The sequence below is a fragment of the Callionymus lyra genome, chromosome 6 (genome assembly GCF_982586985.1).
Source record: "Callionymus lyra chromosome 6, fCalLyr1.hap1.1, whole genome shotgun sequence".
NCBI lineage: Eukaryota > Metazoa > Chordata > Actinopteri > Syngnathiformes > Callionymidae > Callionymus > Callionymus lyra.
The window spans coordinates 29,199,573-29,482,283 of NC_141823.1; the positions used below are offsets into that span (position 1 = coordinate 29,199,573).

Sequence of the window (282,711 nt, forward strand, 5' to 3'; positions counted from 1 at the left end):
TATGAAACTTGGTCTGTGTGACCTCTGACACCTGTAAAATCATATGCTCATAGAACCATAATGATAGCCCCTCCCAAACCGGAAGTAGCTTCAGGAAGCACCTAGAGAAACACCCTTGAAAACATATGTGTACAAATGGAACATGAAGAACCTCTAAACGTTTCAGATCATTTAAATTAACAATAGTCGATTTATAGAGCTTCAAAGTCCAGATTTCTCCAAGTTTCCCATGATACCATGGGGCACAGGAAGTTCATAGCAACATCAAACCACCACAGTTCAACTCAGAATGGAGTCTAGAATAACATATCCAAATATCAGCTCTGAGGTCCAAGTAGAAAAAAAGTTGCCTAAGTCCATTCCTGGAAGATCAGGTCTGGTCATTCTGTTACACTCAGAGACCATCTTGACAGAAGAATGACAACCTCTCCCTCCTTTTTGGACTCATTGACACCAAACTTCTCACAGGATAGTAGGAGACCATCTGAATGTGTCATATAAATATCAGCTTTACAAGGGCCTTCATGCCTCTTGAAGTTAGAGAATTAACCCTTTGATGTAGTACAGGCCACTACAAACAAATTAATCATTTCATGAACCCTGTTAGTTGTTCAGTATTTGTTGTTGTTGGTGTGTGTAGTTTTCTGGTAGTATAACAGCAGTCTTGAGTCACCTATCAATAACATAAATATGTATATTTTAAAGTTCAAACACGTACTGTGGGTCTCACAAAGCTTTTAGACGTGCTGTCTTCTATTTCATAGTTTGAGTGTAATTTACAAATAGCTCTTCAGTTGCTATTTTAAACAATGATGATTACTGAAGAATTAAATCATTTTTTACTGTTACCAATATCACATGGAATGACAAAATTATGAAAGTTTTTGCAAGTGTGGTGATTTCAAGAAAGCAGTGGTTTATCTCTGTTTATATCTTAAATATCTCCACTGTGTTTTGCTGAATGTTCGTTTGTTTATGTTTGTATTTTGTTGATGTATTTTGGGTGTTGATGGTTAATAATTGAGTAGTGAAGGGGTAGGTATAGACGAGCTTATGCTTCATCCTTCTTACTTTTTCGACATGTTGGGTAAATATTATTGTTATATTATTATTTTGACTATAATTATTGTTTTACTAATGTTATTGGTTTTGTTTGTTTGTCTTAAGTTTACTTTCTTATGTAACATGTTTGAAATAAAGCATTTATTCACTCATGATTCATTAACATATGTCTGCTTTGCCTGAATATTGTTCATGTTGAACTCTATGTCGATCTCAAACCAGGGTAAACAGAGACCTTTTTACAACTTTTAAATCGCCAATAGTCATTTTCACAACACATTACCTGCACTGATGATGAATACTATGTAATTAAGTAAGTAAGTAATATTTATTTATATAGCGCTTTTCGAGACCAGGGGAGCATTATTCAAAATTACATCAAATTGTGCTTTATTACGGGTTTCATATCAAACAAATGTTCACAGATCGTCACAAATGTCACAAGTAACCATCAGAGTCAATCTGCACGACGTTGATGGTCTCATCCTCAGCGAAGACTTGCGTGTAGTAGTTTCTGGTCCGAGTCAAGAATCTTTCTCTTCCTGCCGTCTCCTTACTGCCATAACAACGTCTAATCCCCTTTGTCCAAAAGTCAACAGAACCTGGAAAACATTGTATTAATAAAGTTGTATGATTCCGATCATTTGAAGTGTAATATCTATTGAAAAAGACTCTTCAGTCTGGTACCTACCAGCTTGACAGGCACAACCAAGTGTTTCCAACAACAGAACCCAGAAAACCTTGGCCATAAGCGTCAGCATGTCAGTGCGTCCTGCCACAGAAATGTATTTATCATTATTACCAAACATGACTATTTTAATGACCAAAGTGTGTATGATGTAACCATCTCACCTGCTTTTGACATGTGTTGACCCCTTCCACCTCCGATGGTTAGTCCAGCACCTGATATGCAGCACTCCATCTCACCTAGAAAAGAACATAGAATTGCATTTTAGATTATTTCCATGATGGGATGTGCTGTAGGTCTACAAGTTTGTGTTCACTATGCTTACAGATATTACTTACTCACTAACTTCACATTTGAAATCATTTGGCAGGAACCAGAGAGAGAAAGGTTTCATGTCAAGCAGGTCTGGAGTTCTGGGCAGTTCTTGCAGGTCACTTCCAGGCAAAAACAAAACAAAAACATACTAGTGCTCCCTTTTAAATATAATAAATAAATAAATAAATACAAGCAAGTATACTTGATCATGCATTCAGAGATAAGCTCTCCATGTTTCCTTCATTCATTGTTTGATGGTGTTTCCATCTGGTTTACCTCTTTATGCTGGAATTTAAAATACTTTTCATTATTATTTTATATATATTCTTTCATTTAAAGAAAACAACAATAGATCAAATCCCTCATCCAAAAGAGTTAAAATAAACGTATACTTATATACTTAAATACGATAAAAATGTTATCTGTATTAATATGCGGAAGTGATAAATGAAATCAATATCTTGAATATTAATAAAATAAATCGTCTACCATAACCTACCTATATAGCAAACTTTTTGTAGGAATATAAATATATTTTCGTCCTTTCAAAATAACAAAAAAAATATGTGTGTGAGTTGCATTATAATTTAAAAGCTATTCAGTTTTCTGGGACGAGTAACGACAAGTGACATCATATCCGGGGGCTTGGAGGAAGTTGCGTGTTATGCGCAAGTTTGAAAACTTTTTACCAGACGCTGAAACTACAGAACTGAACTCGGTCTTTATACAATCACGTCTACAATTGTATTCCATGGCGCTTTTAAACAAACAAGCTAGAATCGCACTGTTGACATTAAACATTTCAAGTGCGCTTCATAGTTAGAATTACGGTAGCCAAATGACAACAGCGACACGTCAGGTCACGTTACCATGGCAACGAAGAGTTGAGCGACGCGTAAAATGTAACCCGGGTCATTTGAATCCGACGTCGGGGAGTTCTCCGTATATTACTGGGTGACCCGGGTAGGCTAAAACCGACGTTTTTGTCCCCCCTATACCGTCACCCTAGTGACGCCCGGGGGCATTGCACGGCGTCGGACGGTATGACGTCTCGGGTGTGAGGACGTGTTGGTGAGACATGAGCTTGACGTGGGTCAGGCATTAGTTGTTGCACTTGAGGAGGAACAGATGCAGCAGCAAAACAGTCATCATCCTTATAGTAAATATAAGGTATTAAAACTGTGCCATCACTTCTTTTGTGTACTGGTCATCGGGACCTGGCTCCTTTTTGAATCTCAAGAGTCAAATGTAGGTCTTTTTTGGGCATGCGGTCAGGTGCTGCTGGAGCAAACTCTGCAGAGGCAGTGAGTGATTATACAGACTATATAAATAAAGCTAACAATGAAAGAACAGGTTTACAAACCTAAAACAGGGTTAACATATGGAGCAGTTTGGTTTAGCAGTAGTGTACAATTCATCATAGTCACAACTAATCATGGTGACAACTGAGGACAAGAGGATACAGTCGACACCAGCTGATTTTAGTGCAGCAAGTTTTTAAGTCCATGCGGTCTGGAAAATCTGAAACAATACTACAAGAATATCGTTTTTTCTACAGTATAGCAATATATTGTATCACCTGATGCTTAGCAACCTACATTAATTTAGTTTTATCAAAGTTATTGTTCAGCCCACTAACTTCACATGAAATAAACTGACCATATTGTATAGAAACAAACTTATAGACATAACAGTGTCATGTCGGTCCATCGACTTTAGAATTGTTGTGATCGTTGTGATTTAAGAATCAGGAACCTATATTGCCAGTTTTGTAAACAGAGCATTTTTATGGTGGAAGTACAGAATAAAATAATTAATTAAAATAACACACAATGAGCAATAGAAAAATAGAACCAAGCACCAAGACAGCCATTTAATGGTGGCTACTTCTTTCATTACTGTCTCATATCGTTTCTTTCTATTTCTCTTAATCGCATTCAAATAAGTATCACGTCATGTGTTCAACAGGGTAAAAATTGTCAATAAGATAAGTTACAAACAAAAAAAAGGTTTAAAATCTAATGTAGTTGGACATGCATTAAAATGACCAAATGCTAATTTGTTGGAACAACATAACCATGGTAAGTTAATGGTCGTATCTAGATCTAGATCACACTATTAATTGAATATTTTCCTTTAACCTGTATTTCCCTTCAGAAAATTATATTTGTTTATGTAATGAGTGCGTGTTTATGTGTTACTACGGTAATGGAGGTGACGTGAGAGGTCACACAGAATGAGAACCGGTTCGTTAGATGCATGTGTGAATCTATGCGAGTACTTGGAATAAACATAAGACTGCAATTATATCGAGTGGATTACTGGATCACATGACAAGGAGTTATGGCAAAGTTTGGACCAGCGGAACAATCTGATTTTTCACAGCCAGTGGTATGGTCGGTGTGGAGATGACGTTTTGTCCGATTTCGAGTGGCGTCTTGCTCGACATTGTGAATTTGGCGCAACAGAAGATGAACAAATACGGGACCGTATTGTGATGGTCTGAAGTGTTGAAATGCTCATGTGATGTGAAACTTTGTTTCACATCACATGAGCAGGAAAAGAGAGTCTGATCAGCATCAGTGGAGAAATAAATGTGAAAATAACGACCAGAATAAGTGCTCACGGTGCAATAGGACACACAGAAAAGAGAAAATGTGTCCAGCTCGCAACAAAAGATGCAGGAGATGTAAAAAAAATCGGACATTTTGAGAGTGTTTGCCAAACTAAGATGGTGAGAGAAGTGAAAACTGCTCAGGGATGTTCAGACCAAGAAGAAACTTTTTTCTTAGGTGCTGTGCATGAAAATACAACAATGATTGATCAGCATGGCTCAGTTGTTCACTGGTAAACACACATGCCACTCATCGTCTATCTGGTGGATTTCAAGATTGACACAGGAGCAGATATCGCTATAATGTTTCTACAAACCTTCAGCAAACTGCCAATAACACCCCGGCTGATTAAGACTGGATACAGTACCATAAGTCCAGGAGGGGAGTTGACCTGTATAGGAAAGTTCCTAGCGAACTCCCTGTATAAGGGGCAAAAATATGCATTTTGGGTGACGGTAATTAAGGGGTCATTCTCACAGAACATGTTAGGTAGAGGGGCTGCCAAGAGAATGGGCATGTTGATGAGGATTAATGCTGTCAAAACAGAAGTGTCCAGTGAAGTATTTGAAGAAATAGGGCTGCTTGAATGTGGTCCAGTCCGAATAGAATTAAAACCAGAAGCAGAGCCCTAAGTTTTGACAACACCTTGTAGAGTGCCATTTCCACTTTTGCCTAAGATGGAAGCTGCGCTAAACGTATGCTTAACTTGGGAATAATTGAGTGTGTCACAGAGCCAACTGACTGGTGCGCGTCAATGGTGCCTGTGGAGATGAAGAACAAAGATGCAGTTCGAGTGTGTATCGATCTGAATAGCCTTAATAAAGCAGAAAAGAGGGAGAGATATTATTTGCCAACCTTAGACAACATCACACCAAAGTTAGCAAAGGCTAAAGTGTTCTCCACATTAGAATCATCCAGTGGGTTTCGGCAAATTCCTCTCGACTCCGATAGCCAGAAGTGAACAACCTTCATAACGCCAATGGGTTTTGCTTCAGACACTTGCCATTCGGAATATCCTCTGCCCCAGAAATATTCCAAAGACTGATGACAGACCTACTGAAAGATCATGATGAAATTGTCACAGTAATGGATGATATTCCTGTGTACGGTGCGAATGAGGAGGAGCATAATCAGCGTTTGAAAAAGGTGTTGAGGACCATCAAACGTTCTGGGTTGAAGCTTAATAAGTCTAAGTTTAACCTTGGACTGTCAGAAATCAACTAATTTGGTCACATAATAAGCAAAACGGGAATAAAACCAGACACGAGCAAGGTGAAAGCTATTATGGAGATGCAAAGTCCGACCAATGTTGGGGCTCATAAACTATCTTGGAAAGTTCCTTCCAAAGCTCTTAACAACTTTACATCCCGTCACTGACTTGCTCAAGAAGGAAAGTGTGTGGACATGGGGAGAACCCCAAGAGTAAGCACTAAGAAAAGCGATGCTTACATCAGCACCAGTTCTCGCTTAATATAATGTACACAACAAAACAGTCGGTTTGGGAGCCGCACTTTTACAAGAGCAAGACGGACAGCTGAAACCTGTTGCTTTCTGCTCAAGGACAATGACTGAGATGGAAAATAGGTATTCTCAAATTGAGAAGGAATGTCTGGCAGCAGTTTGGACCTGTGAAATATTTGCTAGTGAAGATATATCCTCAGATTGATCTATATATATGTACTCATTGAAGGGTTAAATTATATATCCTCACTTTATGTACTCAATTGTTAACATTTATAATGTTATCTTTTATTCAGAGTTCAAACATATTCTTGTATTTTATCTTTTAACAACTTGTTATTCCCAAAGAGCAGAGTTCAAATGTTGAAGGCTCTAAGCATCTGTGCCTCAACTTTGTATGAACCTTGGTGTGCGTTTCTGAGATAAAAAGCATGAACAATGTGTTAAAAGGTCATGACCCAGAATTTATGGTCTGCAGACCTGGTTCAAGATAACAAGTGTGAAGGAAGACTGAAGATTCATTGTTTAGGTCAAGGCATGGATACAACATCTGTTGTTCAAAATGGAGTCAGATTTTGCAAAACATCCCGTACCCCGAGTTTGTAATTGTATACTCAACTTACTTCACGTAAACAGGGAGGGTCTCGAGGTCTTTAAAAGAAGGGACAAGCTAACATGTTTTCAGCCACTCTTTGGGAGGATCTGGTGGGTGAACCAGGATTTGAATGAGAGTGGATGAAGCGCTCGAACTTCTGTTATTTCTGAATAATTTGCATTTTTTGTTAACTGTTGTATTTGAGGTCTTGTATGGCCTACTTTTGTAATCATTTTTTACTTAAATTAACTGTTTTAATCCTAAATGTTACTCCTTGGATCAAATTAATGCGCAGAACTCATTAGACACAAGGGGTTCTTGAGTTCACTTTAATTTGGTGAGCCCCGATGTGATCCAAGGAGGAAAAGACAATTCTGGTTGAGGTGGCGGAGCCTGGTTGTTGGACTCAAAAATTACAGACTGCGCAGCATGAACGGTAGGAAGACACCACTTTATTGATTATAAGTCTTCTTTTGAGTCCAAGTCCCAGTTACGTGTCTGAGACCAAGATAAATGTAAATGTAAATAAGTTTAGAGTGAAGTGTGTTTGATTGTTCAGAAATGCCAAGGTTGATTGGTAAACTTTGTTGTTGTTGTTGTTAAATATGCATATGGAAAAAAAGTTTAGACGTGCTGCTTTTGATTTAAAACATTTTTTTTTTATAAAGGTAAATAAACAAGGGTCTTGTTAATTTAATGAACCAAGTTGTAGAAAACTGACGGTGTCAACACAAACAACTTGTTCATTGAAACAAACACGATCATAAGTTGTTAAGATTAAATCAATAAGGGTCTGTAATTTATTTCACGATCATAAAAAAACAGACGTATCGGAAAGGTTGGAGTCTTTGGAGATTGATCAATTGATTGAATAATTAATTGATCAAAGAACCACAGGGTTAGAGTCCCTGAGTATTGATTTGGTAATCAATGTCCTAAAGGGTTATAGTCCCTGAGTCCTAAAGGGTTAGAGTCCCTGAGTATTGATTTTTAATAAATATCTGAAAAGGGCCATAAAAAGGTTGGAGGCCTTGGAAATTGATCAATTGATCAAATTCTAAAGAACCACAGGGTTAGAGTCCCTGATTTTGAACTGGGTTGAGTTAAAGACGTCATTTTTGTTTTGCTTAGCGTTGTTTTGCTTCGTTTGTGATTATTGCCTGATTTTATTGTTGCTGAGAAATTCTTGAATTAGTAATTCTCTATGAAGTTGTAATTAATATTGTGTTCAAAGTGAAATCTTGGGTTTTACTCATTGTTAGGGCGCTGAGGGAAGCGCATTGTTGGGCGAGACATGCAGCTGTTGAGCTATGTAAAAACATACAATCTTGTCCTTCTTTCGGTGATGCCCTGGACTAAAATGCAGTCATAGCGTTGATAAAATATATTCTCTTGAAATAAAACATATAACATCTGTGAACGTTGCATTTTCTCTTCTTTTACTTTCCTAAATTACAGCCGCTGTGCTGAGAAACGTCTGTGGACCTTTTCATCTCTTAAGGGCCTTCTTGGATTAAAGGCTGCTGTGATAAGAAACAGTGATTGGTATTGTATCGAAAATTGCAACACAATTAATCAAATGTTGACTCATGAAAAGGAAAATGAGAAGAAATGGGGAAAAGCTAAAAGAATAAAAAAGATACGAGAAAAGGTAAAGGTGGTTTGCTCTGGGTGTTGACGGAAATGTTTGTGAGACAGGAGAGTCTGAGAGGAGAAAGGAGGGGAAACTCCTCGCAACCCCCGCAATACAGAAACACAGAGGAGAACCTGGAACCACATGCAGGGCCACTGAGAGTCCTCTGAGAGGGCAGTGACTTGACATGGAATTATTGTCGACCCAAGAGACTTCTGACTTATAAACACAAAAATACACTCATTGTGAATGGTTTGGAAACCTAGGCCATAAAATATTGTTATTGAAAATAAATATTCCTATTAAAAAGACCAAACTGATACAAACTGAATACAATAAATTACTCTAAAAAAATAATAACGCCGAATAAGATTATAGCGCTGGAAATATACTATTGTTGCACACTTAGAACTATAAAGTCGATTCCAGGCGTGCATTGGTTTCGATGATTTTATTCCTCTGTAAACAGAAACACACAAGCACTTGACTCGGCTGCTTCGAACATGCCCGCTGTCCATTGAATGAATCTAGAGCCGAACGGACCAATATTTAATTTTACACATATTATCAAACCTTCCACTCTCAGACTCACCATAAACATTCAATCACAACATTCTCACACATGCGCACACACAATACATACTTTTAATTCAAATACAATAACTTGTCTCGGGTAATGCACAAACTCAGACGCCTCTTGTCAGCCTAACACACGAACAACTATCACACTTTCCGCGTGTCACTAACATTATTTTACTATTCACGTCACTCTTCTTAACTTTCTAAACAGAAACACACAAGCACTTGACTCGGCTGCTTCGCACATGCTCGCTGTCCATCGAATGAATCTAAGGCCGAACGGACCCACAAAGACCCTAAAGCTGCCCAGAGTGCCTGCTAGTCCCCGTCTAAAAATAGAAATATAATTGCTCTGCACACATGAATGATACAAATTAACAAAACTTACACAATAACATAAAATAAATAAAAATAAATAAATAAGAAATAAACAAATAAGAAAGGGGTGCTCTTTCAATATACTAAATACTACTATTGCTCCACACTATACCAATAAAAAGTAACAGTAGGTAAAAAGATAAAAGCTTTTAAATAAATTAAAGTAACCTCCAAAATGGGAATCAAAAATAGAAATGGTGCATATTTAGAGAAGGATGTTAAATTGATGGAATTCCGTAAACCAGGAATAATTCAATTTAAAAAAATGGAATAAAGAATATAGATTTACTGAGAAATAGACAAAAAACAATGTGAAAAAAATATTCTGCTGAAGTAGAGGCTGTCTAGGATTTATGGGCAACTTCTCGCGTAAGAAATACCCAAATAGGGGGTAAGGAAGAACAAATAAGAGGAGAAGAACAATACATATTGAATATGTTTTATTTGCCACAAACCAGGTCGCATGGCAAGATAATCGGTAAATAAAACTTCACTGAATAAAAAGATTCAGCTTGTAAAACAGATAAAATAAAACATATTAAAAGGAAATCCTTATGTTTTCCTTTGTTCCTCAACATCAGTGACAAGACAAGAAACTTAAAAATATCAAATATCAAATGAAAGTGTGTTTAGTATCAGTAAATGGTGCTACCAAAAGTTAAATAAAGATTGAAAGTGAAATTACTGATCCAGTAAACAAAACCATCATGAACATAGTTGCTTTTAGAATTGTGCCGTGGTCAGTACCTGACATGAATGAAGTGATCATAAGTGACTGATCCTGGAAAGTGTTTTAGGCTACAAGAACTACACATCTGATAAGTAAAAATGACGCAGATAAGGTTAAACTAACTGTTAAAGATGAAAATGAATTTGAACAGATCAAAGTAAAACCAGTACCATTATTGGACAGGCTCATTGTTGGACAGAGTTGTGTCATGTATAACACATGTCTTAACGGGGGGATGGTAAGGTCAGAAGGACACTGTGAAGCAACAGGCATTCTTCTATACTGTGAATTTTTTATGTGTACTTTTTGTAAATCTTATGTTAAAAGTTTAAAAAACACAACCAACATATCATGAGGTAAAATCTTAGGAAACCAATTTTTCACTTTTAGAAAAGTGTTATAGACTTTATTGAGGTCAATTCCATGTAAAAGTAGAATTTATTGTTTGAGTTGATGAGTTTTAAATTTAAATTAATTTTTCTGTGTTGAAATAATGATACTGTATTGGTCGAAGAATTGCGAACTACTAGTTTTTGAAATCTAGTTGATTTTATAGTTCTGTGAATTTATGTTGCTTGACTCTATACAGCATATGTGTCAAACTCAAGGCCCGCGGGCCAAATGTGGCGCGCCATGTGATTTTATGTGGCCCGCCTGCCTTACCTTGACCAATGAGCAAAAAAATAAATAAAAAAAATAAAAAGAATTGTCAGACAAACCAATCCCACAACAGACAAAATTGTTTTCCTTCTTTTATTCGCGCTGCTTGCGTTCCCTTCTCTGACTCTGCCTCGGTCAGGTTTTCACAAGCGCAGGCACACACGCACGCAATCCATGGCGCAGCAGCGCTGTGGCGGTGCGCTCCAGGCGGGTCGGGTTCTCATTGCCCAGCCTGTTGTAATGAAAGGGGGGCGATGGGCCATACAGTCTGTCTGTCTGTCTGTCTGGCTCGAATCAACATTTACATTTAACATTAACCCACAATGCATGCCTACCGGTATTATGTTTCCCACGATTGACGCATCACTAGGCTGCAGCGTCTCCAAATCAATGCGAACAGGTGGAATTGAGAAATACAAATACATCCTCGCAAAATGTCCAAGAAGAGAAGAGTTGATGCAGAGGGAAGGCTATTTCAAGAAAGGTGGGAAGGCGAATACATGTTTGTGCTTCAAGGAGAAAGGCCTGTATGTCTTTTGTGTTATGAGGCAGTGTCGGTTGTCAAAGAGTACAATCTACACCGGCATTTTGACACCAAACACGGAGCTAAGTATGTCACATTTACTTATTTTCATAACATGACCAATGGATGGTGGAGAGGGGATCCACTTGGTGTGTTCAGGCATCTACTCACCAACAAGAATCGACAGCCAATATATAAGCTGGGGAACCTAAAAACGTGACCACTAACTGGTTGTGAACTGAGACTTTCTTTCTTGTTGGGACATATAAAGACTCACCAATCTGATTTTCCTGCAATTGATTTATTTTTCTCTGCTTGAGATGACAAGTGTGATGACAGATGTGCATCAACAGGAAAAGTTGCTTGTCAGACTTATTTCAGTTGCAACTTGTTAGTCTTGAGCTGTAAGTTTTGACTTATTTTTATGTGTAGCAATGTATTTAGTTCACCACATGCAAGGCTGTGTGCAGCCATTTTTATTTTATTGTAAAATGCTACATCACACATGTTGTTAGCAGCTCACAATTGTTGGTTTTACAGTAGTTACTCTCAAGTAATAAATTCAAAGTCATTTAACATTAAGGAGTAGTTACATTTATTTTACATTAGCTTACATTTAGTTACATTTATAAGTTACATCTGGACTGCAGCCATTATGATGATGTGGCCCCTGGTGAAAACCAGTTTGACACCCCTGCTATACAGTATGCTTGGACTATGGAAGTATTTGTCTTGGCTGATAAAAGTAATTGTTACTTGTTTAAATTTGGGTTAAAGTTTGTCCTTGTTGTAAAGTTTCAACTCTGACTGATATTGTTTTCTGTGGCTTTCTTTTGTTCAACTCTGAGACTGTGTCAGCTGTTTTAACATGTAGGATTGTTTAAATTAAGTATTTGTTAGGTTTGGAGGTCATTTTGATAGTTCAAAGCAAGTTCTGCTCCACTCGTGAGTGTTTTCTTGTCCATGACTGTTATCACTCTCGCCCTCTGAGCAGCCTGATTCAGGAGAGTTTTGAAGGCTGGATCGCTGATGAGGGGTAAGATCCTGACTCAAGCTTGGATGGGACCATGCAGGTGATGCTGGTGGGCCGAGGTGGAAGAGAAAGTTTGTCAGAACCTTGTCTGATGACATGACAGAGCCACTCATGGGTCATGTTTTGCCAAACAGGCCAAATCCAATACATTGACTGATCCCATGAGGATGTTTTCAAACTGAAGAAAATCCTCTTTTCCTTGCATGATAATGTTTTCTTGTCATTTTCTTGAATTGAAAAGCATTGAAACCTCTGATTTCAAAAAATATTCTCTGTAGACCTAAGATTTTAAGATGTTTTAGTTGATTGGGAAATATAATTCTCTAGTAGAAGAGATTTCTGAACTGAACTGTGAGATAGTGTAATGTAGGGAGTCAGGAAGTTTAAGTGAAATGGAATAGTATAAAAAACAGGAAGTAAACTATCCTTTTATCTGCTTCTTTTGAAAAGGAAAAAGGGAGAAAAGGAGAGGAAGAAAATATATGGTTGAAAATGTAGTACCATTGAATAGGGATAATTGTTAGGATAAGTATTTCCACATCATATTCTGAATTTAAATGTCCTGATACGCTGACTGGTTTGGAGTGACAGGCTTGACAACAGAACAATCTCAGATCTACTTTGAAGATGAAAAAGGAAACTTGCTCATTTGTGTTTTCTAGGAATGTTGAGACTTTTCCAACCAGAAGTGAATGAATAATTAAAGTGGTAAAGAAGTTAATGAAGAAGTTGATTCCTAATTCAGTCTGTTGAGGTCTGTAAGTAAAAATAATTTTCAAACTTTGATTTAAAAAGCAATGACGAGGCTTGATACATTGTCATTAGCGCTGATGGCAGTGACATCATGTCCTATGAAGGATTTTACAGAAGTGATAATTGATAATTAAATTAAAATGATTGATTTAAAAAAAAAAAAACTTTTAGGGAACAGTTCGGTTCCTTTGAAGACTCTAGAGTTCATTTCTTAGTATAATTGAAAAACCTATAGTTTAAGTACGTGTGTCACTTTTCTCTGCACACGCCACAAACGGGGTTGCTTGAGGTATGCTAAAGCACATTTGGACAAGCCAGCTTCATTTTGGAATAAGGTGCTCTGGACTGATGAAACTAAAATAGTTATTTGGGCATAACCAGGGGCGTTATGCATGGCGGAAAAAGAACACAGCATTCCAAGAAAAGAACCTGCTGCCTACAGTAACATTTGGTGGTGGTTCCATCATGCTGTGGGGCTGTGTGGCCAGTGCAGGGACGGGGAATCTTGTTAAAGTTGAGGGGCGCATGGATTCCTCTCAATATCAGCAGATTCTGGAGAACAATGTCCAGGAATCAGTAACAAAGTTGAAGTTGCGCCCGGGCTTGATCTTTCAACAAGACAATGATCCTAAACACTGCTCAAAATCTACTAAGGCGTTCATGCAGAGGAACAAGTATAACGTTCTGGAATGGCCATCTCAGTCCCCAGACCTGAATATTATTGAAAATCTATGATGTGATTTAAAGCGGGCGGTCCATGCTCGGAAACCATCAAACCTGACTTAAGTTGAGAGGAGCTGTAAAGAAGAATTGTCCAAAATACCTTCCACCAGAATCCAGACCCTAATTGGAAGCTATAGGAAGCGTTTAGAGGCTGTTATTTCTGAAGGAGGAGGTTGCACAAAACATTGAGTTATTTTTCTTTTGTGATGCCTAAATTTATGCACATGCCTAATTTTGTTGAAATAATTCTTGCACACTTTCTCTAAATCATATAAACTTTATTTCACTTCTCAAATATCAATACTAATACATCTGTGTTTGTCTCCTATAAGACATATTTAATTATAATTTAAAAAAATGTATCCAAACAACCAATGATTTATAAAGGAAAATCATGAAAATGTACAGGGGTGCCCAAACTTTTTCATACCACTGTATAACAGGTTTGGCAACCAATGAATCAATAACAGACTGATCTTGTGCAGCCGTTGACTCACCTGAGGGTGTCTGCAGGGTGGAATGTGGACGCCGACAAGAGATATTCCTCCAAGTCTGCTCTCAGTAAAGCTGTAAAAAGAAAGAGAGGAGTGGGAGGAGAGGGAGGACGACATACTGAGTAAACAACAGAGAGACGATGGAAGTAAGACTGGAAATTGATCTGTGGTCCACAAATTACTACGCACTTTTTGAAGTTATTTAAAGATAAAAGTCACATCAATATCATCCTGTCTCAGAAGTGGTTTTGTTTTTATGTATTTAATATAATTGTTGGAGCTCAAGCTAACAGTCAATCTTAAAGTCTTACACTCCTACAGTCAATCTAACATCATAATCATCCAGATTGAAGTTAATGTTGTTCTTTGGTCAGTTCATAGACGACCCTGGTCAAGCAAAAATGTTAAAACAGCTCAATCGTGTCAAGAATTGTTGTAGAATTGTTTTCTGAACATTTTGGGTTCCTGTTGCAACATTTCGATCGTTATTTCTGTTTAAGGTCGTCACTCATGGATAGTTTTACAGTGTTTTCTATACAATCTGTGATGTTTTGTGTGATATTTGCAACAACCAACATAATGAATGATTATTACTCATTCTTGTTATTCTTTTATAGAATCATTTCTTAGAGATGACCAAAGCTACAGGGATATAAAAAGTAATGAGGCTTTTTTCTCTTGATTCAAATGTAAATGTTTAATCAGTAGATACATGACACAAAAAAACTGGCCGTCAACAGCAGAACAACAACGTTTCATAAAAAAGTTTTTGAGTCAGACATGATTTTAACGTTCTGAAAATCTGTCTAAAATATCTGCTGCTCTGGTTATATTTGATTAAGTAAGGGAACAATGTACACGGGTTCTTTCCGTTTAAAGCTTCAGTCATGGGGTTTTACTCAGTTGAACGTTAAAAACATGTCAATTTCAACGGCACCAAATTGGGTTTTAACAGGAAATTGCTTTATTACTCTTATGTCGTTTATTATATACACAGCACTGAACGTGTTTAACCTTCATGAAAAGTTTTTTCCAAACTAAGTACAGTGTTTGTTGGAGCTGTTATTTTGAGTCTTTGTCTTCTTCAGGTAGTTTTTTTCTTCGCAACAACAGCAACCTTCTTCTTCATTCTTTTTTTGACATTTTATTGTAGGTGGCCATAGTTCGGCGTCTGACTAGGTCTGCCCGTCCAATGTCAACCATTCTGTCCTCCCACAACTTCATCTCGTTCTTGTACCGGATTTTATCGTCTTCGGCCAGATCTCTGTAGACCTGATGTTTGGTTTAAAAAAAAACATTTAGCGTCACAGTTTTAGTCGCTCAAGATAGAAGCTAACAAACCAGCAACTCACCTGCTTTTGGTTGCTGAGAAGATTTCCCCAGTCATCGGCCAAAGACTTTAACTTGACCTTCATTGAACAAATAATGAGAGCTCAACACCAGATTTATCAACAGAACTGTACCTTTCCACAAGCATCATTAGATATTTGCTGTGATGATTGGTTCAAATAAACAATTTCTCAAAGGAGACCTCCACAGGGATCAATAAAGTGTATCCATTCATCCATCCATGAATCATTAAGCCCTTCACTAAGTGTAAAGAGGCTCTAATGCTTTGATATTTGCTTTTACTTCCTGTAAACTGTCAAAAAAAAAAAGAAGTAATTTTGTGGAAACATCAGTATTAAAGAGGGAATTATGCTTAAGTTATTAAAATATAAACCTATAAAAATAATTGCCAATGTTTTAGGAGTGGAATGTCAACAACAAAGATGCAAAGGTGTCACAGATAACTAACCAGTCCAATGTCTCCTTCAGCTTCAGTTATATTCTCCGACATGAAGAAGTTGAAAGCAGAGCGACTCTGTTTGGGTTTGTCGAAGTGAGTTAGTTCCTGCATTAGGACGAAATGAAGCAACTTTGTCACTGATGTCATCTTATTCTTCAGAAATAAACAGAGTTATTGAAGCCCAACAACTGTTAAGTACACGTGTTGTCTGAACATTTCACATACATTTTCACCTTCTTGCCAACAACCATTTTACCAATTACTATGAAAATATATATTTGAGGTGTTCAGAGTTTAAGAGCATTTTTAAGTAAAATAAAAGGTGATTTTTCTGCTTTGAATGTAGCCTGGGTGCCATCATATTTCTACCAGGGGGGTTAGACTAAATAAATATTCTGGGATCACTTGACCCGCTTCCGTTTGGAATTAGAAAATTCTTCCCAACTGTGGACGAAGCGTACTGATTGGTCCCTGCTATTTCCGCCCCATCGTCAGGGCTTCACATCATCATCAACATGGCCGAAGCGGAAGCCGACGCCAGCGATACTAGTAGCTTGATTGAACAGGCGATTTCGTCTGTTCTTGCTGATTTAGACGGAGTTTCAGAGGTAAAACATGAGCAACACTGGAGATTTCTAAGCCCAACACAACAACACGGTCACGTGATTAATAAGGCGATCTGATTGGATAGCGGTATGGAAGGGTCATCCAGGGGTCATCCAATAGGAAGAGGCCTCGTCCAGCGTGCACCACATGATGCCTTCATTACCTGATTTCTAATTCCAAACTGAAGCGTGTCAAGCATCCCAGACAATTTTTTTACTACTTTAAAGGCACATCATTGAAACTTTGTTACACTAGAATATTCTCTCAATGCAAGAATAGATTTTCATTAAAACATATCTTAAAGGTGGTAAACATTAATTTGTCATCCGTCAACATTTTTCAGAATTCTTACCCTCTTCCTGTGCTTCCTCTCCTTGGCTTTTAGTTCGATCTGAGCAGGAGTCAGTTGGTCATTATATCTCTGAAAGTCCAGTTTAAACTTCTCCTTGTCTCGTTCATATGCTTCCACGTGAGGCTGCCAGGGAGGGACAAAAATGACAGGTCAGCTTTTGGTTAAATCGCAAGGTTGTTTAATACTTAAGACCAAATACCCTCTTTTGTTCCGGACTCAGTGTCTTCCACTGACGAGCAATCTTCGGTGTGATTTCAAATAATTTACAACCTGTCGGATGATGTGATCATTTTAATGAGACAAAACTCCCTCAAGATGCTGATTGGCTGAATGTAATTACTTGGGTTCTGTTTGCTCAGGATCGGCTGCTGCTGCATTAAATATCTCAAGTAACTGTTGATCGGTCTCTTCGGAGGTCCTTCGCTGGGTGTCGTCAGACATCTGACAGGGGCCTTGTATGTTGCAGAGAGAACTCTGAATACACAAATGTAGAAAGATATTCAAGAAAAATTAGGATTTAACATTTTACTGTGATTTCCTGAAGCACAATAAACAAAAAGGAAAGTCAAACTTGAGGCAGTGAGTGATTATCCAGATTATAAAAAAAAAGCTAACAATGAAACAGGTTTACAAACCTAAAACAGGGTTAACAGATGGAGCAGTTTGGTTTAGCAGTAGTGTACAATTTATCATAGTCACAACTAATCATGGTGACGACTGAGGATAAGAGGATACAGGCCACACCAGCTGATTTTAGTGCTGATTTTTGACCAAATTTTGGTTTCAGATCAAATGAAAGAAGTTTTAAACTCCATGTGGTCTGGAAAATCTGAAACAATACTACAAGAATATAGTTTTTCTACAGTATCGCAATATATTGTATCACCTGAGGCTTACCAACTTACATTAATTTAGTTTTATCAAAGTTATTGTTCAGCCCACTAACTTCACATGAAATAAGCTGATCATATTGTGTCATGTCGGTCACTGACTTTAGAATGGTTGTGATCATTGTAATTCAAGAATCAGGAACCTATATTGCCAGTTTTGTAAACACAGCATTTTTATGGTGGAAGTACAGAATAAAAGAATGAATTAAAATAACTCACACAATGAGCACTAGAAAAATAGAACCAAGCACCAAGACAGCAATTTAATGGTGGCTACTTCTTTCATTACTGTCTCATATCGTTTCTTTCCATTTCTCTTAATGGCATTCAAATAAGTATCACGTCATGTGTTCAACAGAGTAAAAAGGGTCAATAAGATAAGTTACAAACAAAAAAAAGGTTTAAAATCCGATGTAGTTGGACATGCATTAAAATGATCAAATGTTAATTTGTAGGTAGAACATAACCATAGTAAGTTAATGGTCGTATCTAGATCACATTATTGTGTGAACACAATTGAGTTCCTGTTTCTCTTTAATCTTTTTCTTTTTCTTTTTCCTCTTCCGTCTTCTGACCTAAACTTTGTACCGCTTCTACTTCCACAAATTTCATCCGATTTGAACCGTTCAAACTTTTATCAATGCAGCTCGTTCCAGTCATTCAGGCAATGTTCTACCACTCGTTCATCTCTTCCCCTCTTTCTTTTATTCCACTTTTTCTTCCCCATTCATTTCAATGGGGAAACTCTTCAACTCAACTTTCGACTCCTTCCACTGTAACCTGCTACTTCTACTACTAATTCCACTACTACTTCCACTACTACTACTTCCACTACTACTACTTCAAATACTACTTCCACTACTACTACTACTAGTTCCACTACTAATTCCACTACTACTAATCCAACTACTTCTTCCACTACCAGTTCCACTTCTACTAGTTCCTTCCACTATTACAACTTCCGGTACTACCAATTGTGCGAATGCTGCTCAGCATTCACACTGCATTTTCGTTCCGGAAATGCACTGTTTTCTAGTTAACAGAATGGTTTCCTTTAACCTGTATTTCCCTTCAGAAAATTCTATTTGTTTATGTAATGAGTGCGTGTTTATGTGTTACTACGGTAATGGAGGTGACGCGAGAGGTCACACAGAATGAGAACCGGTTCGTTAGATGCATGTGTGAATCTATGCGAGTACTTGGAATAAACATAAGACTGCAATTATATCGACTGGATTACTGGATCACATGACAAGGAGTTATGGCAAAGTTTGGACCAGCAGAACAATTTGATTTTTCACAGCCAGTGGTATGGTCGGTGTGGAGATGACGTTTTGTCCGATTTCGAGTGGCGTCGAAGCTCGACATTGTGAATTTGGCGCAACAGAAGACGAACAAATACAGGACCGTATTGTGACGGTCTGATAGACCGAGATGTTTCTCAGAGGCTGCAGCTTGAGGCAGACCTAACCCTGGAGAAAACGATCCAAGTGGCTCGTCAGAGCGAGCAGATTAAAAAACAAAGTGTTGAAATGCGATCTGATTGCTTATTAAATGCTGTCAAAAACAAAGCTTCACATCACATGAGCAGGAAAAGAGAGTCTGATCAGCATCAGTGGAGAAATAAATGTGAAAATAACGACCAGAATAAGTGTTAACAGTGCAATAGGACACACAGAAAAGAGAAAATGTCTCCAGCTCGCAAAACAAAAGATGCAGGAGATGTAACAAAATGGGACATTTTGAGAGTGTTTGCCAAACTAAGATGGTGAGAGAAGTGAAAACTGCTCAGGAATGTTCAGACCAAGAAGAAACTTTTTTCTTGCTGTGCATGAGAAGACAACAATGATTGATCAGCATGACTCAGTTGTTCACTGGTAAACACACATGCCACTCATCATCCATTTGGTGGATTTCAAGATTGACACAGGAGCAGATATCACTATAAAGTCTCTACAAACCTTCAGCAAACTGCCAATAACACCCCGGCTGATTAAGACTGGACGCAGTACTACAAGTCCAGGAGGGGAGTTGACCTGTATAGGAAAGTTCCTAGCGAACAGCCTGTATAAGTGGCAAAAGTATGCATTTTGGGTGACGGTAATTAAGGGATCCTTCTCACAGAACCTGTTAGGTTGAGGGGCTGCCAAAAGGATGGGCATGTTGATGAGGATTAATGCTGTCAAAACAGAAGTGTCACAGTAATGGATGATATTCCCGTGTACGGTGCGAATGAGGAGGAGCATAATCAGCGTTTGAACAAGGTGTTGAGGACAATCAGAAATCAACTACTTCGGTCACATAATAAGCGAAAAGGGAATAAAACCAGATTTGGTTTTTCATATGATCTGGACAGAACACCGATGCGATGCCAAAGATTCTGGATGCAACTCGTGAGATTCAATGCTACAGCTGTCCACATTCCAGGAAAACAGCTAATCGTAGCTGATTCACAATCGAGGAGCCCGCTGAGCAACGACTCGGAACCAGAAACAGTGAGAGACGTGAAGGAATACGTCCAAACTGTTGTGATAAACAAACCTATTTCATCTGATAAACTCCGTGAGAGCAGAAAGGCAACCAAGGTAGACTCAGATCTGCAAACAGTCATCATCTACATTCGGAAGGGTTGGTCACGTAAGATGAGTGCTTACTTATTCCATCAGGCGTACTTCAAAGCTAGAGACCATTTCACAGAGTCAGAGGAGGGACTTGTTCTGTACCAAGACCGGATAGAAATCCAGATGCAAATGCAAGCCAATGTGATAAAACAGATACACGAGGAACACCTGGGGTCAAACAAGTGCAGAGAGAGAGCAAGACGAGTGTTTGGTGGCCTGGCATCAGCACAGAAATAAAAGAGACAGTGATGAGGTGTAAATTCTGTATTGAGCAAAAACCCAAGCAAAGAAGTGAACCTCTGATCACCACTCCACGTCCTGAGGGACCGTGGCAAAGGATTGCGGTCGACTTGTGTGAGTTAGAAGGGAAGATTTATCTCGTAGTAGTTGACTACTAAACAAGACACATTGAGATTGCACTTACCTTCCATATCAAGCCTTCAAGTCACCAATAGACTGAAAAGTATCTTTACCAGGTGGGGAATACCACAAGTGTTAGTGAGTGACAATGGTACACAGTTTTCATCATCAGACTTAAGAGAATTCTGCAGAGACTATGGGTTTGATCACAAAACTGCCGGCCCACATTACCCCCAGGCAAACGGAGCAGCAGAAAGAGCTGTTCAAACAGCCAAGCGGATTCTGAAGCAGCCTGACCCATGCATGGCTCTGATGTGTTACAGAGCTTCTCCTGTGTCAGCTACAGGTGCCAGTCCAGCCCAGCTGATGTTAGGATAGGAGATTCTCAAGCTAAGCGAGCATACGAGTTCTTTTACAATCGCAGGAACTCTGCACTACCGCTGGTGCCACTACAACCAGGACAAAAAGTCAAAGTTAGGTTGGACAGGGAGAAGGATTGGAAGACTCCAGCAACTGTGACTGAAGAATTAGCTAAACCACGTTCCTATCTTGTTGAAACGGGGAACCGTGCAGTGATGCGTCAGAACAGGAGGCACCTGCAGTTGAATCCAGACATCAATGACGCTACTGGTGAAGAACAGCAGTGTGAAGACGTCTCGATCAAATAATCTAGTTCCTGTGCTACGCAGAGAAGCAAGGTCACTGCAGGACAAACCACAATCAGGGCCTGTTCCAGAAACTGTAACCAGACTGGCCTCTAGAGGCCTTGAAGCTAGACATCCCCGGAGGTTCAGAGAGACCTAAAATGTTTGTTAAATGTGTTAACATTTTTTTTTATCATACAAAATGTATGTGAAATATTGCACAAAAATAGTTATTTTGAAAATTTCAAGAATACATTTGAAAAACTAATGAGTGTAGTAACTTGATATGAAGGTACTTCATAAGTGACACGAATTTAGTGACCATCACAATTGTAATTACAAAGCTATTAAAAAATGTATGTGAAATATTGCACAGAAATGGTGATTTTGAAAATTTCAAGAATAAATTAAGAAAACTAATGAGTGTAGTAACTTGATATGAAGGTACTCCATAAGTGACATGAATTTGGTGACATCACAATTGCAATTACAAAGCTATTATAAAATGTATGTGAAATATTGCACAAAACTGGTGATTTTGAAAATTCCAAGAACAAATTATAAAAACTAATGAGTCTAGTAACTTGATATGAAGGTACTCCAATAGTGACATCAATTTGGTGACCATCAGAGTTGTAATTACAAAGCTATTACAAAAAGTATGTGAAATATTGCATGAAAATAGTGATTTAAAAGAATTTAGAGGAAAATTTGAAAAACGAATGAGTGTAGTAACTTGATATGAAGGTACTTCATAAGTGACATGAATTTGGTGACCATCAGAGTTGTAATTACAAAGCTATAAAAAAAATGTGTGAAATATTGCACAAAAGGTGATTTTGAAAATTTCAAGAAGAAATTAAAAAAAATAATGGGTGTAGTAACTTGATATGGAAGTACTGCATAAGTGACATGAATTTGGTGACCATCAGCACTTTCAATACGTTTATATTACAACGTTTTCATGAAAGATTCCATGTAAATATAGATATGAAAGAATTTAGAAGAAATTAAAAATAACTAAATAGTAAAGTAACATGATATAGATGATTGTGACAAAATGTGCTGCCCATAACAGTTGTAATTAAAAAATGGGTAATAAATAGTGCATTTAATAACTAAATAACTAATAACTAAAACAATACACTAAAATGTAAAAAATGAAGGTTAGTTATTTGTGGAAAAAATACGTTTGAAAGAAAGTCTGCTGGTAAAAGCGATATATAAATAAATTTTACTTACTTACTTACTTACTTACAATATTTTTCAACACTACATTTTTGTCAGTCTAAGTAAGTCTGCGGAGGCTCGTTCACGCTATTATTGCTGTTTACGTGCGATCAACACATGTTTTCTTAAAAAATGAGGGTGTAGTACATAGCTAGTGTAACAGTGATGAAAATACATCGTGCTTTGTTATTTTTTAATAACTCGTATTAATAGGTATTGGAGCGCAAAGATCGAATCTGTCAATATTGAGCCAACTTTACTTAAGTAATAATCCCTACATCACCGTGGATTGAGGGCAGTCTACCCCAAAGTCCAACAGATGTTCTTGTAATCACAAGTTATAGTTTATGTTAAAAACGGCATTATTAAAATATGTTATATCTCCATAATAACTCAAAGAAGGGAGATGTAATGAGTGCGTGTTACTACGATCACAGAATGAGAACCGGGTCTTTAGATACATAAGTGTGAATCTATGCGAGTACTTGGAATAAACATGAGACTGCAACTGTATCGACTGACATGACAGTTAACATGTTAAGAAGTCAAGGCCAAAATGTGTCGCCCCTTTATACTAAGGTCAACTTAATAGCATTTTATTAAATATTAACATAGCATGACAAAGATATGTTTACATATGTTTGTTCACAAAGTTTTCCGGTTCAGGACACTCACCTCGTACAAGAAAAGACGCTGAAGGTCTTCGTCAACAGACCCACACTGGCTGTTATGAAGCCTAAAGGAGCCATGCCGGCGTTTACACGTGTCTTTTATCTTTTTATCAGGATAAACGTGTACTTAAGAAGGATGTTTTGCTTTAGAAAAGCATACAGTAGCGTTTTCTTATTGACATGCAGCAACACAAGTCGCCTTAACCTGCACCGGTGGATTGTGGGAGTTTCTTCTTCACGGCGTACGATGCAAGATATACTCCATATTCTAGTGCTCCCTGCAGGGCTCAGTTGGTACTGCTGTTTTGTTGTGAATAGTTTGAGTTTGAGAGTTCATTGTTTCTACGCACAAAAAAACGTGAATGTCTTTATTTACAAAACCCGCGCTTGCTTAATGAAAGCATATTATTCTATATTTGCATTAATTCATAATTTATGCCCACTCTAATGTTATGCATCTTAATTGAGTTTATTTTATGAATTGTTTCATTTCATATGCCCACTTTAATGTCTGGTCTCTTTTATTTTATTCATCTCATTGTATATATTTGTTTTTAATTTAATTGATTATTGTTTCATTGTTTATGCTCGCTTTAATTGTATGCCTCTTATATTTTATTTTAAAAATGCATCGTTTCATTTTTTATTCCCATTTTTTGTAATTATGATTTTGATTTATTTCTATCATGGGGTGTTACTTTTACTTATATAGTGTTTGTGTTCTACTGGTTTTAGGGACTACAACAGAGCTGGGGCAACACATTGTGGTGATTTGCTGACGTTATCACTTGGGTTGTTTTGTTAATGAATATATGCTGCTGGAGGAAATATAATATCTTCAAAGTGGATTGACAGTTTGTTACAAAGTTTGACACCATATCTATCATTGTCATTTTAAAATCAACATACAGTAGGAGACATCATTTTTTATAACGATAATTATATATTTGCATTATACCCTGTACCATTAAGAAACATGTATTAATAAAATGATTAAATAATTCCTGAATATGCTTTGGATTAAGTTACAAAAAGGAGATTTTAGGTCCAATGACCTAGTTGTGTTTGTCCTATATAGAATTGCCATAAGAGAAATCATGAGGAAAGTAGATAAACACAGATTATTCAGCTTTAAATGTTTTACAGTATCTTCTATAGTTAATTTTTAACATTGTGCAAACTATATCACCATGTAATTTAGAAAAATACATGTGAATAACATTTTGAATTGACCCTATTGTAATTGGAAAAATAGCCCAGAATTCTGTGTTTCAGCTGCTTGAATGCGTTTTTTGTTGTTGTTGAAATGAACAAAAACCTAAATAGTACGCATGTACTCCTTCACACATTTTAGTCAATTTTGACCTTTTCAAGTTTATTTCTAATATTGCGATAAAGATATGGTACTTTTGTGCTTATACATGTTATTTGTGATGAAAGGCTGAAAAATAATTGAACTTATATAAGCCAATTAGAGAAATGAGTAACTTTCTGTCTTTCCATGTGTGACCGATCCTAAACACTGGCCCAGGGAGTAACGGTGGACTGGTGTTAATCGGTACCCAACAACGCCACTTTAGGCCTTGCACCCAAAGATGTAAACCCACGACCCTGCGCGTAGAAACCTCCAGCAAATGAATACAGGCACAAACACAAGTACCAGAAAATATAATTTATTGATTAGCCAGACAATGCAGCGAATCACTTACAAATGACGTAGTCTTTAAATAATCATAATTGAAAATCGACAAAACACAGTTAGTAATTATAACAGAAATAAAGGGGAAACAAAACCACAAATTGACTTGACAGAAATGACAATTATAAACACTACTTCAGTTGAAAACCAAATCGCTGCTGTGAAAAACTAAAACAAAGTGCTAAACCTAAACAAAAGAACCACAGGAAATAAATACAATATTAACACAATTTACAAGTCTCACCAAAGTTGAACCAAACCAAAACAACCTAAATAACTTTATGGCGAACAGAATCACTAAACCAAACCAAACACAAAGAGGCAAGGCAGGGCATAGTTTCTGCACATCCCTAAAACAAAAGAAAGAACCAAATTGTGAAGAAAAGAGAAAACAATAACTAATTTAGTTCGTTGTGCCTGACTTTATGAGTCCATGGAATTACATACCAAATAGCAGGGAACAGGACCGCCCACGCCCCAGAAGACTGAGTGACGCATCCCTTTATAGTCTCCACTCCATAAGCAAGTGAGGCCAATTAGTTAATGAGAGGGCGTGCTTTAACCAAGAGATTGTAAACAATCATCTCAATAACAAACTAAAAATAACCATCCGGTTACACATGTAAAACTATCAATCTGTTTTTAGCATTTATTCAGAATTAGCATCAGAATCAGAAATGTTTATTGACAGTGTTGAAAACAAAGCATAGGATTTTCTTGTAGTGGCAGTACAGAATATACATAATTTTAATTTTCTAATTCCTAATGGAGTTGCAGCAGGGTGGATCTTATTCCAGGTACTTCCATGTACTACCATGACAATCATTTATCAGATTGATATGTAAAAGTAAGTAAGTAAGTAAAGGTTATTTGTAAAGCGTCTTTCTAGACCAGGGTCACAAAGCGCTTTAACAATCAAAACAATACACAGTTAAAATATATACTTATATAAAATATATCTATAATAATATATCTTCCGGACTTACGAGTGGACCAAGCGCGAGCTTTCCTCTCAGCAGAATGCTATCAAACCGGGCAGGAATAACGCCAAGCACGCCCCCTCTTGGTAGACTGTCGTCACTACGGACCCGGGACCTGCCGTTATGCGGTGCTTTTAAAAAAACGAAGGTAAGAATTGTTAAAACGTTGTGATAATTATAGATGCACATTTACACAATTTCAACATAAAATGAGCTTATGTCATATGTGTTTTAATATCTGCTTTTTAAAATACAGTCTAAAAAACTTTTAATGGCAATTTAATATGACATTTTAAAATATATTAAACATGGTGTTTTCTTTTCTCTATTTTATAGATTAAATTTTAAAATAATCAAATGATCACAATAATGAAATACAATCAGATTAAGGCTATAGAGTATTTAACAATGTTGTTTCATTTATTCGTTTTATAATGTTTTCCTCCCTTCTTTCTTTTCACTTTTCTGCCTCTTATAACTGTCAATAATGTGGCAGCTCAAAGAAATCCAATTGCCCATCTCTGCTCTAAATAGATCAGACAGCAGAGAGACTAGATAATATCTGGGTCCAAAACCTTTTTACTAAATTTATCATATACAGCAGATTATCTTTTATTTTAATAAAATAAAAAAATAAAAGTACTTACTGTTCACTAAGATTAAAAAACTCTACAACAGTATTGTTATGCAGATATAACAGTTTTGGCAACCAATGAATCAATAACAGACTGATATTTTCTTCTGGTGCCCCCTGAAGAAAACCATCGAGCCAAATGATCTTGTGCGGCCGTTGACTCACCTGAGGATGTCTGCAGGGTGGAGTGTGGACGCCGACAAGAGATATTCCTCCAAGTCTGCTCTCAGTAAAGCTGTAAACAAAGAAAGAGAGGAGTCGGAGGAGAGGGAGGACGACATACTGAGTAAACTGCAGAAAGACGACGTAAGTAAGACTGGAAATTGATCTGTGGTCCACAAATTACTACGCACTTTTAAAAGTTATTTTAAGATAAAAGTCACATCAATATCATCCTGTCTCAGAAGTGGTTTTGTTTTTATATATTTAATATAATTGTTGGAGCTCAAGCTAACAGTCAATCTTAAAGTCTTACACTCCTACAGTCAATCTAACATCATAATCATCCAGATTGAAATTAATGTTGTTCTTTTGTCAGTTCATAGACGACCCTGGCCTAAGAAATGATGCCGAACTCAAGCCCATTCTGCTTCCATTGAGCAAGTCCACAAGCATTGAAGCACCCACATGCACTTTAAGTAAGTGAAAGCCTCTATTGTCCTCTGACTTAAACAAGCTTTTATGTTTTTATTACACATTTGAAAAGACGTTTGACTTTTGATGACTGCAGGTCCGGAGAGCCTGAGGTCTCTTTCTTGTGAGGGTCCTGGAAGGACAGATTCCTTAGTCCACCTGCTTCAGGACCTAAAGGTATCTGGCAGGGAGGAGCTCTTCTTCATGCAGCTACCGGACTGTTTGCCTGTAGACCGAAGGCCTGCTTCTCAGGCACCAGAGGAAAAGCATGTCAAAAAGGACGTCAAATCAACACATAAGAGGCCTGAGCAGACACAAACACAAGTGAGTTCTGCTGACCCAACAGGCCACACATCTGTACATGTTGTTTTTGTTATGTTTCCATTACTGTTGTGTGGTCACACATTCAACTGGACTGGACTATTCTGTGCCACAGTCTTATTTAACTGCATCTTATTGTGTCTAGCTGGCCAGTGTGAAGGAGAGGAGTCTGGCAATGTCCGAGTTCTCAGAGGGGCTCCTGGGAAAACTCGAGATCAGGAAATCCGGGAAGGTTGAGCTGAAACTGTGTGACGTTGTCCTCGATGTCACAGAAGGAGCTGCCTTCTCCTTCCTGCAGGTACTTGGTCTAATGTGATGTCGGCATTATGTTCCTGGTGTCATTAACTCTGTGCTTCTGTCACCATAGCAACTGGTGTCTGTCCAACTCTCTGAAGGCAAGACTGGTGACATGATGGTTCTGGGAAACGTGGAGCACAAACTGGTGTTGTCTCCAAACTTTCAAGCTTTGCTGCCTCAGACTGTGGCTCAGCAGCAAATGTCCTGATCAACACAGCAGGGGTTCAGCTCTGGAGAATTTCTTACTTGGCAGCTACTTTTCACCATTTCTTCTGTAAGAGCTATTTTTGTAAAGGTCAAAAATGTTAAAATGTTAAATCATTTTAACATTTTTTATCTTTAAACAGTCAAAGTAAATCTGTGTTCTAACATCAATATACCTACATTTTAAAAGTCAAAGGCCATAATTGTTTTGCTTCATGATGCACAGTTCAACAGTATTCACTTGTAGAGTTGCTTTCTGCACCTTTTTGGTTCCTGTTGCAACATTTCGATCGTTATTTCTGTTTAAGGTCATCACTCATGGATAGTTTTACAGTGTTTTCTATACAAACTGTGATGTTTCGTGTGATATTTGCAACAACCAACATAATGAATGATTGCATTATTACTCATTCTTGTTATTCTTTTATAGAACCTTTTCTTAGAGATGACCAAAGCTACAGGGATTTAAAAGGTAATGAGGATTTTTCTCTTGATTGAAATGCAAATGTTTAATCAGTAGATACATGACACAAAAAAACTGGCCGTCAACAGCAGAACAACAACGTTTCATAATAAAGTTTTCGAGTCAGACATGATTTTAACGTTCTGAAAATCTGTACAATATCTGCTGCTCTGGCTATATTTGATTAAGTAAGGGAACAATGTACAAGGGGTTCTTTCCGTTTAAAGCTTCAATCATGTGGTTTTACTCAGTTGAACGTTAAAAAACATGTCAATTTCAACGGCACCAAAGTGGGTTTTAACAGGAAATGGCTTTATTACTCTTATGTTGTTTATTGATACACAGCACTGAATGCGTTTTACCTTCATGACAAGTTATTTCCAAACTAAGTACAGTGTTTGTTGGAGTCTTTGTCTCCTTCAGGTAGTTTTCTTCTTTGCAACAACAGCAACCTTCTACTTCATTCTTTTTTTGACATTTTATTGTAGGTGGCCATAGTTCCGCGTCTGACCAGGTCTGGCCGTCCAGTGTCGAACATTCTGTCCTCCCACAACTTCATCTCGTTCTCGTACCGGATTTTATCCTTATCGGCCAGATCTCTGTAGACCTGATGTTTGGTTTAAAAAAAAGATTCAGCGTCACAGTTTTAGTCGCTCAAGATAGAAGCTAACAAACCAGCAACTCACCTGCTTTTGGTTGCTGAGAAGATTTCCCCAGTCATCGACCAGAGACTTCAACTTGACCTTCATTAAAAAAATAATGAGAGCTCAACACCAGATTTATCAACAGAACTGTACCTTTTCACAAGCATCATTTGATATTTGCTGTGATAATTGGTTCAAATAAACAATTTCCCAAAGGAGACCTCCAGAGGGATCAATAAAGTGTATCCATCCATCCATCCATGAATCATTAAGCCCTTCACTAAGTGTAAAGAGGCTCTAATGCTTTGATATTTGCTTTTACTTCCCGTGAACTGAAGTCATTTTGTGGAAACATCAGTAATAAAGAGGGAAATATGTTTAAGTTATTCAAATATAAACCTATAAAAATAATGTTTTAGGAGTGGAATGTCAACAACAAAGATGTAAAGGTGTCACAGATAACTAACCATTCCGTCGTCTCCTTCAGCTTCAGCAAAGTGCTCCGACCAGAAGAAGTTGAAAGCAGTGCGACTCCGTTTGGGTTTGCAGATGTGGGTTTGTTGCTCCTAGGACGAAATGAAGCAACTTTGGAGCCGCTTCACCTGCTTCCGTTTGGAATTAGAAAATTCTTCCCAACTGTGGACAAGGGCGCTGATTGGTCCCTGATATTTCCGCCCCATCGTCAGGGCTTCACATCATCATCAACATGGCCGACGCTATTGATACTAGTAGCTTGATCAAACAGGCGATTTCGTCTGTTCTTGCTGATTTAGACAGAATTTCAGAGCTGAAACGTAAGCAACACTGGAGATTTTTAAGCCCAACACAACAACACGGTGACGTGAATAATAAGGTGATCTGATTGGAACGAGGTATGGAAGGGTCATCCAGGGGTCATCCAATCAGAAGAGGCCTCGTCCAGCGTGCACCACATGATGCCTTCATTACCCGATTTCTAATTCCAAACGGAAGCGGGTCAAGCATCCCAGACAATTTTTTTTACTACTTTGAATGCACATCATTAAAACTTTGTTACACCAAAATATTCTCTCAATGCAAGAATAGATATTCTTTGAATCAAATTTTAAAGGTGGTAAACATTACTTTGTCATCTGTCAACATTTTTCAGAATTCTTACCATTTCCTTGAAAGTGGCCAATCTTTTATCCCTCCTGTACTTCCTCTCCTTGGCTTTTAGTTCGATCTGAGCAGGAGTCAGTTGGTCATTATATCTCTGAATGTCCTGTTTAAACTTCTCCTTGTCTCGTTCATATGCTTCCACGTGAGGCTGCCAGGGAGGGACAAAAATGACAGGTCAGTTTTTGGTAAAATCCCAAAGTTGTTTAATACGCTTAAGACCAAATACCCTCTTTTGTTCCGGACTCAGTGTCTTCCACTGAAGAGCAATCTTCTGTGTGATTTCAAATACTGTACAACCTGTCGGATGATGTGATCATTTTAATGAGACAAAACTCCCTCAAGATGCTGATTGGCTGAATGTAATTACTTGGGTTCTGTTTGCTCAGGATCGGCTGCTGCTGCAAACAATATCTCAAGTAACTGTTCATCGGTCTCTTCGGAGGTCCTTCGCTGGGTGTCGTCAGACATCTGACAGGGGCCTTGTATGTTGCAGAGAGAACTCTGAATACACAAATGTAGAACGATAATAAAATGTAACATTTGACTGTGATTTCCGTCAATACCTGAAGCATAATAAACAAAAAGGAAAGTCAAACTTGAGGCGATGATACAGACTATAAAAATAACAAACAAAATAAGCAATAACCAAGACATTTAATGGTGGCTACTTCTTTCATTTCTGTCTCATATCGTTTCTTTCTATTTCTCTTAATGGCATTCAACTAAGTATCACGTCATGTGTTCAACTGAGTAAAAAGGGTCAATAAGATGAGTTACAAACAAAAAAAAGGTTTAAAATCTGATGTAGTTCAATAAAGTTTTACCTTACCTAACCTTAGTGGGACATGCATTAAAATGATCCATTGCTAATTTGTAGGTACAACATAACCATGGTCGTATCTAGATCACACTATAGTTTCCTTTAACGTGAGAGGTCACACAGAATGAGAACCGGTTTGTTAGATGCATGTGTGAATCTATGTGAGTACTTGGAATAAACATAAGACTGCAATTATATCGACTGGATTACTGGATCACAAGACAAGGAGTTAAGGCAAAGTTTGGACCAGCGGAACAATTTGATTTTTCACAGCCAGTGGAATTGTCGGTGTGGAGATGACGTTTTGTCCGAATTCGAGTGGGGTCGAAGCTCGACAGAGAAAGAAGAGAAGCTGACAAAGTGTGACCTGTGTGTCGATCTGAAAAGCAAAGGCTAAAGTGTTCTCCACATTAGATGCATTTAGTGGGTTTCGGCAAATTCCTCTCGACTCCGATAGCCAGAAGTGAACAACCTTCATAACGCCAATGGGGAGGTTTTGCTTCAGACACTTGCCATTCGGAATATCCTCTGCCCCAGAGATATTCCAAAGACTAATGACAGACCTACTGAAAGATCATGATGGATTTGTCACAGTAATGGATGATATTCCTGTGTACGGTGCGAATGAGGAGGAGGATAATCAGCGCTTGAAAAAGGTGTTGAGGACCATCAAACATTCTGGGTTGAAGCTTAATGAGTCTAAGTTTAACCTTAGACTGTCAGAAATCAACTACTTTGGTCACATAATAAGCGAAAAAGGGAATAAAACCAGACACAAGCAAGGTGAAAGCTATTATGGAGATGCCAAGTCCGACAAATGTTGGAGAGCTGAGACAAATGTTGGGGCTCATAAACTATGCAGTTGAATCCAGACATCAATGACGCTACTGGTGAAGAACAGCAGTGTGAGGACGTCTCGATCAAAACATCTAGTTCCTGTGCTACGCCGGGTCGCAGAGAAGCAAGATCACTGCAGGACAGACCACCATCAGGGCCAGACTGGCCTCTAGAGGCCGTGAAGCTAGACATCCCCGGAGGTTCAGAGAGACCTAAAATGTTTGTTAAATGTGTTAACATTTTTTATCAGGTCCAGAAACTGTTGAAAGATCAACAGTTGAATGTTTGTTTAGGACCAGTGATTACCGAGGGCAGAATAATCCCTACATCACCGTGGATTGAGGGCAGTCTACCCCAAAGTCCTAGAGATGTTCTTGTTATCACAAGTTATAGTTTATATTAAAAAAGGCATTATAAAAATATGTTATATATCCATAATAACTCAAAGAAGGGAGATGTAATGAGTGCGTGTTATTACGATCACAGAATGAGAACCGGGTCTTTAGATACATAAGTGTGAATCTATGCGAGTACTTGGAATAAACATAAGACTGCAACTGTATAGACTGGATCACATGACAGTTTACATGTTAAGAAGTCAAGGCCAAAATGTGTCGCCCCTTTATTCTATAGTCAACTTAATAGCATTTTATTTAATTTTAACATAGCATGACAAAGATATGTTCACTATTGTCCACAGAGTTTTCCGGTTCAGGACACTCACCTCGTCAGGGGTCTCGTACAAGAAAAGACGCTGAAGGTCTTCGTCAACAGACCCACACTGGCTGTTATGAAGCCTAAAGGAGCCATGCCGGCGTTTACACGTGTCTTATCTTTTTATCAGGATAAACGTGTACTTAAGAAGGATGTTTTGCTTTAGAAAAGCATACAGTAGCGTTTTCTTATTGACATGCAGCAACATAAGGCGCCTTAGCCTGCACCGGTGGATTGTGGGAGTTTCTTCTTCACGGCGTACGATGTAAAATAGACTCCATATTCTAGTGCTCCCTGCAGGTCTCAGTTGGTACTGCTGTTTTGTTGTGAATAGTTTGAGTTTGAGAGTTCATTGTTTCTACGCACCAAAACCAGTACATAGACGTGAATGTCTTTATTTACAAAACCCACTCTTGCTTAATGAAAGCATATTATTCTATATTTGCATTCATTCATTTTCATTTTTAATGCCCACTCTAATGTTATGTATCTTAATTGAATTTATTTTATGAATTGTTTCATTTCATATGCCCACTTTAATGTCTTGTCTCTTCTTTTATTTTATTCATCTCATTGTATATATTTGTTTTTAATTTCATTGATTATTGTTTCGTTGTTTATGCCCGCTTTAATTTAATGCCTCTTATTTCATTTTAAAAATGCATTGTTTAATTTTTATTCCCAATTTATTGTGATTTATTTCTATCATGGGTTGTTACTTTTATTTATATAAATAGTTTTTGTGTTCTACTGGTTTTAAGGACTACAACAGAGCTGGGGCAACACATTGTGGTGGTTTGCTGACGTCATCACTTGGGTTGTTTTGTTAATGAATATATGCTGCTGCAGGAAATATATTATCTTCATCAAAGTGGACTGACAGTTTATTACAAAGTTTGACACCATAGCTATCATTGTAATTTTAATTTCATCAACATACAGAAGGAGACATCATTTTTTATAATGATAATTATATATTTGCATTATACCCTGTACCATTAAGAAACATGTATTAATAAAATGATTAAATAATTACTGAATATGCTTTGCATTAAGTTACAAAAGGGACATTTTAATGATTTGAGGTCCAATGACCTAGTTGTGTATGTCCTATATAGAATTGCCATAAGAGAAATCATGAGGAAAGTACATAAACACAGATTATTCAGCTTTAAATGTTTTACAGTATCTTCTATAGTTTTTAACATTGCAACCTATATCACCATGTAATTTAGAAAGAGACATGTGAATAACATTTTGAATTGACCCTAATGTATTTGAAAAAAATAGCCCAGAATTCTGTGTTCCAGCTGCTTGAATGCGTTTCTTTTTTTGTTGTTAAAATGAACAAAAACCTAAATAGTACGCATGTACTCCTTCAACACACATTTTAGTCAATTTTGACCTTTTCAAGTTTATTTCTAATATTGAGATTAAGATTTGGTACTTTTGTGCTTATATATGTTATTTGTGATCAAAGGCTGAAAAATAAATGAACTTATATAAGCCAATTAGAGAAATAAGTAACTTTCTGTCTTTCCATGTAAAACTATCAATCCGTGTTAAGCATTTATTCAGAATCAGAATCAGAAATGTTTATTGACAGTGTTGAAAACAAAGTTTAGGATTTTCTTGTGGTGGCAGTACAGAATATACATAATTTTAATTTACTAATTCCACAATGGAGTTGCAGCAGGGTGGATCTTATTCCCGGTACTTCCATGTACTACCATGACAATCATGTAACAATCAAAACAATACACAGTTATAATATATACTTATATCAAATATATCTATAATAATATATCTTCTGGACTTACGAGTGGACCAAGCGCGAGCTTTCCTCTCAGCAGAATGCTATCAAACCGGGCAGGAATAACGCCAAGCACGCTCCCTCTTGGTAGACCGTCGTCACTACGGACCCGGGACCTGACGTTAGGCGGTGCTTTTAAAAAAACGAAGGTAAGAATTGTTAAAACGTGTTGTGATTGTGATAATTATAGAAGCACATTTACACAATTTCACCATAAAATGAGCTTATGTAATATGTGTTTTGAAAACAACCGTGTCTTTCTATTTCTTTTTTTTTGTTAATCTTTTTTTCATAACAAAATGGTACATTTCAAGTATAAAGTACAGATTTGAAAAGAAAGCTGAAATATATGAAGAAATGCAAAATAATAATAATTATAATAATTATAAAAAAAAACAAAAAAAAACAAACGACCCAGGGAGCATACCCATCAAACTAGTTGTTTTACAAAATACATATATTTTTCAAGAGTTGGAAAAAGAAAATCAATAAATGCATTTAAGCAGGGCAAATATGGAAAATAAAATGACATATCTCCTTAAATGAAATCGCTTCTAATTGGTTTGACATATTCTAGCCATTTGGTCCATATCTTGTAGAACCATGATGTTATGTCGTAAACGATGTCTATCCAGTCCTGTGTCGTGGGTGGTTCAACTTGTAACCACTTCCTTGTGATACATTTTTTACTTGCTGCCAACAATATGAAAAGCAATTTCTTGTCTCCATTGTTCCAGTTTTCTATTGGTAAGTCACCCAGGTACATGTGTTCACCTTTACAGGGAAGAATCACACCAAAAATGTTGTTAATATGGCTGTGGATCTCTGTCCAAAAAGCTTAGATTCCATTGCAGCTCCAAAAGACATGCCAGTGATTTGCTCCATTATACTCGCAAAGTCTCCAACATGCTTCACCCGTGCCCATGTGTTTTTTTTGAATGGGTGTGACAAAAAATCTAATAATATTCTTCCAACAGAACTCCCGCCATGTATTTGATCTTGTTGGAAACCATTGTAGATGACCATTTTTTTCCCAGCTCTCATTTGTGATCGATATATCTCTATCTTTTTCCCATCGCTGCTTTATATATCCTGTGCTCTCTTGTTTAAATTGTCGAATAATGTAATAATAATAATGAAATGAAACTCTCTATTTATCGTTTTTCACATACATCAATTGGCCTCTATCCTTGTAAGTATCTGTAAAAATCCTCTTTTTCTAAACCGTGTTTTTTCTGAAGGTTTTCAAAACTCTGAAAATTCCCTTTGTGAATAAATGATTGATAATCAGTTATACCTTTTGAGATCCAAGTCTTAAATCTGCCGTCCCTTTTATTGGGCACAAAATCTGAGTCAAAGGCACACCACCTCAAGATCCTCGGGGAATCCCCTAGGTGGCAGGACTTGACCAATTCTTGCCAAGATTTTAGAAAAATGCTTGTAAAAGTATGATCTGCAACCTTCAGTTCATCCTTTAGCTTGTTGTCTGCTATGAGAGCAATGAATGGAACACCATTTACGCTAGAACCTTCCAAGTTCTTCCAACCTGCAGTGTAGGATCTTGAACAGAGACAGATTAAGGGCCTCAACTGTGCTGCACGGTAATAATCTTGAAGGCAGGGCAGGCCCATACCTCCCTTCTCTTTACTAAATTGCAGTGTTTTATACCTGACCCTGGGTTTTTTCCCTTCCATCACAAATCTTGAAATTAATCTGTCCCATTCTATAAATTATTTTGGTGGAATTTTGACCGGGAGACATTGAAAAAGATATAATATTCGTGGCAGAATATTCATCCTGATGGAGTCTATCCTTGAGGGAAGATTTAAATAAGGTATAGTTGCCCATCTTTATAAATCCAACTTAATTCTTTCACTCAAAGTTCCATAGTTGATGTCATACATTCTCAGCAAGTGTCTAGGTAGTGACACCACTAAATATTTGATGAATTTTGCATCCCATTTCCAATTATACATAGTCCTGATTTTTGATGGTGGGTCATAGTTCAGTGTTAGAACTTGGGTTTTATCAATATTGATTTTGTAGCCTGATAATAGACCGTATTCTTTTAGCATCTCCATCACTTTCGGGAGTGTCTGAGTAGGTTGTGTTATGGTCAACAATAAATCATCAGCAAACAACGCAAGCTTTTGCTCCCCCGTAGACATCATGACCCCTTGAACTTCTGTCCTCTGCCTTATCCATTGACCCAGAGGTTCTATGAAAATGGCAAACAATAGTGGTGACGCACAACACCCCTGTCTTGTTCCTCTCTCCACAAATTATTATTATCTTTCCCTTCTTTGGGAATGACAGATATGATCACTCCATGAGGGAGGTACCATTTTATGTTCTAAAACCCAGTTAAATGTTCTCAGGAGTGTAGTAATTAGTTGAGCTTGCATTATTTTGTACCACTCGGGGGATTTCCCTACTTTTAATCTTTTAATTGCAGATCGAAGTTCATTTTCTGTAATTTTTTAAGTTCATTTTTCGTTTTTTTCATTTCTAAACTTTGGAAGCTCAATTTGGGATAATAATTTGTCAATCTGGTGGACATTAGCTGTTTGAGGTTGAGTATAGAGCATTTCATAAAATTTTAAGAAACATTTCTGAATGTTTTGTTGATTAGTTTCCACTTTATTAGTTGTGGGGTCTCCGATTTTGTTTATAGACCGGTCAGCTTGCTGTTTTCTCAATTTGTAGGACAGGAGATTTTCCACCAGCCTCGTAGTATTTTTGCTTGGTGAAAAGTTTTTTTTTTTTGTATTTCATGTGTATTTATTTCATCTATTTCTTTTCTTAGTTTTTGAACTTTCAATTTAGTGTCATCATCTAAGGAATGAAAGTGTTTCATTTGAGTTGTCCTCAGTTTGTCTTCCAATTCCAAGTTTTTGTTGCCTAATTTTCTTCTCATATGAAGAGAAATTATTTTACCCCTCAACACAGCCTTTAGAGTGTGGGTGGTGATACTTCCTTGTTATCATTTAATTCTAAATAATCTTCATTTTCAGCTTTCAGTTTATCTTAAATTGCGTGGCTATTTAAAATGTTTGAATTTAGTCTCCAAACTGTAGATCTACGCTTTTTACAAAGACAAACAGTCATATAGACAGGACCGTGGTCGGAAAATACCTATCTTAGGCCTATTTTACAATTATTTAACCTTTGCAGATCCGTTTTAAACATGAAGAAATAGTCAATGCGAGAGTAAACATTATGAGCTGCTGAGTATATTCTCGACTTTTTGAGTAGTAGAAGTAGAAGTATTAATAATTCCCACTTCTTCCATAATATTGTTGAACTTTTTGATGTTTCTTGTGTCTGCCTTGCCATTAGATGAGTTCATTTTGGGGTTAAGTCGAATATTTAAGTCGCCCCCACAAATCAGCATCCCTTGGCTTTTTGTTGTCATTTTTTCAAGTAAACGTTTATAGAAGCAGCAGTCACTCCCAGGTGGAACATACACGTGAATGAAACTCACCAAATCATCTTCAACTTTACCTGTAATTATTATAAATCTACCTTCATTATCTTTATACTCTGAAATGTGCTGGTAATTTACTGCGTTATTTATGAGGATTGCCACCCCCCTCCTTCTTACTGAACTATGAGAAGCAAAATAGACGTGTTCTTTGACAAAATCTTCGCCCTCTTAAGTACGTTGAGTACGCCGTTAATATTAAACGAAACAATATTTATTGATCTTTTATCCATTACTGGTGTCCTTTTCGAACAATTTCACAAAACTGGTATGCTCCCTCCCCCCCTCAAAAACCAAAAACGAATCAACAAAGCCAGAAAAAACAAACAAACTCAATATTACAAACAACTTGAGTGACTCCCAAAGGAGGGGTCTCAGGCTTGAAGGGAAAACCCCCCGAACCGAATTCGCGGGGGGGGGGGGGGGGGGGTGTCATCCCAAGTCCTTCACGAAGCAGGTTCTCCACAAAAGTTATCATCGAGGATGACTCCTCAGTTTCGTCTGGCTGAGTTAATCGATGTCTGAAGCCATGTGAGTTGGATGAGTTGTGCATTGTTCCGCTTGTAAGGCAAACAAGAAGATAGCTTGTTGTTGTGGTGTGGTTTTCCGTTACGACTCTGGGCACATAAAGTAACCGCAGATTGAATAAAATTGTGGCAAATTTATCTCTATTGGCACGTTGTAGAGGCATCTATCTTCACCCCTTTAGAGACGCTTAACCCCCGAGAGTATGAATGGAATGTTTTCTTTAAAAAGGCTTGTATAGGTTACGCTGCCTTACGAATACTTATATTATGATAAAAAACAAAAAACAACTTTCTTGATTAATGCAACGTTAACGCTAATGTGTGATTTTCAAGTTTTAAATAAAGAAATTTATAGATAAGCTTTCTGATTTTTTTTTGGCTAAAAAAGATAGTTTTTTTCTTATAAGTTTTATGCTGCGAGTTTATTTTAAAAAATAAAGAGTAAAAACGGCTTACTTGGTCTTTACCAAGTTATATGAAAAAGTAGTTTTACGGTCAACTACCGTAGACTTCTATTGGTTAGAAAAATACGTTTTTTGCTTGTGAATTTCATATTACAAGTTTTTTATAAAGATTTTTGGTCATTAGAAAATAAGTATTCAAGCGTGTTATAATATTTTTGGAAAAAAAGCATTTCTTGCGAGGTTGGTGCCGCAAGTTTATTGAAACAAGTTGTAATACTCTTGTCGTTTTTTATGTTTACGTTGGTTGCATAGTGAGTACCTATATTGTGATCGTGAAAACACGTTAATGCTAAATGTTTTTCAAGTTTTGTGTAAAGAAATTCTTTAGTTTCTATTAGTTTAAAAAATAGTTTTTTCTTGTAAGTTCTATGAGGTTTTTTTTTAAAAGGGTAAAAATAGCTTTCTTTGATTTTCATAGCATAATAAAGTTTGGGATTATAATATAGGTATTGAAGCGTGACAGTTCTCTTATAGAGAGGGAGACGAACAGTTGTGTTGTAAAAATAAATAAAATATAAATAAATAAGGAAAAAATAAAATAAATAAAATAAGAAATGGATTTATCTGAACTGCGGGTAAAATGGCAGTCTCGTGGAATAGGATCATCATGTGGTGCTGTATTGTTTCACTCTGTAAGTTTATATGTGGAAAGAATGAGTCTGTTGGATCGGAAAAATGTTGTGAAAAACTGGTATGAATGGGCTAAAAAGCAGAGAAAGGTTGGAAGTCTGCCTGACTGGGACATGGAGATGCCTGAAGAAGATATTCACCACCACTTTCCCTAGAAGGTGGAAACCAAAATGTAAATCCACAACTGTCAGAAAAAAAATCCTTTTAATCCTTATGAACAATTGTATGGTAAAAGAAATGGTAATAAAAGACATAGTAAGCACCAAGGCACCTGTGTTCAATTTTACAGGAGAGCAGCTGATGAAGGATCAAGATGGTAATGAAATATATAAAACAAAAATGATAAATTTAAAAGAGATAATCGATCATGTAGCAATAATAACACAAGAAATTCTCACAAGAGATCTGTTAGACACAGCAGAAAAAACACTTAACAGATCATTTGAAATAGCAATAAGACAAGGACAAGAAAAAGTAGATAAAGATGTGAGTGCAGCCATGACAAGTACACTTGAAACTATAGAGCAGCTGCGTGAGGAGGAAGATGACGAATCAGAAAAATTGAAAAAGAAAAATGACAGTGAGGTAAGAAGCAGCAGCAAGAATGAGGAACAAGACAAACATTGTAATTATAGACTTGACCCAGGCACGCCACTGACACCCTCTAGACATAAAGTTAAAACTAGAAAAGGTGAGAAAGGGACACTGAAAGGGAGATTAGATGGATTGGTAACAGGCCCTTATGGACAGTTTCCTTAATGGTGAAGAGTGGAAGAAAGAGGGATTCTTCTGATTACATCTCAGCAAGTGCGATGGATGTGCAATGTTTGAAAGAAGAACTTCCGCCGTTAGAAATGGGAGCAAGTCTATGGATACGGGTCCACCTCAAGAAAATGGAAGGGTTTGTTTTGACTGTTGGAGATTGGAGACTAATTGTTATGGCATGTGTGGGTTTTGATAATTTGTTAAAAATAGAGGAAAAAGCAGGAACTTATATGGAGCCATATCAAGCACTTTTTTCTCATCATGCAAAACGAATATTTAGGGCCATGAGAAAGGTGTTCCCTACAAAGATGGATGTGAATGAACTGATGTCATGCATGCACAAAGATGGGGAAGCTGAACAGCGGCCGCAAATGGCTGCAGCCAAACAGTATTTCACACCAGTCAACGACTGCTGCTTTTCATGTGGACAACCAGGTCACTGGAGTAATGAATGTCCTTTCTACCCACAGATCCCAGCATATTACAAATCTCTTAAAATAAAAAGGGGATGTCGATTTTTTAGTAGTCATGCAGGACCACAGTTCCGCAAGCCGAGTAGAAGAGGCCGGCATCACCTGCCCCTACCTGATATGAATCCTCAGTGGTAGCAGAAAGAAAAGCTAAAAATGACAGATTAATTATCAGCAAGACAAAGGAATTCAATTTTATGGCTATCACTAACTGAATGTGTTAAGTTGTGTAATTTCTTGGCTGGAGCGAGTTGTGTTGTGAGGACAGTTAAAACAAAGGACGCGGACCCCTGCTGACATTCCACAGGTTGTAAACAATTCAACATGAGTAGTGGTGCAGCGGGGGAGATGATGTCAGGCTCATGGAGAAAGTGACTCCTGTGTCCATAAGTTGTAAGTTGTAGGTAAGGAGAAACATTTTGAGTAGAAGTGGAGGTGTGAATCAGTTGCTGAAATGGTCAATTAAGAAAGGTCTATGGATAATTAATGATAAAAACATTTGGTCAAAAGGAAAGATGTTTTTCGGGGGAAGACGGTGATGCACAGAGGATTCTATTTGGTTTTGAAAAAACATTGCATTACATAGCCCATGAGATATACATTTTTTTTATCAGAAATTTGTTAATTACAGAAATTTAATTTATCATTCAAAGTGAAAATGGTTACACTTGCATCCTTACTGTACAATGCTTGACATTCTCATTTAAAAGGCATGGTTCTGGCAGAGAAGTCTTAGCAACATAAATAAATAGTAGTGATATTAATTTGAAAAAGAAAACTTAAAAGGTTTCATATAAAATAGATGTAGGTGTTAATTGAATGGTAAAGGAATGATTTCCAAAGTTCAGCACAGGTGAGGTCACCCCAGTTTCAATTCTGCAAAAATAAAAGTTTTATGTTTTTCTTGTATTTAACGAATATGTCTAGTTCTCCTTTGAAGGATATAGTTGAAGGAGACAAAGGAAGCCTGAAAACTGACCTAACAAAGGTCATGGAGGATCCAGGTTTATATTTGCATTCAGGTGGAGATACCTGGAATAGGACATAGCAGGTGGTGGCACCAACACCTGAAAAGAAAATAAAAATGAAAAGAGAAGCAAACAAAAACTAAGAATGAACCTAAAACTTAAACTACATAACAGAAAGAATTAACTAATTTAGATTAAGACTAAAACTGAACTAAACTAGATTTAAAATAAACTAAAGAAGAAATAAAAAAAAAAAATATATATATATATATATATATATATATATATATATATATATATATATATATATATATATATATTAAAAGTAGAAATAAAAAAATAAAAATGTTAATAGATCCAATAGGGAAATAATAAAAATATAAAATGAATACGAACAACAAAACAAATGGGGTAAAAGAAGATGTATTGTGGTCGGCTCATACTGCCAGATAACAGGCAGAGGGCAGTGGACGTGTGTTTTACTCTCTCCAACCAGGGTCAAAATCAGTGGAGAATATAAAAAATCAAGTCAAGGGAACGCAGGATTTTCTGACCTGGATGAGTAGGCGCACTCAAAAGAGAAGTATCATCAGACACCTTCCCCTATCCGAAGAAACAAGCGGATAAGTACATGGGGAAATTACCCAATTCTATTACATTAATAAAAACTTTTTTTTGGTCAGAGCTACTCCTGGATGAAGGTTATTTGTGTGTAGGTTGAAGAAGATGGACTCGGAGAAGATTGAAGAAGGTGGATTTCTGGGATCGGTTTTTCCTCTGCACGCCTGGAATCGGGACATGTCGAAGAGGACTAGATGACGAAGGTGAACAGTCACACCGACTATGGAAGATTAAGAACAATCAGACCGACTGCAGATAATGTTGATAACGATAATGCTGATGGACTGGACTACTGAGAAACATGATGAAAGAATGATGAAAGACCACTTCTGAATAAGGCCAAACCTTGTGTCACCGTTTAAAAAAAAAATTAATATTGCAGACAGATGATTATACTTTCGGTTATACATATAGCGTGTGCAGGTACATGATAATAATATGTTGTTGGGAAGATGATGATATTAGATAAAAAACGATAAAATGTTGCTGCGGAACAACCATTGATTTAAAAAATTAGACTTTTTTGTTACCTATAAAGGCCACGTCAACAGGGGGAGTTGTTAGATTAAAAAATATTATACACTATACGTAAACACCATACTTAAATTAATGCTAAAAGATAATCAAAATATAAAGTATAAATTACTAGCTTCATCTAAGAGCTTAAACGTTTGAATACACATTCACAATCAACATTTCACTCAGACAGACACACTGTTTTCAAGACAAGCTTGGAACGGAATTAGAAACATGACACCGATTATTTAAACGTCTGTTTGTCTGCCCTTTTCACACCTTGGGTCGTGGAGGGGGGGCGGGGGGGCTAGGAAAACCCTCACCCAAGAACATTTGAATGATTAGAAAAGGAAACAAATTAGGAGTCTCCACAGGTCGTGACACAGGGAGTTTGAAGGAACCAATAGGGCGATAGGGGGAGGAACCCTCGGCCCGGAAATTTGCGTTAAATATAGTGATGTTTCTATCGTCCGAAACCGTCTCTCCCGGAGCTGTCGACCTGAAGAGCTGCCGGCAGAGAGCGCGTTCTTTGCCCCCTTTATTTAAAATGTCCATTCTTTAGAAATTTCTCCATTTGTGGGGGGTTATTTAGTCAATTTATCAGGTTCTATTGAGAGCTACTTCACCACGCTGCCATTACATCGGTGTTCACCCGGAAGCCCCCGTGTCTTTCTATTTCTAGGTATAGAACCTTTTACTCCTGTTTTCTTTTAATATCTGCTTTTTAAAATACAGTCCTAACAACTTCTTTAATGGCAATTTAATATGACATTTTAAAATATATTAAATATGGTGTTTTCTTTTCTTTATTTTATAAAATAAATGTTAAAATAATCAAATGATCACAATAATGAAATACAATCAGATTAAGGCTATAGCGTATTTAACAATGTCCTTTTATTTATTCGTTTTATAATGTTTCCTTCCCTTCTTTCTTATTACTTTTCTGCCTCTTATAACTGTCAATAATATGGCAGCTCAAAGAAATCCAATTGCCGATCTCTGCTCTAAATAGATCAGACAGCAGAGAGACTAGATAATATCTGGGTCCAAAACCTTTTTAGTCAATTTATCATATACAGCAGATGATTTTTATTTTAATAAAATAAAAAAAATAAAATACTTGCTGTTCACTAAGATTAAAAAACTCTACAACAATTTTGGCAACCAATGAATCAATAACAGACTGATATTTTCTTCTGTTCCCCCCTGAAGAAAACCATCGAGCCAAATGTCCATGCTGTACGAAAGAGCAAAGAAGAGTGAGTCACATTCTTCCTTCACTGTTTGCTGTCTGTGTATTGGTTCTTCTGGATATCTTAATTCTCAAGGTTCAAGGAAGAAGTCCATGCGGCTCCGAAGAAAGAGAGAAGACAGAGGGATGAGAGGCGGAGGGAGAGCCGAGGAAGAAGGAAAGAGCCTCGGACTATCCAGTCTCACTTCATTTTTGAGCAGGGTCCTGCCAGCATAGACCGTAAATCAGGTGTGTGTCTGGATCTTGTTTTAGCCCAATGATCTTGTGCGGCCGTTGACTCACCTGAGGGTGTCTGCAGGGTGGAGTGTGGACGCCGACAAGAGATATTCCTCCAAGTCTGCTCTCAGCAAAGTTGTAAACAAAGAAAGAGAGGAGTCGGAGGAGAGGGAGGACGACATACTGAGTAAACTGCAGAGAGACGGTGTAAGTAAGACTGGAAATTGATCTGTGGTCCACAAATTACTACGCAGTCATCCTGTCTCAGAAGTGGTTTTGTTTTTATATACAACAGTCAATCTCAAAGTCTTACACTCCTCTAGTCAATCTAACATCATAATCATCCAGATTGAAATTAATGTTGTCCTTTTGTCAGTTCATAGACGACCCTGGCTTCAGAAATGATGCCAAACTCAAGCCCATTCTGCTTCCATTGAGCAAGTCCACAAGCATTGAAGCACCCACATGCACTTTAAGTAAGTGAAAGACTCTATTGTCCTCTGACTTAAACAAGCTTTTATGTTTTTCTTACACATTTGAAAAGACGTTTGACTTTTGATGAGGTCTTTTGAGGTCTCATTCTTATGAGGGTCCTGGAAGGAATGATTCCTTAGTCCACCTGCTTCAGGACCTAATGGTATCTGGCAGGGAGGAGCTCTTCTTCATGCAGCTACCTGACTGTTTGCCTGTAGACCGAAGGCCTGCTTCTCAGGCACCAGAGGAAAAGCATGTCAAAAAGGACGTCAAATCAACATATAAGAGGCCTGAGCAGACACAAACACAAGTGAGTTCTGCTGACCCAACAGGCCACACATCTGTACATGTTTTTTTTTTTATGTTTCCATTACTGTTGTGTGGTCACACATTCAACTGGACTGGACTATTCTGTGCCACAGTCTTCTTAAATGAACTGCATCTTATTGTGTCTAGCTGGCCAGTGTGAAAGAGCGGACCCTGGCAATGTCCGAGTTCTCAGAGGGGCTCCTGGGAAAACTCCAAATCAGGAAATCCGGGAAGGTGGAGCTGAAACTGGGTGACGTTGTCCTCGATGTCACAGAAGGAGCTGCCTTCTCCTTCCTGCAGGTACTTGGTCTAATGTGATGTCGGCATTATGTTCCTGGTGTCATTAACTCCGTGCTTCTGTCACCATAGCAACTGGTATCTGTCCAACTCTCTGAAGGCAAAACTGGTGACATGATGGTTCTGGGAAACGTGGAGCACAAACTGGTGTTGACTCCAAACTTTCAAGCTTTGCTGGCTCAGACTGTGGCTCAGCAGCAAATGTCCTGATCAACACAGCAGGGGTTCAGCTCTGGAGAATTTCTTACTTGGCAGCTACTTTTCACCATTTCTTCTGTAAGAGCTCTTTTTGTAAAGGTCAAGCAAAAATATTAAAACAGCTCAATCGTGTCAAAGGCCATAATTGTTTTGCTTCATGATGCACAGTTCAAAAGTGAGTATTCACTTTCCTTTTCTTAGAGATGACCAAAGCTACAGGGATATAAAAAGTAATGAGGCTTTTTCTCTTGATTCAAATGTAAATGTTTAATCAGTAGATACATGACACAAAAAAACTGGCCGTCAACAGCAGAACAACAACGTTTCATAAAAAAGTTTTTGAGTCAGACATGATTTTAACGTTCTGAAAATCGTTACAATATCTGCTGCTCTGGTTATATTTGATTAAGGGAACAATGTACACGGGTTCTTTCCGTTTAAAGCTTCAATCATGTGGTTTTACTCAGTTGAACGTTAAAAAACATGTCAATTTCAACGGCACCAAAGTGGGTTTTAACAGGAAATGGCTTTATTACTCTTATGCTGTTTATTGATACACAGCACTGAACGTGTTTAACCTTCATGACAATTTTTTTCCAAACTAAGTACAGTGTTTGTTGGAGCTGTTCTTTGGAGTCTTTGTCTTCTTCAGGTAGTTTTCTTCTTCGCAACAACAGCAACCTTCTTCTTTGTTCTTTTTTTTGACATTTTATTTTGGGTGGCCATAATTCCGCATCTGACCAGGTCTGCCCGTCCAATGTCAACCATCCTGTCCTCCCACAACTTCATCTCGTTCTTGTACCGGATTTTATCCTTATCGGCCAGATCTCTGTAGACCTGATGTTTGGTTTAAAAAAAACATTCAGCATCACAGTTTTAGTCGCTCAAGATAGAAGCTAACAAACCAGCAACTCACCTGCTTTTGGTTGCCGAGAAGATTTATCCAGTTATCGGCCAAAGAGTTTAACTTGACCTTCATTAAACAAATAATGAGAGCTCAACACCAGATTTATCAACAGAACTGTACCTTTTCACAAGCATCATTTGATATTTGCTGTGATGATTGGTTCAAATAAACAATTTCCCAAAAGAGATGGATCAATAAAGTGTATCCATCCATCCATCCATCCATCCATCTATGATTCATTAAGCCCTTCACTAAGTGTAATAATGCTTTGATATTTGCTGTTACTTCCTGTGAACTGAAGTCATTTTGTGGAAACATTAAAGAGTATTAAAGAGGGAAATATGCATAGGTTATTAAAATATAAACCTATAAAAATAATTGCCAATGTTTTAGGAGTGGAATGTCAACAACAAAGATGTAAAGGTGTCACAGATAACTAACCAGTGCGATGTCTCCTTCAGCTTCAGCAAAGTGCTCCGACATGAAGATGTTTAAAGCAGAACGACTCCGTTTGGGTTTGCCGAAGTGGGTTAGTTCCTGCATTAGGAAGAAATGAAGCAACTTTGTCACTGATGTCATCTTATTCTTCAGAAATAAACAGAGTTATTGAAGCCCAACAACTGTTAAGTACACGTGTTGTCTGAACATTTCACATACATTTTCACCTTCTTGCCAACAACCATTTAACAACCAATTACTATGAAACTATATATTTGAGGTGTTCCAAGTTCTAAGAGCATTTTTAAGTAAAATAAAAGGTGATTGTTCTGCTTTGAATGTAGCCTGGGTGCCGTCATATTTACACCAAGGGGGCTCCTACAATGGCTACCCTAAGAAGATATTCTGGGATCGCTTGACCCGCTTCCGTTTGGAATTAGAAAATTCTTCCCAACTGTTGACGAAGCGCGCTGATTGGTCCCTGCTATTTCCGCCCCATCGTCAGGGCTTCACATCATCATCAACATGGCCGACACGGAAGCCAACGCTAGCGATACTAGTAGCTTGATTGAACAGGCGATTTCGTCTGTTCTTGCTGATTTAGACGGAGTTTCAGAGCTGAACGTAAGCAACACTGGAGATTTCTAAGCCCAACACAACAACACGGTCACATGATTAATAAGGCGATCTGATTGGATAGTGGTATGGAAGGGTCATCCAATCGGAAAAGGGTTATTGCCCAGTGTGCACCACATGATGCCTTCATTACCTAATTCCTAATTCCAAACGGAAGCGGGTCAGACAATTTTTTTACTACTTTGTTACAACAGAATATCCTCTCGATGCAAGAAGAGATATTCTTTAAAACATATTTTAAAGGTGGTAAACAATAATTTGTCATCCGTCAACATTTTCAGAATTCTTACCTTCTTCCTGTACTTCCTCTCCTTGGCTTTTAGTTCGATCTGAGCAGGAGTCAGTTGGTCATTATATCTCTGAATGTCCAGTTTAAACTTCTCCTTGTCTCGTTCATATGCTTCCACGTGAGGCTGCCAGGGAGGGACAAAAATGACAGGTCAGCTTTTGGTTAAATCGCAAGGTTGTTTAATACGCTTAAGACCAAATACCCTCTTTTGTTCTGGACTCAGTATCTTCCACTGAAGAGCAATCTTCTGTGTGATTTCCAATAATGTAAAACCTGTCGGATGATGTGATCATTTTAATGAGACAAAACTTCCTCAAGATGCTCATTGGCTGAATGTAATTACTTGGGTTCTGTTTGCTCAGGATCGGCTGCTGCTGCATTAAATATCTCAAGTAACTGTTAATTGGTCTCTTCGGAGGTCCTTCGCTGGGTGTCGTCAGACATCTGACAGGGGCCTTGTATGTTGCAGAGAGAACTCTGAATACACAAATGTAGAACGATATTCAAGAAAAATTAGGATTTAACATTTTACTGTGATTTCAGTCAATACCTGAAGCATAATATACAAAAAGGAAAGTCAAACTTGAGGCACCTAAACCTAAAACAGGGTTAACAGATGGAGCAGTTTGGTTTAGCAGTAGTGTACAATTTATCATAGTCACAATAATCATGGTGATGACTGAGGACAAGAGGATACAGTCGACACCAGCTGATTTTAGTGCTGATTTTTAAAAAAAAAAATTGGTTTCAGATCAAATGAAAGTTTTAAAGTCCATGCGGTCTGGAAAACCTGAAACAATACTACAAGAATATATTTTTTTCTACAGTATCGCAATATATTGTATCACCTGATACTTACCAACTTACATTAATTTAGTTTTATCAAAGTTATTGTTCAGCCCACTAACTTCACATGAAATAAACTGACCATATTGTATAGAAACAAACTTATAGACATAACAGTGTCATGTCGGTCCACCGACTTTAGAATGGTTGTGATTTAAGAATCAGGAACCTATATTGCCAGTTTTGTAAACACAGCATTTTATGGTGGAAGTACACAAAATAAGCAATAGAAAAATAGAACCAAGCACAAAGACAGCCATTTAATGGTGGCTACTTCTTTCATTACTGTCTCATATCGTTTCTTTCTATTTCTCTTAATGGCATTCAAATAAGTATCATGTCATGTGTTCAACAGAGTAAAAAGTGTCAATAAGATAAGTTACAAGCAATTAAAATCCGATGTAGTTGGACATGCATTAAAAATGACCAAATGACCTAATTTGTAGGTAGAACATAACCGTGGTAAGTTAATGGTCGTATCTAGATCACACTTTTAACAGAATAGTTCCCTTTAACCTGTATTTCCCTTCAGAAAATTATATTTGTTTATGTAATGAGTGCGTGTTTATGTGTTACTACGGTAATGGAGGTGACGTGAGAGGTCACACAGAATGAGAATCGGTTCGTTAGATGCATGTGTGAATCTATGCGAGTACTTGGAATAAACATAAGACTGCAATTATATCGACTGGATTACTGGATCACATGAAAAGGAGTTATGGCAAAGTTTGTACCAGCGGAACAATTTGATTTTTCACAGCCAGTGGAACGGTCGGTGTGGAGATGACGATTTGTCCGATTTCGAGTGGCTTCGAAGCTCGACATTGTGAATTTGGCGTAACAAAAGACGAACAAATACGGGACCGTATTGTGATCTTCTGATAGACGGTGACGTTTCTCAGAGGCTACAGCTTGAGGCAGACCTAAACCTGGAGAAAACGATCCAAGTGGCTCATCAGGGCGAGCAGATTAAAAAGCAAAGTGTTGAAATGTGATCTGATTGCTTATTAAATGCTGTCAAAAACAAAGTTTCACATCACATGAGCAGGAAAAGAGAGTCTGATCAGCATCAGTGGAGAAATAAACGTGAAAATAACGACCAGAATAAGTGCTCACGGTGCAATAGGACACACAGAAAAGAGAAAATGTGTCCAGCTCCCAAAACAAAAGATGCAGGAGATGTAACAAAATGGGACATTTTGAGAGTGTTTGCAAAACTAAGATGGTGAGAGAAGTGAAAACTGTGCATGAAAAGACACCAATGATTGATCAGCATGACTCAGTTGTTCACTGGTAAACACACATGCCACTCATCGTCTATCTGGTGGATTTCAAGATTGACACAGGAGCAGATATCACTATAAAGTCTCTACAAACCTTCAGCAAACTGCCAATAACACCCCGGCTGATTAAGACTGGACGCAGTACTACAAGTCCAGGAGGGGAGTTGACCTGTATAGGAAAATTCCTAGAGAACAGCCTGTATAAGGGGCAAAAATATGCATTTTGGGTGACGGTAATTAAGGGATCCTTCTCACAGAACCTGTGAGGGGCTGCCAAGAGAATGGGCATGTTGATGAGGATTAATGCTGTCAAAACAGAAGTGTCCAGTGAAGTATTTGGAGAAATAGGGCTGCTTGAATGTGGTCCAGTCCGAATAGAATTAAAACCGGAAGCAGAGCCCTAAGTTTTGACAACACCTAGTAGAGTGCCATTTCCACTTTTGCCTAAGATGGAAGCCGAGCTAAACGTATGCTTAACTTGGGAATAATTGAGTGTGTCACAGAGCCAACTGACTGGTGCGCGTCAATGGTGCCTGTGGAGATTAAGAACAAATATGCAGTTCGAGTGTGTGTCGATCTGAAAAGCCTTAATAAAGCAGTAAAGAGGGAGAGATGCATGTTTCCCACTTTAGACGACATCCCACCAAAGTTAGAAAAAGGCTAAAGTGTTCTCCACATTAGATGCATCCAGTGGGTTTCGGCAAATTCCTCTCGACTCCGATAGCCAGAAGTGAACAACCTTCATAACGCCAATGGGGAGGTTTTGCTTCAGACACTTGCCATTCGGAATATCCTCTGCCCCAGAGATATTCCAAAGACTAATGACCGACCTACTGAAAGATCATGATGGATTTGTCACAGTAATGGATGATATTCCTGTGTACGGTGCAAATGAGGAGGAGCATAATCGGCGCTTGAAAAAGGTGTTGAGGACCATCAAACGTTCTGGGTTGAAGCTTAATAAGTCTAAGTTTAACCTTGGACTGTCAGAAATCAACTACTTTGGTCACATAATAAGCGAAAAGGGAATAAAACCAGACACAAGCAAGGTGAAAGCTATTATGGAGATGCCAAGTCCGACAAATGTTGGAGAGCTGAGAAAAATGTTGGGGCTCAAACAATCTTGGAAAGTTCCTTCCAAAGCTCTTAACGACTTTACATCCAGTCACTGACTTGCTCAAGAATAAAGTGTGTGGACATGGGGAGAATCCCAAGAGCAAGCACTAAGAAAAGCTAAAGCGATGCTTAAATCAGCACCAGTTCTCGCTTACTATAATGTACACAACAAAACAGTTGTCACCGCAGACGCAAGCAGCTATGTTTTGGGAGCAGCACTTTTACAAGAGCAAGACGGACAACTGAAACCTGTTGCTTTCTGCTCAAGGACAATGACTGAGACAGAAAAGAGGTATTCTCAAATTGAGAAGGAATGTCTGGCAGCAGTTTGGACCTGTGAAAGATTTGCTAGATATCTTCAAGGAATGGATGGATTTGTCGTTCGAACAGATCATAAACCATTAGTGCCACTGATCAATTCATATAATCTGGACAGAACACCAATGCGATGCCAAAGATTCTTGATGCGACTCATGAGATTCAATGCTAAAGCTGTCCACATTCCAGGAAAACAGCTTATCGTAGCTGATTCACTGTCGAGGAGCCCGCTGAGCAACTCGGAACCAGAAACAGAGAGAGACGTGAAGGCATACGTCCAAACTGTTGCGACAAACAAACCTATTTCATCTGATAAACTCCGTGAGAGCAGAAAGGCAACCAAGGTGGACTCAGATCTGCAAACAGTCATCATCTACATTCGGAAGGGTTGGTCACGTAAGATGAGTGCTTACTTAATCCATCAGGCATACTTCAAAGCTAGAGACCATTTCACAGAGTCAGAGGAGGGACTTGTCCTGTACCAAGACCGGATAGTAATCCAGATGCAAATAAAAGCCAATGTGATAAAACAGATACACGAGGAACACCTGGGGTTGACCAAGTGCAGAGAGAGAGCAAGACGAGTGTTTGGTGGCCTGGCATCAGCAAAGAAATAAAAGAGACACTGATGAGGTGTAAATTCTGTATTGAGCAAAAACCCAAGTAAAGAAGTGAACCTCTGATCACCACTCCACGTCCTGAGGGACCGTGGCAAAGGATTGCGACCGACTTGTGTGAATTAGAAGGGAAGATTTATCTCGTAGTAGTTGACTACTAAACAAGATACATTGACATTGCACTTACCTTCCATATCAAGCCTTCAAGTCATCAATACACTGAAAAGTATCTTTGCCAGGTGGGGAATACCACAAGTGTTAGAGAGTGACAATGGTACACAGTTTTCATCATCAGACTTAAGAGAATTCGGCAGAGACTATGGGTTTGATCACAAAACTGCCAGCCCACATTACCCCCAGGCAAACGGAGCAGCAGAAAGAGCTGTTCAAACAGCCAAGCGGATTCTGAAGCAGCCTGACCCATGCATGGTTCTGATGTGTTACAGAGCTTCTCCTGTGTCAGCTACAGGTGCCAGTCCAGCCCAGCTGATGTTAGGTCGGCAGATCTGCACCACTGTTCCCATGCAAGAGAAAAAACTACAATCTGATCTAGTGGACCATGACCAAGTTCTGATGAGAGATTCTCGAGCTAAGCGAGCATACGAGTTCTTTTACAATCGCAGGAACTCTGCACTACCGCTGGTGCCACTACAACCAGGACAGAAAGTCAAAGTTAGGTTGGACAGGGAGAAGGATTGGAAGATTCCAGCAACTGTGACTGAAGAATTAGCTAAACCACGTTCCTATCTTGTTGAAACGGGGAACCGTGCAGTGATGCGTCAGAACAGGAGACACCTGCAGTTGAATCCAGACATCAATCACGCTACTGGTGAAGAACAGCAGTGTGAAGACGTCTCGATCAAAACATCTAGTTCCTGTGCTATGCCGGGTCACAGAGAAGCAAGATCACTGCAGGACAAACCACAATCATGGTCTGTTACAGAAACTGTAACCAGACTGGCCTCTAGAGGCCGTGAAGCTAGACATCCCCGGAGGTTTAGAGAGACCTAAAATGTTTATTAAATGTGTTAAAAAAAATGTATCAGGTTCCAGAAACTGTTGAAAGATCAACATTTGAATGTTTGTTTAGGACCGGTGATTACCGAGGGCAGAATAATCCCACTTAAGTAAAGCTGGCTCGATATTGGCAGATTCGATCTTTGTGCGTTAATAACTCGGGAACGCTAAGGTGTTGAATTACAAATCTTACCTTTTTCTAATCAGAGTCACCTGCTGTATTGACTACAAAACGTGCGTTTAAAATATTTCGTCCTATTGTCCTGATAAAATACACGGATCTCTATGCAGGCGGCAAGTGAGACAGCGTATAAGGGTCCGTCCTCCAATAGACGAACACTGAAAAGGGGTTGACTTCTTTTAATTCACGTCTTTATAACTCCTTAATTTTAGTTTTTATGGTCACCATGTTCATGTGACTAAGGAAGGGCCTCCATATATATGTTACTACATTCATTAGTTTTTTACATTTCTTTTTTAAATCAATATTTTCATGCAATATTTCACATACATTTTGTAAAAGCTTTGTAATTACAATTGTGATGGTCACCAAATTCATGTCACTTATGAAGTACCTTCATATCAAGTTACTACACTCATTGGTTTGTATATGTATATGTAATATTGCACAAAAAAAGTGATTTTGAAAATTTCAAGAATAAATTTGAAAAAGTAATGAGTGTAGTAACTCGATATGAAGGTACTCCATAAGTGACATGGATTTGGTGACCATCAAGAGTTGTTATTACAAAGCTATTACAAAATGTAAGAGAAATATTGCACAAAAATAGTCATATTTAAAATTTCAAGAAGAAATTTAAAAAACCAATGAGTGTAGTAACTTGATATGAAGGTACTTCATAATTGACATGAATTTGGTGACCATCAGAGTTGTAATTACAAAGCTATTACAAAATGTATGTAAAATATTGCACAAAAAAAGGTGATTTTGAAAATTTCAAGAAGAAATTAAAAAAACAAAAGAGTGTAGTAACTTTATATGAAGGTACTTCATAAGTGACATTAATTTGGTGACCATCAGAGTTGTAATTACAAAGCTATTACAAAATGTATGTGATATATTGCACAAAAATAGAGATTTTGAAGATTTCAAGAATACATTTTAAAAACTAATGAGTGTAGTAACTTGACATGAAGGTACTTCATAAGTGACATGGATTTGGTGACCATCAGAGTTTTAATTACAAAGCTATTACAAAATATATGTGAAATATTGCACAAAAAAAGGTGATTTTGAAAATTTCAAGAAGAAATTAAAAAAAACTAATGAGTGTAGTAACTTGATATGAAGGTACTTCATAAGTGACATGAATTTGGTGACCATCAGAGTTGTAATTACAAAGCTATTAAAAAATGTATGTGAAATATTGCACGAAAAATGAATGAATTGCATGAAAATTTCAAGAAGAAATTAAAAAAAATAATGGGTGTAGTAACTTGATATGGAAGTACTGCATAAGTGACATGAATTTGGTGACCAACAGGGCTTTCAATACGTTTATATTACAACGTTTTTATGAAAGATTTCATGTAAATATAGATATGAAAGAATTTAGAAGAAATTCAAATAACTAAATAGTAAAGTAACATGATATGGATGATTGTGACAAAATGTGCTGCCCATAACAGTTGTAATTAAAAAATGGTTAATAAATAGTGCATTTAATAACTAAATAACTAATAACTAAAACAATACACTAAAATGTAAAAAAAAAAAAAAAAAACGATTGGAGTGAAAATATATGAAGGTTAGTTATTTGTGGAAAAAATACGTTTGAAAGAAGGTCTGCTGGTTAAAATCAGACAATACTTTTCAACACTACATTTTTGTCAGTGTAAGTAATTTGTAGACGGTCCCTCATCTGATGACGCGCCTGCGGAGGCTCGTTCACGCTATTTTTGTTGTTTACGTGCGATCAACGCACGTTTTCTTAAAAAGGGAGGGTGTAGTAAATAGCTAGTGTAACAGTGATCAAAGTAAATCGGGCTTTGTTATTTTTAATAACTCGTATTAAGAGGTATTGGAGCGCAAAGATCGAATCTGTCAATATCGAGCCAACTTTACTTAAGTTTATTACTTAACTTTACTTAAGTAATAATCCCTACATCACCGTGGATTGGGGGCAGTCTACCCCAAAGTCAAACAGATGTTCTTGTAATCACAAGTTATAGTTTATATTAAAAAGGCATTATTAAAATATGTTATATCTCCATAATAACTCAAAGAAGGGAGATGTAATGAGTGCGTGTTACTACGATCACAGAATGAGAACCGGGTCTTTAGATACATAAGTGTGAATCTATGCGAGTACTTGGAATAAACATAAGACTGCAACTGTATCGACTGGATCACATGACAGTTTACATGTTAAGAAGTCAAGGCCAAAATGTGTCGCCCCTTGTTACTATAGTCAACTTAATAGCATTTTATTTAAATTTAACATAGCATGACAAAGATATGTTTACTATTGTCCACAGAGTTTTCCGGTTCAGGACACTCACCTCGTCAGGGGTCTCGTACAAGAAAAGACGCTGAAGGTCTTCGTCAACAGACCCACACTGGCTGTTATGAAGCCTAAAGGAGCCATGCCGGCGTTTACACGTGTCTTATCTTTTTATCAGGATAAACGTGTACTTAAGAAGGATGTTTTGCTTTAGAAAAGCATACAGTAGCGTTTTCTTATTGACATGCAGCAGCATAAGTCGCCTCAACCTGCACCGGTGGATTGTGGGAGTTTCTTCTTCACGGCGTACGATGTAAGATAGACTCCATATTCTAGTGCTCCCTGCAGGGCTCAGTTGGTACTGCTGTTTTGTTGTGAATAGTTTGAGTTTGAGAGTTCATTGTTTCTACGCACCAAAACCAGTACATAGACGTTAATGTCTTTATTTACAAAACCCACCGCTTAATGAAAGCATATTATTCTATATTTGCATTAATTCATTTTCATTTTTTATGCCCACTCTAATGTTATGTATCTTAATTGAATTTATTTTATGAATTGTTTCATTTCATATGCCCACTAATGCCTTGTCTCTTCTTTTATTTTATTCACCTCATTGTATATATTTGTCTTTAATTTCATTGATTATTGTTTCATTGTTTATGCCCGCTTTAATTTAATGCCTCTTATTTTATTTTATTTTAAAAATGCATTGTTTCATTTTTTATTCCCATTTTTTTGTAATTATGATTTTGATTTATTTATATCATGGGGTGTTACTTTTACTTATATAAATAGTTTTTGTATTCTACTGGTTTTAGGGACAACACATTGTGGTGGTTTGCTGACGTCATCACTTGGGTTGTTTTGTTAATGAATATATGCTGCTGCAGGAAATATAATATCTTCATCAAAGTGGACTGACAGTTTATTACAAAGTTTGACACCATATCTATCATTGTAATTTTTAATTCATCAACATAAAGTAGGAGACATCATTTTTTATAATGACAATTATATATTTGCATTATACCCTGAACCATTAAGAAACATGTATTAATAAAATGATTAAATAATTACTGAATATGCTTTGCATTAAGTTACAAAAAGGACACTTTAATGATTTTAGGTCCAATGACCTAGTTGTGTTTGTCCTATATAGAATTGCCATAAGAGAAATCATGAGGAAAGTACATAAACACAGATTATTCAGCTTTAAAATGTTTTACAGTATCTTCTACAGGTAATTTTTAACATTGTGCAACCTATATCACCATGTAATTTAGAAAGAGACATGTGAATAACATTTTGAATTGACCCAAATGTAATTGAAAAAATAGCCCAGAATTCTGTTTTCCAGCTGCTTGAATGTGTTTTTTTTTTTTGTTGTTGAAATGAACAAAAACCTAAATAGTACGCATGTACTCCAACACACATTTTTTTTCATTTTTGACCTTTTCAAGTTTATTTCTAATATTGAGATTAAGATTTGGTACTTTTGTGCTTATATACAGTATGTTATTTGTGATCAAAGGCTGAAAAATAAATGAACTTACATAAGCCAATTAGAGAAATAAATAACTTTCTGTCTTTCCATGTAAAACTATCAATCCGTGTTTAGCATTTATTCAGAATCAGAATCAGAAATGTTTATTGACAGTGTTGAAAACAAAGTTTAGGATTTTCTTGTGGTGGCAGTACAGAATATACATAATTTTAATTTACTAATTCCTAATGGAGTTGCAGCAGGGTGGATCTTATTCCAGGTACTTCCATGTACTACCATGACAATCATTTATCAGATTGATATGTAAAAGTAAGTAAGTAAGTAAAGGTTATTTGTAAAGCGTCTTTCTAGATGAGGGTCACAAAGCGCTTTAGCAATCAAAAACAATACACAGTTAAAATATATACTTATATAAAATATATCTATAATAATATATCTTCTGGATTTACGAGTAGACCAAGCGCGAGCTTTCCTCTAAGCAGAATGCTATCAAACCGGGCAGGAATAACGCCAAGCACGCCCCCTCTTGGTAGACTGTCGTCACTACGGACCCGGGACCTGACGTTAGGCGGTGCTTTTAAAAAAACGAAGGTAAGAATTGTTAAAACGTTGTGATAATTATAGAAGCACATTTACACAATTTCACCATAAAATGATCGTATGTCATATGTGTTTTAATATCTGCTTTTTAAAATACTATCTAAACAACTTCTTTAATGGCAATTTAATATGACATTTTAAAATATATTAAATATGGTGTTTTCTTTTCTTTAATTTATAAATTAAATTTTAAAATAATCAAATAATCACAATAATGAAATACAATCAGATTAAGGCTATAGAGTATTTAACAATGTTCTTTCATTTATTCGTTTTATAATGTTTTCTTCCCTTCTTTCTTTCCACTTTTCTACCTCTTTTAACTGTCAATAATGTGGCAGCTCAAAGAAATACGATTGCCCATCTCTGCTCTAAATAGATCAGACAGCAGAGAGACTAGATACTAGCTCAAGCTAACAGTCAATCTTAAAGTCTTACACTCCTACAGTCAAGCTAACATCATAATCATCCAGATTGAAATTAATGTTGTCCTTTTGTCAGTTCATAGACGACCCTGGCCTAAGAAATGATGCCGAACTCAAGCCCATTCTGCTTCCATTGAGCAAGTCCACAAGCATTGAAGCACCCACATGCACTTTAAGTAAGTGAAAGCCTCTATTGTCCTCTGACTTAAACAAGCTTTTATGTTTTTATTACACATTTGAAAAGACATTTGACCTTTGATGACTGCAGGTCCAGAGAGCCTGAGGTCTCTTTCTTGTGAGGGTCCTGGAAGGACAGATTCCTTAGTCCACCTGCTTCAGGACCTAACTTAACTCTGTGCTTCTGTCACCATAGCAACTGGTGTCTGTCCAACTCTCTGAAGGCAAGACTGGTGACATGATGGTTCTGGGAAACGTGGAGCACAAACTGGTGTTGTCTCCAAACTTTCAAGCTTTGCTGGCTCAGACTGTGGCTCAGCAGCAAATGTCCTGATCAACACAGTAGGGGTTCAGCTCTGGAGAATTTCTTACTTGGCAGCTACTTTTCACCATTTCTTCTGTAAGAGCTCTTTTTGTAAAGGTCAAGCAAAAATATTAAAACAGCTCAATCGTGTCAAAGGCCATAATTGTTTTGCTTCATGATGCACAGTTCAACAGTATTCACTTGTAGAGTTGCTTTCTGCACCTTTTTGGTTCCTGTTGCAACATATCGATCGTTATTTTTGTTTAAGGTCGTCACTCATGGATAGTTTTAGTGTTTTCTATACAAACTGTGATGTTTCGTGTTATATTTGCAACAACCAACATAATAAATGATTGTATTATTACTCATTCTTGTTATTCTTTTATAGAATCTTTTCTTAGAGATGACCAAAGCTAAAGGGATTTAAAAAGTAATGAGGCTTTTTCTCTTGATTGAAATGCAAATATTTAATCAGTAGATACTTGACACAAAAAAAATGGCCGTCAACAGCAGAACAACAACGTTTCATAAAAAAGTTTTTGAGTCAGACATGATTTTAACGGTCTGAAAATCTGTACAATATCTGCTGCTCTGGTTATATTTGATTAAGTAAGGGAAGAATGTACATGGTTTCTTTCCGTTTAAAGCTTCAATAATGTGGTTTTACTCAGTTGAACGTTAAAAAACATGTCAATTTCAACGGCACCAAAGTGGGTTTTAACAGAAAATTGCTTTATTACTTTTGTGCCGTTTATTGATACACAGCACTGAACGTGTTTAAGCTTCATGACAAGTTTTTTCCAAACTAAGTACAGTGTTTGTTGGAGCTGTTTTTTGGAGTCTTTGTCTTCTTCAGGTATTTCTCTTCTTTGCAACAACAGCAACCTTCTTCTTCATTCTTTTTTTGACATTTTATTGTAGGTGGCCATAGTTCCGCGTCTGACCAGGTCTGCCCGTCCAATGTCGACCATTCTGTCCTCCCACAACTTCATCTCGTTCTTGTACCGGATTTTATCGTCTTCGGCAAGATCTCTGTAGACCTGATGTTTGGTTTAAAAATTTAGTGTCACAGTTTTAGTCGCTCAAGATAGAAGCTAACAAACCAGCAACTCACCTGCTTTTGGTTGCTGAGAAGATTTATCCAGTCATCGACCAGAGACTTAAACTTGACCTTCTTAAACAAATAATGAAAGGTCAACACCAGATTTATCAACAGTACTGTACCTTTTCACAAGCATCATTTGATATTTGCTGTGATGATTGGTTCAAATAAACAATTTCCCAAAGGAGACCTCCAGAGGGATCAATAAAGTGTATCCATCCATTCATCCATCTATGATTCATTAAGCCCTTCACTAAGTGTAAAGAGGCTCTAATGCTTTGATATTTGGTTTTACTTCCTGTGAACTGAAGTCATTTTTTGGAAACATCAGTATTAAAGAGGGAAATATGTTTAAGTTATTAAAATATAAACCTATAAAAATAATTGCCAATGTTTTAGGAGTGGAATGTCAACAACAAAGATGTAAAGGTGTCACAGATAACTAACCAGTGCGGTGTCTCCTTCAGCTTTAGCAAAGTGCTCTGACATGAAGATGTTTAAAGCAGAGCGAGTCCGTTTGGGTTTGTCGAATTTGGTTTGTTCCTGCATTAGGAAGAAATGAAGCAACTTTGTCACTGATGTCATCTTATTCTTCAGAAATAAACAGAGTTATTGAAGCCCAACAACTGTTAAGTACACGTGTTGTCTGAACATTTCACATACATTTTCGCCAACAACCATTTTTACCAATTACTATAAAACTATATAATTGAGGTGTTCTGAGTTCTAAAAACATTTTTAAGTAAAATAAAAGGTGATTGTTCTGCTTTGAATGTAGCCTGGGTGCCGTCATATTTCCACCAAGGGGGCTCCTACACTGGCTACCCTAAAAAGATATTCTGGGATCGCTTGACCCGCTTCCGTTTGGAATTAGAAAATTCTTCCCAACTGTTGACGAAGCGCGCTGATTGGTCCCTGCTATTTCCGCCCCATCGTCAGGGCTTCACATCATCATCAACATGGCCGACGCGGAAGCCGACGCTAGCGATACTAGTAGCTTGATTGAACAGGCGATTTCGTCTGTTCTTGCTGATTTAGACGGAGTTTCAGAGCTGAAACGTGAGCAACACTGGAGATTTCGAAGGCCAAAACAACAACACGGTCACATGATTAATAAGGCGATCTGATAGGATAGCGCTATGGAAGGGTCATCCAATCGGAAGAGGGTTATTGCCCAGTGTGCACCACATGATGCCTTCATTAACTGATTTCTAATTCCAAACTGAAGCGGGTTTAGCGTCAATTCCCAGACAATTGTTTTACTACTTTAAAGGCACATCATTAAAACTTTGTTACACCAGAATATCCTCTCAATGCAAGAATAGATATTCTTTAAAACATATTTTGAAGGTGGTAAACATTAATTTGTCATCTGTCAACATTTTTCAGAATTCTTACCCTCTTCTTGACACTGGCCAATCTTTTATCCCTCCTGTGCTTCCTCTCCTTGGCTTTTAGTTCGATCTGAGCAGGAGTCAGTTGGTCATTATATCTCTGAATGTCCAGTTTAAACTTCTCCTTGTCTCGTTCAAATGCTTCCACGTGAGGCTGCCAGGGAGGGACAAAAATGACAGGTCAGCTTTTGGTTAAATCGCAAGGTTGTTTAATAGACTTAAGACCAAATACCCTCTTTTGTTCTGGACTCAGTATCTTCCACTGAAGAGCAATCTTCTGTGTGATTTCCAATAATGTAAAACCTGTCGGATGATGTGATCATTTTAATGAGACAAAACTCACTCAAGATGCTGATTGGCTGAATGTAATTACTTGGGTTCTGTTTGCTCAGGATCGGCTGCTGCTGCAAACAATATCTCAAGTAACTGTTGATCGGTCTCTTCGGAGGTCCTTCGCTGGGTGTCGTCAGACATCTGACAGGGGCCTTGTATGTTGCAGAGAGAACTCTGAATACACAAATGTAGAAAGATATTCAAGAGAAATTAGGATTTAACATTTTACTGTGATTTCCGTCAATACCTGAAGTATAATAAACAAAAAGGAAAGTCAAACTTGAGGCAGTGAGTGATTATACAGACTATAAAAATAAAGCTAACAATGAAACAGGTTTACAAACCTAAAACAGGGTTAACAGATGGAGCAGTTCTGTTTAGCAGTAGTGTACAATTTATCATAGTCACAACAATCATGGTGATGACTGAGGACAAGAGGATACAGTCGACACTAGCTGATTTTAGTGCTGATTTTTGAACAAATTTTGGTTTCAGATCAAATGAAAGAAGTTTTAAAGTCCATGCGGTCTGGAAAACCTGAAACAATACTACAAGAATATAGTTTTTTCTACAGTATTGCAATATATTGTATCACCTGATACTTACCAACTTACATTACTTTAGTTTTATCAAAGTTATTGTTCAGCCCACTAACTTCACATGAAATAAACTGACCATATTGTATAGAAACAAACTTATAGACATAACAGTGTCATGTCGGTCCACTGACTTTGGAATGGTTGTGATCGTTGTGATTTAAGAATCAGGGACCTATATTGCCAGTTTTGTAAACACAGCATTTTTATGGTGGAAGTACAGAATAAAAGAATGAATTAAAATAACTCACACAATGAGCACTAGAAAAATAGAACCAAGCACCAAGACAGCCATTTAATGGTGGCTACTTCTTTCATTACTGTCTCATATCGTTTCTTTCCATTTCTCTTAATGGCATTCAAATAAGTATCATGTCATGTGTTCAACAGATTAAAAAGGGTCAATAAGATAAGTTAAAAACAAAAAAAAAGGTTTAAAATCCGATGTTGGACATGCATTAAAATGACCAAATGCCAATTTGTAGGTAGAACATAACCATAGTAAGTTAATGGTCGTATCTAGAACACATTATTAACAGAATGGTTTCCTTTAATCTGTTTTTCCCTTCAGAAAATGCTATTTGTTTATGTAATGAGTGCGTGTTTATGTGTTACTACGGTAATGGAGGTGACGTGAGAGGTCACACAGAATGAGAATCGGTTCGTTAGATGCATGTGTGAATCTATGCGAGTACTTGGAATAAACATAAGACTGCAATTATATCGACTGGATTACTGGATCACATGACAAGGAGTTATGGCAAAGTTTGGACCAGCGTAACAATTCGATTTTTCACAGCCAGTGGAACGGTCGGTGTGGAGATGACGTTTTGTCCGATTTCGAGTGGCGTCGAAGCTCGACTGAGAAAGCGGAGAAGTAAACTCTCTTCTGTATGCAATGGGGCGAGAAGTGGAGCCTATATACGAGTCATTCACGTTTGCAGAAGGAGACGCACATCCGGAGCTTGACTATGACACGGTAGTGGGAAAGTTCGACGACAATCATGAGCGTGCGTGTTTTCATAATAGAGTCCAGAAGCCCGGAGAGACAGTCAAAGCTTTTGTGAGGAGTCTCTATGATCTTGCTCGACATTGTGAATTTGGCGCAACAAAAGACGAACAAATACGGGACCGTATTGTGACGGTCTGATAGACGGTGACGTTTCTCAGAGGCTGCAGCTTGAGGCAGACCTAACCCTTGAGAAAACGATCCAAGTGGCTCGTCAGAGCGAGCAGATTAAAAAACAAAGTGTTGAAATGCGATCTGATTGCTTGTTAAATGCTGTCAGAAACAAAACTTCACATCACATGAGCAGGAAAAGAGAGTCTGATCAGCATCAGTGGAGAAAAAAATGTGAAAATAACGACCAGAATAAGTGCTCACGGTGCAATAGGACACACAGAAAAGAGAAAATGTGTCCAGCTCCCAAAACAAAAGATGCAGGAGATGTAACAAAATGGGACATTTTGAGAGTGTTTGCCAAACTAAGATGGTGAGAGAAGTGAAAACTGCTCAGGGATGTTCAGACCAAGAATAAACTTTTTTCTTAGGTGCTGTGCATGAAAAGACAACAATGATTGATCAGCATGACTCAGTTGTTCACTGGTAAACACACATGCCACTCATCGTCTATCTGGTGGATTTCAAGATTGACACAGGAGCAGATATCACTATTATGTCTCTACAAACCTTCAGCAAACTGCCAATAACACCCCGGCTGATTAAGACTGGACGCAGTACTACAAGTCCAGGAGGGGAGTTGACCTGTATAGGAAAATTCCTAGAGAACAGCCTGTATAAGTGGTAAAAATATGCATTTTGGGTGACGGTAATTAAGGGATCCTTCTCACAGAACCTGTTAGGTAGAGGGGCTGCCAAGAGAATGGGCATGTTGATGAGGATTAATGCTGTCAAAACAGAAGTGTCACAGTAATGGATGATATTCCAGTGTACGGTGCGAATGAGGAGGAGCATAATCAGCGCTTGAAAAAAGTGTTGAGGACCATCAAACGTTCTGGGTTGAAGCTTATGAAGTCTAAGTTTAACCTTAGACTGTCAGAAATCAACTACTTTGGTCACATAATAAGCGAAAAGGGAATAAAACCAGACACGAGCAAGGTACAAGCTATTATGGAGATGCCAAGTCCGAAAAATTTTGGAGAGCTGAGACAAATTTTGGGGCTCAAACTATCTTGGAAAGTTCCTTCCAAAGCTCTTAATGACTTTACATCCAGTCACTGACTTGCTAAAGATAGGAAAGTGTGTGGAGAACCCCAAGAGCAAGAACTAAGAAAAGCTAAAGCGATGCTTACATCAGCACCAGTTCTAGCTTGCTATAATGTACACAACAAAACAGTTGTGAAACCTGTTGCTTTCTGCTCAAGGACAATGACTGAGGTGGAAAAGAGGTATTCTCAAATTGAGAAGGAGTGTCTGGCAGAAGTTTGGACCTGTGAAAGATTTGCTAGATATCTTCAAGGAATGGATGGATTTTTCGTTCAAACAGATCATAAACCATCAGTGCCTCTGATCAATTCATATGATCTGGACAGAACACCGATGCGATGCCAAAGATACTTGATGCGACTCATGAGATTCAATGCTACAGCTGTCCACATTCCAGGAAAACCAACGACTCGGAACCAGAAAAAAAGAGTGACGTGCAAGCCTTCAAGTCATCAATAGACTGAAAAGTATCTTTGCCAGGTGGGGAATACCACAAGTGTTAGTGAGTGACAATGGTACACAGTTTTCATCATCAGACTTCGGCAGAGACTATGGGTTTGATCACAAAACTGCCAGCCCACATTACCCCCAGGCAAACGGAGCAGCAGAAAGAGCTGTTCAAACAGCCAAGCGGATTCTGAAGCAGCCTGACCCATGCATGGCTCTGATGTGTTACAGAGCTTCTCCTGTGTCATCTACAGGTGCCAGTCCAGCCCAGCTGATGTTAGGTCGGCAGATCTGCACCACTGTTCCCATGCTAGAGAAAAAACTAGAATCTGATCTAGTGGACCATGACCAAGTTCTGATGAGAGATTCTCGAGCTAAAGTTAGGTTGGACAGGGAGAAGAATTGGAAGACTCCAGCAACTGTGACTGAAGAATAAGCTAAACCACGTTCCTATCTTGTTGAAACGGGGAACCGTGCATTGATGCGTCAGAACAGGAGACACCTGCAGTTGAATCCAGACATCAATGACGCTACTGGTGAAGAACAGCAGTGTGAGGACGTCCCGATCCAAACATCTAGTTCCTGGGCTACGCAGAGAAGCAAGGTCACTGCAGGACAAACCACCATCAGGGCCTGTTCCAGAAACTGTAACCAGACTGGCCTCTAGAGGCCGTGAAGCTAGACATCCCCGGAGGTTCAGAGAGACCTAAAACGTTTGTTAAATGTGTTAACATTTCAGGTTCCAGAAACTATTGAAAGATCAACATTTGAATGTTTGTTTAGGACCAGTGATTACCGAGGGCAGAATAATCTCTATATCACCCTGGATTGAGGGCAGTCTACCCCAAAGTCCTAGAGATGTTCTTGTAATCACAAGTTATAGTTTATATTAAAAAGGCATTATTAAAATATGTTATATCTCCATAATAACTCAAAGAAGGGAGATGTAATGAGTGTGTGTTACTACGATCACAGAATGAGAACCGGGTCTTTAGATACATAAGTGTGAATCTATGCGAGTACTTGGAATAAACATAAGACTGCAACTGTATCGACTGGATCACATGACAGTTTACATGTTAAGAAGTCAAGGCAAAAATGTGTCGCCCCTTTATACTATAGTCAACTTAAAAGCATTTTATTTAAATTTAACATAGCATGACAAAGATATGTTTACTATTGTCCACAGAGTTTTCCGGTTCAGGACACTCACCTCGTCAGGGGTCTCGTACAAGAAAAGACGCTGAAGGTCTTCGTCAACAGACCCACACTGGCTGTTATGAAGCCTAAAGGAGCCATGCCGGCGTTTACACGTGTCTTTTATCTTTTTATCAGGATAAACGTGTACTTAAGAAGGATGTTTTGCTTTAAAAAAGCATACAGTAGCGTTTTCTTATTGACATGCAGCAACATAAGGCGCATTAACCTGCACCAGTGGATTGTGGGAGTTTCTTCTTCACGGCGTACGATGTAAGATAGACTCCATATTCTAGTGCTCCCTGCAGGGCTCAGTTGGTACTGCTGTTTTGTTGTGAATAGTTTGAGTTTGAGAGTTCATTGTTTCTACGCACCAAAACCAGAACATAGACGTGAATGTCTTTATTTACAAAACCCACTCTTGCTTAATGAAAGCATATTATTCTATATTTGCATTCATTCATTTTCATTTTTAATGCGCACTCTAATGTTATGTATCTTAATTGAATTTATTTTATGAATTGTTTCATTTCATATGCCCACTTTAATGTCTTGTCTCTTCTTTTATTTTATATATTTGTTTTTAATTTCATTGATTAAGTAATTGCATTGTTTATGCCCGCTTTAATTTAATGCCTCTTATTTTATTTTATTTTAAAAATGCATTGTTTCATTTTTATTCCCAATTTATTGTGATTTATTTATATCATGGGGTGTTACTTTTATTTATATAAATAGTTTTTGTATTGTACTGGTTTTAAGGACTACAAAAGAGCTGGGGCAACACATTGTGGTGGTTTGCTGACGTTATCACTTGGGTTGTTTTGTTAATGAATATATGCTGCTGCAGGAAATATAATATCTTCATAAAAGTGGACTGACAGTTTATTACAAAGTTTGACACCATATCTATCATTGTAATTTTAAAATCATCAACATACAGAAGGAGACATCATTTTTTATAATGATAATTATATATTTGCATTATGCCCTGAACCATTAAGAAACATGTATTAATAAAATGATTAAATAATTACTGAATATGCTTTGCATTAAGTTACAAAAGGGACATTTTAATGATTTGAGGTCCAATGACCTAGTTGTGTTTGTCCTATATAGAATTGCCATAAGAGAAATCATGAGGAAAGTACATAAACACAGATTAGTCAGCTTTTAAATGTTTTATAGTATCTTCTATAGTTACTTTTTAACATTGTGCAACCTATATCACCATGTAATTTAGAAAGAGACATGTGAATAACATTTTGAATTGACCCTAATGTAATTGAAAAAATATCCCAGAATTCTGTTTTCCAGCTGCTTGAATGTGTTTCTTTTTTTTGGTTGTTAAAATGAACAAAAACCTAAATAGTACGCATGTACTCCTTCAAGACACATTTTAGTCAATTTTGACCTTTTCAAGTTTATTTCTAATATTGAGATTAAGATTTGGTACTTGTGTGCTTATATATGTTATTTGTGATCAAAGGCCAAAAAATAAATGAACTTATATAAGCCAATTAGAGAAATAAGTAACTTTCTGTCTTTCCATGTAAAACTATCAATCCGTTTTCAGTATTTATTCAGAATTAGAATCAGAATGAGAAATGTACAGAATATACATAATTTTAATTTACTAATTCCTAATGGAGTTGCAGCAGGGTGGATCTTATTCCCGGTACTTCCATGTACTACCATGACAATCATTCATCAGAATGATATGTAAAAGTAAGTAAGTAAGTAAAGGTTATTTGTAAAGCGTCTTTCTAGACCAGGGTCACAAAGCGCTTTAACAATCAAAAACAATACACAGTTAAAATATATACTTATATAAAATATATCTATAATAATATATCTTCTGGACTTACGAGTGGACCAAGCGCGAGCTTTCCTCTCAGCAGAATACTATCAAACCGGGCAGGAATAACGCCAAGCACGCCCCCTCTTGGTAGACTGTCGTAACTACGGACCCGGGACCTGATGTTAGGCGATGTTTTTAACAACACGAAGGTAAGAATTGTTAAAACGTTGTGATAATTCTAGAAGCACATTTACACAATTTAACCATAAAATGAGCTTATGTCATAAGTGTTTTGAAAATAACCGTGTCTTTCTATTTCTATGTATAGAACGTTTTACTCCTGTTTTCTTTTAATATCTGCTTTTTAAAATACAGTCCTAACAACTACTTTAATGGCAATTTATTATGACATATATATATGAATATATTAAATATGGTGTTGTCTTCCTTTATGTTATAAAATAAATGTTAAAATAATCATATGATCACAATAATGAAATACAATCAGATTAAGGCTATAGAGTATTTAACAATGTCCTTTTATTTATTCGTTTTATAATGTTTTCTTCCCTTCTTTCTTTTCACTTGTCTGCCTCTTATAACTGTCAATAATGTGGCAGCTGAAAGAAATCCAATTGCCCATCTCTGCTCTAAATAGATCAGACAGCAGAGAGACTAATATAATATTTTTAATAAATGTATCAGATACACCAGATGATCTTTTATTTTAATTAAATTAAATTAAAAAAATACTTACTGTTCACTAAGATTAAAAAACTCTACAACAGTATTGTTATGCAGATATAACAGGTTTGGCAACCAATGAATCAATAACAGACTGATATTTTCTTCTGTTCCCCCATGAAGAAAACGATCGAGCCAAATGTCCATGCTGTACGAAAAAGCAAAGAAGAGTGAGTCACATTCTTCCTTCACTGTTTGCTGTCTGTGTATTGGTTCTTCTGGATATCTTAATTCTCCAGGTTCAAGGAAGAAGTCCGTGCGGCTCCGAAGAAAGAGAGAAGACAGAGGGATGAGAGGCGGAGGGAGAGCCGAGGAAGAAGGAAAGAGCCTCGGACTATCCAGTCTCACTCCATTTTTGAGCAGGGTCCTGCCAGCATAGACCGTAAATCAGGTGTGTGTCTGGATCTTGTTTTTTCTTACCTGAGGGTGTCTGCAGGGTGGAGTGTGGACGCCGACAAGAGATATTCCTCCAAGTCTGCTCTCAGTAAAGCTGTAAACAAAGAAAGAGAGGAGTCGGAGGAGAGGGAGGACGACATACTTAGTAAACTGCAGAGAGACGATGTAAGTAAGACTGGAAATGGATCTGTGGTCCACAAATTACTATGCAGTCATCCTGTCTCAGAAGCGTTTTTGTTTTTATATATTTAATATAATTGTTGGAGCTCAAGCTAACAGTCAATCTTAAAGTCGTACACTCCTACAGTCAATCTAACATCATAATCATCCAGATTGAAATGAATGTTGTCCTTTTGTCACAAGTGAGTTCTGCTGACCCAACAGGCCACACATCTGTACATTTTTTATTGTAATGTTTCCATTACTGTTGTGTGGTCACACATTAAACTGGACTGGACTTTTCTGTGACCCAGTCTTCTTAAATGAGATAGATGGATAGATAGATAGATACTTTATTCATCTCCTTAGAGAAATTCACGGTTCAGCAGCTCCAGAACAAAGAGATAGAACACAGAGGCATGCAAGTTATGTACAGTCTAAAATATACTGAAACATATGTATAAAAAGGGAGAAAAAAAACAAAACAAAAAAGAATAAAATAAAATAAAAATATTTAAAAAATATGTAAATCGTTAAAAAGGATGGGATGAGTCTGCGTCATGTGTGATGCAGGTTGAAGAGTCTGATGGCATGGGGGGGGGGGAATGATCTCCTCAGTCTTTCAGTGGAGCAGGACATTGACAGCAGTCTGTCACTGAAGCTGCTCCTCTGTCAGTCTATGGTGCTGTGAAGAGGATGGTGTCCTTATTGATGAACTGCATCTTATTGTGTCTAGCTGGCCAGTGTGAAGGAGAGGAGTCTGGCAATGTCCGAGTTCTCAGAGGGGCTCCTGGGTAAACTCCTGATCAGGAAATCCGGAAAGTTGGAGCTGAAACTGGGTGACGTTGTCCTCGATGTCACAGAAGGAGCTGCCTTCTCCTTCCTGCAGGTACTTGGTCTAATGTGATGTCGGCATTATGTTCCTGGTGTCATTAACTCTGTGCTTCTGTCACCATAGCAACTGGTGTCTGTCCAACTCTCTGAAGGCAAGACTGGTGACATGATGGTTCTGGGAAACGTGGAGCACAAACTGGTGTCGTCTCCAAACTTTCAAGCTTTGCTGGCTCAGACTGTGGCTCAGCAGCAAATGTCCTGATCAACACAGTAGGGGTTCAGCTCTGGAGAATTTCTTACTTGGCAGCTACTTTTCACCATTTCTTCTGTAAGAGCTCTTTTTGTAAAGGTCAAGCAAAAATATTAAAACAGCTCAATCGTGTCAAAGGCCATAATTGTTTTGCTTCATGATGCACAGTTCAACAGTATTCACTTGTAGAGTTGCTTTCTAAACCTTTTTGGTTCCTGTTGCAACATTTCGATCGTTATTTCTGTTTAAGGTCGTCACTCATGGATAGTTTTACAGTGTTTTCTATACAAATTGTGATGTTTCGTGTTATATTTGCAACAACCAACATAATGAATGATTGTATTATTACTCATTCTTGTTATTCTTTTATAGAATAATTTCTTAGAGATGACCAAAGCTACAGGGATTTAAAAAGTAATGAGGCTTTTTCTCTTGATTCAAATGCAAATGTTTAATCAGTAGATACATGACACAAAAAAAGTGGCCGTCAACAGCAGAACAACAATGTTTCATAAAAAAGTAAACTGTGATGTTCATAAAAAAATCGGACATGATTTTAACGTTCTGAAAATCTGTCTAAAATATCTGCTGCTCTGGTTATATTTGATTAAGTAAGGGAACAATGTACACGGGTTCTTTCCGTTTAAAGCTTCAATCATGTGGTTTTACTCAGTTGAACGTTAAAAACATGTCAATTTCAACGGCACCAAAGTGGGTTTTAACAGGAAATTGCTTTATTACTCTTATGCCGTTTATTGATACACAGCACTGAACGTGTTTAACCTGAAGTTTTTTCCAAACCAAGTACAGTGTTTGTAGGAGCTGTTCTTCGGAGTCTTTGTCTTCTTCAGGTAGTTTTCTTCTTCGCAACAACAACAACCTTCTTCTTTGTTCTTTTTTTTGACATTTTAATGTAGGTGGCCATAGTTCGGTGTCTGACTAGGTCTGCCCGTCCAATGTCGACCATTCTGTCCTCCCACAACTTCATCTCGTTCTCGTACCGTATTTTATCGTCTTCGGCCAGATCTCTGTAGACCTGATGTTTGGTTTAAAAAAAAAACATTCAGCGTCACAGTTTAAGTGGCTCAAGATAGAAGCTAACAAACCAGCAACTCACCTGCTTTTGGTTGCTGAGAAGATTTCCCCAGTCATCGGCCAGAGACTTAAACTTGACCTTCATTGAACAAATAATGAGAGCTCAACAACAGATTTATCAACAGAACTGTACCTTTTCACAAGCATCATTTGATATTTGCTGTAACGATTGGTTCAAATAAACAATTTCCCAAAGGAGACCTCCACAGGGATCAATAAAGTGTATCCATCCATCCATCCATCCATCTAAGAATCATTAAGCCCTTCACTGTGTTCAAGTGTAAAGAGGCTCTAATGCTTTGATATTTGGTTTTACTTCCTGTGAACTGAAGTCATTTTGTGGAAACATCAGTATTAAAGTTATTAAAATATAAAACTATAAAAATAATTGCCAATGTTTTAGGAGTGGAATGTCAACAACAAAGATGTAAAGGTGTCACAGATAACTAACCAGTGCGGTGTCTCCTTCAGCTTCAGCAAAGTGCTCCGACATGAAGATGTTTAAAGCAGAGCGAGTCCGTTTGGGTTTGCCGAAGTGAGTTCGTTCCTTCAGAAATAAACAGAGCAATTGAAGCCCAAAAACAGTTAAGTACACGTTTTGTCTGAACATTTCACATACATTTTCACCTTCTTGCCAACAACCATTTTTACCAATTACTATAAAACTATATATTTGAGGTGTTCCAAGTTCTAAAAACATTTTTAAGTAAAATAAAAGGTGATTGTTCTGCTTTGAATGTAGCCTGGGTGCCGTCATATTTCCACCAAGGGGGCTCCTACACTGGCTACCCTAAAAAGATATTCTGGGATTGCTTGACCCGCTTCCGTTTGGAATTAGAAAATTCTTCCCAACTGTGGACGGAGCGCGCCTATTGGTCCCTGCTATTTCTGCTAGTTTAGTTTTTTACTACTTTGAATGCACATCATTAAAACTTTGTTACACCAGAATATCCTCTCAATGCAAGAATAGATATTCTTTAAAACATATTTTGAAGGTGGTAAACATTAATTTGTCATCCGTCAACATTTTTCAGAATTCTTACCCTCTTCTTGACACTGGCCAATCTTTTATCCCTCCTGTGCTTCCTCTCCTTGGCTTTTAGTTCGATCTGAGCAGGAGTCAGTTGGTCATAATATCTCCGATTGTCTCGTTCATATGCTTCCACGTGAGGCTGCCAGGGAGGGACAAAAATGACAGGTCAGCTTTTGGTTTAACCGCAAGGTTGTTTAATACGCTTAAGACCAAATACCCTCTTTTGTTCCGGACTCAGTGTCTTCCACTGAAGAGCAATCTTCTGTGTGATTTCCAATAATGTAAAACCTGTCGGATGATGTGATCATTTTAATGAGACAAAACTCACTCAAGATGCTGATTGGCTGAATGTAATTACTTGGGTTCTGTTTGCTCAGGATCGGCTGCTGCTGCATTAAATATCTCAAGTAACTGTTCATCGGTCTCTTCGGAGGTCCTTCGCTGGGTGTCCTCAGACATCTGACAGGGGCCTTGTATGTTGCAGAGAGAACTCTGAATACACAAATGTAGAACGATATTCAAGAAAAATTTGGATTTAACATTTTACTGTGATTTCCGTCAATACCTGAAGTATAATAAACAAAAAGGAAAGTCAAACTTGAGGCAGTGAGTGATTATACAGACTATATAAATAAAGCTAACAATGAAACAGGTTTACAAACCTAAAGCAGGGTTAACAGATGGAGCAGTTTGGTTTAGCAGTAGTGTACAATTTATCACAGTCACAATAATCATGGTGGTGACTGAGGACAAGAGGATACAGTCGACACCAGCTGATTGTAGTGTTGATTTTTTACCACATTTTTTTCAGATCAAATGTGAAAGTTCTGAAAGTTCAGAAGTTGTAAAGTCCATGCGGTCTGGAAAACCTGAAACAATACTACAAGAATATAGTTTTTTCTACAGTATCGCAATATATTGTATCACCTGAGGCTTACCAACTTACATTAATTTAGTTTTATCAAAGTTATTGTTCAGCCCACTAACTTCACATGAAATAAACTGACCATATTGTATAGAAACAAACTTATAGACATAACAGTATCATGTTCATGACTCAGTTGTTCACTGGTAAACACACATGCCACTCATCGTCTATCTGCTGGATTTCAAGATTGACACAGGAGCAGATATCACTATAATGTCTCTACAAACCTTCAGCAAACTGCCAATAACACCCCGGCTGATTAAGACTGGACGCAGTACCACAAGTCCAGGAGGGGAGTTGACCTATATAGGAAAGTTCCTAGCGAACAGCCTGTATAAGGGGCAAAAATATGCATTTTGGGTGACGGTAATTAAGGGGTCATTCTCACAGAACCTGTTAGGTAGAGGGGCTGCCAAAAGAATGGGCATGTTGATGAGGATTAATGCTGTCAAAACAGAAGTGTACAGTGAAGTATTTGAAGAAATAGGGCTGCTTGAATGTGGTCCAGTCCGAATAGAATTAAAACCAGAAGCAGAGCCCCAAGTTTTGACAACACCTAGTGGAGTGCCATTTCCACTTTTGCCTAAGATGGAAGCTGAGCTTAACTTGGGAATAATTGAGTGTGTCACAGAGCAAACTGACTGGTGCGCGTCAATGGTGCCTGTGGAGATGAAGAACAAAGTTGCAGTTCGAGTGTGTGTCGATCTGAAAAGCCTTAATAAAGCAGTAAAGAGGGAGAGATGCATGTTGCCCACTTTAGACGACATCACACCAAAGTTAGCAAAGGCTAAAGTGTTCTCCACATTAGATGCATCCAGTGGGTTTCGGCAAATTCCTCTCGACTCCAATAGCCAGAAGTGAACAACCTTCATAACGCCAATGGGGAGGTTTTGCTTCAGACACTTGCCATTCGGAATATCCTCTGCCCGAGAGATATTCCAAAGACTAATGATCGACCTACTGAAAGATCATGATGGATTTGTCACAGTAATGGATGATATTCCTGTGTACGGTGCAAATGAGGAGGAGCATAATCGGCGCTTGAAAAAGGTGTTGAGGACCATCAAACGTTCTGGGTTGAAGCTTAATAAGTCTAAGTTTAACCTTGGACTGTCAGAAACCAACTACTTTGGTCACATAATAAGCGAAAAGGGAATAAAACCAGACACGAGCAAGGTAAAAGCTATTATGGAGATGCCAAGTCCGAAAAATTTTGGAGAGCTGAGACAAATAAACTCATAAACTATCTTGGAAAGTTCCTTCCAAAGCTCTTAACGACTTTACATCAAGTCACTGAGTTGCTCAAGAAGGAAAGTGTTTGGACATGGGGAGAACCCCAAGAGCAAGCACTAAGAAAAGCTAAAGCGATGCTTACATCAGAACCAGTTCTTGCTTACTATAATGTACACAACAAAACAGTTGTCACTGCAGACGCAAGCAGCTATGGTTTGGGAGCCGCGAGCAAGACGGACAGCTGAAACCTGTTGCTTTCTGCTCAAGGACAATGACTGAGACGGAAAAGAGGTATTCTCAAATTGAGAAGGAATGTCTGGCAGCAGTTTGGACCTGTGAAAGATTTGCTAGATATCTTCAAGGAATGGATGGATTTTTCGTTCGAACAGATCATAAACCATTAGTGCCACTGATCAATTCATATGATCTGGACAGAACACAGATGCGATGCCAAAGATTCTTGATGCGACTCATGAGATTCAATGCTACAGCTGTCCACATTCCAGGAAAAAAGCTTATCGTAGCTGATTCACTCAAGTATATCAAGCTGCAGAGGATTCAGACCTACGTCGATTCAGACAGGAAGTGGGTTTAGACGAGTGTTTGGGGCGTGGCCAATTCCAGAAGTGGTATGTGTGTGTATATATATATATATATATATATATATACACATTATATAGAGCGCTTTTCTATATATATATATATAAGGTTAAACTTAGACTTATTAAGCTTCAATATATATATATATATATATATATATATATAGAAAAGCGCTCTACAAATACTAATTACTTACTTACTGTTGTATGTTTTTTTTAATTTCAATATAATCAATACAGATGGAGAACAGCCAAATGACCATTGAGAAAGTGTTGCTTGTTCTATCGCTGCCCTTTTTGAGAGGTCACCAAATTCCAACCAGCACGGATGGACAAAACCCAACAGCACATACAAAGCTACTTCAGAAAGGCAATCATCCATGGAGGTGTGTACAGTATATCTTTAGTTAGTTCCTCATATGCTGCATCATAAAAGTCTAACCGTTTACATTTTTATGTTTGACAGACTATACCATACACAGATGAACCTCAGTACTATTATCCGTATTGTGGTGATACAGCTGTCATGGTTGCATGTTGCATGGATGTGTGTATCTTTAAAACACGTTGAATAACAGAAAAATGTATTCATTATTAATACTCTTTGGTGTGTGTTTAGTACTAAAACTCCAATGGGCCTTTTCATACAATGCTAACAAACTCATCTGTTATCTTTGCAGTAAGATCACATCCAAAGTATGTCCTGGCAGCTGATGTGAAACAAGGTTTGGCAAAAAAAAGAGAAAAAAAGTGTGGAAAAGCTCACATTATCATTTACTTTCTTTTTTTTTAATATACTGTATATATATATTTAATATATATTTATATAGCACACTCCACAACAAATTGGTGGGCTTGACTGTGGAGTCTTCATGCTGATGGTGAGATATGGTTGTAACTATTTCAAATTCGGGTTCTACTTAACACGTTTATCATTTAACTTGTTTCCAATTTATCTTTTTTCTTGTTTTTTTTTTAGTACGCCTTGCGGCACCATACAACTTCACAACAGTATGTGAAAATGAAAATATAAACCTCTGTGTTTTTCTAAAAACAAACATTGAGTTCTTTGAAAACATATTTGTCTTCCAGTCTGACCTTCCGACAATAAGGAAATGGTGGACCCTGGTTCTGAGGGAGAACTTTGGGGGCTTCTATGAAAGACAAGTCCTACAACATTAAATTACTGTGTGAAGAACCCATGTCTAACCAATCCATTGCAGCACAGACACCCATGATGACAGAGAGATTAGTTTTTTATGTCATAGTTTGGGTTATGTGGTTTCTTTGTTGCTTTTTGTTGTGTGGATGTTTTATGTAAATAAAGTTTGTATGAACAGTGTGTCTTTCAATGATGTCATTAATATATATGTGTTGTTAACATCTAAATGAATCTTCACAGCGATGCAAAAATTAATACATCAGATGAAAACTACTGTTGCAGGTGTCTCATATTTAAGCCTTATGTTGGCATGGTTTTATTCAGATACAAAGAATGACACTGTCAAGATATTGTGTACAGTGTTCCAGTGTCTGTTTGGTAAACTGTTCAGGATTTTATATCAATTAACACTAATTTATGTTTGATTTTGAGACAATACGCAAAAACTTTTATCTGAAAACATTGAGGGATTCTCTTTAATGGTAAAAATAAACAAGTGAGTTAATAGTTCATAGCAATACAATAAGTACTTGTTTATGGTGACCCTTGCTGCAGGACATAAACAACGAAAATAAATAAAAATGGAACATGTCACACCTGTATACGTGCCTGTCATGCGCGGTATAGTTTTCAAAACATGTTACTTTTTATTTAAGTCACATTCGTGACAGGTGTCATTAGATCAGCCATTATCTGCCAGAAGTATTTTGAAAGCTGTTTAATGACTAGTTGGGTTGTTTCTGATTATAAATAAACTAAATACGTGTTGAATGTTCAACTAACTCCCCGTTTAATAACATTTAGTCACGCTTTGTCGTTCGATATGAAAATCATGTATATCAATTGAATGTGTTACAGATTGGTTTAACAAAAACATGCTCGCAGGTATTTAAAAATGGCGCTGTTTAAAAAAAATCACTCGTCTGAAGCAACTTCCTGTCTGGATTAACGTTCCGTCTGAAATTACCGGCTGCAGATGGACCCTCCTCGATTCACTGTCGAGGAGCCCGGTGAGCAACGACTCGGAACCAGAAACAGAGAGAGACGTGAAGGCATACGTCCAAACTGTTGTGACAAACAAACCTATTTCATCTGATAAACTCCGTGAGAGCAGACAGGCAACCAAGGTGGACTCAGATCTGCAAACAGTCATCATCTACACTCGGAACGGTTGGTTACTCACGTAAGATGAGTGCTTACTTATTCCATCAGGCATACTTCAAAGCTAGAGACCATTTCACAGAGTCAGAGGAGGGACTTGTTCTCTACCAAGACCGGATAGTAATCCAGATGCAAATGCAAGCCAATGTGATAAAACAGATACACGAGGAACACCTGGGGTTGACCAAGTGCAGAGAGAGAGCAAGACGAGTGTTTGGTGGCCTGGCATCAGCAAAGAAATAAAAGAGACAGTGATGAGGTGTAAATTCTGTATTGAGCAAAAACCCAAGTAAAGAAGTGAACCTCTGATCACCACTCCACGTCCTGAGGGACCGTGGCAAAGGATTGCGGCCGACTTGTGTAAGTTAGAAGGGAAGATTTATCTCGTAGTAGTTGACTACTAAACAAGAAACATTGAGATTGCACACTTACCTTCCATATCAAGCCTTCAAGTCATCAATAGACTGAAAAGTATCTTTGCCAGGTGGGGAATACCACAAGTGTTAGTGAGTGACAATGGTACACAGTTTTCATCATCAGACTTAAGAGAATTCGGCAGAGACTATGGGTTTGATCACAAAACTGCCAGCCCACATTACCCCCAGGCAAACGGAGCAGCAGAAAGAGCTGTTCAAACAGCCAAGCGGATTCTGAAGCAGCCTGACCCATGCATGGCTCTGATGTGTTACAGAGCTTCTCCTGTGTCATCTACAGGTGCCAGTCCAGCCCTGCTGATGTTAGGTTGGCAGATCTGCACCACTGTTCCCATGCTAGAGAAAAAACTACAATGTGATCTAGTGGACCATGACCAAGTTCTGATGAGAGATTCTCGAGCTAAGCGAGCATACGAATTCTTCTACAATCACAGAAACTCTGCACACCCGCTGGTGCCACTACAACCAGGACAGAAAGTCAAAGTTAGGTTGGACAGGGAGAAGGATTGGAAAACTTCAGCAACTGAGACTGAACTCAAAGAAGGGAGATGTAATGAGTGTGTGTTACTACGATCACAGAATGAGAACCGGGTCTTTAGATACATAAGTGTGAATCTATGCGAGTACTTGGAATAAACATGAGACTGCAACTGTATAGACTGGATCACATGACAGTTTACATGTTAAGAAGTCAAGGCAAAAATGTGTCGCCCCTTTATTCTATAGTCAACTTAATAGCATTTTATTTAATTTTAACATAACATGACAAAGATATGTTCACTATTGTCCACAGAGTTTTCCGGTTCAGGACACTCACCTCGTCAGGGGTCTCGTACAAGAAAAGACGCTGAAGGTCTTCGTCAACAGACCCACACTGGCTGTTATGAAGCCTAAAGGAGCCATGCCGGCGTTTACACGTGTCTTTTATCTTTTTTATCAGGATAAACGTGTACTTAAGAAGGATGTTTTGCTTTAGAAAAGCATACAGTAGCGTTTTCTTATTGATATGCAGCAGCATAAGGCGCCTTAGCCTGCACCGGTGGATTGTGGGAGTTTCTTCTTCACGGCGTACGATGTAAGATAGACTCCATATTCTAGTGCTCCCTGCAGGTCTCATTTGGTACTGCTGCTTTGTTGTGAATAGTTTGAGTTTGAGAGTTCATTGTTTCTACGCACCAAAACCAGTACATAGACGTGAATGTCTTTATTTACAAAACCCACCGCTTAATGAAAGCATATTATTCTATATTTGCATTAATTCATTTTCATTTGTAATGCCCACTCTAATGTTATGTATCTTAATTGAATTTATTTTATGAATTGTTTCATTTCATATGCCCACTTTAATGTCTTGTCTCTTCTTTTATTTTATTAATCTCATTGTATATATATATTTTTAATTTCATTGATTATTGTTTCATTGTTTATGCCTGCTTTAATGTAATGCCTCTTATTTGATTTTATTTAAAAAAAAATACATTGTTTCATTTTTATTCCCAATTTTTTGTGATTTATTTCTATCATGGGGTGTTACTTTTATTTATTTAAATAGTTTTTGTATTGTACTGGTTTTAAGGACTACAACAGAGCTGGGGCAACACATTGTGGTGGTTTGCTGACATCATCATTTGGGTTGTTTTGTTAATGAATATATGCTGCTGCAGGAAATATAATATCTTCATCAAAGTGGACTGACAGTTTATTACAAAGTTTGACACCATAGCTATCATTGTAATTTTAAATTCATCAAAATACAGAAGGAGACATCATTTTTTATAATGATAATTATATATTTGCATTATACCCTGTACCATTAAGAAACATGTATTAATAAAATGATTACTGAATATGCTTTGCATTTAGTTACAAAAGGGACATTTTAATGATTTGAGGTCCAATGACCTAGTTGTGTTTGTCCTATATAGAATTGCCATAAGAGAAATCATGAGGAAACTACATAAACACAGATTATTCAGCTTTAAAATGTTTTGAAGTATCTTCTATAGTTAATTTTTAACATTGTGCAACCTATATCACCATGTAATTTAGAAAGAGATATATGTGAATAACATTTTGAATTGACCCTAATGTAATTGAAAAAAAAAATAGCCCAGAATTCTGTGTTCCAGCTGCGTAAATGCGTTTCTTTTTTTTGTTGTTAAAATGAACAAAAACCTAATTGGTACGCATGTACTCCTTCAACACAAATTTTAGTCAATTTTGACTTTTTCAAGTTTATTTCTAATATTGAGATTTGGTACTTTTGTGCTTATATATTTTATTTGTGATTAAAGGCTGAAAAATAAATGAATTTATATAAGCCAATTAGAGAAATAAGTAACTTTCTGTCTTTCCATGTAAAACTATCAATCCGTTTTCAGCATTTATTCAGAATCAGAATCAGAAATGTTTATTGACAGTGTTGAAAACAAAGTTTAGGATTTTCTTGTGGTGGCAGTACAGAATATACATAATTTTAATTTACTAATTCCTAATGGAGTTGCAGCAGGGTGGATCTTATTCCAGGTACTTCCATGTACTACCATGACAATCATTTATCAGATTGATATGTAAAAGTAAGTAAGTAAGTAAAGGTTATTTGTAAAGCGTCTTTCTAGACCAGGGTCACAAAGCGCTTTAACAATCAAAAACAATATACAGTTAAAATATATACTTATACAAAATTTATCTATAATAATATATCTTCTGGATTTACGAGTAGACCAAGCGCGAGCTTTCCTCTCAGCAGAATGCTATCAAACCGGGCAGGAATAACGCCAAGCACGCCCCCTCTTGGTAGACTGTCGTCACTACGGACCCGGGACCTGACGTTAGGCGGTGCTTTTAAAAAAACGAAGGTAAGAATTGTTAAAACGTTGTGATAATTATAGAAGCACATTTAAACAATTTCACCAAAAAATGTAATATGTGTGGGGATTGAGTTGTGTATTATTACTTTTGAAAATAACCGTGTCTTTCTATTTCTATGTATAGACCTTTTTACTCTTGTTTTCTTTTAATATCTGCTTTTTAAAATACAGTCCAAACAACTTATTTAATGGCAATTTAATTTGACGTTTTAAAATATATTAAATATGGTGTTTTATTTTCTTTATTTTATAAAATAAATGTTAAAATGATCAAATGATCACAATAATGAAATACAATCAGATTAAGGCTATAGAGTATTTAACAATGTCCTTTTATTTATTCGTTTTATAATGTTTCCTTCCCTTCTTTCTTTTTATTTTTCTGCCTCTTATAACTGTCAATAATGTGGTAGCTCAAAGAAATCCAATTGCCCATCTCTGCTCTAAATAGATCAGACAGCAGAGAGACTAGATAATATCTGGTAAATTTATCATATACAGCAGATGATCTTTTATTTTAATAAAATAAATAAATAAAAATACTTACTGTTCACTAAGATTAAAAACTCTACAAAAGTATTGTTATGCAGATATAACAGTTTTGGCAACGAATTAATCAATAACAGACTGATATTTTCTTCTGTTCCCCCCTGAAGAAAACGATCGAGCCAAATGTCCATGCTGTACGAAAAAGCAAAGAAGAGTGAGTCACATTCTTTCTTCACTGTTTGCTGTCTGTGTATTGGTTCTTCTGGATATCTTAATTCTCCAGGTTCAAGGAAGAAGTCCGCGCGGCTCCGAAGAAAGAGAGAAGACAGAGGGATGAGAGGCGGAGGGAGAGCCGAGGAAGAAGGAAAGAGCCTCAGACTATCCAGTCTCACTCCATTTTTGAGCAGGGTCCTGCCAGCATAGACCGTAAATCAGGTGTGTGTCTGGATCTTGTTTTAGCCCAATGATCTTGTGCGGCCGTTGACTCACCTGAGGGTGTCTGCAGGGTGGAGTGTGGACGCCGACAAGAGATATTCCTCCAAGTCTGCTCTCAGTAAAGCTGTAAACAAAGAAAGAGAGGAGTCGGAGGAGAGGGAGGACGACATACTGAGTAAACTGCAGAGAGACGATGTAAGTAAGACTGGAAATTGATCTGTGGTCCACAAATTACTACGCAGTCATCCTGTCTCAGAAGTGGTTTTGTTTTTATATATTTAATATAATTGTTGGAGCTCAAGCTAACAGTCAATCTTAAAGTCTTACACTCCTACAGTCAATCTAACATCATAATCATCCAGATTGAAATTAATGTTGTCCTTTTGTCAGTTCATAGACGACCCTGGCCTAAGAAATGATGCCGAACTCAAGCCCATTCTGCTTCCATTGAGCAAGTCCACAAGCATTGAAGCACCTACATGCACTTTAAGTAAGTGAAAGCCTCTATTGTCCTCTGACTTAAACAGGCTTTTATGTTTTTCTTACACATTTGAAAAGACGTTTGACTTTTGATGACTGCAGGTCCAGAGAGCCTGAGGTCTCATTCTTGTGAGGGTCCTGGAAGGAATGATTCCTTAGTCCACCTGCTTCAGGACCTAAAGGTATCTGGCAGGGAGGAGCTCTTATTCATGCAGCTACCGGACTGTTTGCCTGTAGACCGAAGGCCTGCTTCTCAGGCACCAGAGGAAAAGCATGTCAAAAAGGACGTCAAATCAACACATAAGAGAACTGAGCAGACACAAACACAAGTGAGTTCTGCTGACCCAACAGGCCAAACATCTGTACATGTTGTTTTTTTATGTTTCCATTACTGTTGTGTGATCACACATTCAACTGGACTGGACTATTCTGTGCCACAGTCTTCTTAAATGAACTGCATCTTATTGTGTCTAGCTGGCCAGTGTGAAAGAGAGGAGTCTGGCAATGTCCGAGTTCTCAGAGGGGCTCCTGGGTAAACTCCTGATCAGGAAATCCGGGAAGGTGGAGCTGAAACTGGTGTTGTCTCCAAACTTTCAAGCTTTGCTGGCTCAGACTGTGGCTCAGCAGCAAATGTCCTGATCAACACAGTAGGGGTTCAGCTCTGGAGAATTTCTTACTTGGCAGCTACTTTTCACCATTTCTTCTGTAAGAGCTATTTTTGTAAAGGTCAAGCAAATATATTAAAACAGCTCAATCGTGTCAAAGGCCATAATTGTTTTGCTTCATGATGCACAGTTCAACAGTATTCACTTGTAGAGTTGCTTTCTGCACCTTTTTGGTTCCTGTTGCAACATTTCGATCATTATTTTTGTTTAAGGTCATCACTCATGGATAGTTTTACAGTGTTTTCTATACAAACTGTGATGTTTCGTGTTATATTTGCAACAACCAACATAATGAATGATTGTATTATTACTCGTTCTTGTTATTCTTTTATAGAATCATTTCTTAGAGATGACCAAAGCTACAGGGATTTAAAAAGTAATGAGGCTTTTTCTCTTGATTCAAATGCAAATGTTTAATCAGTAGATTCATGACACAAAAAAAATGGCCGTCAACAGCAGAACAACAACGTTTCATAAAGTTTTTGAGTCAGACATGATTTTAACGGTCTGAAAATCTGTACAGTATCTGCTGCTCTGGTTATATTTGATTAAGTAAGGGAACAATGTATACGGGTTCTTTCCGTTTAAAGCTTCAATCATGTGGTTTTACTCAGTTGAACGTTAAAAAACATGTCAATTTCAACGGCACCAAAGTGGGTTTTAACAGGAAATGGCTTTATTACTCTTGTGCCGTTTATTGATACACAGCACTGAACGTGTTTAACCTGAAGTTTTTTCCAAACCAAGTACAGTTTTTGTTGGAGCTGTTCTTTGGAGTCTTTGTTTTCTTCAGGTAGTTTTCTTCTTCGCAACAACAGCAACCTTCTTCTTCATTCTTTTTTTGACATTTTATTGTAGGTGGCCATAGTTCGGCGTCTGACCAGGTCTGCCCGTCCAATGTCGACCATTCTGTCCTCCCACAACTTCATCTCGTTCTTGTACCGGATTTTATCGTCTTCGGCCAGATCTCTGTAGACCTGATGTTTGGTTTAAAAAAAAAAACATTCAGCTTTAGTCGCTCAAGATAGAAGCTAACAAACCAGCAACTCACCTGCTTTTGGTTGCTGAGAAGATTTATCCAGGCATCGACCAGAGACTTAAACTTGACCTTCATTAAACAAATAATGAGAGCTCAACACCAGATTTATCAACAGAACTGTACCTTTTCACAAGCATCATTTGATTTTTGCTGTGATGATTTGTTCAAATAAACAATTTCCCAAAGGAGACCTCCAGAGGGATCAATAAAGTGTATCCATTCATCCATCTATGAATCATTAAGCCCTTCACTGAGTGTAAAGACGCTCTAATGTTTTGATATTTGCTTTTACTTCCTGTGAACTGAAGTCATTTTGTGGAAATTATTAAAGAGGGAAATATGCTTAAGTTATTCAAATATAAACCTATACAAATAATTGCCAATGTTTTAGGAGTGGAATGTCAACAACAAAGATGTAAAGGTGTCACATATAACTAACCAGTCCGGTGTCTCCTTCAGCTTTAGCAAAGTGCTCCGACCAGAAGAAGTTGAAAGCAGAGCGACTCCGTTTGGGTTTGTCGAATTTGGTTTGTTCCTGCATTAGGAAGAAATGAAGCAACTTTGTCACTGATGTCATCTTATTCTTCAGAAATAAACAGAGCAATTGAAGCCCAACAACTGTTAAGTACACGTGTTGTCTGAACATTTCACATACATTTTCGCCAACAACCATTTTACCAATTACTATAAAACTATATATTTGAGGTGTTCCGAGTTCTAAAAACATTTTTAAGTAAACTAAAAGGTGATTGTTCTGCTTTGAATGTAGCCTGGGTGCCGTCATATTTCCACCAAGAGGGCTCCTACACTGGCTACCCTAAAAAGATATTCTGGGATCGCTTGACCCGCTTCCGTATTGAATTAGAAAATTCTTCCCAACTGTGGACGAAGCGCGCTGATTGGTCCCTGCTATTTCCGCCCCATCGTCAGGGCTTCACATCATCATCAACATGGCCGATGCGGAAGCCGATGCTAGCGATACTAGTAGCTTGATCAAACAGGCGATTTTGTCTGTTCTTGCTGATTTAGACGGAGTTTCAGAGCTGAAACGTGAGCAACACTGGAGATTTCTAAGCCCAAAACAACACGGTCACGTGATTAATAAGGCGATCTGATAGGATCGCGGTATGGAAGGGTCATCCAGAGGTCATCCAATCGGAAGAAGGTTTTTGCCCAGCGTGCACCACATGATGCCTTCATTACCTGATTTCTAATTCCAAACGGAAGCGGGTCAGACAATTTTATTTACTACTTTGTTACAACAGAATATCCTCTCAATGCAAGAATAGATATTCTTTAAAACATATTTTGAAGGTGGTAAACATTAATTTGTCATCTGTCAACATTTTTCAGAATTCTTACCCTCTTCTTGACACTGGCCAATCTTTTATCCCTCCTGTGCTTCCTCTCCTTGGCTTTTAGTTCGATCTGAGCAGGAGTCAGTTGGTCATTATATCTCTGAATGTCCAGTTTAAACTTCTCCTTGTCTCGTTCAAATGCTTCCACGTGAGGCTGCCAGGGAGGGACAAAAATGACAGGTCAGCTTTTGGTTAAATCGCAAGGTTGTTTAATACGCTTAAGACCAAATACCCTCTTTTGTTCCGGACTCAGTGTCTTCCACTGACGAACAATCTTCTGTGTGATTTCCAATAATGTACAACCTGTCGGATGATGTGATCATTTTAATGAGACAAAACTTCCTCAAGATGCTGATTGGCTGAATATAATTACTTGGGTTCTGTTTGCTTAGGACCTGCTGCTGCTGCAAAAAATATCTCAAGTAACTGTTCATCGGTCTCTTTGGAGGTTTTTCGCTGGGTGTCGTCAGACATCTGACAGGGGCCTTGTATGTTTCAGAGAGAACTCTGAATACACAAATGTAGAACGATAATAAAATGTAACATTTTACTGTGATTTCCGTCAATACCTGAAGCATAATAAACAAAAAGGAAAGTCAAACTTGAGGCAGTGAGTGATTATACAGACTATAAAAAAAGCTAACAATGAAACAGGTTTACAAACCTAAAACAGGGTTAACAGATGGAGCAGTTTGGTTTAGCAGTAGTGTACAATTTATCATAGTCACAACTAATCATGGTGATGACTGAGGACAAGAGGATACAGTCGACACCAGCTGATTTTAGTGCTGATTTTTTACCAATTTTTTTTTTTCAGATCAAATGAAAGATGTTTTAAACTCCATGCGGTCTGGAAAATCTGAAACAATACTACAAGAATATAGTTTTTTCTACAGTATCACAATATATTGTATCACCTGATGCTTGCCAACTTACATTCATTTAGTTTTATCAAAGTTATTGTTCAGCCCACTAACTTCACATGAAATAAGCTGATCATATTGTGTCATGTCGGTCCACCGACTTTAGAATGGTGGTGATCGTTGTGATTCAAGAATCAGGAACCTATATTGCCAGTTTTGTAAACACATCATTTTTATGGTGGAAGTACAGAATAAAATAATGAATTAAAATAACTCACACAATGAGCACTAGAAAAATAGAACCAAGCACCAAGACAGCAATTTAATGGTGGCTACTTCTTTCATTACCGTCTCATATCGTTTCTTTCTATTTCTCTTAATGGAATTCAAATAAGTATCACGTCATGTGTTCAACAGAGTAAAAAGGGTCAATAAGATAAGTTACAAAAAAAAAAAAAGGTTTAAAATCCGATGTAGTTGGACATGCATTAAAATTATCAAATGCTAATTTGTAGGTAGAACATAACCATAGTAAGTTAATGGTCGTATCTAGATCTAGATCACACTATTAACAGAATAGTTTCCTTTATCCTGTATTTCCCTTCAGAAAATTCTATTTGTTTACATGTTAGGAAGTCGAGGCCAAAGTGTGTCGCCTCTTTATACCGTAACGATCCTGATTTGTTCTGTTTATTAATGTTGCGGGGCACTTTAAGAAGTTGGGTGTGTGCGCATGCGCGGGGGTTGTTGAAGCGCGTCCACTTGTGGTGTGGAGAACGAGCGGAGTGGGTTGTGGCAGAAACAATAACCCTTTCTGTCAGGCACTGCTAATAAAAGAAGCCATCTGTGCAAGACAATCGTCTGGTCATTGTGAGGAGAACCAAACGTTACAATACTATAGTCAACTTAATAGCATTTTATTTAATTTTAACATAACATGACAAAGATATGTTCACTATTGTCCACAGAGTTTTCCGGTTCAGGACACTCACCTCGTCAGGGGTCTCGTACAAGAAAAGATGCTGAAGGTCTTCGTCAACAGACCCACACTGGCTGTTATGAAGCCTAAAGGAGCCATGCCGGCGTTTACACGTGTCTTTTATCTTTTTATCAGGATAAACGTGTACTTAAGAAGGATGTTTTGCTTTAGAAATGCATACAGTAGCGTTTTCTTGACATGCAGCAACATAAGGCGCCTTAGCCTGCACCGGATTGTGGGAGTTTCTTCTTCACGTCGTACGATGTAAGATAGACTCCATATTCTAGTGCTCCCTGCAGGGCTCAGTTGGTACTGCTGTTTTGTTGTGAATAGTTTGAGTTTGAGAGTTCATTGTTTCTACGCACCAAAACCAGTACATAGACGTGAATGTCTTTATTTACAAAACCCACTCTTGCTTAATGAAAGCATATTATTCTATATTTGCATTAATTAATTTTCATTTTTAATGCCCACTCTAATGTTATGTATCTTAATTGAATTTATTTTATGAATTGTTTCATTTCATATGCCCACTTTAATTCCTTGTCTCTTCTTTTAAAGTGACTTACAGTTTGTTACAAAGTTTGACATCTTATCTATCACTGTAATTTTAAAATCATCAACATACAGTAGGAGACATCATTTTTTTTACAATGATAATATATATTTGTATTATGCCCTGTACCATTAAGAAACATGTATTAATAAAATGATTAAATAATTACTGAATATGCTTTGCATTAAGTTACAAAAAGGAGATTTTAATGATTTTAGGTCCAATGACCTAGTTGTGTTTGTCCTATATAGAATTGCCACAAGAGAAATCATGAGGAAAGTAGATAAACATAGATTAGTCATCTTTACAATGTTTTACAGTATCTTCTATAGTTAATTTTTAACATTGTGCAACCTATATCACCATGTAATTTAGAAAGAGACATGTGAATAACATTTTGAATTGACCCAGAATTCTGTGTTTCAGCTGCTTGAATGTGTTTCTTTTTTTTGTTGTTGAAATGAACAAAAACCTAAATAGTACGCATGTACTCCTTCAACACACATTTTAGTCAATTTTTACTTTTTCAAGTTTATTTCCAGTATTGAGATTAAGATTTGTTACTTTTGTGCTTTTATTTATATATGTTATTTGTGATCAAAGGCTGAAAAATAAATGAATTTATATAAGCCAATTAGAGAAACTCGTAACTTCGTGTTTGTCCTACATAGAATTGCCATAAGAGAAATCATGAGGAAAGTACATAAACATAGATTAATCAGCTTGAAAATGTTTTACAGTATCTACTATAGTTAATTTTTAACATTGTGCAAACTATATCACCATGTAATTTAAAAAGAGACATGTGAATAACATTTTGAATTGACCCTAATCTAATTGAAAAAAAATATCCCAAAATTCTGTGTTCCAGCTGCTTGAATGCGTTTCTTTTTTTTGTTGTTGAAATGAACAAAAACCTAAATAGTACGCATGTACTCCTTCAACACACATTTTAGTCAATTTTGACTTTTTCAAATTTATTTCCAATATTGAGATTAAGATTTGTTACTTTTGTGCTTTTATTTATACATGTAATTTTTGATCAAAGGCTGAAAAATAACTTTGGAAGTTCAATATTGTCAATAAACAGGTCGACTTACCTTCGTGCTTTATTGTACCTGAAATGAGGACACCAATAAATGTCGTCACTTGAAAAGTTGGTCACGGGTTGCAGTGAAACAGTTGTTTGGCAGATTCTGAATTGTGATTGGCTGAGACTCGAACTAGTTGATTCTGATTTGCTCAGAGGTTCTCAGCAATTCGGTTCTTCCTGGTTAACTACGAATGGAGCCGAATAGTGTATTTGAAACTTGAGTGGGCTTCTGCTGGCGTGGACAGAAAATGTCACCAAGGAGACTCGCCGTCCCCCTGTTGCTGGTGGTCTTCTGTCTCTGCGTAGAAGGCAGGTTCCCCACTCTGGACCACCTAAGACCTCAAGCCAGTGACCAGAGTCAGAGTCGAGCAGTGGCGGAGCTGCTTCAACGACTCCTGGGCAGCAGATCGTCGGACTTCAAAGTGGTGGTCAACAGAAGTCTGTCCAACGATAGTCTGGATTTATGTGAACTCAGATCTACGAGGAACAACAGGATCGTGGCCACTGGCAACACGGCAGTCTCGGTGGCGTCGGGTATTTACAACTACATCAAGTATTTTTGCAACTGTCACGTCTCCTGGTCCGGGGACCAGCTGGCCCTTCCGCGTCCTCTGCCCAGACTGTCCGGGGTCCTTCGCATCAACACCCAGCACAGGTCGGTCTTTCTGCACAGGCTGCAAGAAACAGCTGAATTGACGCCATATATAAACAGCGGCATGGAAAGTGATTTATTTTAATTGAATTGAATGTGTGTTTGATCATTGTTGATAGGTTATTCATTTCTCAGTTCTTTTTCATAAAGAAAAAAAAATGACATACACTTTATATTGTCGTTAAAGCTTTTTATTTGAACCCAGCAAAATTACCATTTAAAAAAAAAAAATCATTTATTATTACTTTGTTGATGACCATATTCTGCTGTCAAATAAACACAGAAATATGTCATAGATGCGATATGACAATATATTGCGATACTATAGGAACAACACTATATATTTGTTGATTTTTATTTACCACCTATTATGACTTCTGGGTGGCAAAATTTAAAGACTACATGGCTGTTGGAAAAAGTCGTAAATGCTTCAAATTTGTTTGGAAACTAAAATATGCCCAGTCAGCTTTAAAAGCTGCTGTGTCCTCTCGTCCTCATTCATCGCTGTGATCTTGTAGAATAATGACTGCTGGAAGTTTAATTGCAACACAAAAAAAATACAAAGTTGAATTGTGAATATTTGCATCGTGATATAAAATAAAATAAAAATAACGAATTATGTTTTTAGACAAACTGTTTTCAAAATTTTGAATATTGATACAATATTGTAAAAAAAAAAGCGATATATTTTTTCACATACCCCCAGTGCAGACCCCACCGCTGTAGTCCATCTTTGTGCTCATGTCTACGTTCGTGGGACTCACTGTTGCTGTCCAATAGATTTTCAGATTCACTGACATCAGCAATTCAGCTCTTTTGACGAGCGTTTCCCTCCACAATCGTGCTACATTGGAGCACTTGGACATATGCCAGGTCACCCCTGTGACAGACCCCAAACGTGTGTAGCTCTAAAAGTCACTCCAGCGTAAATTAGATCCAACAAGTCCATTAGATTTAGCTTAGAAATATTGTTTCATGTTATCACCATCTCTTCCATGACGACAGTATTTGGGGGAACATCCCCACTGAATCACAACCCATGCTTGCATGACAAATAAAGTGCTTTTTTTTTTTTTTTTTTCGACAATGGTCCGCTGTGCATTAGGCCCGCCTCAGCTCACTCCAGTTATGTCATGTGCACAGTAGCACTGAATCTACTGCGACAAACATGACACACTGTGGATTCTCACATTTTAACTAAGGGAAGACTCCTAAAACATAATTGTTCGCTCCTCTGAAACTTCGAACAACAAAAAATAGAATGCATTGAGATGCGTTTGAGTCTTTGGCGTGTTGAAATGTTAATAGTTCATTGAGTCTACTGTTATCAATTGTCTGTAGCAGGAGGTGTTCTATTAGTTCTTGCATGGGGCCACATGAGAAACCGGGTCTGTGATAGGCTCTTGGCTCATGTAAACACTCATTCATGTTTGATTTAATATGTCCAACAAGCACCATTTTTCAGCTGCTGGAAAAATGTATTATGCTGTTTTTTTTAAATATTTGTTCTATGAAAGAAAATTCAACTTACCATTATTTTCACCTTTTGTACAGGTTCCGTTACTACCAGAATGTCTGCACCTTCAGTTATTCCTCCGTGTGGTGGGACTGGGCCAGGTGGGAAAGAGAAATTGACTGGATGGCACTCAATGGAATCAACCTGCCGCTGGCTTTCACAGGCCAAGAAGCACTTTGGCAGGAGGTACCTTAACCATATACAGTATTGTCTCATCACGAATCCTTATTATTATTATTGTGGGATTTTCAACTTTTTTTTTTCTCTAATCAGGTTTATCGAGCTTTAGGGTTGAACCAATCAGAGATTGAGGACTTCTTCTCTGGCCCGGCATTCCTTGCGTGGAACCGCATGGGAAATATGTTCAGGTTCGGTGGGCCACTGCCTCAGTCCTGGCATGTCAATCAGCTGTATCTCCAAGTACGGACACTTAAATGACATTAAATATCGACCGACATGTTGACTTTCCTAGAGAGTGTAACCTTTCTACTCGCCTTCCAGTTTAAAATCTTGGAGCGGATGAGGTCCTTGGGGATGATTCCAGTGCTGCCAGCCTTCTCTGGGAACATTCCAAAAGGAATCTTGAGGTGACTTAACAACACATTAGTTCTTGTATAACAGTTAAAATAAGGGGAATTATCCTTCTAAACCTTATAATGTGGTATTTCTGTGCCTTTGAGCACAGCGGCACATATTATATCCAGAGTGTGAGTCCCCAACTGGCCAAATAATCCGCACTAGTTTATTTAAAACTTGAAATATATTAGAATAACTTTACTCCAAATAATTATCTTTATTTATACTTCTCATGTTTACAGTCAGAAACCTCAAGCAGAACCAGACTCAGTAGATTAGGGAGAACTATTTAGAGCAGGGAAAGTCCATAGAAAAGAACCAGTGGCACTATAAAAGTGTAGGAGAAACTGAAGAACCAGTAGACAGTCTATATGGAACTATACCTGTGCAGAGGAAGAACGTGTTAAAGGCTACTGCAGCCAACAATAATCTCTCTGTTAAATCTATTTTATGTAATGTTCCAGGTTGTACCCCAAAGCAAATGTCACCAGGTTGGGACCATGGGCTCATTTCAACTGCAGCTTTTCATGCTCATACGTCCTGGACCCTCGAGACCCCCTTTTCCTCAAGATTGGCACCCTCTACCTGTCCCAGGTGGTGAAACAGTTTGGCACGGATCACGTTTACAACACGGACACCTTCAATGAGATGACCCCGCCGTCCTCTGACCCCACCTACCTGTCAGCAGTCAGCAGTTCGGTGTTTGCCTCCATGACAGCGGGTGAGTGTCTTCATGTTTCCAAATGTTCTGTGTATTTTAATTGCTACGAACTTCAAACCAAAGTCATTGTCTCAGTTTGTTGACCCAAATGTGACCCATCATCACTTCCTTTACACATGCCACCCTGCTTTTTTTCTAGCAAATGTTCCCCTAATGAAAAATCTTTCCCTCTCCCCAGTTGATCCTCAGGCAATTTGGCTGATGCAGGGCTGGCTCTTCTTCAGTGACGCAGCGTTCTGGAAGCCGCAACAGATTCAGGCCCTACTACATGGAGTTCCACTTGGGCGCATGATTGTGCTGGACTTGTTTGCAGAGACGGAGCCAATTTTCTCCTACACTGAGTCTTTCTACGGCCAGCCTTTCATCTGGTGCATGTTACAAAACTTTGGAGGCAATAGTGGTTTCTTTGGCACGGTGGAGAGCATGAATACAGGACCCTTCGAGGCTTTGAAACTCGCTAATTCAACTCTGGTTGGTGTTGGCATGACGCCCGAGGGCATTGAGCAAAATCCTGTCCTGTACGAGCTGATGACTGAACTAGCATGGCGCAAAGAACCAGTCAACTTGCTCAAATGGGTGTCGCTGTATGCTTTACGTCGCTATGGTAGCACAGAAGAAAGCGTGGGCATGGCGTGGAGACTACTGTTCTCAAGCGTTTACAACTGTACTGTGCCACATTACCGAAACCACAACCACAGTCCTCTAGTGCGACGGCCTTCCTTTCATCTGAAAACTGACCTTTGGTACGACCCGGAGAAACTGTTCAAGGCTTGGAAATTCATGGTTGAGGCAGCGCCATCTCTCATCTCTAAGGAGACCTTTAGATATGACCTTGTCGATGTAACTCGCCAGGTCTTACAAGTTCTTACGACGTACTACTACCAGGATATAGCAGATGCCTTTCAAAAGCAGAAGTTACCAGAGCTGCTCACTGCTGGTGGGGTGCTGGTTTACGATCTGCTGCCAGAACTAAATCGTTTGCTCAATAGCGATCGCAACTTTTTGCTTGGGACTTGGCTGGAGAGGGCACGGTCATTAGCCATTGATGAGAAGGAGGCCCAACTGTATGACATGAATGCCCGAAACCAGCTCACACTATGGGGTCCGAGTGGAGAAATCTTGGACTATGCGAGCAAAGAGTGGGGCGGACTCATGGAGGACTACTATGCCCAGCGCTGGGGCCTTTTCGTCCAGACTCTGGTAGAATGTCTGGACAGTGGACGTCCGTTTAAGCAGGATTCATTCAACCAGGTGGTTTCACAGGTAGAAAATGGCTTCATTTACAACCACCGGAGGTATCCTACCAAACCACAAGGCGATACGCTGGAGATAGCTTGGAGGATTTTCCTCAAATACTATCCACTAGCAATGAAAAGACTGAGCTAAACCATCCTTAGTGACATTGTTTAACATGGGAATCTGGAAAACGATGGGCTGGATTAACAAGCCTGAACAAAATATCCAGTTCATACTTTGTAAAGATGGCAACTTCCATCCGGAAAATTCCAAATTGAGTGTATGATCTGTTTTGTGAGAGGTTTTCGCACCTTTTTCTTGGAGGAAATGACGAACAAATAGTACAGTACACAACTTAAGGTGCGCTTAAATGGTTATACATGGATTACTGTGTTTTGAGTTAATTTCTTATTGATTACTTGCACTGTTTTTTTGTTTTTTTAATGGTCGTTTCATCTCTTCAATTTTAAACTACTCCAGGTCTATCTTGCAAAGTCTGTTTAACTATTAGCAAAACCATTCCAGAGAAAATTTACAGGTGTTCATTTTGTATTTTTCCTCATATTGTACTGGTTGTGTGAAAATGTGGTTTGCTGCTGCTAACACTTTTCGCAAAACAACCGTACTTGAGAATACTAATCTTTTAATTATCACTTCTCTCACATAGACACTGCATCAATAGCATAAAGTATAGTAGAGAATGTTGGTATTTACGGTGAATAATGCTACGGCTCGCACATTAATACCAATATAAGCTCTGAAACGACATCTAAGTTGTGACTATTTTTTTTTATCAAAAGTAAGACAGTCCAACATAAGTCGTAACATGTTTTGTAATACAAGTTTAATGATCATACTTTTGTGAAATCATTAACATCAAAGTATTTATTAGGCGTTCTACTTTATCAGCCCATCACTACTTTTAGGTGGATCTATACAAGGGGCTTCTTACTACGACATCTTAGCCACCTAGTCTTACTAACGGTGAATCTGTCAGTGGAATGTAGCATCTTCGAAGAAGAAAGCCTATTGCTAGCTTGTCAAGATCATCACTAGGTGGTGCTTAGCTTCAACCGTTTGTCTCGAAAATGACCACAAGTCGATGATGGTTGATGGAACAGTTGTTGCACTTGTTGCCCATCATAGTCCTTGTCACTGTGAAGTCGTCGGGAAGAGCATTAGTTTCCTCAAAGAACAACCATGGACAGCCCTGGTATTCCTCCAGAAGAAGTGGGTTGTGTCTTGTGATATGGAAAGGCCTTTTTACCTCATTCCCACTAAACAAAATAGTTCAGTTTTAGTGAAATAATTATAGTCATTTTATAATTTCATTCTCACTGTAAAAAGATTACTTTTTAACAAAGTATTTTTAAAAATAGCTGCAATACCTCTTTGCCTTCTCGTTTGTTCATGTGTATTGAATCTGATGTAAGGCTATGTGCCTCCATCACTTAAGAATCATCTTTTTCAAGTGTCTTGTTTTAGCAGTCACTGTGGCAGCACTTTGAAGAATCCAGGAATTTAAATCATTGTTGTTCTTTTGGGGGTATTTTATATCTTTGTATATTGATGAATTCAATGATGTTCAACTCAGGCATGTCAATAAACTTTTCAGACTAATGTGACTTAGAGTGACTATTGATCTGACAGAAATAATATTTTTTCAAGAGTTATAATGTAAACTCGGTAGGAAAAATATACATCAGATGACGACATGTGGTTTAAATCTTATAGTAGATACAGATCACCCTCTTATTAAACATTTACAAAAAGACACACCTTCACCAAGTTGCTAATTTAGATCCATGCTGTATTTCTTTTAACCAATCATTTCACCGAACCTTAATTTTGACTTTATAACGATACATATTTTCGGAACATTAAATTAAGTAAATGACATAAGTTCAAACTTGGTAAATAAGCATACAAAAAAAAAAAAATTCAATAAATATGAAATCTAATTAATACCTGTGTAAAAGTTGTGAAAATTTAAGGAAGTTCATTATTACAAAATTTTTTGAATTTAGAAAAGCTATCGAGAAGCGAAATTTAATAAAGCTACTTGTAAAAGCAATTTAATTTACACAACTAATGGGAAGACAATTGATATGAGAAAAATTGCTCTAACAAACACATTTTTCAAATTGACTTTGGAACTACATCAGTCAATTGGTTTATAGTTTCACCCTTACTTAGGGCCGCATAAATACAGGTAAATACAGTATGTGGGCCCGCAATTTCACTTTGTCCACATCTATCTTTGCCATCAGGCCAAACCTTAGTCAACTTATCAGCCGGTGGTTAGTCATTCTCCACGTGCTTCACTGTGAGAAAGGCCAACCAATCCTTCTTGTGTAGCCATGGACATGTGCAAACAATCAAAGAACAAGTATTTCATGTGAACAAACACCATGTTTGTCTAATGGATCACAGTGCCACTTGGTAGAAAGACTTGAATAAATCATCAACAGAAGCCTTTAACTTCTCTTAGAAGCTAAACTTCTATTTATTTTGAAGAAATCTTAATTTGTAAAAGCGAGTGATCTGCTTCTTTGCAACCATCAGAAGCTTTGAATTAAATGTTACAAGCAACATGTGACATTTTGATATGATCTATTTTTCATATTGACTAAAGACACAACAATTCGGAATTCTACAAATAAGGCCTTGACAACTACTGGGGTTTTCTCTAGTCACCAGAAAATAATGAGTCCACAGGCAAATGCAGAGGAGAAGAGCTGATTCATATTACAGTTTCCTCTTTTAACCAATTTGTATATCGCTATAGAGCGACCGTGACATATAGCTCAGCAACTCGGTAGCAGTTGAGGTGGAAACGTAAATAAATTCACAGAGCCCCACATTGATTTTGATTTTCGATAATTTTTATTGTTAAAAATAGCAAGAATTATATCCATTTTAATCGAGAAATCCTCTTCTTATTTACACTTGATATTCATGTTCAGCATTAGGCTCATCTATGGAATCCAGTATACAGAAATACAACAAGGAATTATGCCGTCTCGTTTCTTGGCTCAGCTGAGCCAGTTCGGTTACTGCTTTTTACAGTAGTCACTCGGTCAGACCCAGCCACAAACATTACCTCAGGACACTTGTGTCAAGCAAGAAAAAATTGAAAAATAAAGTACTGCATTAAGACAAATATGGAGCTGATGTCATGGTGTCAAATTCAATCAGCTTGTTCATGTTTTTCCAGTTAAATCAGACGTTATTCGAAAGAAAAAACACAACAAAAACATACTTTGTCTTTGAACATATCTAAAGTCTGGGCTACATGAGTCAGACAGCATCTTGCACAACTCAGGATTAAAACATAGGAATCCCTTTAGTGCAATGAACCACATAATCAATCAAATCAGTTTCCAGGACTTCAGTTACAAAAACAAGTAGAAGCACCTGGAGAAACAAAAGGTTTCATTAAAGGATAGACATGTAAACAAGAAAGTTATAAACGACTCTAATGTATAGAAATGGTTCTGCCAGGTAAAGACCATAATTTTGTTTCTTAAATGAACAAAAAGACAAATGTTCCAGTCTGAAGAATCCAAAAATATGAACTGAAGAACATGAGAAAAATATTAGTCAAATGAAAATATTTTCTGATTCTTTGAAATGGCAGATATTTTCTGATTCTTTAAGTAAAAATGCCCTCTAAATAAATAATAAAATGCATGATATGGGTTTGCTAAATAAATTGACAAAAACAGAACAAAACTGCCGGAAAACAAGCGATTAATTTAGTCATCAACATAGTATAAGGCAGTGATTACTAAATAATAATTTAATAATAAAAGATTCTTATGTAAACATGATTTCCGAGACTGACGATTTTTTTTCCAACACATCAAAAATAGTATTATCTATCCGTTGGCTTTTAGTTCAAATTATTAACAAGAAGAAAGCTTCATGAACAGGACAATAATGTTCATACATGTTTCACCAGAAATATCAACTGAGATGTCAGAAGTATATCGTCTAATCTGCCTTCATGGGTTTCGCTAAACTGTTTCGACGTGCAGAAACTGTCTGGATTATCGGCTCCTGTCGTGCATATGAATCTACGCAGGACTAAAATAGATCTACAGCTGAATTAAAACAAGGCAGCAGAGGTTCCTGGCTGAACTGATTGGAAGTGCTTGACCACTCATATGGATCAGCTCTGATGGCTTCACAGGATTTCATCACGCTCTACATATCGTGGCAGAGGGAGTTGAGGGTTGTCCGACCACCCACATGACCATCCAACATCAAAAATAATAAAACACTGCAACATTACCATCATGTGTTCCAAAGTGTCTATTGTCTTTCATTTCTGGTTGAAGTAAAGCCATGTGCATTGTGTGTGTAACTTGCATGGGTCAGTACCTAGTTGAAGGTGCTTTTAGGACCATCTATCCATATTTGTGTATAGGAAGGTTATCAATAAAATAACTGAAGAAAGGAAAGAGAAAATAATAAAGTCATTTTTAAATCCAGTAGGAGACACACCACTGCACAAATACCCAAGAAAAAAACTAAATAAGACTTCTCCTACACTCACAGTAGAAATTGTGGTTAATATTTGGTCTGGCATTGACCCAACCTCACCACTAGATTGACTAGACTTTGTTGTATTGTTATGGTTGTGTATTGGGACTTGAATTTATTGCATGGCTGTGACATTTTGTACCGCATTGATGACTCAGTCATGTGAATGCAGGAAGATTTCCAAACCTGCAAAGCTGACAGTTAACCAGTTTTTGTGTTAAGTGACTTTGTCGGTTAAAACAGGTTTGTTATAAAAGTTGCCCTTTCATCTGCATAGAAAAGTTTTTGTGTCTACTGTGATTGAATACCGGCATTTAGAGCTGTATTTCAAAATAGGATTTAACTGTCCTTTAGTTCCACGGCAGTAAAAAGATCAAATAAATTGTCGGTAGCTGAACACAAGGTCATGCCTTTTGTCAGAGTAAGGAAACCCACACAGGCAGGAACACAATATACACATAAACCCTCTGATAGGAAGCATTTGTTGTTAAATTTTGATCAAAAGCACCAATAATAATTTTAATCTTTAAATGGCTTTTTCGTTTTGAATTTTTTAATGATTGATCAGAAGATTGTTTTTGGAGCTTTGGCTTCATTTTTTTTTGCAATGGTATTGAAACCTTTGAGAGTCCAGTCATATGCCACACATGGGGCAGTACAGTAGAAAAATACACGCACACACAAAACCATTCAGTTGCTGTCTAATCTCGCGTTCAGTTTATCATTCAACTCTCATGAAAGCAGCAGTTTCTGTTCTCTACAATCTTCAAAGAAATCCATTTCGACCAGGCCACGTCACACTTAACCTCAAAACCACCGGACTCAGGTTTCAGTTAAACTACGACAGATTGATGCCAATAAGGTGGAAAAAAGGGAGTGCATTGGGTTACATCAGAGGACTACAGTGAGTCATAGCAGAGGACTTGTTGGGTAACATGACACAAGGGTCACAGGGGACTTGCGGAGGAGATTTCTAGTCATTACAACGAGGAAACTACTCCAAAAGTTAATTACCTGAGTTAGACAGTGGTTATAGAAACACAAAACGCTGACCCGACTTGACTCCTAGGATGTCCTGATTTAAGTGACGCTCACGCTGCAACTAATTTGAGACGTTTGTTACGGAGCAATAGCGCCCTCTGTTAACCAAATTGGTCATTACGGGACAAAACCACAGCTTTTCTTTTACGTTTCTTCTGGAATTAAAGATATGTGGAGAAAGAATTCAACATAGTGGAATTAACTTTTTTTTTAAAAGTTCACTGTTTTCACAACTAGCTGATAATTATTAATTCAGAGGAAAGTTTAAATTAAAAAATGATGGATAAAAAAAATGGAAGATAACAAATTTGTCACGCTAAAAGAAGGGATAAGAATGTCTTCTCATATTGTGCAAGTTCTGAAATATATTGACAAAAGTGGAAAATAAAATAAAGAAAGAGTTAAAAAGGGGATTATGTTAACTTGCTAAAGAGCTAGTATAGAAATAAAATTATTTTTCATTTTAAAAACAAAGTGGAAAAAATTGCTGTTTTTTGTATTTTCTTGTTGATCGTCAGTTAAGCAGGATGCTGGGCGTTCAAGTTCAGGTCATAATGCCTTCATGGATCGATTAGTGCATGTAGTCCAAAGAAGAGAGAGCGATAAAACACACCGTCTATAGTGAGACTTGGGTCCCACACACACACACTTGACTGGCAGGTGAGATGATAAGGAAGGTGATGAAGGGGGACATGACAGTCAGTCCGACTCACAGAGGAGCTCCTCCAGTACTGTCAGCAGGTGTTTGAGCCCATAGATGTATCCGTGATCAGGACTCTCACCGGGGAAAACATGTGCAAAGTCAATCATCCTCACCTCCACGTCCCCTTCCTCATCTGGTGCGTCACTTCCTGGTCCCTTTCTGAGCCCCTCCTCCCTCCTACTGCAGTGTAAGTCCCCCTTCTCTCTCGCCTCTTCTTTCCCTTCCAGTTGAGATTTGTTTCCGTTTGTGTTTGCCGGTGTCTTAGCCTCACCGGGCTGCTGCCACGCCAAGTTGTCCTGCTCATGTGGCGGCACCGCACCATCCTCATAAGTCTTTGTGGCCCCCCGGGCACCGGCATCACAATGCGGATGAATCTTGGCACAGTGCTGGAGGCCCCCTCTCCTTTGATTGGTATAGAGCATAGACAGGCTGTAGTCCCACGGCACTGCCGCCTCAATGTTGTTATTGTTGTACTCGGCCACTTCCTCTTTTTGATCCTCCTTGTCCTGTCTCACCTCCTTCTCCTCACCCCCCCAACCACTGTCACTCGCAGTCGGACTGGTAGTCGGGGTGCTGAGTAGCGAAGAGAGTGAGGACGAGGAGACTGAGGCAGGGAGACCCTCATAGACGAAGAGCAGAGAACTGGCGTAGAAGACGAGCTGCTGCTGAGACTGGAACCAGCGAAGGATGTGCTGGACTCTGTGGATGCTGGCAAACACGGCGTCCTTCCTGAGACAAACGCCGTTGTTGAAGAACTTAGCCAAGCCTTTAAAGAAAAAACACTGAAAATTATGACATCCAAGCACACATTTGATATTATTTCTGCACATGCTTACCATCTTTGATTGTCTCCTTGACCAGTCCTCGTCCAAAGTGCTGGTCATAAGATTCAAATTTGCCACTGCACAACTTGTACACCTGAAACACAAGAACAATTAGTTCATTTTAAAATGTATGGCAAGTCCTCCGCCCATTACAATACATAATTAATGGTTTTCGAAACACATTAGGTTAATCACAGAATGAATGTGGATTAACTTTGATGAATCACAATTAAAAATCATTATTTGTTATCATCTAATCATGATTGATTTTGATGAAGAAATATATTTAAGAAAAAAGGCAATATATTTATGCACTTATGCATTCATGTATTCATACATTATATACATTATAGTTTCCATTTCCGGAACAATTCCTCTAGTCGAGACTTCAATACAAGATGAACATCAAAGACATGAAGGTACAATATATGGATGTTTTTAAGCGTTCTTGAGGCAGATTAATTGAGCTTGAGTCCTACATCAAGATGGATGTATATTTTTTTTTATTACTAATAAATGACCCTGAAAATAATCCCAACCCTCAGTTGACACGAGGGTGAGTAGAAAATGTTTGAATTTGGGGTGAACTATTACTTTAACATGAGTCATGTTGATAGAGAACAATCAAAAAGGTGTCGGCCTCTTGAATGTCATTGCAGCCTTGATTGATAAGATCGTGTCCACCAAATTCTATTTGTTAAATAAAAGATGGTTCATATTATAAAAAGATTTTTGTAAACTTTGGTACAATTGAGAGAATAGAAGTATGGTATAGGACTTCATGTTATAAAGGTTTGGTCAAGTAAACACCACATTGTAGTAAAGCAGAATAGTATATAGTACTGAAAGGAGTCATGAAAGAGTATTAAAAACAGGGGGGACACAGTGGTAGAGGTAATACAATAGCTGATGCAATCTGGGATAAAATTCGAAAAGATAAAACTTTCCACTTTGTGCTTCACACAGCAGATGGATGAAGAAGCAGATGGTGGTGATGTGTTGCTACAGGTCACAGTTGCAGGGTAGCAAACCTCTCTAATGTAAACTGTGGAGACTTGACGTACACCGCGAAGGAATGTGGGAGTGCTTAAAGACGGTTGTGGTCACCTAGCAACAACTGGAGGCAGTGAGCGAGAGGTGCTATGAAAAATTGGACTGTGGAGGCAGTCTGTAAAAATACGATTCTCAGAGGGGCCAAACCATAGTCGAAATATCCTCCTGATTTGTCCATACATTTGCGAAAGAAAACCCTATTTAAGTGGAGCATCGTTTAGGAGTCACTTCTTACATTGAGATGTTGACCACATAAAATGAGTGGTGCACGGTTGGCTCAGTTTTTAAAATCACAATTGTAAAATTGCTGTGATTGTTCCTTTAATTCTGCACAATTATTCTCATGTGTTTCACAAAACAACAAAGAATAAAACATGTGAGGACTTGAGTCAATGTCAACCCAGAGTTTCCAGTGAGAGATCCATTAACGACTAACATGACACAGTGTTTAACTGGCGTCCTTTGATGCAAGGGTCTGCTACGATAACGGCCAGTTTACAGAAGGTGCAGAGAGGAAACTGCTGCCCCTTCATGGATGACTATTTACACTGAAGACAAACTATACCATTCATGTCAAACAGTTTGACAGATTGTAGCAGCTTACTTGTAGTTCATGACCCCGGCTTACGCACACTGAATGATGTATCTACACACAAGCCTTCTTCAGTTGGCAGATACTACTTTCTGAGGAGGCTCCGATCATTTAACATCTGCAGGAAGCTACTCTGCATGTTCTACCAGTCTGTGGTGGCCAGTGTCCTTTTCTATGCTGTGGTGTGGGAATGTGTCCAAGAGGAGTGTCAACAGGTTGGACAGGTAGATCAGAAGGGCTGGCTCTGTGGTTGGCATGAAGCTGGACTCACTGGTGACAGTTGCTAAGAGGAAATCACTGGACAAACTACTGTCAATCATGGATGATGACAGTCATCCTCTGAACACCGTCAACAGTGAGCAGAGAAGCAGATGGAGTGCACGAATGCTCCTTCCCAGGTGCAAAACAAATAGACTCAAGGACTCGTTCATTCCTCGGGCCATTAGATTGTATTATTCTGAGTTTGGGTTCAGGAGCGGAGCGAAAGTATCTGGATGTTCTATTCTATGTTAGTCCTTGTATCCTTTGTTATTTTTCTTAGATCTATGTTCTTTATCTTTAGACTAAGATTGTATAATCTTGTTCTTTCCCTTTGTTCTTGTTCATATTTTTATTTTTATGAATAATTGCTGTATTGCTGTGTGTAATTGGAAAAAAAACAGTTTAGATCAATAAAGTTCTACCTAACCTTACCTAACCAAACCTAATAACCAACATGGTTTAATGTTTTTGGCTTGCTGGCTCAACTCAAGAGCCAACGGCTAAACATGAAGAACCTATTATTATCTTTTATGTTGGTAATTATACCCGAAAACAGGAATAACAAGAGCTACATTAAAGTTTCAGGGTAAAAAAAAACCCAACAAAGACCCCTTAGTGATACTCCAGTAGATGATTCACTTTTTGTCAAGAGAAAAGCCAACACATTCTTGCAAAGATTGACCAACTGGCAAACACAGACAAACATAAGTGTGTGTGTGTGTGTGTGCGTGCGTGCGTGCGTGTGTCTGTAATTGCAACCGACATATACTTGAATGTACCTTAAGCAATCTTTACAGAGCACAGAATCTGTATTTCAACGTGGAATAAAACAAACTTCCAGAGTATTCCTCAGTATTGAAATACTTTTAAAATAAATCTCACAGGTCAACTGCAAACTACATGAATTAGTAATTTATTATTAATAACTTTTGGCTGCTCTGTTGTCATGAAAACATCCCACCATGTGAAAGTACTGGGATGGTTTGGCTCATGAGAACTGTCTGTCTTTTACTTCATGGTGTTGACTTGCAGCTTTCCTGGAACAACTAAATATTTGTGACTTGTAGTAGTCAGGAAGGAATGACACTTTCAACGTAATGGAAACTGATAAAAGAGATGAAGGCAAAATATGTGAAACTTCCTTTGCAAGTAGATATGTTTTATCGCCTCTTCCTCTCCGTAATGAGAGGACATGAGTTATCTCATGTTTACCTTCCTGCAGACTGTAAAAAAACAATATTTAGACTTACAAATAAAGTAATGTTTCGTAATGAGAGCCAGTCACGCTCTGTGTGTGTGTGTGTGTGTGTGTGTGTGTGTGTGTGTGTGTGTGTGTGTGTGTGTGTGTGTGTCTTCATGTAGAAAAGCATAAATGAGGAATTATACAGCTCTGCAAACATGCCACACACGAAGATGCACAATCATTAACATGAGGTGTGAAAGAGCCTCTCCTGTTGCACGGTCATTGCCAATGATTCATTATTCACAAGTAACTGTTTTTACACCCGAGATTAGTGAAATGTTCTTTATAGTTCTAATATATAAGGAAGAAACTCATAAATCACGTTGTATTACTTTAACGATTGCTCTGTGTTAATTGACGTTTACTCAATTACACCCAAACAATCAGCAGAAAATGCTATTAAATAAGATTTGTGGGTAGTAAAAGCACCCCTTTTTTGTAACATCAAACAGCAGAAAATGTAAAGTACATTTTTCTTTTGCTACCTCACCTTTTGGTTACAAGCCCAAGATTTATTTATAAAAAGTTAATTTTTCTGTGTTGCAACAGTCAACCTGGTGTTTTTCTGCTCCCCCTTCTTTTACCACATATATGAATTTCATGCACGCCACCAAAGATAGCTATAATATATCTCTACTCGTGTCTTTAATTTTTTTTAGCTTCTTCCAGCTGTAATGAACAAAAGAATATTACTTACTGTTCCGTAATAAAGGCTTTGGCCATCAAATAAAACGAAACTACTCCTGCAAAAGTCTCCATTGAGCTACATGAACGTTCTCAGATATGATGATGGATTATTCAATGTATTTATAAGTGTCGATATGTGAAGAAAAATATAACTAAATCATCTGAAACAGTCGACTCACCCGCATGCCAAGGACCAGGAAGCCCATCTCCTCCATTAGTGGATACTTCCGGATCTGTTGCTCTCGTTTCTCCTGTGACGCGAAAGGATCATAGCTTCGCTGCCCGAGCTTTACGTCCATGATGCATGGCTTGACGAAGCGTCGGGTTACGTCTTCCAGCTTCAAATAGAGGTCTAAGGCGAAGACAGAAAACAGGGAACAGGGAATACGGAGTTTAATTGGACATAAAAGGAAACCTGGGCAGTCCATGGAATAGTGATTGATTATAATCCTGTTTGCATGGAAGACATTTTTACACCCAATGTGGATATGTAGAAGTAAATGCAATTGTGCAATTTATCTGCAAGGTAAATGATATAGTTTCAATCTTAACCATAATTAGAGTCAAATGTACGATTTTGCTATGATTATATGCACGATTAAAGATTTAATTTTTTTTTTTTTTTTAAGATTTTAGACATGATTAAGTGAAAATGTGAAGATTAAATATTACTACCGTAACTTGGTGATTGTTGTCAAACCTTATAATGTAGTTTGTCAAATGGCCTTGAATTTATGATTTATGCACAGTTAGAACATAATTCTTGGTGCTTCACAGTTCATGTAAATGCCAAATAGGAGGTAACTTCACGTAAGCCTCTGCAGGTAAACACAAAGAGGTTTCAACAGAATTAAAATAATTTATTTTTAAGAGAGGAAAAAGTTAAATGTTTTCAAGAAATATAGAAATATAGGTACAATTTGGAATTTTTAACTTTCTGGTTATATTTCCTTCACTTGATACAGACTTCTATGAAGTGCAACATTTAACTATTCATATGGATGAACCTCTCCACTTGAGTCTGTTGTAGGCCAATTTGTTGAAAGTGAAATTTGTGGTGCTCATATAATTTTTGTTAGCCTGGCCCAACAGCTACTTGAAGTAATAAAAACAATCAGTGGTGGATCACGTCTAACCAGTAGAAACTATCTAGCGTGGGTGTATTGTTACTCAATAACCATTCCATTTTAATGACACAGCAAGAATGGAGGTGTGCTCCTTTTTTAATTGTAGTTAAACAAACAAGTTATTAACCCAATTATACCTAAAATAACTTGTGTTGCACTTTATTCTTACAAATGTCATTGTATTCAGAATAAAACGTGGTAAGTGGTGAGAAATAAACATACAAGTTTTGAATTATAATATGAATGATACAGACCTTGCTATAATGAGGACAAGTGAACTTTAATGTAGAGGGTGACAATATTCCAACCATAGATAGCCTTACAATAATGCTGAGGTGCCACAACTAATTTACTATCATATTTAACAAATCATAATTCATATTTATTGGACAGTGCTTCTGCTTATATATTCTGAAAATGAAAATGTCATCTGACCCAAGAGTTTACTTCAGGTCATTAAAAATAAACTAAAATGAGCCATGACTGAACACTCACCATTGGGAGAGTCGGGGGAGGACCAGGTCCCATAATACTTGGGAAGATGGTTCTGTAGCTCCAGAAGACATGGATCGAAGCAATCATCTGCATACACCTGGAATATATATATATTCAAACCATTATTTTCAGATAGTTGGCGAACAAAGTGTGTGTGTGTGTGTGTGTGTGTGTGTCTGTGTGTCTGTGTGTCTGTGTGTCTGTGTGTTACCATGCTGTAAAACTGCATTTCCCGGGGCCCTCTTGGTGGAGGTTGGAGCTGCTTTAAGACAGTTCCATCAGGATGTTGCAAAATGCCTATAACATAAACACAATTTCAATTAATTTTAATAACAGGATTGTATTGGTCACGTAAATGTGCCCTTCCACCTACACATATAATATTATATAACAATAATAATCAATATCTGTGATCAATAACACAGGGAGTCTATGTGTGGCATTAGGTCCGACATGATTTTTTTTAAGAAACCACCAGTATTAAAACTGAAAAAAAAAATGGACTAATAGTAATAAAGTAAAGCAGATTTCGAAAGGACAGAAGATTACACAAAATGTGAAAACATTGGCAGGCCTGATAAAGATTGATGAGATAGTTGAATCTGGCACAAAAGCCACGAAAATATTGACCCACCCTTCCACTTATAAACTGTTCAGGCAGGAGGTGGGGGCTTAATGGCGAGCAGGATCATTTTGGTATCACTCTTTGGGTCTCTTTGTATCAATAGATGAAATGCCACATCTGACCTCAAAATTATAAATGTATCCCTCACATCACAACAACACCATTGTTTTCCTTCGTGTCAGCTGCAATTTATCAAAACCTGGATCCTTGCAAAATTGCTTTCATGAACATTACAATGAAACTACATTTATAATCATTCTGTTAGATCCTTCAAATGGTTCTGTCCATACAATTTAGATTTCAACAACATGAGATTTGCATGATGTTTGGTTGACATTCTGTTCCTGTGCCCTTGATTTAAATGTAAAATGTGATGTCCTGCCTGTACATGGTCTGTCAAAGAGAAGGAGGGAGAGAGATGAATCCGAGTTACGTCATACTGAACTGGCCACAGCTGATTACAGCTGGACTGTAAAACCTCCAGCCGAGAGGATTAGTCCACACTCAGGCCCATCTCTAGATTCTTGTTAGGAATTCTTGTTTGTTGCACAAAAGGGATGTACAGAAATCTGTGTTTTGATGTGGGATTCAATGGAGAGTGAATGGAATTGAATTTTTTTTTACCAGTTTCAAGTACAACATATCAGTGCATAACAAACACATGGTGATCAACCCTTTATAAAAGTATTCTCGTCTAAGGAAAGTTGAAATGAAATGTATATATTTAATGACCATACATAAAACAAGTTTGGTAAACTGAGTCATCCAAATTTCCGAACAATTCTTTGTAGTCATTTTATTTTAAACACATCTGATAACAAATTGTATTTTAATCTTTTTTTATACAAATAAAATGTATATATTTTAGCAAGAAAAGATGAATCAGTAATGGATAATTAGTGGTCATTTAATGTAATCAAATGTTTATGCGTTTTTGTTTAAATGATTAAAAGTGTATTGTACGTAATCTTGACTTACAACGGAAATAAGTTTAAAACTCACTAGTTTAAAATAGACTGTTATGAGGACGTTGGCAATAGAATGTATTGTCGCAATGAGGAAATCAAATATTAGGGTGATGAGTAACCACGCCTGTGTTTAAACAGTGGTACACAACCTGCCAACACACCTCAAAAGAATCTGAGGGAGGAAGATCAAAGGATATATTATCAAAAAAATGGAAACTACAGGAAATAAAATATATGCAGAAGGATTCTGCTGCTATACTATATTATAAAAATGTACTGTTCGATTTATCACAGTGCAACGATGGAATCTTGTAAAAACCTCTCACATTTCCTGTTCGTCTATTTCTTCTGTAAGTAGCTGATATGCCTTTCTCAATGTTAAGGAGTTGGACTTTTACCTTTGATTTTCGGTTCCGCCTCCAGTTAAACAATATGTTAATCTTACACAAAGAACAAACAAAAAGACATTTCTAAATGAATATTTGTAGTCTGTTTAAGACCAAATTGTACTAAGGCTGTATGTTGTTTGAAATAAAAAGTCCTGACCCATTGCACCAAAAATGATAATAAAAAATAAAACTCTGCATATCCGGTGTCATACTAGAGTCATCAACAGGCGACGAAAAAGTGGAATGTACAGTATTACTGAGAGTTGTTTAACCATGAAAAACTGTTTCATGGTAATCGATCATCAAATCCTTTTTGTGTGCAGATTTTAATAAAAGAAAGTGCAAAATAAAAAACAGAGTGGTCAGGTTGGAGTTTTACTTAGTTCAGACATGTATGCCTGTGTTGACTAAAACATTAGTAAGAAGTCTGATGCTATAAAACAAGTTGTAACAAACCAAACATTTTTTCACTTTTTAATTCAAGTGTTTTAATACAATATATATACAAATATGATGTTCATAATAAAGACATGTCATCAGTGATTGTGCAGGATTCAAAAGGTTTAAACTGTGGAAAGCCATTTAATAGAAATGCTATTGAGGATGTCATCACGTTAGACTTAATATATTTAACATTGCTCACTGTTAGTTTGCTAACCAAGTTAACCTTTTGGAATAAGACATATCAATGAACAACTGCCACTAGGCAGTAGGGCTTATTGCACAATGATAAAATACAAGCTTGACCACATTCCAATAGTTGTTATCCTGCCACATCAGCATTACCAGCCTTGTCGGCATAATATTCTGTCTTAAGGATCATTTAAACTTAGCAGAAGAGTTAAGAGTTTTTAAAAAACTGGTAATGTATGGAGTGAGACTCCCACCGGTTTGAACGAGTGTGAAATAACATTGTTCTTTCATTCCTACATTAAAAAAAAGGCTTCAAGCAGCACATCTCTGATTGGCTGTCTTCGTGGCAGACATCTAACTTGCATTTATGTCTAGTGCATGCGACTCGTTTTGTGAGCAAACAAACAAATGAGCGCGCAGCAGTGAAGTTGAGCGCGTGTATGACAGCTAGAGCGCACATATGACATGTTGAACGCACGCATATGACATGTTGAACGCACGCATATGACTGGTTGAGCGCGTGTGTATGACTGGTTGAGCGTTCATGTATGACTGGTTGAGCGTGTGTGTATGACTCATTGAGCGTGTGTGTATGACTGGTGGAGCGCGCAGCAGAGTGATTTTGAAAAATGTTTTGAGTGTACAACAACCAAGACACACTCGCTCAAACCGGTGGCAGAATCTAACTCCACAGGATTGCAACAGAAACAGATTCAATTAGTTTTAACATTGAAATAGAGCTGCAAACTGCATTGGTTAATAAAGGGAATTAAATGCGTGATGATTGGAAATTTTTTTTTTTTTAACATGAAAACTATTCCTTTGCTTCAGAAAAACATCTCTGAAGTAGTATTTTTACGTAAGAAGCTCACAATCAGTCCTTCCCTAGTGCACATAAAGTGTGTAACAAACACCAAGCTGAAGATGAGAAAAAGAGGAATAGAGTGCCTCTCTAATGGCACTCAGCTGCAGTAAAGAAAAATATTATTTTAATGCTACATATTTAGCAATATTTGGTTAATTTGTGTCAATTCCACTTACGTGAATCCACCTAATTCATTTGAAATAAAGGGCTCAGATCATACAGTGATGATAATTGATAATTTTCTATCAATTACCGTTTTAGTTATGGATGGTGAGAATGCTGATGCCAGGCTTTAAAGCATTGTCAAACGACGGCAAGCTGCATTTCTGTCTCCTTGCAACACCCGACTGACACTTTCCAGACTTCTGAAAATCCATACGAGCGAGAACTCACATTTTATCTAGTTAGCTTTATTTTTTTGTAGTTTCATAATTGTTAAGTAAGACACAGAGGACTTGTTTATTCCTCCGCAATAAGAGAGCGAACTTGAGTTGCTTGCATGCGGAGGACTCCACCTGTGTCCACTTTTACATCAGCGTTTATTTTCTAAACATCTCCAACAAGCAAATATCACAGCAGTTTTGACTTGGAGTATATACTGCTGTAGAATTGAGGCTATGCAAGACAGTTGCAAGTGCAAACATCAAACACTGCTGCAGAGTCTTCATGTATGACATTGGCAAAGCAACCGTGAAGCGGCGTGAAAATAGTGAGGTTGAAAGAAAACATTAGCATTGGAGTGGCTGTTTAGACTGGGCTGAAGTTCTGAAGGTGCAATGATTTCATCGCATCTCTTAAAATAAGGCTCAGTGCTAAACATCTTAGAAGTTTAGATTGCATTTTCATACCTAGTAGAAATACGATTGTCCCTCTGACCTGATGCTTTTACTACTATTTTAATAGCTTTAAAAAGACTTTGTTTGGGTCAGGTGAGTTCTAAAAGTACCGAAAGCAGGAGAAGTTTGAAAGTAAAGCAGTTAACAATTCTATATAGTTCTAAATTAGTTTTACAATTTTTTTTTTAATGGTAATAAAGGTTATTCACCTTCAACCATATAAATACAACTTGTGAAAAAGGTGTAAACACTGCTGGTCAGGCAGATGATAGGGTTATACAACACACCACCATTGCAAAGTAATCAAAACACACTATGCTCATATACATTATTAAATATGTAATGATTTGGGGAGCTTGTCAACGGGTTGTTGAATAAATAGTAAAGCTCTTTATGCTTCATATGTCTGGTCATCAGTTTTTTTACTTGAGTGTGTGTGTGTACAATAAACATTTTGTAACCATGACATGCTTTGATAAATTATGTCCATCTAAGAATTCTATCGTTGAAAAGGATAAATAGAAATAAAATTATATAAGGTTTTTCATTTTTGCCTTGTTTGAGCATCAGGTTATTTGTCTGTTGATTGTATTTTGGGCGAAAGTTCTGAGATAAATCAAGTGACAGAAGACCTTTTGTAGTGTGCAGATTTACATGCAACTCTTTCAGGTAGAGGTACCCTGCACCTACAGGAAAAGTCTAGGAAAGTTTAACTCTACAAAACATAAACAAATGTGGCAACACCTATAATATAGAGGTATTCACTCTTGGTTTTATTCAGGTGAAGGGGCCATGCACGTGTATCTGCAAAAAAACATCCCTGGCTTTGGGATACTGAGGGTTTTGAAAGTTTGTAAATGGAGTTGTGTGAGAAATTATTTCTGAAAGAAGGAATTCCTCTGCATTCAACTGGCTCCTGGCTATCTGGCCACTTGTTACATTGGCTCCCACACAATACTGTGTTCTACTTCCCTTTCACTTCATTGCATAATCTCCAACACAGTTCCAGCCAATAGATCTAGAAACAAATACGTTTTTTTTGTTGCCCATTTATAAAACATACACGTTATAAAAACATTGTTCCTTGACCTAGTAAGAGGACACATTCACTTGGTCACGAATGTCCGATTGGATTTTCTAAAGCCCAGATGAGGCCGCTGATGGTCAGCAGCAGAGAGTGAATGAATAACTGCTAGCCACATGGAAATTCACAGCACAGTCTGCATTCTTCGAACAATGCAGCTCTTAATAAGGGGCCACAACGACACTGGGCTTGGCATCAGTTTCACTATCTAACTTAATTTAGGCACTCACAGAATACGTTACATCTTAAAATTGAATTTGAATCTGAGGGCAACACGATGAATTAAATATTAAAAACCTACAAACAGGTGACACAGGTTCAACTCGGCTGACTGGTAACTAGTGAAATCTTAACACAATCATGGCCTCAAGCAGAGAGTCAACTCTCTTGAGGAGAAACTGCAAGATAAGAGTTTAAGCAATCAAAGAATGTCCTGTTTGTGCTGTTTTGCTTTCGCAAGCATGCAATAATCAATGGAGAAAAAATTTGGAACTGATAACACATGCATTAGTAAAGGTTCAGCTAGAATAGGTCAGTGTGCAAGACCATCTGTGTGGACTTACAGAATAAAAGGAAGCATTGAGCGTTCACTGAAATTTAACACCACATTTTTTTAAGTGGCAAAACCTGTTTTTTTTCCCCACATTTAAACCACAATTTGTACATTTGGCTGAAACAGCAGTTTGTTAATTTTCAAAGCTGGTCACATTTATCTTTTGAGATGAATGTGGGAAGATTAGACTGAATCAATACTTTGACGTGACACATGCGGGCCACATGACATAACTTGGCGGGCTGGATTTGGTCCCCAGGCCTTGAGTTTGAGAAATGTGGATTGGGTGCTTTAAATGAGGTGAAACTCATTAGTCAGGTATTTCAACAGTGATGCAAGTATTCTATCTCTTGCGTAACTGTCTGAACATAACTTGAGATCTATGGCTGATTAGCAGAGCAACAAACACTCAACCAACGTTCATGTGATTTTAAAGAAATGCCCTAAAATCAATATGTCATTAGACAATGTTTGGTTACAGGTCACAGGTCATTCATGAGGAATGACAACCTTAAAGTGGACAAATTAGAAAACAAATTCCTAATTAGTTGACCCTTCCTACTAACAGATAGATACAACTTTAATGGCACAAATAAAGAATTCTGATTCTGATGTTCTGAGTGTGTAAAAAGGGGTTGTACACATCAGATCAGCACCATCATGATCCATCCATACATTAGTAACTCCTCTACTATACGTCTGTTTATCTAGATCCAATTTTAACAATGGTGCCATTCACTGGATCATCTAGGTAGTTCAGTACAAATAAGGGACATTAAAAATGGTCTCTCAGTGAGACTCCTGTATTAATTCATTTTCTGAGTCAATACGAAACTATGGTCTTCCAGACACTTTTACAATGAAGGGTAGGGTTCCATTAAGTGAAACTCAAATACTCTCTTAACCAGTCGTTCAGACAAAGTAATAGAAAATATACGCATTGTTAAAATAATAACTTAGAGAGTTGCAATGCGAGAGTCATGACTGATGAAAATCAAAACAACCACTACAGTCACATAAAATAAATAAAATAAAAAACAGTTTCACTGGTTCAGGGAAGCTTTAAATGTGGCAGCTGTTTGGCGGTAGTTCTGTATACTAAAACATTAGTGAGATAATATTTGGACGCCTCAGAATGGTTTCCTTGGTGCTTGGTTTTGTTTAAAGATGGTAAATGTGTCCAATAAAAGTTTCAGACTCTGATTAAAATGTATATATATTAAATATTTGACTATCACTTAATTTTGTGATATGGCAGTATGTGTTACCTAGAATGATTTCTGTTTTACAGATGGTGATAGACATCTACTAATGAATAGTTTTTACTCATGGTTTCACATATTCACAGAACATATATGGGCACTGAGATTAGGATTCCTGTCTACAATTCTGGAAATCTCAGCTAAACTTTTTGGAATTTACTTGGTAAAAATGTTGTTGGCCACCATAAATCGTGATTTTCCTGTTTTGAATGATCACCATTAAACGTTTCCTTTACTACCAGCAGCACAGCATCAATAAGAGTTGAGTTTTTGCCAATCCCATAAAATACTGACTTTAATTCTTCACACTTCCCATAGTTTACTTGTTAAATTGTAGAAAGAATTGATCAGATTTGACAGTGGGCTTCGAGCAAATGTGTATTTTCTCTACTGCCACAAGTGTGACAGTAGTAAGTAGTTAGTAATAATGAAACGAATCTAATATTCGGTCAGACACTCATAAAGCTGCACCTGACTCACCCACTTTATCCACTCCATACTTGTGACCCGCCACCTGATGCGACAGCGGCACACAGCCGTTAAGGTGAGCCGGGCCCGGTGGTCCAAGAGGCCGCTGTCCGCTCTTCTCTTTCGTCGGGTCACCAGCGGTTATCCGCGGGGTCAAGTTGACCCCAACAGCAGCCGTGTTTGGGGTCAATTCCAGCCTACCGAGCGCTAGAGCAGACTCCATCATGGCTCGACGCTGACTTGTTCACATTTGTTTTAAAAAAAAAATAGACATAAATAATACAAAAACGATGAAGGCCAGTGTCTCCCTCTGGAAAAAAAATTGAATAAAAAAGTGGTTCACATAGTGTCGTTACGTAAGTGGAGAAAGCTGCATTTCAACAAATTGTTTGGGCGTGAGAAGAGGTCCGTTCCAGAGGACACCGACACGACAGCTCCACTTCTAGCCGCCGACAGCATCCACGCGGACGGGCTGGCGTGCCGTGGTGTCCGGGGGCAGCAGCAGGGCTCCTGGACAGATCTGGTTCAATGGTTTTCATATCTTGAGGAGCAGCGTAAATACATCCTGAGCAGGGACATCCCACTTCCTACTAGTGACAACATCGGTGACTGTACGCTCGGCTTCCGCTCGGGATTTTCAAAATAAACTTAAACTAGTCGTAAACAGCGTTTTAACAACAAATAAAGCAACACATTTACCATCTTTATTTCAATATCACTGCTTTTTAACACTCGAAGAAAAGTAATACATGTAGATGTTCTAATTTAGAGCCCCTGGTAATTCAAATGGCTCTTCTGAGGAGTTATTCGCACACGTATACACTGTGGAGGTGAAATATACATATATATATATATTTTTAATGATGTTTTAGAAGAACAAACTGGCTGTTTACATGAGTCGCGGCGGGACACGCGCGCCCTCGCTCGCAAACAGCGACCGTCAAAATAAGGGCTCGTCCTGTCGAAATCCTCGCAGAAGCGCTTCGGCTTTAAATCCATAATACCAAAATCATTCGAATACAACATCCACAGATATTCTGGTCAGGGGGTGAGATTACATCTCTGCACGCTGGCCCTCCTAAACCACATTTACGACACTGTCGTGACTTGTGTCTGAAATTACAGATTATTGCCTGGTTTAAAGTAATGTTTTTTTTAAGATACAATATAAAAATCTATGTCGCCCAGTGTTCTCAGCGTGAACACGTTTGAATATTAGGTTTTTAAAACGTTTTTTTTATTTATCTAAAAGCCCACCCCCGTATATATTAAATTGGTTAAACAATGGATATTGAAACGATAAGGTTTGCTTAGTATTAAGAATTTGATATAATAAACTAATGTATCAGGTCAAACATTGGTTGGTTTGAAAAGGACATGACAAAGCCAAATGTTTTAAATAAGCTTACCCAAATTATAATTTGAAAAAACTCATTAAATGTCATAACCATATTTAAATTGTTATCTCAGGGTCAAGGTAAACAACCTCCACCACTGTATGTGTATTAATGGAAGCCAGTGATAAGTGAAGCATACAGTAGTGGCTTACAGGAAGATAATAACTCTTACATTTTTAGCATTAAAAAACAATTATTAAAAATGTATATTCAACTCTGGAAGGCAGAAAAAGGATTTCAACGTGAACCTAATATATATTTTGTGAAACTGTTTAACTCTTGTGGCAGAGCAACAAATAAGTCAATGCTAGTAGAATTGACCAACCAAAACATTCACTTCTAGTGAAGGGTATAAATCGATCGAATGAATGGACTGACAACATCAAATGCTACATATAAAAATGTATGAAAAGGGAAAACATGTCACAATATAATGAAAGACAAACTAAACCTCAAACTTTAAAATGGTTCTTTTTGTTAATTCAGTTTATCGGGAAGAAGGCACGTCCAAGGAAGTCCTCATTGCTCTTCTAATTGCACTTGTCTGCTAGGAAGTTAAGTATCATGCTTATTGTGTTTACTTTCCCAGAAGCAGATAGCAAAATATGTTTACAGACTCAAATGAGATTCCATCATGTCTGATTTTGGTATAACAACGTGATATGATCTTTCCATTTGCGTGCTGGGCCTCTTATGCAATACTGGAATGCAACCTTAAAAAACCTACATAAACAATATCAATTCATTGTGTTAGCCTGTATTAAAATAATATTTTTGTACAAAGAATATCTACAAACACATTTTTTTTACATTTCTGTGCTTCTGTAGCAAAGCTATTTTTAATGGGTAACTGTTGCAAAGTTTAAGGATGTTTGAGCCACCTTTGTTGATTATTTATTATTTATGCCCCACATCATATTTTTTGTAATGATTGGTATATATATATATATATATATATATATATTTTATGTAGTAAAATTTAATATTTTATGTAGTAAAACTCTCTAGCCTGGAGAGTCTGTTGGTGTCACATGACCACCAAACTAATTGGGGTTGGGTTGAACAGTGTGTTCAATGATTTAATTCTTTTTTTTTTACAATGCAAATAGCATTATAGCTGTGATGCTGTTCCAGACTTTTTTTTTTTTTTTTTTTTTTTTTTTTTTTCAGTTCCTTTAACTGAAAAAGCAGATCTCAGGCTACGAGTGTGTGTAATATATGCACCTATTGGAGCAGTGATTGAAGTGTAAACAAATCTATGATTCACACCAGAGGTTGTGTTTGGTAACTTGTACTTGTACACTTGGAAAATATAGTCAACATTTTTTGTTGTGTTTTGTTGTCTTAAATAACGCATGCGTACCTTGTAGATTACAAGTATGAATATTTAGTTTTATCAAGTTAATAGGACTAGAACAGATCTTATGTTACGGGTATGTGGGTCATACGCACCCATTTTTACTTCATAATTGCTGTTTCTGTTCTAATGCGTACAATAACCAATTTGAATTTGGTGCTTAGACTTTTGCTAAAGTGAGTTTAGAAACTCAAGAGTTTTTAAATTATTGGTAATTCTCTAACTGGCTGGTTATTATTTATATCATGCTTGTTACAAGATGTAAACACTTGAGTAATTGTGGCAACTTTCCATGCTGTTGAAACAAAAAAAGGTCAAATTGACGGTTTATTTATGTTAATAATTAGACACACATCACATCTCTATGAGGTAATTGGTGTATATGCCATATATGATGGATGTTTTTCAAATCTTTAATTAAATATGCTAATTTATTCATTCAGAATTGATTTATTTTTAATGACATTTTAAGTAGTTCTAGTTCATGCTTCTGTCTGACTTTCTTCATGAAGTTCATTAGTAGATTGACAGACTTTCCTAACTAATATGATTTAGCTTTGTGTATCAATTGAATCACTGTATTTCTAGCTGATGTGAAACATTGTCTATAAAAATTAGTTACTTATTTGTAAGAAGTAAGTCCCCCTTAAACATTTTTCAAGTAATAGGTCCCTTGTTCTTATTCGTTTTCTGCATTTTTTACGAAACCATGATAGGTCTGTTTTAGTTATCTTCCTCTCTTTGTGGAAGCTAGAAAATGGTTAATTTTATTAGAGTGGAAAGTACTATTTGTTGAAATCATCTCAATACTATCGACTCTCTTCAAGGCTCTTGCAATTTGGAATTTAAATATTTTGTTATAACATTATTTTGTATAAAACATTGCAATGTAGCAATAAAGACCAGTTTATAATGAATCTATATTGTTTTTTATCGTGTTAAGCGCGTTGAACACGTTCATGTCCTCAGATTGGATAGCACTGAGACAAGTCACATGGAGCTGAAACAATGATTTGAGGTAATTTAACTATTTGTTTTTCAATACAATAGCTGTAGAGCTTGATCTTGTCGCGGATATACTTTCAAAGCCATTTTCAAGAAGGATATTTTAAGAAAAGCTGGACGTTGTTAAGAAAGTTATACTAACTCGGAGACAAGTCTTTCATGGGTTTAAAAGGAATTAGTGTGTGTCGTGGCCATGGAAACCACACAGACTCTAGATATTTTAATTTAATGCACTGATTCATGTTCACTGTTCATTTGATGAATATAACAGTACACAGTCAGCTCCCTGTTGTGTATATATAACCTTAAAGTAGTTATTGAGGGCTGGATTCATTCAAACGTGCCACTGAAGGCCTATATGTGAAATGCACAGCCCGCCAATGGGTTTTTCTGACACAATTGAAGATTATCAATAAAATCCCTTTTTTATTTTAGTGAACAGTGTTTGTCCAAAATAAAATTGGATTCTTCAGTAGAATTCCAGATTCCATTACAACCCAGCTAGCAGAGGTGGGGACAAAGCTAGCAAACGTCAGAGCCCAGCGCATGCTATTATTATTATTATTTTTTTTTTTTGCAATCCAAACAAAGGAATAGAGATATATTGCGAAATTAGTGGATCAAGTTGTCAGTTCTCTCTTTTTAGTCATCAAACAAACATATTATTATTCATGGAAACAGTGTTAAATGGAATTTCAACTTATTCCTTCCGCCCACTTCATTTTCCGTGTAAACTCCAGTTTCTTTGCATCGGGTCAAAACGAACAACGCAAAGTACAGGAGCGCCCCGCAACTGCATGTGTATAAGTGGCATAGTTTGGATTTGTATTTTCTTTCTTGAGTGTTTTCAGTGCATTTAAATAAAGATGGAACTGATGTAAACTAAGATGTAGATGTTTGTGGATCAACTTTCAACAGGAGATGAACAGTCACAACAATCCATGTTGAATCAGAAGGTTTGTCCTCCCTATACTAGTTTGTTCAGGCTTTACAGTGAGTTGTGAGGACCACAACCCATCATCTCTCTCCAGACACACCTGTAGAAGGGAGTATAAAGGCCCAGAGAGAAGAGAGATGACATCAAGCTTCCAGAAGTGTCCATAGACACCAGAAGATGATGAAGATGTCTCTCTCTGTCAGCCTGCTGCTGCTCCTACTCCCCCTCTGTCAGGCTGATCTTCTCCAGCAGGAAGAAGCTGAAGATGAGGATCTTGGTTTGGACATCAGTACCAGGATTCTCACCACCAACAACGGCACTGAAGACCTGCTGCTGGAAGGAGACATGTTGGCTCCCATAACCAGAAACGCCATGACCTGCTGGTACCAGAGGTGTCTGTGGAAGAAGGACTCGGCAGGTCTGGTGACGATCCCCTTCACAGTGAGCGCTGAGTTCAGCAGCTGGGACAGGAAGAAGATGGAGAGGGCCATGAAGGCCTTCCACAGCAGCACCTGCCTCCGCTTCGTCCCCCGTCAGAGAGAGTTCGACTACATCAGCATCGAGAACAAAGGCGGCTGCTTCTCGTCTCTGGGCAGAGTTGGAGGAAGACAGGTTCTGTCTCTCAACAAGCAGGGCTGCCTCTATCACGGCATCATTCAGCACGAGATCAAGCACGCTCTGGGCTTCCATCACGAGCAGACCCGCAGTGACCGCGACCAGTACGTCAGGATCAACTGGGAGAACATCAACACACAGATGGCCTACAACTTCCACAAGAGGCAAACCAACAACCTCAACACTCCCTACGACTACGGCTCCATCATGCACTACGGAAAAACCGCCTTCTCCATCCGGTTCGGCAAAGACTCCATCACCCCCATCCCTAACCCCAACGTCCACATCGGTCAGAGGCAGGGAATGTCCTACTGGGACGTCAGGAGGATCAACATGCTTTATGATTGTTGATCAACATTAACATTCAGAAAACATCAAGTCTGAGAAACCAGTATTGAAGTTTCTTTAGTTTTCTTAAGAAGATCAAAAGTGATGCCATCAAATGTTTACTTTTGAATGAATGAATGAATAAAATAATTGAATTAATACGATTGAACAATGTTGCCTTTTTTGTATCTTTCTGTCTCATGCTTATCACTATTTTATTTTCTTGTGTTTTGTTGCAAGGTTACTTTAGTAACGGTTTGTTTTTAAATGATCTAAATATGTCTTGACATGACAGCTACAGCTCCTTGCAATCCTTATTATCATGACTTTATCCAACACATGACACAACTTAACCAATAGATCATCGTCTACCTTACTCTGTTGCCAACAAATATTGTTCATTCAGGATTGTTTCAAGGTTCCTCAAGATGATTACTACCTCAGCGCAGCAATGAAACCACCATGTTGCTATTCAAGATCTCATTGTAGACCAACAACAAATCAACAATGACAGCCAAATATGGGCCAATATCTGTATTTCTTTTACAGTGCATAACAAAATATGCACACATTTTGGAAAAGTTGTAAAAGTTTGTAAAAGTGGAGTTATGATGATAGATAAAGTGCTACAAAATGTAAGGCCTTCATTATTATTTTTTATTGGTGCAGATTAATTCTAGGAGAAAACAAATCCTCCTCTTCTAATATTTCCTCTACAGACCTACATTGCAAGTCAGCCTCGTACTTGACTTATCTTGTGCATCTCAAAAGTTACATAAATCGTCTTCATGTTGTCATCAACTACATTCATGAAAATCATTCTTTATCTTCATCTCCTTCTGTTTTCGAACGTATTTAACCATCTTCATCCACTGTCTCTCCTCTCCACATGTCCAACCATCAGAGTCTGGCGTCTCTAACTTTGTAACCAAACATCTTCATGTGAACTTAATTATATGATTTACTCATTTTGAATATTTTCTTTACACTGACTCCCAATATTAACCATGAAATAATCCACCCTGACTCTTCTAACTCTGGGACTTGTCTTTGTGTGAGAACCACTGTCTCTGAGCTAATGCCTACATTAAAATGGATGTTGGCGCAAAAGATATTAAGGCCCTGCTCTAAATGATCAACACCAAATACTAAACCTCATCTTTTCACAACCTCAACTTCCTGCATCTTCACTATACCTCTTGCCTTAGTTACATCGCACGCACTTTTGACTTATACTGACTTTCATTCTTTAGATAATAAGATTGGTTTAGGATTCAAGACTAAACTTATATAGACAAGTAATCATTCAACTTTTAAAGGCGTAGTTTACAGTTTTCTTCATTCCTCTCAATATATAACCTTGAATGTAAATCAAGATTGTGAAAACATTTTCAATAAATTAAATGTTTTTTTTTTTTTCCATTTAATCGTAACAACGTTGTCAGATCTCTCTTTTTGGTCATCAAACAAACAGCTTATTATTCATGGAAAACAGTGTTAAATGGAATTTCAACTTATTCCTTCCGCCCACTTCATTTTCCGCGAAACTCCAGTTTCTTTGCATCGTGTCAAAACGGACAAAGCAAAGTACAGGAGCGCCCCGCAACTGAATGTGTATAAGTGGCATTGTTTGTATTTGTATTTTCTTTCTTGAGTGTTTTCAGTGCTTTTAAATAAAGATTGAACTAATGTAAACTAAGATGTAGATGTTTGTGGATCAACTTTCAACAGGAGATGAACAGTCACAACAATCCATGTTGAATCAGAAGGTTTGTCCTCCCTACACTAGTTTGTTCAGGCTTTTCTGTGAGGACCACAACCCATCATCTCTCTCCAGACACACCTGTAGAAGGGAGTATAAAGGCCCAGAGAGAAGAGAGAGGACATCAAGCTTCCAGGAGTCTCCATAGACACCAGAAGATGATGAAGATGTCTCTCTCTGTCAGCCTGCTGCTGCTCCTGCTCCCCCTCTGTCAGGCTGATCTTCTCCAGCAGGAAGAAGCTGAAGATGAGGATCTTGGTGTGGACATCAGTACCAGGATTCTCACCACCAACAACGGCACTGAAGACCTGCTGCTGGAAGGAGACATGTTGGCTCCCATAACCAGAAACGCCATGACCTGCTGGTACCAGAGGTGTCTGTGGAAGAAGGACTCGGCAGGTCTGGTGACGATCCCCTTCACAGTGAGCGCTGAGTTCAGCAGATGGGACAGGAAGAAGATGGAGAGGGCCATGAAGGCCTTCCACAGCAGCACCTGCCTCCGCTTCGTCCCCCGTCAGAGAGAGTTCGACTACATCAGCATCGAGAACAAAGGCGGCTGCTTCTCGTCTCTGGGCAGAGTTGGAGGAAGACAGGTTCTGTCTCTCAACAAGCAGGGCTGCCTCTATCACGGCATCATTCAGCACGAGATCAAGCACGCTCTGGGCTTCCATCACGAGCAGACCCGCAGTGACCGCGACCAGTACGTCAGGATCAACTGGGAGAACATCAACACACAGATGGCCTACAACTTCCACAAGAGGCAAACCAACAACCTCAACACTCCCTACGACTACGGCTCCATCATGCACTACGGAAAAACCGCCTTCTCCATCCGGTTTGGCAAAGACTCCATCACCCCCATCCCTAACCCCAACGTCCACATCGGTCAGAGGCAGGGAATGTCCTACTGGGACGTCAGGAGGATCAACATGCTTTATGATTGTTGATCAACATTAACATTCAGAAGACATCAAGTCTGAGAAACCAGTATTGAAGTTTCTTTAGTTTTCTTAAGAAGATCAAAAGTGATGCCATCAAATGTTTACTTTTGAATGAATGAATGAATAAAATAATTGAATTAATACGATTGAACAATGTTGCCTTTTTTGTATCTTTCTGTCTCATGCTTATCACTATTTTATTTTCTTGTGTTTGGTTGCAAGGTTACTTTAGTAACGGCTTCTTTTTAAATGATCTAAATATGTCTTGACATGACAGCTACAGCTCCTTGCAATCCTTATTATCATGACTTTATCCAACACATGATGCAACTTAACCAATAGATCAACGTCTACCTTACTCTGTTGCCAACAAATATTGTTCATTCAGGATTATTTCAAGGTTCCTCAAGATGATTACTACCTCAGCGCAGCAATGAAACCACCATGTTGCTATTCAAGATCTCATTGGAGACCAACAACAAATCAACAATGACACCCAAATATGGGCCAATATCTGTATTTCTTTTACAGTGCATAACAAAATATGCACACATTTTGGAAAAGTTGTAAAAGTTTGTAAAAGTGGAGTTATGATGATAGATAAAGTGCTACAAAATGTAAGGCCTTCATTATTATTTTTTATTGGTGCAGATTAATTCTAGGAGAAAACAAATCCTCCTCTTCTAATATTTCCTCTACAGACCTACATTGCAAGTCAGCCTCGTACTTGACTTATCTTGTGCATCTCAAAAGTTACATAAATCGTCTTCATGTTGTCATCAACTACATTCATGAAAATGATTCTTTATCTTCATCTCCTTCTGTTTTCGAATGTATTTAACTATTTTCATCCACTGTCTCTTCTCTCCACATGTCCAACCATCAGAGTCTGGCGTCTCTAACTTTGTAACCAAACATCTTCATGTGAACTTAATTACATGATTTACTCATTTTGAATATTTTCTTTACACTGACTCCCAATATGAACCATGAAATAATCCACCCTGACTCTTCTAACTCTGGGACTTGTCTTTGTGTGAGAACCACTGTCTCTGAGCTAATGCCTACATTAAATTGGTTGTTGGCGCAAAATATATTAAGGCCCTGCTCTAAATGATCAACACCAAATACTAAACCTCATCTTTTCACGACCTCAACTTCCTGCATCTTCACTATATCTCTTGCCTTAGTTAAATCGCACGCACTTTTGACTTATACTGACTTTCATTCTTTAGATAATAAGATTGGTTTAGGATTCAAGACTAAACTTATATAGACAAGTAATCATTCAACTTTTAAAGGCATAGTTTACAGTTTTCTTCATTCCTCTCAATATACAACCTTGAATGTAAATCAATGATAGTGAAAACATTTTCAATAAATTGAATGTTTTGTTTTTTTTCCGTTTAATCGTAACAACGTTGTCAGTTCTCTCTTTTTAGTCATCAAACAAACATGTTATTATTCATGGAAAACAGTGTTAAATGGAATTTCAACTTATTCCTTCCGCCCACTTCATTTTCCGTGTAAACTCCAGTTTCTTTGCATCGGGTCAAAACGAACAACGCAAAGTACAGGAGCGCCCCGCAACTGCATGTGTATAAGTGGCATAGTTTGGATTTGTATTTTCTTTCTTGAGTGTTTTCAGTGCATTTAAATAAAGATGGAACTGATGTAAACTAAGATGTAGATGTTTGTGGATCAACTTTCAACAGGAAATGAACAGTCACAACAATCCATGTTGAATCAGAAGGTTTGTCCTCCCTATACTAGTTTGTTCAGGCTTTACAGTGAGGACCACAACCCATCATGTCTCTCCAGACACACCTGTAGAAGGGAGTATAAAGGCCCAGAGAGAAGAGAGAGGACATCAAGCTTCCAGGAGTCTCCATTGACACCAGAAGATGATGAAGATGTCTCTCTCTGTCAGCCTGCTGCTGCTCCTACTCCCCCTCTGTCAGGCTGATCTTCTCCAGCAGGAAGAAGCTGAAGATGAGGATCTTGGTGTGGACATCAGTACCAGGATTCTCACCACCAACAACGGCACTGAAGACCTGCTGCTGGAAGGAGACATGTTGGCTCCCATAACCAGAAACGCCATGACCTGCTGGTACCAGAGGTGTCTGTGGAAGAAGGACTCGGCAGGTCTGGTGACGATCCCCTTCACAGTGAGCGCTGAGTTCAGCAGCTGGGACAGGAAGAAGATGGAGAGGGCCATGAAGGCCTTCCACAGCAGCACCTGCCTCCGCTTCGTCCCCCGTCAGAGAGAGTTCGACTACATCAGCATCGAGAACAAAGGCGGCTGCTTCTCGTCTCTGGGCAGAGTTGGAGGAAGACAGGTTCTGTCTCTCAACAAGCAGGGCTGCCTCTATCACGGCATCATTCAGCACGAGATCAAGCACGCTCTGGGCTTCCATCACGAGCAGACCCGCAGTGACCGCGACCAGTACGTCAGGATCAACTGGGAGAACATCAACACACAGATGGCTTACAACTTCCACAAGAGGCAAACCAACAACCTCAACACACCCTACGACTACGGCTCCATCATGCACTACGGAAAAACCGCCTTCTCCATCCGGTTCGGCAAAGACTCCATCACCCCCATCCCTAACCCCAACGTCCACATCGGTCAGAGGCAGGGAATGTCCTACTGGGACGTCAGGAGGATCAACATGCTTTATGATTGTTGATCAACATTAACATTCAGAAGACATCAAGTCTGAGAAACCAGTATTGAAGTTTCTTTAGTTTTCTTATCAAGATCAAAAGTGATGCCATCAAATGTTTACTTTTGAATGAATGAATGAATAAAATAATTGAATTAATACGATTGAACAATGTTGCCTTTTTTGTATCTTTCTGTCTCATGCTTATCACTATTTTATTTTCTTGTGTTTTGTTGCAAGGTTACTTTAGTAACGGTTTCTTTTTAAATGATCTACATATGTCTTGACATGACAGCTACAGCTCCTTGCAATCCTTATTATCATGACTTTATCCAACACATGACGCAACTTAACCAATAGATCAACGTCTACCTTACTCTGTTGCCAACAAATATTGTTCATTCAAGATTGTTTCAAGGTTCTTCAAGATGATTACTACCTCAGCGCAGCAATGAAACCACCATGTTGCTATTCAAGATCTCATTGGAGACCAACAACAAATCAACAATGACACCCAAATATGGGCCAATATCTGTATTTCTTTTACAGTGCATAACAAAATATGCACACATTTTGGAAAAGTTGTAAAAGTTTGTAAAAGTGGAGTTATGATGATAAAGTGCTACAAAATGTAAAGCCTTCATTATTATTTTTTATTGGTGCAGATTAATTCTATTAGAAAACAAATCCTCCTCTTCTAATATTTCCTCTACAGACCTACATTGCAAGTCAGCCTCGTACTTGACTTATCTTGTGCATCTCAAAAGTTACATAAATCGTCTTCATGTTGTCATCAACTACATTCATGAAAATGATTCTTTATCTTCATCTCCTTCTGTTTTCGAACGTATTTAACTATCTTCATCCACTGTCTCTTCTCTCCACATGTCCAACCATCAGAGTCTGGCGTCTCTAACTTTGTAACCAAACATCTTCATGTGAACTTAATTATATGATTTACTCATTTTGAATATTTTCTTTACACTGACTCCCAATATGAACCATGAAATAATCCACCCTGACTCTTCTAACTCTGGGAATTGTCTTTGTGTGAGAACCACTGTCTCTGAGCTAATGCCTACATTAAATTGGTTGTTGGCGCAAAATATATTAAGGCCCTGCTCTAAATGATCAACACCAAATACAAAACCTCATCTTTTCACGACCTCAACTTCCTGTATCTTCACTATATCTCTTGCCTTAGTTACATCGCACGCACTTTTGACTTATACTGACTTTCATTCTTTAGATAATAAGATTGGTTTAGGATTCAAGACTAAACTTATATAGACAAGTAATCATTCAACTTTTAAAGGCATAGTTTACAGTTTTCTTCATTCCTCTCAATATATAACCTTGAATGTAAATCAAGATTGTGAAAACATTTTCAATAAATTAAATGTTTTGTTTTTTTTCCATTTAATCGTAACAACGTTGTCAGTTCTCTCTTTTTAGTCATCAAACAAACATGTTATTATTCATGGAAAACAGTGTTAAATGGAATTTCAACTTATTCCTTCCGCCCACTTCATTTTCCGCGAAACTCCAGTTTCTTTGCATCGGGTCAAAACGGACAAAGCAAAGTACAGGAGCGCCCCGCAACTGAATGTGTATAAGTGGCATTGTTTGGATTTGTATTTTCTTTCTTGAGTGTTTTCAGTGCATTTAAATAAAGATGGAACTGATGTAAACTAAGATGTAGATGTTTGTGGATCAAGTTTCAACAGGAAATGAACAGTCACAACAATCCATGTTGAATCAGAAGGTTTGTCCTCCCTACACTAGTTTGTTCAGGCTTTTCTGTGAGGACCACAACCCATCATCTCTCTCCAGACACACCTGTAGAAGGGAGTATAAAGGCCCAGAGAGAAGAGAGAGGACATCAAGCTTCCAGGAGTCTCCATAGACACCAGAAGATGATGAAGATGTCTCTCTCTGTCAGCCTGCTGCTGCTCCTACTCCCCCTCTGTCAGGCTGATCTTCTCCAGCAGGAAGAAGCTGAAGATGAGGATCTTGGTGTGGACATCAGTACCAGGATTCTCACCACCAACAACGGCACTGAAGACCTGCTGCTGGAAGGAGACATGTTGGCTCCCATAACCAGAAACGCCATGACCTGCTGGTACCAGAGGTGTCTGTGGAAGAAGGACTCGGCAGGTCTGGTGACGATCCCCTTCACAGTGAGCGCTGAGTTCAGCAGCTGGGACAGGAAGAAGATGGAGAGGGCCATGAAGGCCTTCCACAGCAGCACCTGCCTCCGCTTCGTCCCCCGTCAGAGAGAGTTCGACTACATCAGCATCGAGAACAAAGGCGGCTGCTTCTCGTCTCTGGGCAGAGTTGGAGGAAGACAGGTTCTGTCTCTCAACAAGCAGGGCTGCCTCTATCACGGCATCATTCAGCACGAGATCAAGCACGCTCTGGGCTTCCATCACGAGCAGACCCGCAGTGACCGCGACCAGTACGTCAGGATCAACTGGGAGAACATCAACACACAGATGGCTTACAACTTCCACAAGAGGCAAACCAACAACCTCAACACTCCCTACGACTACGGCTCCATCATGCACTACGGAAAAACCGCCTTCTCCATCCGGTTCGGCAAAGACTCCATCACCCCCATCCCTAACCCCAACGTCCACATCGGTCAGAGGCAGGGAATGTCCTACTGGGACGTCAGGAGGATCAACATACTTTATGATTGTTGATCAACATTAACATTCAGAAGACATCAAGTCTGAGAAACCAGTATTGAAGTTTCTTTAGTTTTCTTATCAAGATCAAAAGTGATGCCATCAAATGTTTACTTTTGAATGAATGAATGAATAAAATAATTGAATTAATACGATTGAACAATGTTGCCTTTTTTGTATCTTTCTGTCTCATGCTTATCACTATTTTATTTTCTTGTGTTTTGTTGCAAGGTTACTTTAGTAACGGTTTCTTTTTAAATGATCTACATATGTCTTGACATGACAGCTACAGCTCCTTGCAATCCTTATTATCATGACTTTATCCAACACATGACGCAACTTAACCAATAGATCAACGTCTACCTTACTCTGTTGCCAACAAATATTGTTCATTCAAGATTGTTTCAAGGTTCTTCAAGATGATTACTACCTCAGCGCAGCAATGAAACCACCATGTTGCTATTCAAGATCTCATTGGAGACCAACAACAAATCAACAATGACACCCAAATATGGGCCAATATCTGTATTTCTTTTACAGTGCATAACAAAATATGCACACATTTTGGAAAAGTTGTAAAAGTTTGTAAAAGTGGAGTTATGATGATAAAGTGCTACAAAATGTAAAGCCTTCATTATTATTTTTTATTGGTGCAGATTAATTCTATTAGAAAACAAATCCTCCTCTTCTAATATTTCCTCTACAGACCTACATTGCAAGTCAGCCTCGTACTTGACTTATCTTGTGCATCTCAAAAGTTACATAAATCGTCTTCATGTTGTCATCAACTACATTCATGAAAATGATTCTTTATCTTCATCTCCTTCTGTTTTCGAACGTATTTAACTATCTTCATCCACTGTCTCTTCTCTCCACATGTCCAACCATCAGAGTCTGGCGTCTCTAACTTTGTAACCAAACATCTTCATGTGAACTTAATTATATGATTTACTCATTTTGAATATTTTCTTTACACTGACTCCCAATATGAACCATGAAATAATCCACCCTGACTCTTCTAACTCTGGGACTTGTCTTTGTGTGAGAACCACTGTCTCTGAGCTAATGCCTACATTAAATTGGTTGTTGGCGCAAAATATATTAAGGCCCTGCTCTAAATGATCAACACCAAATACAAAACCTCATCTTTTCACGACCTCAACTTCCTGTATCTTCACTATATCTCTTGCCTTAGTTACATCGCACGCACTTTTGACTTATACTGACTTTCATTCTTTAGATAATAAGATTGGTTTAGGATTCAAGACTAAACTTATATAGACAAGTAATCATTCAACTTTTAAAGGCATAGTTTACAGTTTTCTTCATTCCTCTCAATATATAACCTTGAATGTAAATCAAGATTGTGAAAACATTTTCAATAAATTAAATGTTTTGTTTTTTTTCCATTTAATCGTAACAACGTTGTCAGTTCTCTCTTTTTAGTCATCAAACAAACATGTTATTATTCATGGAAAACAGTGTTAAATGGAATTTCAACTTATTCCTTCCGCCCACTTCATTTTCCGCGAAACTCCAGTTTCTTTGCATCGGGTCAAAACGGACAAAGCAAAGTACAGGAGCGCCCCGCAACTGAATGTGTATAAGTGGCATTGTTTGGATTTGTATTTTCTTTCTTGAGTGTTTTCAGTGCATTTAAATAAAGATGGAACTGATGTAAACTAAGATGTAGATGTTTGTGGATCAAGTTTCAACAGGAAATGAACAGTCACAACAATCCATGTTGAATCAGAAGGTTTGTCCTCCCTACACTAGTTTGTTCAGGCTTTTCTGTGAGGACCACAACCCATCATCTCTCTCCAGACACACCTGTAGAAGGGAGTATAAAGGCCCAGAGAGAAGAGAGAGGACATCAAGCTTCCAGGAGTCTCCATAGACACCAGAAGATGATGAAGATGTCTCTCTCTGTCAGCCTGCTGCTGCTCCTACTCCCCCTCTGTCAGGCTGATCTTCTCCAGCAGGAAGAAGCTGAAGATGAGGATCTTGGTGTGGACATCAGTACCAGGATTCTCACCACCAACAACGGCACTGAAGAGCTGCTGCTGGAAGGAGACATGTTGGCTCCCATAACCAGAAACGCCATGACCTGCTGGTACCAGAGGTGTCTGTGGAAGAAGGACTCGGCAGGTCTGGTGACGATCCCCTTCACAGTGAGCGCTGAGTTCAGCAGCTGGGACAGGAAGAAGATGGAGAGGGCCATGAAGGCCTTCCACAGCAGCACCTGCCTCCGCTTCGTCCCCCGTCAGAGAGAGTTCGACTACATCAGCATCGAGAACAAAGGCGGCTGCTTCTCGTCTCTGGGCAGAGTTGGAGGAAGACAGGTTCTGTCTCTCAACAAGCAGGGCTGCCTCTATCACGGCATCATTCAGCACGAGATCAAGCACGCTCTGGGCTTCCATCACGAGCAGACCCGCAGTGACCGCGACCAGTACGTCAGGATCAACTGGGAGAACATCAACACACAGATGGCCTACAACTTCCACAAGAGGCAAACCAACAACCTCAACACTCCCTACGACTACGGCTCCATCATGCACTACGGAAAAACCGCCTTCTCCATCCGGTTCGGCAAAGACTCCATCACCCCCATCCCTAACCCCAACGTCCACATCGGTCAGAGGCAGGGAATGTCCTACTGGGACGTCAGGAGGATCAACATGCTTTATGATTGTTGATCAACATTAACATTCAGAAGACATCAAGTCTGAGAAACCAGTATTGAAGTTTCTTTAGTTTTCTTAAGAAGATCAAAAGTGATGCCATCAAATGTTTACTTTTGAATGAATGAATGAATAAAATAATTGAATTAATACGATTGAACAATGTTGCCTTTTTTGTATCTTTCTGTCTCATGCTTATCACTATTTTATTTTCTTGTGTTTGGTTGCAAGGTTACTTTAGTAACGGCTTCTTTTTAAATGATCTAAATATGTCTTGACATGACAGCTACAGCTCCTTGCAATCCTTATTATCATGACTTTATCCAACACATGATGCAACTTAACCAATAGATCAACGTCTACCTTACTCTGTTGCCAACAAATATTGTTCATTCAGGATTATTTCAAGGTTCCTCAAGAATATTACTACCTCAGCGCAGCAATGAAACCACCATGTTGCTATTCAAGATCTCATTGGAGACCAACAACAAATCAACAATGACACCCAAATATGGGCCAATATCTGTATTTCTTTTACAGTGCATAACAAAATATGCACACATTTTGGAAAAGTTGTAAAAGTTTGTAAAAGTGGAGTTATGATGATAGATAAAGTGCTACAAAATGTAAGGCCTTCATTATTATTTTTTATTGGTGCAGATTAATTCTAGGAGAAAACAAATCCTCCTCTTCTAATATTTCCTCTACAGACCTACATTGCAAGTCAGCCTCGTACTTGACTTATCTTGTGCATCTCAAAAGTTACATAAATCGTCTTCATGTTGTCATCAACTACATTCATGAAAATGATTCTTTATCTTCATCTCCTTCTGTTTTCGAACGTATTTAACTATTTTCATCCACTGTCTCTTCTCTCCACATGTCCAACCATCAGAGTCTGGCGTCTCTAACTTTGTAACCAAACATCTTCATGTGAACTTAATTACATGATTTACTCATTTTGAATATTTTCTTTACACTGACTCCCAATATGAACCATGAAATAATCCACCCTGACTCTTCTAACTCTGGGACTTGTCTTTGTGTGAGAACCACTGTCTCTGAGCTAATGCCTACATTAAATTGGTTGTTGGCGCAAAATATATTAAGGCCCTGCTCTAAATGATCAACACCAAATACTAAACCTCATCTTTTCACGACCTCAACTTCCTGCATCTTCACTATATCTCTTGCCTTAGTTACATCGCACGCACTTTTGACTTATACTGACTTTCATTCTTTAGATAATAAGATTGGTTTAGAACTTAAGACTAAAGTTATATAGACAAGTAATCATTCAACTTTTAAAGGCATGTTTTACAGTTTTCTTTATTCCTCTCAATATATAACTTTGAATGTAAATCAAGATAGTGAAAACATTTTCAATAAATTGAATGTTTTGTTTTTTTTCCGTTTAATCGTAACAACGTTGTCAGTTCTCTCTTTTTAGTCATCAAACAAACATGTTATTATTCATGGAAAACAGTGTTAAATGGAATTTCAACTTATTCCTTCCGCCCACTTCATTTTCCGTGTAAACTCCAGTTTCTTTGCATCGGGTCAAAACGAACAACGCAAATTACAGGAGCGCCCCGCAACTGCATGTGTATAAGTGGCATAGTTTGGATTTGTATTTTCTTTCTTGAGTGTTTTCAGTGCATTTAAATAAAGATGGAACTGATGTAAACTAAGATGTAGATGTTTGTGGATCAACTTTCAACAGGAGATGAACAGTCACAACAATCCATGTTGAATCAGAAGGTTTGTCCTCCCTACACTAGTTTGTTCAGGCTTTTCTGTGAGGACCACAACCCATCATCTCTCTCCAGACACACCTGTAGAAGGGAGTATAAAGGCCCAGAGAGAAGAGAGAGGACATCAAGCTTCCAGGAGTCTCCATTGACACCAGAAGATGATGAAGATGCCCCCCCCTGTCAGCCTGCTGCTGCTCCTACTCCCCCTCTGTCAGGCTGATCTTCTCCAGCAGGAAGAAGCTGAAGATGAGGATCTTGGTGTGGACATCAGTACCAGGATTCTCACCACCAACAACGGCACTGAAGACCTGCTGCTGGAAGGAGACATGTTGGCTCCCATAACCAGAAACGCCATGACCTGCTGGTACCAGAGGTGTCTGTGGAAGAAGGACTCGGCAGGTCTGGTGACGATCCCCTTCACAGTGAGCGCTGAGTTCAGCAGCTGGGACAGGAAGAAGATGGAGAGGGCCATGAAGGCCTTCCACAGCAGCACCTGCCTCCGCTTCGTCCCCCGTCAGAGAGAGTTCGACTACATCAGCATCGAGAACAAAGGCGGCTGCTTCTCGTCTCTGGGCAGAGTTGGAGGAAGACAGGTTCTGTCTCTCAACAAGCGGGGCTGCCTCTATCATGGCATCATTCAGCACGAGATCAAGCACGCTCTGGGCTTCCATCACGAGCAGACCCGCAGTGACCGCGACCAGTACGTCAGGATCAACTGGGAGAACATCAACACACAGATGGCCTACAACTTCCACAAGAGGCAAACCAACAACCTCAACACTCCCTACGACTACGGCTCCATCATGCACTACGGAAAAACCGCCTTCTCCATCCGGTTCGGCAAAGACTCCATCACCCCCATCCCTAACCCCAACGTCCACATCGGTCAGAGGCAGGGAATGTCCTACTGGGACGTCAGGAGGATCAACATGCTTTATGATTGTTGACCAACATTAACATTCAGAAGACATCAAGTCTGAGAAACCAGTATTGAAGTTTCTTTAGTTTTCTTAAGAAGATCAAAAGTGATGCCATCAAATGTTTACTTTTGAATGAATGAATGAATAAAATAATTGAATTAATACGATTGAACAATGTTGCCTTTTTTGTATCTTTCTGTCTCATGCTTATCACTATTTTATTTTCTTGTGATTTGTTGCAAGGTCACTTTAGTAACGGTTTCTTTTTAAATGATCTAAATATGTCTTGACATGACAGCTACAGCTCCTTGCAATCCTTATTATCATGACTTTATCCAACACATGACGCAACTTAACCAATAGATCAACGTCTACCTTACTCTGTTGCCAACAAATATTGTTCATTCAGGATTGTTTCAAGGTTCCTCAAGATGATTACTACCTCAGCGCAGCAATGAAACCACCATGTTGCTATTCAAGATCTCATTGGAGACCAACAACAAATCAACAATGACACCCAAATATGGGCCAATATCTGTATTTCTTTTACAGTGCATAACAAAATATGCACACATTTTGGAAAAGTTGTAAAAGTTTGTAAAATTGGAGTTATGATGATAGATAAAGTGCTACAAAATGTAAGGCCTTCATTATTATTTTTTATTGGTGCAGATTAATTCTAGGAGAAAACAAATCCTCCTCTTCTAATATTTCCTCTACAGACCTACATTGCAAGTCAGCCTCGTACTTGACTTATCTTGTGCATCTCAAAAGTTACATAAATCGTCTTCATGTTGTCATCAACTACATTCATGAAAATGATTCTTTATCTTCATCTCCTTCTGTTTTCGAACGTATTTAACTATCTTCATCCACTGTCTCTTCTCTCCACATGTCCAACCATCAGAGTCTGGCGTCTCTAACTTTGTAACCAAACATCTTCATGTGAACTTAATTATATGATTTACTCATTTTGAATATTTTCTTTACACTGACTCCCAATATGAACCATGAAATAATCCACCCTGACTCTTCTAACTCTGGGACTTGTCTTTGTGTGAGAACCACTGTCTCTGAGCTAATGCCTACATTAAATTGGTTGTTGGCGCAAAAGATATTAAGGCCCTGCTCTAAATGATTAACACCAAATACTAAACCTCATCTTTTCACGACCTCAACTTCCTGCATCTTCACTATATCTCTTGCCTTAGTTACATCGCACGCACTTTTGACTTATACTGACTTTCATTCTTTAGATAATAAGATTGGTTTAGGATTCAAGACTAAACTTATATAGACAAGTAATCATTCAACTTTTAAAGGCATAGTTTACAGTTTTCTTCATTCCTCTCAATATATAACCTTGAATGTAAATCAAGATTGTGAAAACATTTTCAATAAATTAAATGTTTGTTTTTTTTTCCATTTAATCGTAACAACGTTGTCAGTTCTCTCTTTTTAGTCATCAAACAAACATCTTATTATTCATGGAAAACAGTGTTAAATGGAATTTCAACTTATTCCTTCCGCCCACTTCATTTTCCGCGAAACTCCAGTTTCTTTGCATCGGGTCAAAACGGACAAAGCAAAGTACAGGAGCGCCCCGCAACTGCATGTGTATAAGTGGCATTGTTTGTATTTGTATTTTCTTTCTTGAGTATTTTCAGTGCTTTTAAATAAAGATGGAACTAATGTAAACTAAGATGTAGATGTTGTGGATCAAGTTTCAACAGGAGATGAACAGTCACAACAATCCATGTTGAATCAGAAGGTTTGTCCTCCCTACACTAGTTTGTTCAGGCTTTACAGTGAGGACCACAACCCATCATCTCTCTCCAGACACACCTGTAGAAGGGAGTATAAAGGCCCAGAGAGAAGAGAGAGGACATCAAGCTTCCAGGAGTCTCCATAGACACCAGAAGATGATGAAGATGTCTCTCTCTGTCAGCCTGCTGCTGCTCCTACTCCCCCTCTGTCAGGCTGATCTTCTCCAGCAGGAAGAAGCTGAAGATGAGGATCTTGGTGTGGACATCAGTACCAGGATTCTCACCACCAACAACGGCACTGAAGAGCTGCTGCTGGAAGGAGACATGTTGGCTCCCATAACCAGAAACGCCATGACCTGCTGGTACCAGAGGTGTCTGTGGAAGAAGGACTCGGCAGGTCTGGTGACGATCCCCTTCACAGTGAGCGCTGAGTTCAGCAGCTGGGACAGGAAGAAGATGGAGAGGGCCATGAAGGCCTTCCACAGCAGCACCTGCCTCCGCTTCGTCCCCCGTCAGAGAGAGTTCGACTACATCAGCATCGAGAACAAAGGCGGCTGCTTCTCGTCTCTGGGCAGAGTTGGAGGAAGACAGGTTCTGTCTCTCAACAAGCAGGGCTGCCTCTATCACGGCATCATTCAGCACGAGATCAAGCACGCTCTGGGCTTCCATCACGAGCAGACCCGCAGTGACCGCGACCAGTACGTCAGGATCAACTGGGAGAACATCAACACACAGATGGCCTACAACTTCCACAAGAGGCAAACCAACAACCTCAACACTCCCTACGACTACGGCTCCATCATGCACTACGGAAAAACCGCCTTCTCCATCCGGTTCGGCAAAGACTCCATCACCCCCATCCCTAACCCCAACGTCCACATCGGTCAGAGGCAGGGAATGTCCTACTGGGACGTCAGGAGGATCAACATGCTTTATGATTGTTGATCAACATTAACATTCAGAAGACATCAAGTCTGAGAAACCAGTATTGAAGTTTCTTTAGTTTTCTTAAGAAGATCAAAAGTGATGCCATCAAATGTTTACTTTTGAATGAATGAATGAATAAAATAATTGAATTAATACGATTGAACAATGTTGCCTTTTTTATATCTTTCTGTCTCATGCTTATCACTATTTTATTTTCTTGTGATTTGTTGCAAGGTCACTTTAGTAACGGTTTCTTTTTAAATGATCTAAATATGTCTTGACATGACAGCTACAGCTCCTTGCAATCCTTATTATCATGACTTTATCCAACACATGACACAACTTAACCAATAGATCAACGTCTACCTTACTCTGTTGCCAACAAATATTGTTCATTCAGGATTGTTTCAAGGTTCCTCAAGATGATTACTACCTCAGCGCAGCAATGAAACCACCATGTTGCTATTCAAGATCTCATTGGAGACCAACAACAAATCAACAATGACACCCAAATATGGGCCAATATCTGTATTTCTTTTACAGTGCATAACAAAATATGCACACATTTTGGAAAAGTTGTAAAAGTTTGTAAAAGTGGAGTTATGATGATAGATAAAGTGCTACAAAATGTAAGGCCTTCATTATTATTTTTTATTGGTGCAGATTAATTCTAGGAGAAAACAAATCCTCCTCTTCTAATATTTCCTCTACAGACCTACATTGCAAGTCAGCCTCGTACTTGACTTATCTTGTGCATCTCAAAAGTTACATAAATCGTCTTCATGTTGTCATCAACTACATTCATGAAAATGATTCTTTATCTTCATCTCCTTCTGTTTTCGAACTTATTTAACTATCTTCATCCACTGTCTCTTCTCTCCACATGTCCAACCATCAGAGTCTGGCGTCTCTAACTTTGTAACCAAACATCTTCATGTGAACTTAATTATATGATTTACTCATTTTGAAAATTTTCTTTACACTGACTCCCAATATGAACCATGAAATAATCCACCCTGACTCTTCTAACCCTGGGACTTGTCTTTGTGTGAGAACCACTGTCTCTGAGTTAATGCCTACATTAAAATGGATGTTGGCGCAAAAGATATTAAGGCCCTGCTCTAAATGATCAACACCAAATACTAAACCTCATCTTTTCACGACCTCAACTTCCTGCATCTTCACTATATCTCTTGCCTTAGTTACATCGCACGCACTTTTGACTTATACTGACTTTCATTCTTTAGATAATAAGATTGGTTTAGGATTCAAGAATAAACTTATATAGACAAGTAATCATTCAACTTTTAAAGGCATAGTTTACAGTTTTCTTCATTCCTCTCAATATATAACCTTGAATGTAAATCAAGATTGTGAAAACATTTTCAATAAATTAAATGTTTTGTTTTTTTTCCATTTAATCGTAACAACGTTGTCAGTTCTCTCTTTTTAGTCATCAAACAAACATCTTATTATTCATGGAAAACAGTGTTAAATGGAATTTCAACTTATTCCTTCCGCCCACTTCATTTTCCGCGAAACTCCAGTTTCTTTGCATCGTGTCAAAACGGACAAAGCAAAGTACAGGAGCGCCCCGCAACTGAATGTGTATAAGTGGCATTGTTTGTATTTGTCTTTTCTTTCTTGAGTGTTTTCAGTGCTTTTAAATAAAGATGGAACTAATGTAAACTAAGATGTAGATGTTTGTGGATCAACTTTCAACAGGAGATGAACAGTCACAACAATCCATGTTGAATCAGAAGGTTTGTCCTCCCTACACTAGTTTGTTCAGGCTTTTCAGTGAGGACCACAACCCATCATCTCTCTCCAGACACACCTGTAGAAGGGAGTATAAAGGCCCAGAGAGAAGAGAGAGGACATCAAGCTTCCAGGAGTGTCCATAGACACCAGAAGATGATGAAGATGTCTCTCTCTGTCAGCCTGCTGCTGCTCCTACTCCCCCTCTGTCAGGCTGATCTTCTCCAGCAGGAAGAAGCTGAAGATGAGGATCTTGGTGTGGACATCAGTACCAGGATTCTCACCACCAACAACGGCACTGAAGACCTGCTGCTGGAAGGAGACATGTTGGCTCCCATAACCAGAAACGCCATGACCTGCTGGTACCAGAGGTGTCTGTGGAAGAAGGACTCGGCAGGTCTGGTGACGATCCCCTTCACAGTGAGCGCTGAGTTCAGCAGCTGGGACAGGAAGAAGATGGAGAGGGCCATGAAGGCCTTCCACAGCAGCACCTGCCTCCGCTTCGTCCCCCGTCAGAGAGAGTTCGACTACATCAGCATCGAGAACAAAGGCGGCTGCTTCTCGTCTCTGGGCAGAGTTGGAGGAAGACAGGTTCTGTCTCTCAACAAGCGGGGCTGCCTCTATCACGGCATCATTCAGCACGAGATCAAGCACGCTCTGGGCTTCCATCACGAGCAGACCCGCAGTGACCGCGACCAGTACGTCAGGATCAACTGGGAGAACATCAACACACAGATGGCCTACAACTTCCACAAGAGGCAAACCAACAACCTCAACACTCCCTATGACTACGGCTCCATCATGCACTACGGAAAAACCGCCTTCTCCATCCGGTTCGGCAAAGACTCCATCACCCCCATCCCTAACCCCAACGTCCACATCGGTCAGAGGCAGGGAATGTCCTACTGGGACGTCAGGAGGATCAACATACTTTATGATTGTTGATCAACATTAACATTCAGAAGACATCAAGTCTGAGAAACCAGTATTGAAGTTTCTTTAGTTTTCTTAAGAAGATCAAAAGTGATGCCATCAAATGTTTACTTTTGAATGAATGAATGAATAAAATAATTGAATTAATACGATTGAACAATGTTGCCTTTTTTGTATCTTTCTGTCTCATGCTTATCACTATTTTATTTTCTTGTGATTTGTTGCAAGGTCACTTTAGTAACGGTTTCTTTTTAAATGATCTAAATATGTCTTGACATGACAGCTACAGCTCCTTGCAATCCTTATTATCATGACTTTATCCAACACATGACGCAACTTAACCAATAGATCAACGTCTACCTTACTCTGTTGCCAACAAATATTGTTCATTCAGGATTGTTTCAAGGTTCCTCAAGATGATTACTACCTCAGCGCAGCAATGAAACCACCATGTTGCTATTCAAGATCTCATTGGAGACCAACAACAAATCAACAATGACACCCAAATATGGGCCAATATCTGTATTTCTTTTACAGTGCATAACAAAATATGCACACATTTTGGAAAAGTTGTAAAAGTTTGTAAAAGTGGAGTTATGATGATAGATAAAGTGCTACAAAATGTAAGGCCTTCATTATTATTTTTTATTGGTGCAGATTAATTCTAGGAGAAAACAAATCCTCCTCTTCTAATATTTCCTCTACAGACCTACATTGCAAGTCAGCCTCGTACTTGACTTATCTTGTGCATCTCAAAAGTTACATCAATCGTCTTCATGTTGTCATCAACTACATTCATGAAAATGATTCTTTATCTTCATCTCCTTCTGTTTTCGAACGTATTTAACTATCTTCATCCACTGTCTCTTCTCTCCACATGTCCAACCATCAGAGTCTGGCGTCTCTAACTTTGTAACCAAACATCTTCATGTGAACTTAATTATATGATTTACTCATTTTGAATATTTTCTTTACACTGACTCCCAATATGAACCATGAAATAATCCACCCTGACTCTTCTAACTCTGGGACTTGTCTTTGTGTGAGAACCACTGTCTCTGAGCTAATGCCTACATTAAATTGGTTGTTGGCGCAAAAGATATTAAGGCCCTGCTCTAAATGATTAACACCAAATACTAAACCTCATCTTTTCACGACCTCAACTTCCTGCATCTTCACTATATCTCTTGCCTTAGTTACATCGCACGCACTTTTGACTTATACTGACTTTCATTCTTTAGATAATAAGATTGGTTTAGGATTCAAGAATAAACTTATATAGACAAGTGATCATTCAACTTTTAAAGGCATAGTTTACAGTTTTCTTCATTCCTCTCAATATATAACCTTGAATGTAAATCAAGATTGTGAAAACATTTTCAATAAATTAAATGTTTTTTTTTTTTTCCATTTAATCGGAACAACGTTGTCAGTTCTCTCTTTTTAGTCATCAAACAAACATCTTATTATTCATGGAAAACAGTGTTAAATGGAATTTCAACTTATTCCTTCCGCCCACTTAATTTTCCGCAAAACTGCAGTTTCTTTGCATCGGGTCAAAACGGACAAAGCAAAGTACAGGAGCGCCCCGCAACTGCATGTGTATAAGTGGCATTGTTTGTATTTGTATTTTCTTTCTTGAGTGTTTTCAGTGCTTTTAAATAAAGATTGAACTAATGTAAACTAAGATGTAGATGTTGTGGATCAAGTTTCAACAGGAGATGAACAGTCACAACAATCCATGTTGAATCAGAACGTTTGTCCTCCCTACACTAGTTTGTTCAGGCTTTACAGTGAGGACCACAACCCATCATCTCTCTCCAGACACACCTGTAGAAGGGAGTATAAAGGCCCAGAGAGAAGAGAGAGGACATCAAGCTTCCAGGAGTCTCCATAGACACCAGAAGATGATGAAGATGTCTCTCTCTGTCAGCCTGCTGCTGCTCCTACTCCCCCTCTGTCAGGCTGATCTTCTCCAGCAGGAAGAAGCTGAAGATGAGGATCTTGGTGTGGACATCAGTACCAGGATTCTCACCACCAACAATGGCACTGAAGACCTGCTGCTGGAAGGAGACATGTTGGCTCCCATAACCAGAAACGCCATGACCTGCTGGTACCAGAGGTGTCTGTGGAAGAAGGACTCGGCAGGTCTGGTGACGATCCCCTTCACAGTGAGCGCTGAGTTCAGCAGCTGGGACAGGAAGAAGATGGAGAGGGCCATGAAGGCCTTCCACAGCAGCACCTGCCTCCGCTTCGTCCCCCGTCAGAGAGAGTTCGACTACATCAGCATCGAGAACAAAGGCGGCTGCTTCTCGTCTCTGGGCAGAGTTGGAGGAAGACAGGTTCTGTCTCTCAACAAGCAGGGCTGCCTCTATCACGGCATCATTCAGCACGAGATCAAGCACGCTCTGGGCTTCCATCACGAGCAGACCCGCAGTGACCGCGACCAGTACGTCAGGATCAACTGGGAGAACATCAACACACAGATGGCCTACAACTTCCACAAGAGGCAAACCAACAACCTCAACACTCCCTACGACTACGGCTCCATCATGCACTACGGAAAAACCGCCTTCTCCATCCGGTTCGGCAAAGACTCCATCACCCCCATCCCTAACCCCAACGTCCACATCGGTCAGAGGCAGGGAATGTCCTACTGGGACGTCAGGAGGATCAACATACTTTATGATTGTTGATCAACATTAACATTCAGAAGACATCAAGTCTGAGAAACCAGTATTGAAGTTTCTTTAGTTTTCTTAAGAAGATCAAAAGTGATGCCATCAAATGTTTACTTTTGAATGAATGAATGAATAAAATAATTGAATTAATACGATTGAACAATGTTGGCTTTTTTGTATCTTTCTGTCTCATGCTTATCACTATTTTATTTTCTTGTGTTTTTTTGCAAGGTTACTTTAGTAACGGTTTCTTTTTAAATGATCTAAATATGTCTTGACATGACAGCTACAGCTCCTTGCAATCCTTATTATCATGACTTTATCCAACACATGACGCAACTTAACCAATAGATCAACGTCTACCTTACTCTGTTGCCAACAAATATTGTTCATTCAAGATTGTTTCAAGGTTCCTCAAGATGATTACTACCTCAGCGCAGCAATGAAACCACCATGTTGCTATTCAAGATCTCATTGGAGACCAACAACAAATCAACAATGACACCCAAATATGGGCCAATATCTGTATTTCTTTTACAGTGCATAACAAAATATGCACACATTTTGGAAAAGTTGTAAAAGTTTGTAAAAGTGGAGTTATGATGATAAAGTGCTACAAAATGTAAGGCCTTCATTATTATTCTTTATTGGTGCAGATTAATTCTAGGAGAAACCAAATCCTCCTCTTCTAATATTTCCTCTACAGACCTACATTGCAAGTCAGCCTCGTACTTGACTTATCTTGTGCATCTCAAAAGTTACATAAATCGTCTTCATGTTGTCGTCAACTACATTCATGAAAATGATTCTTTATCTTCATCTCCCTCTGTTTTCGAACGTATTTAACTATCTTCATCCACTGTCTCTTCTCTCCACATGTCCAACCATCAGAGTCTGGCGTCTCTAACTTTGTAACCAAACATCTTCATGTGAACTTAATTATATGATTTACTCATTTTGAATATTTTCTTTACACTGACTCCCAATATGAACCATGAAATAATCCACCCTGACTCTTCTAACTCTGGGACTTGTCTTTGTGTGAGAACCACTGTCTCTGAGCTAATGCCTACATTAAATTGGTTGTTGGCGCAAAAGATATTAAGGCCCTGCTCTAAATGATTAACACCAAATACTAAACCTCATCTTTTCACGACCTCAACTTCCTGCATCTTCACTATATCTCTTGCCTTAGTTACATCGCACGCACTTTTGACTTATACTGACTTTCATTCTTTAGATAATAAGATTGGTTTAGGATTCAAGACTAAACTTATATAGACAAGTAATCATTCAACTTTTAAAGGCATAGTTTACAGTTTTCTTCATTCCTCTCATTATATAACCTTGAATGTAAATCAAGATTGTGAACACATTTTCAATAAATTAAATGTTTGTTTTTTTTTCCATTTAATCGTAACAACGTTGTCAGTTCTCTCTTTTTAGTCATCAAACAAACATCTTATTATTCATGGAAAACAGTGTTAAATGGAATTTCAACTTATTCCTTCCGCCCACTTCATTTTCCGCGAAACTCCAGTTTCTTTGCATCGGGTCAAAACGGACAAAGCAAAGTACAGGAGCGCCCCGCAAATGCATGTGTATAAGTGGCATTGTTTGTATTTGTATTTTCTTTCTTGAGTGTTTTCAGTGCTTTTAAATAAAGATTGAACTAATGTAAACTAAGATGTAGATGTTTGTGGATCAACTTTCAACAGGAGATGAACAGTCACAACAATCCATGTTGAATCAGAAGGTTTGTCCTCCCTACACTAGTTTGTTCAGGCTTTACAGTGAGGACCACAACCCATCATCTCTCTCCAGACACACCTGTAGAAGGGAGTATAAAGGCCCAGAGAGAAGAGAGAGGACATCAAGCTTCCAGGAGTCTCCATAGACACCAGAAGATGATGAAGATGTCTCTCTCTGTCAGCCTGCTGCTGCTCCTACTCCCCCTCTGTCAGGCTGATCTTCTCCAGCAGGAAGAAGCTGAAGATGAGGATCTTGGTGTGGACATCAGTACCAGGATTCTCACCACCAACAACGGCACTGAAGAGCTGCTGCTGGAAGGAGACATGTTGGCTCCCATAACCAGAAACGCCATGACCTGCTGGTACCAGAGGTGTCTGTGGAAGAAGGACTCGGCAGGTCTGGTGACGATCCCCTTCACAGTGAGCGCTGAGTTCAGCAGCTGGGACAGGAAGAAGATGGAGAGGGCCATGAAGGCCTTCCACAGCAGCACCTGCCTCCGCTTCGTCCCCCGTCAGAGAGAGTTCGACTACATCAGCATCGAGAACAAAGGCGGCTGCTTCTCGTCTCTGGGCAGAGTTGGAGGAAGACAGGTTCTGTCTCTCAACAAGCGGGGCTGCCTCTATCACGGCATCATTCAGCACGAGATCAAGCACGCTCTGGGCTTCCATCACGAGCAGACCCGCAGTGACCGCGACCAGTACGTCAGGATCAACTGGGAGAACATCAACACACAGATGGCCTACAACTTCCACAAGAGGCAAACCAACAACCTCAACACTCCCTACGACTACGGCTCCATCATGCACTATGGAAAAACCGCCTTCTCCATCCGGTTCGGCAAAGACTCCATCACCCCCATCCCTAACCCCAACGTCCACATCGGTCAGAGGCAGGGAATGTCCTACTGGGACGTCAGGAGGATCAACATGCTTTATGATTGTTGATCAACATTAACATTCAGAAGACATCAAGTCTGAGAAACCAGTATTGAAGTTTCTTTAGTTTTCTTAAGAAGATCAAAAGTGATGCCATCAAATGTTTACTTTTGAATGAATGAATGAATAAAATAATTGAATTAATACGATTGAACAATGTTGCCTTTTTTGTATCTTTCTGTCTCATGCTTATCACTATTTTATTTTCTTGTGTTTTGTTGCAAGGTCACTTTAGTAACGGTTTCTTTTTAAATGATCTAAATATGTCTTGACATGACAGCTCCAGCTCCTTGCAATCCTTATTATCATGACTTTATCCAACACATGACGCAACTTAACCAATAGATCAACGTCTACCTTACTCTGTTGCCAACAAATATTGTTCATTCAGGATTGTTTCAAGGTTCCTCAAGATGATTACTACCTCAGCGCAGCAATGAAACCACCATGTTGCTATTCAAGATCTCATTGGAGACCAACAACAAATCAACAATGACACCCAAATATGGGCCAATATCTGTATTTCTTTTACAGTGCATAACAAAATATGCACACATTTTGGAAAAGTTGTAAAAGTTTGTAAAAGTGGAGTTATGATGATAGATAAAGTGCTACAAAATGTAAGGCCTTCATTATTATTTTTTATTGGTGCAGATTAATTCTAGGAGAAAACAAATCCTCCTCTTCTAATATTTCCTCTACAGACCTACATTGCAAGTCAGCCTCGTACTTGACTTATCTTGTGCATCTCAAAAGTTACATAAATCGTCTTCATGTTGTCATCAACTACATTCATGAAAATGATTCTTTATCTTCATCTCCTTCTGTTTTCGAACTTATTTAACTATCTTCATCCACTGTCTCTTCTCTCCACATGTCCAACCATCAGAGTCTGGCGTCTCTAACTTTGTAACCAAACATCTTCATGTGAACTTAATTATATGATTTACTCATTTTGAATATTTTCTTTACACTGACTCCCAATATGAACCATGAAATAATCCACCCTGACTCTTCTAACTCTGGGACTTGTCTTTGTGTGAGAACCACTGTCTCTGAGCTAATGCCTACATTAAATTGGTTGTTGGCGCAAAAGATATTAAGGCCCTGCTCTAAATGATTAACACCAAATACTAAACCTCATCTTTTCACGACCTCAACTTCCTGCATCTTCACTATATCTCTTGCCTTAGTTACATCGCACGCACTTTTGACTTATACTGACTTTCATTCTTTAGATAATAAGATTGGTTTAGGATTCAAGACTAAACTTATATAGACAAGTAATCATTCAACTTTTAAAGGCATAGTTTACAGTTTTCTTCATTCCTCTCATTATATAACCTTGAATGTAAATCAAGATTGTGAACACATTTTCAATAAATTAAATGTTTGTTTTTTTTTCCATTTAATCGTAACAACGTTGTCAGTTCTCTCTTTTTAGTCATCAAACAAACATCTTATTATTCATGGAAAACAGTGTTAAATGGAATTTCAACTTATTCCTTCCGCCCACTTCATTTTCCGCGAAACTCCAGTTTCTTTGCATCGGGTCAAAACGGACAAAGCAAAGTACAGGAGCGCCCCGCAACTGCATGTGTATAAGTGGCATTGTTTGTATTTGTATTTTCTTTCTTGAGTGTTTTCAGTGCTTTTAAATAAAGATTGAACTAATGTAAACTAAGATGTAGATGTTTGTGGATCAACTTTCAACAGGAGATGAACAGTCACAACAATCCATGTTGAATCAGAAGGTTTGTCCTCCCTACACTAGTTTGTTCAGGCTTTACAGTGAGGACCACAACCCATCATCTCTCTCCAGACACACCTGTAGAAGGGAGTATAAAGGCCCAGAGAGAAGAGAGAGGACATCAAGCTTCCAGGAGTCTCCATAGACACCAGAAGATGATGAAGATGTCTCTCTCTGTCAGCCTGCTGCTGCTCCTACTCCCCCTCTGTCAGGCTGATCTTCTCCAGCAGGAAGAAGCTGAAGATGAGGATCTTGGTGTGGACATCAGTACCAGGATTCTCACCACCAACAACGGCACTGAAGAGCTGCTGCTGGAAGGAGACATGTTGGCTCCCATAACCAGAAACGCCATGACCTGCTGGTACCAGAGGTGTCTGTGGAAGAAGGACTCGGCAGGTCTGGTGACGATCCCCTTCACAGTGAGCGCTGAGTTCAGCAGCTGGGACAGGAAGAAGATGGAGAGGGCCATGAAGGCCTTCCACAGCAGCACCTGCCTCCGCTTCGTCCCCCGTCAGAGAGAGTTCGACTACATCAGCATCGAGAACAAAGGCGGCTGCTTCTCGTCTCTGGGCAGAGTTGGAGGAAGACAGGTTCTGTCTCTCAACAAGCGGGGCTGCCTCTATCACGGCATCATTCAGCACGAGATCAAGCACGCTCTGGGCTTCCATCACGAGCAGACCCGCAGTGACCGCGACCAGTACGTCAGGATCAACTGGGAGAACATCAACACACAGATGGCCTACAACTTCCACAAGAGGCAAACCAACAACCTCAACACTCCCTACGACTACGGCTCCATCATGCACTATGGAAAAACCGCCTTCTCCATCCGGTTCGGCAAAGACTCCATCACCCCCATCCCTAACCCCAACGTCCACATCGGTCAGAGGCAGGGAATGTCCTACTGGGACGTCAGGAGGATCAACATGCTTTATGATTGTTGATCAACATTAACATTCAGAAGACATCAAGTCTGAGAAACCAGTATTGAAGTTTCTTTAGTTTTCTTAAGAAGATCAAAAGTGATGCCATCAAATGTTTACTTTTGAATGAATGAATGAATAAAATAATTGAATTAATACGATTGAACAATGTTGCCTTTTTTGTATCTTTCTGTCTCATGCTTATCACTATTTTATTTTCTTGTGTTTTGTTGCAAGGTCACTTTAGTAACGGTTTCTTTTTAAATGATCTAAATATGTCTTGACATGACAGCTCCAGCTCCTTGCAATCCTTATTATCATGACTTTATCCAACACATGACGCAACTTAACCAATAGATCAACGTCTACCTTACTCTGTTGCCAACAAATATTGTTCATTCAGGATTGTTTCAAGGTTCCTCAAGATGATTACTACCTCAGCGCAGCAATGAAACCACCATGTTGCTATTCAAGATCTCATTGGAGACCAACAACAAATCAACAATGACACCCAAATATGGGCCAATATCTGTATTTCTTTTACAGTGCATAACAAAATATGCACACATTTTGGAAAAGTTGTAAAAGTTTGTAAAAGTGGAGTTATGATGATAGATAAAGTGCTACAAAATGTAAGGCCTTCATTATTATTTTTTATTGGTGCAGATTAATTCTAGGAGAAAACAAATCCTCCTCTTCTAATATTTCCTCTACAGACCTACATTGCAAGTCAGCCTCGTACTTGACTTATCTTGTGCATCTCAAAAGTTACATAAATCGTCTTCATGTTGTCATCAACTACATTCATGAAAATGATTCTTTATCTTCATCTCCTTCTGTTTTCGAACTTATTTAACTATCTTCATCCACTGTCTCTTCTCTCCACATGTCCAACCATCAGAGTCTGGCGTCTCTAACTTTGTAACCAAACATCTTCATGTGAACTTAATTATATGATTTACTCATTTTGAATATTTTCTTTACACTGACTCCCAATATGAACCATGAAATAATCCACCCTGACTCTTCTAACTCTGGGACTTGTCTTTGTGTGAGAACCACTGTCTCTGAGCTAATGCCTACATTAAATTGGTTGTTGGCGCAAAAGATATTAAGGCCCTGCTCTAAATGATTAACACCAAATACTAAACCTCATCTTTTCACGACCTCAACTTCCTGCATCTTCACTATATCTCTTGCCTTAGTTACATCGCACGCACTTTTGACTTATACTGACTTTCATTCTTTAGATAATAAGATTGGTTTAGGATTCAAGACTAAACTTATATAGACAAGTAATCATTCAACTTTTAAAGGCATAGTTTACAGTTTCCTTCATTCCTCTCAATATATAACCTTGAATGTAAATCAAGATTGTGAAAACATTTTCAATAAATTAAATGTTTGTTTTTTTTTCCATTTAATCGTAACAACGTTGTCAGTTCTCTCTTTTTAGTCATCAAACAAACATCTTATTATTCATGGAAAACAGTGTTAAATGGAATTTCAACTTATTCCTTCCGCCCACTTAATTTTCCGCAAAACTGCAGTTTCTTTGCATCGGGTCAAAACGGACAAAGCAAAGTACAGGAGCGCCCCGCAACTGCATGTGTATAAGTGGCATTGTTTGTATTTGTATTTTCTTTCTTGAGTGTTTTCAGTGCTTTTAAATAAAGATTGAACTAATGTAAACTAAGATGTAGATGTTGTGGATCAAGTTTCAACAGGAGATGAACAGTCACAACAATCCATGTTGAATCAGAAGGTTTGTCCTCCCTACACTAGTTTGTTCAGGCTTTACAGTGAGGACCACAACCCATCATCTCTCTCCAGACACACCTGTAGAAGGGAGTATAAAGGCCCAGAGAGAAAAGAGAGGACATCAAGCTTCCAGGAGTCTCCATAGACACCAGAAGATGATGAAGATGTCTCTCTCTGTCAGCCTGCTGCTGCTCCTACTCCCCCTCTGTCAGGCTGATCTTCTCCAGCAGGAAGAAGCTGAAGATGAGGATCTTGGTGTGGACATCAGTACCAGGATTCTCACCACCAACAATGGCACTGAAGACCTGCTGCTGGAAGGAGACATGTTGGCTCCCATAACCAGAAACGCCATGACCTGCTGGTACCAGAGGTGTCTGTGGAAGAAGGACTCGGCAGGTCTGGTGACGATCCCCTTCACAGTGAGCGCTGAGTTCAGCAGCTGGGACAGGAAGAAGATGGAGAGGGCCATGAAGGCCTTCCACAGCAGCACCTGCCTCCGCTTCGTCCCCCGTCAGAGAGAGTTCGACTACATCAGCATCGAGAACAAAGGCGGCTGCTTCTCGTCTCTGGGCAGAGTTGGAGGAAGACAGGTTCTGTCTCTCAACAAGCGGGGCTGCCTCTATCACGGCATCATTCAGCACGAGATCAAGCACGCTCTGGGCTTCCATCACGAGCAGACCCGCAGTGACCGCGACCAGTACGTCAGGATCAACTGGGAGAACATCAACACACAGATGGCCTACAACTTCCACAAGAGGCAAACCAACAACCTCAACACTCCCTACGACTACGGCTCCATCATGCACTACGGAAAAACCGCCTTCTCCATCCGGTTCGGCAAAGACTCCATCACCCCCATCCCTAACCCCAACGTCCACATCGGTCAGAGGCAGGGAATGTCCTACTGGGACGTCAGGAGGATCAACATGCTTTATGATTGTTGATCAACATTAACATTCAGAAGACATCAAGTCTGAGAAACCAGTATTGAAGTTTCTTTAGTTTTCTTAAGAAGATCAAAAGTGATGCCATCAAATGTTTACTTTTGAATGAATGAATGAATAAAATAATTGAATTAATACGATTGAACAATGTTGCCTTTTTTATATCTTTCTGTCTCATGCTTATCACTATTTTATTTTCTTGTGATTTGTTGCAAGGTCACTTTAGTAACGGTTTCTTTTTAAATGATCTAAATATGTCTTGACATGACAGCTACAGCTCCTTGCAATCCTTATTATCATGACTTTATCCAACACATGACGCAACTTAACCAATAGATCAACGTCTACCTTACTCTGTTGCCAACAAATATTGTTCATTCAGGATTGTTTCAAGGTTCCTCAAGATGATTACTACCTCAGCGCAGCAATGAAACCACCATGTTGCTATTCAAGATCTCATTGGAGACCAACAACAAATCAACAATGACACCCAAATATGGGCCAATATCTGTATTTCTTTTACAGTGCATAACAAAATATGCACACATTTTGGAAAAGTTGTAAAAGTTTGTAAAAGTGGAGTTATGATGATAGATAAAGTGCTACAAAATGTAAGGCCTTCATTATTATTTTTATTGGTGCAGATTAATTCTAGGAGAAAACAAATCCTCCTCTTCTAATATTTCCTCTACAGACCTACATTGCAAGTCAGCCTCGTACTTGACTTATCTTGTGCATCTCAAAAGTTACATAAATCGTCTTCATGTTGTCATCAACTACATTCATGAAAATGATTCTTTATCTTCATCTCCTTCTGTTTTCGAACTTATTTAACTATCTTCATCCACTGTCTCTTCTCTCCACATGTCCAACCATCAGAGTCTGGCGTCTCTAACTTTGTAACCAAACATCTTCATGTGAACTTAATTATATGATTTACTCATTTTGAATATTTTCTTTACACTGACTCCCAATATGAACCATGAAATAATCCACCCTGACTCTTCTAACTCTGGGACTTGTCTTTGTGTGAGAACCACTGTCTCTGAGCTAATGCCTACATTAAATTGGTTGTTGGCGCAAAAGATATTAAGGCCCTGCTCTAAATGATTAACACCAAATACTAAACCTCATCTTTTCACGACCTCAACTTCCTGCATCTTCACTATATCTCTTGCCTTAGTTACATCGCACGCACTTTTGACTTATACTGACTTTCATTCTTTAGATAATAAGATTGGTTTAGGATTCAAGACTAAACTTATATAGACAAGTAATCATTCAACTTTTAAAGGCATAGTTTACAGTTTCCTTCATTCCTCTCAATATATAACCTTGAATGTAAATCAAGATTGTGAAAACATTTTCAATAAATTAAATGTTTGTTTTTTTTTCCATTTAATCGTAACAACGTTGTCAGTTCTCTCTTTTTAGTCATCAAACAAACATCTTATTATTCATGGAAAACAGTGTTAAATGGAATTTCAACTTATTCCTTCCGCCCACTTCATTTTCCGCGAAACTCCAGTTTCTTTGCATCGGGTCAAAACGGACAAAGCAAAGTACAGGAGCGCCCCGCAACTGCATGTGTATAAGTGGCATTGTTTGTATTTGTATTTTCTTTCTTGGGTGTTTTCAGTGCTTTTAAATAAAGATTGAACTAATGTAAACTAAGATGTAGATGTTGTGGATCAAGTTTCAACAGGAGATGAACAGTCACAACAATCCATGTTGAATCAGAAGGTTTGTCCTCCCTACACTAGTTTGTTCAGGCTTTACAGTGAGGACCACAACCCATCATCTCTCTCCAGACACACCTGTAGAAGGGAGTATAAAGGCCCAGAGAGAAGAGAGAGGACATCAAGCTTCCAGGAGTCTCCATAGACACCAGAAGATGATGAAGATGTCTCTCTCTGTCAGCCTGCTGCTGCTCCTACTCCCCCTCTGTCAGGCTGATCTTCTCCAGCAGGAAGAAGCTGAAGATGAGGATCTTGGTGTGGACATCAGTACCAGGATTCTCACCACCAACAATGGCACTGAAGACCTGCTGCTGGAAGGAGACATGTTGGCTCCCATAACCAGAAACGCCATGACCTGCTGGTACCAGAGGTGTCTGTGGAAGAAGGACTCGGCAGGTCTGGTGACGATCCCCTTCACAGTGAGCGCTGAGTTCAGCAGCTGGGACAGGAAGAAGATGGAGAGGGCCATGAAGGCCTTCCACAGCAGCACCTGCCTCCGCTTCGTCCCCCGTCAGAGAGAGTTCGACTACATCAGCATCGAGAACAAAGGCGGCTGCTTCTCGTCTCTGGGCAGAGTTGGAGGAAGACAGGTTCTGTCTCTCAACAAGCGGGGCTGCCTCTATCACGGCATCATTCAGCACGAGATCAAGCACGCTCTGGGCTTCCATCACGAGCAGACCCGCAGTGACCGCGACCAGTACGTCAGGATCAACTGGGAGAACATCAACACACAGATGGCCTACAACTTCCACAAGAGGCAAACCAACAACCTCAACACTCCCTACGACTACGGCTCCATCATGCACTACGGAAAAACCGCCTTCTCCATCCGGTTCGGCAAAGACTCCATCACCCCCATCCCTAACCCCAACGTCCACATCGGTCAGAGGCAGGGAATGTCCTACTGGGACGTCAGGAGGATCAACATGCTTTATGATTGTTGATCAACATTAACATTCAGAAGACATCAAGTCTGAGAAACCAGTATTGAAGTTTCTTTAGTTTTCTTAAGAAGATCAAAAGTGATGCCATCAAATGTTTACTTTTGAATGAATGAATGAATAAAATAATTGAATTAATACGATTGAACAATGTTGCCTTTTTTATATCTTTCTGTCTCATGCTTATCACTATTTTATTTTCTTGTGATTTGTTGCAAGGTCACTTTAGTAACGGTTTCTTTTTAAATGATCTAAATATGTCTTGACATAGTTCTTCCTCTTTATGTTCTTCTTATTTTATTTTTTATGTATTATTTTTTATTGTTTATGAAAAATTGCTGGCTATTGTAAAAAAACAATTTCCCAAAGGAGACCTCCTGAGGGATCAATAAAGTTTTACCTTACCTTACCTTACATGACAGCTACAGCTCCTTGCAATCCTTATTATCATGACTTTATCCAACACATGACGCAACTTAACCAATAGATCAACGTCTACCTTACTCTGTTGCCAACAAATATTGTTCATTCAGGATTGTTTCAAGGTTCCTCAAGATGATTACTACCTCAGCGCAGCAATGAAACCACCATGTTGCTATTCAAGATCTCATTGGAGACCAACAACAAATCAACAATGACACCCAAATATGGGCCAATATCTGTATTTCTTTTACAGTGCATAACAAAATATGCACACATTTTGGAAAAGTTGTAAAAGTTTGTAAAAGTGGAGTTATGATGATAGATAAAGTGCTACAAAATGTAAGGCCTTCATTATTATTTTTTATTGGTGCAGATTAATTCTAGGAGAAAACAAATCCTCCTCTTCTAATATTTCCTCTACAGACCTACATTGCAAGTCAGCCTCGTACTTGACTTATCTTGTGCATCTCAAAAGTTACATAAATCGTCTTCATGTTGTCATCAACTACATTCATGAAAATGATTCTTTATCTTCATCTCCTTCTGTTTTCGAACGTATTTAACTATCTTCATCCACTGTCTCTTCTCTCCACATGTCCAACCATCAGAGTCTGGCGTCTCTAACTTTGTAACCAAACATCTTCATGTGAACTAAATTATATGATTTACTCATTTTGAATATTTTCTTTACACTGACTCCCAATATGAACCATGAAATAATCCACCCTGACTCTTCTAACTCTGGGACTTGTCTTTGTGTGAGAACCACTGTCTCTGAGCTAATGCCTACATTAAAATGGATGTTGGCGCAAAAGATATTAAGGCCCTGCTCTAAATGATCAACACCAAATACTAAACCTCATCTTTTCACGACCTCAACTTCCTGCATCTTCACTATACCTCTTGCCTTAGTTATATCGCACGCACTTTTGACTTATACTGACTTTCATTCTTTAGATAATAAGATTGGTTTAGGATTCAAGACTAAACTTATATAGACAAGTAATCATTCAACTTTTAAAGGCATAGTTTACAGTTTTCTTCATTCCTCTCAATATATAACCTTGAATGTAAATCAAGATTGTGAAAACATTTTCAATAAATTAAATGTTTTGTTTTTTTTCCATTTAATCGTAACAACGTTGTCAGTTCTCTCTTTTTAGTCATCAAACAAACATCTTATTATTTATGGAAAACAGTGTTAAATGGAATTTCAACTTATTCCTTCCGCCCACTTAATTTTCCGCGAAACTGCAGTTTCTTTGCATCGTGTCAAAACGGACAAAGCAAAGTACAGGAGCGCCCCGCAACTGCATGTGTATAAGTGGCATTGTTTGTATTTGTATTTTCTTTCTTGAGTGTTTTCAGTGCTTTTAAATAAAGATTGAACTAATGTAAACTAAGATGTAGATGTTTGTGGATCAACTTTCAACAGGAGATGAACAGTCACAACAATCCATGTTGAATCAGAAGGTTTGTCCTCCCTACACTAGTTTGTTCAGGCTTTTCAGTGAGGACCACAACCCATCATCTCTCTCCAGACACACCTGTAGAAGGGAGTATAAAGGCCCAGAGAGAAGAGAGAGGACATCAAGCTTCCAGGAGTGTCCATAGACACCAGAAGATGATGAAGATGTCTCTCTCTGTCAGCCTGCTGCTGCTCCTACTCCCCCTCTGTCAGGCTGATCTTCTCCAGCAGGAAGAAGCTGAAGATGAGGATCTTGGTGTGGACATCAGTACCAGGATTCTCACCACCAACAACGGCACTGAAGACCTGCTGCTGGAAGGAGACATGTTGGCTCCCATAACCAGAAACGCCATGACCTGCTGGTACCAGAGGTGTCTGTGGAAGAAGGACTCGGCAGGTCTGGTGACGATCCCCTTCACAGTGAGCGCTGAGTTCAGCAGCTGGGACAGGAAGAAGATGGAGAGGGCCATGAAGGCCTTCCACAGCAGCACCTGCCTCCGCTTCGTCCCCCGTCAGAGAGAGTTCGACTACATCAGCATCGAGAACAAAGGCGGCTGCTTCTCGTCTCTGGGCAGAGTTGGAGGAAGACAGGTTCTGTCTCTCAACAAGCGGGGCTGCCTCTATCACGGCATCATTCAGCACGAGATCAAGCACGCTCTGGGCTTCCATCACGAGCAGACCCGCAGTGACCGCGACCAGTACGTCAGGATCAACTGGGAGAACATCAACACACAGATGGCCTACAACTTCCACAAGAGGCAAACCAACAACCTCAACACTCCCTACGACTACGGCTCCATCATGCACTACGGAAAAACCGCCTTCTCCATCCGGTTCGGCAAAGACTCCATCACCCCCATCCCTAACCCCAACGTCCACATCGGTCAGAGGCAGGGAATGTCCTACTGGGACGTCAGGAGGATCAACATGCTTTATGATTGTTGATCAACATTAACATTCAGAAAACATCAAGTCTGAGAAACCAGTATTGAAGTTTCTTTAATTTTCTTAAGAAGATCAAAAGTGATGCCATCAAATGTTTACTTTTGAATGAATGAATGAATAAAATAATTGAATTAATACGATTGAACAATGTTGCCTTTTTTGTATCTTTCTGTCTCATGCTTATCACTATTTTATTTTCTTGTGTTTTGTTGCAAGGTTACTTTAGTAACGGTTTCTTTTTAAATGATCTAAATATGTCTTGACATGACAGCTACAGCTCCTTGCAATCCTTATTATCATGACTTTATCCAACACATGACGCAACTTAACCAATAGATCAACGTCTACCTTACTTTGTTGCCAACAAATATTGTTCATTCAGGATTGTTTCAAGGTTCCTCAAGATGATTACTTCCTCAGCGCAGCAATGAAACCACCATGTTGCTATTCAAGATCTCATTGGAGACCAACAACCAATCAACAATGACACCCAAATGTGGGCCAATATCTGTATTTCTTTTACAGTGCATAACAAAATATGCACACATTTTGGAAAAGTTGTAAAAGTTTGTAAAAGTGGAGTTATGATGATAGATAAAGTGCTACAAAATGTAAGGCCTTCATTATTATTTTTTATTGGTGCAGATTAATTCTAGGAGAAAACAAATCCACCTCTTCTAATATTTCCTCTACAGACCTACATTGCAAGTCAGCCTCGTACTTGACTTATCTTGTGCATCTCAAAAGTTACATAAATCGTCTTCATGTTGTCATCAACTACATTCATGAAAATGATTCTTTATCTTCATCTCCTTCTGTTTTCGAACGTATTTAACTATCTTCATCCACTGTCTCTCCCCTCCACATGTCCAACCATCAGTGTCTGGCGTCTCTAACTTTGTAACCAAACATCTTCATGTGAACTAAATTATATGATTTACTCATTTTGAATATTTTCTTTACACTGACTCCCAATATGAACCATGAAATAATCCACCCTGACTCTTCTAACTCTGGGACTTGTCTTTGTGTGAGAACCACTGTCTCTGAGCTAATGCCTACATTAAATTGGTTGTTGGCGCAAAAGATATTAAGGCCCTGCTCTAAATGATTAACACCAAATACTAAACCTCATCTTTTCACGACCTCAACTTCCTGCATCTTCACTATATCTCTTGCCTTAGTTAAATCGCACGCACTTTTGACTTATACTGACTTTCATTCTTTAGATAATAAGATTGGTTTAGGATTCAAGACTAAACTTATATAGACAAGTAATCATTCAACTTTTAAAGGCATAGTTTACAGTTTCCTTCATTCCTCTCAATATATAACCTTGAATGTAAATCAAGATTGTGAAAACATTTTCAATAAATTAAATGTTTGTTTTTTTTTCCATTTAATCGTAACAACGTTGTCAGTTCTCTCTTTTTAGTCATCAAACAAACATCTTATTATTCATGGAAAACAGTGTTAAATGGAATTTCAACTTATTCCTTCCGCCCACTTCATTTTCCGCGAAACTCCAGTTTCTTTGCATCGGGTCAAAACGGACAAAGCAAAGTACAGGAGCGCCCCGCAACTGCATGTGTATAAGTGGCATTGTTTGTATTTGTATTTTCTTTCTTGAGTGTTTTCAGTGCTTTTAAATAAAGATTGAACTTATGTAAACTAAGATGTAGATGTTGTGGATCAAGTTTCAACAGGAGATGAACAGTCACAACAATCCATGTTGAATCAGAAGGTTTGTCCTCCCTACACTAGTTTGTTCAGGCTTTACAGTGAGGACCACAACCCATCATCTCTCTCCAGACACACCTGTAGAAGGGAGTATAAAGGCCCAGAGAGAAGAGAGAGGACATCAAGCTTCCAGGAGTCTCCATTGACACCAGAAGATGATGAAGATGTCTCTCTCTGTCAGCCTGCTGCTGCTCCTACTCCCCCTCTGTCAGGCTGATCTTCTCCAGCAGGAAGAAGCTGAAGATGAGGATCTTGGTGTGGACATCAGGATGCCATGACCTGCTGGTACCAGAGGTGTCTGTGGAAGAAGGACTCGGCAGGTCTGGTGACGATCCCCTTCACAGTGAGCGCTGAGTTCAGCAGCTGGGACAGGAAGAAGATGGAGAGGGCCATGAAGGCCTTCCACAGCAGCACCTGCCTCCGCTTCGTCCCCCGTCAGAGAGAGTTCGACTACATCAGCATCGAGAACAAAGGCGGCTGCTTCTCGTCTCTGGGCAGAGTTGGAGGAAGACAGGTTCTGTCTCTCAACAAGCAGGGCTGCCTCTATCACGGCATCATTCAGCACGAGATCAAGCACGCTCTGGGCTTCCATCACGAGCAGACCCGCAGTGACCGCGACCAGTACGTCAGGATCAACTGGGAGAACATCAACACACAGATGGCCTACAACTTCCACAAGAGGCAAACCAACAACCTCAACACTCCCTACGACTACGGCTCCATCATGCACTACGGAAAAACCGCCTTCTCCATCCGGTTCGGCAAAGACTCCATCACCCCCATCCCTAACCCCAACGTCCACATCGGTCAGAGGCAGGGAATGTCCTACTGGGACGTCAGGAGGATCAACATGCTTTATGATTGTTGATCAACATTAACATTCAGAAAACATCAAGTCTGAGAAACCAGTATTGAAGTTTCTTTAATTTTCTTAAGAAGATCAAAAGTGATGCCATCAAATGTTTACTTTTGAATGAATGAATGAATAAAATAATTGAATTAATACGATTGAACAATGTTGCCTTTTTTGTGTCTTTCTGTTTCATGCTATAGCTTATCACTTTTTTATTTTCTTGTGTTTTGTTGCAAGGTTACTTTAGTAACGGTTTCTTTTTAAATGATCTAAATATGTCTTGACATGACAGCTACAGCTCCTTGCAATCCTCATTATCATGACTTTATCCAACACATGACGCAACTTAACCAATAGATCAACGTCTACCTTACTCTGTTGCCAACAAATATTGTTCATTCAGGATTGTTTCAAGGTTCTTCAAGATGATTACTACCTCAGCGCAGCAATGAAACCACCATGTTGCTATTCAAGATCGAGACCAACAACAAATCAACAATGACACCCAAATATTAGCCAATATCTGTATTTGCCAACAAATATTGTTCATTCAGGTGTAGTTATTATAGTCCTTATAAAAAAAGTTTACTTTCAGAACATTTTAGTTCTGGTCGATTAACTTTAAAATTGCCTCTAGGTAAGGATTACCTGAAGTTGGAGCACCACCTTTAATTTATAGTAAAAAGGAAACTATTACATTTATGTGGATACTAACTAATTAATTTATGTTATTAATAAGTTATGAAACACTAGTTTGAATTAGTCTCATTAACTGAAGTCACTACTTGTTTGTCATGATTATTTGTTCTTTACTGAGTAAGAGGCTTTTAGACTGACTGTTAATCACACCAACATAGACAACTGTCATGAGTCTTCATATTCCTCCTTGTGTTTCCGGTATTATTGTGAAATCAGCTCCCTTCTGTGTCTGTGCTAGTCTTACTTCCCCCCTGTCTGAGTTGTAATTGTTCCCAGCTGTGTCTTGTTAGTCCCGCCCCCAGCTGTTGCTGATTGCTCCCCTGTCTACTTAAACCCCCACTCTCTGTCTTGTCCTCGTCTTGACGTCATCATCGTATCGGACTCGTATGTTCACGCTAAGTACTCGTACCTCTTTCCTGCCTGTTTTTGTGTTGAACCTGTTTCTGCCCCTTGACACCGAGTTTGCCTTGCCCTCGTTCCTGCCTCTTGTTGCCGAAGATTGGTCTGTTGGATTACGTCTTTGCCTTCCCCCTCGGAATAAAAGCAAGTTTCTACAATTGAACTCTGCGCCTGGGTTTCTCCGTTCTGCACCCTGACAACAACGATGTAACGTTTTATCAAAGAATCATACATGAAATCTAAATGGACTACCCGCATATGAAAACGACCCAGACAAAAATCAATTTGTTCAATATATGAAGTCACTCAACTTCTTACTTGAAACTAGATGGTGAATGGAGGTTTAGACAGCAGCTGGAGACCAGATGAAGATGGCAAGCGAGTAGATGCCAACCAAGATGGAGGTGAAGATGATGATGAAGGAGGTGACGATGCTGATGGCGTTGAAGCAGTCAGGGAAAAGGTGATCGGAGTTCTTGCGACGAGTGGCCAAGCAATGGAATTCGGTCCACCTAATGGTTCTGGTGAATCACATTGTAGGCTTCCTGGCTTGGAGGCTATAGAATATAGATAAAATATACAATGTATGAACCAATAAAAAATAAACTGAACAATCCACAGAGTACAATCTAACCTGGTAAAAAATCTAACCTGAATTTAACCCCGAGTGCATGGAAAGTACCAGGCCACGATGTAGGTGAGAATTGTTAGATTAAAAATTATTATACACTATACGTATACGCCATACTTGAATTAAGGCTAAAAGATAATCCAAATATAAAGTATAAATTACTAGCTTCATCTAAGAGCTTAAACGTTTGAATACACATTCACAATCAACATTTCACTCCAGGCTGATACACTGTTTCAAGAAAAGCTTGGAACAGAATCATGACAGCGATTACTTTAACATCTGGTTGCTGCCCGTTTCACACATGGGGGTGTGAAACAAAGAGCGAAGCAGGACACACCCAGGAAAGGGGGGCTGGAAGACAAAGGCATACACTCACGCTACATGGAAGCAAGGAAGTTACTCTCCAGGTGACGGAGACATGGACAAACTTGAAATAACCATCTGGCGACCCCCTGGATGGAGAACTTTCCCTTAAATATAGCAATGCTCTACAGTACGGGACCGTCTTTCCCGGAGCTATTGACCTGTAGAGCTGCCAGCAAAGAGCGTGCGCGATTGATCGTAAAAGTTTGTATCTTTGTTTGACATGAAGCGGCGAATAAACGACCCGTTAATCTCTGAATTGACCCTTTTTGTCCATAAAGCAAAGTATTAAGACCTGGAGGTGACGTCGTGTTGAAGCGACGGGAACGGACTCCAGTTTTACCCGTTTTAGAATTGAAAGTGTGAAATGCTGATGAGTGAAAGAACAGGAAAAATCTGTGCTGTGAAGAGGAACAGAACCCGTCAGTTTCCAACCGCAGAACTGGTCTGGTAAATGTCCATGTCTGGGTCAAAGGTTCATGTCTCGGGAGACTAATACAACACCCTAATCTGCCCAGCAACCTGACGTGTACCAACCCACATGAGGTCCGGGTCCATGGAGCCAATCCGAAGCGTCCTCGCCCAAGCTCGACTGTATAAGAAATAACTGTTTCTGTGCTTCTGGCGTCAGTTGGTAGGCTGTATCTGAGAGTTCCTCAGGTAACGGTCGCTGACCCAGAATTCTGTGCCGTAATCTCCTTCTGAATAAATAAAAATAGAATAAACACACGTTCTTTTAACAGTTTGCCTTCTGGTTCTCTTTGAGGTCGAAACAAAGAACGTGCAGGAGTAACAGTGGGAAACTGTACTTCCAATAAATGGTGACCCGACGTTTTGAGGAGAATCTTGGATGTTCGATTAAACAGAACAGAAGGAGTAGGATCGGGACATTTGTTTGCGCGCCTACAGGAGCCCGATGTGTGCGCCAATGTAAGTCTATGTAGGACCAAACGACCAATTGCGTGGTCAAACACGCTTACTTTAGATCTTTCTTCGGGATATGGACCAATCGCAGTTGCTCAAACAAGACTTACTTTTGAGCTCCCCCCCACCTCCCCCTCCCCTCCTGACGCTCGGATAAACTCCTCCCTCCTCTGCGCCGGACTTCCAAGTGATGACGCTGCTGTGTTGATGTTTATCTACGACAGCATTATTAGCAAGAGAGGTCATTTCTTGTTTTGTCCTGTATTGAATGAAACTTGTGATAATTCCGGTTGTTTTTGTGGTAAATAGACAAAAAAAACGCTAGGCTACTGTACATACAAACACTGATTATTTACCCTTTATTCTTGAATGAAAGTGTGTTTTTTGTGGGATAAATTAACAATAACAACGCTAGGCTTCTGTACATTAAAAACGCTAGTTTTTCAATTTTATGCGTGATGAGTCTACATGTTCCTCCTTGTGTTTCCGTTTTTATTGTGAAGTCCGCTCCCTTCTGTGTCTGTGCTAGTCTTACTTCCCCCTGTCTGAGTAGTTATTGTTCCCAGCCGTGTCTCGTTAGTCCCGCCCCCAGCTGCTGCTGATTGCTCCCCTGTGTTTTTAAGCCCCCACTCTCTGTCACGTCCTTGTCTTGTCATCACCATTGTCTAGTAACTGTATCCTGCCGCTAAGTATTCGTACCCATTTCCCAACCAAGGCTCATTCCTGCCTTTTTGTGTTATTTGACCTGTTTCTGCCCCTTGACGCCGAGTTTGCCTTACCCTTACTATTGCCTTTTGTTGCCGATTACTGGACTGTTGGACTACGCCTTTGCCTTCCCCACGGAATAAAATCAAGTCTTTGCAAATTACCTCTGCGCCTGGGTATCTCCATTCACCCTCCTGATGTTTAGCTTGTTTTTGTGGTAAGTAAACATGAAAAACGCTAGGCTACTGTACATACAAAAACGGATTATTTACCCTCTATTCTTAAATGAAAGTGTGGGTTGTTTTGTGATATATTAACAATAACAACGCTAGGCTACTGTACATTAAAAATGCCAGTTTTCAATGAAAGTTTAGCTTGTTTTGGTGGTAAATTAACAAGGAAAACGTAGGCTACTGTACATTAAAAAACTTAGTTGTTACCCTCTATTCTTGCATGAAAGTGTTTTTTTTTTTTGTGTGATAAATGAACAATAACAATGTTGGGCTACTGTAAGGAAATGACAACTTGACTGTAATCAATCATCTATATTTAACACACATTTCAAATAGTCACTTGATTAACTGATCTTTCATATTTAATACATATTAAATCAGCATTGCCTTGCATTGCATCCACTCACTGCAACTACTGAGGTTCACATCCACAGGTCAAATAAGCCTTTCACACACTAAGAATGATTAAACAATCCCAGATTCCAAGCAAGTCTGTGGGAACCTGTTTGAGAACTCTCACTGAAAGACACAACAGGCCAGCAAGTCGCTGGGAATGGACTCCCTCTAGAAGACAACAACCTTTGGTGAATTTCCACGACGACCACGTGCGGCGGCCATCTTAGAATCAAGTGTTTACAGTTACTGACCAATCCTACATGTACAATTGACTAGAGGCGTTAACCTGAATATTCTGCTATGAAAGATCCACCATTTTGTGAGATATTTGTGTTCTGGCATTCGAAGACGTCTGCGATAGATCTCTCTGCCTGCTAGCGGCCGTGTTCACGTAAGTTTGTCTCTGACTTTTGCCTAATTTACTAAACAAGCATTTTTCTCAAACTCATTCATGTGTCTGTCCTTCATTTTCCACCACCACGTACGAGACTGGGGAGGGGTCGGTTCACCGGAACACAAAATCCCCACACAACTGTACATTAAAAACTCTAGTTTTCAATTAAAGTTTAGCTTGTTCTTGTCGTAAATAAACATTTAAAGCGCAAGGCTACTGTACATTTGAAAATATTTATTACCCTCTACTCTTGAATGAAAGTGTGCATGTGTGAGCAGTTATGTCATTACAGTACACTGTTTAACTTGTTACTTTCAAAAATTAAGTTATAACTTGCCAGTTTCTCTTGTTTTTCAACACTTGTGGGGGTGTTATCTGCAGAGGTGTGTGTGGGGGAGGGGGTTCCCATTCAGGTGTGTTTTTTCCTACCTTGGATGGACAGTGTTTTGCACAACAAAGCTGGGGGGGAAGGGAAGGCATTCACTCAGGACAGACACTTGTCTCCACTGTCACCCCAACTCTGCCTGCTGTGTACTGGAAACTCCATTTTCCAGACAGGGATTTATAAAGTCTATCAAATGTAATTTACTATCACCAGAAGAACAGTCTCTTTTCAGAATAATTTATGCATATCTGTTTTTTCGGCGGGAGTCGACCCACAGACTGTTATGTTTTGCAATGCTGAACCCAAGAGCAGACAGAGGCGAAGTTCCAGAGGATACCAAAAGGGGTTTATTGAAGAAAGGGGAAGCAGGTGGTGGAAGAGTAGGCCGGAGGGAGAGCGAGGTCAGCGAGCTGGAGTTAGTGATCCGAGTTACTGCAGGCAGAGGAACAAAAGTTAGGTGACGTCCAAAAAACAACAAGACACTAGAGTTCGAGAGCGAGGTAGCAAAAACACTGAGCCAGTCACGTATAGTTACCACGGTAGAGTGAAGTACGATCTGGCGCCGACCGCGGGGAATCCAAGGGTTGATGAAGGGGGTTGATTGGGGATCAGGAACAGGTGAGCGTGATTGCTGATGAGGACCAGGTGTGAGGTGAGACGACCGGAGGAGTGGCAGACCAGGGGGAGGGGAACACAGCAGACTGATGTGATCACAACAGTACCCCCCCCTCAAGGGACGACTCTAGGCGGCCTAGGCCTCTCTGGGTGAGCCCGATGGAAGTCACGGATGATGGAGGGGTCGAGGATGAGACCCCGCGAAACCCAGCTCCTTTCCTCTGGCCCATAACCCTCCCAATCCACGAGGTATTGGTGCCCCCTGCCCCGACGACGAACGTCCAACAACCGCCGGACTGTGAAAGCTGGGTGGCTGTCAATCAAACGGGGAGGAGGGGGGAGGGGGGGAGGAGGTGAGAGAGAGCTGACGGAAACTGGCTTAAGGCGAGAGACATGGAAGGTGGGGTGAACGCGCATGGCTGGAGGCAGCTTGAGTGTGACAGCTGAGGGGTTGACGATGGAAACAATGGGGAAGGGACCAACAAAACGAGGGGTTAGCTTCTTGGAGCCAGTCTTTAGGGGGAGATCCTTCTAAGACAGCCAAACCTGTTGGCCCACCCGATAGGCAGGAGCGGGAGCCCGGTGGCGGTCGGCAATGCGCCGGTTCTGCTCGGCGGAGCGCAGCAGAGCGGAGCGTGCGACCCTCCACATCTTGCGGCAACGGCGGAGATGGTGTTGAACCGAGGGGACGGAGATATCCTCCTCCTCGGCAGGAAACAAGGGTGGCTGGTACCCCAGGGAACACTCGAATGGGGACATGCCGGTGGCAGCGCAGGACATGGAATTGTGGGCATACTCAATCCAAGAGAGATGGTCGCTCCATGCAGAGGGGTTGCGCGCAGCCACACAACGAAGTGCAGTCCCTAGGTCCTGGTTAGCTCTCTCAGCCTGCCCATTCGTCTGTGGTTGGAATCCTGAAGACAGGCTGACAGAGGCTCCAAGTGCTCGGCAGAAAGCCTTCCAAACTTGGGAGATGAATTGGGGGCCACGGTCGGAGACGAGGTCAGTGGGAATCCCGTGGAGGCGGACGACATGCTGCACAAGCAACCGGGCAGTCTCCGTGGCAGTGGGGAGCTTGGGGAGGGCAATGAAGTGAACTGCCTTCGAAAATCTGTCCACCACCGTTAGTATCACAGTGTGGCCCCTAGAGGGAGGAAGACCGGTCACAAAGTCCAGGCCGATGTGAGACCAGGGTCGACCAGGAACGGGAAGGGGACGTAGCAGACCAGCAGGAGCTTGATGGGAGGACTTGGCCCGAGCACAAACCGTGCAGGCGAGCACGAATGCCTGAGTGTCGGCGTCCATCGCTGGCCACCAAAAGTACCTCTTCAGGAGGGACAGGGTGCGGACCACGCCAGGGTGACAGGCAAAGCGCGATGTGTGGACCCACACCAGAACTTGGGAGCGAACCGCACTGGGGACGAAGAGACGGTTAGGAGGACCGTTACCCGGATCCGGTTCGGTGGCTTGGGCCTCCCGGATGAGGGACTCAATCTCCCAGGTGACGGCAGCGATCTGGAGGTAAGAAGGGGAGAGGATTGTGTCAGGGGAGGCCGGTGCGTCCTCAGGGTTGAACTGACGAGAGAGGGCGTCAGGCTTGACGTTACGGGAACCCGGACGGTAAGTGAGGGCGAAATTAAAACGCCCAAAAAACAGGGACCATCGGGCTTGGCGGGAATTAAGGCGCTTCGCTGCCTGGATGTAGGACAAGTTCTTGTGGTCCGTCCAAACCACGAACGGTTGTTCAGCCCCCTCAAGCCAGTGGCGCCATTCCTCCAACGCCAATTTCACAGCCAACAACTCTCTGTTACCCACATCATAGTTGCATCCCGAAGGGCCAAACCGCACAGAGGCACGTGCTTTAATCTTGCGGGACGGTGGGGACCCATCTGACGAGTCTCGTTATGGCCCACTGTCAGTTCCAGTTTGGGATATTCAATATAGGCCGAACACCAGCATGGCTCTGTTCAAGTCGTCATCTCAATGTGAAGCTGAGCTACAAACAGGTATGTTATATATTTACACTTTTTTTTTTAAATTTTTTATAAGAATATAATTTAGCTTGATTATAGACCCCACCCCTCAACCTCCATCTCCCGGCAGTCGCAGTTAACAATTTCTTAAACCTTTTATATTGTTCATTGCTCCAATTTTTGACGATGACCACCAAACAGACCTCAGACTGACCTATGCTCCCTTCCAGATGCAGAGGGCAGTGCTGATCTCCCTCCCGCGGACACTGATCTCCAGGCCCCGCTGGACTAGAATGATCAGCTGCCACCCCCCGCCCCCCAGCACGAGTGGATCAGGCTCTGTTCAAGGCCAACCCGCGCACTGGCAGGCCGGAGCTGGTGTCCGCTCTGAAACTGTGGTGGCATCAACCTGCCCTCATCCACACCCAGCCTTCCGCCTCTCCTGACCACTTTTTCTGTCGGCCACTGTTCCTCTGGATGCCGCATAAGATGTGGAGATTCTCCTTTTTATTGCGTGCGAGCCTTTCAAGAGGATCTCCATGACTTCGCTGCGCCTCCCGGACTCCCTGCCCTGCCTAAATGTTCTGGGGTGCCTTCCTTAAGTCAAGGCCAAGATCACCAGCATCCTGGGTTTCTTCCTGAAGATGGACTCCACCAAAAATGTATCACAGCACCTATTATAATGTAATATAATACTATAATGTTTTATTTACACACAGAATACTGAGTGCATACACACCGAATAGTTTTTGACTCTTTCGTATTATCTCCAAAGGTGACCAAGAAACTGGCCGGCGCTGCTGCGGGAACAGCTGCGTGGTGCACCAACGCCATGTCGGGTGAAGGTCATGTTCTCCGAGTGGCCGCTGCTCACAGTTCGCCTCGACATATAGCACTTAATGCGCCGCTTCACCACGGAGGCCCATCCCCTCTACGGCATTTTCATGGCCCGCCTCTCGCGGTGCATCTTGCAGATGGCGGCGCGGGGGGGCGGTCACGTCTCGGTGGATGCCGTTGATGGTCTCATCAGCCGGGAAGGAGTTGGCGCGCCACTGCCGAAGGAGGACCAGGGGGACGGAGGAGACCATCAGACAGAACGGTTCGCTGATCAGTCTGTTTTACAGCACGAGCGGGAAGGACACTTTGGGCGTTCCGTTGTTGGACCACGAGCGGATCCAGCAAATCTCGAAGGAGCAGCAGAGACACGGGCCGTGTATCCAGGACCCCCAAGGGCATGTCTCTGTACGTGAAGATGGGCACCCTGAGGAAAGGAGGCTTGGAGCTGCCGTGCTACAGGTGTGCCTGTGGCTGAACCTCCAGCTAAACGGGTTCATCCAAGGTAAGCTACGAGTCTTAACAATGACACCACAGTCCTTCTCAGTGACGAGACACTGTTGTATGTAACCATTGGCATTATTATTCAGGATCATTGCACAGCTTAAACCAATTGACTCATATTTATTTAATCTCCAGGAACCAGTGCCAGCGTTGTGCATTTCCAGGCGTATCTTCTGGAGGGGTTGATGCGCTGGAACGACTACCGCATGGAGGCGGCGGACGAGGGAATGCCTCTGGTCCGCTCGTACAACAGCACTGTCAGTAATTTGTACGGAGAAGTCGTGGGACCAGACGGAGTTGCCGGCTGGGACAAGGTCCAGGATCTGGCTGCCTGCCTGGTGAGTCTTAGTGCGGCCTCTTACCTCACCGAGCCGCAGGAGACGGAGATCATCCGGCTGTGGGAAGCTCTATCCGAAGGGGACAGGGCCCGGATCGACTACCAGCCTCGCCATCAACCGCATCTGACTAGTGGCCGTGCGTCAAGCTGTGCAACATTCACAAAAGAGAAGATTGGGTTCCTTCCTTTGGTGTGAGGCGACCATGCTAACCAGTGCTCCACTGTGCGCCCCAAAAGTGGAATTATGATAAAGTGTTTCTTCATGTAGGGCCTTTATTGTTCTTTGTTGGTGCAGATGATTTTTAGGAGAAAACAAATCAACTTCTACAACGAAGCAAACCAACAACCTCATCTGGTTGTCTGTCCTACTGGGACGTCAGGAGGATCAACATGCAGAAGACATCAAGTCTGAGAAAGCTAAAGAAGATCAAAAGTGATGTCATCGTATGTTTGCTTGTTTGGATAAATTGATTTAGTAAAGGAAATAAACAAATATGATTGCACACCTTTTTGTTATTTGTATCTCTATATCACAACTCCCATGATACATTTTAGCACTTTTTTTGAATCTATCTTTTTCCTGGTTTGTTATGAGGTTACTTCAGTAGAACTTGCAAGTATTCTCTGCAGTATGTCGAAGCTATGGGATGAGATGAATAGCTGAATATTCTTCAGGAGACTAGCTTGGACATCTGTAGCTTTTAAATATTGTTCCCTCTGGACAATTGCGTCCTTTCAGGTGATGGGACCCTCAACTAAGATGGCAATTGCTGGTTTTTGCTTGAATGGAGCAGGATACCTGCTATATCATGACTGTGAACTACTCGTCCTTCAGTCCCTTTGTTTCTGTGTGCATGAACAGGTGGAGTATGATACTATTGTAACTGTAACATGAAGAATTGAAAAGAGTTAAGAAAATTAAAAGATTCTGATAATAGCTTTTGAGATTTAGCACAGAAATGCCTTTGGAAGGCTTACTTAGAAATTATATAAAAATAAATTGTATGTAAATTAGAGACAACTAACAAAAATAAAACGAATTTTAAAATATGTTAGGTGCTGCATGAGTGTCAGTGCTTACTGAAATCATCACTCTTTAAATGCATTGCCTCTGATTTCCCAGCCTACCCTCTCATAGAAAACAACCTTTGTGCCGAAGGGGGGAAAAACTTCATCATCTCCCTATCCTGGCACACTTGGCAAAGCCAGGAATTGGAAAGTGTGGGTAAATCACGGCCATAGATTTACTTTCCCACAAGTGATTGCAGCAACCAATCTGTGACCAGGCCTGGTCCTCTGGTCTAAGTCCTGCCGCCATGTCTACATCTTTGAGATTACCGCCCTCTGGGATGATGCCATTGTTGAGGCAATTGAATGAAAGCAACTGTGGTATACCATCTTAGCAGCTGAGGCAGATTTGGGGGCTGGTATGTCAAGGTGTGGCTAGTTGAGGTGCACTGCAGATGCTTTGTAGCCAGGTCCACCACAAGGCTCCTGAAGGAGGTAGGGATCAAAGGGCAGGCCCAGAAAGCAGCTATGGATCTTGCCACTGCAGCAGAACAGGGCAGTCACTGGCTGTGGCTAAAGCGAACGGACACATCATGGGCTGCCACATGGTTCTTCTCACCTTCTTGGGAGAAGCGAGCGTTCCTGTCCCAAAGACTTTCCCTAAGTGAAGTGAGTATTCGTAGCGCTCAGCACTGCTCGCTTTTGTTTGGTTCTGTTTTATTGGAAGTACAGTTTCCTGCTGGGACTCCCGCGCATTCATTGTTTCAACCTCAAAGAGAACCAGAAGGCAAACTGTTAAAAGAACTTGTGTTTATTCTAACAACAGAAGGGAGTAAGGCACATAATTATGGGTCAGCAAATGTTACCTATGAGGGGCCGTTTGAGACAAAATTCAGTTTTTCCTCTCACACGTACTATCAAGACCTCTCACACGTACTACCAAGACCTCTCGCACTTACTATCAAGACCTCTCGCACTTACTATCAAGACCTCTCGCACTTACTATTGAACCCTCTCACACCTTCTATCAAACTTGCTCACATCTACTTTCAAACTCTTTATTAGCACTTAATAGTATGTGTATGAGTACTTGATTGTACGTGTATGAGTATTTGATAGTGAGTGTAAGAGATCTTGTACATAAGTGCATGAGGACTTGATAGTGCGTGTGAGAGATCTTGATTACACAGTATGCAATCTTGATTACACCGGATGCCTCCCCTTTTTTAAGCAACTTCAAAATAAAGTTGTTCAATCACTACTTCATCTCCGACAGTTTAATACAAATGTTTGGATTGTCATGTTATTTTTGACATGATCACTTTATTTAATGATATCGCAGCATTAATAACACAATTATTAAACGTTTCTGCTGATGTACATCATTTCCTCCTGAAGTCCGTCTAAGCGCCTGACTTTTTATAAACCAGTGGAGCCTGAAGAGTGAATTCAACGCTCAGAAGAGTATGTAAGTTGTTTTATTATTATCAGCTCTCGTTGTGCACATCAACGTTATATTGTCTCTTTTTTTAATATACTATTGCAGCAATATTATTGCTTTCGCTAGGAATCTTTTTGCATGGTCCGGTAGGACCGTTACTTGTGTGACACCAGTGAAAACAGTTTAACACGCTTTAAAAGTTTGTTCCTCCAGTTAATTTTACACGGTTGGATCTGAATTTGTTCGTGAAGAAGTAAGTGTCATAAAGTACCAGTGTGTGCCTGTTGTATGTTATCGAGGTTTTAATATTTAGACAAGTGTTTTTTTTACGTTTGTTTAATATTTAGACGAGTGTTTGTTTACGTTTGTTTAATATTTAGACGAGTATTTGTATACTTTCACTCTGGTGCATTAACTCGAAGATATTTACAAATGTATCTTTATTTCAACATCCATGTCTGTCTCTGACGTGAAGTGTTTCTGATGTTTAACGTCGTCTCTCGTCCCTCGCTCATCAGTTATCATGAATCTAAAATAGTATAAATAATAAACTAAAGTCCTAGTTTGCAAATACAGTATTAAAACGTGACTTCAACACGGAAAACTAACTTCTCATCCTTTTTCCTTTTTTTTTTCAGATTGATGTCATTTGAAAAGAAAGAAACCAAATCATTCATGAACTAAAGGTTGACAAATGTAGAAAGTTTAGATCAGTCCTATTTCTCCTCAGGTGTGACACATGGTAATGTTGTTGTAAATATTAATACTTCAGTTACGCATCTCAGTAGATGATATTACGATCTGTATGAGAACACTGTGAAAAAAGAATCCTTTAAAATGTGTATTATTTCTCCACAGATGACCAGGACATGCGACAGGAAGATCTGCAACATGTTCCTGATCCTGGGACCACAATGTAACTCATTTGGTGCTGGATCATCTCAAGAGTCTCTCAGGAAACAATGAACAATTTCAAACACACACAAAGATGAAGCAGCAGAACTAATAAACTAGCAGAGTTTATAAACTAAATTGACCATTTAAATGTTTAAACATCAGGTGATTATTGCGGTTCTCTCTGTTGTATTATCTTCAAAGTGTGGTCACTTCCAGAAGCTCATTTGACTTTATCTAAATATACTGAACAATGAATAACTTTCACTTCATGCACTTTTCACTTTTACAACTTGAATTTTGTTCACAGACCAAGAATGTTTTTTGAGTTGTGTTAAACATATATTTTGTAAGTACTGCAGTACTTTTGACAAGACAACTAGCAAACATCACTCATAGTACAGACATAGAAAAAACATGACAAAATTGTTGCTGTAAATATTTTCTTCTACACAATGAAAAAAGGAAATGTTTTGGAATTGATTTGTCCCAATAAAATATTGTTTTAACGTGATGTATTATATAATGTGATAATATAAGAAATAACGTGATACCAAACCAAACATTTGTATTATACTGCTGGCAGCTCTGCAATTCAGTAATGATTAAACAACTTTATTTTGAATTTCTTTTGAAAAAGGGGGCGGCTTCCTGTGTAATCAAGATGGGTTCCTGTGTAATCAAGTTCTCTCACACTCACTACCAAGTTCTCTCACACTTACTACCAAGTTCTCTCACACTTACTACCAAGATCGCTCACACTTACTACCAAGATCGCTCACACTTACTACCAAGTTCTCTCACACGTACTATCAAGACCTCTCACACATACTATCAAGACCTCTCACACGTACTATCAAGACCTCTCACACATACTATCAAGATCTCTCACACGTACTACCAAGACCTCTCACACGTACTACCAAGACCTCTCGCACTTACTATCAAGACCTCTCACACTTACTATCAAGAGCTCTCACACTTACTACCAAGACCTCTCACACTGTCAAGTCCTCATGCACTTATGTACAAGATCTCTTACACTCACTATCAAATACTTATACACGTACAATCAAGTACTCATACACGTACTATTAAGTGCTAATAAAGAGTTTGAAAGTAGATGTGAGCAAGTTTGATAGAAGGTGTGAGAGGGTTTAATAGTAAGGGCGAGATGTCTTGATAGTAAGTGCGAGAGGTCTTGATAGTAAGTGCGAGAGGTCTTGATAATAAGTGCGAGACGTCTTGGTAGTACATGTGAGAGGTCTTGATAGTACGTGTGAGAGGAAAAACTGAGTTTTGTCTCAAACGGCCCCTCATAGTTACCTGAGGAACTCTCAGATACAGCCTACCAACTGAAGCACATAAACAGTTATTTCTTATACAGTCAAGCTTGGGCGAGGACGCTTCAGATTGGCTCCATGGACCCGGACCTCATGTGGGTTGGTACACGTCAGGTTGCTAGGCAAATTAGGGTGTTGTATCAGTCTCCGAGACATGAACCTTTGACCCACACATGGACAGTTATCAAATCAGTTCTACGGTTGGAGACTGGCGGGTTCTGCTCCTCTTCACAGCACAGATGTTTCCTTAATCATCATATATCATAAAAATTGTATGAAAAACACAAACCTGTAATAAGAATAAAATCCTCATACTCATACTCGATACCCCAATAAGAATTACTTTGATAATCACACCTACTGTAAAAAAAGTGACTAAAAGTGACTATATTGTATATTTGTAGGTGTTTCAACTCTATAATGTTGACATTGTTTTATGAATGAGTAAAATAAAGTCTGGATGTGCTATTTCGCTTGATCCTCTTAATAATCCAGTGCGCTTTTCTATGAAAATAGAACCTTTCATTGAGATTGCGTTTATGGACATATGTTTTCTTTTTATTTAGCTGCGATTATGAGCGTCTAAGTGACGTTTGTCAACATTAATCGCGATCCTGCAGAGGTGACGTCACACACGCTAATAAACTGATCGTGCAGGAATGTAGAGCCGTCACACCACAGGAATAAAATGAGATATTGTGCTTGTTAGTTTAAAAGCGCCATGGAATACAATTGTAGATGTGTGCTTGTATAAAGACCGAGTTAAGTTTAGTTTAAGTTTAGCGTCAGCTAAAAAGTTTTCAAACTGCCACACGCGCAACTTCCGCCAAACCTCCGGATGTTGACGTCACACTTGTTGACAAAGATCGATCGCACTTTGTCCTCACGTTTGTGCAGTAACTTGACGGAACCAGGTGGGCGTCACTCGTCTATTGAGGTAAGATATCATTATTGCTTTAATAATGTGTCATTGCGTTTAATGTAACTTTCTGTGGTGCGTTAACACGAGAGCTAGCTTAGCTTTTTAAATTATAATGTAACTCAAACACGTATTTTGTTTGTTATTTTGAAAGGACGAAATATATTCAATATTCCAATAAAGGTTTGCTATATTGGCAGGTCATGGTAGGCGATTTATTTTATAAATATTCAAGATATTGATTTCATTTATCACTTCCGCATATTAATAAAGATAACATATTTATCGTATTTAATTATATAAGTATAAGTTTATTTAAACCCTTTTGGATGAGGGATTTGATCTGTTGTTGTTTTCTTTAAATGAAAGAATATATTTAAAATAATAATGAAAAGTATTTTAAATTCCAGCATAAAGAGGTAAACCAGATGGAAACACCATCAAACAATGGATGAAGGAAACATGGACAGCTTATCTCTGAATGATCAAGTATACGTGCTTGTATTTAGTGATTTATTATATTTAAAAGGGAGCACTATTATGTTTTTGTTTTGTTTTTGCATGGAAGTGAAATGCAAGAACTGCCCAGAACTCCAGACCTGCTTGACATGAAACCTTTCTCTCTGTGGTTCCTGCCAAATGATTTCAAATGTGAAGTAAGTGAGTAAGTAATATTTGTAAGCATAGTGAACACAAACTTGTAAACCTACAGCACATCCCATCATGGAAATAATCTAAAATGCAATTCTATGTTCTTTTCTAGGTGAGATGGAGTGCTGCATATCAGGTGCTGGACTAACCATCGGAGGTGGAAGGGGTCAACACATGTCAAAAGCAGGTGAGATGTTTACATCATACACACTTTGGTCATTAAAATAGTCATGTTTGGTAATAATGATCAATACATTTCTGTGGCAGGACGCACTGACATGCTGACGCTTATGGTCAATGTTTTCTGGCTTCTGTTGTTGGAAACACTTGGTCGTGCCTGTCAAGGTGGAAGGTACCAGACTGAAGAGTCTTTTTCAATAGAGTTTACACTTCAAATGATCGGAATCATACGACTTCATTAATACAATGTTTTCCAGGTTCTGTTGACTTTCGGACAAAGAGGATTCAACGTTATTATGGCAGTAAGGAGACGGCAGGAAGTGAAAGATTCTTGAGAAAGAGATGAACCACCTCTGGAAGTCCCTGTCAAGTCGTTGTGATTCCCTGAAAGAGTTGTCTCGCATGGCAGCGTCACAGCAAGGTAAGAGTTTATTTAGCAAGTGAAGAACAGAAGTACAGCTGCTCGTTCTTATTGTCTTATTCTTTTAAGATGCACCATGGGCTTGACTGGTGAGGCTTTGAAGGATCTTCAGAGCATTTTAGGAGCAGGAGCAAGTCAGCGTGACGTCACTCGAACCATGACTCAGACCAGAAACTACTACACACAAGTCTTCGCTGAGGACGAGACCATCAACGTGCAGATTGACTCTGATGGTTACTGGTGACATATTTGACGATCTGTGAACATTTTTTTGATATGAAACCTGTAATAAAGCACAATTTGATTTCATTTTGAATAACATCCCATAGTATTCATCATAAGTGCAGGTAATGTGTTGTGAAAATGACTATTGGTGTAAGAAAGTCTCTGTTTACCCTGGTTTGAGATCGACATAGAGTTCAACATGAACAATATTCAGGCAAAGCAGACACCATATGTTAATGAATCATGAATGAATTAATGCTTTATTTCAAACATGTTACATAAGAAAGTAAACTTAAGACAAACAAACAAAACCAATGACATTAGTCAAACAATAATTAGTCAAAACAATAATATTAACCCAACATGTCCAAAGTGAGAAGGATGAAGCACAAGCTCGTCTATACCTACCCCTTCACTACTCAATTATTAACCATCAACACCCAAATTACATCAACAAAATACAAACATAAACAAACAAACATGCAGCAAAACACAGTGGAGATATTTAAGATATAAATAGAGATAAACCACTGCTTTCTTGAAATCACCACACTTGCAATAACTTTCATAATTGTGTCATTCCATGTGTTATTGAAATTGATTTAATTCATCAGTAATCATCATTGTTTAAAATAGCAACTGAAGAGCTATTTGTAAATTACACTCAAAATATGAAGTAAAAGACAGCACGTCTAAAAGCTTTGTGAGACCCACAGTACATGTTTGAACTTTAAAATATACATATTTATGTTATTTATAGGTGACTCAAGACTGCTGTTATACTATCAGAAAACTACTAACACCAACATGATTCATTTGTTTGTAGTGGCCTGTGCTACATCAAAGGGTTAATTCTCTAACTTCAAGAGGCATGAAGGCCGTTGTAAAGCTGATATTTATATGACACATTCAGATGGTCTCCTACTATCCTGTGAGAAGTTTGGGTATCAATGAGTCCAAAAATGAGGGAGAGGTTGTCATTCTTCTGTCAAGATGGTCTCTGAGTGTAACAGAATGACCAGACCTGATCCTTCAGAAATGGACTTAGGCAACTTTTTTTCTACTTGGACCTCAGAGCTGATATTTTGATATGTTATACTAGACTCCATTCTGAGTTGAACTGTGGTGGTTTGATGTTGCTATGAACTTCCTGTGCCCCATGGTATCATGGGAAACTTGGAGAAATCTGGACTTTGAAGCTCTATAAATCGACCATTGTTAATTTAAATGATCTGAAACTTTTAGAGGTCCTTCATGTTCAATTTGTACACATATATTTTCAAGGGTGTTTCTCTAGGTGCTTCCTGAAGCTACTTCCGGTTTGGGAGGGGCTACTATTATGGTTCCACCAGCATATAATTTTAGAGGTCAGACAGACCAAGTTTCATATGTCTAAGGTTCACAGAGGTGAAATTAGAGCAAAATAGCAACTGTTATGAAAATTGTATTAATGAAGTCGTATGATTCCGATCATTTGAAGTGTAAACTCTATTGAAAAAAACTCTTCAGTTGGTACCTTCCACCTTGACGGGCACAACCAAGTGTTTCCAACAACAGAAGCCAGAAAACCTTGACCATAAGCGTCAGCATGTCAGTGCGTCCTGCCACAGAAATGTATTCATCATTATGACCAAACATGACTATTTTAATGACCAAAGTGTGTATGATGTAACCATCTCACCTGTTTTTGACATGACATTGACTCCTTCCACCTCCGATGGTTAGTCCAGCACCTGATATGCAGCACTCCATCTCACCTAGAAAAGAACATAGAGTTGCATTTTAGATTATTTCCATGATGGGATGTGCTGTAGGTTTACAAGTTTGTGTTCACTATGTTACAAATATTACTTACTCACTTACTTCACATTTGAAATCATTTGGCAGGAACCACAGAGAGAAAGGTTTCATGTCAAGCAGGTCTGGAGTTCTGGGCAGTACTTGCAGGTCACTTCCATGCAAAAACAAAACGAAAACATACTAGTGCTCCCCTTAAATATAATAAATCAATAAATACAAGCAAGTATACTTGATCATTCAGAGATAAGCTCTCCATGTTTCCTTCATCCATTGTTTGATGGTGTTTCCATCTGGTTTACCTCTTTATGCTGGAATTTAAAATACTTTTCAGTATTATTTTATATATATTCTTTCATTTAAAGAAAGCAACAACAGATCAAATCCCTCATCCAAAAGGGTTCAAATAAACTTATACTTATATAATTAAATACGATAAATATGTTATCTGTATTAATATGCGGAAGTGATAAATGAAATCAATATCTTGAACATTAATAAAATAAATCGCCTACCATGACCTGCCAATACTGTATAGCAAACTTTTTATTGGAATATTGAATATATTTTCGTCCTTTCAAAATAACAAACAAAATACGTGTGTGAGTTACATTATAATTTAAAAAGCTAAGTTTTAGCGAACTAGCTCTCGTGTTAACGCACCACAGAAAGTTACATTACACGCAATGAAACATTATTTCTGAGTCTTAAAGCAACAATTATATCTTACTTCAATAGACGAGTGACGCGCACCTGGTTCCGTCAAGTTACTGCACAAACGTGAGGACAAAATGTGATCGATCTTTGTCAACAAGTGTGACCTCAACATCCGGGGGTTTGGCGGAAGTTGTGTGTGTGGCAGTTTGAAAACTTTTTAGCTGACGCTAAACTTAAACTAAACTTAACTCGGTCTTTATACAAGCACACATCTACAATTGTATTCCATGGTGCTTTTAAACAAACAAGCACAATATCTCATTTTATTCCTGTGGTGTGACGTTTGTCTACATTCCTGCACGATCAGTTTATTAGCGTGTGTGACGTCACCTCTGCAGATCGCTCATAATCGCAGCTAAATAAAAAGAAAACATATGTCCATAAACGCAATCTCAATGAAAGGTTCTATTTTCATAGAAAAGCGCACCGGATTATAAAGAGGATCAAGCGAAATAGCACATCCAGACTTTATTTTACTCATTCATAAAACAATGTCAACATTATGGAGTTGAAACACCTACAAATATACAATATAGTCACTTTTACAGCACCTTTTAAACATGTATTAATCCGCAAGAGCCTCTTGACTTCCGCGATGGGTGAACAATCCAAGCTTCAAAAAATGAAAATTAAGCATTTTTACCGATTTATGTTCATTGTGTACCTCCTTAAAGTGGTTTGAGGTCATTAAGCACAATCGGGATTAGAATCGCAGTGGTGACATTAAACATTTCAAGTGCGCTTCATAGTTCTAGAATTACGGTAGCCAAATGACAACAGCGACACGTCACGTCACGTTACCATGGCAACGAAGAGGTGGGCGACGTGTCAAATGTAACCCGGGTCGTTTGAATCCGACGTCGGGGAGTGCTCTGTATATTACTGGGTGACCTGGGTAGGCTAAAACCGACGTTTTTGTCCCCCCTGTAACGTCACCCTAGTGACGCCAGGGGGAAATTGCACGGCGTCGGACGGTATGACGCCTTGGGTGTGAGGAGGTGTTGTAAAATAAGTAAAAACAAGAAGAAACAGAGATCATTCGTAAATGTATAAAAGCATAAAATGATCAAGCAAGCGTTAAAATAAGTAAAAACAAGAATAAACAGAGATCTTTCAAGCAGAGAAGTGAGGATTTCTGAATCTTCAGGACCTGTTGAAGATGACATGACCAGAGTGTACTGACCATAAGGATCCTTGGCTATGACTGCCCGATTGATGATACGAAGAATCAGGGCCCTTAGGCAAGAAATCAACAACAGCCACACAAGTAAGTAAGTAAGTAAGTAATATTTATTTATATAGCGCTTTTCGAGACCAGGGTCACAAAGCGCTTAAACAATCAAAACAATACTCAAAAAAGTACATACTAGGCCAAGAGACTGATTACCACAACAAGAGTTGTGAACAAAGAAAAAATCAAACCCTTCCATTTTCCAAACATTCCAGAGAGCCAGATGTGTAATGGGCTCTGCTCCAGGCATACTATTGAGTTTGGTCGACATGGTTTTAAGTCCCTCCATGGCTCTAGTTATCTTACTGTAGAATTATCGTTAGGCATGCCCATGTCGGCAAACCCATACTACAACGTTTTCTTTGTTTCCCCAGCCATGTCGATCCTTTAACTCTAGGTACCCCTTAGGAAGTTCCTCATCATTCACAAGCGTTCCCCATGGTAAACCCAGTCCGGCGATTGATAGCGATCTTATCGCCAACAGCATGACGGGAAGAGCCTATACCCAATTAAATCCTCTCTGCGCACATGTCTTTGCCAAACGTTGTTTTATGTTTCTATTTATGCGCTCCACATGAGCCTGGGACTGTGGATGATAAAAAGACCCAAATTTATGCTTCAAACCCAACATCCTCTCAACAGCCACCAGATTTTGGGCTGTAAAATGAGTGCCATTGTCACAACGAATGACCCTGGGAAAGCCATGGGTTGGGTTGTAATGATTGACCAAAGCCTTCATTACTGATAATGCATCCTCTTTCGCACATGGCACTTCTTGCCAACCGGAAAAAAGTATCAACAATCACCAACAAATACCCTTTACCCTGGACTGAGTTTGAACACTCTGTGTGCTGCATTTCCCTCTTTTTAGTAGGGCCAATGCTGAAACTTAGGCAAATGTTACAAGAAAAAAAAAAGCTTTTACCTTCATCAAGAGTTTTGGATGCCATCAGTTTCCTAATTTGGCCATCATTCCATTGATGCTCTCATGCCTCAATCCATGAGATTCTTCCAAAACCTGTGTAAAAATCTCCCCCTCTGGGAGAACAAGACGCTTTGGTCCATTTTTAGGGCTTAGCCAAAGACCACTGTCTTCCTCTAGTATGGCTCCCATTTTCCATCATACCTCCTTCTCCGCTTCATCTTCATGACTTCTAGGGACAGTTGAGGTAAAAGATCAACTGGCTGTTTACCCCTTACCATCATCATCCCCTGCCTAGATGCACTGTAGCCTGCTGCCTCCTTAGCCGCTGCATCTGCAGCCTGAATCCCCTTGGCCACAAATATGAAAGCCTTTACGTGTCCAGGACACTTCAACACAGCTACTTGAGACGGTGTCTTCACAGTTTCATTCAACCTTTGAACAAGCTCAAAATGGGCAACTGGCACCCCAGTCGCTGTCAAAAAACCTTAACCTTAACCTTTAAAAAATAAACATCCAATTACATACGCTGAATCTGTGTAAATTCTCACTCTCTCACCCAGACTGTGTTCCAGTGCTTCACACATTGCCATAAGTTCAGCTGTTTGGGCGGATGGTTTGACGAATTGATCTGTGGACCATTTTGTAACAAATTCGGAATTGGGGTCACCAGGGTATGTCGCTTCCACAACGGCTGCACCGGCGTGCAAGAGTTCAGACACATGCCTCTAGCAACAGCCGTCTGTAAAGAGAACCTAACCACCTTCTAATGGTTCAGATGACAGGTCCGGGCGTGCTTTCATCTTAGAAACTATGTGGGCATGAAATTTGTGGGTTTCGCCTGTTGTGTTAATTACATGCGCCATGTTGATGTCTAATAAAACAAACGAAATGTGAGGTTGTGTTAAAACGGTTAGAAGACGTCTCTGCCTCAAAGTTGACATTGTAGGACTTAAAACACTTAAGCATCTCTGTGGATCAGGTACAGGAACACAAGGTCTTGTTGTTACCTCATTTATCTTTCGTAGATCGTGTGCCATTTGATAATTTACCCCGTCAGCTTTCTTTACCGGTAAAATGGGTGTGTTCAAGGAGGAGGTTGAGGGTTCGAGTACGCCGGCCTCCCATAGCCCTTTCATGGTGTCCTTGATGCCGTCAACCGCCTCCTGCCGAAAAGGATATTGCCAAACGTTAACAAAAGAATTTGGAACGACCTCAAATCTTACTGGGTTATAACGAAAGCAATGTCCCACATCGGCGGGCCCCTGAGACCACAAAGATGCAGGGAACTTCTCAAGCATACGTTCCGCACCCTCATGATCAGAGAGTTCCTGCTCATGGAAACAAGTTAACGTTACGAGTGTGGTGGTGTCGATTATCTTGACCTGTATACAAATAGCTTTTAGTGACGGAGAAAACAAAACATTTGGAATTTGACCTGGTTGCCAGTCTGTTGCTTCCCGACATTCCTTCACCATGGGCCCCAACTCTCTCGCCTCATGCCCGTGCGCTAGGGCAAGAGAGATGTGTGGAACAGATGTCTCTGACATCATGTTCCACTCGTCCTGTGAAGATGACGAATTAGTAAGTGCAGCTACTCCCTTCTTCCCTACATAAATGCAGGTACTTTGCCACTGTTCCCCTTTTATCGATTCAAATGCATCTTGATAAACTAAATCTTGTTCGCGGTCATAGAGCAGAGTGAGATGCAGGGCGTCGATCGGAGGACGGTAAGAGGCACATGAATCTATCCAAGGTTTCCACTGTTGGTAGGTTGAGTAGACCCCTCCATCCCCCTGGGCTTCTGTGTTGATTTTCGCCCAGTAGATGTCTGCCGTCTCTTCTACAGGTTTCTGTGTGTAGTAACAACCCGTGGACATGTGGTGACTAGCACTGCAGTTCATCTGTGTCCCATCAGCTAGCCTGACAATCAGTCTGTCCGGACTTCAAAGAATTTAGGCTCCGCACTTGATTAACATGTCCCTCCCCATCAGGTGGACTGGTGAGCGGCTGTGGGATAAAACGTATGATTGTTCAAAGTTCATTCCAGCAACAGTTGTTTTCAGCGGTTTGGCCCTGGGTGTGCTGTGGTGGTGGAATACTTGCTTGCCATGGTGCTGGTCCTTGACCGCCTCGGCCTCTAGGGGGACCTCCCCCTCTGAGTCCGGGTCTGGCACTGCCTCTCATGGCTCCCCCTTTTGGTAGATACTGTGGAGGGTGTGGGCAGTGGATCTCCACATCTGCTTTTCCCCTTTATACGCCTTCTCTTTGCCTTGTTTATCTTTATTCGCCTCTTTCCGAGCTTGGGCCAGCTGAAGCTTGACCAACTGCTCCCTCATCTCTTCTTCCGCTTTCTTGGAATCAGCGTGCTTTGCTGTAAAGAGATTCAAATGATGAGTAACATGTCTTTTGAAATAACCATCATCATTTTCCGTCACATCAGGATTTTAAGATAATTCATTTTGTACTACTTCAGGCAAAGTTCTAAGATAAGCTGAACGGTATACTACTCTGGTAGCTACTGTCTTCGATGGATGTGAACCCGTTTTGTTGGTCAAGGCTGCTTCGCAGTCTTCGTACTGAGAGCTGAGGTCCATGGTAACTTTGAACTCGGTGAGGCTCGGTACTGCAGTTGACGCTGACCAAAACATGTCTCTTATAACTGTGAAAAGAGCCGGAGCAAAAGGTGCAAACATTAAATTTAGCTTGCATGTTACCATTCTTGTACGAGTTAAAATTTCATCAGATTAATAATTTGATGGACAACATGCACAAGTTATTCTTACCACACCCCCCACTGCTAGGGTCAAACCATCACGCTTGAGTGCCCGGATCCACTCTTCTTCCTCCTGCTGATAAAGCTGGTTGTTTACGAGCTATAAGTTCAACATCTTTAATACCCCATATAGTTTTTCCTGTGCATGCTCTAGTTTGAGGACCTGGTACTACATGCTTCCGCCTCTGTCGTGCTTCTCCTGATGTCATGTTTCTGGCCCGCTCTGCTCTGTCATCAATCTCATCATGTCTGTCAAGTCTGTGTCTGGTTCTTACCCTTGGTTGGATTGAACTTCAATCAACTTCGTAGGAATCTGAGGTTGGGTCAAACAGGGTCAGACCCATGACTTCCTAATAATGGTGGAGGAAAAATTCTGATATCTGAGTTGTTAACCTGGGCTCTTACTTGATTGGCTGCCTCCGCGAGCTTTGTGTCAGCTCATGCTGCAGCTGAGTTTGACCTGCGGTCGCGGTGGAGGGACTGAGAAGCGCGCATCCTCATTTTCACAGTTTATGATCTGATATGATGTCAGGTGGTCGCATACTTCCGCTTGAGCGCGGTTTGCTCGAACAATATCTTCTATAAGTTTAACTTTCGCTTAATTTATTGTCTGCCACTGAGTCCAAATTAACCGCTCCTGTGGTAGACCGGGGCTTGAATAAAAAATGTACTGTTACTTTCTCTGTTTTTTTATCGATCGTTTTTTTTTTCAGACAGTGTTTTTTCAACTTTTGCAACTAGTGAGCTGGCACTGACACACATCTGATGCAACATTCTTTTTTCTCAGTCACATTTTTTAATCTCTTTTACTCATTTCTTGATTTTAACCAATTTTCTTCATGTAACGCTTCCTTTAAACACTTTCTGCACTACTTCTCTTTCTCCCTCTTGCAGATCACTTGCCACATGAATCAATGTGCACTTCCTGTTAGGTCTCACAAAACTCTCCTCCATTGTCAACACTTTCCACAACTTCCTTAATTTTATCTTCTCCTTTTCACTGTTCTTTTTATCAATTCCTTGAGCTTGAGGTCAACATAAAAAAATAAAAATCATTAATTTCACGTATTCAGATTTCAACTAAATATTACACCATAACTGTTTTTGAGGGCCCTAAAAATCCCCCACATACTGTATACAGGTCCTTCTAAAAAAATTAGCATATTGTGATAAAGTTTATCATTTTCCATAATGTAATGATAATAATTGAACTTTCATATATTTTGGATTCATTGCACACCAACTGAAATATTTCAGGTCTTTTGTTGTTTTAATACTGATGATTTTGGCATACAGCTCAAGAAAACCCCAAATTCCTATCTCAAAAAATTAGCATATCATGAAAAGGTACTCTAAACGAGCTATTAACCTAATCATCTGAATCAACTAATTAACTCTAAACACCTGCAAAAGATTCCTGAGGCTTTTAAAAACTCCCAGCCTGGTTCATTACTCAAAACTGCAATCATGGGTGCCATCACTGCCGACCTGACTGCTGTCCAGAAGGCCATCGTTGACACCCTCAAGCAAGAGGGTAAGACACAGAAAGAAATTTCTGAGCGAATAGGCTGTTCCCAGAGCGCTGTATCAAGGCACCTCAGTGGGAAGTCTGTGGGAAGGAAAAAGTGTGGCAGAAAACGCTGCACAACCAGAAGAGGTGACCGGACCCCGAGGAGGATTGTGGAGAAGGGCCGATTCCAGACCTTGGGGGACCTGCGGAAGCAGTGGACTGAGTCTTGAGTAGAAACATCCAGAGCCACCGTGCACAGGCGTGTGCAGGAAATGGGCTACAGGTGCCGCATTCCCCAGGTCAAGCCACTTTTGAACCAGAAACAGCGGCAGAAGCGCCTGACCTGGGCTACAGAGAAGCAGCAGTGGACTGTTGCTCAGTGGTCCAAAGTACTTTTTTCTGATGAAAGAAAATTTTGCATGTCATTCGGAAATCAAGGTGCCAGAGTCTGGAGGAAGACTGGGGAGAAGGAAATGCCAAAATGCCTGGGGTGCTATGACAGCTGCTGGTGTTGGTCCACTGTGTTTTATCAAAGGCAGGGTCAATGCAGCTAGCTATCAGGAGATTTTGGAGCACTTCATGCTTCCATCTGCTGAAAAGCTTTATGGAGATGAAGATTTCATTTTTCAACAAGGCCTGGCACCTGCTCACAGTGCCAAAACCACTAGTAAATGTGGTTTACTGACCATGGTATTACTGTGCTCAATTGGCCTGCCAACTCTCCTGACCTGAACCCCATAGAGAATCTGTGGGATATTGTGAAGAGGAAGTTGAGAGACACCAGACCCAACACTGTGGATGAGCTTAAGGCCGCTATCGAAGCATCCTGGGCCTCCATAACACCTCAGCAGTGCCACAGGGTGATTGCCTCCATGCTACGCCGCATTGAAGCAGTCATTTCTGTAAGTATTGAGTGCATAACTGAACATAATTATTTGAAGTTTAACTTTTTTGTATTAAAGACACTTTTCTTTTATTGGTCGGATGAAATATGCTAATTTTTTTTTTTTTGGTTTTAATTTTTACTTTTTTGCCAAAATCATCAATATTAAAACAATAAAAGGCTTGAACTACTTCAGTTGTGTGTAATGAATCTAAAATATATGAAAGTCTAATGTTTATCAGTACATTACAGAAAATATTGAACTTTATCACAATATGCAATTGCATCCGATCACAAGCCAGTCCACGGTGAGACAACTTGAATATTCCCTTCCTAGGACTTCAATAGTAGGTCTTAGTACCATCAGTATTCCAAATCTTCAACAATAAATTAACCAATACTTCACTGCGTCTTGAATATTTCCTTCCAAGGACTTCAATAGCAGGTCTCAGTACCATCACTATTCCAAATGTTCAAAAATTAAATAAAATTACCAATACTTCACTACGTCTTGAAAAATTTCTCCAACAACCAATTCTAATTCAACCACAGTGGTATTGCGTTACGGAGCAAAACAACATTAACTTCTGGTCTCCATAAAAGTATTTAGTCAATTTCGTTTGAACAGGCTTCTGCTCACATTAGTCCAGTGCGCACTGTGAAGACCTTCAATCGCAGTTGTCCCAATCCTACTCCTTCTGTTCTGTTACAATCGAACATCCAAGCATCCAAGCATCACCATTTATTGGAAGTACAGTTTCCCGCTGTTACTGCCGCGCGTTCGTTGTTTTGACCTCAAAGACGAAGGCAAACTGTTAAAAGAACTTGTGTTTATTCCATTTTTTTTTATTGAGATGGAGATTTTTCAAAGAGTTTTTTCTTATACAGTCGAGCTTGGGCGAGGACGCTTCGGATTGGCTCCATGGACCCAGACCTCATGTGGGTTGGTACACGTCAGGTTGCTGGGCAGATTAGGGTGTTGTATGAACCTTTGACCCAGACATGGACAGTTACCAGACCAGTTCTGCGGTTGGAGACTGACGGGTTCTGTTCCTCTTCACAGCACAGATTCTTCCTGTTCTTTCACTCATCAGCATTTCACACTTTTAATTCTCACTTCACACCTACATCATGGCCTGGTACTTTCCATGCATTAAATTCAGGTTAGATTTTTTACCAGGTTAGATTGTACTCTGTGGATTGTTCAGTTTATTCTTTATTGGTTCTTACATTGTATATTTCATCTATATTCTATAGTCTCCAACCCAGGAAGCCTACCTACACTGTTGTGATTCACCAGAACTGTTAGGTGGACCGAATTCCATTGCTTGGCCCCTCGTCGCAAGAACTCCGATCACCTTTTCCCTGACTGCTTCAACGCCATCAGCATCGTCACCTCCTTTAATCATCATCTTCACCTCCATCTTAGTTGGCATCTACTCGCTTGCCATCTTCATCTGGTCTCCAGCTGCTGTCTAAACCTCCATTCACCATCTTCTGTCAATATCTCAAACAAATTGATTTGTGTCTGGGTCATTTTCATATGCGGGTAGTCCATTAAGATTTCATGTATTATTCTTTACCTTTTTGGTTTTTATTCTCAGTTACAAAACTTGCCATAATATACTAATTTTTGTCATTCATCATCTATTTCTTTTAATTAAATTGATTAAACGTTACATCAGTGTCTATTTTGGTGTGATTAACAGTCGATCTAAAAGGCTCTTACTCACTAAAGAACAAATAATCACGACAAACAAGTAGTGACTTCAGTCAATGAGATTAATTCAAACTAGTGTTTCATAATTTATTTATAATGTCAATGTTAGATTAAAAATGATTATACACTATACGTATACGCCATACTTAGATTAATGCTAAAAGATAATCAAAATATAAAGTATAAATGACTTGCTTCATCTAAGAGCTTAAACGTTTGAATACACATTCACAATCAACATTCCACTCAAACTGATTCACTGTCTCAAGACAATCTTGGAACAGAATAAGAGACATGACACCGGTTATTTAAAACGTCTGTTTTTCTGCCTTTTCACACCTTGGGACGTGGATCAAAGAACGAAACAGGACACATCCAGGAGGGGGGGGCTGAAAGACAGAGGACCCCATCCGAGAACATTTGAATCTTGAGGGCAAGTTAGGATGTTTTCTCAGCAGGTGGTCGGTGACACAGGCAACATGACAGAACCACTTGCCGATAGTGGGAGGACCTCCCGGCCTGGATATTTGCCTTAAATATAGCGATGTTTCTACAGTTCAATACCTTTTCTCCCGGGGCTATTGACCTGTAAAGTCGCCAGGAGAAAGCGCTCCCGATCGATCGTAAAGCTTGTATTTTGTTTGACTTGAAGCTGCAAATTTTAGTTTCGTCTGGCAAAGTTAATCCATGTCTGAAGCCGTGTGAGTTGAATGGGTTGTAAGGCAAACAAAAAGATAGCTTGTTGTTGTTGTGGTGTGGTTTTCCGTTACGACTCTTGGTATATATAGTAACCATAGATTGAATAAATTGGCTTGGGATTCTTTCGAGTGGCAAACTAAGCTCCATTGGCACGTTATAAAGGCATTTATTTCACCCCTCTAGAGACCGCTTGAACCCAGAGAGTACGAATCGAATGTTTTCTTCAAGAGCGCTTTTCTTGGTTAAATAATCAAGTTTTTTATAGGCTACGCTGCCTTATCAGTACTTATATTATGATAAAAAACAAAACAAACTTTCTAGATTAATGCAACGTTAACGCTAATGTATGTTTTTCAAGTTTTAAATAAAGACATTTATAGATAAGCTTTCTTGAATTTCTATTGGCTAAAAATGATAGTTTTTTTCTTGTAAGTTTTATGCTGCGAGTTTATTTTAAAAATAAAGAGTAAAAACGGCTTACTTGGTCTTTATGAAGTTATATGAAAAGGTAGTTTTATGGTCAACTACCGTAGACTTCTATTGGTTAAAAAAGGTATTTTTTGCTTGTGAATTTCATATTACAAGTTTTTTATAAAGATTTTTGGTCATTAAAAAATAAGTATTCAAGCGTGTTATAATATTTTTGGGGGAGGAAAAAAAGCATTTCTTGCGAGGTTGGTGCTGCAAGTTTATTGAAACAAGTTGTAATACTCTTGTCGTTTTTTATGTTTACGTTGGTTGCATAGTGAGTACATATAGTGGGATTAAAAAAAAAACAGGCTTTCTTGATTAATGCGACGTTAATGCTAATGCATGTTTTTGCAATTCTTCAGTTTCTATTGGTTTAAAAAAGAGTTTTTTCTTGTAAGTTCTATGAGTTTTTTTTAAAAGGGTAAAAAACTGCTTTCTTGGTTAATTATTTTTAATCAAGTTATAGGGAAAAGAAGTTTTCTGGTCAATTATCCTAGAAACCTCTATTGGTTTAAAAAGGCCTTTTGCTTTTGATATTCATATCATACGTTTTTAATACATTTTGGGATTATAATATAGGTATTCAAGCGTGACAGTTCTCTTATAGAGAGGGAGACTAACAGTTGGTGTAAAAATAAATAAAATAAAAATAAATAAGGAAAAAATAAAATAAAAAAAAAATAAGAAATGGATTTATTTGAACTACGGGTAAAATGGCAGTCTCGTGGAATAGGATCATGTGGTGCTGTTTTGTTTCGCTCTGTAAGTTCATATGTGGAAAAAATTGCTCTGTTGGATCGGAAAAATGTTGTAAAAAACTAGTATAAATGGGCTAAAATGCAGAGAAAGGTTGGAAATCTGCCTGATTGGGGCATGCTGATGCCTGAAGAAGATATTCTTGGAGAAACTGTAAAAAACATTAATCTAGAACTTGAAGTCATCAGGAGGAGAAAAACAATCATGTTGTTTAGTGAAAAATACAGACTGGCTTTGTCAGAAAAAAGAAAAACTGATAGAGATAGAGAGATTTTCTGTGATTATCGAAATGGTAAAAATGATAAAGTTGAATACTGAAGTGATGGCACCAGTGAAAGCTGCTAAAAAGGAAGTTGTTGATGAAAATAACGTAACTGGAAAAAAAAGATTCACAACCATCTTACCTAGAAGGTGGAAACCAAAATGTAAATCCACAACTGTCAAACAAAAATTATTTTAAACCTTATGCACAACTGTCTGCTGAATTGCAAAACATGTTAATAAAAGAGAAAGTGAGCACCCAGGCACCAGTGTTCAATGTTACTGGAGAGCAGCTGATGATGGATCAAGAGGGTAATAAAATAGCTAAAACAAAAATGATAAATTTAAAAGAGATAATCGATAATGTAGCAATAATAACACACAGGCAGGAAATTATAACAAGAGATCTGTTAGACAGCAGAAAAAACACTTAACAGATCATTTGAGATAGCAGCAAGACAAAAGAATTCAATTGTATGACTATTACTAACTGAATGTGTTAAGTTGTGTAATTACAGGACAGGAGATGTTTTAAATCAGATGCACAGAGGCTGGAGCGAGTTGTGTTGTGAGGATAGTATGAAACAAAAAACACGGACCCCCTGCTGACATTCCACAGGTTGTAAACAATTCCACATGAGCCATGGTGCAGCGGGGGAGATGATGTCAAGCTCATGGAGAAAAAGTGACTCCTGTGTCCATGAGTTGTAAGTTGTAGGTAAGGAGAAGAATTTTGAGTAGTAGTGGAGGTGTGAATCAGATTGTAGAAGTGCATGTGTGAATCAGATTGCTGAAACGGTCAGTTAAGAAATGTCTGTGGATAAGTAATGTGGAAAGATGTTTTTTCAGGGCAAGACGGTGATGCAAAGAGGATTCTAGTTGACTTTGAAAAAGAGGTACAACATTGCATTACAATGATATATATATTTTTTTTTTTTTTCAGGAATTGGTTAATTACAGAAGTTGAATTTATCAATGAGAGTGAAAATGGTTACTCTTGCATCCTTACTGTGCAATGCTTGACAATCTCATTTAGAAGGCATGGTTCTGACAGAGAAGTCTTAGCAACATAAATAAATAGTGGTGACATTAATTTGAAAAAGAACACTAAAATATTTCATATAAAATAGATGTAGGTTTTAATTTAATGTTAAAAAAAATGATTTCCAAGGTTCAGCACAGGTGAGGTCAGACAACATAACACCCCAGTTTGAATCCTGCTGAAATAAAAGTTGTATGTTTTGCTTGTATTTAACGCATATGTGTCTAGTCCTCCTTTGCAGAATATAGTTGAAGGAGACAAATAAAGCCTAAAGACTTACCTAACAAAGGTCATGGAGTATCAGGGTTAGAATTTGCATTCAGGTGGAGATACCTGGAATGGAACACAGCAGGGGGTGGCACCAACACCAGTGCAGAACAGTCACACCACCATAAAAAGAAAACCTGGTAAAATAACATCTTAAGACTCTCACAGGGTTCCACAAGAAAAACAACAGCGGAGACGATGTAGTTAAACAGGGGGAGTTGGATCAAGGTGATCTATGATATGATAAGACAACAGTAACCCAAAGGACAAATAACATAAGAAATTGTTTTGTGCCCTCTAGGGGAGGTTGATGTATGAATGGAATGAGCAATGAATGAACAGTGAACAGTATTGATGAAAGTGATGTTCCTAATTTGGGGATTCCTGGTTTTAGGTCCTAATGGGGGAAGCCCCGGGTAAATCAAAGCGAAAAAGAAAAGAAAAATGAAAAGAGAAGCAAACAAAAACTAAGAATGAACCTAAATCTTAAACTACACTAACAGAAATAATTAACTCATTTTGATTAAAACTAAAACTGCTAAACTAAACTAGATTTAAAATAAACTAAAGAAGAAATAATATATATATATATATATATATATATATATATTAAAAGTAGAAATAAAAAAAATAAAAAATGTTAATAGATGCAATATGGAAATAATACAAATACAAAAAAAATTGAACAACAAAACAAATGGGGTAAAAGAAGATGTATTGTGGTCGGCTCATACTGCCAGATAACAGGCAGAGGGGCAGGGGACTTGTGTTTTACTCTCTCCAACCAGGGTCAAAATCAGTGGAGGATATAAAGAATCAAGTCAAGGGAACGCAGGATTTTCTGACCTGGATGGGTAGACGCATTCAAAAGAGAAGTATCATCAACCACATTCCACCATCCGAAGAAACACGCGGATAAGTACATGGGGAAAATTACCCAATTTTATTACATTAATAAAAAAAATCATGTTCAGAGCTATTTCTGAATGAAGGTTATTTGTGTGTAGGTTGAAGAAGATGGACTCGGAGAAGATCGAAAGAAGATTTCTGGGATCGGTTTTTCCTCTGCACGCCTGGAATCAGGACATGGAAGAAGAGGACTAGATGACAAAGGAGAACAGTCACACCGACTATGGAAGATGAAGAACAATCAGACCGACTGCATATGATGATGATGACGGCGTGTTGGAGCGACCGGAACGGACTCCTGTTTTGGCTGTTTTATCAATTAATTAATTAGTATCCACATAAATGTAATAGTTTCCTTTGTACTATAAATCAAAGCTGGTGCTCCAACTTCAGGTAATTCTTACCTAGAGGCAATTTTAAAGTTAATCGACCAGAACTAAAATGTTCTGAAAGTAAACTTTTTTTATAAGGGCTATAATCACTACACCTGAATGAACAATATTTGTTGGCAACAGAGTAAGGTAGACGTTGTTCTATTGGTTAAGTTGTGTCATGTGTTGGATAAAGTCATGATAATAAGGATTGTAACGAGCTGTAGCTGTCATTAGAAGAGGAAGATTTGTTTTCTCCTAGAATTAATCTGCACCATTAAAGAATAATAATGAAGGCCTTACATTTTGTAGCACTTTATCTATCATCATAATTCCACTTTTAAAAACTTTTCCAACTTTTCCAAAATGTGTTTCATATTTTGTTATGCACTGTAGAAGAAATACAGATATTGGCCCATATTTGAGTCTCATTGTTGATTTTTTGTTGGTCTCCAATGAGATCTTGAATAGCAACATGGTGGTTTCATTGCTGCGCTGAGGTAGTAATCATCTTGAGGAACCTTGAAACAATCCTGAATGAACAATATTTGTTGGCAACAGAGCAAAGTAGACGTTGTTCTATTGGTTAAGTTATTTCATGTGTTGGATAAAGTCATGATATTAAGGATTGCAAGGAGCTGTAGCTGTCATGTCAAGACATATTTAGATCATTTAAAAAGAAACAGTTACTAAAGTAACCTTGCAACAAAACAAAACAAAATTAAAACAGTGATAAGCTATAGCATGAGACAGAGAAAAGATACAAAAAAGGCAACATTGTTCAATCATATTAATTAAATGATTTTATTCATTCATTCATTCAAAAGTAAACATTTGATGACATCACTTTTGATCTTCTTCAGAAAACTAAAGAAACTTCAATCCTGGTTTCTCAGACTTGATGTCTTCTGAATGTTAATGTTGATCAACAATCATAAAGCATGTTGATCCTCCTGACGTCCCAGTAGGACATTCCCTGCCTCTGACCGATGTGGACGTTGGGGTTAGGGATGGGGGTGATGGAGTCTTTGGTGAACCGGATGGAGAAGGCGGTTTTTCCGTAGTGCATGATGGAGCTGTAGTCGTAGGGAGTGTTGAGGTTGTTGGTTTGCTTCTTGTAGAAGTTGTAGGCCATCTGTGTGTTGATGTTCTCCCAGTTGATCCTGACGTACTGGTCGCGGTCACTGCGGGTCTGCTCGTGATGGAAGCCCAGAGCGTGCTTGATCTCGTGCTGAATGATGCCGTGATAGAGGCAGCCCTGCTTGTTGAGAGACAGAACCTGTCTTCCTCCAACTCTGCCCAGAGACGAGAAGCAGCCGCCTTTGTTCTCGATGCTGATGTAGTCGAACTCTCTCTGACGGGGGGCGAAGCGGAGGCAGGTGCTGCTGTGGAAGGCCATCATGGCCCTCTCCATCTTCTTCCTGTCCCAGCTGCTGAACTCAGCGCTCGCTGTGAAGGGGATCGTCACCAGACCTGCCGAGTCCTTCTTCCACAGACACCTCTGGTACCAGCAGGTCATGGCGTTTCTGGTTATGGGAGCCAACATGTCTCCTTCCAGCAGCAGGTCTTCAGTGCCGTTGTTGGTGGTGAGAATCCTGGTACTGATGTCCACACCAAGATCCTCATCTTCAGCTTCTTCCTGCTGGAGAAGATCAGCCTGACAGAGGGGGAGTAGGAGCAGCAGCAGGCTGACAGAGAGAGACATCTTCATCATCTTCTGGTGTCTGTGGAGACTCCTGGAAGCTTGATGTCCTCTCTCTTCTCTCTGGGCCTTTATAATCCCTTCTACAGGTGTGTCTGGAGAGAGATGATGGGTTGTGGTCCTCACTGTAAAGCCTGGACAAACTAGTGTAGGTTAGACAACAGACCTGCTGATTCAACATGGATTGTTGTGACTGTTCATCTCCTGTTGAAACTTGATCATCAAACAAACATCTTATTCTTAATTGATCACATTTCACAGAGTATCTCGGCTCAGTCTTGTTGTTGAAAATTAGACAGAGTAACAATCCATTCGCGGACAAGGATGATCAACTTCATTGAACCCCTGAGGGGCAGTTCAAGAGATGGGTAGAGCACTCTATAAATATAAATTACTTATGTACTTGTACTTATATTACGTTTGTGTCTGTTTGCAAAAAACTCTTCACATTAGTTGGCCTTGAAACACACAAACACCAGCAGAGAGGTCACACATTCCACAGACCACGATACCACTAAACATCAGGTGTGACAGATCAACAGAAAGTGAAATAAAATAGAAAAAGGACCCTTTTAAACAAACAGCACCGCAGGGCCTAATACATTCCAACTGAAGTCTTTAAAGCTTATACAAACACATCTACAAAAATTCTAACAGCTTCTTTGGGGAAATATAGGAGAATGAAAAGACAAACCATCCGAATGGTGGGAGATCATGAAGTTAAAATGCTAAAGAAAGGTGCCCTAATGAAGTGCAACCACTAGTGATGGACTGATGAAGCTTCATGAAGCAGTGTCATTATTTTCATAGCCCACTAGCTGGCCGTCTCTGTACTACTTTTCTATGTTTGGGACAAATTTTCTAATACAACATCACATATTTCTAAACTGATGGTGCGACCGACTGACCTCTAAACAAATCAGAAAAACCATCACTAGCAACCACTATAGAGGCATTATCCATCTTTCAGTGCCCAGCAAGGTCTTAAATCTGGTTTCCTTCAACTGTCAGCAGAGAGCATAGGAAAGGGGAATCCCGGACCAGGAAGGATGATTTAGGAAAGAAAGATCATGCACATATCACATAGTATGGGGCTTTTACTGCTGCTAAAGCTTTGTAAATGAAGTATTTGAAAATATACGTGTATCTATACAGTGATCCACAAATTGCGTAATTCAATTTACGAATGTGTAACCCGATTCTTATTTTTTCGCACTTTTGCAAGAGTCCTGCCACGGTTCACGATCCGCACACATTTGTAAACAGAAGCATCAGCTGCGATAACACTGTCCCGCCAGTAGGGGGCGGATATGCCTCGGTGCAGGTGAATAGAGTTGACATGGACACGAATACGAACCATCCCCGGACATGACATGGTAAAAAAAATTAAATATAATTTATAAACAGAAATACTGATATGTTGCCACAAAATAATTTTCTAAATCCTTTGACGCATTTACAAAGCTTTAACAGCAGTAATAGCCCCATAACAGAGCATACCTTTTGAGTCTATTGAGCTGAATTGATCTAAACACATGAATGTCATTGATAATGGGACATTATTGTCACTCACATGGTCAAGTCTGGAAGTCTCCACTTACAAGGGACTTGTTGTATAAACAAAGCGGACGTGACTTTAGCTGGCTGGTTAAAGCCCATTATTACGTCATTAATGGACTCTGCTTTTCTAACCTCTCATTTTCCGAGATTTCACACAGGGAAGAACTTTATAAAGTAATAACTTCAAAACATCGTCATGATGAGGGACTTAATGCATCTTGGAGAGGAAGATTTCAACATTTGAAACATGGGAGTAAGTCAGGGGTCTTTGGTTTTCACATTAGTCGTACTCTCTCTCTCTCTCTCACACACACACTCTCTCTCTCTCTCCTCTAAATATCTAAGAGAGGGCATGAAAAAGAAACATAAGGTTAACTTGGAAAATTCCCTCAAATACTCATCACATTTTAATTTCCTTGCGGAGTTATCTAGATTAAGTGCCATCACTCCCCCTGCCGGGTCGGAGTGTGAACTGCAGCAGTAAGTACAATTATATTGTTTTTCGTATACTTTGACTATTTCAGAATTTTAGTTGCCAATGTATTGAACATACATTACTTTGAAAAATTAAACGCAATCAATAGATGGCAGAATGTCTTTAATCCGGCCCTACAGTGTAGCACATATTTGGAAATATGAAATAACTGAATATGTGATTTACCACGTTTGAAATATTCTCAATGTTTGTACAGAACACACTTGTCATTTAATGTTCGTACACAACAGTGCATTTATTAACTCCTTGGATTTTGCATGTATGCATGTTTTGTACAAACTGTCTTTCACGCATTTGAACACAAGATGGCGGCATTGACAAGTTTTTAAATGTCTTTCTTCAGCTCAAGTTTTCTGAAGGAAATTGATTTATTTTAAGTTCTTGAAAACCCCTCTATGGCTTCTTGGGTGATAGTTAGGTGTTTCAGTATGATCACACACATGTACCCACCAATGCAGAAATCAGAATAAAGCTGTCCCTTGTGCTGGAGTGCTGTGTGGCATTGGTTGGGTGTATGAGGTGGTTGATGCGGTTCCTGTTGTTGTGGGGGAGAGTTTCCAGCTATACAGCTCAGGGGAAAGACCACAGGATGTCCTTTTCCTCATTCCTCTGCAGTGTGAACCTGCCAGTGTGTTTCTGAGAAATAACACATGTCATTTCTCCGTCATCGATCTAGGATTGTCTCCCGGAGTTTTCTCTATAGTTATGAGGCAAAAATAAACAATTATTTTCACATTTCTTATCACAGCTGTCTTTGCTGATCGATACTAAAAAGACAAACTTGTCAGACAGAACATGAGTATGCCAAAGTTAACAGAATGTAATATCCCATCACATTGTCTAATGGATTTTAGATATGGAGATCAAATGATGTTTATAATTTAGAAAGGGAGATCAAATTATGTTTTTAATTTAGATATGGAGATCAAATTATGTTTATAATTTAGATATGGAGATAATATTATGTTTATAATTTAGATGTTGAGATCAAATTACGTTTATAATTTAGAAATGGAGATCAAACGACAGAAAGATTTAGAAACAGCTTCTTTCCTCTGGCCATCAGAATGCTGAATGTAATATAACTTGAGCTATGCACTATTTAATGTACTATGTATTTTTTCTATTTATAAAATATTGCAGTATTTTTGACTTATTTATATTTATACTTTTATATACATTAATTATTATTTGCAATATTTAAAACGTTATTTATTTATTCTGTTTATACTATATTGAATTTTATATTATATTTTATAATATTTTAAACGTATATATACATTCACTCTGCTGTGTTTTTTAACGGTTGCCAAACACCGAATTTTCGTCGCCAGTTTCACTGCTGTGTTTTCTGTGCAATGACAATAAAAGAAAGTCTAAAGTCAAATTATGTTTATAATTCTCACCCAAATATATGCCTGTGTCTGAACAAATTATACTATCTTACATTCATTAAATCCCAATAAAACATGATGCAACATGATTCAAAACAAATTAAGCATAATTATTTTTTATATTCACTGTTCTAAATACTAGAAAACTTCCTAAACTTAATATATATCTCACTAAATGATTATTGAAAGAGGTTTTAAAAAGAAATCCCCAATTGCCATAATTTGGTCGACTGGATGGCTAACTTCTACATTACTACAGTATTTAATCAAGATTACAATTAAACTTGACTATTGAATACATTTTTTTCTGCAGGGCATTGATACATTTATTTTTATTTGTTCAATGTTTTAATATATCATGGTATTCAGTTAAATTAACTAGCAAAATAATAAAATAATCTTTACAGATTTAATATTTTATTTAGGTGCTGATTAAATTAAAGTCTTTTCTATCCAGAAAATAAATGATCCATCATATAAGTAAGTAAGTAAGTAAGTAAAAGTCATTTTTAAAGCAGATTTCCAGACCAGGGTACACAATACACAGTTAAAATGTATACTTTAAAAGAATGAGTATTGACGTTGAGCATATCTTTCCCATTTATTTAGTTCATTTTCATTCAAACCATTGAAAATAAAAAGAAATTGGTAAAAGAAGATTCTGATTTAAATTTGCAATTACATCTTACTTAATAAAAAAAAATTAAAAAAGTAATAATTGACTTAAAATGTAAAATCCACACACAGTTTTATATAAAGTATGTTGTCCTGCATTATATTTTGTTTATTTTCGGACTGCATTGTTCAAACATTTGCGACTAGTAAGTCAGGAAGGAGCTTGTGTGCTTGGCTCATGGGCTCCTGTGATACTTCCTTATATAAGATCTGAGGCACCAGTAATCTTGAGTGTGAGGCAACACTGACGACTGTTGACAACACGTTTGATCTCAGATGTTGCTACACTTCTTATTGATATGCATTCAATCTGTTTGTCTGCGCTTCATTCACAGTTCACCGGCGCCAAGAAGGAGACTACGGAGCTAGAGAAGCACCGTGAAGGAATGAGTGTGACAGCTGCTGGGGGAATCCTACTACACCATCAGGTCACATGGCACACACACACACACACTATATCCCTCTGATCCTTCCTCTCGTCCTCTTCACTCTAATGCTGTATACAGGGAGGGAGGGCTTGGGAGGAGGGGAGGAGAGAGAGAGAGAGAAGCAGCAGTAAAGCAGTGTGTGTTTGAGCTCAGATTCTAACCAACACACACACACATGCTAGCTGTACACACTCTTCGCGTGGAGACGGCGGAATAAAGCAAGGGTTGAAGTGAGATAAAGCAGGAGGAGGGCGAGGGCACTGCTCGTGAGGAGGGAGGACCACACTGTCACACACAGGAGGAGGAAGAGGAGGAAGAGGAGGACGCCGGGATGTGGGGAAATGCACGGGAGACACCGGGGTGGGTGTGAAGTCAAGAGCTTGCCATTGAAGGATTCCCATCAAGCCATGATCCGGAGCAGCAGAAGCACCAGTTCTTGCTGAACACCATGGCCCAGGTGACTCACACACACACACTACACACACACACACTCAGCAACATAAATGCACGTTGCTTTGACCAATGTTTTTATTTTTGCCTGAATCATCTGCAGCAGAACCCTTTTTCAGAACCAAAATATAGGTCTTTTATCTTATTGAAGTGCTATTTTTGTCTCTCGTCAATATTTTCATGAGCAGAAACACTTGTCTCCTGTCATCATGCGAGTCTCAAGTTCAAAAGAGATACACAATTGTTTGATAAACTGAAAACCTGGAGGTTTAAACAGTCGCGAGTGTAGTTCTTGACAACGATGTTTGTAATTGTTTAAAAGATGACTTGCTTATATATGTGAAAGTGGAAGCGAGATGCTGACATGACATATTTTGGAGGTATTTTGTTAAGTTACGGTTCCCTAAACACTATCTAACTAAGAACATAGGATAAAATAGATGCATTTTCATCCACTTTTTTGCTAAATTATACAACCGTACCTTTTAAGCAGTGCATTTTTAGTAATTTTATTGTTAATTATAATAAAGATAATAATATTATTAAAATCCTACACATAATACTTCCAATTGATATGTAACTTGTTATATACATTGTTTTTCACAATCAGAATTTCTACTCAAAATAATTAGTACGTTTTTTTTATTTTAATTTTGTGTCTCTATATGTCTGTAAAAGGAATATTTAAAGTGTTAAAATGAATTAGTTTTCTACAATCTGAAAATAGTCTAAACAAGATAGAGCTTTCATCGGAGGAATTTGGGAGGCAAATTCTGTTTAAGGTAAAAGTTCATATAAAAGTGGTAAATCTTAACTAATGTCAAAACATCATACGGGTCCCCATAGATGACTCGGTGAGCAGACTTTATAGTTTTACTTAACTCTTGTGAGGCATTTAATCGTATACACCTCAACATAAAAGTAACAACCTCAAGCTCACAGATGCAAGGAATGTTTGAGTTTTCATGTAAAATGTGGCTGTTTAAACAAGGATGATCTACAGTTCATAAACTCAGCTGTAAACATGGAGATGGTCACTATAGCAACATCATGAATATTTAGATCTAATGTAAAATATGTATTAATACGACATTTAATGGCTCTCTTAACCAGACACAAATTTGAACTATCCCAATCTTTTGAAAGATATCTCAAAAAACAAGTGGTTGTTTCAGATAAAGTGTTGCATCTTAACATTGTAGACACCCAAGTGAGCAAAACATCTTAAGTTTACATGCTTTTTTTCTTACACCACAGAAGCAGATACTGTTTTATTCATTCATTCATTATGCCGTTAAAGCTATCTTTACTTTTATGTTCATGAAAATAAAATGGCGACTTCAACAATCTTGTTAAGATGTAGCTAGATCTTTCTGTAAATGTATTTGATGCTAACTATCTTATTTAATTTGAATAGCAACCCTATATTTAAGTTACAATTATGCCCTTTTCTTTTACCTATTCTTTATCACACTGTTTCAAAAATCACATTTTGATCACAATAATAATGTTATTATCAGACCAGCAATTATCTATTTGTAATATTTAAGCTATCTTTCTTATAAAATGTAGGTCAGTATTTATATTTGGAAAGCCCACATTCAAATTTAAAAAGCCTGATTCTGTAATGAATGAAATCATGCCAAAACTCAGACTCTTTCTCTCCTCACAGCTGAGAAGGAACGTCTCTATTCAAATATAAATTCACAAAAGAACTGCCTGTGAGTAACAGAGACCAGGCAAATAAAAAGGATTCCCGTCTGCGGGGGGAAGACGTCTGTCTGGGTGACAGCGAGGTTGTGTATTTTTAGCCATTTAGGATTCATGTAAAGACTCTTGTTGTATGTGCGTGAGACAGTGAGTGAAAGAGTAGTGAAGGGCCTTTATGTTGAGTCGATTTTGTGTGTTACTTTAAAAAAAAAAAAAAGAGTTGTATTGACCGCGCAGGCGAAACAAGTGCTCGGTCGAGTCGCACAATGGTTAAACTATGTAGCAGAGTGAAAAGTGTATTGTGTGTGTGTGTGTGTGTGTGTGTGTGTGTGTGTGTGTGTGTCAGGATATCCTGCTTTTTCTCTTACAGGCTCACACATTAACAGATTTTCAATAATGCCTCCGCTAGAAATGTAGCTGCTGTTGGTACACTAAAAAACGACATTAAAAATTAAACTTCAGTCATGTTTATCGTGGCGACGGGAAGACTGAATTATTAAAGTCACATGAACAACATTTCTGGAGGAAACCAGTTGGAAAAATCAAGCTCCAGAAAGAAGTAAATAATGGATACAGGGTCACTTTCAGCTCAGTGATATTCACGATGCAACATTTATACTGAGGGATTCAATTTTCAACTCACAGAACTGAAGTTATTGCCCATAACTCTGCATCCAGTTGGAATGTGTGTGTCCCTTAGATAAAGGGTTAAAAATACATATCCTGTGTTCAATGTGAAACAGCGGAAAGGGCTCATGGAGTGACCACACATGAGCTTCAGTAAAGTGACTCACACTGACATGTCCGGGGCCCAGAGACGCTCAGTCCTGTGTCCAGCCCTGCGGCCCCTGAGTCCACTTGTACTTTCTCTCTCTTCTCTGCTGCACCGCGTGAGCCGAGGCTGCTCTAATGGCCCGTGTGTGTGTGTGTTTGTGTTTCCTTTTAGTGAGGGAACAACCAGTGATATCCATTAGTTACTGTGTAGTTACAGTAAACAAGTCCTGTCGACTTGATGAACTCATCTGACATCAACATTAGTCACGAACAAATAAAGTTTTTCATTGTGATTCAATTTCCAAGTGACTCAATCTAAACATAAATGGTCAGTTATTTTTAGAAAAATAAATATGTAATATTGTATATTATTAGTTGCTGCTACTATCAAGGGTTACTTTTATGTAATAATAATTTAAATACACTTTTTAACTATTTTACCGTGGGTTTATGCACATTGAAAGACACCCAACAGAGAATTACTTTTAAACACAAAATTGACTTTAAACTGTTTTATTTATTAATTTAAAAACTTTGTTTTTAAATCATGTTTTCAAGTCTTTCTTTTGTTGTGATGACTTAAGTTATGACGATGACATTAGCAAACTGTCATAAAAGCTGTGCGTGTGTTAATGAATTAAAGTTTAAAAAAAAAAAGGGAATAAAAATAGAGAATTTTAAACTTTGACAAAGTATAAAAAATAATACTGTTGTTTAAAGATTATGAACACAAGAAGATGACATAAAAATGCCAATATTACATCTGAGGTCACACAAAGGTCACAATGACTATATATCCCAATTCACAATTCAAAAACCTCAGTTTATATTTCTTATTTTATAGTGAATTTGTTTTTAACATTACACTATTTCAAGAACATTTCTGTTTGTCATTCTATCTTCTATTGTGATACATACAGTCAGATATGTGGCTCTTGTTTGATCCTGTCATCATTTTTGTGAATCGTATCATCTCTTGTACATTTATCTAAAAATATGTTCTGCACACAAACACTAGAAATCAATGAAATCTCCGTCCTGTTTAGATGACATTTTCAATTTAGTGTTCTCTGTGTGCACATTTGTTCTACAAGAAGCTGCCTCGTCTCTTAATAGCCTGAGAGGTGATGAAGTTGAATATTCTGATGCTGCTGGATTTTCTTCCTACTGTCAGCCTCTAGCGGTGACCTTCTTTAGCGTGACTCTCATGATGCGTTGCACGGCGGCTAAAAAGGAATCGCCACATTTCGTAAGCATCACGTTAAGCAGCGTTATCAGCTCCCACCAGCAGCGACACAGGGAGGGGGCGGGGACACGGTTTGAGAGCACATTACACTGACAAGGACCTTCTTAAATTCTTTATGTCAAACTGGAATCTGTGCACCTCGATCAGCCGTTAATGCTGACTTGAGATTGACTTCATTCACTCAGATTCTTAATACTCCTCTGAAGAGCAAACGTCAAGGTGAGGGGATTATTTTGATTGATGAAAGAATGAGCTACAGACCCGTTTTATTACTTATATTATTGTATATATATATATATATATATATATATATATACATATATATATATATATATATATTCCAAGCCTCCTCTCTGGTCATCTATCAGTGCGGCGGAGTCAGTGTGTTTCCTGTTGTCGTGATGACTAAAGATGCTCCTGTAGTTTCATGGCAGTTTTAAATCTGAGGTTCATAATGGCAAAGCAGATGGTGTAAGTGAATTTGAAATTTGAGCTCGAGAACCTCCCGTCTCCATTCCCAGACACTGTTCAATGAAAGCAGCTAAAAGCGTGTTCATTTCAAATAAAACTCAAAGATATTTCTTTCATTATTAGTTGGTGGTGTTGGAAATAATTTAAAATACTTTTCCTTTTTTTTCAAAGGATTAAAGCCAGAAAAGGCTCAGCAAACAAATAATAATAGTTTGAAAACATATTTAGATTTTTTTTTTTGTGCAAAATGATAAATGATAATTCATTCTGAAATTAAAATTAAATGGATTTTAACTGTTATCAATAAAAGAAAATTAGGCTTTCATTAAAGATATTTTTAAGTTTATTACTTAAGTAATAGTAGTCACAACAATTAAAACAACACAATGTACAGAAAATGGAAATGGTAAAATCTTAAAAAATCATTCCTGTAATGGCCAACATAACCAAAATTAAACTCCAACAAACTGGTTATGAAGCTAGGTAAAGTGAATTTTGCGCAACAGTACTAAAATCCTCCGTGTTGTTGTGATGATGTTCCAAAATGTTGTAACCTAAACCTTTTACTCTTCGTCTGATTGATGGAGATTTGTCTAAGCGCATTTCGCTGCTTCTTATGTAATAACATAAGAATTGTGTAATAGACATTTGATGTGTTGTTTTGTATCTATCATATGATTACATTTTATATGATTTTATATGTAAAGTCTCGACTACACTTCATGAAAGGTATATTCTTTTAAGTATTTAGGTTTTCTATTTTATTTAATGTGCTAAACTTTGGAATATTTGATCCATCAAACAGATTAGGTTAGATATAATAAGAATAATTAACTAAATTATTAAATAAAGTGAAGATGAAAAAAATAAAAGAGCAAGTCAATTGTAATAATGCTAATAGAAAGAACATGATCAACCTAACGAGAAGTCAAATCAAATCTAAAAAAAATAAAGTAAAGAGTCATGTGGAGGTTCTTTCGTTTCTATATAAGTGAAGTTAAAGTGAAAAGAGAGCAGTGAAGGGAGGGCCTGGTCATAAAAAGAGGCAGGCTATGCTGTGATGTGGTCAGAAAAGGAGCGGAAAAAAAACTGGTAAGGAAACTGAAACCCGACTTCTCTTCTTGTCATGAATTTTATCTGACACGTATTAGCTTTTTTTTTAAAGCGTGCATCTTTTAAGACTAGTTTAAGTTAAGAGGGTTTTAAAAATGCCTGCAGAAGGTTGTGCCGCGTCTGGTTAACTGCATTGTAGAACAAAGTAGGTCCAGGCTAGCGCCACATTTTTAACCTGTCGGGGACAAAGACATTTTACGACTATGAAATCGACTCTGATATGCAGTGTGTGGTTGTCTCGTGTGTGACATCATCACTCAGCAAGGGAGACTCACACCTCCAGCAGCTGATGGTACCATCTGTGCTGAGCTGTGTGATATTACGTAACGGAGTGTGTGTGTTTTGAGTTGCATTTTTCTGCTGTTCATTCGCTCTAGTTCATTCACTTTATTTCTTGTGTGTGCACTGTCGACCCAGTAATGGTTTTCCCCTTGAGAGCAACTCTCATCGGGGGTCCAGTTGTAGTGTGTACACAGAGAAGAGTTTCATCTTCCACATGTTGTTGCTTAAGTAATTCCACATTTTCTGGTCCAATATTTCCCTTACAAGTACTTGTTTTTATAGTCATTAGTATTTTAAATTATAGGTTTCTGGTCACTTTGCTTTGGCCACCCAGTTCTTTCTGATGATCTCCTTCAAAGTAAGATTCAGTCGCAACACCTTCTTTTTGGATCCGACCCACCGGTTGAGAACCACTGTTTTAAGCTCATTGAACTCATTTAATTTGTTCAACTTAAATGGAAGTTGTTCAATTTGGAGATAGATGGCGTGTCACAAATTCATTACTTTCGTCAAACTTGAGATCATCTCAATGAAAATTCTTGAGACTTGAGGCCTGACTACAGCTACATACCTTCAAAAAATGCCAGTGATGTAGTTTAGTTTTAATTGCAAAACAAGTCTTAGTGATGGAGTTTAACAACAGTCATTTTGGGGGTAAATCAGCCATATTGGTTGGTCGGATCCTAATAACCCTAAAGCATACCCAAAAGGTTTATAGTCATACCTCATCTCCAAGTCCTAGATGGCTAATAAACTTCACGTATTTAATAAAAATCATGACTTTAAACTCTAAAAAGACAACCTCTAACTCTACAAGATACACCTTAAAGACACATCTCTACCTCAAATCTAATGTATGCTAATACTAATGACCAATTACAGACACTGCAGAATAAAAGTCTGTCACTGTCAGTATTGCAGCCTCCTCTTTTAATTAGATGAGTATTTCCTCCTTCGAGCAGACGGTCTCATCTGCTCCGTGCATCTGTGTCAAGATAAATCTGCATTCTGCTCGGGTCAAAAGCAGCTCAATTAATCAAATCGCCATATTGGCTTATCGGAATTATTCACGTTCATTATCGCGTCTCGCATAATATGTTTCACTAAACGAGTGAGTCCCGGTGCAGCATCTGTGAGGTCTTCCCTTGTTTACCTCGCACAGATGAAGTGTGTCAAGCTCTGTCTTTCACCTCAGGTATCTCCAGGATCAGGAGTCCAGGTGTGCCTCTTGTGTGCTAAGACAGGGTGCTTTGTGCTCCTGTGTGTAAGAGTTTGTGTGCGGTGCGGTTGTAAATCCAACAGATTAAGATTGTTGTGTAATGGTTTGTGCTCTGTGAGATTGACATGTGCTCTGCGGGTGGATTAAATGTATTCTTCTTTCAATGTCTGGATCCTCTTAACCACTTTAGGCAGACATGAAGTGACTAGAACAATGGATTTAGCTTCTGGCCACCATGTTTGTGCGCCTGCTTTTTTAAAACTATTTGAAAAATGTGTCCTCCATCCTGGGAGTTTTTGCTAGGTAATCAGTCTACAGTCTTCAGTGCTATGTTTTGAAGACTTAGATCTTATATGGGTGTGATACAATATTGATACTGCGATACAGTGCATTTTTTTTTTACACAATAATGAATCAATATCCAACAGCACTATATGAATAATGTTCAATTTTGTTTTGCAATTATACTTCTGGTGGCTATATGGCAGCAGCCATTAAGTCCTCCACAGCTAAACAAACAATGAAATCTAGTGAGATCCCAGTGAAGACTGAGGACAAGAGGATGCAGTCGACTCCAGCTTTTAAAAGCTAATCTTTGGACATAACAATTGACTTCGTCAAGAGTCATGCGGTCTGTATACATTAAGTAAAATACTTAGACAATACTGCAGTATAACAATATATCCTATCGTTGCCACTGTATCGTGAAACGTATCTAGCAGCAGATTTTTGCCAATACAACCCTGACTATTTTACATTAAACTGAAACAACACAACAATTTTCAGATCTTTGTTTCTGCAGTTATTATTCTCCTTTTTGGAGTCTTCACATCCCTTTTTCTCCGACTATCATTTCTCTTGCTACACAGAATCCGCATTACTAAAATCTATTCAAAAGAAACAACCAAGGACCTCCCTGTGTCCCAGTCCAAGTTCCCAAACCCCCAGTGGTCCAAGCATCTGCCCTCCTGGAGCGGTCTCTGTGGATTTGTCAATATGCATATTTACATTTGGCACAGGTTTGGACCAGCTGCTCTTTAGAAGAAGCAGTTCTCCTTTGCTGTGCCTGAGACTAACAGTGAAGCACTCCATGGATTTAATCTTGTTTATCATTACAGACAAGCTCATTACGACCGTACCAACCAACTAGAAAACGATTCCCTGTAACTTTATTTTGACAGTTTGTTCCTCACGCTGTCTCGGAATAGTCTTCCTGGTCTGCTGGTCCAGTGATGTAACGGTCTTGTCCTTGGATGCTGAAAATGATGCGAGGAGATTGTTCTGCAAATGGAGCTTCACTCTCAGGCAGCAATGCTCGCTTTCAATCAGCAATTTACATGTGATCGGTCTGTCCCAGCCGAGGACTTCACACACCACTGCACCTCTAATGCTGGTGTCCTCGCGTCTATCCAGAGGTCGCTGCTGTATGTGTGTGGTACAATTCCCCAAACCTGCATTTATTTCAAATATAGAAAGAGAAGTGAGTGATTTTCTGTTTGTGTGTTTTGCCCGTCAATCACATTCTCGTCCCTTCTTGGTGAAACAAAAGAAGCTCCCTTAGGTCAGAAGCTGTTTACGCTGCGCTCGCCATCCAGTGGCCACCTTGCTGTACTGCAACTTCTATCCATAGCTTCGGTGCTGAGGATTAGATGGATTAGATATTTAGCAAAATCTCCCTGTGCCGCTGTAAATAGACAGATGGGCGTGTTCCACTCGACTCCCTCCCCCAACTCACGTACACACACACTTTGTGCAGCTGCTCTGTTGCCATGCCAGACTACAAAATAACAAAAAATAGGTACAGATGTTTATCCATTTACCTCATATTAAAAAATAATTTTCAGGTATCCTAAATATATTATTTAATATTTTTAACTCAAATAATTTTAACTTGAATAACTATAGTTTTTAATATTTTCATTTTGTTTTCTTAAATAGATCTAATTAATAGTGAATAAAGTGTTTTTTTAATAACTTGATTTCTCAAACTATCATAAATGTTTTATATTTTAAAATGAACATTTAAAGAAAATGTATCAATAAATACTTCTTATTTCTAATTTTAATTCTAACGTATTGCTTTGTTCAGAAATATAAAAAATATGTTTGGGACGTAAGAAGAAATAAATACATCTTAAATAGTAAGTAAATATACTTTTTTTTCTCTACTTATATTATTATGTTACAGTATAATCATAAACAGTTTAAGTTTCACATGACTCTCTGACTCAACTATATATTTGTTCATGGCTTAATTTTCATAGTTTAAGTGCTCTGAAGAATTCCATAATAAACATATAAGAATACGTTTTTTTTTAAAATTGTATTTGCACTAATGGCACTTTTATTCTGCCTATAAATAGATAATGAGCAAACTGGGCCAAGTACATTTTCTTCTGCTGTCCGTTGTTGTATTATTAGGGCTTTTACGTGAAGTACATCTGATTTTTGTCGCCTAATATAGTTTTGTTGTCCAATGGAGTCATTGGTTTGTAAAAGGAGAGATGTCTTTGTGTCAGAAAAGATAGTCTATAGATGTGATGGAGGTTTGTGTGCTTCAAAGACATATTTTTACGGTTCCTGAACTTCCTTGCCTTGTTTTGTCTGCCAGGTTACAGCTGTAAAAGTATTACTTTTTAACTTTCAAAGATATAATATAAGTTAGTTAGTAAGTAACTGATTTTATTACAATAGACAATATAGTTGTTGACGTCCTCTGCACACAGAGGCTGTCATGTCCGATAAGTGATCAAAGCTTCACAGGAAAAAAAGGTTTCCATTTCCAATTCAGCATTTGATCCAGTTGTCATCCTTCCTAGAACTCAATCAAGGTCTTCTTTGACCGTCAGACCCAGCTATGCTCTGGAAGAATTGAAATGTATTTATTGGATGAGGATAGTACGCATCTGATTGTTCCGTCATCTTAGCTCCTCATGCATAATTCACATCAATTATATAGCATTAGTTCCAGTTGCTACCATCATTTCTCATCTGCATTACTGTTAATGAGGCATGGAGGGCAAAGAATGAAGGGCAGGGAACAAAAAAGTATTATTTTTCCTAGAATGTCTTTTATACATTTTCAGACGATTACATATTTAAAGCAATTATATGCATGAAGTTGTAAATCTGCCGTCGTATAATATGTATAATGCCTTTATTTGGTTTCATCATCACATTGGAAATATACCTGAAATAGTATGGACATATTTTTCCTCTTGAAAAAGCTATTTCTATTTTTAACTTCACATAGAAACATAATATATTATAAAATAGTGAATTGAGAGCCAACTTTAATACATAATCAACCATAAGAATTTTGTTGCTCTTCAATAAAATTAAAATGTTCCTGCTTATGCTGTAGCTCAAATGTATCACATGAAAACACAATTAAATTAGACCGTGCCAAGAAACAGTCATTGACCAGAAATTAATGATTGGGAAAAAATAACTTATCCCTTGTCTTGTCTCTGGGTCAAGGTGAACGACCTCCGAGGCAACACAAAGGATACCAGAAACACATTTGTTTCTCACCTTGACCCTGAGATAACACAAGGGTTAAGCAACTTAACTAGAGAACATAATGAAAGGCCTTTTACAACAACATGTTTGATTTTGACCTGCTGTAAAGGTGGTACTAAATAACACACAAAACAAACTTTGATGTGACTTTGTATAGTCGGTCTGTTGAGAAATGCTGCTTCTGACAAAATTCTCCTCGAGAGGATGAATAGTATCATCTCTGTAAAATAAGCAAAGGAATTTTTTGGAATGATTTAAAGGGAAAAAACATAATCCTAGAAGCCATTTATATCACTGCCCTCCCAGAAATATGCATGTGGTTTGTGCGCAGTTCACCACATTTTCCCAAACATCAAACTATGCAGCTATATAAAACTCCGAGTGTCACGTAAATACATGCTTGAAGTCATTGTAAATGAACCCTGCAGATTTTTGTTTTGCATCTCATTGTCATGTGATAAGAGGCCTTTGCTCTCAACCGGCAAATTAGTGCTGCCTTAAAACAAAAACACTTGTGAGTCAAGTTAAATTGTACGTGTGCATAAAACCACACATGGGAACTTTTGCATCAAAGAAAATAAAGTGCCAGTGGGGAAAGTGATAAAATATAAAAGATCATTTTAAAGATTTTAAACTTTACTGTTGGAATTTTTTGGGGGGTTCTTACTTCTTCATCAATTTATTGGATATAGGAGAGAAATGAGTGTTAAAGGCAGCAGACAGATCCAGGATGTTTAAGAATATCTTCACATCCTCAGCAGCAGAAATTGAAGTGGTGATTAGAGGTGGTGGAGCAAATAGAAGGGGGGGTCACAGGGTGCAAGACAGTGGTGGGAGGAACTTGATCTGGCAGAGTCTCCATAAGCCCCCTGCCGTGGGATGATTCCCTTTTTCAGAATAAGGCCAGATTTAAGCGTTCAGACCAACCCCCATACACATCTACAACACACACACACACACACGTCCACGTCCTGACAAACATCACTTTCCAACAAAACGACTGGATTAATTTGGGTTTTTATTGGAGCAGCCGGGTGTTAGCGTGAGCACCGAAGCCCTTTGAATAACAGTGTGAAGAATTTGGGAATCCTTTGTTTGGTGATGGGACATCAATCCCGTGCTACTAATCTCTTTGGTTACAGTAATTCTAATGAACCTACAGATTAAGCGTCAAAATTTGGCAACAATATGACATTCCCAAGAAACATTTACATTCATTCAGTCTTTGAAAAAAGGTCAGCAAAGGTCAACATGTGAAGGATGAATTTGACAAATAAGTATATGGGAGAAGAGAGACACACATCTGTTTGCATATTTAGAAAATATTGTCCAGAAATTTCAAAGACTAAGAAAAACATGTAGTCTTATTTTTGTCACTATCGATTGTTGCTTAAAATGTCCAGCAGAGGGAGGGAGAAGAGCGCTCTTTAAGGATCTCCACTCTATTACGTAAGGAAGTGTATGGATGATGTGTTTGATGGTCACTGGGGCGAGCAATACCTCCGCCACTGATGCCGCATGACAGTTGCCTCAGGGGGGGAGATAACACTGATTGTTGTGTGCGTATATGTCCAATTTATTTTAATGTATAGAGAATAGATAATAAAAGACAACAGTGCTTATTTAAGTAAAATGTCTTACTGTTCATGGATGAGTTGGTTCTCTTCTCTTAGTTCAGGATTATTGCGAAAACCTTAATAGCATTTTCACATTGTTTCTGAATGATCCATCTGTATATTTCAGTTATTAATGCATAATTAGTTCTAGTAATGGCCTGATGGGGTTTCATGAAACAGTGCCATGATTTTGAAAGCCCACTAGATGGAACTCTGTGCTTTATAATTTTTGACTCCGAACCACTCATTTAATAAAAACCTCACAACATTTGTTAAACTGAGAGCGCCACCTACTGAGCTCTGAAAATGACAACCCTGCCTTGTCATCGGTGCAGATGAGATAATAATTTATCAGGGCTTTAAATCTTGTGGTTGGATTGAACGAAGCATAATATAATTTGGATATTACAAAACTTTTACTGCTGTTTGTTCAAGTTAAGATTAAGATAACCAACAGCAAATGTGAAAATAATATATTATATTACATAACCAATGGAATAAAGTTTAATGTCTTCATGGATTCGTTTCAAGAGCAGTCCTGCTGTAATCGTCACTGAGTCATGTTCCCTTTTAGTCCGACTTCATCGATTTGTTCGATCGATAAAGAGGCTGCAGAGCTCCGATCACAGACGCCGAGGTGCTTGGGGAAATGTAGGAAGATATGAGCAGGAGACAGATTTAGAAGTCTCACATTTAGAGATTCACACGAGGAGGGGAGACAGTTCAGACAGACATTGATCCTAAGAAGATGTAATAGCTCTGATGTGATGTAAGGGGGAGAGGAGCGGTGGGTATTTCTAGAGCTTTGTATTCAGTTTAAAGTCACAATAACTTACATTTTTATATATTTCCTTCGGATTTTCTCTTATGTTTAGTTTCATTTTGAACAACGCTCTTCACTACTTGCCCAGAGAGTCTAGAAAGATAGATTTCCTTTATTAGTATTTATTTATTTCATTATGATTATAATTTATCTTTATTTATTATCTATGATTGACACATGACCACCTAACTGTTTTACAGCAGTATTGAGAGACTCTTTTTTTTTATTTACCAGGATTTTCTGCTTTGTAAACAATTGCATGTTTCAGTGAAAACTGGGTAACTGGTTTGCCATAGTCTTACAGTTACACTGTTCTGACAATTGAGGGCAGCCAGATACTCTTTTTTGAATCTTATGAATTGCTCTTTTATACACACATTATTTAAGTATAACAAATCATTAAACAAATGTTTATCTGGACAAAAAATGTGGAAAATTATGTCCTAAAACAAATAACTTGGTAATATAATAAAGAGGTTATATACAGAAGTGATCTAGTAAAAAGTAAAACAAAGTACCAAATCAAACTATTAAACAAGGGATACCAAAAGCACATTTGTTTGCGGGCCTCTAGGGCACCATGACCCTGAGATTAAACAAGGGTTAACTGAAATATTTATAACATATCGTTTTTATAGTTTTGTATTGAATTACAATATACATGCTGATCTGAAAACTAAATTAAAAACTAGTTTAAGAATAAAAATAACCATCCATAAATAAAATTATCAGTATGTGCTCTGATATATAAAGAACCACAGTAGCATTGGTATTAAAAAAAAAGAGGAGATTATAGTAATGGTTCAAATCAAAATAATATATTGCTATTTTTTAAATGGGCCCGTTTTTGTTTGGAGTCTAATCTGATTCAGTTTATCACAGTAAATTGTTAATGTTTTTCTCATTAACCGTTTGAAATACGACTGACTACAGCAGCAGCAAATAAATGTAAAACTAATACTAACTTGGTGGCTTCACAGTTGCCATTACATGTTTCTCATCACACGTTATTGATTGTTTAGAGAATTTTATGATCTCATAATTGATTTAAAAACTCAAGTTAATTGCAATCAACATTCGCAGATTTAAAAGCATGTGTTGAATATTGTGCATCCTCAATACGTTGAGATAAAAAACACTATTTCCCGCTCGGTTTCGTAACGACTTGGCGTCATATTTGGTTGTTTATGTAGGGAAACTGGCGGGTTGGCCAGCTGGAGACGTCTCGTTACCTTTAGTGAAGCCCATTGACGAGTACAAGGCGTTTCCGCTCCTTCAAAATAAAGTAGTTGTTCTATATGGGGAGGTTGGGTATTTGCTCTTTACCATACGGTTTTCCATAAGCTAAATAATCAGTGCAAACATATTCTATTTCGCTATCTTCAAAACACTGTCATACATACGTTTGGACGAGTTGGGCGTAAACTTTAACTTTACTCTGAAACAAAGAGGATGTGGCTCGCTGTAGTAAATGAGCAGCTTGACTGTCCTGTAGAGGCTCCATGAAGCGAGCAGCGGAGCCAGAGAGGACAGGACGAAGGACTGACACGATGTAAAGGCATCTATAGTTTCTTCTTTAAATCTCCCACACGAGGATAAGCCAATGAATGGAGTTACTTTTTGTCTTGTTGGAATTCCCCCTCAGTCAGACACTGAAGTAAGTCTATTACGGACCAAGACTCACATCTTCATCTTTACTTTAATTTATCAATTGCATGAAAGGTTTAACCTTTAATTTTAATTTTGTTTTTTAATTTTACATGTTGTATATGACATTTGATAAAAGAAAATGGGTCGGTTTTATTATTTTTACATTTTACAAGTGTGTGACATTATAATAATAATAATAATAATAATCTCTATTTATATAGCGCCTTTCTAGACCAGGGTCACAAAGCATACACTTGATTTACGTGTTACTCATGCATGCTCGCATATAAAAAGGTATGCACTTTTATATTCTTCAAATATAGATCAAAGTGCATGGGCACCTGAACTTTGTGAGAGAGATTGACGTTTGTTCCTTATAATTTGACCAAATGCTAAATCTCTGTTGTTCTATTGAGAATTTGTCAAACTTGCAATAACAAACAACTTAAAATAAGGAAGACATTTGTAACAATTATTGGTTATATTTGAAGTTATACATTTGGGAGGAGCAGGACCTCTTTAAAAAACCTCCAAAGACATTTCTTGTAGGTTTATTGATATGCAGTTTATATAATTACATTACTTCAGCTAAATAACTCTTTTTTCTATCTGCCCTGGATTTTAGGGGAGTCAGCGATTCCTTGCTGACTGCACTAAAACAATCCTGGTAATGTGAATTCTTATGGGCCATAAATCAAACGCTGATAGCTGCAGCACATCTGTGCTCGGATGCACTTGTCTTATGAAACTGGTCCAAGTCTGAGGAGGGAGTGCAGGCTGCTGCAGGCTGTTTACATACGTGATGACTTGAGACGCACTTCAGGGCTCAGGGACACACAACTGCACAGCACAGATTGAGCTAATGACCTCGGCCTGTTAAACACATTTAAGTCAGAACTATTCCTCAGGATATATCTGAGGCTCCAAAGGATGTGTTTTCCACAATGGCAGGGAATGTTGCCCGATATTTCCCTGTGACAGTTTTACTCCCCCTCCTCAACAGAAATGAGTTACGGGTGGGTGGTCAGAGAGACAATAAGAAATTGGGCTGGAATGCATGTATTTCCATATGCAAGCCCACATATGACCAGTCCGTCACAAAAGGAACTCTGTAGCCGTTATCCACTCCCCAAGACCACAATCAGACAATTTAGTTCAATAAAAACTTGATATTGTAGCTTATTTAATGAAGATTCTACTTAATAAGTGGCCAAGTGTTCTCTGAAAACATATGTTCACATTAGGCACGGCTAGTTAGGCTTCAGAAGAGTCACAGCCCAGTTAGCATCAGGGTTATGGCAGAGTGGACTTCATAGCTACCGAAGTCATCAGTCATAAAATGTTGCAAATGTGAATTAAACTGTTGTTTATTATGAAAGATCTTAAATTTAAGCATGAAAAAAAATCATTTTGTGATCAACAAAGTGTTAGATTATTAGAGAACCAGAAATTAGAGGGTACATCATGTACAAAGGTGCTTCCCGAGGTGGGAGTTTCTTCTGGGAACTGGCCATTAGTTATTACGTTTGTGGGAACTAGTCATTATCTTGTTAGAAGTTGTTTCTTTGTGTCGTCGTAACAACTCTACTAACAAGGTTTTTCATGTCAAAGACAGTTAATTAGTACGGGTCATTGTGAGGGCTGTGTCTTTTATTTGTGATTACCTCTCTTCTTAAAACTATTCTGAGGAAACATGTTTTATAAAAGGTGCAACCGGTGTGTCAGTCACATCTCTGAGTTTATACCTGGGATAGGTTCTCATGGAACGGGGACTTGTTTCAAAACCAGTGGGCAATAGACAGGCGCTTTCTTCCTACAAGGTGGCTGGATTTCTACTACTCACCTTTATTTAGGGAAATAAATGTGTAATTACCAACTCATAAAAAGAGTTATTGGATTGTAGTAACAGGTTCCACTTGTTTTTCTACCACATCCTATAATCTACAATGCTTTGATTATCTCTCTTTCATGAGGATTTATTGTAAAACATTATCTTTCTTTTCCCCTATACATAAAGCAGTATCCAACACCCAACAAGGGACTTCATTTAAGGTCATACTAGCTTCTAAATGTTTGTGTCTTGTATTATTATTTTTTGTTTCAAACGGAAGAGGCAGAAACGTAAGATTGTCGTTGCTTTACAGGTTGCTGCTGATTTAATTGTGTTTTTCTACTTGCGTTTCTCTCGCTCTGGTATTGGAAGCAGATGTTTCCTACATGTTCAAAACCTTTCTTTTTTGCAAAATTTCTGCATTCCTGGTTCATCACACCTTCCGATGTGTTCAGTGGAGCAGGCTTCTCATACCTTATATGTCCTGCGTCAGGTTTGCCCTCGACTACACTTCAGCCGAATGAGACTTTTGGTGCTGGACCTATGATGTGTTGAAAGAGACAGTAGCAAACAATTTGATACTTGAACAGATGACGTAGAATCTAACAATTATCTGTGTTCAGTGCAGATCTTTTGTGACAAGATTTCCAGAAATCTCTTCTGTTCGTGGAAATCTATGCAAGTTTTGTGTCGCCGACAATTTATTTAACCTTTTTTTAATTGTGTTGATATTGTCTCCCCACTTACCAGAGCAGCCCCTTTAATACACACTCAAATGTGTGCGACATGGAGCAGAGTTGGGACAGAACGTTGTTGTGTTGTGGGTTTTTTGGGACTTGGCTGTGCACGTCGTGGTCAAGGGTGGGTGTCAGTGGGTGGTGTGGGGACACTGGCCGGCAGGCTGAGACTCGCTGTGGATTGTGTGACAATAGAGCTCTGTTGAGATGTGTGTTCTCTATGTTTGTGTGTGAAATTTAGGAATGATGTGGGTGGTCATGTTCAGGTCAAGGTTGAGAGTTCAGATATGAGGTCAGGGGAATGTGTCCCACATTCGAGTGAAAGGTGTGTGCAGCGACGAGTGTGTTACAAGTGTACAAACACTGAAGTGTTCCTGCTAACAGGTGGGTTGCTCAGGAATGTGTGTCAATGAGTGTTGGTGATAATGCTGCGGCTGTGGAATTGAGTGTGTGTGGCACAGAGAAAAACTGTTGGACCCAGATCAAGAGCAGCATATTTGGAAGGATACATGGGTTCTTGTGACACTAGTCATCCAAGTGTCACTGGGATCAGGTGTCACAACCCACTCATCACTCACTGTGCTTCAAGAAAGCATTAAGAAAGAACATATTCATTTATTAAAAAAGTCATTTCAAGCAATTCAGCTAAAATTCAAAATAAAAACGCAACTGCCTTTGTTATAGCATAACATTATTATTAATAATACCTCTGCCAGGCTAACTTAATTCTTCATGTTAAAGGTTTACTGATTACCGGTACTCTCAATTCTTGCACCTTATTCACTGCACCTTTGACGTCTAATGAACAATCACAACATATTTTGTCACTGCATTCACGTTAAAGGCGATTTATTTGAGTGATTTAATCATATAAATATTCTTATAAAGTCTTTAAGGACTTTGCTCATTCTTAATGAGCAGCAGCGGTGTAAAGCCATACAAGTGAATAACCCTCAACACTTTATTGAAAACAACAATACATTTATCTGCACTTTTCAGAAAAAACTGAATTCCTTAATACAATTCAATTCAAAGCTGCTGTTTACAAACAAACAAAACCATACTGGGAAAACATAAACTCCTTGGCATAGAACATGTAGTACATTGCTTTACAACTGCATACGCTGTTAATGATGTCAGTTACTTTGATGTTCAAGCTCTTCAATAAAATAACTTTAATCAAACATTTTAATCTTGGAGGTAGATTTTTGTTGAAATATTTGGCTTCTTTCTTTTAAAGATGAAACCACAGTGTAGTAAATTGATGTTATAACATGTGACGGATTGAGGATAAACTTCAACTGAGAAAAATCTCTCAATTCTAGGAAAATTCACAATCACAACATGATCTGGAGTTCATAATCCATGCGTTTGTGTCTTCTCGTTTAGACTATTGTAACAGTTTATTTTCGTGTCTAAACAAGAAGGAGCTGTCTCGCCTGCAGTTACAGTATACAAAACTCTGTAGCGAGAATTCTGACGCGCTTTAGTAAAAGAACTCACCTTAACCCGATCCTTAAATTTCTTCACTGGCTGCCAGTTTCTTTCAGGATCAATTTTAAAATTCTGGTTCTTACTTTCAGAGCTATTCATGGTCAGGTTCCTCCTTACATCACTGATCTGATCCAGCCTTACACCCCAGCTCGGGCTCTGAGGTCTGTGGATCAGAATCTACTGATGGTTCCTGAACACGCTTCAGAACCAGAGGAAAGAAATCCTTCCAGTCTGTTGCTTCCAAGCTTTGGAACGATCTTATCTCCCTCTGTGTTTGATGATCTACTGACTCCTTCAAGCAAAATCTTAAGACACTTTTATTTGTGCTTTTCCCCGATTTTCTGGGACTCCTGTGTTTGTCTTACGTGTCTTGATCTTTTAAAGTATATATTTTAACTGTGTATTGTTTTTGATTTCTAAAGCGCTTTCTGACCCTTTGGCGCTTTACAAATAACCATTACTTACTTACTTAATAACATTATAGTGAAGAGCTTTTTGATAAACTTTATTGATCCCTCTGGAGGTCTCCTTCGGGAAACGTGAGAAAATGTGGTAGTATTCCTATGTTGTGTTTACAAGACTGGCAATGAAGGTTTCTGATTCTGATCTTACAGATATTGGTCTGTTCTACAAAAGTGTGATTTTGATGAAAAATATATCAATTATTCTTGATATGGGCTTGTAAAAAGTTTAAATTGTGTTGTTGCATTTTAACACATTAAAATCAAAGCAAATACGTTACAAGTATATTCCCACCTGGTCTTGTCCTAATCTTTGCAATTTTACCCTTCTGGTGGTTTAGAAAATTCTCCAAGTATGGTTTCTAGAAACAAAATCAGACAGAAGCCACTCTTCTCTCTATTATGATGGTTAAAAACTGCTCTTATCATCTTGTTCATGCAACTAGCAAATTATTTTTTTTAATCTAGAAATAAAATGTTCCACAATTTTTTTTTCATGACTGCTTACGTTTTGTTTAACGTTTTATAGATCATTCAGTGACCTTTCAACTCTTGCTTTATGCCCAAATTTGGCTTTACCACTGAACCTTAGCAAGCGCCTTTGAACAGTTGTCATAACCATGGATTGGAATCCGGAATTGAAGCCATGCTGAGATAATCGCTGTGTCTGACAATATTTGCTGGATGGGCGACATCAAATAAGAATGTGCTGCCTAATATGCCCAAATATTCTCATCTCCACATGTCTCTGAGCAAAACACGGACCCCAAAAATAGACTTTCAGAATTGCCAGGTCAGTGGACAGCAAAGCGGCGGCTAATGCCGATAACGGGATTGAAAACAAGTGAAGTGGCTCATCATCGCGTCAGTATGAATCTCGCTACAGCCGGTTGTTTTAGTCGTGACTTTGTGCTCGCTCGCAGCACTTTGGAACATTTATTATTTAAAGCTTATCTGAAAGTGGACCTAGACTCAATTTACCAAAGCTAGAATTCTGGAACCCCCAATGCTTCTCCTCCCACATATACTGTATATAAATATATACAGTATGTTTTGGCACTCTACTAAAATGAAAGCTATCCATCTCGGTCATTTTTGTTTACTCAGGTTGCAAAACACATTTTTGAGATGAGGCCAACAATTTAAATGCACACACTTCTGGGTGTACAATAATAGGAGTAAATGGAATATTGATCTATTGTCCAAAAACCGTTGTGAGGTGACCACTTTTTCTCAAACCTTAAACTAATGTGTCCAACTTTTAATCTCTTTTTAAGGTAATGTTTTGGAGAGATAGGATTTGTATTTTAGTCACTCTTTTAATAATTGTTAATTTTCATTTTAAATATGGCGAGATGTCGTTTTAATAAATTCTGCAATTCTGCAATTTATGCAGTTGTCCTCTAAACCTAAACACATTTTATGCGAAAAAACATTTACAACACTGTCATTAAATGTAAAGATTGGTTTTCTACATCCAATGAAGATCAGAAATTCTCAGATTGCACCTTCCCCAGTCAAATTGAGGTGTTTTATTCATTATACTTTATAAAGGTTTACTCTCTGCGTGGTTCACACCAAATACATCCAGTGATATTATTCATGTTAAGTCAATGTAACAACACAAGCGTTGGTTTGGGAGCGACGCTGAGAGTTTGAGGCATTTGTGAAGTCCAAAGCACAGCGTCACAGCGCAATGAACCCAGGTTCGACTAAACTACAATAAACAGGTTTTTTTTTTACCTCATTACACGTCTTTTGTTTTTGTGTGTTCTTCCATTCAATAATGCTTCTGTAACTTTCATTTCTTGCTAAAAAGTTAAAGAGCCAAATTGTAAAGCTTGTTCATGTTGCAAAGTGCTCTGGTAGCTGTTCCACTGAAATGTCTACCATCTATTTCAGCTTTCAGCATCCATTAGATAAAAAGAGGACTGCGTTTTTGAGAGTCTCTTTTATTTTATTTCCACTTAACTTGTTATGGTCAACACATTAAATCACTCCAGATTCGATCAGTGCATCCAGTAAATGCGCCTCTGGATCCACAGCCACACCTTCTTCTTAATGCAATAATGTGTTACTGTAGACGATCATTCATGGCGCCGTTGATTTTATATCTTGTGCAGTAATTTGTTTTAAAGGCTTGATCCTCAATGTTGGTACAGTTAAAATTGCAATACAATACATGTGTGATTCAGTTAATGGTTCACTCTCACATCTTTTCAATCTATGAGCATGGGTGTCGTCTATTGTTGTTTCCTTCCTTTTCTCAAACTTTTCAAATGTGCTGTCTTGTCCTCCTTTCACAAACACGAAGCTTCTGTCTCAAACAGAACAATGGTCACATGTATCTGTTGTGACTGTTCCGGGGTCGGCGCGAGCACCGGCTGAAAAACAGACTTCAGATTAATAGGCTGATCTGAGAGCTGCTCTGTTCTTTAAAGTCAACAAAGAGCGATTAATGTCGTCTTGAGGAATGGTTAAGAATAATTTTATTCACGAGCAGCCTGGGCTGCACTTCTTCTGACAATTCGGGTTGGTTTTCTTTTTCATTCAAAAGACTAAAATTCTCCATTAGTACTAGCCCTCACCAACCAAGACATTGTCGAGACCGGAGAGTATCGAGACAGAGACAAGACCAAGACATTTGGAGGTTAAGACAAAGACAAAACCAAGACTGTATATAACCCAGGATGATCCAGGTGTCTACCGTGTATTACTCAAGAAATTATGTTAAAACATGATAAAAAACAGTAGTGTTTGATATGGACAAGGTTTCCGCTGCAAAACTAATTCCCTGTTAACGCCCTGGCTTCCAACTAATCCTCGGTGTCTACCTAGGGGCCTTACTAAAACCTGGTGGGGTTTCTGGCAATACATTGTCTTGTTCAGAAAGTTATTGAAAAAATAAATACAAACAAAAGGTTTTGGTCCTGGCAGTCTCTGTAAGTTATTGCGCGATGCAGAATTTACGAGCTGTGTATTGTTTTCCTCTTCATGTTAACTTATATAGTCTGTATGTTTTTTTTAAGCCAAAATTAATATTCGCTGAATTTTCTATCATTTTCCCTGGCATGCGTTGTGCGGAGGGGGCGTGGTCATTCCGTCATCCACTGTATCAATTAATTGTTTCGGCTTTGATTCCTATTTTGTTTTTATCATAGTTATTTTATGGTTAATATTTCACTAAAGTGTGTATAAAACAAAAATTAAAAAAATCTTTTTTTCATTTATTAAAATGAAAAAAGACATGTAACTGTTCACAGCGTTAGTTAATGTTTGTGTTGATATTAAACTTCCAGCCACTGAATGCCAACAGTCATAACCTCCACCAAAGCTAAAAGAAAAAGGGAATTCCATGAGATCCCCTCGACAACTGAGCTGATGTTAAGATATATTTTGGTTTCAAAACAAATGAAAGCAGTACTTAAATCCTGAAACGCCAGAGTCAAGTACTCGTGCAATACTATAAATATATCCTTATCCTTACAGTATCGCAACATATCACAATGTGTCACAACGTTGCTCCTGTATCCTGATATGTACCGTATAGCCATTTTTGAAATTGTAAGCTATGTGTTTTCAGACAGTTAAGACATGATAGTCATTTAAGAATCATAGTAAGCTTATTTTTTTCAAATCTTCCTGATAAAAAAAAAATTGTTTTCTAGCAAGTATTCACTTAAACAGCAGTTAGTTTTATTACAGGCATAGGCTTGTGTGTCTGGATAATACTATTTGTAATGTGGAAACAATTAAGTCTTCAAATTAAATGGAGGGTTTATTTAATTCTTTGCTTATTTGAAAACACTATAAGAAACGTGTTATCATATCTTTACTCCACGTTTATAATCTAATGTGAACTGTCCTCTAGCCCCATCAGCAGGAGTGCATTGGTAATTACAAGCAGAAAATAAATGTTAGCCTTCATTTAACTTGTTTTTAGGTCAGTGTGCTGAAGCACTGGGTGTAACAGAAATCACTGTAAGTGCATGAATGAATGCCCTCACAGATTTTGTGTAGACTGCCAGGTGTGTCGAGATATTTTTAGCTCATCTCAGCCGCAGGTCAACCCTGAGGTCACGCTGGTCAGCTGTTACAACATCTGCTTGTGTATGAGGGCGGGATTATTTAGCCACAGCTGCAGAGAAACATCTTCGTAATGAGATGAAATGAATTTGTAGTTATTTTTAGCCGTGAATGTGTTTCACAGTTGACTAAAAATAGGTCAATTTGTGAGCGCTTCCTAGCTGAGTCAAGAGACTGTCCTCCTTTTCGTACTGACTTGTGCCTCCGGTTTGACCCTATTCTGTGCACGTTTGAAGGATTCAGTCATGGCAGTATTAAAATAATTCACTACACAGTGTTTCATTTCAGGGTTATCGGCTACAACATTTCCACAGTCATCATATCAGAAAGTGTTTCAGTTCGTAGTCAAGGCCAAAAGCAAACACTGTGTTTGGTCCTGGCTTTTAATAATATGTTAAAATGTATTTATTTCTACAACAGGGCACAGTAGGTAAACTAGACTAAGAATGCATTTTAGGAAACAGGTTTAAATGTAAATGTATTTGTGCTTTTACAACTATATAGACATCACATCCTTACACAAAATCCCCTGTAGGAGGTGCTGCAGTGTAGGCTAAATACAGTAGTTGCTTATTTATAACACTGTTAAGCAAACCTTAACTAGTCACTTATAATAAGTAATGCTTTATTTCAATAAAGTTGTGTTAGTTTAATATTGTTTGTATCATAATGTATATGGTAAATGTATTAAATTATTATTTGTTAACATTTTAAAAGATAATAGATACATGATAAAAGTAAATTTTTTTTTATTTATTTTTTTTTAGAATCCCTTATTAGTCCCGCGAGGGGAAATTCAGCCATTCACACATACTGATGGGAGTAGGCATGCACACTTGCGCCAAGTTCACCATCAGGAGCAATCAGGGTGAAGTGTCTTGCTCAGGGACACAACGACACAACGACACAAGCTTGTCTGGAGCTGGGATTGAACCTGCAACCTTTTGGACTGCAGGCAACCACTCTACCATCTGAGCTACGTCGCCCATTTTTTTTAAATTCTGGATCTGAATTCGCTCAAGAGTAAATTACATGAAACATACAAGTATCTTGACCTTAAGTGCTTTCATATTTATACCTTTCTGTTTTACAGCTGATGCAAACTGTTCATCTGTGCTGTAACTACTCTCAAACATACTAAAATACCTTAAACTACGATGCTATATCACAACATTCACACACATTCTTAATGATAATACAGTCTGTTGGCTTTTTGTTGTCATGCTCCAATATTTAACACAAAACAGGTTACAAGATAAGATAACCTTTGTTTATCCAAAAGTGGGGTAATTTCAAAAGTTTGAGCAGCACAGATTTCAAAATGATTTACACATAGTATTTATTAAAAGAGCATGTATTGCACGAGTGAAGTGCATGTTGCACACAAATAAAAACATATATGTAAAGATAACAAAAAAAGTATAAATATATATATATAAACTACAACAATATACAGAATTATGCTCAAGAGTGCATTGTAAAACATGTTGAAAGAAGGGAGAAATAAAGTTATTAAAATGCTTACTCATTTACTCACTTATTTATTTATTCATTAGAGGGACAGAGGTCTAAGACCTCTTGATTGCTTGATTGCGTATCCAAAAATTGTGAATAAAAAAAAACTTTCTTTTGCAGTACAACGAAATTGAGAAAATTGGGGCATGTCGGTCCTGACCGCGATGTGTTTGGTCCGGCATCATTACTTGCCTTTAGCTCTTACAAAGAGCTGAGGCATGAAGAATTAGGGCAGAGCAGATGCATATTCTCATCTGAGTCACACATCACACAATATTAGCTTTGCCCTCACTCATGGCAATGAGTTGGCAGAGACAGGAGGCACTGATTGGTCACTCTTTTCAACCCAAAACACTTACAAATATTCAGTAAAGCAAGACAATATTCTCTCTTTCTAGTTATTCTCGGATCTACCTTAGTAGACTCCGGTGGTTCCTAGGAATAAAACCAGCAGATAGAGAGAAGCACTACTGTACCATAGTACTTATCAAGGCAATATTAAGAAACCAGATGGATGTAGGGTTGGTTGTCAGAGAGTACTTCTCTACCGGGATTTCTAAATATGTTCTTAGAGCACATATAGTAAGAGTAGATGAGAAAAACTAGAGACACTGGATGGCATCCCGAGTTATGTTTTCATTTTGGGATCAAAATCTTGTTTTACATCTTACTTACAAAATGTTTATCGTGTTTTCATCAAAGATCCTTTGTCCCTATGATTATTGTGCTGCTAAAGGGCCTACCATAGAAAAGAGATGAGGTGATTGACCAATCTAGTAAAGAGTAGTACATGAACTACAGTATTAAAGAGTAATGAAAAAACTCATTTCTGCATTGTTCAGTCGATCACTACCCATCGTTTCTGGCCATAGGTGAGGGTAGGGGCATAGATCGACAGTATACAGGGAACTTTGCCTTTTGGCTTAGCCTTCCCTTAACCAATATGGAACAGTGCAGCATCTGCGTCACTGCCTACACCACCTCAATCCGCCTGTCGATCTCACGTCCCATTCTTCCCTCACTTGTGAACGAGACCCCAAGATACTTAAACTCCTTCACTTGGGTCCTAAACCTGGAAAATGAGAACCATGGCCTTAGATTTCGAGGTTCTGATTTTCATCCCTGCCCCTTCACACTTGGTTGCAGGCCTTTCCAACGTGAGCTAAATTTGCTAAATTCGCACTTGCCAAAATTAAAATACATTGTACACAAGTAGTCTATTGAGAAAGTTTTGTTTTTATTTAAGTTGCACAACTCATGATTAACAGTTGCCATTACATGTACTGCAGACGACAGATTTGGAACAGGATAGCAAGAGGAGGGTAGCAGCTCAGAATCCGAGCTTAATGGAGGGTGTTTGTCTAAATGTCAAGATCTTTCAGTATCTTTCCCTCCCACTGATGCATGATTACCCTTTCTCTTCCTTTGCCTCACTACGTGTCAGCTCTGCTGCACTCAGGTGTCCATGAGAAGTGGACTGTGGGGATGACAGGGTCGCGAGACTCTGTAGAGTCACTTAGCAGGGACACACATTCATCCTGGATGGCAAATTTTTTTTCACTGCAAATTCTAAGACACCCCACTAGGAAATTGACTTGCTGTTTTGAGGGCATCTGAGAAAACATTATGCTGAACTTGTGTGCACGAGTCATCCTCAGACCACATCATTTTAACTGTACAAACAGTGAAATTGTTGTTGTTTTTTGACGGAACAGAAATGAACAGTAAGATTAGTAAGTGTTCCCTTATCGACTTGCTATGAACCTGATCAATCAAAGTATATTACATACGAAGCAGTTTGACTAGAAGCTTGAATTAATTTCCATCTCAAGAGTGTACTGTTCTGCTTGGCAAGCAGGACACTCTCTGTGTCAAGGCAGAGACGTGAAGCTGCACTCTCAGCACTTGACGAGAGCCGTCTTTTCGTATTTCATCTTTACCTTAAAAGTAGCAAAAATCACACAGTACAGCCAGGGTTGTCACATGTTTGGGACTTCTTCTCATGTTCTTAGTAGTTGAGCTAAGGTCACATATTAAACTGATTTTCATGTTATAGGATGAGATTGATGAGAGGACACATCGTAAAGAATTACCGGAATATTCTGCCTTTATTTAGGATGTTTTTTCTGCAAGGAGGTTTGTTAAAGTTGTCATGTTTACACACATTAGCAATGATATTAACACCTCTGCATGACTGTTATCGTGTCTTATCACCTGTAGTGATAAAGTACTGTTGCTCTCTACTGGTTTTATCTTCACTTTTCCTCCCTGGATCTTTCTTGCTCTATTTTAGTCCAGCTTGAACTCTGACTAATGGACTGAGATGAAGCCTCATCATTCTTTCGGCTCTTTGTTCCTACGCTACCCTATCTTGAGTGCACTTGTGGAGGAAACTACCTAATGCAGGAGAGACAACTTTTCTTCTTGACAGTTTCTCTCTTGCCAACATGGTGCTTGCTAGGAAAAAGTGATGAAAATATAGGTAATGTATCAAAATGCAACCACAATTAATGCTGCCATATCTGACCTGACCGTAGTTTCTGAATTTGTGACGTAAAAAATTGTTTGTTTATTTTATTATATTCATAATTCCTGTGGCTTGGACAAGGGTAGGCTGGTGGCTACATGCAGTAAAACTAAGTATGTTTTTATTATATTGTCATGTTTGTTGACAGCCTCCAGGAGGTGTAAGAGGAAGGCAATGGTTTTCCAAATGAGAGGTGGCGCTAATTCACCTAAGATATATGCGAGCAAAAAGAAGAAAATCATTTTGTTTTGAACACTCGATTTGCACATCATGCATACAGCCTTGTAAAGTGTCGTAGTTTCTTCCAAATAAAGTTTTCTCCTTCAAAAAAAAAGAAAAAAAAAAAAAAAAAGAAAACACAGATCGATGGATATGATACAGCTTTTAAGTTAAAAATAATATAGATTGGAGTCAAAGAAGGAAAAAGTGATTCTCTACGTAAACTTGGCATCAATGAATTGATGGTTAGCCTTAAGAGACGGCAGCGTACAGAATTGACTCAATGCAAAAAGCAGCAAAAACTTCCAGAAGAAAGGTGTGGCCTTAATATTTATGAATTATTTATTTTTTAATATGGTGGCTTATATTCAGAGGGATTGGGGGTATGCAGAATAAAAAAATCACAATTGTTTATTTCTATCATTTGATATCAAATATTCTCTCTTTCTTTTAACATGGTTTTTAAAATGCCAGTTATTAAGGTAGAGTAAGGAAATATGTTGTACGTTGAATTATTTTAACATTTTACTGACACGAGCACGAAATTAAGAACAATTTCCTCTCAACAAGAGGAGAGAAATATAGTAGTCCACTCTATCAACAAAACAAGTAAAATAAAACAACAACAGTAGATTATAAAGTAGATTTAATAAAATTCTATAAGATCTCACTCCTGGATGAACAGTTGATGATTGAGTTCGACAAGAATTTTTACTGATAAATTATTCTTGATTCGACAAGCCCTGATGATATCGTTGGTAAATTAAGGCGTCTTAGTTTTCTAAGATCCTTTTGTATATATTTTAATCCTTTCATTTAAGCCTTTATACAAACTAAGAGAAAGTTGAAAGGTCTTCTAGAGGTAAAACGGTAGAGAGGGATTATACAAGATAAAAATAGTTTTACCACATACTCCAATGTTTTTTGGTGTGTAAAGTGACACAAAACTCTGCAACAACAACGGCAGGCGCAAGCGCCAGACCATGAGTCTAATAGTAGGAGGCAGGGAGACCCAGGACACAAATACACACAGTGGGAGAGAGAGAAACGTGCTCTTGCATCGGGTTGGACCGGGAAGCTAAAGGATGAGAGGAATGTGACAGAAAGAGAGAGAGAGTGGGGATGTCAGCAAATAGACTAAGGGGAGAGAGAGAATAGAAGAGAGAGAGAGAGAGAGAGAGAGAGAGAGAGAGAGGGGGTAGTGGGGAGTCGGGGCATGACAGCGTTGAAAGGAGGGAGAACTATACTTAGACAGCAATAAAGATAGGCAGACACAGCAAATGCTGTGCTACACTGCCAGCATGGAATGGGACACATCGCATCTCAGAGCAGCGCGGGACTCTCTCCAGCAACTCTACATGGGTTGGTGAAAAAAAGCTTTTTCTCATCCCAGCTGGTTCTGGAACTAACTCCTCTTTGACTTGGATTTACGTTCATCATGGATTCTGAATTGAAAGACATGTCATCTGCTCAAGACTTCTCCAGTGAGACGGACTCAACGAAAACCAGGCACAGAACCAGTTAGAGTCCGCCTCGTCCTTCAGTCTTCGGACCACTCACTATCATGGATGGAACCTAGTGAAAGCAGATTTCATCACGCGTGAGCAATGGGCAAAGGCAAGGAAAGGTCAGCCCTGTAGCTAACAAAGGGTTGAATAAAAGAGCTAAGGACTTGTTACAAGACCAACAGTAAGAATGGTAACGTTTAGACAGTGTGGTAAAAACTTGATCAAAAACTACATTATGCACAAGTTGAATCTAACTTACACATGTTAAAGTGGACTTGTAGGATGAAACTTTCCGAGTGCAATGGATACGACCAGATCTTTCCAAGGATGTGACCTACCCCACTTTGTGTTCGTGGAAGTGCTATGCTGAGGGTCACAGGTGCCGCACCAGCACCGTTGGGACATGAGTGGCAATTTCAGTGTTCTGTTGGGGTGGACTGCAGTGATGCCGAGCCCCGCTGTATCTGGTTAGCCGTGTTACGAGGTATATCCCCCCACGCGTCACCTCGACCGACTCCAATCACCTCACCCAGGAAACGTGGCTCACGAAGGCTCATCCAGCGCCATCGTTTGTCTTGGGTAAGACTACATGGTGGGACACGCCTGGTAGAATAAATATTTATTGTCTTTTCATATTTGTTATTTTATGTTCTAAGTTTAAGAGTCTGATCCCACGGTTTCAACTGGGATCCAAAGTTTACCTTGAGAGTTAGGGGAAGGGTCTATGAGGGTAGAGAACAGAGGTCAGTAGATCATCCGTCCTTCATTATACAATTAGGTGGAAGACGAGGCATGTGATGTTGATTCATCCACATTCTGTCTGTGTGTTATGACTTCTTCCTGCTTATATAATACAGCACTAAAGGGGCATGTTGACTTGTAGGGGGAGAGGAGACTGTTGGCCTCACGACACACGCAGATCCCTGTCTTTTTTTTTTTAAGAAGTGTGGGTGTGTGTGGTTTGGTTTTTACAGCATCTATTGAAGTATGCCTGGAGATACAGAACGTATATATACTTATAGAAAGAGTAGCCTACTCTCTCCACTCTCTGTAAACTTTGAGTACACTATATATTTTGTGTTGAGGTTTTAAATTCCAAAATGTTTCTAAATGTATATTTAAATAATATAATAGCTGTCCTTTCATTTGTATTTTGCTGTTTACAATTGCTGACTTGCTTGTTATTTTGCTTGTGCGTTTCTTTGCTGTCGTTAAAATAGGTATTTTTCCCCTTTTTAAAATATTTTTTAAAAAAAGCAACTGGGTTGCTGCATTTGAAACACACATTTTATACCCATTTGATCAAGATCAGAGTAAGCAAAAGAAAACCGTGTCGGTCACACACGAGGACGTATTTCACAGCTCAAACGTGTGGAAGTAATGAGACAACTGCGTTGATGCTTCTGTGAAAGGTCACTGGCAGAGTTGTTTATAACAGGCAGATGTAAAATGACATATGAGCATGAAGATTGACAGGTACCAGAGAATACATGTTAGATGTTGTTGGGATGTCTTAGATACAAATTTCAAAAGCGAATGGAGAATTTTTTTAATGCTTAAATTACATTCTGAAATCAACCTTCGCCAAACAATCCCTGTGAGTGTTTACATTGGACATATTTATTTTTAAAATTATTCCTGGAAGGGGGTAGGAGAATAAAATGATTTGGCTCCCTCTATGGAAACTGTGTCTACTTCCTGGTGTTTCTTGGGACTATTCTTAAAGGGGTTCAAGGTTTCCAAAAATCCCGCCTATGAAAACGCCTACATTTCCTGTTTCATGAAACAGATTTCCTGTTGTTTTCCTAACTGACTTGGCAAACAGAATGTTGTCACGTTTAAAGTTTTTACCTAAAGTCAGAGTTTGACTTTTACATTTACAAAATTATCCCAGAAAGTTGAAGTTACCTGTCTCCTACTGTTAGCTTAATAGTTTAAGCTCTGATAGCCTAAACAAATTTTAGACTCTGGGGATCACAATAAGGAAAACCAAAAATACTTGTGCCTGTTACATAAGAAAACGTTCATGCCAAATAATAGTCATTTTATTATTTTAACAATCTAAACAAAACACAGATTTTATTTAAAAATATGCATATTTATTTTTTGGGAATAAAAGCAAATGTCGATATTCAGTCCAGCAAAGATGAAATAAAACTCAACATCCAAAGAACCCTTACATGAGGACAGTAAGAGTACATTAGGAATCAAATAGAGTTTAACAGTTAAGATTAAAACATATATTTTTAAAAGCCTGTTAATTAAAAAATACAACTACTGTATCTTGTCAGTTTTAAGGATAAAATATAAATAAATCATACACTATTTGTTACTGTGATCCTAAAGATTATAAACAGGTGAGATTTGAGTTCCAGGTGTGCAGACCTTAACCCATTATGTAGAGATCTCATGAGGCTGTATGGAGAAACAAGGTTGGGATACCTTACAAGGGTATTATAACAGCTTGCATTGTAATAGCCAGTTCAGCTGTTGAGGGGTCCATGAGTTTTTGTTTGTGATATATACCTAAATAGTAACAAAATAAAACGTACTGTATATTCTAAAAGAAAAATACGCTGGGCTGAGTGAAAAGTCAAGTGACTTTTCTAACCTCTCCAAAAACGGAAAGAGTAGGGAAATATCCAGGATGTATCATTCATTGCCAAGTTCTCTGAGTGTTTGATTAGGTTGGTGCGCATCATGTTAACAATCACAGAGCTCATAACTGGATCTTCAAGTTTGATTTTCGACAAAAAGTTTTCGCCACAAAATTCCCTCTTTAAGTCCTTCAGCACTTTCCGGCTAATGGGTTTCACATGCCTCACATCTGGGCATAAGCCGCAGTGCAGAGTTAGTCCATCCACAATCTTTCTCACCATCTGCTCAAAGTGGGCAATCCAATTAACCTCCTCCAGTTTTCGTGGAACACAACACTTGGCCAAAACTCTGTCCAGAAGAAGTGTTACAAACATCCTCAAAGTCTCCTGGATTTTGACCTCCAGAGTCCAAACATTTGGTTCAGAGTTGTTCTCTTGTTTTTCATAGACGTCAATGTACCCTGTGTGTTTCCAACTCTGTTCTTCTGGGCCATTTCCACTCCTCGCGGTCGTCCAAGTTTGCTGTTCAGGAGAAGTGGAGTACCTTGTGCTTGGTCTCATCTGGTATTCAGAAAACGCTGTGAATCCTGTGTTTTGCTGTTCAGATTCATTCTCAGTAATGCTCTTAGTCGCATGTTGTGGTTCAGGAAAGATTGTATAAATGGCTGCTGTCCACTTTTGTGTCTCAGAGACAGTTGTATTCTTGAATTCTCTCAGAGCTCCGTACCTCTCCTCTAACTCGGAGGATCTTCTCTGTGATATATTTTCACTAACAAGCATTTTTTGCTTGTGTAGTTGAATCTCTTGTTTGATTTCTCTACCTGCTGACCATATACTCACCAGGTACCACCTACCTCTATTTGTAGCCTTTTTTACCTTTTAACTTGCCTTTCTTCTCTGAATGATCTTCACCAACACTTTGTGGGGTGACATCAGTCAACACAGGCAACACTCCTTTATTCTTATTATCAAGAGTCATGAATCAAAGCCATAGTCTAAAATCAATATGTAATGATGCAGAATTGTGTCTACAGGAAATATTTTCCTTTTTCTCTCTAAATCCATTCATATAAAGTTTAATAAATAACTGTTGTGTTTGAGATTTACTTGAAAAGCTCCAATTGTATTTACTCAATCAATGGGGTGATGAAAGTTATTGCTATCAGATGAACACAATTTAAAATGATAAACAAGATCAAAACATAGTTGTCAAAACTCCATAGTGGCGTTTAACCATGTTTGGTGTCCATGACAGATCTTAAACTTAAATAAAGTACCTTAGTAATCAACATAAGAACTCTACCAATACTATGTTAATATTAAGTAAAAGTGTTTCATTACATGGTCATTACCATGAAGTAATTCAGTGTGTCTACAGAAACATTATGCCCCTCTGAAACATACTATGAACCAGTGATGTTAATGTATTTGAGGTTGTTCCCTGTGAAGGACTGGTGACCTGTCTTGCCTCACACCTCTTCGTAGATAGCATTGCCTACAGTGAGACCCCAACATAGGAAAATAAATGAATCAATAATAGTTATTTACAATATCACTTTATTTGAATTTATTTTTGAGATATAGCAGAAAAAGAAAATGTTTGGAAGCACTATTGTATCTTGTGATTAATAAATATTCTTTGTAGAATTCATCTCATCTGACTAATGTTCCGAAAAATAATGTTGCTCACTTGTAGTTATTTATAGATGGTGAGTATTTTTAACTCATGCTTTGTTGGCTAAAGGAAAGAGGATGCAGAATAGGAAAATAAAGAGAGGAAGTCTGTGGAAAATTCTTGGCATCAGTGGAATTCTGCTTGGTCTGAATGGGCAGACACACCTACATCCATCCGTGCTGCTCTTAAATCATCTCATTTGAACAAGAACTCAGTCCACAAATAAATCTCAGTTGGGACTATCGTATGCTGTGGTTTTGAACCTGAGATTTAAACACAACATTTGTGTCCCTTTTTTCGCTATTCAGGCTAAAGGGCGGAGAGATGGTATGGTGTTGTCCAATGAGAACAGGCGCCGGCCGCTTTCTTCAGGTGAGGTGGAGGGCATTTCATGGCGGGGCCCGCGAACAATCTACCTACAGAAGACCTTGCAGGGCTTTGGCTTCACTCTGCGCCACTTCATCGTCTACCCACCAGACTCATCCGTTCACATCATCAAGGTGAGGAAGAGAATCATTCACATCCAGTGGATGAAATCAATATTTTTGCTTTTGCTTTTTTTTTGTCTTCTACTAAGACATTTTTATATTTGATTACATTTAACTAAATTTGTACCTCTGACTGCAATGTTGTGTGGTCACACTGTTAAATTATTCAAAAACAAAAAAAATGGATTTCCATACATTTTTCAGTACATTTTAATAGTGGAACGGATGATTAAATATTGCCGTCAGAATTAAACGACTCATTTGAAAATGCAACACAGGCTCCAGTTCTTGCTCAAGAATGTGTGGAGTTCCAGTCAGTATTGTTTTAACATCATCTATTTTTGATGTATGACATTGGGGTCAAATGCCATGTGTACTAGGCGACAGTTGGTCAGTTTCCTAAACTGGCTCTTGAGACTTGGAAAATGTGCCCTTACCGACCAGAAAGGAGCCTGAGCTGCTAAACGCTGTTAAAAACATGTAGGCAGGCAAAAAGCAAAGTGAGAGTCTGCTGGATATGTTTGGTAGAGCGCATTCTTCTAAAGTTAACACGGAATTGCATTCCCACCTCAGACATCCGTCTGCTTCCTAAGGGAGTTAAGACACATTGAATCAGAATGGTCCACATTCCCAAGAGCCATTTGAGGAACCGAGGCAAAGTTGTCAGTTTGTGTCGCGTCGGAAACCAGTGAACCCTGTAGTGGACCCCCAAGGTGAGGGGAGATGTCAAACTGAAAATGGAGGCATACCTAGTCTTATTTGCTTATTGTACTCTAGACAGCTGCCAGTCTCAGCCCGGCAAAGTATTCCAGACTACCATTTGACAACTTAAAGGGAGGGTAATACACCCCTAAAAAAAAGAAAAGGAAAGAGCTGTCCAGGACAATGAAAAAATCCTTTCTTATGAAATTGAAGAAAAATCACTGAGGGTTTTGTTGGTTGACTGGAGATTGTCATGGATTATAGCCTATTTCTCCCTGACATCAAAAAACACTGACAGTGTAAAAACCTTGTGAATCTGCGGGTTAAATTCCAATTGTTGGGGATGATTCAAAGTAAAGTGAAGGTTTAAATGAAGGTTTGAGAGTGCCAAGGCATCATCTTAATGAGACTCGGAACTGTTGTAAACTGGACTTGCTAATATAATAGAAAAGATAGTTGACACCTTGTTTGAACCATGTTTTGATGGTCGACAATCAAAATAATTGTGAGTTGAAACGGTCAAGAGGCTGAGTTACTGTCATGTCAGGTTAAACAGACACAGGAGTAACTATCTGCTCCTCTTAGTATGTTTGAGGAAAAATCAGTATGTAAACTAAAGAACAAAATGTAAACTTTCTGATAATCTATACAATTTTAAATATTAAATAAAATGCAAATAAGTAGAGCAAGCATTTTTTTTTAACTGAATCATGATACTTTTTTCAAAGAAACCCTTTATCAGGATTTCAACAGTTGAGTGTTTTATCAACACTATGCTTGTGTGACATCCCCACAACATAAAGTAACCTCATGTTGGCAATAGACCAGACTTTTTGTTATGCCCAGGAAAAAAACTAAGCACAAAGACCTGGCCAATAAGAGCTGTTAAGTTTAGCAGAACACACTTGTGGATATTTGTTAAACCTCTTGATTGTTTTCCCTCACAGGATGAAGAGAATGGAAATGCTACTGGAAGAGGTGGGTGTCAAGTTTTAATACTCAAAATCTTAACTTAATCAAAATTGTTATTGTTGAAAGTGCATTGTATCAGTTGGTCTTCCATGTATCTCTATTCTTTAGCAAAAAACGCACACACAAACATGTAGGTGGGGCTGATTCACCTCAGTGGGATTCGATGGATATTTTCAGACAAGTCTTACCTCATTTGGATCTGGATGTGTGAATGTGTGTGTTTGTTTTCTCAGCAGGTTGCCAGCGCTCTCGCTTGGAGCCCATGGACACAATCTTTGTCAAGAGTGTCAAAGAGAATGGTCCAGCACAGCAAGCTGGTCTGTGCACAGGTAACAAATGAGCCACACACATGAAAGATACTTTTAATTTTCTATTTGTAGAAGGTTTTATTTATGAAATGTATGTCAGAACTTGTGAGGATGAGTTCAATAATCTCATTGGAGTTGGTATGATCATGGAATTTTAATCACTATGATATGAACATGATGATATAAATAATTCTAATACCACAATCCATCTGCAGGAGACAGGCTGGTGAAGGTTAATGGGGAGAGCATTTTGGGAAAAACATATTCCCAGGTGATCTCGCTCATTCAGAGCAGGTAGGTATCTTTCATGTTTGTTGACTGCCTTTGATGACGGGCCCATCGCTAACAGTGATCATGTGTCACGTCACAGTGAAAACATTCTGGAGCTCTCTATTATGCCAAAAGATGAGGATGTGCTGCAGTTGGTAAGTGTGAGTATTATCATTCTTTTTTGTCTCTTCTTTCCTTACTTTTTACCTTTTATCATGTTCTAGAAGTAACCTTGCAGAATTTAAACCGCATGCTTTCCTTATAACAATACATTTTGATTCATCTTTACTATTGAAAAGAATCCTGGGATTTTAGTTGATGGTTTTATCTTTTTGGCTTGAAATTAACCGACCACTCTTTATCACTTAATATCTCTTGTATGGCCCATTGGGAAAATAATGACCGTTCTTAATTTTGAATATAAAATACAAAATACTAAAACATGAGAAACTAATTTTAAATTGTTGCTCATTTGTTTGATTAACAAATAGTAAATCCAGGCTGCATTAAAAAACGACCCCGCTGCTTTTCCTTCCAATTCTGATGTTACTTTAATGTCTAACTGTGTCATTACAATCTTCCTTCCTATCTAAGGCATACTCCCAGGATGCCTACCTGAAAGGTAACAAGCCATATATGGGCGAGGCTCAACATCTTCCCGAGCCCCCAGCTGTCTGCTATGATTCTCTCCCAGCTATTACGGCGTCAAACCCTGGTCACGCAGTCCATAGTCCCGTGGACAACTGGCAATGTCGTGTCAGTGTAACAACATCCCCTCTTGACAACCGACCTGCTGCGGCATCTCCACGGACGACCGGCTGGACCGGTAGTCCTAATGGTAGTCCCAATGGTCATGTTTCTCCGGTCACGCGCCACCGGGGTCGCAGCTCCTCAGCCATGAACGCGCTGGACTTTCATTTTGCTAACCACAATGCAGCTATCGCCTCAGCAACCCTTCCTGCACCAAGAAAGAGCAGCATGCCTGCAACTGCACGCTCCCACGCCGACTCCGTTTGCCACCAGGCTTTGTCTGACTGGTACTACAGCCAAGCAGAGGCAGCAGAACACATGTCCCCCCGCCATCGCAGCATATCTCAGGACCGTTTGGCAGAACTTGGGCTGGGGCTGGCCCTTGGGCCAGGACACACTACTCTACCTACTGTCTCTGCAGAGCAAAGGCGAAGGGAGACTCTTGTGTATCACAACCAATCAGCTGCAGCTTCACATGATTCCTACTGGCTAGGACACTGGGGTGGTAGTGGTCCAGGACCAGGAAGCAAGTCATGCTCTGAGAATTTGCTTGCAGCTTATGCCGAGTATGAGCACAACTATGGGCGATCAGTAGAAACTCTGGCACAAGCATCTGCACTGGTCCCCCAACAACCAGAACACACTTCAGAAGGTCACCACAGCCAAACTACCAAACTTAACCAGCACAAAGAGCAGGGACCCTCAGGAGCCAATAAAATGATGTCGGCTCTCCCAGCTACATCGCCCTCAACAGTACCTCTTAGTGGCAGGCAATCAGGCCAGCAAGTAGCTGAACCCCAAGCAAGGCGACTTAAAGAAGACGAGTTGGTGGGCTACACAAGTTATAGCACTTCTTTCTCCCACAAAACAGGCCACTTCCTCCAGCAGTCCCAGTCCTTCAGAGACTCCAGTCATAGTGGCACACAAGTCCTTCGTAGCCCCACCAACATTCTAAATTCGGTTGACCTTGATGGGAGGGTTGCACCTCGGCCTCACTCCACTCCTGCTTTGTCCGGACCAGAAGAGGAAAGAGCTAGGCTAGGTGGAGAAAGAGAGGTCACATCTCCTGTCACTTTGCATCAAGGAGTGGTGTTCAGACAGAAACCACCTTCAGGACGCCGGACTCCCAACCAGGCCTTTCGGCATAGTTTCTACGCAGCACCCCTGGAATCCCCGGAGTCACCCGGGTTCCCACCTTCATCCGGGACTCCATCTCCTGTCTCTGGAGGTCCTGCTCCAAGCCGTCGTACTAATGGCAGCCTGGCTCAGTATGCATTTGACTCTCTGTCTTCAATACCCTTTATAGGTAAGTAACATACTTACAGCATGTTAAATTATTGGAGACACTGATGGCATTTTCCGGTTTGCGTTTAGTTTCCTTGCACTAAACCGCTCATCAAATACCAGGACTCGTCACCCAAAGCGTTTCAAAGCAAGGCAACTGCGCTAATGGAGTTTTAGGTAGATGTTTTACCTCTCAAAGAAATGAGGGTGTCAAAGTCTTCCCAGAAACTCTACTCAGTTCAGTTGCCCAGCTTTGGAACTCTATTAATTACCATGACCTGAAGGAGTGAGACCATTTAAGGAAATACAGTAGTCTAAGTCCTTACTTCACTTAAAACTAGCAAGGGGTCAACAGTTTGTGGAGTCCAAGAGTCCCTTTTATTTATGAATAATTACCCTGAAAGCAGCTTATCTTGAGTGTCAGTTGATGGAACTAGTCAATCCCTTAAAAGCCTTATATACGAACTGGAGCTTTTGTCATTATTGCTATTGAAAGCGAGTTTTGGAAATACAAGTACAGTCTTAATGATCCTCAAGATGTATTGTGATTCTGCATTGTCATCTTGTATCACAACTCTGAATCAATTGCCCTTGTCATGTCTGTGTTTGTCTGGTTTTCTCATACTACATTTCGCTCTGATGATGATGTTACAGATGAGGCTACCAGTCCTAGTTTTGACCTTCAGGCCTGCTATGTACCAGCCTGCTCTGTTGTGTCCGGTTGTCTGACCTCCACATTGGTCACCCTCACTTCCACTTCTGTCTCTCCCACCCTGTCTTCCATCTCCCTCTTTGTCCATCGTTCTCAAGACTGCAGTGAGTCTCTCTCACTACTTTGACTCCTTTATGGGCTATAGCTAGGAATTACACACTTAGCAAATAGTATGTTCTATTACCATAATACCCTGTGATTCATGGATTTAAATTTAGCTTTCTTAATTTTTACAAAAAAAGTAAATGACTTATATCCGATAATCTTTCTAGCCACAATCACTTACCTTTTAAAACAAAATGACACAAAGTTTGTTCCATCTTCCTTGATGTAGCAATGCTAGATAGCGGAGTCTTTGACTCCTGCTTTCAGAATTTAAAAAACAATGTTCATGTTTGGTATTACTTGCAACATAGTTTATCGACCCAATCAAGACAGTGCTAAATGCATGAATATTTGAGTGGTACATTTAAATAGAAACAAACTAAAAATAAAAAGGACACAATGCATGTACCTGTATGTGATTTATTATGTAGAATAGAACCTTACTAGAACTAGTGCATGACTACATTGTCATAGCATGTCATGCTTACATATATGCATTTAATATATTTCATAATTCATAATTTCATGTATTTGAAAACAACTGGCATAGGACAAAGTGCATAAAAAACAAGACCAAACCATAAAAGGCCTAAAAAAGGAGATATATATGTCCTTGTCATGTCATACTCTATGCCTGCCTTACTCTAGCTGTCCACCAGTGTTCTTCTATTCAATGAATCATCAAACATCAAGCACTTCAGACCTTAATCCCTGTATTTAATTTATGTATATATTTTTAGCCTTCACACATTTTTAAAAGTCTATTTCATTCATTCTCAGGCAGCATAAAGAGTCGTCGCTCCTCTTACCTGCTGGCCATCACCACCGAGAGATCCAAGTCCTGTGATGAAGGTCTCAATACATTCAGAGAGGAAAACAGGGTTTTCTCGTAAGTTAAGGTTTTTTTTTCAGAAAGATTGTTTATTCATTCTTAATAGGATTAATACGATTTGTTACAGCTTTAGATGATAGTGTTATTTAAAATAAATCCACCAGAAATATGATGAAAATGATTATCATTTGGTCTTTTATGATCTTTTCTTTTCTCTTTCATGTTTAACTAAATGTTCGTTTTGGATTTCACAGCAAACTACCAAAAAGAGTAAAAAGCTTTTTTACAGATGGGGTGAGTTGCAAAATCTTTATCGCTTTTTAATTCAGTATATTTATTTTCCTATCTTTATTTTTGTGGTTGTGTATTGCTTCTGGAGAATTAACGAAGAGCTAAGAAAGACATTGGTGGTTATAATTATAGAGATGTGTTTGTACCCTTAACATGATTACATCATTGATGATATACACTAAGTGCAGTACTACATACATTAGTCTATACATTTTTCCTCATATTAGCAGCAAGATAAATTGATTTCTCAAAATTTTAATTGATGTGGCACTGCAGCTGCAAGTTATTTTTTAGTTTTCCCTCAACAATAATTCCGCTCTAATAATGCTTGTATTAGTCCAAGGTTACCCAAAAATGTTTTTTTTCTACTGGCTCGTCCAATGTTGTGCTTCATTTGTAGTCTCTAGAGAACTTAAGGGCTCAGGAGGAGGCCCGGTCCAAACGCCACTCCACATCAGAGCTTGGATCAATCACAATCAACGATGTCCGCAGGGAGGGATGGCTGCACTACAAACAGATCCTAACAGAGAAGGGAAAGGTACAAACTGAGCATTGCATTTACTTATGTAATGATTGTGTGCATATTTTGTCGAATCCAATAATCCGCCTCTTGCTTTTTGTAGAAAATTGGTGGCGGCATCCGACCATGGAAGCGAGCTTTCTCCGTTCTCCGCTCCTACTCGCTCTTCCTTTACAAGGACAAACGAGAGGCGGTTCTGCACGGGGCGGGTGCGGGTCCAGGTCAGGATGAGCATCCTGCCATTAGCATCTGCGGCTGCCTCATCGACATTGCATACAGCGAGACCAAACGCAAACACACGCTACGACTGACAACACAGAACTTCTGCGAGTACCTTCTGCAGGCTGAGGACCGAGACGACATGTTGGCCTGGATCAAGGTCATCCGAGAAAACAGCAAGATTGACAACGAGGTCTGATTTCTCCTGTTATGCTCAACACAACAACAAAGAACCCTCAACTCATGAAAGCATTTGTTTTAGGAGATTGGTTTCTCAAGACAGGCTCTTATCAACAAGAAGCTGAATGACTACAGGAAACAAAGGTCAGCACGCACTCTCAGTCTAATTAGAGTCACTGTGGCTCTGGGCAGTGTGCTTGTCCTAACCACTGAACCCTGTTGCAAAATGACAAAATAACAAGGCAGCTGACATCACCCTGAGGGGCCTGAGGAGAAATGGCAGTAACTGGGATCATTACTTGACTATTTAAGAGATAAAACCATAATGTGTTGTATGATTTTTATTGGATCTGATGAATTGCATGTTTTTTTTATCACGCACATCATGAGTGACTCGTCTGCAGCAGATTATTGATATTTTGTGGATGCATAACCGAGTTTTTGTCTGCAGTCTCACAGGTAGCAAGCCAGACACGTCGCCCAGAGCTCACCGCATGATGCCGCCCTTCCTCCTGGCCAAATCTGACCACAGCTCAGTGAACCGCTCGTCCAGAGGTGGTGGGTACAGATGTTTTGAAAATGATGACCTGTGTTGTTGTTCTTATTGCAGGGTTTACATTTGCATGTTTGATCTTAGATGAAAACAAGACGCCGTGGGGCATCAACATCATGAAGAAGAGCAAGAAGGCAGGAAGTCCCAAAGCTTTTGGTGTGCGACTTGAGGACTGTCAGCCTGCTGTCAATAATAAAGTGAGTCCTCAATGTATACAGTATATGTATATATTTTTTATCGTTAACCATCATTTACTGCTTTAATGTCATTTTTAATGTTCATTATATAGAGAAAAGGTGATTTAAAACCGCCCAAAACAACTTAAGAAAATGTGTCAAAGGGGTCATTTCATTATATATTACTTTACTTTGTATACATGTACTATTATAACGCATTAAATATGTAAATAATATATATTTGAGAAGTATTTCTGGGTAAAAGAGAAACAGAAAAAAATGTTGGAAAGGCAAATTATTATTTAGAGAAGGAATGTGATATCACAAAATAGTCAATTTGGTCAAAAATAAAAAATAAAAACATTACTTGTTGAACTATAACAATTTATTTCCCTTTTTTGAGGGCATATAATGTAAGTGAAAAAGCCCAAAATATGTCTCTAAATAAAACATTGTTAACCCTTTTACTTAGAATTGAAATGAAACCATAAGAAAAAAATATGATTACATAACATCTCACAGGTATTTAGAAGGGAAGGCTCTTATCTCATTTTAGGATGATACTAAACTTGCAAGAATTACACTTGTCTGTTCACATCTTCACATGTTTTCTTCTTCTTCTCAGTTCGTGCCTCTGATCGTGGAGATGTGCTGTGATGTGGTGGAATCGACGGGTCTGGAGTACACTGGAATTTACCGGGTCCCCGGCAACAACGCAATGGTGTCCAACCTGCAGGAGCATCTCAATAAGGGTCTGGACATCAACACAGCCGAGGAGGTAACCAGTGTCACTGTCATTTTTTATTTATAACTTTATTCATTTGTAGGTTGTAGCCAATTACTTTTCTAGCTAAAGTCGTTTTTTTGCTGGCAGACAAATGTTTTCTTCTACTGATATCATCTAGTTTCTATACCTGGACGGAACAAACAAACACAATGTGGTCTAAACTTCTTTCCTCTCCACAGAGATGGCAGGACCTGAATGTGATCAGTAGCCTGCTCAAGTCTTTCTTCAGGAAACTTCCAGAGCCTTTGTTTACTGACGGTCAGTGAGCTTGAAGGGAATATTGTCATAAATAAATCAATAATAAGAAGAGTCAAATACAAACACCTTGGATTGGGCTCTTTATCAGTTTTATATGGCCCTGAGATGTTACTTTTGTCAAACCTGGTTTCTTAATCCACTTCATGGTTTTAAAGAAAACTGTGTTTCACTGTTAACTTTAATTAATATGTTATTTTTAAAATGTATATGTTTTATTGTTTCCCTCGAGACAGAACATTGGATATTTAATTTAAATATTATTGATTGATTTACTTTTATTTCATTCGGAATCTTGAAAAGTGTTCTCCTGGGAATTAGTTTTTCCAAAAATGTTTCCCTTTTCATGGCTGAACAAATACACAAACGTGAGCTTCTATGCTTTTTCACCTTATTAAATATGGCCCTCACCATTTTGCAACAACCCCGTTGTAAACAATAAAAAAGAAAAATCAATGTTTCTAAAACAAATGTTTTTCTTCTACAGATAAATACATAGACTTCATTGATGCTAATCGTATAGAAGACGCAGAAGACCGGCTGAAGACCATGAAGAAACTGGTATATGACCTGTGATACACACAATTTGATCCAGGATCAGTTATTTTTGTGTTTTTATTATGCTTTTATTATTTCATGTTATGGCTGAATGGGAAGGTTCATAGATACAGATAGATGGATACGGTCTGAAGACTGCTTGATGGATGATTCATTGAATAAAAGAACACTGTTGGACATACAGATGATTTAATAGATTGTATTGAGGGGTTGAACACAAACTTCATCTGCCCTTCGAACTCTGTTCAAATGACCCGTTTTTATTTAGATCCAGGATCTACCGGATTACTACTATCACACCTTGAAGTTCCTCGTAGGTCACTTGAAGCGTGTGGCCGATAACTGTGAGAAGAACAAGGTAAACATATCTACCGCTTGCAACTCTTTAATGACTGGTTTAGAAAATAACACGTTCACGTTAATTCCAGATGGAGCCAAGAAACATAGCGCTGGTATTTGGTCCGACTCTAGTTCGCACGTCAGAGGACAACATGACCGACATGGTCACTCACATGCCTGATCGATACAAGATAGTGGAGACGCTGATCCTGCATGTAAGAAGTCACAGCTTCCACTCGGAATGAGTGAAGATGTTGATGTTGTTGGTCTGTCTCCACAGCACAACTGGTTCTTCAGTGAGGGAGAGATGTGCAAGGAGAAGGTACGATTCTATGTGTCAGTTATGGTTGAAAGAAAAACAATAATTACAAATAAAATAAGCATACATTTGAAAGTAAATTATACATTTTTTAAATAATTATATTTTATTGTTTTCTTTTTGTTCACTATCTGAAATAAATAGATCACGTGTTGCTGGCTGCTGTCACTTTATAAAAAGGATGAGGCTGAAGCTCTAGTTTTTATCTGGGGAAAGTTTGCTATTAGTGCTATGAAGCCTTCAGACTCTAAATCAATTCTCAATGTTTATTTTATGTTTATTTCATTTTAAACAAAAACTTAACTGAGAAGAAAAAAGAAAATACATTTTTGTTGAATAATTACTTTGTTAAGTTGTATGTTGGGTTGAGAATCACTATAACTTACTGGCTCTTCATTGTGAATTTTACACATTAGATATTTAACAGCAACCGTTTAACTAATTGAGCTTTTAAGCCAAAAACAATAGACAAAATTAAAAGAAATAGAAACAAAGAACTGAGTTAAGGTGATGTACTCCAACTGTATTGTATCTTAATAATACAGTTTTTTGTTACCGTCTTTGTTCATGTGTCCCAACATTGTTTGTTGTATGTTTAAAGGCCGCAGCTGAAAAGAGGGAAATGCAGCCTGTTCCGAACATTGACTATCTGCTGTCCAACATCGGCAGACCTGGAATACCAGGAGAAGCTTCAGGTGAGGAGGATCGTGATGTCTTCAAGTTGAGATCAGTCTTTATCACAAACTAACCCTCAATAAAAGCCCTGATCATTACCAAATATCTGTGTCTATTTACTTTTATTTGAGATGCATATCATGCAGGTCACATGATCCTTCTAAGAGCAACCAGGAATAATATTATTCTGTGTGTGTGAACTCACCAACTGATTCTCATGATGCTTCCAACTTTTTGTCTCACTGTCTATCTCTGGACTTTCCCTAGCTGAGGCTGTGGATCAGCTTTTTCGGTAGGAATCTTCCTCACTTCTGTGTGTGTGTGTGCTCTCTCTGTCACCCTCATACCCAGTGTTGCTTTATGGTAGTTAATTGTTATAGACATTTGAAGGAGTGCTCTTTAAATATCTGGCCATTTCAAGTCCACTGGCAAATAATAACTCAAATCATTCTGCTTCTGACAGATTCCACCACCACCAGCGATTCAGTTAGATCCAAGGTAAGACAAACAGTTTTGCCAGGATCAGAGTAGAATACTGACGTTGTCTGCATGATCTCAGGTGACTCCTGGCCCCAAGAAGGACCGGACTGCCAGGGACTTCCTCTCCATGTCCCTCATTTCTGTTGTCACCCGCAAACGTAAGAAACACCTCAGCGCCTATCTTCCCGGCAGCAGTGGAGATGATGACTCCGAGCACGAGCGAGTCAAAGCCTGTAACTACGGAGGAGCCGGAGAGAAGAGCCGGACTCAACTTCAGAAAGCGATGGCAGAAAGAAGTGAACATGGAACGGAGGGAAAAAATCACGATGGTGACAGAGGTGGTTCAAGGGGAACCACTGAGACGCCGCGTCGTCGTCCGCACAGCTTCCATCAGAGCTCCAGACCTACAGACGTCATCAGTCCTTCTAGTGTGAGGCCCAAATATACAAGTTCAGATCGCCCCATACTTCCCATCTGGATCTCCCCCTCCAAACTTCCCACCCAAACTCAAGCCTCCAGAATCCACAGCAGCCAACAGACTGATAGAAGTGTTCCAACACTGCTCCGCTACAGGAAGAGCAGAGGTGGAAGGAGCAGAGCCGTGTCCATGAATCTAGACCTGGACATGGGCCACAGAGAGTGCTGGAGGACAGAGAGCGTGGAGGTCATAAGGGTCCCGGGGGGAGCAGCCGGGCATCAAAGATACGCCCCAGAGGGGACCCTATGTCATGCAGCTTCAAGTGTGGACCCACATCCTTCTCATGCCCAAGAAGTGCCACCTCTGATGTCATCTTCAGGGATGGACCACACCTACCCTGGACCCGCGGGGGTGGTCAGGAGGAGGTTGACCCAGGGCCCTCAGGACAAGACCAAAGTATTGCGTCGTCACACGCTGATGGATTAACCTTTTTTTGTTTACTAATGCGCTCCAAAACCCAGCGTACCTGTCCTGGTACCTGGTTGATATTGCAGTCTTCACTCAGACATCTGATCTTCAGTCTACGTTTTAATCAAGAGACTACATAAAATAAGACACGATATTCCCTTTAAAAAAGTCTCCACAGCCACATGACCCATATAAGAATCAGGTTTCAATTACACCCCTACTTGCAGGACAGAACCAAATATTGGACTAATTAACCTTTACTTTTATTTTGAAGGCCGCTAAAACAAGCCATTTAAAAACCCACTCAGTCCCACTTCCTGTTGTGACCCTGCACACGACCTTCAGCTAAACTACCGATGCTACAATGAAAATGTTCTCCAGAGTCATGTGACCTTGTGGATTCTCACAGTTTGATGTTACTGGCTGACAATAATATTTAGTACGGGTTTTAAAAGATAAGAAATTCCATTTTCATTTTCTAAGTACCTGTCATGAATGTGTATAGTTGTGTTTCTGGGATGAGAAAGTTGACCGGAACCAGTCCAGTGTGTCCAGTTTAACCAGCAAACCAGAGTGACATAGTCATTGGTGTTTAAATCCTTTTCAAGTTCTTCCTGAAACTCTTGCAGGGACCTTGACCTTTGCGTTTCCTGGACTTGGAGACAGAGACTGCATGCTGTCAGTCACACTCTAATATGCAAACCCCTGGAACATGTGTGTGTGTGTGAGTGTGTGTGAGGAGGGAGCCTAAAGTACGGTCAGAAGCAGCTGCGTGATGCCAAATTTTCTTGTCAGTAGAACTGAGCTGCAGGTGAAAGTGAGCGACCTTTCAAATCCAAACCTTTTACCCGAGATATTCTGTGTCAGTATTTCTTCGCTTCATTCATCCCAACAACACCAGTCCTCTCTCTCTGTCTTAGTGCCCCTGAGCATGGACTGTTTTGTACGTAACTGACTGTGTGTGTGGACCAATTTTGTAACTGTTGTAAAAACAAAGCCTTGTTAAGTTAACCGGTGTATGTAAATACGCTATATAATATATTAAATTATTGGTTTTGGACATTTGTTGTGTTTTAGCTTCTCTGTGTCTTCTCTTACTCAGTATATTTATTTTACACATTTCCCAACACTGCATACTTACTCAATGCAAACACATAATCTATGTCAGATTCACTTACAACACACACTTACAAACATAAACACTTATCTTTTTATATTTTCGTCACCGCAGCTAACTGTATCAATGTTTTAAGTAACTAGTAAGTCTAATCTTCGCATTCAATTATTTATTTTTCAGAAAGCATCATGATCAATGTACGCATTCGTTTTGTACATTGAGACATTTTTACATTTGAGTATTTTTTTATTGATAATTGAAGTTATTTAAATAAGTGTAGCCCAACAAAACTTGACACAATTAAAGAATAATAGATATTAATAATACAGTTTCTAAATCAAACATGTGTTGTCAGTAAAAGTCATTTATATACATAATGAAGTGTTTTCCATCTGGTATTTGAGGGGGAATTAAATTCATAAAGGGTTTTAAATAAAACATATAAGTTATGCTGAAACCGAATGAAAACAAGTACATTTTTAGTGAAATTAGGACCATAGGTGCGTGGATGAGCTGGAAAGAAGTTACCCAGCAGGGGGAGACATTGATCAATCTTTAAGAGGAAATAAATAACACAATAATATTTTTTCTAAAGAGCTAAAGGGTCTGTGTAGTCCAGTCTAACCCAGACATATGTATTAAACAATTTGATTTTAAGCAAATTTGAGTTGAGTTATTAAATCAGAATCATTTTAAAAGTTCCCTTTGAGATGTTCAAAAATATGAAATGTATTTATAGCTTAACTCTGCTTAACTTCTCAACGACTTTATCACTGACCTGTCTAGAGATGATGATGATGATGATGATGATGATGATGATGATGATGATGATGAGGATGATACTACTCTCTAACAAACCCCAGACTCTTCCAGAGCAGCTGTATTTGAACTGAGTTTATTTACACACAGGAGGAATACAGGGCTGTAAATTGGCAGGAATATGGCGATACAAGATACAAGAAAAACTACTTTATATTGCAATATATTGTGATACTTTAGGAACAAGGCTAATTTGTTTGATTATTTCATTATTGCCCGAGTACTTGACTCTGGCGATGCAGACTGTATGACTCTTGACTAAGTCGTACATTTTTATTAAACCAAAATAATGCCAAACATCAACTTTAAAAGTAGCTGGAGGTAAGGTAAGGTAAGGTAAAACGTTATTCGACTATATCCACACTCTGTCATCGCCAGTATCTTGCAGGATTTTATTGTTCCCCTAGCTGATACAATGACTGCCGCCATTTAGCGACTGTAAGTTGAATTGCACAGAAGTCAACAGATGCTTTGAATATTTTCACATTAATTGTAAATAAAAAAATCGAATTATTTGTATTATTTTTTTTATTTTTTTTCCCAATCGATACAGTTCCGTCAAATTGCGATACAGTATTGGGAGGAAAATATTGTGATATATGGAGCCATACTAATATTTTCTAGTGGAGCATTTAGCTGTTAGTTGGTCAACATTCAACGTTTACTCCGGTTTCCTCCCACTGTCAAAAACATGCAGAGGTTATTTGGAACTTGGCGAAATTGTCTATAGATATTAGTGTGTGTGTGTTAATACTAGTTGTATCATGTCTTTGTGTGCCAAGTGCCAGACTGGCGTCCGTTTCACAGTGTCCCCTGCCTCTTGCCCGAAGAAACTGGGATAGGCTCCAGTGACGCCCATTAGGGAATACCCGTCAAAAAATGAATTCATTATTTTTGCAAGTCACTGTTATTCTAACAACCACACATAAACAAAAATAAACAACATTTATTCAGCTTGTAATAGTTTATGCAAACATACTCCAGGTTATTACGGTTTTAAAGTTATTTATTTAAATATATCATATCCACAAGACCAAAATGGATGTCAACTGGGGGTATGTATTGGTAAGTATCTGGTGATACAACATATATCACGATGCAGGGGCAAAAATACAATATATTGCATTACTGTAGGGACAAGGATATGTTTGTAGTAGTTTGTAGGATTTTTTTTTTTTTTTAATCCTAAATATGTGCAAACATCAGCTTCAAAAGTTGTCGGAGCGGACTGTATAATTTGGTCCTTCGTCGCAGGGATATCATAGTTCCTGTAGCTGCAGAGGACATAATGACAACCAATTTAGCTAATTTTAATTGCAGCATAAAAGTGAACAAACTCTGTGTATATATGCATTTTAATAGTACATTTTAAAATTGAATTCTATTTAACACACACATTTAAAGGGATGTATCGTGATATATATCTCTGTATCGATGTTTCAGTGTTAAAAGTGTCCCTCAGTTAAGGAAAAACAACTACTACAAAGCAGACACCATTAGCAGATGACAGCCAATCGGTGAATAAAGTTATTTGGATTTCCTTTGCGTGGCTGATCATTGAAACTGCTGCGTTGAGGTTTAGCAGTTTATGCGTGTAGCCCTGTAAGTAGGTCCGTAGTGACTGCTCTTGTTCAGCACCTTGGACAGCAACAATGGGTGTGAAGTGCTCACTACTTGGCAGGTTCTCCACACACACTTTCAACTTTACTCACCTGTGTTTTGTTTGTTCGAAAACATGGAGTGGCCAAGTTGTCCAGCCTTTATCTTGTAGGTAGAAAAAAAAAGCTATTTTGTCTTTAATCCCTTAATTCCTTTGGAGGTCATGGTTGGCAGGACAGTATTTATACAAGTGTGCCTCTAGTAGTTATGTTCCCCTTGATGTTACTGACCAAAGAACCTACAGACATCCCATTGCAACTACAAAAACACAATCAGAAGAAGCAACTGATAACACAGTGTGCAGTGTTGTCTTGTGTTATCTATGTTTCACCAGACAAAAAAGATAGTGAAGAAATTGCTGAGACAGGTAAGATTGACCAAGAGAGTCGGAAATTGTAAGAGATCAACTACAGTTTGGTTAATCGCTTTTTGGGTTAAAAATGTATTTTAGAACGACACAGATGGGAACCATGATGATTGGTGGCGTCAGCAAAGAAGGATGGCTTAACTACAAGCAGATATTAACAGAAAGGGGAAAGGTACAGAATGTAACACAAAGAAAATGTGTTTTTATCCATCTTTAGTTAAACATCACCCTTTTCTCATGCTTTTGTAGAAAACCTGCAGCAGCATTCGCCCGTGGAAGCAAGTCTTTTCGGTGCTGCGCTCCAACTCACTCTTCCTGTATAAGAATAAAAACAAGGCTGAGCTGCACGCGACCTCTGAAGACTATGACGAGTATTCACCTATTGACATCGGCAGCTGCCTTATTGACATTGCATACAGCGAGACCAAACGCAAACACACTGTCAGGCTGACCACGCACGACTTTTGTGAGTACCTGCTGCAGGCCCAGAACCAGGATGACATGCTGTCCTGGATCGAACACGTAAGAGAGAACAGCAAGACAGAAGATGAGGTCAGTTTAGGCAAAGATACTGTTGAGGCTGATAACACAGGCTTCATTGAAAATGTTGTCTCTGTTTCTCAGGAGATCGGTTTCACGAGACAAAGTATTATCAAAAAGAAACTCAGTGACAGGAAACCCAGGTTAGTTAGAAAAGCCAACAGCCTTACATAGGTCTGATAAGATATCCCTTTATTCCCAGCAGCAAGTTCACAGTTGAAGAAGATGAAACATATAGTATAAAAATGAAAAATATATAATTGAATGTAAAACAATAAAATGAACTAGTACAATATGTCATTAAACATAGCAGTTGCATTGATGGGTGGATAGACAGATGGATGGATGGATGAGTGGATAAATGGGTGGGTGGAAAGATAGATGGGTAGACGGATGAATCAGTGAGGAAGTATAGATTGCCAGATGGATGGATGAATGGGTGGATAGATGGATGGATGGAAGGAAGGATGGACGGACAGATGGACTCTCTTTCAAATGCATTTTATAAGCCGTTAGTAAATACAGGTATATTCTATAAATATAAGTGTATTTTCTTTTGATGTTGGTCTTCATGTCTTCACAGCCCGGGGGGTAGAAATCCAGACACTTCCTCAAGCACGTCCTGCACGATGACGTCCTTCTTTCAGGACAAATCTGTGCATGCTTCAGTGACGTGCACCCCGAGAAGTAGTAATCTCTGTGCCACGCTCTGTGACTCTGACACCATTGTACTTTAGTGTGTGTTTGTTTGTCGCCAGAAGAAAATAAGGTGTGCTGGGGCATCAAGAGAAAGAAAACAAAAAGTTCAGAAATTTTAGGTGTGCGGCTAGAGGATTGTCAACCTGCTGTCAATCATAAAGTAACTATGCAATTCAATTTAAAATGATCTTAGCTTCAAATTATTAAAAAGAAAATTGGTTTCTAATAAACCGGTCTATTATACATGATGCACTATTCTATTGTAAATAGCAAATAAATCAAATTGTGTGTGAATCTGTCTGTTTAAGAAAGAACTAGGCTAAGAAAGTTAAAGAAACTATGTCTATGTAAAACTGTGGATGTAAATCATAATTTATTAATCATTTACAAAAACATTGGACAATATATGATATAATACAATATATTTGACAACAATTAAATGTTTTCAAATTTCATCGTAAATAGACACAAAGGGACCCGTTTTGTAGAATTTCTCTTTTATTTCGCTTCCCATTTCTTCTTTCTGTTCAGTTCGTGCCTCTGATCGTGGAGATGTGCTGTGATGTGGTGGAGGCCAAAGGTCTGGATTACATAGGAATCTACCGTATTCCTGGCAACACTAGGATGTTGTCCAACCTACTGCAGCATCTCAACAAGGGACTGGATTTTGAATCCGCTGAATCTGTGAGCCACATTCTTACTGAGCTCCGTAAAGATTTAAATCTTGAAATGCTACTTTAAGGCTAAAATATGGATGCCAATATTGGAGCTTAAGCAGCAGGGGTGTGTATTGGCAAGAATTTGGCCAAACGATATGAATCACAATACAGGGGTAACGATACGATACATAGCGATGTATGGTGATTCTCTAGGTTCAGTGATATACAGGTAAGTATTGTCGAGTACTTGACTCTGGTGTTGCAGAATTTACAGACCACCAGCCTCAAAAGCTGCTGGAGTCGAAAGTATCCTCTTGTCCTCAGTCATATTTTGAGTGACATGTTTATTTAGTGTTAATCTTTCATGGTCGACTGGACCACTGCATAAGTACTTATGGAAGCAAGGAAGGTTGTTCATATTGACCCAGAGGCAACACAAGGGTTAAATAAAATCCTACAAAAATGTAGACTAATTTAAGCATATTAGTTTAAAAATGTGTGATTCTTTGTTTGTTCAGAGATGGCAGGACTTGAACGTGGTCAGCAGCCTGCTGAAGTCTTTTTTCAGAAAGCTGCCCATGCCATTGCTCACTGATGGTGAGTTAAATAAGAAGACAAAAGATGAAATGATGAACTTGGTGAGTAAAGTTTTGGTGGTTTTTTCAATGTCTGCAGATAGATACAAAGACTTCATCGAGGTCAGTCGTTTAGCTGACACTGAGGAAAAACTGAAGGCCATGAATAAGTTGGTACGTCTGATTATGCTAAAGCCTGTTTTTCCTCTTGATCATGTTCTCTACTTCTTTGTTGATCTCCCTCTAAGGTTCATGACCTCCCAGGCCACCACTATCACACCTTGAAGTTCCTGATTAGCCACCTGAAGCGAGTGTCAGAACACTGTGAGAGGAACAAGGTACAAACATCATCACTCTTCAATGTGCTGCTCCAGGGATGTTGATTTTATGTCGCTCATGACGTAACCAGATGAACCCGAGGAACCTGGCCCTGGTGTTCGGTCCAACTCTGGTGAGAGATTCCCTGGACAACATGACTGAGATGATCACTCACATGACTAACCAATACAAAATAGTGGAGGCGATGATCCTGCATGTAAGGAGAGCTAGAACAGAACGTTTCTAAATGTCAAGAATTACAGATGATGATGCTTGTCTCCATAGTACAACCAGGTCTTCAGTGAGGGGAACCAATAAGAGGGGTCAGCAAAATGAAGCTAAAAAGGTGAGCCACGATACAGAATCAAATTGTTTCATGTACAAGGACCTGTATGTCAACCAGTGAGTCATGAATCTGTCTGACATCAGCACAGAAATGACAAACTTGAAACATTATCTATTATATTCTATTCTATTCTATTGTAGGCGAGTGTATTGGCAATCATTTTGAGTTACGATATGTATCACGATACACGGCCAACAATACAATATATTGTGATACTTTAGGCACAAGGATATTTATTTATTTATGTAGTGTTGCACAAGAACTTGACTCTGGTGTTGCAGAATTTACAGACCACATGACTTTTGACAAAGTTGTAACTGCTTTCCTTTTTTTTTTTTAAACCAAAATATGTCCAAATCATCGTCTTTAAAAATCGCCAGGATTTAAATGTTTCTTTAGCTGCAAAGAATGTAATGACTGCTCCTCAATTGTAGCGGTTTAACACTTAAACTCAAAATATGTTTAAAAGGACAGTTTTGTGGAAAGGGTCAAAGGTTGATATTGACAGTGTGCTCTGCTCCTACAGATTCCAGCATCACGTAAGTGGCCAAATGACCAACATAAGATCCATGAAGATTTCTTCACAGCAAGTTGATGAGGATCCACATTCTCAGAATATGAACTGCATTTACAAAAGCTCAGCAACTTCTTTTTTCTTACAGGAATAAAAACAGTTTTGAACTGAGTCTCAAATATACACATGATGAAATGGCTTAATTTCAGAACAACATCTGCTGGAGGACGATTGTGTTAATACATGAGGTGAGCTGTTAATACGTCAGAAGGGGAAAAAACCATTGATGGTTTGATGAAGCTTCATGAAGCAGTGTCATTATTTCCAGAGCCCACTAGATGGCACTCTGCACCATTTTCCTTTGTTTTGAACAACTTTTCTAAAAATCACATTATTTTTAAACTGATGGCGCCACCCACTGACTTCTAAACAACTTGACACTGCTTAATGAAGCTTCATCAGCCCATCACTGGAAAAAGTAAAAACACTAATACTTTCAAAAGAAATAAACATGCATACTTTTCACAAAAGTCAATCCATTCATATTCTCAAGCTTAGATTAATAAAGAGGAAACATTCATTGATTAATATGTCATATAACGTTAAAGGTAAAAATCTGGTTAGACTTTTATGTAAAGGCAACTAGAGCGGAGAGGTGTGATACTGTCCACTAGTGAAGTGTTGATGAAACAGTTCTTTGGTGAAAACACTATCACAATACAGTATCCTAATTATAAATGCCACTAGATGGTACTCAAAGTTTGAATATGATCGTCATGTTTCATTGAAATAGTAGATTAGAGCCAAGTATTATAAAGCAGATACTATCCTAACAGAAGGCCAGCACCTCTCCTGATAGTAACTACATTTCATGAAAAATACATTTATGAAACTGAAAAACACTTAGCAGAAATACAATATATTTAGTCTCGTTGGTTTCAAATGTATAACTTGATTATTTCTTACTTTGAGGAGTGTCCTTGTTAGGACAAAGTGTTGCAGGATTTTGACAGATTATGCCAAAAGGATTGGCCTTTGTCAGGAGCTCTTGTCATGTCATGGTCACGATCTCAAGCCAAAACCTACGGCGACGGCTCTTTATCACTGTTCTTTGCAGATGATGTGGTCCTGTTATCAGCCAGATACAGATAGATATCATGTTTGATAAGGGGCAGCACCTCTAAATGTGAGGTATGGTGAGGGTAAGGATTGACTGTCCTCCACATGCGAGTCCCTCTTCAGCAAAAAAAAGTATATAATATCTATGTTCGAGAGATACGGGACAAGAGTGTAAGTGGATGATAGAATTTGAACAACGGTTGCATGGGGTCGCAGCATCGCAACATTGCAAGAGCTGAGCCAGAAGGCAATGGTTTTAATATATCAAAAGAAGCCAGTTGACATTGCCTGTGACTATTATACGTTTAAAAGTGCAACATTGATATTATGTGACTATTACATGGCATTAATGATTGAGCTATAATTAAGCTTTATGAGTGATAAAAGTGAAAAATAATGAAAAAAAAGTCATCACAACAGACGACAGCAACAAAAGCTTTCTGCTCTGATGACCTCACCATCTAGTCTTTCATCCTCTTCTAGTCCTCTGTGATGTAATGAATTCTTCATTTAATCTTTAATGTCTTTCATTGATATGAAAGATGAAGTGATGCATAAGTATTTATAGAGGTAGAGGCTCCGTGGCTGTTGGTTGTGAAAGTACCGACATCGTATAATCAAGAACAGAAACTATTTTACGAGATCATTAAACCAGAACCAGGTTAGAACTTGACTAAATAACATGATCATCATATTAGTGATGGATGATGCCAATGATGTGGCTAGACCAGGGCTACAGCCAAGAGAGGTGAGATTTTGATTTTAAATAAAAGTGGTGTTCTGCAACAAGGTATTTGTTAGTACATTTTGACAGCCATAGAAGAGCCTATTCAACAATATTAAAGATGATCCTAATAATACAGATGATGGACAAGAGTGTGTCAATGAACAAAAACAAAAAATGAAACGTTAATAAGGTGTTTGGACAGTCTAGGTGCTGGCTTGGGCCATACAAGTGCAGCATACACGCCCCATCTTTATTCTCATGTTCTAAATCTATGTCAACAGACGGAAGGCCTTGAGACGAAAGAGGGCTTTTATTACCTCATCTCTAAGCTCTAGCTAACATTGTTAGCTTTAATGCTACAAAGGGCTTAGTGCAAGGTATTAGTCAAGGTGGGAGTCAGGTTATGTTAGTAGAACTAACTACAGAATGATATTATTAACCCTCAGCCAAATATAGACTAGGATGGCAACATTCAAAATAACATTTAACACATAACATAACAAAAACATTTGTGGAAGATAACTAAAATTAAATAAACCAATCAATTCCTACTCTAGCAATACTCCTTTATTTCAAAACTGGTTTCTCAATCTTATTTTGATTTTGATTTTTAAGTATTGGCACCTTTTAGGAACATACTACTACAGTTAGAGATCTCTTCAATGTTTCATTGTCCGTCTTTAATGTCTACAAAATATTACATCATCATCATTTAGAGTCTATACTATATACTTTATAGTATATAATGTATATACTTTATTGAATATTGTTTAAGCGCTTTGTGACCCTGGTCTGGAAAAGCGCTATATAAATTAAAATCACTTACTTACTTACTTAGAGTCCAGTGAATATGGTTGAAAAAAACCAAAACATGGTAACTTGTGTTGCTAAACTTGATTAAAACCATTGATGTGTGCTCATGTACAGGGAGAGCAAACTGGAAATGGAGACAATGAAGGTTAGTCAATTATAAGTTTATCTATATGAAGATTCCCTTTTGTTATATTTTTTAGTGATTGGTTGATAAGGCCTCATGAGGAGCTGATGCTGTATCAAGATACAGTGTGAAAGGCCACTAGATGGCACTCCGTTTTAAAATGTCAGGTTTCATTGAATAAGTAGATCAGAGTCAAAGATTAGAGAGTGCCATCTTGTCTCCTTTCAAAATAAAGACACTGTATCATGATAGAGCCGATGCTGTAACAGGTTGTTGAGCATAGAGTGCCATGTAGAGGCCTCTGAGAATAATGGCACTGCTTCATGAAGCTTCATCAGACCATTAGTAGTTACTATGATTTATAAAGGTTAGATTACAGTCCAGCAAGAGCTAAATATTTATTTAAAAAATGCAATTTGAGCTGTACCATTTTCTTTTCTCTTAAATGAAGTTGATAATTGTATTCCTTTCAGCCATCACATTTGATATTTTTTTTACATACCATCTTTTTTTAACAAAAATGTTTTATTTTTGGGTTACAGCGAGCTCCTCCATGAATGAGGAATCTGATTACACTGACGGAAGTCCCTCCTCCACCACTCAGGAACATTTGCCGTTCTTGTGAGTCGGAATTTTGACAATTGACCTTATTTGTTTAACTTTGATATGGATGCAGATCAATTTGACAAATCTGTGAACACTAAAGTAAGACTCGTACTGTAGCTGCTTAAAAAACACTCACACAATTGTTTCCTTTTCTTTCACAGTGATGGGATTCCAACAGTCACTGACATTTTAACTGATGCGGTGAGTTGAACTGATTTGTTATTGCACCCGTAAATCAAAAACACAAAAGTCAGTCAAAAACATGAACATGAGTTATAGGAATCGAAAGAACTCTCAGACACAGTCAGACACAGTATACAAATAAGGTCCACACAAGGATCAAAGGCTGGGAGCCTTTAGTGTGAAACTTTAATCCAGGGGTTCCCGAACTTTTGTGAAGACGGGCCATAACCAGCCCGCTGGCCGTAGTTAGTTGAGGTAGCTTATTTCAAAAAATTTCAAATACATTCTAAAATGGACCAAAGCCGGTGAAGCTATATGTTTGCCAGAACATCAACTGTTTCAGTAAGACAGTGAGATCTGCATGAAATGTCATTTATGACGCAAAAGAATGAATCTCTGAAATTAAAACTAGTAATGTATTTTGGTACTGTGTCGAGTCAACACCTGTCGATTATACACTGATCGTTTTTTTTCCCCAAGAAATCCACAGCTAAACCGGAAACTATGGAAACCAGTGACATCATCAGTGAGGAGAAAGAGGGGTGGCTGAAGTACAAGCAACTCTTAACTGAGAAGGGAAAGGTACATACATTTAAAAAAGAAGGGAGAGAAGTTGTGTTCTTTGGTTCCAACAACCATCTTCAACTCCTCATTGCAGAGAACATACAGCAGCATGCGTCCATGGAAACGGGTCTACACCGTTCTTCGCTCGCAATCCCTCCGCTTCTACAAGAACACGAGCAAGGCGGACGAAGACGTTCTCGATCCGGTTGACATTCGCGATTGCCTGGTGGATGTGGCCTACGGCGAGACCAAGCACAAGCACACGCTGAGGTTGATCACGCAGAACTTCTGCGAGTACCTTCTAGAGGCTGAGAGCTGTGCCGACATGTTGTCCTGGATCAACGGCATCAGGGAGATGAGCGAGAACGACAAAAAAGTCAGATCGGTCAGATTCTCTCGACTTAAACGTAACGCTGAACTCATGAATGTGTCTCTGTTTGTTTAGGCCTTCAGTTTCTCCGGACAAGCTCTTATCAACAAGAAGATGAACGACTACAGGAAGCAAAGGTGCACAACAAACTCACTGAGTTTGGAAGAATATGCAACTGAAAATGGAGACTGCATACTTCCGACACACAGGCTGCTTTCTATAAATTCAAACCACCATTGTTGGCAACACAAGATCATAATCTAGTGTTGTGTGGTGGATAAAGGCACCGAGGTGACCTCGGAAAACTCAAAACGAGAACAGGATAATGTAAAACAAAAGAAACTAGAAAATCATTTTCTGGATTCGAGTGTCCGACCGTATTTAGTAGAAGTTCAACGAAATTATTTGTACATGCGGCACCTGGTATTACTTTTATTTTACATTCATATTCACCCTCTTTCATTTTTCATATTCGACATTCCTTCTACATTACTAGAGACAACTTACAGCATCATGATGTATCATGGTACAGTGTCTTAATTTTGTAAGCCACTAGATGTCACTGTTTGCGTTATAGTCTTTGACTCAGATGTACTAATTCAATGAAACTTGGCATACGTTTACAACTGAGAATGCCATCTAGTGGCCTTTCAAATTGTATCATGAAACAGCATCAGCTGCCATTGTGTGTATTTTATGGGATGCTCTGACGGTCTCTGCAGGCTCATGTATAGGAAACACGACAACCCGTCCAAGCTCTATAACATGGTGCCGTCTTTCCTGCTCACCAAAGCTTCACGCACCTCAGTGAAGCGCTCCTCCCGGAATGGTGGGTACAGATATTTAGTGACATTTGTTGTTGCTAATATCATTGTCTGTGTGTGTGTGTGTGTGCCTAGATGAAAACAAGGGTCTGTGTAGCATCAACATGATGACGAAGAGAAAGAAGACAGGATGTCCCCAGGTTCTGGGTGTGTGCCTCGAGGACAGCCTGCTTTCTGTCAACCATAATGTGAGATGAAAGAACTTGTTATACAATGTTTAACTTGCGTCCATTTACTCCGTCTGAAGGTTTTCCAAATGAACATCAGTGACTCGTGACAACATTTCTCCTAGTTCGTGCCTCTGATCGTGGAGATGTGCTGTGGTTTGGTTGAGGCCTCAGGTCTGGACTGCATTGGAATCTACCGTATTCCTGGCAACAGTGCGATGATCGCCAACCTACTGGAGCATCTCAACATGGGCCTGGACATCAACGCAGCTGAGGAGGTAAGAGCTCTTGTTTCCAGAGTTGCAAGTTAAAAACGAACCGTCTGTTTCCACAGAGATGGCGGGACATTAATGTGATCAGCAGCGTGCTGAAGGCCTTCTTCAGGAACCTGCCGGAGCCTTTGCTTACTGCTAGTGAGTGAATGTAAAGTTGGGATGAAATGAGAATCAGTGACGCACGTTTGCTCACACTACATAGTAGCCTGTAAATATATAAATTGTTAGAAGAGATTGAATGCTTCTGTGTCTACAGAAAAATACATGGACTTCATTAATGCCAATCGTGTACGAAACACTGAACACCGGCTGAAGACTATAAAGAAGCTGGTATGTCTTCTAAACCTACAACTTCCAAAGAAGTTTTCATTGCTTATGGATGTCTTCTAGATCCACAGCCTCCCGGACCACCACTATCACACCCTGAAGTTCCTTGTGGGCCACCTGAAGCGTGTTGACGAGAACTCGCAGAAGAACAAGGTCCAAGCATGTTTTGACCTCGGTGGTTCAGCGACGTCCTGATCCTTCATTCTCACGTCATTTCCAGATGGATGCCAGAAACCTGGCCCTGGTGTTCGGTCCCACTCTGGTGAGATCGTGTGTGGAAAACATGACTGAGATGGTCACTCACATGCCGGACCAGTACATGATCGTGGAGGCGATGCTCCTGCATGTGAGAACAGACAACCTCCTCGTTCTAGGAAGAAAGGATTTGAGACGTTGATGTTTGTCTCCACAGTACAACTGGATTTTCAGAGAGGAAGAGCTGAAAGAGGAAGATGAGGTACAACATTTTCATATTGAAGACTTTGTAGCTGATGCTAAATGAGCACACATGAGAATGGCTCCTTCCCATGGGCACCAAAGTTGTTGTGTGAATTTCAAGCTGGGCGGTAGGTGCGGGCGGGAGCTTGGTAGTCTGATCCTCGGCTGCAGAAGCTAAACATAGGGAAATCCCTGGCTGGGGAAGAAGCTTGTGTTCAAGGTCTAAAAGTAAAAGCAACATATGGTCAGACTCACCATAACTAAACAGCATTGGCTCCGGAACCAGTCATTGATTGCGTTAATGGGGTCAGTTTAGGTGGTCAGGATTGGGTCACTGGTTTAGGAAGATTACATGGTCAGTTTGCTTGGTCGGTGTGTGACCTTGAGTTCTCACTGGATCCGTTTATCAACCAAGTTTGAATCAACACCTACAATCTGAATCCATGGTTATCAGGCAGAAAAATGCAGGGACGAGATCCTACCCAGGTGGAAGAACTCAAGTATCTTGGGGTTGGTCAAGAGCGAATAGAGAGAGACATCAACTGGTGGATTGGTGCGACATCTGCAGCGATGCGGACATTGCAACGACCTGTACTGACGAAAAGGGAGCCAAGTTGAAGGAAAAGCTCTTAATGTACCAGTTAATTAATTTTAATTTTACTTATGGTCCTGACCTAGGTAGTGGCAGCAAGATCTCTCAATATATACCAATGAGTAGATTCTGTGTGTTTTCAGGCTCCAGAGGAGAAGCTTCCCCTGCCACCTATTCCTAACATCTCTTACTTGCTGCACAACATCACCAAGCCAGGAATGACAGATGGTTCAGGTGAGGAAGAATTAACTCCTGCCATCTTATCTTGAGTCATACTTTTGTAGACTACAGTGGCCATTGCTAGTTGCTTATATAGACTCAGCGTCTAAATCACTGAATTTAGTGTTTCTACCAACACCTCCAAATATATACACGTGTACATTTAAGGATTTAAGACGGTTGATTTGATGTCTGAGACTATCTCACCATAGGGTCCACAAGCAAATACAAATGATGTTGTTCTGCTCCAACAGACTCGGTTAGCTCCATGAGGACGGGAACCTTACGTCGCTGAGATCGTCAATCATCCACTACTGCTCCAGCTTTAAGTTACAACTTGAAAAAATATCCATTTAGTTTGACAATTTCCAGACATCAATACAAGTTACTTTGTTTAGATCGTGTCTTTTCGCAATGTCCCTTTTTCCATTGTCTCATGAATACGTTGATATTGGTCATCAAGATACGGCGGCGGCCTGGATCTGGTCCGAGTTCAAGGACGACAACTTGTTCTGTGAAAAATGCTTTACAAATATAAATTACTTACGAATGGCAATTCACTGTGTTTTATTTTATGTTTTCATGATCTTTGGGATAAAGTCAGCTCTCTAGACTTGATTTATTTTCTTAAAATAAGATAAAATCTTCCTACAGAGATTTTTTAACAGTTTGAACCTCCACCAGTGTGATGTGTGTGTGTGGTGGAGACACTGATTTAATCTTAATAGTCAAAGCTTCTCAAGCAGATTATTTAACAGGTGTTCAAATTCTTAATAGTCAACCATGTGATGTCTTCATGTGATGTCTTCATGAGTCATTTTACTGACATCATTATCAGTACAGGATTAACACAATTACAGTATAAACACGAGCATGTGCACTGGCCTCTTGAACTCCGTTCACAAACGTGAAGTGACAATGTTTTTACGGATATGACGTATCACGTTAAAAAAAAAAACTTTATGGAAAAACAAAAAATTAAAATGAACGTTGTTGTTGTGGAAAATGGCATATTATTTCATTATTCATACAACATGCAACTCGAAATGGTTAATATCAAACCATCATCAGTCTCTTAAAATGACACTTAAACAAACACAAACAGGAACACATTTGTTCAACAAACAACTTTTATTTCATATAAATTAATAGATCATCTTATTGTATCCTATTCACATTTACTGTAAATGAATTTATAAATACAAAGATCTGTTCTGAACACATATATTTAAACATTCAGTAAAAACTTCTAAAGTTCTGGTGATTTAAATAATTTAAATCGAGGATTTCTATCAAAATTATTAGGAGAAAATAATCACTCAAGAAAATAAATTATTTATTGTCTCCTATTCTACAGTAAACAATATAGACGTTTTGTCACAATGAAACCAATTATTGAAAAGGAAATACTATTGTTTGTTTGTGCTGGCGATCAAAATAAAAGTTAATAGAGATCTATTAATGTGGAAGAAACTGGAGCTTGCAATACCCGAGTTGGTCCTGGAGTAAAACATACGGGTCTCCCAGGTGGAGCGCAACGACTGCGGTCTTAAAGAGACAGTACAATAATATTTTATGAAAATAAATGAAACATAAAACAAAATATAAACAGCTGGGTTACAGACACATGCGTCTTCTTGCTAATATAAACGTTTATTTAATAGCTCCGTTAAATTTCGTTCACTTAAAAAAAAAGCTTTTAAACGACGTTCGCGTTTGCGGCATGTGACGTCATCGCGTAGGAAGTGCCCGGACCGATATTGTGTTTACACCGGAATCGAAACACGAGGGCTCAGCGTTATCCCATTTATCTTAATACGCTTCATTGATATAGTACTGGAAAGTTATTCTACTTCATCGCCGACCAGTCCTTATTTCAAGGTAAGTTATGAAACTTCTATTGTAAGACTGTTACGTAGAAATATCCCCTTGGATGTTGATGAAACATCTCCAGTATTGCGCTTTTGTGAAGGTGTTACGGTAGAGAGAGAATCCACAGGAGGAAGGATCTATGACCCTATTTATCTATCCTGTCACTCATAGATAAATAAAACAAACTCTCATATGGTGACATTAAAGACACTCGCGTGTATGAAGAAAAGAGGTGGAAAACATTTGTTTTGCTGATCTGTTTAATTTCCTGTTTATTATTTTGTTTACTTGCAAAATAAAATACAGCAAAAATACATTTCCAGTTGTTGTTGTCCAAGTACAGTGTAATGTCACTGTAAGTCAAGCACAATATATTTTAATACATATTTAAGTTGACTTTATTTTCATGTTCATCAGGTCTAGAACTATAAGTGAAAGACGTTTTGTGTATTTTTACTGTGGAAATATTGATCTATTGACATTTAATCACAGTGTTTTCCACGTTACTGACATTTGTAACATTCGTGGTCCAACTGTTCTCCAGATCAGTCTGGCCTCCCTTATGTTATTTGCCAATGCATGAACTGTGTCTACTCTTCATTTATCCTGACCATCCTGTATGACCTTTGCCACTTGCATTTGATGGCTTTTAGAGAAATGTTAATATAAACAGGTACACAGTCAATAGGTACACTATGCTTAAATGTCATTAAATCAATATTTTCACAGTAAAAATACATGAAATCTTCACTCCTATTGTAGACCTGATGAACATAAAAGTCAGATCTTTGTCCACTATTAAGGTTCCTTTTTAAAAGGATTAAAATAGATTGTGATATATTGAATGACACCAATACACTGTACTTGTTTGACAATAAATTGATATTTCCACTATAAAAATAAATGAAACTTTGTTCACTTATAGTTCTAGACCTGATGAACATGAATAGAAAGTTAGATCTTTGTCAACTTTTAAGGAATATTTTATATATTAAAATATAATAAAATACATTGTGCCCATACAGCTTTCTCATCACAGGTGTCGCGTCAAATCAAGAACAGAAGTGTCTGTGGAATCTACTGAGAGAAAACATACTTTAATGTCATCATATCAGAGTGTTTTTTTAAATGTTTATGAGTGATAGGATAGTGTCTTCTCTCTCTACCGTAACACCTTCACAACAATTTTTAAAGGTGCCGCTGGATGGCGGTTCACTTGACCCAAGTATTATTTATACTAAGACAATTGTTTGAGCATGTGCATATAAATATTATTGTCTCGTCTGCAGCTGGAGTCTGGACATCCTTGTTCATAATGTCGCAGGCAACAAAACGTAAACATGTAGTCAAAGAAGTTTTGGGAGATTTTGTCACACCAACAGAAAAGCAGCAGATTGTTAAGGTTGGTTGGATCTAGCTTATTTAAAATCCATTTTGCTTGTTATTCTCTCTTTTGAAACAGTGCAGATTACTAATGAAAACATTTAACCAAATCTAACGTTGTATTGTTAACACGGTCTTTGACTTGCAGGTGACTGGTAGTCGAGGCAACAACCTGCATGAAACTGTCACGGCTCAGGGGGAGACTTTCTTAGTCAGCATGCCAACCAAGTTCCGTAAGAACATCTGGATCAAAAGAGGTGAGAGCATGATCTTTGTTTCTCAACTTGACAAAATGGGTAACAATTACACTGTAACTTAGTCAACAACAGTGAGAAGTTTTGTAATTGTTTCATACCTTTTATTTGTGTAAATGGTGATGTCTCGTATTCAGCTTTTATTTTTACTAAAATTAGTCCAAACTTTGCTGATTATCATGGATACTTCTTTCCCTTTGGGCATTTACAGGGATGTCAATATTGAGATGGCAAAATAATCAATTGATTTGTTTATTAAAGATGTATCCACTTTCAAAATATCTTATTCTATTATTTTAATATTTATGACAAGTTTATTTCTGCACATGTGAATGTTTTTGGTTGACATAACAATCAAGATGGTTTCCATGATGAAAGCAATGTTGAACAATGGAATGAATCCAAATACACTTTTAACTAAAGTTGAACATGACTTTTGACGGTTCATTTTCTCAGGTGACTTTGTGATTGTGGATCCAATTGAAGAAGGCGAGAAGGTTAAGGCTGAAATCAGCTTTATCCTGTACAAAGATCACATCCAGAACCTGCAGAAGCAGCAGCTCTGGTGGGTACCCAGCATGAACAGGGAACAAAACCCTATTTTGAAGTCATCTAAATACTTGTCTGGAAAAGCCCTTTCGTTGTATAAGTTTATACTGCTGGGGGGAGGAGTTTTTAGACACCTGTCTCTCACTCTCTCTGTATTTTCTTGAGGTTTCTGCTTTCTTAAAACACAGTTATCTCACCAATGTCACACTTTTTTTATTATTGTATTCACTAGGATCCGTTTTTCTTTTTTACCATATAGCTTGAACTGTAAACTGTCTTTAGATACCCTTTGCTATGATTTGACACTTTGAATTTAATTCTGTAACGGTCTCCCTTAAGGCCGGAGGGCTTCATGGACTACGCTGAGGGCCAAACAAGCAAACAGACAGAAGACCAGACCAACCAGGACCAAAACGACTCTGACGACGACTCTGATCTTTTCGTCAACACCAACCGATTACACTGCGAGTATAGCGAGAGTGAGGAGGAGGAGGACAGTGACGATGTTTGATACTTCATTCCACAGCCTTGGCTGAATACATTAAAATATTTCAGTTCCCGACTGAGTCATTTGGTCATTTTAAAGGGACAATAACAATTAATTCTCTTAAATGGATGTAATCTTCATGTTGATCAAGTCAAATGTAGCAATGGATAGTCGGAGCAATAATATTCAAACATTGCTATTAACAGAACAAATTATTATTTCTAGAATAGTTCAACTTGCCTCTCTTGTGGTTCTAGAGTTGGTGTGAATGACCTTGGCTACGGTCTACTAAGTCTATTAAAGACTTAGCAGGGGGTTGCTAGGTCATGAAGGACATGAACTACTATTCCAATGTATTGTAGACATTTAGATTAATAATCAAATAATCATGTTTAAACTCATATCACATTGTCAAATATTTCAGGTTTTATCATCTTATTTTCAACCTTAGATTAGATAGACTTTATAAATCTCTGCTGATCTCCTTCGGGGAAAATTTGGTTTCCAGTACACGGCAGACAATAGTTTCATAAAACTAACAACGTGCAAACAAAGTGCAAACAAAGTGCAGGGGATGTTTCATTATGTTACTGTGAACCTTGATCGAGGTTCAATTAAACTACTGCCATTGTTTCTTTAATTTTTTTTAATATTATCTATTTAATTTTAAGTAAGTAAGTAATTAATAGTGTCATTATCATTTAATTATTGGTCCTAATTCAGCGTGGGGCCCAATTCAAAGTAACACAAAACATTTTTGTTTTGTTTTAAGTTCTTGATGTTGCTATTCCAGAGACAGCAGTCCCATTTAATAGCACTGTCAGCTGCCAGGCATTTATGTATGTAGAACTGCCACCAGAAGTACCAGTAAAGTTTCCAGTATACCGGAAGTGCCAGTAAAAATGTCACTGATCACTAGCATAGGTGCAGGTGTTCTGTGGGGTGAGGAACCTTTCTAAAAGGCGTGTGGAACAACAAGTTTGTGTGCGTAATTCTCAGTTGCTGTGCCTACTTTTTAAATGTGTGCATGTTTTTTAGATTTGCCCTAAAATTTTGGAGCTATATACGAGCCAATTACATGAGCACGTAAAAGTACATCTCTAAAAAATAAGACTACAATTTTGTCTTTACAAATTTCTATTTGATAAAATAACATTTTAAGTACTTGATGAGATGCAGTGAGGTTCATGAAACAAGTCAATAATAAGTGGAAAATGGCATATTATTTAATTATTTATCCAACTAAATGCAACTCGTTATGGTTAATATCAAACCATCATCATTCCTCTTATAAATTACACTTGAACGAACACACACAGGAACATATCTGTTCAACAAAAAGCGTTTATTACATATGAATGAATAGATTATCTTATTCATATTTACTGTTAATTGTAAATCAAGTTTTCCTAACTTCTGGTTATTTGATTCTGGTGATTTAAATGATTTCATACAAGATTTTCTATCAAAATTATCAGGGAAAGAGAGAACCTGCAGTGTAAGAGATCAAAACCAGCGTTTTTGTTGAATTGCTGGGATCTGTTTTTCCTTAATCAACTATAGTCTTACTTAACCTATAAAGTGTTTGAGATATCTTTGCTATGATAAGACACTTTAAAAAAAATTGAATTTAATTGAATTGTAAACCCCCTGTACGTCATCATGTCTTTTATGACTAAAACATTATTGTTGATCTAAAGAGACTCCACACCAACAACAACACAGTGAAAACAAAACATCACTAATTGTGACAATAATGTCTAAAGAAATCGTTTCTCGTATCTCCAAAGCACTTATAAAGTCGTGTTTTATAATGAGTTCACTTGTGAAAAATGATGGCCCAACACTATTAAACAACGGTTTTAATTTAATTTAAAACGTCGTCAGTGTGTCAATAGTGTAGTGAAATCGGAAAAGTGATGTCTTTGCCTCGTTGCTGACAGAGGCCAGTGCACCCATCATGAGCAAACCTTCCTGGGTTAATACTCTTCCACGTATTGCCTTCTGAGCTTGCAGCGGTCTGAAGGCTCCCAGCTACTAAGGGTAAGAGGTAGGGGAACCCCTGAACAGGTGAAATATACAGTCAATACAGAAAGTATTCGCACTCCTTCACTTAAACCACTTTCTTTTTTAAGACTAAAACGATTCAATCTGTTTTTTTGTTTTTTAAATGAATCTTCACACAATACCCCATAAAGATGAAGTTATATTTATTAAATTAAATAATAATAGAACATGAAATCTCATACATACACAAGTTTCACGCTTTGTTATGGCCCTCAAAGCTATGCTTGAATTTCCACTGATTGACCTTGATGTGTTCCGACAACTTACAATGGCAGAGCAACAACCAAGCCAGGAAGTCCAAGGAATTGTCTGTAGATCTCAGAGGCAGGAGTGTGTCATGGCACAGAGTTGAGGAAGGGTAAAACATGGATAGGAGACGACTTGCCGGTCATTTTTAAAAGAAGTTAGAAAACATCGGAGGACTTTTATGCTATTATATGCCAGGTTTTGCGAAAATTAACTGATAAAAGTAAACAAGCATATTGAATGAAGCAATAATTATGTTTTCAGCTGAATTGCATTCAAATAGTGTGAATCATATGAGTTGACAACAGTTTCCGTTGAAGCTTCACACCTGATAAAGCTCCTGGAAGTAGCATGCAGCGCATCCTTATGATGATATTTTCAAGTTCCACCAATCGTAGGTGAGAAGCTGCTGATGGTGAAGAGATTGAGGCCAATGAAGCAGCAGAGTTGACTCGCACTCACAGACGAAGACATGGCTGCACAGATCCTGCTGCTGGTGGCGCTCCTCTCCAACAACATCCACGCTGAAATCCTCAAGATGGAAGGACAATTTCATCCCTTCTTCCTGAACAAAACTGCTGACTTCTGCTTGATCTCAAGATGGAGCGGTGAGGAGAAGAAACTTCTGTGGAACTCTTCACAGCATCATGTCTCCAGTCTGCAGACAGAAGCTTCTTATACCATAGACTCTCTGGAGGTTTCAGACTCTGGTCAGTACCAAGAACAGTGCTGGACCCAGAACAACTTGAAGCACGAGAGGAACTCCACTCTCCTGGTTTGTGACGGACAAAAGAAAAGACTTCAGTACTTGTACCCTTATGTTGGACAGACACTGGAGCTGGATTGTGACGGTGTGGGACCAAACCAGAGTGTCCAGTGGGCTTTAGGTCATTATAACCACAGAACAGGACATTTTGATTTAGCTTTAATAGATGATGAAACATCTTCAATGTACAAACCACAGCAAGTGAAGAACAAACCATCTCTTCTGGTAACGTTTGACGGAAGTTTTGTTTCGCTGGATTATTACTGTCTGGAGAAGAACCATCAGAGCTGTGAAGTACTGAAAGAGTTTTCTGGTTCTATTCAGCCAAACTACATTCACAGCTGGGTGGGAGAGAGTCTGGAGCTGAAATGCTCTGGCACAACTGGAAACAAACATGTGTGGAGGATTAATTCAGTGACGAAAGATGAAGAGAGTAAGAACTACACTCTGATGTTTCCATCACTGACCTTGAACCACACAGGTGAATACACCTGTTATCGCAGTGATGAGGGTAATCATTACTACCTCTATGTGTGTCCTGAGTCTGACCCGCCTGCCCATGTGTTGTTCGCTGGAGGAGAAAACGTGACTCTTCAATGTGGCGACTGGGAACAGCATGAGGAGATCTTCTGGTTCATGAAGACAACCGGAACTGAAGGAAGACGATCACGTGTATTATATCAAGGACCAAAAGACAGAATCTTTGACTCCGACATGAGCCTGGTGATCACTGACATCTCTCTGGAAGACAGCGGAGAGTTCTGGTGTTTAATTATGAAAAACAAACGTTGTGTGTTCACATCTAAGACCTTTGTAATGTTCGGCGAGCCTGAGGTTGATCAAGATCTAGTGAGGTCTGTGCTGCTCAGTGTTGTGATCTTCATGATGTGTGTTGTTGTTGTTGTGGTCCGGAGGAGCAGGAGTAGAGAGCAGCTCCCAGTACCTGTGGAGATGTTTGATCTGTCTCCAGCGTCAGCAGATGTGCAGTCAGAGACCCTCTGAGGTTTCAACATGATCCACATGTGTTTGGATGAATATGCTTTTCTTTGACTTCACTGTTTGTTTTTAATCATTGTGACTCTTGTTTCGTCTTCAGTGTTAATAAAGTTTAACCATTGACCTTGAATAAAAGACTCCAGTTTTCTTTCTGTAGAGATGAAGTCGATGAATCAAGTGTACGTCAGATATTATTCTGCCTTTTTTATTCCTGTTTTCATTTCCCTAAGTTTAGAGATTTTTCTCAGTTGAAGGAAGGAGCACTCTGACAGAGCTGTAAGGCAGTGGTCCCCAACCTTTTCCAACTCAGGGCCCTCTTCTAAGTTTTAAAAACCTTTGCGTCCCACCTCCGACCCCATAAATACGAAGGCATTATAATGCGCTCTAAGGATAATACTAATACTCTAAGGAAAAACAATATAAGGAAAAGAATACTTTAAAATGTTTAATATATATATATATATATATATATATATATATATAAGTCAAAGAAAGCTTTGTGATGTACACTGATCTAATTTTTCGTTTTCCAACAAAAGAAATCTTGAAACAAAAAAGATTATTCTCAGCAAAAAAAATATGGCGCTTTTTAAGCATTTTCATGTTTTCTTTTCTGTCTGACTGTTGTGTGTAGACATTATTGTCATGGACCTGCTTTTACGTGCGGCAGATTAAAACAACGAAAATAAAATAGCACGATGTGAGAAAAACATCTGACCGTCAAAAAAAAAAAAGTTTAATATACAAGTTTTAATATTTAAAACATGTGTATTTTTATTTTTATATAATTACATCCACCCTCCCACAAAAAAAATTATACCATTTTTCAATACCACCAGGGGGCCGCAGCCCACAGGTTGGGAATCACTGCTGTAAGGAACTGGAAGAACCATGCAGAAGACGACTATCCCTGCAGCACTCCACAAAGCAGGCCTTAACCGTAGAGTTGCCAGAAAGAAACCTCTCCTCAGTAAAAGGCACATGAAACCCTGCTTGAAGTTTCAGCAGCAGCAACTGGAAGACTCAAAGAGGGAAGGAAGTATGGAGCAGTGTACAGTAATATACTGGATGAAAACCTGCTCCAGAACACACACCTCGACTTGGTTGTTATTCCCCTTTTAACAGGACAACGAACCCAAGCACACGGCAAAAATAAAGCAATGGCTGGAGTACAAGTGTGTGAAAGTCCTAGAATGGTCTTGTTTTTCTACAACCTTATTCTATCAACATATGGGGAAAAAAATGTCACTTCATTATCATGTGGCATTGTGTGTAGATTGATGAGAAGAAAGTGGCGTGATTACTTTCCACAGTGACTGTTCACCCACTTTCAATTAAGACTTCTTGTTTTAGGTGATAGGAGAACAGAAGGGGCTTACAGGAAACCCATGCAAGCATGGAGAGAACAACAACAGTAACTGGAATTGTCCCCGTTACCTTGCAGCACTACTCACTAATAATGGCGCTTTTCCACCGGCTCGTCTTGGCCCTCATCTTTTCGACTAGACTCTATTCAATTACCATTTTTAGTACCTGATCAGCTACGGTTCCATGCATGCTGAACAGGTGCTAGAAAGTTGATGTCACCGATCGGTTATCAGCATTGCTCTCCATAAAAAACACTGCAAAAGGGAGTACAGTATGTCGGTTTGAGAAGTTTTTGTGGTCCATAGATGGGGTCAAGAACTTTTGCCTGTGGGCCAATAAACTCATCAAGCGGGAGTTGGACTGAGCAACCCGTAAAATGTGTACCACGAGGTCGTAAAGTAAAGCAATGTCTTTGTTGGCGTACAAAATGAAGTGACTGCCGTTTCCCTGCCCTATGAAGCCCCGACTGAGTCCGAATCGTGTAGTGCATGCTGCCACACTTGGGTTCGATATACATTAAACATACTGTAACACAAGAAACTCAGTTAGTTGGTAGTAGTACAAGACTCTAAATTGGTCTTTAATAGACACGTGTCTGTTCAGAAGCTCAAGTTTGGATGTTGGTCTGTAACAGCAAAAACATTTCATAACAATCTTGATGGTTAAGCTATAGTTCATGTCTGGCTACTGAGCACGTCGGCTCAAATTCTGTCCAAGTGACCAAACCAAAGTCCAGAATCTTGTCCATCCAGTGAGGGAAGATCTGTGGCGAGTCTTGCTTGGAAGTCTGAGGGTCCTGAGCCGCACCTCAGCGGGCTAGTCGCCTTCTCTCGTGAGCTTTCCTTAGCAGCTGGACCATTCCTTGTGCCACAAAAGGCCAGAGCAGGAAGAGAACCATCGTCTGACCTGACACATCGAAGGGCCACCACCAGCTCTCCTCCTGGAAAGAGAAGCAGCAACAGCCGGATTGTCAGTGAAATGCCACTGAAGATGCTTAACAGTTGTTTATTCTACTTTATTAAATCCGTTTGGATAAAGTATGCAGTGACTGACCTGTTGTTTTGCTGCACACTGGAGACACTGTGTCCACTCAGACCCCTGGACCTGTTGCACAAACACAACGGTAAACACATAAATGTGAGATTGTCTTTCTTCACCGTTTACTAGTGAGTAGCGACTAATGCAGAAGAGGCAGAACAGAGTGATGAACCATTAGCGTCTCACATGTGTGGCAGCAAGTCTCTCCACCACCTCAAGGCGGTCCATCACACTCCTCATGTCCTCCCTCAGTCTCCTCAGGGCCAGAATGATCTGCTGCTGAAGCTGACTCTCCTGTAAGCGCTCAGCGCCTCCCTCAGAACCATCGCCGCCTCCTCGCCCGGTGCCCCCAGCACCTTCGGCGGCCCCCGGCCTGTGACTGCCGTGAGGTACACCTCCTGCTCACAGGAAGAGAGTTTTAATACAAGAGGACAGACGGAGACATCGCAGCATCTTACGTTCTCTCCAGTTGGGATGTGAACTCTGCCGTCCACTGCCTCGTTCACCCCGGTGAGGTCGCTGACCTTTACCGTCCTCACCACCTTCCCCGCCCTGACCTGCCCCTGCCTGCCGGACGGCCAGCCTGCCGTCCAGATGGAGGTTTTCTAGAACGGATGGGTCGAAGGAGGTGTGACCGTTATGAAGACCGTTAGACTTCAACACCGGCACCTGTAGGGAAAACAGTTTTATTTTTAATACATTTGCTTTGCTAATTATTTACGTAACAATTTTGATTATGAACACAAATGTTATCAGAAGCCACGTTTCTAGACTAGAACTTGATTACTTTGAGATACTGTCAAGTAAAATGATCATTAAGTACATCATTTAGGATAGTGTTGGTCATAATGCAAAACATGAACATTTTTCAGTATCTTTGTGAAACATGCTTTCTAGTCACCAGTAGCTCTAGTGGTCGAGCAGGTCGATGTAGTATAATCAAATAATGTTGACATTATCCACATTTATTACATAAAACACAATATATTTCTCCGTAATTTCAGCTACTTTTGTTGATTGTAAGGCGATGGAAAAAGGGTCAGAAGATCCCCCAGAAAATGTGTATACGTCCAATCTAGATGACATTTAAACTATATGTAGAACCTACAAAGTGAAAGAAATGTCATTAATATATTACGTAATATATTTTCAGCTAATTTTGGTAAATGTAAGAGGCCCCAGGGAGATAGAAGACCCCCATGAAAAAAACCTGACCTATTCCAATGAAATGTGTACCATATTTAATACATATTAAATAAGGATGATTATTTAAGTTCCAATTGTAAGACCACATGCAGTGGCCGGCATCTCAGCTGGTTACATTCATATTTCTATATTTTCAATATAAACTTATTGTCCGATTTTTTCCTGGTGAATTGTTTGATGTGGTTTCATGAAATGGTGTCATTGTTTGAGAAAACTCTTACAGTGTTCTTATTTTCATTGATCACTAAATTACGCTCTCTACTCTTGTTTGGCTCATCTCTGGCTCTGAATCAATAACTCCAAGAAAATGCACCATAAGACAAGAGAGCCACCAACTGATCTTGAAAAATGGATAATGACGTGTGTCACAAGAACCTGAACCTTGTACCTTGACACTGCAAAGCTCCTCCACTGAATCGACAGAGTCGCAGAAGACTTCACTCTCAGAGTCACTGGTCACAAACAACCCGTCACACACCCCAGAGTCTGCAGACACATGACAGGTATTTCACTTCTTATGCTGGCAACTCCTTTTTTATACTTGGAACACCTAATAAAACTTACCATCAGGGAGGCTACTTGACGTCTGACTCACAAACTCGCCATGATCCTGTTCCACTTGGTACTCGTCGGTCAACTTGGTTTGTCCATCACTGACCTTCTCACGTCCCTGAAGTTCTACAAAAACAACAATGGAATGTCTTTCTTTCCAGTTACTGTTTCATGTTTTCATCTTTTAAAACCCATCAGGACAATTACATATTCTAATCTGTTCTTGTGTAGAATATTGAACATAGATTGAACATGGCCTTCGACAGAAAAATTGCTAATCCCCTTCTCTGTGACGCATACTATTTTTCACAAGGTGTCAGTATAACAAACCTTCCCTGAGTGCGATGAGAGACTCAGGAGGACGAGGCATGTCTTCTATCACAGAGTAGAGCGGCTCAAAATGGTGCAGCATTAACGCCGTCTTCTCATTCAGGGGAACATTTTCCATGACCTGGTAGAACCAAAAGACAAATGACTTTTGAGTGAAAAACAAGATGAATATCTACATACTACACTGCGTTCCAATCTGACACTGTTTACATTTGTGAAACAACTGTAAACTATGTGAACGCATTGCATTCCTTTTTTATTTTTAAATCGAATATCTATGTCAGTGACCAACAGAGATGACAAAGATAATCCAGGCAATAATAAAGTCTCTTCTGTGGTGAGGCATCTATTCTCCAACAACTGTTTTAATGGCAGGGGTGTCTAATATTCTATGTAGTACATGGAATATTAGACAGTAGAGCTGGAGCTACAACCCCTCGATTTTATGATTTCAATAGTCATCTAATATGTTCTGATGTAATCATAGTCAATGATGTTTATGGAGGTTGAAGGAGTGACATTTTTCAAATTTCCAAAAATCCAGGGCCACTGGAAGTGATACCTCAGATCGGTCTCAACACTTTCACTAAGGCGATAAGAAATGAAATGTCTTCTTAAAATATATGCAGACCAGTAGACACGTCTTCAAAAGAAAAAATACTTTTCTATATGTCAAGTTTTCTGTCTTTAAAAAAAAAAGGAAACTCAAAATCTCTTTTGATCAAAATAATCAAAGCAAAAACTGTTCAGACACCAAAGCAATCACACTGTTAATTATTACCTTTAACTTAATTAGTAGAAAAAATTATTCTAAAATAATAATATAAGAACAATACTTAAATACAAGTAGACCTTTGACCTTATTGTTTTCTGTTCCAAATTGTGCGTGTTAAACTCAATATGGATAACAGCGGATCTACATAACATATACATTAGCTGAAACATTAAACAATAAATTCAACTAAAATAAAATGAATGACCTTTTTTTAAATAAAATGAATGAATTTTTTGTTCTTAGGACAAACCTAAGAACAAAAAAGCAACAATACACAAGAAGACACAAACAAGAATAAAGACCACATCATACTGTATATAATGTCAACTAAACAACTAAACATCAACACAGGTAACACCATTCAACGAGGTCCGTAACAACATGGTCGAGAGATGCCAAAATAATTCACTTTGGAGAAAATAGTTCAGTGAAATAGAAAATAAGTTACCATTTAATGGTAATGGAAGTTTTCTTTTCTCTGGTCCATGTCAACCTCATGTTTTATTTTTTTATTTTAGTTAATAAAAGTGTATGATTGGATGTATGTAAACTGACTAAATAAAACACACATTTTGTCTTCTTTACCTCTTGTGCTACTTTCTTCATCTCGTTCACGTATGCTTCCATTGCTCTTTCCTGGCTCATCTCTCCCAGGTTGCTCCATGCATCCCTAAATACACACAAATCAAAAAAAAAATAACTGGAGGACTTATTACATATAATAATATAGTATCTGTCTGGGCTTATCTCTACGCCTAAGTCACAACAATGTGATAATTGTCAACTAGCCATAGCACTAGAGAGTCCAATAATGAACAAACCATTTGTAGCGGCCCACTGGGTCCCAGAAAGCGGGTCGTGCAAGTGTACAGGGTCCACACATGGCTTGTTTGTATAGACTGTAGAAGCGCAGCATGGCTTCATACGATGGCCGATAGGTTCCTGTAACACGACAAGACAGTTTGAAACAGGAACATCATCCTCCGGCGCTGTGGGGCTGTTACCATTCTTCGGAAGGTTCTGAATGACGTCCACAGCAACCTGAAATCGTCTCTGGTGGTCAACGGCAGATTCACCCATGGCTGGGACCGGCATGACCCCTGACCCTTACAGCCTTTCCAGGGAGTCCCAACACACCTGAGGAAGAAGAAGAAGCACGCATGCTTACTAGGCGTCATGTCAATGGCCACAATTAAAGGTCAATATTCGGAGTAGTTCCTGCCACAATGTAGTGAGGACAGTGAAGCATATGAATGTTCTTATGTATACATTGCATTCATATCCGCTGCGTTTTAACGCGACAAATGGTGCCAGGTGTAGCTAGCATGACGAGCTAACCCTAGACTAGCCTGTTATGAGGAGTACAAGGCTGCGAGTCCGAACTCGGATGTCCGTGTCACTCATGGAACCATGTTACACTTTTCAACTACCAACTTTCTGACGTGTATATGCGTTGGTGCAATGTTCACGGGCCTACCTGTGCCGAGCAGAAACGCGTGCTGTCAATCCAGTATCTGTTTACGAGACGACTTCCGCGTCACGTCACGTGACTCAACGAACCGGTTGACCACGCCAGTAAAACTTTTTTTTTTAAATACACCCTTAGTCTCGTTTTTCTTGTAACATTTGTGCAACACAATTCAGTTGACAGCTAATTTGGCAGAATTGTTGTTTTTAGTTGCTGCTTTTATTTCGCATTTCTTTTAAATATGAGAAATGACACATGTTTTTGTTGTTGTGAATTGAATGGTTTACAGAACAAGAAAATGCTCTTTTTAAAATGATGCCAATGACATAAATAGTTTTCCTCAATAAATCTGGGTTACATATAGGGTCTGTATAGGTATATATATCATTGTCTTTGACTGTGTCTAGGAATAACTGTAATAACATTTAGTGGTTTGGTCTCCTGACTAATCTACCTAATACAATAACATATGTATGTCCATGAGATTAAAGTTGAATGGTCATCCATCCATTGTTGACTGTGCAATCCTGAGACTTGAAGCTTTTGCACAGGGACCAATAATCCTCAATACAGTTTGTTTGTAAGTGCGTGTGTGTGTGTGTGAAGAATGCTGATGAGATATGAAATACCCAGTAACCAATTGAATAAGCTTCTATTTTGGGTTTATATACTTGTAAATCTGACATGTCACTGAATGAATCGATAATGCTTACCAAGGAATTATTAAAAACTCCCAAGAATCATTTGATCACAGTTGGAGTTATTTCTCTTTAACCTTATTATACTGGTGTATCACAAGGTTCACTTTTCCACAATGAGCTCCCTGTCCTCCCGTCTCCATGCCAACCTTGCAATCTATTCTCTCCTCTCCGTATGGCTAACAAAATATCCACATTTTCCTCAACATTCACTGTTAAAAATGATCTGGCAGATTTCAGACTGAGCCAACAGAGCAGACCTATGGTATTCATGTGGCCCTCATGTGGCCCTCGTGTGGCCCTCATGTGGCCCTCATGTGGCCCGTCATGAGGTTGTATTTTTTTCCACTGGTCATTACTTGTCTCTATTGACTATAAGGTTTTTTTTTGGAATTTTGTCCTCGGCTTTTCTCGTTTTTGTAATTACTATTATTATTTTTATTTCTATTTTTTTTTTTTAATAAAATGATGTAAAAAAAATATAAAATACAACAGAATAATTATTTGAGCATATTAAGCTAAATTATTTTCTAAAAAAAATACGGCTGTACAGTCAAGGGGTGCTGAACAATATGAGGCAGGTTTTTTATTTTACATTATCAAAAGATATATTCATAGAGGTAAAAACAGGCACTAATCTTTTGCAGAAGCAAAGCCAATCCAACCCACCCATCAAATCATCAACTAAATCTAAATCTGTGATTGCCGTCAGTATAATAAGGGAACAGTCTATAATTCACCTGCAGACAGTACATCATGTTTATGACTTGAATCAAATCATCATCATGACCTCGTTTCTGTTGACCATATAATCACCACTGCCATCTATCAGTGATCCTGTCACAGGCTCCTCATCACTGGACCGTTTACAGTGAGCTGGACCACATGGATTAGCGTGTCTCTTAGGTGAAATTGGGGAAGTCTGAGTTTCATGTGTTCGAAGTATTGTCTATGTCTCTTTTGCTATGTTTAAGGAAACCACAAAACAGACAGGGAGTACACAAAAGCTCTTCACAATGACAGTGCAGACTCAATTTAAACAACACAACTCTTGAGACTGTAAGAGAGTTGAATTGAAGGAAGTTTTTAATTAAAAAAAACCCTCTGTCGTAGATTACAGTGGAGCATCTGGCAGCTGCTTTCATCTGTTCGAGGATGATAAATATATGATAGTAGCGCTGTAGTAGAAAGTCTACTTACTCCTTTAAGAAACATCTTAAGACATTTCTATTTGTTCAGGCTTTTCCTTGATTTTCTGGAACTCCTGTGTTGTTCTCAGTATGATCTTTAAAGTATATACTTTTTTGAGTATTGTTTTGATTGTTAAAGCGCTTTGTGACCCTGGTCTGGAAAAGCGCTATATAAATAAATATTACTTACTTACTTACTTACTTACTATTGTTAATCTTAAAGCTTTTGCAGTAGGTGCTAGTTAAATTGGTTACTTAAAAATACATAATGTCAATGAATACCTTTTAAACTAAAATCATCATTAGGTGGTTTTAGGGACGTTGTTGGGTTTAATCTTAAAATTGTTCCAAACAGGAAGTTGAGTACAAAATAAAAGCATGTCACAGAAAAATCATGCTACACAGTACCTGATCCTGATAAAAGAACAACAAAGGTCTCACTGACAAAATATTTGAATCTCGACTTGAAAAACATTATATTTTCGTTATGTTGCTATAGGACTTTACCTTCACCTTTTTAGGTGCTTCAGGAGCAGGTAAATTATTATCAGCAGTTGTTTAAGTGTGTTTGAATAAGTGTGTTTTAATGGAACAAGGTGATAAAGGTCTTATTGGATTATTTATTATTTTATTAAAGTTAATTTGGTAAATAACTTTCTGGAAAAAATGTATTTAAAAGGAATATTTTGCAGAGAAACATTTCAATTTTACACAATTCATTAGTATTTACCATATAAGGGCAAAGTGCAGCCTGTTGGCCACATGTGGCCCTTTGATGTATTTATGTGGCCCTCATGAGGTCAGACTCTGAGGAGTGGAAGAACATGCAGAAAATGTTTCTGACCATGACAGCTAACCATTTTATTTAGTATTCATAATTGTAATAACTCTAAATATACAAGTTTTATCCTATGACTTTACATCAGGTTTTTTTTATGGTTATAAAATAGAGGTTATTTTATATCGATGTTTTTTTTATTCACTTAAACTCATATTTAACTTATACGATCTTCTTTTTTTTAAAGTTATTCCATCATATTTTTTCAAATTGCGTATCATTACTTCAGATGCGTCTTATTATGAAAGTCTGGACCGGATGTCTCCAGCCTGTGACGTCTTTATGTTTTAGTAAATCCCATCTGGGTCTGGTGACATCAGCAGACGGATAAAAGAAGGCTCTTGAGGAGACGGAGGAGGCAGAAGTGTGTCCTCCTCATCCTGCTGGATTAACTGAGAGCGGAGGGAAGAGACAGTCTCAGCCGGACCTCTGCGCATCATGCTGGGCAACAGAAAGAAAGCAGCCTCCTCGCAGAAGAATGGAGCCGGGACGTCCGAATCCAAGGCCATTGATCCCTTGAGAAATCTGGGTAAGTGTTTTGTTATTACTGTGTTATTTTTGGGGAGGATCCGGCAAATATTCCCGAGCATAAGCCACGAGATAAATGGAGCATGAAGTATCATGAGAACCGTTATCAGCGCTGACTTCACATGTGACCTCTTCTTGGAAGGATTATCACTCACACATTTGTGAACATGCTGTCATGGACTCCACTGTTGGGGAACTACCTTTGTAACACATGTTTGAACAACTATAATGATGTTATACGTGTGCGTTACACGTGCATTTACCTCCATAACAGAAATACATTTAATTTTAGCACCAGGGAAGGAAACAGAAAACAATTATTAACACGTTTACCCTTCATCTTATATTATTATTTCTAGTAATACATGTTCACAGAGAACTAGGACCTGGTGACCAGAAGTCAAGGGTTAAGTTAAAGAGAATGAGAATTATGGAGGATAAATAAATAACCCATTTTGGGTCTCTGAATGACTAACTTATTATTAATGATTGACGATTCAATATTTATTTAAAAATGCAATTATTGTACTCACTATCTTAACACACTGCATGTTATACAGTATATATTTTAATTGAATTATGCTCAAATATTGAGAACTTTGGGATATTGTCCATAGGTATGAGAGTGTGTGTGAATGGTTGTCTGTCTTTGTGTGCCCTGCGACAGACTGGCGTCCTGTCCAGGGTGCCCCCTGCCTCTCGCCCTATGATACTGGGATAGGCTCCAGACTCCCCGCACCCCGGTAAGGGATAAAGCGGTAGTCAATGAATGAAGGAATGAATAAGATTATATGCAACATGTTTTATATAACACTGCAGTACATTTTATATTTACCAGAATTCAGGATGTGTAACACTTGTTGTGCAATTACAAACAATTTACTTAAAAAGAAGAATGATGGTGTTAAGAATTATAACATTTAATGAAGAAATTATTCAATTACCCTGTTCTAATTAAATTAAACTGACTGATCCTTTGTGCTTCATTGATGATTAAGTTTTACACTATTTTACCTAACCATGAACATTTTTTAAGTTTTGGATATATGATCATGGATCATCTGATGCTTGAGTTGTGGGTCGCCACACATAGCACCACAGATGTAGCTTGTAAATGCTAGTCTGACACGTCCTCCCTCTGGCTGTGTCTGAATTTAGACATTTCTGTTGAGAGTAAAAAGTAAACATTGAGCAGCTGGTTCCTCCAGATTTTCACTTAAAATGTTTTTATTAGAACATGGTGCTTTCAAAGTGACCTGTAAGAACAGTCTAATTTGCTTTTATTTGCAGTTCCTAAACGGTTAGGATGATTTAACTAAGAATTGTTGACCTAAAATCACAGAAAATGTCATAAACACATTACATATCTTGCTGTAATTGCTTTTTCATGAGAAGTCCAGTGAATTTTTAACAATGTTTCACAAAAAAAGACCTCCCAGTACAGTATCCTCCCATCTCTGTCTGGCCTCTCATCATTCGCCCCTCCCTCCACTTATCTTATTTCATTAGACCTCCCGAAATGGTCTCCACTAACCATGATTACTGATGGCTTTCCAGAGAAACTGAAGCGCGAGTGTGGTCTTCATCCTGCATGTCAGGGTTCGCTTTCATAAAACCTCTTGAAGGACCACAAGAGACAGAAGAAGAAGAAGAAGGGATGGACGCAACCATTTAGCAGAACTTGAACATAAAAAGCTCTTAAAACAAAACAGCTGCTCTTGGTTTCAACATGTAATTCTATCCATGTATTCCATTAATAGTATCCAGTCAGGTCCGCTTTGTGTGCAGACTTGGTAGATAGGTCATCTGAAAAGGTTGTTGGTTTACAGAACTAAGTAGTGACTTATTTTCTCGGCTTCAGCCAATGGGACAGAATCTTTTATTTATTTACAAACACACCTTCAACTGCTCACCAAGTGGTTCCTCCCACCTGAATCACACCATACATCTTTCCTTCTGGGCCACAGAGAGTGCTCTGTTGTACCTGCTGACACAGCGGTCCAAACCAACGGACCAACTCCACCTTGTTTTTGCAGGAACTCAGCCACAAAGTTGCAGGCCAGTGACCACCCTCACTTCCAAGTTATGCAAGACTAAACTTTGATAAGGAAGCTGCAGAGCTTTTAGCTTCTATTTCTATCCCGGAGATTACATTCCACACTCGGTGAGGGTCCAGCTCGCTCTGGACTTTCAGTGATGAGTTCAAACTGAAGACAACAACAAATGCTTATGTTTGCGAGAATAAGCATGTTTGTTATCTTGTTTTGTTTTCTAACAAAAATCATCAATGCTTGATTAAACTCAAAACTGTTGATGATTTAAGCATCTACGACATACATTACTTGAGCCATTCACCTATTATTGTATAGGTATTTTTAACCTTTTAAGGTGAAATGAAAGGTAGTTAAAGTACATTTAAAGGTAAAATATGTATCATGAAAGAACCTTTTTTTTTCATTTGAAATACGTAGATTCAGACATTATATCCAAAATGACTACATTCACTTTATTCCTCCTGACTATGTAGTCAGTTCGACCAATCCTCAGTTTTTCTGGCATACCCTGTATAATCCAGCACATTTACACATCCTGAAATAGATTTAAAGCTGTCCCAAATATTCTTCCCTGTATTACATGGCTTCAAATCTTCTTTTAGTTTTTGTTTAATTCACAATATTGTTAAGTTTTTGTTACTATACATTTTTAGCCAATCATCTTTTCGTAAATAATTTCAATAAAGAAAAACATTCTTACATAAGAGTTAAGTGTAAGATTTCTCATCAAACTTCCCATTCATATGATATTTATGTATATATGTATATATTTTATTGCTCATAGGCCTGTATAATAATCATGATATGGGACTCGAATGGATATCATTTTGACATTTTATTTGCTTTATATCAAGCCATGGTATTTGTCAAACTAGCCAAAGGTAAATGTACATGACTTATTTTTATAAAGTCACTTAAAATATTGCTTTTTCCTACTTCTCTTGTGATACAACAGATCAGACTCATGCAAACGGCTCAGTATGTAGGTCAAGCGATGATGATGATGGTGATGTGTGTTCTGGCTGGATTAACGTGAAACAATGTTCATTTAAACAATGAAGGCTCAAGTCAGGTGATCTGTTATGAGCCGCATTTCAGTGAAAAGGTCAGTAAATGTCAGGAGAGTTTTACGTGCAAATATGTATACAAAATAAACAAAATCATTGTTTGTTGTTAAACATCCTTGACCTAAAGTAATTTATCAGGTCACTTGTATCACTTTAAATGAATCTGTTAATAGATGCATTTGTAGTTGGGGGAGAATTGACTGAAATAAAAGTTAAAATAAAATACAATTAGCATAGCATAATCTATTTTAAACTAAGATCTTTAAAACATTCATAAAATAAATATTTTAGAATAGTTTTTTTTTATATTCAATCTAAAGGAGGACCTTTTTGTAACCTGGAAAGTCCTTCGCAGTTCATGCTTGTGCTTATGGGTAGAATGATGATGATAAGTTGTATCACTGCATCCTCTCGACTCCCTCCAGGGGTTCAAGACGATGAGGACGTGAAGAGGATGTTACAGGGCTCCAACATGATCAAGGTAAGTGTCAATAGAGACACCAGTTCGAACGGTCTTGAGACATTTTCTAAACGTTGGTCTCTGGTCTGAAGGTCCGCTCTCCTCGCTGGCAGAAGCGACGGACCCTGAAGCTGCTGCAGGACGGCGTCACAGTCTGGTGTCAGTCGCACAAGACGTCCAGCCGGGCCAAAGAGCTGCAGTCCTGTAAGTGAGAAGGATCAGGAGAGGAGTTCAAAATGAAGAAGGAAATAGTATTATTGATGCTATAATAAATTGTATAAGATCTGTCCATTTCTGGTTGCGGAGAAAGTACGGAGCCTCAAGTTTCTTTGCTTTTAATTCATAATGATATTGATATTCTTTTATGAATTCCTACCCCCCGATATCTAAACATTTGGATTTTTAAAAATTAAATTGACTCATCATTTTAGTTTTTGTTTGTCATACAAAATAGAGAAGGTATTCTGGAGGATATTATAAAAATATACAAGATGTAGTTATTAAGAAATCTAAAGAATAATGGCAAACATTAAGAAACAGAACACATTTTTGCATCAATTGAATAAGTCATTCAAAAAGAAAAATAAATTGTCAAAGAGTTTAGTCTTGCAAAAGTTGCCAAATGTTGATAAATGTAAAAAAAAAAAGAGAAAAGATTTAAACAGCAGGTTACTGTCGTCTCAGCCTCCTCCCTTCTTGTCTCAGCCTTGCTCTGGCCTTCATGTAGCCAGATGTGAGAGAACATCTGAGATGATGTTCGGCTTTATTTAGACACATGTTCTGCAGCCGTCGAAACATCTATACTTATTGACTTTAAGTGCTACCCAGACCAGCACATGGACGCGAACAACCTCTGCTCCTGGACTATCCGGGGGTCACACACAGCGCCTGATTACAGAGCTCGTCTATTTCCATCGTCGGAGAGCGGCCGCTCCTGCTGCAATCCAAACACGCCGATTATAGGACGTGATGTTGCGGTGGGAGTCGGTCCTGCTGCCGCGGTCGGGAACCATATGGTTACACACACACACACGCAGCTCAACAATTAAGTTCAGCTCACAAGATCTCAGTCCCCACAAGAAGAGAGTTTGATGTGATGTGGCAGCGTTTGGGATCAACTTTCCATGTTTTAGTGTGTGTGTATCCATTTTTACTTTCATTTCTTGGTGGAAAAAAGAGAGAGGCTGATAAAGTTTTAAAATGATTTAAAGAATGAATAATGTTGAATGACGAACATTGATAATCTATGTTTAATTCTATTTATTTTATTAGAATAATAACTATCAACCTCTGTTTGCCTGAATTCAGCCTTGATCTCTTGGCAACATTAAAGGTATTAAAAAAAGCGAAATGTTGGGTTTTTTACTGTAAGCCAGGATTACACAGAAAGTGCGTCATGGCAGTTTTCATGTTTTTAAACCATTTTTTATACATTAGGAGAAAAATTGGTGTTTGTAAACTGCAATTTAGAGCAGCTTCACTGCTTGAAAACTCTTATTTTATTAAGTATAGTAGTAGTAGATAGTATTAATATCCATAACCATTATAATTATTAAGTAAGTAAGTCATTTATATTATAGCAGAAATAATTCAGCTATGATAAATGATTCAAATATTTCCAGACAAACCTTTAGACAGTAGCTGAAGTCATTACATGAGAAAAGTAGAGCCTGTTTCTGCCGCCTTACCTCCCCTTTAACTCGTGGCTCTCTACACAGTCGCTGACCAATACAATTTCCATCAAATTTCCTTCAACCTCAGTTTTACTGTTATTGTAAGTCTGGTCTGTATAATCAATGACAGCCTTAATCTCTGTTTCTTATCGGAAACCATCCAGCATATAAAATGACTTCAGTTGGACACGTGTGCTTTCAGTGTCTGTTAAATTTGTTGTGTTGTGTTCATTGTATTCTTCTCCCTGATCCTCACATGATCCTATATCAAACACCTGGTCTTTATATATAGCTTCTATTTAGAAGTATTATCAAATATTTCAGTTTTTTTGGTCTTTTTTAGGAATGATTGAATAAACCATATTTTAAAAACTTTTATTCCTAATTGAAGCTATAATTTGCATTTCATCCAACATGGAGGGAGGTTTTTATTTAAACTAGTCCTTTTAAAATGAAAAAAAGAGTGAGATGTGTGATCTGAAATCTTAGCATAAATCTGATCACTGATCAACAATGATGCGTTGGAAGCAGTTGACAAACACAAGTTAACAAATAATCTGCAGGACAGGTTATGTTCTCACTTTACTCTCTGACTAAGTTAGTCTGGTCCAGTGGTCAGCGACTTTTAATGGGTTAATTTATGACTGTTGCCCACGAAATTGCAAAATATTTTAAAACTGATAGGGCAAGCACAGTTTAAATGTTAAATACTATAAAACTATTGTACAAAAATGGAAACAGCGTTTTATTTAGACCAAAACAATATAGAAGAAATAAAAATGGGCTATTTTATGTTTTAAAATACATTTTACAGTACAGGTCTGTTTTAATCTTTAAAATTTCATTTTTAAGGAAAGTTTTCTCTTTTCTATCCAGAAACAATGTATGTAATGTAAAACATTAAACATTAAAAAAAAAGACAAAGAAAGAAACAATTTATATAATTTAAATGTCAGGAACTAACTACCTTTAAACAACAAACTACTTTTTGAAAAAGTAAAATCAATATAAATTAAATATATATTATTTGTTCTTTCTCTTAATATGTCCTCTCTAAACTGCTGGAGGGTGAAGGATCTAGTTAATAATAATAATAATCTCTCATGCTCTGTGTGTCTCTCACTTTAGTCTCTATCATGGAGGTGGAGTGTATCAGGGAGGGATGTCAGTCCGAGACCCTGCGGCAGATTTCCAGTTCAGTACCAGAAGGGCGCTGTCTCACCGTCGTCTTCAAAGGGTCTCGGAAAAGTCTGGATCTCCTCTGTCAGACCCAGGAGGAGGCCCAACACTGGACCCGGGGTATTCGGACGTTGCAGGAGAGGGTGGAGAACATGACCCAGAAGGAGAAACTAGACCAATATCCTTCAAGCTTCCACAACAAGCACACTTTTATTCCTCTACGGTTATCGCTTCTGCTTCCTTAATAATGTTCGTTACCTGGATTCATGCCTACCTGAGCCGGGCCGACCAGAACCACGACGATAAGATGAGCTACGATGAGGTCCAGTCTTTACTGCAAATGATCAACATCGACTTGAGTGACCAGTACGCCCGCAGTCTGTTCCAGGTAGCAACCAATGTTTAACCAACTCTTCTGACAGCTCGATGAGCGGATAAATGACCGAGCACAAGAGTCTCACGTCACTTTAAGGACGTATCGCTTCACTAAATGGTGGTCAAAGAGTGC

The 282,711-nt window shown here is 38.7% G+C and overlaps 34 protein-coding genes and 2 pseudogenes across 45 annotated transcripts in view; 25 read left to right on the top strand and 11 right to left on the bottom strand.

Annotated features, from left to right (window-relative positions):
• Positions 1-1,488: 1,488 nt before the first annotated feature.
• Positions 1,489-14,296, bottom strand: LOC148078049 (uncharacterized). The gene is made up of 4 exons (XM_087794620.1): positions 14,246-14,296; positions 1,915-1,989; positions 1,754-1,834; positions 1,489-1,664 (listed from the first exon to the last, which is right to left on the bottom strand). Exons 2-4 carry the CDS (start codon positions 1,982-1,984, stop codon positions 1,501-1,503), a joined length of 315 nt encoding a protein of 104 aa, XP_087650746.1. The 5' UTR covers positions 1,985-1,989; positions 14,246-14,296; the 3' UTR covers positions 1,489-1,500.
• Positions 14,297-14,911: 615 nt separating this feature from the next.
• On the bottom strand, positions 14,912-23,618 carry LOC148078050 (transcription factor A, mitochondrial-like). Its single transcript, XM_087794619.1, has 7 exons — positions 23,410-23,618; positions 17,330-17,463; positions 17,189-17,259; positions 16,990-17,112; positions 16,041-16,136; positions 15,595-15,651; positions 14,912-15,514 (listed from the first exon to the last, which is right to left on the bottom strand). The coding sequence occupies exons 1-7, from the start codon at positions 23,481-23,483 to the stop codon at positions 15,368-15,370; spliced, it is 702 nt and encodes a 233-aa protein (XP_087650745.1). The 5' UTR covers positions 23,484-23,618; the 3' UTR covers positions 14,912-15,367.
• Positions 23,619-26,124: 2,506 nt separating this feature from the next.
• Positions 26,125-28,514, top strand: LOC148078051 (DNA-directed RNA polymerase III subunit RPC4-like). Its single transcript, XM_087793980.1, has 6 exons — positions 26,125-26,232; positions 26,842-27,024; positions 27,257-27,356; positions 27,449-27,675; positions 27,818-27,970; positions 28,040-28,514. Exons 1-6 carry the CDS (start codon positions 26,125-26,127, stop codon positions 28,175-28,177), a joined length of 909 nt encoding a protein of 302 aa, XP_087650106.1. The 3' UTR covers positions 28,178-28,514.
• A 413-nt stretch (positions 28,515-28,927) lies between these two features.
• Positions 28,928-33,012, bottom strand: LOC148078052 (transcription factor A, mitochondrial-like). The gene is made up of 7 exons (XM_087794617.1): positions 32,802-33,012; positions 30,788-30,921; positions 30,647-30,717; positions 30,419-30,568; positions 29,748-29,846; positions 29,323-29,379; positions 28,928-29,243 (listed from the first exon to the last, which is right to left on the bottom strand). The coding sequence occupies exons 1-7, from the start codon at positions 32,885-32,887 to the stop codon at positions 29,097-29,099; spliced, it is 744 nt and encodes a 247-aa protein (XP_087650743.1). The 5' UTR covers positions 32,888-33,012; the 3' UTR covers positions 28,928-29,096.
• Positions 33,013-34,472: 1,460 nt separating this feature from the next.
• LOC148078053 (DNA-directed RNA polymerase III subunit RPC4-like) lies at positions 34,473-45,810 on the top strand. Its single transcript, XM_087793981.1, has 9 exons — positions 34,473-34,504; positions 34,615-34,753; positions 44,265-44,311; positions 44,381-44,532; positions 44,603-44,727; positions 44,897-45,000; positions 45,094-45,304; positions 45,451-45,603; positions 45,673-45,810. Exons 1-9 carry the CDS (start codon positions 34,473-34,475, stop codon positions 45,808-45,810), a joined length of 1,101 nt encoding a protein of 366 aa, XP_087650107.1.
• Positions 45,811-46,038: 228 nt separating this feature from the next.
• LOC148078054 (transcription factor A, mitochondrial-like) lies at positions 46,039-56,006 on the bottom strand. The gene is made up of 7 exons (XM_087794613.1): positions 55,789-56,006; positions 48,412-48,545; positions 48,271-48,341; positions 48,070-48,192; positions 47,147-47,242; positions 46,715-46,771; positions 46,039-46,635 (listed from the first exon to the last, which is right to left on the bottom strand). Exons 1-7 carry the CDS (start codon positions 55,872-55,874, stop codon positions 46,447-46,449), a joined length of 756 nt encoding a protein of 251 aa, XP_087650739.1. The 5' UTR covers positions 55,875-56,006; the 3' UTR covers positions 46,039-46,446.
• A 3,189-nt stretch (positions 56,007-59,195) lies between these two features.
• Positions 59,196-66,281, bottom strand: LOC148078055 (transcription factor A, mitochondrial-like). 2 transcript variants are annotated; one of them, XM_087794615.1, is made up of 7 exons: positions 66,056-66,281; positions 61,613-61,746; positions 61,472-61,542; positions 61,244-61,393; positions 60,293-60,388; positions 59,858-59,914; positions 59,196-59,783 (listed from the first exon to the last, which is right to left on the bottom strand). In XM_087794615.1, exons 1-7 carry the CDS (start codon positions 66,139-66,141, stop codon positions 59,637-59,639), a joined length of 741 nt encoding a protein of 246 aa, XP_087650741.1. In that variant the 5' UTR covers positions 66,142-66,281; the 3' UTR covers positions 59,196-59,636. The 2 variants fall into 2 exon arrangements, with proteins under 2 accessions (XP_087650741.1, XP_087650740.1); XM_087794614.1 differs by having other exon boundaries at positions 59,858-59,917.
• Positions 66,282-68,701: 2,420 nt separating this feature from the next.
• Positions 68,702-70,390, top strand: LOC148078056 (uncharacterized). Its single transcript, XM_087793982.1, has 5 exons — positions 68,702-68,754; positions 68,824-68,975; positions 69,021-69,145; positions 69,876-70,028; positions 70,098-70,390. Exons 1-5 carry the CDS (start codon positions 68,702-68,704, stop codon positions 70,233-70,235), a joined length of 621 nt encoding a protein of 206 aa, XP_087650108.1. The 3' UTR covers positions 70,236-70,390.
• Positions 70,391-70,647: 257 nt separating this feature from the next.
• Positions 70,648-78,899, bottom strand: LOC148078057 (transcription factor A, mitochondrial-like). Its single transcript, XM_087794612.1, has 7 exons — positions 78,686-78,899; positions 72,710-72,843; positions 72,569-72,639; positions 72,362-72,490; positions 71,770-71,865; positions 71,341-71,397; positions 70,648-71,259 (listed from the first exon to the last, which is right to left on the bottom strand). Exons 1-7 carry the CDS (start codon positions 78,769-78,771, stop codon positions 71,071-71,073), a joined length of 762 nt encoding a protein of 253 aa, XP_087650738.1. The 5' UTR covers positions 78,772-78,899; the 3' UTR covers positions 70,648-71,070.
• Positions 78,900-80,362: 1,463 nt separating this feature from the next.
• LOC148078058 (DNA-directed RNA polymerase III subunit RPC4-like) lies at positions 80,363-82,781 on the top strand. Its single transcript, XM_087793983.1, has 8 exons — positions 80,363-80,394; positions 80,591-80,726; positions 81,395-81,441; positions 81,511-81,662; positions 81,733-81,857; positions 82,053-82,152; positions 82,245-82,471; positions 82,617-82,781. Exons 1-8 carry the CDS (start codon positions 80,363-80,365, stop codon positions 82,779-82,781), a joined length of 984 nt encoding a protein of 327 aa, XP_087650109.1.
• Positions 82,782-83,206: 425 nt separating this feature from the next.
• LOC148078059 (transcription factor A, mitochondrial-like) lies at positions 83,207-87,264 on the bottom strand. Its single transcript, XM_087794618.1, has 7 exons — positions 87,060-87,264; positions 85,578-85,711; positions 85,437-85,507; positions 85,209-85,358; positions 84,286-84,381; positions 83,859-83,915; positions 83,207-83,784 (listed from the first exon to the last, which is right to left on the bottom strand). Exons 1-7 carry the CDS (start codon positions 87,143-87,145, stop codon positions 83,638-83,640), a joined length of 741 nt encoding a protein of 246 aa, XP_087650744.1. The 5' UTR covers positions 87,146-87,264; the 3' UTR covers positions 83,207-83,637.
• Positions 87,265-88,708: 1,444 nt separating this feature from the next.
• naglu (N-acetylglucosaminidase, alpha) lies at positions 88,709-95,016 on the top strand. The gene is made up of 6 exons (XM_087794621.1): positions 88,709-89,350; positions 90,902-91,049; positions 91,137-91,283; positions 91,365-91,450; positions 91,904-92,160; positions 92,339-95,016. The coding sequence occupies exons 1-6, from the start codon at positions 88,944-88,946 to the stop codon at positions 93,544-93,546; spliced, it is 2,253 nt and encodes a 750-aa protein (XP_087650747.1). The 5' UTR covers positions 88,709-88,943; the 3' UTR covers positions 93,547-95,016.
• Positions 95,017-96,259: 1,243 nt separating this feature from the next.
• ipmkb (inositol polyphosphate multikinase b) lies at positions 96,260-114,304 on the bottom strand. The gene is made up of 6 exons (XM_087794622.1): positions 113,666-114,304; positions 106,182-106,267; positions 105,971-106,067; positions 104,528-104,700; positions 100,525-100,606; positions 96,260-100,454 (listed from the first exon to the last, which is right to left on the bottom strand). The coding sequence occupies exons 1-6, from the start codon at positions 113,877-113,879 to the stop codon at positions 99,685-99,687; spliced, it is 1,422 nt and encodes a 473-aa protein (XP_087650748.1). The 5' UTR covers positions 113,880-114,304; the 3' UTR covers positions 96,260-99,684.
• On the top strand, positions 112,990-119,315 carry LOC148078062 (high choriolytic enzyme 1-like). Its single transcript, XM_087794623.1, has 2 exons — positions 112,990-113,016; positions 118,527-119,315. The coding sequence occupies exons 1-2, from the start codon at positions 112,990-112,992 to the stop codon at positions 119,313-119,315; spliced, it is 816 nt and encodes a 271-aa protein (XP_087650749.1).
• A 1,840-nt stretch (positions 119,316-121,155) lies between these two features.
• On the top strand, positions 121,156-122,000 carry LOC148078063 (high choriolytic enzyme 1-like). The gene has a single exon (XM_087793474.1). The coding sequence runs from the start codon at positions 121,212-121,214 to the stop codon at positions 121,998-122,000; it is 789 nt and encodes a 262-aa protein (XP_087649600.1). The 5' UTR covers positions 121,156-121,211.
• A 1,898-nt stretch (positions 122,001-123,898) lies between these two features.
• LOC148078064 (high choriolytic enzyme 1-like) lies at positions 123,899-124,687 on the top strand. The gene has a single exon (XM_087793475.1). The coding sequence runs from the start codon at positions 123,899-123,901 to the stop codon at positions 124,685-124,687; it is 789 nt and encodes a 262-aa protein (XP_087649601.1).
• Positions 124,688-126,579: 1,892 nt separating this feature from the next.
• Positions 126,580-127,368, top strand: LOC148078065 (high choriolytic enzyme 1-like). The gene has a single exon (XM_087793477.1). It carries the CDS (start codon positions 126,580-126,582, stop codon positions 127,366-127,368), a length of 789 nt encoding a protein of 262 aa, XP_087649603.1.
• Positions 127,369-129,260: 1,892 nt separating this feature from the next.
• LOC148078066 (high choriolytic enzyme 1-like) lies at positions 129,261-130,049 on the top strand. The gene has a single exon (XM_087793478.1). The coding sequence runs from the start codon at positions 129,261-129,263 to the stop codon at positions 130,047-130,049; it is 789 nt and encodes a 262-aa protein (XP_087649604.1).
• A 1,897-nt stretch (positions 130,050-131,946) lies between these two features.
• LOC148078067 (high choriolytic enzyme 1-like) lies at positions 131,947-132,735 on the top strand. Its single transcript, XM_087793479.1, has one exon. The coding sequence runs from the start codon at positions 131,947-131,949 to the stop codon at positions 132,733-132,735; it is 789 nt and encodes a 262-aa protein (XP_087649605.1).
• A 1,895-nt stretch (positions 132,736-134,630) lies between these two features.
• LOC148078068 (high choriolytic enzyme 1-like) lies at positions 134,631-135,419 on the top strand. Its single transcript, XM_087793480.1, has one exon. It carries the CDS (start codon positions 134,631-134,633, stop codon positions 135,417-135,419), a length of 789 nt encoding a protein of 262 aa, XP_087649606.1.
• Positions 135,420-137,315: 1,896 nt separating this feature from the next.
• On the top strand, positions 137,316-138,104 carry LOC148078069 (high choriolytic enzyme 1-like). The gene has a single exon (XM_087793481.1). The coding sequence runs from the start codon at positions 137,316-137,318 to the stop codon at positions 138,102-138,104; it is 789 nt and encodes a 262-aa protein (XP_087649607.1).
• Positions 138,105-139,999: 1,895 nt separating this feature from the next.
• LOC148078070 (high choriolytic enzyme 1-like) lies at positions 140,000-140,788 on the top strand. Its single transcript, XM_087793482.1, has one exon. The coding sequence runs from the start codon at positions 140,000-140,002 to the stop codon at positions 140,786-140,788; it is 789 nt and encodes a 262-aa protein (XP_087649608.1).
• A 1,892-nt stretch (positions 140,789-142,680) lies between these two features.
• On the top strand, positions 142,681-143,469 carry LOC148078071 (high choriolytic enzyme 1-like). The gene has a single exon (XM_087793484.1). It carries the CDS (start codon positions 142,681-142,683, stop codon positions 143,467-143,469), a length of 789 nt encoding a protein of 262 aa, XP_087649610.1.
• Positions 143,470-145,365: 1,896 nt separating this feature from the next.
• Positions 145,366-146,154, top strand: LOC148078072 (high choriolytic enzyme 1-like). The gene has a single exon (XM_087793485.1). The coding sequence runs from the start codon at positions 145,366-145,368 to the stop codon at positions 146,152-146,154; it is 789 nt and encodes a 262-aa protein (XP_087649611.1).
• A 1,895-nt stretch (positions 146,155-148,049) lies between these two features.
• LOC148078073 (high choriolytic enzyme 1-like) lies at positions 148,050-148,838 on the top strand. The gene has a single exon (XM_087793486.1). The coding sequence runs from the start codon at positions 148,050-148,052 to the stop codon at positions 148,836-148,838; it is 789 nt and encodes a 262-aa protein (XP_087649612.1).
• A 1,894-nt stretch (positions 148,839-150,732) lies between these two features.
• Positions 150,733-151,521, top strand: LOC148078074 (high choriolytic enzyme 1-like). The gene has a single exon (XM_087793487.1). The coding sequence runs from the start codon at positions 150,733-150,735 to the stop codon at positions 151,519-151,521; it is 789 nt and encodes a 262-aa protein (XP_087649613.1).
• A 2,044-nt stretch (positions 151,522-153,565) lies between these two features.
• Positions 153,566-154,354, top strand: LOC148078075 (high choriolytic enzyme 1-like). Its single transcript, XM_087793488.1, has one exon. The coding sequence runs from the start codon at positions 153,566-153,568 to the stop codon at positions 154,352-154,354; it is 789 nt and encodes a 262-aa protein (XP_087649614.1).
• A 1,895-nt stretch (positions 154,355-156,249) lies between these two features.
• On the top strand, positions 156,250-156,962 carry LOC148078076 (high choriolytic enzyme 1-like; annotated as a pseudogene).
• A 23,312-nt stretch (positions 156,963-180,274) lies between these two features.
• LOC148078077 (uncharacterized) lies at positions 180,275-181,821 on the bottom strand (annotated as a pseudogene).
• Positions 181,822-190,681: 8,860 nt separating this feature from the next.
• On the bottom strand, positions 190,682-191,544 carry LOC148078078 (high choriolytic enzyme 1-like). Its single transcript, XM_087794639.1, has one exon. It carries the CDS (start codon positions 191,468-191,470, stop codon positions 190,682-190,684), a length of 789 nt encoding a protein of 262 aa, XP_087650765.1. The 5' UTR covers positions 191,471-191,544.
• A 4,732-nt stretch (positions 191,545-196,276) lies between these two features.
• On the top strand, positions 196,277-243,194 carry LOC148078079 (rho GTPase-activating protein 23-like). 9 transcript variants are annotated; one of them, XM_087794632.1, is made up of 25 exons: positions 225,122-225,844; positions 229,846-230,037; positions 231,675-231,705; positions 231,933-232,028; positions 232,223-232,301; positions 232,378-232,438; positions 232,872-234,333; positions 234,966-235,127; positions 235,909-236,017; positions 236,215-236,254; positions 236,652-236,789; positions 236,875-237,183; positions 237,253-237,314; positions 237,622-237,728; positions 237,808-237,920; positions 238,525-238,677; positions 238,866-238,944; positions 239,429-239,502; positions 239,768-239,857; positions 239,928-240,053; positions 240,119-240,160; positions 240,759-240,852; positions 241,100-241,124; positions 241,296-241,330; positions 241,392-241,531. In XM_087794632.1, exons 1-24 carry the CDS (start codon positions 225,629-225,631, stop codon positions 241,321-241,323), a joined length of 3,888 nt encoding a protein of 1,295 aa, XP_087650758.1. In that variant the 5' UTR covers positions 225,122-225,628; the 3' UTR covers positions 241,324-241,330; positions 241,392-241,531. The 9 variants fall into 9 exon arrangements, with proteins under 9 accessions (XP_087650757.1, XP_087650756.1, XP_087650751.1 ...); XM_087794631.1 differs by lacking the exons at positions 225,122-225,844; positions 241,100-241,124 and adding an exon at positions 196,277-196,468 and having other exon boundaries at positions 241,392-243,194; XM_087794630.1 differs by lacking the exons at positions 225,122-225,844; positions 241,100-241,124 and adding an exon at positions 210,761-210,894 and having other exon boundaries at positions 241,392-243,194.
• A 2,867-nt stretch (positions 243,195-246,061) lies between these two features.
• On the top strand, positions 246,062-249,888 carry LOC148078080 (rho GTPase-activating protein 23-like). Of its 3 annotated transcripts, none has more exons than XM_087794636.1 (13): positions 246,062-246,160; positions 246,245-246,332; positions 246,410-246,712; positions 246,785-246,843; positions 247,284-247,390; positions 247,459-247,559; positions 247,931-248,083; positions 248,577-248,655; positions 248,734-248,807; positions 248,882-248,971; positions 249,043-249,168; positions 249,237-249,297; positions 249,824-249,888. In XM_087794636.1, the coding sequence occupies exons 2-12, from the start codon at positions 246,255-246,257 to the stop codon at positions 249,267-249,269; spliced, it is 1,203 nt and encodes a 400-aa protein (XP_087650762.1). In that variant the 5' UTR covers positions 246,062-246,160; positions 246,245-246,254; the 3' UTR covers positions 249,270-249,297; positions 249,824-249,888. The 3 variants fall into 3 exon arrangements, with proteins under 3 accessions (XP_087650762.1, XP_087650763.1, XP_087650764.1); XM_087794637.1 differs by having other exon boundaries at positions 247,284-247,387; XM_087794638.1 differs by having other exon boundaries at positions 247,284-247,387; positions 247,462-247,559.
• A 1,638-nt stretch (positions 249,889-251,526) lies between these two features.
• LOC148078081 (rho GTPase-activating protein 23-like) lies at positions 251,527-257,715 on the top strand. Its single transcript, XM_087794635.1, has 17 exons — positions 251,527-251,678; positions 252,585-252,615; positions 253,137-253,215; positions 253,362-253,401; positions 253,864-253,965; positions 254,042-254,323; positions 254,393-254,454; positions 255,040-255,146; positions 255,217-255,329; positions 255,434-255,586; positions 255,643-255,721; positions 255,840-255,913; positions 255,974-256,063; positions 256,131-256,256; positions 256,323-256,367; positions 257,084-257,174; positions 257,414-257,715. Exons 1-17 carry the CDS (start codon positions 251,613-251,615, stop codon positions 257,452-257,454), a joined length of 1,581 nt encoding a protein of 526 aa, XP_087650761.1. The 5' UTR covers positions 251,527-251,612; the 3' UTR covers positions 257,455-257,715.
• A 1,192-nt stretch (positions 257,716-258,907) lies between these two features.
• On the top strand, positions 258,908-261,779 carry eif1ad (eukaryotic translation initiation factor 1A domain containing). Its single transcript, XM_087794641.1, has 5 exons — positions 258,908-259,040; positions 260,321-260,433; positions 260,563-260,671; positions 261,125-261,233; positions 261,557-261,779. Exons 2-5 carry the CDS (start codon positions 260,347-260,349, stop codon positions 261,726-261,728), a joined length of 477 nt encoding a protein of 158 aa, XP_087650767.1. The 5' UTR covers positions 258,908-259,040; positions 260,321-260,346; the 3' UTR covers positions 261,729-261,779.
• Positions 261,780-266,527: 4,748 nt separating this feature from the next.
• On the bottom strand, positions 266,528-272,585 carry acbd4 (acyl-CoA binding domain containing 4). The gene is made up of 11 exons (XM_087794640.1): positions 272,526-272,585; positions 272,053-272,185; positions 271,870-271,990; positions 271,634-271,718; positions 270,274-270,394; positions 269,956-270,069; positions 269,780-269,877; positions 268,644-268,854; positions 268,372-268,583; positions 268,201-268,251; positions 266,528-268,087 (listed from the first exon to the last, which is right to left on the bottom strand). Exons 2-11 carry the CDS (start codon positions 272,141-272,143, stop codon positions 267,956-267,958), a joined length of 1,236 nt encoding a protein of 411 aa, XP_087650766.1. The 5' UTR covers positions 272,144-272,185; positions 272,526-272,585; the 3' UTR covers positions 266,528-267,955.
• A 3,009-nt stretch (positions 272,586-275,594) lies between these two features.
• The window catches only part of plcd3b (phospholipase C, delta 3b), a 14,366-nt gene continuing 7,249 nt past the window's right edge, over positions 275,595-282,711 (top strand). Inside the window, exons 1-5 of the mRNA XM_087794643.1 lie at positions 275,595-275,771; positions 279,317-279,372; positions 279,444-279,555; positions 282,153-282,381; positions 282,462-282,591. Of these exons, the coding sequence (XP_087650769.1) occupies positions 275,681-275,771; positions 279,317-279,372; positions 279,444-279,555; positions 282,153-282,381; positions 282,462-282,591 (618 nt within the window). The 5' untranslated portion in view covers positions 275,595-275,680. The remainder of the gene's footprint in view (positions 275,772-279,316; positions 279,373-279,443; positions 279,556-282,152; positions 282,382-282,461; positions 282,592-282,711) is intronic.

Bases quoted from the DNA above. Each gene is read 5' to 3' on its own strand.
- LOC148078073 (XM_087793486.1), top strand. From the start codon at position 148,050: ATGATGAAGATGTCTCTCTCTGTCAGCCTGCTGCTGCTCCTACTCCCC.
- LOC148078053 (XM_087793981.1), top strand. From the start codon at position 34,473: ATGGAGTTGCAGCAGGGTGGATCTTATTCCCG. The intron at 44,533-44,602 runs GTGTGTGTCTGG...GGGTGTCTGCAG, and splicing joins CAGCATAGACCGTAAATCAG to GGTGGAGTGTGGACGCCGAC. The intron at 45,305-45,450 runs GTGAGTTCTGCT...TATTGTGTCTAG, and splicing joins CTGAGCAGACACAAACACAA to CTGGCCAGTGTGAAAGAGCG.
- LOC148078069 (XM_087793481.1), top strand. From the start codon at position 137,316: ATGATGAAGATGTCTCTCTCTGTCAGCCTGCTGCTGCTCCTACTCCCC.
- LOC148078067 (XM_087793479.1), top strand. From the start codon at position 131,947: ATGATGAAGATGCCCCCCCCTGTCAGCCTGCTGCTGCTCCTACTCCCC.
- LOC148078064 (XM_087793475.1), top strand. From the start codon at position 123,899: ATGATGAAGATGTCTCTCTCTGTCAGCCTGCTGCTGCTCCTACTCCCC.
- LOC148078055 (XM_087794614.1), bottom strand. From the start codon at position 66,141: ATGGCTCCTTTAGGCTTCATAACAGCCAGTGTGGGTCTGTTGACGAAG. The intron at 60,389-61,243 runs GTAAGAATTCTG...TTCCTAATGCAG, and splicing joins TGGCCAGTGTCAAGAAGAGG to GAACAAACCAAATTCGACAA. The intron at 59,784-59,857 runs GTGAGTTGCTGG...ACCAAACATCAG, and splicing joins TTCTCAGCAACCAAAAGCAG to GTCTACAGAGATCTTGCCGA.
- acbd4 (XM_087794640.1), bottom strand. From the start codon at position 272,143: ATGCCGGTCCCAGCCATGGGTGAATCTGCCGTTGACCACCAGAGACGA. The intron at 270,395-271,633 runs GTAAAGAAGACA...TGGTTCTACCAG, and splicing joins TGAAGAAAGTAGCACAAGAG to GTCATGGAAAATGTTCCCCT. The intron at 269,878-269,955 runs GTAAGTTTTATT...ATGTGTCTGCAG, and splicing joins GTCAAGTAGCCTCCCTGATG to ACTCTGGGGTGTGTGACGGG.
- LOC148078058 (XM_087793983.1), top strand. From the start codon at position 80,363: ATGGAGTTGCAGCAGGGTGGATCTTATTCCAG. The intron at 81,858-82,052 runs GTAAGTAAGACT...TCCTTTTGTCAG, and splicing joins GTAAACTGCAGAGAGACGAT to TTCATAGACGACCCTGGCCT. The intron at 82,472-82,616 runs GTGAGTTCTGCT...TATTGTGTCTAG, and splicing joins CTGAGCAGACACAAACACAA to CTGGCCAGTGTGAAAGAGAG.
- LOC148078057 (XM_087794612.1), bottom strand. From the start codon at position 78,771: ATGGCTCCTTTAGGCTTCATAACAGCCAGTGTGGGTCTGTTGACGAAG. The intron at 72,491-72,568 runs GTATTTGGTCTT...CCTCCCTGGCAG, and splicing joins TGAGTCCGGAACAAAAGAGG to CCTCACGTGGAAGCATATGA. The intron at 71,866-72,361 runs GTAAGAATTCTG...TTATTTCTGAAG, and splicing joins TGGCCAGTGTCAAGAAGAGG to GAACGAACTCACTTCGGCAA.
- LOC148078062 (XM_087794623.1), top strand. From the start codon at position 112,990: ATGTGGCAGCTGTTTGGCGGTAGTTCT. The intron at 113,017-118,526 runs GTATACTAAAAC...AGACACCAGAAG, and splicing joins AGCTGTTTGGCGGTAGTTCT to ATGATGAAGATGTCTCTCTC.
- LOC148078050 (XM_087794619.1), bottom strand. From the start codon at position 23,483: ATGGCTCCTTTAGGCTTCATAACAGCCAGTGTGGGTCTGTTGACGAAG. The intron at 17,260-17,329 runs GTAATTACATTC...ATCATCCGACAG, and splicing joins CCTGAGCAAACAGAACCCAA to GTTGTAAATTATTTGAAATC. The intron at 15,652-16,040 runs GTTAGTTATCTG...TGTTCAATGAAG, and splicing joins CTGAAGGAGACATTGGACTG to GTCAAGTTAAAGTCTTTGGC.
- ipmkb (XM_087794622.1), bottom strand. From the start codon at position 113,879: ATGATGGAGTCTGCTCTAGCGCTCGGTAGGCTGGAATTGACCCCAAAC. The intron at 104,701-105,970 runs GTGAGTGTTCAG...TCTTCGCCTTAG, and splicing joins CTCCCCCGACTCTCCCAATG to ACCTCTATTTGAAGCTGGAA. The intron at 100,455-100,524 runs GTAAGCATGTGC...TTTTCTTTAAAG, and splicing joins CAAGGAGACAATCAAAGATG to GCTTGGCTAAGTTCTTCAAC.
- LOC148078068 (XM_087793480.1), top strand. From the start codon at position 134,631: ATGATGAAGATGTCTCTCTCTGTCAGCCTGCTGCTGCTCCTACTCCCC.
- LOC148078059 (XM_087794618.1), bottom strand. From the start codon at position 87,145: ATGGCTCCTTTAGGCTTCATAACAGCCAGTGTGGGTCTGTTGACGAAG. The intron at 85,712-87,059 runs GTGAGTGTCCTG...TTGTGTATTCAG, and splicing joins TGTACGAGACCCCTGACGAG to AGTTCTCTCTGAAACATACA. The intron at 85,359-85,436 runs GTATTTGGTCTT...CCTCCCTGGCAG, and splicing joins TGAGTCCGGAACAAAAGAGG to CCTCACGTGGAAGCATTTGA.
- LOC148078063 (XM_087793474.1), top strand. From the start codon at position 121,212: ATGATGAAGATGTCTCTCTCTGTCAGCCTGCTGCTGCTCCTGCTCCCC.
- naglu (XM_087794621.1), top strand. From the start codon at position 88,944: ATGTCACCAAGGAGACTCGCCGTCCCCCTGTTGCTGGTGGTCTTCTGT. The intron at 91,050-91,136 runs GTACCTTAACCA...TTCTCTAATCAG, and splicing joins AAGAAGCACTTTGGCAGGAG to GTTTATCGAGCTTTAGGGTT. The intron at 91,284-91,364 runs GTACGGACACTT...CTCGCCTTCCAG, and splicing joins TCAATCAGCTGTATCTCCAA to TTTAAAATCTTGGAGCGGAT.
- LOC148078049 (XM_087794620.1), bottom strand. From the start codon at position 1,984: ATGGAGTGCTGCATATCAGGTGCTGGACTAACCATCGGAGGTGGAAGG. The intron at 1,835-1,914 runs GTGAGATGGTTA...TTTCTGTGGCAG, and splicing joins TCAACACATGTCAAAAGCAG to GACGCACTGACATGCTGACG. The intron at 1,665-1,753 runs GTAGGTACCAGA...AATGTTTTCCAG, and splicing joins TGGTTGTGCCTGTCAAGCTG to GTTCTGTTGACTTTTGGACA.
- LOC148078075 (XM_087793488.1), top strand. From the start codon at position 153,566: ATGATGAAGATGTCTCTCTCTGTCAGCCTGCTGCTGCTCCTACTCCCC.
- LOC148078051 (XM_087793980.1), top strand. From the start codon at position 26,125: ATGCTATCAAACCGGGCAGGAATAACGCCAAGCACGCCCCCTCTTGGT. The intron at 26,233-26,841 runs GTAAGAATTGTT...TGCCCCCTGAAG, and splicing joins GTGCTTTTAAAAAAACGAAG to AAAACCATCGAGCCAAATGA. The intron at 27,676-27,817 runs GTGAGTTCTGCT...TATTGTGTCTAG, and splicing joins CTGAGCAGACACAAACACAA to CTGGCCAGTGTGAAGGAGAG.
- LOC148078078 (XM_087794639.1), bottom strand. From the start codon at position 191,470: ATGATGAAGATGTCTCTCTCTGTCAGCCTGCTGCTGCTCCTACTCCCC.
- LOC148078054 (XM_087794613.1), bottom strand. From the start codon at position 55,874: ATGGCTCCTTTAGGCTTCATAACAGCCAGTGTGGGTCTGTTGACGAAG. The intron at 48,342-48,411 runs GTAATTACATTC...ATCATCCGACAG, and splicing joins CCTGAGCAAACAGAACCCAA to GTTTTACATTATTGGAAATC. The intron at 46,772-47,146 runs GTTAGTTATCTG...TGTTTAATGAAG, and splicing joins CTGAAGGAGACATCGCACTG to GTCAAGTTAAACTCTTTGGC.
- LOC148078071 (XM_087793484.1), top strand. From the start codon at position 142,681: ATGATGAAGATGTCTCTCTCTGTCAGCCTGCTGCTGCTCCTACTCCCC.
- LOC148078052 (XM_087794617.1), bottom strand. From the start codon at position 32,887: ATGGCTCCTTTAGGCTTCATAACAGCCAGTGTGGGTCTGTTGACGAAG. The intron at 30,922-32,801 runs GTGAGTGTCCTG...TTGTGTATTCAG, and splicing joins TGTACGAGACCCCTGACGAG to AGTTCTCTCTGCAACATACA. The intron at 29,244-29,322 runs GTGAGTTGCTGG...ACCAAACATCAG, and splicing joins TTCTCAGCAACCAAAAGCAG to GTCTACAGAGATCTGGCCGA.
- LOC148078080 (XM_087794636.1), top strand. From the start codon at position 246,255: ATGGGAACCATGATGATTGGTGGCGTCAGCAAAGAAGGATGGCTTAAC. The intron at 246,713-246,784 runs GTCAGTTTAGGC...TCTGTTTCTCAG, and splicing joins ACAGCAAGACAGAAGATGAG to GAGATCGGTTTCACGAGACA. The intron at 248,808-248,881 runs GTACGTCTGATT...TCTCCCTCTAAG, and splicing joins TGAAGGCCATGAATAAGTTG to GTTCATGACCTCCCAGGCCA.
- LOC148078072 (XM_087793485.1), top strand. From the start codon at position 145,366: ATGATGAAGATGTCTCTCTCTGTCAGCCTGCTGCTGCTCCTACTCCCC.
- LOC148078081 (XM_087794635.1), top strand. From the start codon at position 251,613: ATGATCATCATATTAGTGATGGATGATGCCAATGATGTGGCTAGACCA. The intron at 253,402-253,863 runs GTGAGTTGAACT...TTTTTCCCCAAG, and splicing joins CTGACATTTTAACTGATGCG to AAATCCACAGCTAAACCGGA. The intron at 253,966-254,041 runs GTACATACATTT...TCCTCATTGCAG, and splicing joins TCTTAACTGAGAAGGGAAAG to AGAACATACAGCAGCATGCG.
- LOC148078079 (XM_087794625.1), top strand. From the start codon at position 225,629: ATGCTGAGGGTCACAGGTGCCGCACCAGCACCGTTGGGACATGAGTGG. The intron at 237,184-237,252 runs GTCTGATTTCTC...CATTTGTTTTAG, and splicing joins ACAGCAAGATTGACAACGAG to GAGATTGGTTTCTCAAGACA. The intron at 237,315-237,621 runs GTCAGCACGCAC...TTTTGTCTGCAG, and splicing joins AATGACTACAGGAAACAAAG to TCTCACAGGTAGCAAGCCAG.
- LOC148078066 (XM_087793478.1), top strand. From the start codon at position 129,261: ATGATGAAGATGTCTCTCTCTGTCAGCCTGCTGCTGCTCCTACTCCCC.
- eif1ad (XM_087794641.1), top strand. From the start codon at position 260,347: ATGTCGCAGGCAACAAAACGTAAACATGTAGTCAAAGAAGTTTTGGGA. The intron at 260,434-260,562 runs GTTGGTTGGATC...TTTGACTTGCAG, and splicing joins AAAAGCAGCAGATTGTTAAG to GTGACTGGTAGTCGAGGCAA. The intron at 260,672-261,124 runs GTGAGAGCATGA...TCATTTTCTCAG, and splicing joins GAACATCTGGATCAAAAGAG to GTGACTTTGTGATTGTGGAT.
- LOC148078065 (XM_087793477.1), top strand. From the start codon at position 126,580: ATGATGAAGATGTCTCTCTCTGTCAGCCTGCTGCTGCTCCTACTCCCC.
- LOC148078070 (XM_087793482.1), top strand. From the start codon at position 140,000: ATGATGAAGATGTCTCTCTCTGTCAGCCTGCTGCTGCTCCTACTCCCC.
- LOC148078056 (XM_087793982.1), top strand. From the start codon at position 68,702: ATGAAGAAAACGATCGAGCCAAATGTCCATGCTGTACGAAAAAGCAAA. The intron at 68,755-68,823 runs GTGAGTCACATT...TTAATTCTCCAG, and splicing joins GTACGAAAAAGCAAAGAAGA to GTTCAAGGAAGAAGTCCGTG. The intron at 69,146-69,875 runs GTAAGTAAGACT...TATTGTGTCTAG, and splicing joins GTAAACTGCAGAGAGACGAT to CTGGCCAGTGTGAAGGAGAG.
- LOC148078074 (XM_087793487.1), top strand. From the start codon at position 150,733: ATGATGAAGATGTCTCTCTCTGTCAGCCTGCTGCTGCTCCTACTCCCC.